The 227935-nt window shown below is 45.1% G+C and overlaps 3 protein-coding genes, 2 non-coding genes and 3 pseudogenes across 14 annotated transcripts; 2 read left to right on the top strand and 6 right to left on the bottom strand.

Moving 5' to 3' along the window:
• Positions 1-18255: 18255 nt before the first annotated feature.
• ZNF496 (zinc finger protein 496) lies at positions 18256-52494 on the bottom strand. 2 transcript variants are annotated; one of them, XM_053911031.1, is made up of 10 exons: positions 52340-52494; positions 51900-52125; positions 50161-50277; positions 49394-49820; positions 48883-49066; positions 45444-45517; positions 26234-26366; positions 25698-25805; positions 24600-24713; positions 18256-20747 (listed from the first exon to the last, which is right to left on the bottom strand). In XM_053911031.1, the coding sequence occupies exons 4-10, from the start codon at positions 49781-49783 to the stop codon at positions 20005-20007; spliced, it is 1746 nt and encodes a 581-aa protein (XP_053767006.1). In that variant the 5' UTR covers positions 49784-49820; positions 50161-50277; positions 51900-52125; positions 52340-52494; the 3' UTR covers positions 18256-20004. The 2 variants fall into 2 exon arrangements, with proteins under 2 accessions (XP_053767006.1, XP_053767007.1); XM_053911032.1 differs by having other exon boundaries at positions 49394-49773.
• On the bottom strand, positions 23683-23844 carry LOC112305277 (U1 spliceosomal RNA). Its single transcript, XR_002974806.1, has one exon. It is a non-coding gene; the product is annotated as a U1 spliceosomal RNA (small nuclear RNA).
• On the top strand, positions 43223-43352 carry LOC112305285 (small nucleolar RNA SNORA33). The gene has a single exon (XR_002974812.1). It is a non-coding gene; the product is annotated as a small nucleolar RNA SNORA33 (small nucleolar RNA).
• A 41-nt stretch (positions 52495-52535) lies between the features above and the next one.
• NLRP3 (NLR family pyrin domain containing 3) lies at positions 52536-186409 on the top strand. 2 transcript variants are annotated; one of them, XM_024560927.4, is made up of 10 exons: positions 52536-52849; positions 145276-145595; positions 148620-148724; positions 149430-151191; positions 153167-153337; positions 155446-155616; positions 156920-157090; positions 175086-175256; positions 175744-175914; positions 185832-186409. In XM_024560927.4, exons 2-10 carry the CDS (start codon positions 145319-145321, stop codon positions 185929-185931), a joined length of 3099 nt encoding a protein of 1032 aa, XP_024416695.2. In that variant the 5' UTR covers positions 52536-52849; positions 145276-145318; the 3' UTR covers positions 185932-186409. The 2 variants fall into 2 exon arrangements, with proteins under 2 accessions (XP_024416695.2, XP_053767005.1); XM_053911030.1 differs by lacking the exon at positions 52536-52849 and adding an exon at positions 143220-143236.
• On the bottom strand, positions 75422-76514 carry LOC112304975 (PRELI domain-containing protein 1, mitochondrial pseudogene; annotated as a pseudogene).
• Positions 86864-90332, bottom strand: LOC112305243 (importin subunit alpha-1-like; annotated as a pseudogene).
• Positions 126126-126515, bottom strand: LOC112304976 (protein chibby homolog 1 pseudogene; annotated as a pseudogene).
• A 25544-nt stretch (positions 186410-211953) lies between the features above and the next one.
• Positions 211954-224743, bottom strand: LOC112304951 (olfactory receptor 2B11). 8 transcript variants are annotated; one of them, XR_008425231.1, is made up of 5 exons: positions 224353-224743; positions 222118-222187; positions 216745-217763; positions 213007-215980; positions 211954-212208 (listed from the first exon to the last, which is right to left on the bottom strand). XR_008425231.1 is itself a non-coding variant. In XM_053912119.1 (4 exons), the coding sequence occupies exon 3, from the start codon at positions 217741-217743 to the stop codon at positions 216787-216789; it is 957 nt and encodes a 318-aa protein (XP_053768094.1). In that variant the 5' UTR covers positions 217744-217763; positions 222118-222362; positions 224518-224743; the 3' UTR covers positions 212673-215980; positions 216745-216786. The 8 variants fall into 8 exon arrangements, 2 of the variants coding, with proteins under 2 accessions (XP_053768094.1, XP_053768093.1); XR_008425230.1 differs by having other exon boundaries at positions 222118-222362; positions 224518-224743; XR_008425232.1 differs by having other exon boundaries at positions 222118-222342; positions 224518-224743.
• Positions 224744-227935: the final 3192 nt, after the last annotated feature.

Below are 227935 nucleotides of genomic sequence, written 5' to 3'. Positions count from 1 at the left end.
ATTGAAGAGAGGTCAGTTAGTGAGAAGGGGACATGGACCCGAACGACACCCTCTGCTCCTGCCACTTCCCAGAGGGGACAAATATGGGAGTCTAGGGGCTCTAGATTCAGGGGAGAGCGGGTGTGTGAGCTGACTGGGGAGGAAAGGTCTTCAGAGGGAGGGGAAGAATTCGGCTGAGAAGGGAGGGCTGGGGCTGGATCTGGCTGAGTGGGAAGGGCCTGGTCTGGATCTGGCTGAGAGGGAAGGGCCTGGTCTGGATCTGGCTGAGAGGGAAGGGCCTGGTCTGGATCTGGCTGAGAGGGAAGGGCCTAGTCTGGATCTGGCTGACATGGGAGGGTCTGGTCTGCAATAGTCCTTGGAGGGAGCTGATAATGAGGAGGGGGAGGAGGCGGAGGAGAAGCAAGATCTTCAAGGGAATCAGAAAAGGAGGAGGGGGTTTCTGGGGCAGTTGGCTTAGAGGGCCTTACGGGTTCAGAGTTCCCTCAGGCCAGAAGAACTTGAGTGGTGGAGCATTGGGCACACAGATCAGGGTGGGAGTGCAAGGCCCAAAAGCCCTGAATGTATGGGACCTCAGATCATTTGCCAGTCTGTCTGCAAAAATTATCTAGGTCAGTAAGGGTAGTGAAATCAAAAGTACCTTCAGGAGGCCAGGTTTCGCGATTGTCGAGCTGATATAACAGCCAGGCTGTAGTGGATAGAAAAATCAGCCATTTTCACTTGAGGCCAGGATCAATAGCTGGCAAATTTTTCAGGAGGCACCCTAGAGGTGACTTAGGGTCTGGTTTGGACTCATGCCCCTCCACTCCTGGTCCCGTGAGGATCAGCAAGTGGGAATCGGCATCCCGAACCCAAGTTGCTGATCCAGTCAGGTAAAAATGAGGGTCTAGGCTCAGGGACGTCTTCTCTGGTACCTAGCGCCTCTCAGCGGGGGGAGAGCAGTCTCTCCAGGAAGCAGCGCTGCGGTTTGGTCAGAGAGCAGCCTCTCCCAGCAGACGGGGGCCCGGAATCAGTGTTTGGGGACCAGAAACGTAAGGGCAAAGGCACTTACCCTGGTTCTTAGTCCGGACTGGTGGGGTAGCCGCGAGGTCTCCTCGGGGGGGGGGGGGGGGGGGGGGGGTAGGGAAAGGAGTGGTCTTCAGCAGGCAACAACTCCTCCCGGGTTTCAGCACCAAATGAAAGGCTTTCTTAAGCTCCACCGAGGAATAAAAGCCGATCAGCCACAAAAATAGGCAGTACAGAGCTTTATTTGGGGTTTGTGTTCCTGGACGAAATTCTTTGGTCCACAATGGGGGCCAGAGACTTCCCGGCCAGCCAGGAATAAGGCAGGCACTTTATACACCAAAATTCTGATTGGCTCCCCTTGAGGGCTAGGGATTGGTCTCCTGGAACAAAGCCACGATCCATCATTGGTGGTTCCCCTGGAGCTCCAGCTATCAGTCAGATATCCCCACCCATCCCAGGATAAGGGGCGGACTTAGGTTGCCAGGGGGATATCCCCACCCACCCTGACATCAGGGGTTAGCTGCAAAGCTGCTGCCATACAAAACAGCTCTGATGGCCCTACTCCATGTGTCCCTTCTCCCAGCTCAGGCTTGTGGGGGTGACATCCTATATATATTTTTCTAATATTTCCTGGACACCTTGAGTTCTGGACCCAATTACAAATTCCTGTTTGGGGCCCTCCTCTTGGCTGCACCCTGTTACAAAAATGCTTGACCAGCTTTGAAGAACACAAAGAACTGAGCTCAATAGGGAGTGCTGAGTCCTGTGTAGATGGGTCCCACTGAAAGGAAGCATGGTTGCCTGGAGAAGGGAGCGCTAGGCCTAAAGTGAGGAGAAAATGTGCACCTCTAGCTGTGCCTGAAAGCAGGACTGGTTCTCCCCTGGCTGGTGTAGCTCAGTGGATTGAGTGCCAGCCTGAGAACCGAAAGGTCGCCAGTTTGATTCCTGGTCAGGGCACATGCCTGGGTTGCAGGCTGGGTCCCCAGTTCGGGTCTTGCAAGAGGCAATTGATCGATGTTTCTCTCCCTCTCTTTCTGTCTCCGTTTTCCTCTCTCTAAAAAAATATATAAAATCTCAAAGAAAAGAGGAAAGAAAAGAAAAGAAAAAAGAAAAGAAGAGACTGGTTATACCGGAACTCCAGGACCACATGAAAAGCCCCCCCAGGCCAAGGTGGAATAGGGCAAGCATCAGTGAACAGAAGGACTATGATGTTTGGAGCAGAGACTAAATGTTTGCTTCATGAGGAGGATGAAAAACTCCTACTGATGACTTCTGCAAGATGGAACAGACGCACATTATCAAAAATTGATAGTTTTACAACGATTAGGAAAACATGAACGTTAGGTATTTAATGATATTTTGGAACCATTGTCAAATTTTGTGTGTAATTAAGTAACGTCTTGTTTGCATTACACATCTTTTTACAGGGAGATCCCTATAATGAGTATGAGTAGGTCCTAGGGGCCTAACGAACGGTGTGGTAGCTGTAGTGAATAATGCAGCACTGGGCCATTGAAATTTGCTGAAGAGATCTTCATTGTTCTCACCTAAGAAAAAGGTAACTACACAAGAACATGGGTGGTGTAACTCGCCTAATTGAGGGAGTCAAGTCACCATATATACATATACCAACACATCTCATTGATCAACTTAAATACATCCAGTTTTATATGTTAATTGTAACTCAGTAAAGCTGGAAAATGTTAAAGAGTTCCTTTTTAGACATAGCCCTGTTCTCACTTTTAACAGAAGCCTTCTATAGACACTGTCACACCCTCCTGCTGGCAGGTGCACCCCTACCCAGGTACCCAGTGGAGATTCTCTTCTCATGGGGCTGACTCAACTGCTTAATGCCTTCCAGACTCTCTTTGCTGAATTCTTCTTCCCTTTCTGGCTTATTTTTAAAATAAACTTTTTGTTTGTTCTGCAGAAAGATGCACCTGCATTTTACTTTTCAGAATGCTGTTCTGCCAAGATGTGTGGGGAAAAGGAATGGCACCCTGACCCCCTCATGGACCAGAGCAGTGGCCCAGCATGCCAGAGCAGCACGATCCTGACCCCTGGGCCAGAGTAGCGCCAGACTCCCACATGGGCCAGTGCAATGCCCTCACTAGAGCAGCAATACCCTGCTGCCCCAGCCGGCCAGAGCAGCGGCACCCCCCTCTCCACCAGAGAACCACTAGCTCTACCCTCCTGACTCCCAGTGCCCCTGCTGTGCAGAGCTTCCACTATGCAATACTGTCAGTGGGCTGAGGCCAGCCTGGTCTCCCAGTGAAACACTCTCCAGGATGTGTGGGCAGACTTGGAAAAATCAAGTCGTGCGGCTCTTGAGCAGAGGCCATTTTTCCCTCTCATGCAATACTGGCACCACCATTCCTGTGCAGAGCCCTCCCTTCACACAACCAAACCATTATTGGTTTGGCTTGGCGAACACTGCTGGCCTCGCTCTGATGAAGCCCTGAGGCCCTGCCCCACTATGGGAGGCATCTGATCTTGGTATACCCCAAGACTGTTACTGAGTGCCCACAAACCCAGCAGTGGCACTGAGTTTGAATCTCTATCAGTCTGATGAACACCACTTACCCCTGCCTGGTGACTAAGAGCCCCCCTGATGAACCTGTGTACCACCAGAGCCTAACAGACTGCTAGCAGCAGGTGAAGCTGGATCTCAGGGAAACTTAGGCCTTTTACTGACCTGCCCCTACCTTGGTGCTGATGAAAAATGGCCCCACTCACACACACCCAGGCTCAGCAGAGGCGCCACAAACTGGATCACTTTGGGACTCCAAACAGGTAGATCAGGGCTGGTCACAGGCAGCACCTGACAGCACTGGAGACCCACATAAGTGGCCCCAGAACCAACATCCCAGTGGTTCCAACCACGCCAGAGTATGACCCAGTTAGCTCCACATATGGCACACATGAAGGGAGATCTCAGCAGGCAGCAGACCCTGCTGGGGCAACATAAGCTGTGTGGAGCCAGCTTCCACACAGCAGCTAACATGTTGCGGTTGGGGTCAATCCTCGCAGCCAAGCAGCGGGACAGCTCCACCCACAGAGAAGCCAACAGCAAGCAAGACTCAACTGCAGCAGGGGGGCCCGCATAACCCACAGAAGGGATATTCCTAGAGCACCTGGCTCAGGTGTTCAGGGAGACTGCACCAGTGGGCCCCACAGGACACCTACCACGTCAGGCCACCCTACCAAGAATGGGAGGCGTGGCAGCTCTAATATGTAGAAACAAACACAGGGAGGCAGCCAGAACGAGGAGACAAAGAAAAATGCCCCAAAGAAAGAAAGAGAGAAATCTCAGGAAAAAAAGTAAATGAAACAGAGGTGAGCAAGCTACCAAATACAGTGTTCAAGACCATGGTCAAAGGGATGCTCAACACTGAGTGAGAACTTCAATAAAGAGATAGAAGCATAAAAAAGGACACAGACACCATAAAAGAGAGCCAGTCAGATATGAAGAATACACTAAGAGAAATCAGCAGGCTAGATGAAGCAGAGGATTGAATCATCAATTTGGAAAACAAGGGTAGCAGAAAACAAGCAATCAGTGCAGCAAAAAGGAAAAAGAATTTCTTAAAATGAGAAGAGTCTAAGGGACCTCTGGAATAACATGAAGCGTGACAACTTCCACACCAGAGGGGCACCATAGGAGAGGAAAGCAAGCAAGGAAACAAGAACCTATTTGAAGAAACGATGGCTGAAAACTTTCCTAACCTGGTGAAAGTGTTGTATCCCGAACGCAAGCAGAAAATCAAATGGAGACGTGTGGAGTGCACTTAGATGGTACTTTATTTTTACCTGCGCAGGGGCGAACTCCCAGGGTGCCCGTTAAGGCTGCAAAGGGGAGTCGCGCCGAACGCTCACAGGCTAGCTCTTTTATAGGCTTGCAAAGCAAGCAAGTTACAGAAGCGGGAGTTGTGGTTATCTTTGCATAGCTCTGGGGTCAGGAGGAACTTTGCTCTGGGGTCTGGAGGAACTATTTGTCTGTCTCCTGTTGATAAGAACTATCTGTCTGTCTCCTGTTGATAAGCTTATTTCGGATGATGATTTGTTTCTCTTCCTTATCCATTCTAGTGACCTTCAAGAGATTTTCTGCTTAGCAATGCTTATAATTGTCTAGCCCTCTTTCCTAGCTCTCAACAAAAGGAAAAGACACATAAGTCTAGGAAGCACAGACAATCCCAAACAAGATGACTCCAAAGAGGCTCACAAAAAGACACATCAATTAAAATAAAAAAGATAAAAGACAAAGAGAGAATCTTAAAAGCAGCAACCCCTTACCTATACTTTTCTTCTCCTTATAAAAAAGGTTGCCTTGAGATGAGATGTTAAGGTTTTTGAGGGTACATAACCCACTGTCCTCTCAGATTTTTGGCATCTGAATGAAGTACCCATGAAGATTCAACCCTTGTCTCTTATTGGTTCTGGTGGGGACAGGCAACCTGAACACCATGTTTTCCAATTTCATACCCATGGTTTCCTCCCTTTGCCCCTTCAAAGCAGACCAGTGTCTCCTTACTAAAAACAATGTTTGTCTTTCCTGGGCTGCAGTACTGTCCTCAGATACACCCTGTGACCCAGCATTGACCCTAGGGAAGCAGAGGCTAGAACAGTCCCACCTCTGCTCTCCTCAGGCCCTAGCTGAGCAGGGAGATGAGCTCAGGTCTGGGGAGGAGAGGCTGTCTGGCTCCAGGCAAGCCTTCAGATAAGCCTTTGTCTTAGAGTTCTCCTTCCCACAAGGCTGTGAAAACACGTGGAAAAGCAATTTGCTTCTCTCTGCCTCTTAAAACAAAGCTGCGGGGAAAAAAAAAAACAAAACAAAACTCACTTCTACCAAAAGAAAAAAAAGGCAAGAAAACAAAAATCACATGTTCCATGTTCCTGAACTGCCCACCCTCGGGGGAACCACAGCAAGGGTTACATTTAATCTCCTTCTGAGGCGCCACCCAGGACGTCCTTGGGAGAGGCGTGCTGCTGTCCGTGCTTCCACTCCCAGCCTGCGGGTGCCAGTCACCAGCTCAGCCCCCAGAGTGAGCTGGTGGGGATCAGGACAGGCTGCCCTAAAATCTGCTGCTGAGACTGAAATATATTCTGACCTAAAGGCATTGGAGTTCCTGAAAACCCTTGTTTACCTAAAAGCAGAGCCTCCCAAAAGCACTCAGTTGTGCTAAATCCCATCCCATCCTGGGAGTTTCATCCAACAGGAAATGCTGACTCTTATCCCAGGAAAGGAAACTGAAGTCGACACCACACCCAGATAGACTTTGTCACAATCTAGTGTCCTAAGGGCCTTTCTAGAAAGTCCTTTGTGTTTCGGTGCCCTTTCTCCCCACTCTGCTATCAGGCCCTTTATTCTCCCAGAAGTACCCTTCTCCTCCGCACCCCTAGTAAGGTGGAGTAAACTCCGTATTCTAAACACACACTTGAATTACACATTTCTGTGAGTTTCTGCATACATGTGAATAAAAATATGGCTTTTCTCTTGTTTATCTATCTTCTGTCCATTTAATTTGCAAGCCCCAGTCACTGCCTAGGAGAAGGTGGAGAAAACATGTTTCTTCCCCACACTGCTCAGTGAATACAGGCTGGCACAGAACCAACCTCTGCAAGGGCGGGTACGGCAGGAAATGTGGGACTAGATGGAGCAGGATGGGGCTGGTGGCCATGAGCGTGGAGTCAGGTGCCAGACCTGGGTGAGGGAAACTGAGCTTCAACTGAGGGTGCTCCTGCTGCAAGCCAGGGAAACACGCTACAGCTGGGGAGCCTTGGGCGGGGACGGGCACTCTGTCCCACAACCAACTGGCACTCTGAGTTGTGTAAACCTTTGGGTTTGGGTTTCAGCTTCCTTGTTCACCAAACAAATGGGCCAGGCCAAACACATTTAAAGGAATGCAGTTCAGGGCCCTGCCTTTATGCAAATACCATAGTGTTGGGAACCAGTTCCCCTTAGGAAGAGATGGTGAATTCCTTCTGGAAAATTCCTTGCCATGCTAATGCTGTGCCCCTTGTCCTTCTTAGTCCATTCTAGATGAAGGGATAATATGAGGGGCCTTTAAAACCAGGGTGCAAAATGAGGTGTCCCCACTCCCCATGGTAAGTCTTGCTCAGCTTCAGAGAGGTGCATTCGTACTCAAGGGGATTTAATCTCAGGGCAACAGGTAAGAGAAGGGGAGGGTGGCAGGCGTGGAGTTTTAATCTTGCCACCCAGAGGGAGACCCTAGGTTGAGCCTAGAGCTGGGAGGAGGTCCCTGATTTGGAGCAAAGCAGGCTCTTTGTGGAAGAAGCCAAGCCTGCAGACCATTCTCTTTGGCCTGCCTTGCTGCTTCTTCAGTATGCTGGCTTCATGATGCTCCGTGCAGGGGTTGTGGGGACAAGGGGAGGAGTGGGGGAGGAATGGAGATCAATGGGGGGGTATGGTGAGAACTGGAGGTCTGAGGCTGGCGGATGGCAAGGGAAATGGATGGGAGGAAACAAAGGTCCCTGGGACACCTACTCTACATCAGACTCTGAAGTGGTGGCTTATGGAGGCCAAGAGAGAGAAGGCCAGATTAGAGCAGGGCAGATTGGGTTAGGAGCGGGTTGGGGGGCGGTGGTGATCAGGGGCTCAGCCTCCTGAAGCCCAGAGGTGGGTGCTTTCACGTGTCATCAGGTCCCCTGCCCCAATGCTCTGCCCAGGCCCACTGCCCACAGCATGATGTGGGTGACACTAGCCAGGGCCTCCTGGGCCTGTCCAGAGCTCATCTGAGGAAACCAGTGATCCCCGTTGCCAGCCGGGGTAGGGGAGACCCACCCCCAGGATATGGCATCTTAGAACCCAGGGAAGGTTCATCTCACCTTTCAAGTTCATCTTCCAGGCTCCCAATTATCTACCTTATCAAGGTTTAGTCTTTTGTTGAAAAATTTCATTTTTGTGTGTGTGTGTGAAAGTTTATCACCATATTATTAACTATATCCCCCTTCACCTTTTTTCTTTTTTTTTACATTATATTTTATTGATTATGCTATTACAGTTTTCCCAATTTTTCCTCCTTTATCTCCCCTCCATCCTTCACTCCCCAGCCCTCCAGCATCCCCCCTTAGTTCATGTCCATCCATGGGTTGTATGTATAAGTTCTTTGAGTTCTCTGTTTCCTATACCATTTTTGACATCTCCATGTCTATTTAATGCCTACTAATTATGCTTCTTCCCCCCTCCCCCTACCCCTCCCCACTGAAAACTCTCATGGGATGTCCATTTCTCTGATTCTATTCCTGTTCTAGTTTGCTTAATTTTTGCTTTTCTGTCTTTTATTTTTTTAGGTTCATTTGTTGATAGTTGTGAGTTTGTTGTCATTTTACTGTTCATATTTTTTATCTTCCTTTTCTTAGATCAGTCCCTTTAACATTTCATGTAATAAAGGCTTGGTGATGATGAACTCCTTTAACTTCACCTTATCTGGGAAGCACTTTATCTGCCCTTCCATTCTAAATGATAGTTTTGCTGGATAGTGTTCTTGGATGTAGGTCCTTGCTTTTCATGACTTGGAATACTTCTTTCCAGCCCCTTCTTGCCTGTAAGGTTTCTTTTGAGAAATCAGCTGATAGTCTAACAGGAACTCCTTTGTAGGTAACTCTTTCCTTCCCTCTTGCTGCTTTTAAGATTCTCTCTTTATATTTAATCTTGGGTAACTTAATGATGATGTGCCTTGGTGTGTTCCTTTTTGGGTCCAACTTCTTTGGGACTCTCTGGACTTCCTGAAAGTCTATTTCCTTTACCAGATTGGGGAAGTGTTCCTTCATTATTTGTTCAAATAAGTTTTCCATTTCTTGCTGTTGTTCTTCTCCTTCTGGCACCCCTATAATTTGGATATTGGAATGTTTCAAGTTGTCCCAGGGGTTCCTAAATCTCTCTTAATGTTTTTGAATTCTCATTTCTTCATTCTGGTCTGGTTTGATGTTTATTTCTTCCTTTGGTTCCAAATCGTTGATTTGAGTCCTGGTTTCCTTCCTGTCACTGTTGGTTCCCTGAATGTTTTGCTTTATTTCATTTGGGGTATCTTTCATTTGTTCTTTCATTTTTTTGACCAAGCTCAATCAGTTCTGTGAGCATTTTGATTACCAGGGCTTTAAATTCTCCATCAGATAGGCTGTCTATATCCTCCTCACTTAGTTCTCATTCTGAGGTTTTGCACTGTTCTTTTATTTTGGCCCTATTTCTTTGCTTGGGGCTCCTGATAAATTGTAAGGGGGTGGGGCCTTCGGTATTCACCTGGGCAGGGCAACCCTCCTTGCTGTGTTGCAGAGCTGCCTGTGGGGGAGGGGTCAGCGAGGGAACAGCGCAGCTTGCCTGCTCTTCTCTAGAGCACTTTTCAACAACAAACTATTGTGTGAGACTGGGTGTTTCTCCTACCACGGCAACTGCTGTAGTCCACAACCACCTCTGAGTCTCAGTTTCCCCTTAAGTCAGCCTCACCAGTGCAGCCTGCCACCGTGCCGCAGCCAGCCCCACCCCCATGGTCTGCTGTCTCACCGTGGTTTTTCTCTGTTCGCCGCCTTACTGGTCTGGTTGTTGTCTTTATTTCTTTAATTCCGTGGTTGTCGGGGTTCCATACAGTTTTATTTTCTGGCACTTCTGGTTGTTTATTGATTTTAGATTGGTTGTTTTTCTCCTTTTGGTTGTGTGAGGAAGCGAAGGGTTTCTACCTATGCCTCCATCTTGGCCTTTGTTGAAAAATTTCATCCTGGGAACCTCCTATGTGAGCTAAAGAGATGATCAAGGTGCTCCTCTCACAGCCTTCTTTCTCCCCCAGGTTGGTGGGCAGCCAAAGGGAGGGGAGTCACAGGGCCCTGACAGGGTCAGGTCTGGCCAGTGGGCAGCCAATCTTCTTTGGCCCAAAGGGGGTGTGGTGAGCAGGGTGGTGCACAGCCCTGAGTCCTAGCCTCTCCTGGGGGTGCCGAAGGCTGCCTCTAGGTGACCCTGCTAGGACACTGCCCTGGACACTCAAGAGAACCTGAGGCTCTCAGCAGGAGACAAATCAAGAGGCTTGGAACGGAGCTCAGTCTTGACCAGACCCATGTTTACTCTAGTGATAAAAAGCCAGCTCTAGGCCTGATCATCTGTTAACCCAGGCGTAGGGCTTATCTGGAAGACAAGTGTTTAACTCACTCAAGACTTCTATTCACCAGGTATCCTAGAAATAGGCTTTGGCGTCTGTCACACAGACCTGAAAAAGTTAGTGTGATGGCTGGTTCCATGTGTAAGTGTGGCCGGGCCATGGTGCCCAGATATTTGGTCAAAATTTTGGATGTTTCTTGGAAGGTGTATGTATATATATAATTAATATTTAAATCAGTAAACTTTGAAGAAAGCAGATTGCCCTCCATAATGTGGGTGTGCCCCATCCAAAAAGTTGAAGGCTGCTAGGAAATGTCTATGTTCCTCAAAATTCGCACATTGCAACCTAATTCCCATGTGATGGTACTAGGAGGGTGGGTCTTTGGGAGGTGATTGGTCACGGGAGTGGAGCCCTCACAAAATTCAGTGACCTTATAATAGAGATTCAAAGAGCTTCTTTACCCAAATGGTAACACAGCAAGGAGATGGCTGTGAACTAGAAGTGGGGTCTCACCAGACACCAGATCTGCTGGTGCCTCAATCTCGGATTCCCAGCCTCCAGAACTGTGAGAAATGAATGTTTCTCTCAAGAAACATTGTTTACTCACACAGTCTATGGTATTTTTGTCACAGTATCCCAAACTAAGATAAAGGTCTTAACAAAGCCTTACCTTCCCCCAGACAAAGGAGTCCTTCCAGCAGAGGGTGTTTAGACTGGAACTACAACTCTTCCTGAGTCCCCTGCCAGCCAGCTAGCCCTGCAGGTTTTAGCCTTGCCAGCCCCCACAATCATGTGAGCAAATTCCTTGGAATCCAGCCCCTTCTGTACAAGTATACATGCTGGTGGTGCCATTTTTCTGGAGAATCCTGATGGATACACTGAAGTGTTTCCCTGTCTCTGGCCCCTAGTCCCTCACTGCTTTAGGTCACAAAGCTGTGATGCTGCCAGAAATCCTGGATTCTTTCCCCAAGTTGTCTTTGATCTCAGACAAAACATTAACCAAATTGTCCCCACCTGCCAAGGAGGGCTTCAGGTAACTCACTGTGTCTCTCTCAGTTTTCACACTGAACTTCTGGCTGAGGAGCACTATTTCAGGAGGAAGTGTTGTTTCACTGTGGACACCAGAATGTCAAGGGCAGCATGATTTTCCAAAGTCATAGGTTACTGATCACCTGGCTGGTTTGGAGTTTTTTTTTTCTAATTTCACATTTTATTTGCCATTTTGATATCAACTAGAATATCACTTCCCAGTATTAGATCCACATTGTACAATGAAACCAATCTTTGTTTTGTTTGAGGATCATGAAAATAAAATACCTTTTTGTCAAAAGAAAAAAGAAAAGAAAGAAACCTTCCTGGCACTCTGACCTTGGGCTCCCAGCTTACAGAATTGTGAAAAAATAAAGTTCTGTTGTTTAAGCCACTCAGTTTGGGGAATTCTACTATGGCAGCCCAAGGAGTCTAATATGGAGTATGTATGGTTGTTATTCTATGCAAGTCACATTGTTACATGTTGGCTATAGGAATGGTAGAAACCTTGTCTTTTTACTCTACCAGAGGAACTACACTTGAGGAGCACATGTGGAGCTGATAGAGATCACGGGTATCTCAGCTTTGGGTACACAGTCTTTGAGGGAACAGTGGAATGAGCTGAGATTGAAGTCTTTAGGGAAAGAGTATATTTTGCATATAAAATGAGGTGAATTGTGGCCAACAAGCAGACTATGGCAGGTTGTACTTTTCATTGATGGTAAAAAAAATTCTGCCATGCCATCTACTTTTCTACAATGTGACCTTTATAGTTCTATCAAGAGAGATCAATGGATAGATCTATGTTCTGTCCTCTCAATCTTGAACATCCTTGTCACGTATTTTTAACCAAGAAAAGGTGGAATAAATACTGCTGTATTTTGAGGCAAGGTTGTAAAAGGCAATGTTGATTCCACCTCATTTGCCCACATACTTTTTTTTTCTTTTTATTAATTTTTGTTATTCAATTACAGTTGTCTGCATTTTCTCCCCATCCCTCCACCCCACCCCAGCCAAACCCACCTCCCTCTCCCGCCTCGACCCTCCCCCTTGATTTTGTCCATGTGTCCTTTATAGTAGTTCCTGAAAACCCCTCTCCCCACTGTCCCCTCCCCACTCCGCTCTGGCTATTGTTAGATTGTTCTTAACTTCAATGTCTCTGGTTATATTTTGTTTGCTTTTTTCTTTTGTTGATTATGTTCCAGTTAAAGGTGAGATCATATGGTATTTGCCCCTCCCTGTCTGGCCTATTTCACTTAGTATAATGCTCTCCAATTCCATCCATGCTGTTGCAAAGGGTATAAGCTCCTTCTTTCTCTGCTGCATAGAATTCCATTGTGTAAGTGTACCATAGTTTTTTGATCCACTCATTTGCTGATGGGCACTTAGGTTGCTTCCAGTACGCTGGTTTGGATTTTAATCCTCCCTTGAAAGAACCAGATCCTTGAGGATCACCGCAGTGGCCTAAATGGGGCCCCTGCAAAGATCTGCGCACTGCCACCTGAGAAAGTGCCCTTGATTGGAGGGTTTTTGCAGATGTAACTAGGTTAGGGATTTTGAGACATGGTCACCAGGGCTGCTTGGAGTGCTCCTAATTCCCATGGTGTGTGCTGTCAAGAGACACAGGATTTTGACACATGGTCATCAGGGCTGCTTGGAGTGCTCCTAATTCCCATGGTGTGTGGTGTCAAGAGACACAAGAGCCATGTGGAGACAGAGGCAGAGTTGGGAGTAATGTGGTCACAGGCTAAGGGATGCCTGGCACCATTAGAAGCTGGTGTAACAAACTGCCACAAACTGGGTGGCATAAAATGACGAAAACATCTTCTCTCACAGTTCTTAAGTCCAGAAACATGAGATCACAGTGTTGATGGCTCTAGGGACAGATGCTTTCTTGCCTCTTCCAGCTTCTGTTGGCTCTAGCAGGTCCTCGGCTTGCGATCATGTCACTACAGCCTCTGCCTCCATCTTCACATGGCCATCTCCCGTGTGTCCCCTCTGCCATCACATTTGTTCCTCTTATAAGGACATGTGTCATGGGATTTAGGGCTCACCAAGGAATCCAGGGTAATCTGTTCTCAAGAACTTTAACTGTATTATATCAGAAAAGGCTCTTTTTTCCAAATGAAGTCACATTAATAAATTCTAGAGGTTAGGACCTGGACATATCTCTGGAGGACACAACTCAACCCACTGCATGTGCCTCCTTTGTCCCCACAGTTTCCCAGTGTCTTCTCTTACTGGCCCTGGAGCCACATGATTGTTATTACCTGCTTATACCAGGTTCTCAGAAATTTTGAATGAATGTTCTCTTTCCCAAGATTTTGTGCTGTACCTTGGGATTTGCTCCTAAGAGTGAAGCCTATTGAAGCTCCTGGAGTCTTCACCACTACTCGAAGAGGGAGTCAGTCCCAGGAAGGGGACTCAGGAGCCATGGCCGCTGCATCCCTCAACGGCCATGGCTTAATGGTCCTGCATCACTTAGCCAATCAGTCCTGGAGTCTTGATGCCAGGATCTTGACCCAGGTGCTCCCAAGCCTCAAATTCTAAGGCTTCCTGGCTCACCATGAGGCAAATTGCTTTTTTTAAACCTCCTTCCTGTGTTTCTTTCTCTTGTCTTTTTATAACGTATGTCTGTGCTGAGAGGTACGTGGAAGGGCTCCTGACTTCCAGGGTTTTGTGGTGACTAGAAAAGCATGAGACCTGTTCCCTGGGAGGGGGAAACCAGGTCAACTACACATACCTCGGCCTGACTAACTCCATGTTTTATGAGCCTCTGCACCTCATTTGCTTCAAAATGAGAGGCTAAAAGCAACTTCCTCACTCTTGCGTCCTTGGGGTGCAGAGCCTGCCTCTCCTGTGTGCTCACTAGAGCTGAGAGCTGTTTGCAGTGCGGCATCAGGAAGATCCTGCACCAAGAGCAACAAAAAGTGGGCCTTGTGGGCTTTTGCACTCGTCATATTAAAATCTTGGTGAATGCAGCCTGGTAAATTGATATGCTCAATATATTTCTCCTTTTTAGGCCAGTGAATAATTTGCAAACATAAACCATCCGAAAAGGCTTGAAGGGACCATGTTTCTAAAACCCACCTATGTGGGTGTTCCCACAGCTGCGGACTGAAGGAAGCAGATGATTTGAGTGCTGTTAAAGCCCAGGTGTCTACTTCCAGCTCCACTTCTCACGATTAGAATCCAAGTTTACCACAGGCCAAGGGAGCTAATTGTGGATGGGAACTGCAGCCCTGCTGCTTCCTGTGGCCCCATCAGGTGTGTGTCGAAGGCAGATGTTCAATGACTGTGGCCCAGTGTTTAACACCACTCCTCACACTTCCATTCATTTTAGATTTCATGAGTCTCCTGAGACAGGCAGAAGAGCTGGACACTCCCGGCTACGGGCAGTGGAAAGTGGGTGCATACAGCACCTCTAAAATCACTTGGCCTCCAGCCCATCACCCGCAACACCTGACCACGCCAGACCAGCTCCCCGAGGGTGGAGAAGCAGGTCTCCAAAGATTCTTTTTGGAAGCTTGTCTCTGGTTACAAATGTTTGGGATTTCAAGGTCAATGCATGAGACGTCCACCAGTGAAATGCTTGGTCTCCCTCTGACTCCATCCTGTTCAAGCCGGCTCAGTTTTGAACGTAGACAAGCTGATCATGAGAGGAATTGTTTGCAGTTTGAGTTTCACACAGACAGCCTCTCCCACTCTCCTCCCCTTGACATGAAAGAAGCCTGAACTCTGAACTTGAGGAACTACTAGAGGTACCCCCTTCTCAATCAATAGAACTTTCCTTACTGCAAACTCTGATGTTTTGAGTTTTGATCTTTTGAAACATCAGGCACATGGGCTTTGGACAGGTAACACACCTGTATACATTCTTTTCTGGGTTCTTTAGCTGTCCAGTGGAGTCATGAAGCTGACCTGCAGGCCCCTCTGCAGGGCCCCACTGTGTGCATGCACACAGTGCCCAGGATATGAAGCCACATATCCTTAAGGAGGTGTCCACCAACTTTGAATAAAACCCTAACAAAGGCCTCTTTGTTCTCCTAGTCTCTCATTGTGTAATTTCCTTAGCTGCCCAAAATCGCAGCTTGTCAAAAGTACTAGTAAGAGCAGGCATTCCTAGGAAACTCCCATTCCAGGGTCAGTACAGTTCTCATTGGGCTTTTAGTGCTGCTTTGGACACCACAGCAGCATTTCTGAGAAACCAGCAAGCAGGCATTCTTAAGTGAGCAAGCTCTAGTGGCTGAAGCCAGCACAGAAGGGCAATGGGGCAATGGGACAGATGGCCACAGCTGGGACTTGGGAACAGAAAGGGGCAGGCACCCTGCACACTCTCTGAAGTCAGGGTAGCACAATAAAGAATATATCTGGTCTGTTTCTGGTTCCTGGCACAGAACATCAAGAACCCTTGAAATTTCCAGAATATCTTTGTTACACTAAGGAGGTGAACCATGGGGAGCAGAATGTGTGTGGGGGGGTGCTGATCACCAGAAAGACCAAGTTCATGATTAGAGAGTTGGGACTTTGTGCCAGGCCAGCCTCTGGGGAGTGGAGCAAGGCCAAGGGGGCTGGAGACTGGCAGTGGGATCGACCACATGGGGCATCATCATGAAATGTGGTAAGAACTCAGGACAGCTCAGTGGAGCCCAGGGTGATGGGCTGAGTTGGGCTGGGAGCGGCCACACCCTATTCCAAGGTGGAGGGTACCGGAGCTCTGCCTTTGGATCCCCTCCCCGACCTCACCCAGTACATCCCTTCCTTTTTGTTGTTCCTCACTTTTATCCTTTTTCATAAAAACTAACCATAAGTGAAAATGAGTTACTGAAGTCATTGTAGGGAATAAGTGAAACCTGTGGGGTCTTTGGAATCCCTGTTTGTAGCCAGCCCAGCATTAACCTGAGTGGCCCCTGAGACACATAACTAGTATCTGAAGTAGACACCTTGTGTAGGCCCAAGATGGGATCAAACGCTCACTCCAGGTCATCAGTGTCAGGATGGAACTGAGTTGCTGGACAGCTAGTTGGTGTGCAGAATTAGCACTAGGACAGAGCAGGCTTTCTTGGCACTTGGCCAAGCTAGCTGCTAAGGCCCTGCTCCCAGGAAGGCAGACAAGAGGAGGTGTGCCTTCTGCAGCACTGAACAAAGTCCTATTTTGTATCAGACACTGAATGGACTTTGGAAACAGAAGGACACAATAAATATCCGTCCTTGGTGGTTAGCAGTGGAGAACGTGTTGAGAGATGCACCAGGCATCTCTTCCTGAAGGCGACATGGGTCTGCACTCACCCTCTGTGAGCCCCAGGACTGCCCACCTGCCTAACATTTTCTCATAAAACAGACAGTGCACAAGCCAGAGGTCTCTACTGTGACCACCAGCAGCTCCGTGAAAAGTCCCCACAGGGACCGAAGCCTGCCTCCAGAAAGCTGCGCCCCAGTGCTCCCATCTTGGTGGTTGCCTTCACTGTAGCACCTGGCTCTGCTTGTACAAATTTGGTGAGTGCACATCTGGTCAGACTTTGGGCTTCTCGAGCACAGATGGTTGTTAAAGGAAGTTGCAAGTGAAGGCTTTAGATCATGGCCAAAGGGTATCATCCTGGCATAGCCAAGCCATTCTAGAATAATGTGAATGACTGAAAGGGAAACCAAGGTAAATACAGTCCAGCTATCCTCAGCACCACAACTGGACGGCTCAGTGTTTGCTGAAGAAGTAAAGGGCCAGTCAGATTTCCACATTAATTTATACTCTTTCCCACTCAATCTTCTGGGAAAACAATTACAAATATCCAGAACCCTCATTCTAATTTACCTTCAGTGGGCTGGAGGCAGGCCCTGTCTCTTCTCAGAGCAGACACATTCAAAGGGCTCCACCTTGATTTGGATGGGATTGACTTACCCTCTTACCCTTTTCTGACCTGCAACATTTTCAGGTCATGTGCCCTTCTCTTCCACTTGTGCCATGATGTGAGTTAGAGGTGGCAAGGGACCTTCCCACCACCTGGCACCATCACTGAGCAAGGGAGACAGGATACAGGGTAACAGCCGAGGTTGGGTCAGCCAGCTGTAGTGTGACCAGGTGAGAAAGCTGCCCCTGGCGTAGTAACTCCCTCTCCCCTCGGGACACGGGTCTGATCAGGTGACCAGGACTACCTATCTGAGGACTACATGCATCACAAGGTGATATTTGATGAGGGCCATTTTCAGCATCCTTACACCTCAAGCCCTCCTTGTCAGGCCAACCATCTCTCTCAGCTGTGCTGTACGTGACTTTTTTTTTTAAAAAAGATTTTATTTAGTCATATTTAGAGTGAGGGGGAGGGAGAGAAAAGTTGATGTGAGAGAACATCTACCGGTTGCCTCTTGTGTGCCCGCAACTGGGGACCTGGCCAGCAATCCAGGCCTGTGCCCTGACTGGGAATCTAACTGGCAACCTTTTGCTCTGACACTCAACCTGCTGGGCTGCACGTCACTTTTTAAACTAACAGATTGTCTGACATAACTATTAATTCAGTGGGCGCATTTTTATTTTGTACCTGTGAGACTGTGGCAACAATGCCAAGGGCTCCAAGGAGCAGGGAAGGAAGATGCCTCTCGGATGTGGGCATGTACTTCGATGGCAGGTGGCGACGTAGGTTACCTGTCTGCCACCTCCCAGGGAGGGAGCAGGTAGTCAGTCCTGACACCTGTAGGAGCCTTCCCAAATGCAGGTGACCCCACTGGCTTCTTCTGAACTGGACAGCTGGGGTTTGAGCTACACCACCCACGAGGGCTTCTGGATCCTAAATGATATGAGTTTCTAACTAGATGGGCACCAGGGTGTGTTGGGTCAGTGAGTGCAGGGGTTCCCCACTCCTACAGTCACAACCCAGTTGTTCCTCTTATTTAGGATCTGGTTTTATGGGTGAAACACAGAAGTAAGTAGAGCAATGTTCCTCCATTAGACAAATGTCTGAAGCAGATGGACAATAACCTTCTGGCTGACAAGCTCTTGGGCAACAGTGCAGGAGTGGGGCAAATACATAGCCTGGCTTCTATCTGAATTTCCTCCTTCCGTGGCCTTCAAGATTCATTTTTCCCCTTGCCTGATAATCAATAAAAGAGGCCAACTATTTAGAAATGATGAGCCCCAATGTTTATTTCTTGTCCAGGGTGTGACCTAACAGTTTTATTGCATTTACTGCTTCTCAGTGTGTAGGTATGTCTACACAGGCAGTCATCAGAATTAGACGACCCTGTGGCTCTTCCACTGAGCTTGTGGCAGTGGCATCTCAATGTGACAATGACATGGGTGACAAGGAGTCTGGCTGCCTGCCAATGGACATGACATACAAATAACACAAAATGCACACCTGGTGGCTGTGATTCAACCACCACTGTACAGCCCCTGTGCTTTCTTGACACTGAGCCGGGCCAATACCGCCAGTCCTCCAGGGACAACCAGGCCATGGTTTTCATGGCTGGAGGTCTCACTGCAACAGTCCTTGCAACCCAGAACTCCAGGCCACGGGTTTTCATGGCTCTGCTGCTTCCAGTGGGGCGGGGAGCCAGCCACCTTGAGTGTCTATGGATTCATCTGTCCATGGTGGATGAGAGGTGCCACAAGATAGATGGTCTGGCATTGTGGGTTGCACTGTCTCCCCACTGCCCTAAATTCACATTTACGTCCTGACTGCAGTGCATCAGAATGCAGCCTTTCTCAGAAATGCAATCACCACAGATGTTGCCAGTTAAGATAGGAACACACCGGCGTAGGCAGGGGTGCCCTGGTCCGATATGATGGGTGTCCTCATAAAAAGGGGAAAGAAATTTGGAGACATATGTACACAGGGACACCATGTGAAGATGAAGGCAGAGATGGGGTGATGCTTTATAAGGAACATCAACTGTCAGCAACCCTCAGAAGCTGGGGCAGAGGGGTAGAACAAACCCTCCCTTGCAAGGAAAGAACACGCCGCCCCCTTGACCTTGGACTTTCAGCATCCAGAAATGAGACAATACATTTCTGTTGTTCTAAACCACCTGTTTTTGGTACTTTCTTAAGGCAGCTCTAGCAAAGGAATACGAACAGCAGCCAAGTTAATGTGCATGCAGAGCTCGACCTCACAGGAGGCTGCTCTGCACAACCCCTCACCCAGACAACAGAACTCCTCACTGGGCCTGAGCTCCCCATTCCCGGGCACAATGGCCCAGGCAGGGGAACTTAAGTGCCTCTCACATGATGACAACTGTTTTTATCCCACACCATTTACCAGGCAGGACCTTCAGGGTACACAGAAATGACATTGGGCAGGGGGTATTGCCCTCAATGACCTCACAATCTCTAGTAAGCAGCCACCATCACAAATAAAAGTAGGACACAGTTCCCCTGCAAGGAACTTACAGCACCCCGGTGGGTTCCAAACCTTAAAGACTGCTGCATAATGGTGGGCGCTCCTCGGGCCAGCTGGCAACGTGGCCTGCCAGGTGTGCCCGGCCCTGCTCCCCAGCGCTTCTCTCTAGCTATTACCTGCCCACAGTTTCTTGTTCTGAGATCGGAAGTGGTTACCCTGGAACCTCAGGATGGGGGCAGGTGTTCAAACAGGGCCGCATGGCAATGAAGTGAGTTGTGGCAAGGGTTAGACCCCAAGGGGTGACCGCAGTTGGAGTGGCCCAGTCCCTCTGCCTGCTTGGGAAGCACTGAAAGAGGCTCTCTAGGACCCAGAGAGACCGGGCTAGTCCAAGCTGATTACACGCCTCCCTCCCTGCTTTTTGGCACAGCAGAGACAGAAGAAATGCTCAGCTGGCCGCTATCTCATTTCTACCTGAGAGCAAAGGGCAGGAGGATGAGGTGTGTCCTGGGGCAGGTCCTGGGAGGGTCTGGCCTCCGTCAGTAGGAGTTGAGCGCCTGCTTGGAGCGGCGCTTCATGTGCAGGCGCTGGTGGCGCAGGAGGTCGGAGTTGTGCAGGAAGGTTTTGACGCAGTACCGACACCGGAAGGGCCGCGCAGGGTCCTTTCCGTGCACGCTGCTGCGGTGCCTCGCCAGGTGTTCGGGCCGCTGGAACAGCTTACCACAGTCACAGCACTGGGCGCTCAGCCGGGCCCTGCCCTCGGCCAGCGGTACATCAGGCCCTGCTGTCCCCTGCTCGCTTCCCATCACCGGCCGCGGCCCTGAGGGCGCCAGGTGGACACGCCTGTGGCAGAGCAGGTGGGAGTTGAGGCGGAAGCTCTTCCCGCAGGCGCCGCACCTGAAAGGTTTCTGGGCCTCGTGGGCCTCCAGGTGCCCATCTAGGTCCTCGCTGTCACTGAACAGCTCCCCGCATACCGAGCACTCGTGCAGTTTCTCCTGATCCCTGCGGCTACGCAGGTGCCGGATGAAATTGACCCTCCAGCGGAAGACCTTACCGCAGTTGGGGCACACGTAGGACTTCCCTGAGGCGTGCACCTCGCCCCCAAGTGGGGCGCCGTTCTGCTGCGGGGTGGGGGTGCCAAGCTGCTTCCCCTTGGGGCTCTGTGGCTCATCTGTGCAGTAGGGGCCTAGCTGGGAGTCCTCGTCCCCAGAGCTGGACAGAACGATCTCGATGGTCACCTCCTCATCCAGGCTGTCCTTGGGGGTTGCCAAGTCATCTCCAGCTACAGGAAAGCAATGAGGAGGTCACTTAAGAGTTGATGCTAGAATAGGTTATGACACTGGAGGCTATGGGAAGAGGGTGAATGTATTTTGCATGTGAGAAGGACATGAATTTGGGGGACCAGATGATGGAGTGTTAAGCGCAAAATTACATCCCCTAAAGATTCTTATTATGCTAAAGTCATAACCCCATATACCCAAATAGGATATCTGGAGTTCAGCTCTTTCAGAGGTAATTAAGTTAAAATGAGACCCTTAGGGTGGGCCCTAATCCAACTGGCATCATTGTAAGAGATTAGGGCATAGGCATGAAGAGAGACAACCATGTGGAAGCACAGGGACGAGACAGCTGGCCATCTACAGGCCAAGAAGAGAGGCTGCAGGAGAGCGGCGTCACCCCTACTTCTGACACCTGGTTCTCAGAGCTCCAGCCTCCAGAATTTTGAGAAAGACAATTTCTGTTGTTTGAGCCTCCCAGTCTGTGGTACTTTGTTGTGGGAGCCCTAGGAGACTAACAGAGTGCACATGGGACGACACTTCCTTGGATCGGCTAACGTGACCAAAAACAGATGCAGGGTTTCTAAAACAGGGGCATAAACAACCATTAGTGCTCCTGTAGGCCATCCACACAGTGTTAGTAATTCCTACCAGACGAGGTGGGATTCAGAGGCGTTCCCAAAACCCCAGTGAAAGAGTAAAGCCTGGGAGCTTCAGCTCAGCAGTGATGAGTTCAGAAGGGAGTGTGCCCGGCAGTGGGGGAGTCCCCTGAATTGGCTGTTAGGATAATAGGAAAACAGTGAAGAGTTGTGTTCTGACTGCGTGCTTGCATATGTATTAAATTGTGTAATCTTCAATAATAACCCTACAAGGCAGCTCTGATTCCTATTTCTGTTTTACAGGAAAAAGCTTAAAGGAGAGAGAGAAAGAAGTTGCTCTAGCTGTGAGGGGAACTGAGCTCAATCGGGATTGGGGACACCGAAGCCTGTGGCAGTGCTATGCGAGCTGGGCAGGACTTGTGCCAGGCTGGCACAAACTCTTCAAGGACATGACACCGTGGGCTAGGAATAGATGATGGGTGCTGTCCTTGAGCTCGAGGGGCAGAGGAGAGAAGCGGGGAGGACAGGAAGCCAAGGGGAAAAAACAAGACAAAGACATTATAAAAAATAGTTTTGTTATGTTATGATCAGGAGGATTTCTTACAAGACATAAAATCAAAAAGGAGATGAGTAAGTGTATTACATTTTAACACTTTGAAAAACTGCCCTGGCTGGTGTGGCTCAGTGGATTGAGCGCTGGACTGCAAAGCAAAGGGTCACTGGTTTCATTCCCAGTCAGGGCACATGGCTGGGTTGTAGGCCAGGTACCCAGTAGGGGGTGCACGGGCAGCAACCACACATTGATGTTTCTCTCCCTCTCTTTGTCCCTCCCTTCCCCTTTCTCTAAAAATAAATAAATAAAATTTTGGGGGGAAAATGTGAAAAACAAATGTGCTGAAACAACTCAAGAATTAAAAAAAAAAGAAAAATGGGAGGAACTATGTGCAAATAAGAGGCAATGGACCCAGAACCATAATTTTTGCATAGAAAAAGCAAACTACTGCTTAGCAGAGCGGACTCAAGCCCAGGCCTCAGGTCTGACACCACATTTGGCTCCCTCAGCTCCGCAGTCTGACACCCACGGCAGAATAGACACATCGGAGGACCTGCTATAGGTTGAGTGTTTGTGTCCCCCCGCCAAAATGTATAGGTTGAAGCCTTGTCCCACCCAGGTGGTATTAGGAAGTGGAGCCTTCAGGTGATTAGGGTTAGATACGTCTTGAAGCTGAAGAGCATGAGTGAGTGAGAACACCAGCGAGGAGGGAGCGCAGGGCGAGAAGGCATCCATCATGTGGAAAGCCCGCCCCATACCGGACTCTGCCAGGGCCTCGGTCTCAGGCTTGCCCACCTCCACACTGTAGGAAAGAAATGCACTATTTCAGCCACCCTGTCGATGGCTTTTGCTCCATGAGCCAGCCTGACTGAGACAGTACCTACTGACCTCAGAAGGTACCGTACAGAAACAGTGCATAAAATCTCATGAGGACCTTACCCTGGGGGTGGGGTGGGGGGGTTGAAAACAGAGCTTACCCAGGGTGAAGGGGGAAAAGGCAAAAACAGAAACTAAACAAAAATAACTACCTGATCCACAGAGAAACCAACTCAGGTTAGCATTCTAATGCTGGTCAGCGTGGCACTGATAGACAGCGGGGGGTGTCCTGCATGAGTCCCCACTGAGGCGGAGACAGCGTCCCCTCAGCTGCTGTCAGAGGGAGTGGCAGGAGCTACCCAAATAAAAACAATGCCCATCCTCTGACATCCTCTCTCCTGTCCTCAGGCAACCTGGGCTTCTGGACATTTCAGCGTGCATTCCGTGTCAGAGCCCAGGAAGGCAGAGAGTGGCTGGAAGCCCCTGGGTAACTATGACCCAGCCCGTGTAGCGTGAGGCTGCTGTGGGCAGGTAGGGGTGGACGTGGCCCCAAGTACGCATGCAACAGCAGGTAGTAAGCAGCAAGCATTCATCCAGGACACTGAGTTGGTCATGCTCCTCCTGGGGAGGGGCCACCCTCGGCCTGTAGCAGGCACCTCAGAAAACCAGTGGTGAGGGAGCTCCAAGTGTGTGGGGAAGGGCCATCTTCCTTCTGGATCTGTTGTAACACTAAACCCATTTTGTTTACACCTGACGGGGTAAAGAGAAATGGCACTGAGTCCCGTATAGTGCTAGATGCAATTATAATAACAGACAAATCTTGCTCCAAAAGGCACCTTGGGTAAAACAGACTGTGCGTGAGTCAGTCCCCATAGCTGTGGACAGTCTCCATGACACAGTAGGTTCAAGTAAGAACCAGAGACTAATGTAATATTTTACGTCAACCGGAATTTTTATTTTCTTTTCTTTTCAGTGGAGAGTGCGAATGCAGCCCCCCACTACCACAGATCATGCAGTCGAGTTTCCCACATTGGGGGAAATCACAGGGGTCAGCGCATCTGGAGCGCAGCGGGTAAGCCTCGCCTTGGGAAAACCACTTTTGTGATCATGGTATCTGCCCTGCCAGGTACATATCCACTGGATTTTTTTTTTTTTTAAGTAGAAAGGAAGGAAAAAAAAAAAAGAACCAGAGACTCAAGTTTGGTGTTTGGAAGAACCCCTGAACCCCAAGGACATTAAAGATGGCTGGCTACATTATAGTCTTTGCCTCTGGAAGTGGTGACTTTTACTAATGTGACCTGGAGTGCAAATGTGTGTGGGCCACCTGCCAGGGCAGGTGAGACACATGCTCTCCAGAGTCCCTTTGCTTTGGCATTCACAACCCTGCTCTTAGGTGCAAGATTTGGCCCAGGATTCTGGACCTGTGCTTGGGGAAGAAATACACTCCTACATGGCCAGCAGCGCCACGACACATCTGCTTCAACCTGCAGGGTAAGGCCACGACAGGAGGGCCTTAGGTAGAAGCTCAGCTGCGAGAGACCCTAGCAAAAGGGAATCAACACCTTCAGCTGACAATCGGTGGGTTGGCAGGGACCTCAGAGTTCAATCCCTGACCCTACCCCCAACAACAAACGTGCACAACACACATCACACATGCACACTTCCATGGTACATATACATCAAATGCACACATCACACACATGTAATCTGCCACACAGCAGATATGCACACATACCACATGCCATCACCACACACCTGCATGTGTGCAGATGCACATGTACACACACCATATGCTCTCTCTCTCTCTCTGTCTCTCTCACTCACACACACACACACACACACACACACACACAGAGGGTGTACCCCATGCCTTCCCAGGCTTTCCTTACCTGGGCAGGTGCTCTGCGCAAGCGCTATCTGCTGGCAGGCCTGGAGTTCTGGCACCTGCAGTTCCTCCCGTCTTCCTCTTTCTTCCACCAGGATCGGCTGGAGACTTGGAAAGTCTTTCCAGAGAAAATGGAAAAATAGGTTTGTTGTGCAGCTACAGCACTACCTGGGGGGCCTCTTAACAGATGCCAGACCGTGACCCAAGGGCAGCCCCTCGGTCAGTGTTTGCAGATGAAGTGAATTTGTAGACAAACAGCTGATACCACAAACACGGGCTCTGAAGCTAGATGGTTCCGCCCTGTCTACGTGACTGTGAATGAGTGCCTGCCACCCTTATGGTCATTTCCACTTCGGTGGTGGGATTTCTCAGGCCCCAGTGCCCTTTGCAGAGACACAGGCTGCAGAGCCTGCTGGGGCAGACAAGACAAGGAGCTGGCCTCTCAAGAGGCCTGCGTGCTGGTTCTAGGGGAGGTGGGGAGCCACGCCTGACTGAACTGTGCTGGCTCCAGTTCCTGTAGGGGAAGGGGTGTGGGCTGCCACTGATGCTATAGGAAGCTTTTTGTTTTGAAGGGGCAGTTTCTCAAGGCATTATGGCAGAGTGGTTAAAACTCGAGTTCTGGTGACACAAAAAGCCCAGGATAGCGGGACTGGAAAATGCTGCTGCTGAGCAGTGTTGTCAACCAAGCCCCAGCACCCCATGCCTCAGTTTCCTCACCCGCAGTACATGGTGGAAGGACTACGGGATGAGACACCTGGAGGTCCTGTGCCTGGTCCTCCTTCTCTCCTCAACCTGTGAGGGGTGGGACCCCACTTGTGAAGGGGCTACTGGCTTGTCAGCACAGCCCAGGTGCTACTCACAGCAGAGGACAAAGATATTCCCATTGTGTCCTAGTTCCTGGTTGAGGGAGTGTGATCCCCACACCCGGCAAAATAAAAACCTACATTATTTCTGTGAGGAGTCAGGGAAGAGGCAAGACGTATTCTACCAAGACAGTCAGGGTATACAGAGGGATGCAGAGAGATGGCAAGGAGTAGCCCACCTCTGGCCAGTAGCACCTACCATTCCACTCTGTCCACCCAGTGGTGGAATCATGACTCACCCAAGTGGGGGACCTGGGTAGCATCCTTCCCCTGCAGGTCCTGGAGCTCTGGAACACGTGGCTCATTCTCCTCCCCCTGGGAGAGGTCCAGCTGGGCTGCTGGGTCATCTGTTCACACAGAAGGGGAGGACACACCTTCCTCAGGGATCTGGAGGGACCCAGGACAGGCCACAGCAGTGAGAGGGCCATGCAAGGCTGCAGAGATGTAGAAAGGCTGGAGCAGACAGGGAGGGCAGACACCGTGGGCTTGGGGAAGCTCTGCCAGGCCCATGCATTAGGGAGCCACACGTGAAGAGGCGCAGGATCAGAGGGAAGAGAATAGCGATACAGAGGAACCTGTTATGTTTGGTTTTGTATGCAGAACAGCCAGCAAGCCTAATTTACACGTGATGATGGCAGGTGAAAGCTCCTCCGCTAAGTGCGCTCGGGATCACTGCGTGCAGGTGACCTCCCATCAGCATTGGGGGTTGGTGAGCAATATTAGATGCAGGCCCCCCATGTCCCTGGTCTCAGGAGAGGGCCAAAGGATGTCTTACTTTGAGGCAGTGAGACCCCACAGTCCTCTCCAATGATGAACTCCCCATAGAAGCCAGTCTGAGCAGGATCTAGAAGGGACCAGTCCTCTTCTGAGAAGCAGAAGATCATGTCCTCAAAAGGCGAAACCCGCTTCTGAAATCACAGGAGAACACGGATGCCTCAGTCTAGGGACAAGCTGGGGCTGAGGGCACGAACACCCCTGTGCTGTGCGCGTGACAGGGAGCGTGCAGAGGGCTGCTCCCCCGCTCTCGCTTGGGACCCACCTTGTTCCTAACGGGTTTGGCCAAATCTGAACCGAGAGGACTCACCAGCGGCCAGAGGTGTGCAGAAAAAGGCTCTGCTGCGCAGTGCTGGCAGCACACATGCACCAAGTCCCAGGCCTGCTGCGAGGACCATGGCCATCACGCCACCTGGGCACCCTGCTGGCTAGGTGATGCTCCATTTTTCGAGTTTGTCTGTACAAGCCCCTTCACAGCAGCATTGATGATCATAGATAACAGAGGCTGAAGACGAGCTCTGTGCCCATCATCAGAGCAGTGACTAAGCCCACAACATCCTACCAGGCCGAGCACTCCTGTGGGAAGGAACGTGGGCCTCTCTGCACTGAGGAAGCCCTCTGAGGTGTGTCACATGGAAAGCACCTGTGCACAAGGTGCCCTGGGCTGCCCAACGTGCAGAATGGCCAGCAGTTCCACAGTGGGACGTGGGGTTAGGTGCGGCTAGGAGGCTTCTCTGACACTTCGAGTCACACACCAAGGGAATGCGTCAAATGAATCTTAGTTTAAAAAATGGTGGGATACGTATATAGTAACAGGTGATCCTAAAAATAAAGAAATCCTTTACAAAATGAAAATACAAATCTTTGCCCATGGAAGCATGAAGTATCTCAAACCTCCTGTAAATATTAATGTGACAATAGATTGATAATAACAAAAGCTGTCATTGAAAAGTTAACCTGGAACCTTGATTATTTGAAAGAATATTTGGGAGAAGGAAGACGTGAAGGATGGAGAACTCCTGGTCGAGCAGATATTTCTGTTCACACTGTCTAATCCCAGAAGAACAGACATACAGCGCATCTTTACGAGCATGCAGGTCAGCAACTGTGTCACCCACACACACGGACGGAGCTGTCTGACTGCACATTCCCTGGGGGTGGGCTTAACGAGGCACCTACCTTCTGCAGTTACAAAACATTTAAAATAAAATCCCATTTTGGGTTTTAAAAAATAATTCCTTTATACAGTCCATTGGAAAGCACTTCAAAATAAAATTTTAGGGGAAAAGTACAACCCAGATAGTGTTGTGTAATAAATCTGTTTAAAAAATTAAAAATTTCATAATATTGTAAATACATGTCATCATATCTGCCTAACTCTAGACCAGCGATTTTCAACCAGTGTGCCATATGCCTTTTTAAAACATGCACTACCTAAGTCAGGGGCACTGACCTCTTTTCCTTCAGATTGTCAATAAAAAAATGACAACAGCCAATGCAACAATAGCCATCCAGTATGAATGAATGAGAATTGTACTTATTTTTTGGTCAGATCAGCAAAAAAATATATTTTTGGTGTGCCAGAGAATTTAGTAAATAGTGTATGTGTGTGCCCTGAGGTGGGAAAGGTTGAAAGTTGCTGCTCTAGACCATCCCTGCTTACTCTATGGCTGTGCCGGGGCTGGGATCAGGTGTATGGGGGGGAGACAGGGTTGGGAAAGGGCAGTTTCAGCGGATGTACCCTAATAGTGCCTTGGCATCCTCCACGACATGCACACTTTTCTCCACATTTACCCGGACAGCAGAGAGCAGAACAATGGGCACAAAGGGCACAGAGCCCTTCAAATAGACTCACCACGTTCCTGGCTTACCTACTTGTCACGTTCCCCGTCTCTCAGATAGGATGGTGGGCATGTTACTCATCCCCCAGGTCACTGGGGACTTGAAGGTACATTACCCCAACAAGTGTCTGTGCGAGTCTTCTACAGCCCCATGTGACAAAAGAACTGTCAGTCAATATGATCTAGAAAATGTTCTACATTAGAATAATTCAACATGGGTTCAATAAGACCATTCAGTGTCTTTTGAACTATGACGTAGTATTACCTTTTCAAGGAAAAGAATTATGAAGACCCCCACAAGTGACTGTGACAAGAAGTCAGGATTGGGTATTGCTGGGTGAAAGCTCTCTAATGGGCCTTAGAAATCTTGCTAAACATAAATTGGGTCCTTAAATGTCAATTATCAGGTATACAAGTGAAATTTAATGGTTTCATGTTTATGTGACATCAGTCATATGCTTCCCACCAGGAAAAAATGAGATAAAGTGTAATGCTCCCCTGGGTCCTTGGAGAAATTTCTGGGCAATTTTGGGAGAAAGTAGTAGGGTATTGGGGAGGAAATACCCTGTGACTCAGTAATTCCATCTCCAGGACATTTTCCTAAGGAAATCATCAGGGATGTAGGCAAAAGTCTATGTAAAAGCATGTAGAACACACTGGTAGAATCATGCATCAGGCTTCTTCTTTCCGCCTTTCTCCAGTGTCTGAAGACTTACCCTAATTGAAACAAAATACTCATGTGCCCATCTCTAAGATACAAAAACTATAAACAGGTTACAGTCTTTGCTTCTGGTTTTCTTTGGAAGGGCATGGTGGGTGGGTCACAGACACTGTGGCTGATCTCTGAGTTTCCCCTGCCTGCAGCCCTACCTCCAGACCCTCCCAGAGGGAGGCTGCAGACTGGGTTTGGTGTTTCTATTCAGTGCATATCTTTTAACCTCCAGCTACCTCTGAATATAGCTTGAAATGTCGTCACAGCACTGTTTCGTATGTTTTTAAATGTTGAACTTTCTGTTTAAGGTTTATTCACATACATCTATATAGGTCTAGTTCATTGACCTAAACTGATGTGTAGGATTTCAGTGTGGTGATTTTACCCATTCTTTTGTCAATAATGTTTAGGTTTTTCCCAGTACAGATGTTCCTTGACCCAGACAGGGTTTTATAGCCCAATAAACCATTGTTAAGTTGAAAACATCCTAAGTCGGAAACACATGTAACACCACACTGCAAAGAATGGGCTGATGACCCTAGGGCTCATGCGACTGACCAGCTGCGCCCACTGTACTTCCCAGCACCATGAGAGAGCATCCTTCTGCACATGGTTGCCCAGAAAAACATCGAAATGTGAAATTTAAAGTACGGTTTCTACTAAATGCCTATTACTTTCCTACCATGGTAGCTTGGGACCAGCTGTACTTTGCTGTTGCCAGAAACAGTTCAGTGAACTCTCTTCTGTCTCTCCACATGTGCAAGAGTGTTTCTGGGGCAGGAGAGTTACTGACCACTGGGGAAACGTGCCCACTGACAGGACACACTGCCACCACTAGCACCGGGGCTGTCCAAGGTCGAAGATTCTGGCCCCTCGGCAGGAATGTAGCATGGGTCCCAGTCGTGGAACCACCCTTCCCTCAATGAACATCCATTTACAGGTTATTAGCCAATGGGCTTTTTTATTCTTTGAGACCCTTCTCTCATAGTTCATAGTCTTTGCTCATTTTTCTATTTTCTAATGGGTTGCTTTTCCTATTTTTTAACCAGCTTGTTTTAAATTGTAGATTACCTCATTAATCAGCAATATTAGCAATATAGGAGAAGCTGCAAGAAAGTGTTCACCAAATTAGAATGGTGACAATTTTGATTAAAAACCTTCAAAATCAGAAATGTGGTTTTGGAACAAAAATAGACCAACACAAAAGAAATGTAAAAGTCCAGAAACCAAATTTGGTATACATAAAAGTTTAATCTACAAGAAAAAATACAGCCCTAATAACCATTGCAGAAAGAGAGAGATGACTTTTATCTGATAGAGTTGGTTGAACGTATCTGATAATAGTTGGTTGACTATTCAGAAATAGAACTAGATTCTGATCCTTGTTCACAACTATTATAAAAATAAAAACCCTAATACATCAAAAGGAAAAAACGGCTATCAGAGATTACAAATAGAGAGGGACCATAAGAAGAGCAATGGGCAGATGTTCACACAAAAATTATAAATGCCTACAGTAATAAAACAGCATGAGGGAGACTGAAAGGCGAGACGTACACACTCATGAGAGGCGGACAGGGAGCACTAAGATACACAGAGCCCTTAGGACACGTGGAAGAACCTTTCATGTCAATGAAAAAAGAAGGCGAGCAAGGGAGCAAATATTAAAATATATGAAAAACTCACATTCATTAGTAGATAAAAATATGAATATAAAACATTATCTTTGTAAAGATTTTATTTATTTATTTTTAGAGAGAGAGGAAGGGAGGGAGAAAGAGGGAGAGAAACACATCAACGTGCAAGAAAATCATCGATTGGTTGCCTCTTACAAGAACCCAACGGGGGATGGATCAAACCTGAAACTCAGGCATGTGCCCTGACTGGGAGTCGGACCAGTGACCCTGAGCCACCCTTGTTCAGGGCTAAAATACTATTATCAATCATTGCTTTGATAAAGGTTAAAAAGGAAAGGTGATGAAATTTCAACAATCATCTTGTCATTATACATAAATACGTGTTAGAAACACTTTAAACACCTTGGCCTAGAAGCTAAAATTCCCACAACCCTATCAGAAAATCCTCTGGAATCTTCAGAAAAGCTACTGTACTAATAAGTAAAATTAACAAGGTTTCTGAATAGAAGGCCAATGTAACAAAAGCCAATTGTATTTCTTTGTTTCTATATAAACAACTAGATGATGAAATATTTTTTAAAAAACAGACCATTTACAGTAGTATCAAATATTATGAAATTCTTAAGAAAAATGTTGATAAAACATGTTCCTCAAATGAACACTGAAGAACAAAGAAATGAAAGATTTAACAAGATGTCAATATGGCCCACCATGCACTATAGATTCAGTGCAATCCCAACCAAAAACTTCAGGAAGATTCTAAAATGTATATGGACAAGCAAAGCACTTAGAAGCAGCCCAAAGAATTTTGAAAGCTAGAGAACTCACAGTAACCAGCCTCAAAACATACTACCGTTACAGTGATATTGGAGTAAAGAATAAAAACAAAGCTTAATTGAGGTTGGGCCCAAATTCTCAGACACATGTGGACAACTGATTTTTGACAAGGGTGCCAAGGAATTCAGAAGGCAGAAGGAAAATCTTTGCAGTGAATGGCGACAAACAAGCAAATATCAGCATGGGGGCGGGGGAAGAGAAAGGAGCCCTATGCCTTGTTATTGTATGCAAAAAATATCTTCCACAACTATAAAACTTCCAGAAGAAAATTCTTTGTGAATTTGATGTAGACAAAGATTTGTTAAGACACAAAAAGCATAAATGATTTAAAAAAAATCAACAAAGTGGACCATATCAAAGTTAAAAATGTTTAATCCTTAAAAAACGTCATAACAATGAAAAGGCAAGCCATAGAATGGAAGAAAATATTCCCAATACACACATCTGACACAGGACTTCTATCCACAATATAGATATTTTTAAAAGCTCTTAAAACACAGTAAGACAAGCGACCCAGTAAATGGGCAAAGTATGTGGACACTTCACAAACGACATATAAACCACCCCCAGCAAATGAAAAGACGCTCAACTTCATTAGTCAACAGGGAATGCTAAATTCAACCACAATTACATATCTCCCCTTAATAGCCAAAATGTGCTTTTGGAAAAAAATGACAATACCAAAGGGTGGTGAAGATGTGACGTGCCTGTGGCAGAGTGAGTGGTGAGCACTGTGGGCAGCAGCCACACACTGACCCCATGACAGTCTCTGCCTGAGGCCCCGACCTCTGAAATGAAAACATTCACCCACAAAAAGACTTACATGTGAATGTTCATAGGCGCTTCACTCACAGCAGGCAAAAATCACAGTGCACCCAATACTTATTACCACTCAGTCAGTGGGTAACCCACCTGTGACGTTGTTGTACAGTTGAGTACTATTCAACAATGAAAAGGAAGACATCGCTGAAACACACAGAGAGAAAGACGCTTAAATCACTGGGCTGAGTAAGAGAAGCCTGACCTGAGATGTGGTGACTCACATGACTCCACTTACATGAAACTCAACAAGAGTGAATCTACTGAGACAAAAAGGAGGTCAGTGTTGGCCTGGGCACAAGAGCCCAGCTTCACTGCAAGGGGCGCAAAAGAAATTTGGGCTGATGAGGATGCTCCGTATCTTGATTGGGGTACTGGTACTCAGTGCAGATACTTTTGAAAAACTCTCTACACTGTGCACTTAAACAGGTGTGTTATATACAACTTATAGCTCAAAATACGTTTAAAAAGTAAAATTATAGACACCATTTTCATTTACCATTTTGGTGAAGATTAAAAACAATGCTGTCCTGGCCAGGTAGCTCAGCTGGTTACAGAGTTATCCGGATAAGCCAAGGTTGTGGGTTCAGTGTCTAGTCTGGACACATACATGAATCAACCAAAGAATGCATAAATATGTAAAACAACAGGCTGATGTCTGTCTGTCTGTCTCTCTCTCCCACCTCTCTCAAATCAGTAAGTAAAAACTTATAATAAAATAAAACAATGTTGCCCTGGCTGGTGTGGCTCAGTGGATTGAGTGCTGGCCTGACAATCAAAGGGTCGGTCGCCAGTTCGATTCCCAGTCAGGGCACACGCCTGGGTTGTAGGCCAGGTCCCCAGTGCGGAATGTGCAAGAGGCAACCACACATCAATGTTTCTCTCCCTCTCTTTTTCCTTCCCTTCCCCTCTCTATAAATAAATAAAACTTAAAAAAAAACCAATGTTAACATATATTTACAGAACAATCACCTGATTTCTATATATGTCCTATTACAAATTATGTAAGCGCCTTACCCTGGTGCCCAGTGCTGACAGGACCCCTATGGGGCACACCACTTCGATGCCACCCTGGGAAGGACACAACCAGCCTGGCAGTCCTGCTAAAATGTGGGACCTGAACCTCAGCTAGTTAAACCTGACTGCGGTCTGGCCTTGCTCTCCAGAGTTACTGGTGCCATAGCAAAAGGGGAAATCCAAGGAGGAAACACTGGAGCCAGGACAACAAAATGAGAGCACAACCTGGAATGTATTATTTAAATGTTACATTACCAGAATGTGACAAATGCACAGTTAAGTCCCCATTTAACGCTAACGATAGGTTCTTGTAAACCGTGACTTCACGCAAAACGACAAATAAGGAAACCAATTTGATCAGAGGCTAATTGATATAAACTAGACCAAGTTCCTAAAGCATATTTCTGGTCACAAAAACATCACCAAACTTCCAAATGAAGACCCAAAACACTTCTCCCATCCAACCTTGAACTAAACGTGAGCTGACAGACACTTAAGATCAGTAAGAACGCGTAAGAAAACAACTTCCCGATGTGCTGATTCCTGTTCAGGGTCGTGGGGGCAGGAGCCTCGCTGGGCAGCTTAGGGCACAGGCGGTACCCAGCCTGGACAGGACGCCCTTCCGTTTCAGGCACTCACAGCTGCCCACACCCACACTCAGACCAAATGAGGGAGGCACGCCAGTGGCCATTATGCATATCTTTGGGACAAGGAAGGAAACTGGAGACCCCAGAGGAAGCCCACACAGACCTGGGGAGAACGGCCAACTCTACACGGACAGCAGGTGGCCCTGTCCCCAGCCAGGAACTGACTTTTTCCCTCCTTAACGCTGTAACAAAAGGACACTGAAAGCTATGTTATTCACGAACCTGCTGTCTTGCGGTTAGGTAAGCAATTGTCCTAGCTTTTAGAAAATATACCTGTCTTAATAGACAGGGGCACAAAGCCTGCACCTCACTCTCTAAAAAAGCAGGAAAAAAATGTGTGTAGGGATGGGAGGTGAGACAGACAGGGAAGGGGAGAGAGAATGAATATAGGGAAATTACAGTGAAGGGTATTTGGAAATCTCTGTACTAGTGTTTTTTAAAAAAAATATTTTGTCTATTTATTTTTAGAGAGAGGGGAAGGGAGAGAGAGAAGAGGGAAACATCAATGTGTGGTAGCCTCTCGCACGCCCTCTACTGGGGACCTGGTCTGCAACCCAGGCCTGTGCCCTGACTGGGAATCAAACCAGCGACCCTTTGGTTCCCAGGCTTGCGCCCAATCCACTAAGCCGCACCAGCCAGGGCTCTGTACTATTCTTATAACATCCACAGGCTTGAAATAAATCCCCCCCCAAAAGTTAAAAATAAACAAGTAGAATATTTCAAAAATGTCTACTTGATAATAAACAATAAAACAAACAAAAAAAAGTCTACAATTGTTAAACAACACTGCTTGTCTTCTAAACTTGTCCCCAGGAAAGGAAACTTCTGGAAGCAAGAACAGAACTAATCACTCCCTACAGCCACAAGTGGAAGACAACTTTGGAACAAACTGCAGCCTCGTGTTAGCCTAAGGGCCACACAACAGCAACCCCCCACCCCCCACATTTTTTAATCCAATTATAATCCAATAAAAGCTCAAAGCCTCCACCCCTCAATGCTGGTATATCTCTCCACACCATGCCCCTCTCTTTTCTTGGACAGTGAATAGAAACTTTATTCTCTACACATTTTTTCCTCTTTGTGAACCTTTCACAGCCCACGTCACTGACCACCTCACCACAGTTGGAATTGGGAGTTTGAAACAGGGCTTTTCAAACTCCACGTACCTATGACTCACTTGGCAATATGGGCAAAAGTACACATTCTGTCTGTGCTGGTCTGGGGTGCAGCCCGAATGCTGCTTTTGAAAGGGTCCCCAAGTGGCTATCCTGCTAGGAAGAGGCCAGCATTGGGGAAGCCTGTCCCCTGGGGACAAGCTACATAGAATGGAAGACAGGCCTTTGGAAGCCACAGGCTTGGAAGAACGAACTTGATGTTGGTCTCAAAGGGGATCAAATAACCTGCTCCACAACATGCCAGCTTGGCCAAGACCATTTTGAGCTGAAGTCAACAGAGAACTAAAGATCTCACAAAAAGTCCTCTCACCCTCCCCTCCTTGTGAAAGGCAGGGTCTGAATTTTCCTTTATCCAGGTATCCCAATCTCCATTCCTACTGGGAAGGGCAGATTGACCCTGGATTACCAGACAGAACTGGAGATTCTTATCAGCCAAGGTCAGCATAGCAAACTACTGAATAATCCTTATCTTCCATCAGTGCCCAGAGATACTTCCCTGCCCACAACTCTGCTCCTTGAGGCTCAAAATCCTTTTCCTTTGTCATTTCTCCATGAAAATGGTAAATAATCTCTGACGCTGTCTGGGATTTTCATTTCATTTGCGAGGCATGTAAAATCAGTCGCTGTCTCCTAGGAATCTCTCTTGTCAGTTTGCAGGGTGCTGGCCACTGAACCTAAGAAAGTAGAGAAAAGGAGGTTTTCCCCTCCTGGTCAGCCCCTCAATGCAGAAAAGATGCTAGCTAGCCCCACCTCTCATAAGCAAAATATGAGAGGAATCTGGGCCTGGGCCTGTGCCAGCACGGGGTGGGCATCTGGTTCTGCAGAGTCCCAAGAAAAAGTAGACAGCATGTGCTATCAAAAGAGATATGAGTCTTTTCCCCCCTTTGACCCTTAGTGGTATCTGCAAAGGCGTCAGAAGGAGGACACTCACAGACCAGTGGGGAAGCTAGCCAGAGCGCCAGCGTGGGTGTCCGGGTGGTGGTCCTCCAGTCGCCCAACGACAGCCCACCAACAGCACTGGATACTCAGCAAGCTTCTGTGTCCACTGGGGAAATGCTTACACGTGGGCATGAGGACCTATAGCGTGACCCCATCAAGACACAGACACAGTGGTAAGGTCCATAAGACAGTGCCCCAAACATCTGCACATCTTTGGAGGTGACTGGGGACACTTAACATGCTTTCACTTTCTAAATCTTGCCAGTTTTTACAACAGAATCTGCCAGTAAGGGAGGGTGTTTTTTGCTTCTTTGTATTCCAAATAGCTGGTTTGATTCTTGGCTTTATCTACTCTACTGTTGATTCCCTATAAATTATTCATTTTAGTTAGTGCAGCCTTCATTTCTGACTGGTCCTTTTTTAAGCTGTTGATGTTCTTACTGAGTTTACTACATTGTATATCTAAAACTAATGTAATATTCAATGAAAGAAAGAAATTTCTGCAGGCACCTAAACTGTCAGCAGCCACCACCCTTATCAGTTAGCAGCCATAAACATCCACACCAAGATCCTCCACCAGCAAAAAGACTATGATTCACTGAAGGCTCAGATGATGGTTAGGAATTTTTAGCAATAAGGTATTTTTTCTTTTATCCTCACCCAATGACATTTTTTCATTGCTTCTAGAGAGAGAGGAAGGAAGAGAGAGAAACATCCACTGGTTGCCCTCAGGGGGTTGGTGCCTGGAGATTGTATGCACCCAGGCTGGAGATCAAACCTAGGTTTGTGCCCTGACCAGGAATCCAACTGGCAACCTTTCAGTTATAGGACAATGCTCCAACCAACTGAGCTACAACGGCTGGGGCACATAAGGTATTTTTAAATTAATGTATATACCATTGTTTTTTATTGATGATTTCATGGCACTTAATAGACCTCAGTATAGTGTAAACACAACTTATATGAACTGGGAAACCAAAAAAACGTATGACTCATTTTATTGCGATGTTTGCTTCATGGTGGTGGTCTGGAACAGAACCACAAAAATCTCTGAGGCCGCCTGGACGAAACAAAGGGTTCAGGGCATGCTCAACAGCAGAATGGATGGGACAGAGAAAAGGATCAGCCAACTCAAAGACAGGAAAGGAAACTGTCCGATCTAAACAACAGTGAGAACATGGACGAAACCTTAAACAAAGAGCCTGAGGTACACCTGACACAGCAATAAGAGTAAAATCGTGTAAGGAGAATACTGGAAGGAAAGAGCAGGTGGGCTGGCAAAGCACCTGAAGAAAAAAGGCTCAAGACTTAGTAATTCAAGAGACATAAAGCCACAGATTCAAGAAGAGTAAACCCCAAGTCAATAATCCAAAGAAATTCATGCCAAGATGTATCATAATAAACTTCTGAAAACTAAAAACAGAAGAAAAACATCTTAAAAAAACACCATCTTCCCTGCAGGAGGAAAGGAAATTCAGAGGAAGCCTATCTCTGGCCGCCAGCTTCCAACACCACCTCAGGAGGAAACAGCCCTCAGGGGCGAACAGGGAGGGAGACTTCTCAGATGAGTCCAGAACCGAGTGCCACCAGCATGCTTCTCCTAAAGGCGAGGCAGAAGGAGATGCGCTACACAGAAAGGAAACAAGGATGTGACAAAGGACGAAGGCTTCAGTTGCCACACCTGCTCAGGATGAAGGTGTTGGAGGCCCCGTGGACTCTGCAGACACTTCTCCCCCAAAAAGTTTAAGTCGGGCCTTCCTCGCCTGTAATAAGTCATCACCAGAAATACCCAAGTTTGAGCCCCCAGAGGGTGATGATCCTCTCATCACTGAGCACCACTCTTCTCCTGGTCCTGCACCGCTCTCCTCGAGTAAGTCCTGGCTCCTAGATGACAAGGTCACACCTTCCTCATTCTACCTTTGTCTGGACCCTCTGGCTCTGTCGGGTTCATGTGTGTATGCACGCATTAAATTTGGTTATTTCCTCTTGTTAATCTGTCTCATGTACATTTAACTAGTACACCCAAAAGAACCTAGAACCGCAGAGGAAAATTCCTACCACCCCCTCACAATAAAAGAAGGAAACGTAAGAAAGGAAGATGGTAAGCCAAAATATGGATAAATACAATAGGCTTTCCTTCTCCTTTTAAGTTTCTAAGCAAAATTGTAACAATGGGATGTGCTTCTAAATGCAACAAAGGAACTCTTTCAATCAATTGTGCTAGAAAAGGGGAAGAGTGAAGAGAAGTCAAGGGTGTGGTAAATTACTCCATATATAATGTAATACCAGAGTAATCTCTGAAAATGCTATATTGACAAAAATTCTTTTGTTGACAAACATTAGTCAGGTTCCTGAACCTTCTCCTGGGCCCATCTGTGCACTTCCTTGTAACCCCCCCCCCCCATATCTGGTCATCCTGGATATCGAAACAGGTACTTCACCCCCCCCCCCCCCCAACCCCACAGGTGCCATCTGATCGCCTGGACTGTCTTTAGCAAGAATCCTGTTAGGTCAGTTTAGCCAGAACACCCACTGTGACCCAGTGATTTGTAATATGTGTTTGGACCCCTATTCTGGCACATATCTCCTAAAACCCTAGAATTTCTAAGTGATAAGAGCAACAAAGGTCCTTAGTTATGTTAATGAGGTGACTCTGAACCCTACCTAAGGATGGGAGCTGGTTGCCAGGGGAATCAACCAGTGACTAGAGGTTTGAAACTCTCAGTCTCACCCCTCCCCCAACCTCCACAGAGGGAAGAGAGGCTGGAGGTTGAATCAACAGCTGCTGGTCAATGATTTAATCGATCACAACAATAATAAGGCCTTCATAGACACCCAAACAGATAGGGTTAAACAGCTTCTGGGTTGGTGCACACATGGAGATGCAGGGAGAGTGGTGGGCTCAGAGTGCAGGGAAGCCCCCAACTCTTCCCTACACCTTGCCCTATGCATCTGTCTGTTCCTGAGCTACATTCTTTTATAATGAACCAGTGATCTAGTGAGTAAAATGTTCCTGAGTTCTGTGTACCACTCTAGAAAGTTAATCAAACCCAAGGAGGGGATTGTGGGAACCTCTGATTGAGAGCCAGTCAGTAGAACTACAGGTGACAAGCCTGGGCTTGTGCCTGGTGCCCAGAGTGGGAGAGGTGGGCGTGCACTCTTCCGGGGCTGAGCCCTTTGCCTGTGGAATCCACACTGTCTTTGAGAGTGTTTGTGGATGTGGGGGAAACCCCTCCATATTAGAAATTGGGTCTCAGACCACCCAAAGGCCCCCCCATCCCTGATGTTTCCTCTTAGTAATCTTCCATCCACTGACTGCCAACCCGGCTCCATAGCTACAAATTCCCTCTTGCCCATGCTGTGTTTGGAGCTGAGCCGAATCTCTGTCTCCCTCTGCAGTGATTTTACACCTACCACCATGGTCCTGGATAAAGTCTGCCTTGCCATCCTTAAACAAGTATCACTAAATATATTTTCTTTAACAATATAAAGAAATACACTCAACAATACACTAGGTAAATCAAAATGGAGTTCTAAAAAATGTTGAAGTAACCCATAAAAAGGCAAGAACAAGAAAACAGAGATAAAAACCAGAACAGGAGAAAGACATATTTAGGTCCTAATATGTCAATACTTACGTTAAGCTACAAATGGTCTAAATACACCAGTGAAAACACAGCAACTGGCAGTGAATTAGAAAACATGACTTAACTACAAGAAGGCCTGGAAGACTACAGGTGTGGGTCCAGACCTCTGCAAGAAGCAGACATCACAATGAAGCAAGTCATACAACTTCTTGGACTCCCAGAGCAAGACAATAACATATACAAGTTATGTTAACACTGCACTGTAGTCTATTCAGTGTGCAACAGCACTGTCTGAAAAACAACCATCACCGGAGCCCTGAGTGAGTGATAATGTTTTTGCTGGTGGAAGGTATCACCTCAATGTTGATGAAAACACAGTGTTTGCAAAATGCAGTAAAATGAAGTATACCCATATCTGCTATTTAAATAAAACTCACTTCAAATAAATAAATAGCTAAAATGAATGAAACTCATTTCAAAAACAATGATGTAGGCAGGTTGGATGTAAAAAGATGGGCCATATATATTATGAAATCATTAATCAAGAGGAAAAGAAGTAGCTGTATTAATAACAGGTGGACTTGAGCACAAAGAAAATGGTAAGAGACATTAATAATAATAAACAGGTCCACCCCCAGGAAGGCATTCCTAAATATGCACGTAAACATGTGCACATCGATCCTAATGCATGTGCACCCAACAGAGAGTTGCACAGGCAGCAACTGATAGATCTTAAAGGATCACTGCACTTGGAGACATCAACATCCCTCTCTCAGAAACTGGAAGGACAATCAACTACCCAGAAAATCAGCAAGGATACCCCAGTGGGGTGTGTGCAAGAGGCAATCAATGTTTCTCTCCTTCTCTCTCTCTTTCTCCCTTGATCTCTCTCTAAAAGAAAATAAATAAAATCTTTTAAAAAATAGAAAGCTAACAGGAAAATCTACAAGCCTTGGAAATTAAACTACACACTTCTAAATAACCCTTGGGTCAAAGAAGGATCATAAGAAATACAAAATATACTGAAATGAATGAAAATAAAAGCATCATGTTACATTTTGTGAGCTGTAACTAAAGCAGTGCTAAGAGGGACATTTATAGTGCTAAGAGGCCTGCGTTAGAAATGCTTACACCAGAAGGAAGTCCCAAATCAACAATGTAAAGTCCTATCCCTGGAACCTAGAAAGGAAGAAGTAAAATAAACCCAAAGCATGCAGGATGAGAAAAAATAATAAAGATGAGATGAAAAAAATCAGTAAAATTGTAAAACAAAAAGAGTAAGAAAAAAAATCAGTGAAACAATGAAACAATGAGCTGGTTCTTTGGAAAGATCAATAAAACTGACACCTCCAGCAAGACTGACAAGGAAGAAAAAGAGAGGGCACATCTCCAACACCAGGGATAAAGCAGGGCCCTGACAGACCCTGCTGAGGATGAGATGGTGAAGGAATGCCACGAACAAACGGCTCCACATGCACAAATCTGACAACTTCAGATGAAAAGAACCAATTCCTTGGAAAACACAAACGAGGACGGCAGTTCATCCACTATGAGGCAGGTAGTGTGAAACACCCCATTACCAGCAAGGATGTGAACCTATAATTAAAATACCACTTCTGGTATGCCCCCTCTAAGTATCCAAGGTCATGTGGTTTCCCTAGAGAATTCTACCCAATGTTGAAAGAGTTAACACCAATTCCGCACAATCTCTTTTAGAAAAGTGAGGGGAGGGCACTTTCAAACTCATCTTGTGAGGCTAGTATTTCCCTGACACCAACACCAGACAAATGTGGTAAAGAAAAACAAAGACTAATATCCTTCCTGAATAGATGCAGAAATCCTTAACAAAATAACAGCAAACAAAACTCAGCAATATATAAAGAGATTTTATACCACAACAATAAGGGGTTGACTCCCAGGGATGCAAGGCTGGATTAAAATTTTAAAACCTCGGTCTACATAATCTACCATATTAACAGCCTAAGGAAAATTCACACGCTCATCATGAACTGAAGTAGAAAGATTCTGACAAAACTCAACACCCATATACAATAAAAACTCTCAGAACTTCCTTGATTTGATAAGAGAGAATTTACAAAAACCACCCTGGCTGGTGTGGCTCAGTGGATTGGGGGCTGGCCGCAAACCAAAGCGTTGCTGGTTCGATTCCCACTCCGGGCACACGCCTGGGTTGCGGGCCAGGTCCCCAGTGGGGTGCACAAGAGGCAACCACACATTGATATTTCTCTCCCTCTTGTTCTCCCTCCCTTCCCCTCTCTCTAAAAATAAATAAATAAAATCTTTAAAAAAAACCAGAAATACTCTATTTCTTTAAAAAAAGCCCCCCAAAACAAAAAAACCTTACAGCTAACAGCATATTTATAGTGAAAGATGAACACTGTCCCTCTAAAACTGGGAACAAGGCGAGGATGCCCCCTTGGACCACTGCTGTTCAACACTGAGCTGGACGTTCTAGCTGATGAGATGAGGCAAGAAAGAGAAATAAAGGCATACACACTGGAGAGAAATAAAACTGTCTTTATTTGCAGATGACATGATTGTCTACAAAGAAGATCCAGGAGTCTACTTAAAAAGAAACAAATGCACAAAAAACCCTTTCTTAAACTGATATGTAAATCCAGCAGGGTCATAGAATACAAAATAAACATACAAAAATCTGTTGTGTTTCTTATACTACAAATTATCATACTGTCAACAAAACTAAAAATATAATGCCATTTTCAATTGTTAAAAAAAATAAAGAATATAGGTATAAATCTAACAAAAAAAATTACAGAACTTGTACCCTGAGAACCACGGAACAGCAATGACAGTCAAAGAAGGAAAGTGGACAGGAGGTGCGGGGCGTTCACAGATCGCAACACTGGGACAGTGACAGCGTTGACGCTCCCAAAACTGACACACAGCCTGACAAAACTCTTATCCACAGTCTCGGTGGGACTTGGTGCACATGTGGGCAAGGTTACTCTAAACTGGATACAGAAAGGCAAGGAGACGAAAATAGCTAAAGTAATTTTGAAAAAGCAGAACAAAATAAGAGGAAGGGTCTACCCAACTTCAAGACTGACATGTAGAAATGAGTACTCTTAGTGCAGAGAAAGACAAATACATCAATGAAGCAAAACAGAGAACCCAAGAATGACTTACACAAATGCACTTAACTGGTTTTTGACAACAGAGCAGAGCTTTTCAGGTGCCAAAACAACTGGACATCCACTAGCAAAAACCAAACCAAACCAAACCACAACAACCTGTGACTTAATTCTCCACCTTATACAAGAACTACAGATCATAGATTGTAGACTTAAATGTATCCTGGACCTAAATGTAAAATGTATAACTAAAGCAAAAAACATAGGAGAAAAAAAATCTTTAGGATCAAAACTAGGCAGAGTCCTCTGACTTTACACCAGAAGCATGATCCTTAAAGGGAAATACTGACAAATTGGACTTGATCCAAATTGAAAACTTTGGCTCTGCTAAAGACCCTGTGCAAAGGCTGTGATGGGAGGAAATATTTGCAGAACGTACATCCAACAAAGAACAAATAATGTAGAGTATATAATGAGTTCTCAAAACTCAACAGTAACAAAAGTAAATGGCCCAATTAGGACGTGGGCAAAAGTCATGTGGATAGAGAGATGGCAGACAAGGCCAGGAGAAGATAACAGATTTCACTGGCCATACAGAAATGCAGTTTGAGTCCCAAGGAGATATCACTGTGTATCTATTGGAATGGCTAACACAAAAAACAGTGAAAACCAACCAGTAAGTCTGCTCACCTGAGTGGGTTTCTGCAGAAATTTAGAGAGAGCTGCCAAGAGGAAAGCCATGTTATAAGCCTTAAAGACACTGAAGTCATTAAGGTCCCTGAAAATGGCTATAAGAAAAAAATTAAAAATAAAATAAAAAGCAGCAACAACACCACATGCTGCTGAAGATGTGGAGAATGTAGTGGGAATGTAAAATGGTACGGTCACTCTGGGAAAAAGATACCAGACAACCCAACAATCGCACCCTTGGGCCTGTGTTCCCAGAGAAATAAAGACTGATGCTCACACAAATGTTTACATTTGTTATAGTGCATAACATATGTTATGCACAATGCCCCAAACTGGAAACAGCCCGGGTCTCCTTCGGCAGGGAAGTGGTTAGGCAAAACCTTGGTCCATCCGTAACATGGGGTCTTCCTCAGCAATAAAAACAGAACGGACTACCAACGCATGCAAAACAGTGGTCAAAGCACCACAGAAATATGCTAATTGAAAACAGCCTACCTCCCACCTAGTTAATGTTCTTGAAACAACAACACTATCAGATGGATAACACATCAGTGGTTATTGGAGACCAATGGGGCAGTCGGTGTGGTTGTAAAAGGCAATAGGGAAGGTCCTTCTGAAAGCAAACATTCGGTATCCTGTGTATTAATGTGCTGTGACCCTGTATTGTATTTCTACAAGACCTCACCACTAGTGTAAAGAGTACAAAGGGTCTATTATTTCTTACAATTGTAAGTGAATCTGCAATTACCAAATAAATAAACAAACAAAACTTTAAAGGCACCTGTGTTCAAAGCAGCATTATTAACAGTAGCCAGAAGGTGCAAGCCACCCACGTGTCCATTAAAGAATGAATGGATAAACACAGTGGGTTATACGCACACCAGGGAACATCATCCAGCCTTAATGGGGAAGGAATTTCTGACACAGTTACACTGTGGATGAACCTAGAGGACAATACGCTGAGGGAAACTGGCCAGACACCAAAGGGCAGATGCTGTGTCATTCCACTTATGTTCGCTCTCCAGAGTGAGGGGATGGTGGGCGCCAGAGCTGGCGGTGTTGGGAGCACAGGAATGACCACCAAATGGCTGAGGAGTTTCAGCTTGGAGAGGTGAAAAAATTCTGGAGATTGGCTGCACACCAACATTTAAAAACAGTACTGAACATTAAAAATGGCTAGGATTGTAAATTTTATTATATGTATTTTACAACTAAAAGTAAAAGTTAAAAAGACCCTAAATGATAAGACCTTTGGGATGGTGATTCTTAATGCAATGTGCAGAAACTCTTCAGTGGGGATTAAACAGTACTGACTCATCAAAATCTGCATCTTCAGCACATTGCAGCATCTACAGGGACTGGGAATCTGAAGGTGAGCACCAAAGCTCTGTAGGTACTAAATTCACAGCGTCCCCCTGCAAAGTGTACTGGTCAAAAGTAACCGTTTTCAATAAGAATAGTTCTACCTCCTTTGGATAGTTTGACTCATCAGCCAGCTCAGGCAGCTCAGAGCAGATACTGGGGCACATGCCTCACTCACTGGGGCAGCTCCCAGGGCAAGGACATCCGACCCCACATGCTGGCTTATTCTTTTCCACCCTGAGCCCACTCATCCCAGGTTTAAAGTCCTGTCAAATGCACTGTGTAGAGAATACACTGTGCATACTGTCCTTCAGCTAGTCTTTCACCTACTGAGAACCAGCAGCAACCGGGTCCACCCAGGCCAGACGGCACCCATACTCTCACAACAACTGCACCTCATGGCAGCCAGTGGGACGTGTTAGGGAGAACAGTGAAGGTGGTGCGGTCAGAAACCTCCAGGCAGGAGCTGGGATGGGAAAGGGTAAGTGAGGAGGACACCTGCAGACCAAGCCCAGCTCCCACCTGGGGAGGACACCCGAGAATGGAGGCCTTACGTGGAAATTCCCTAACAGCCCTCTACATGGCTGTGTGATGGCACGGAAGAAATCTGCCTTCCCTCCCCTTTTTCAGTGGAGGGGACACCGAAGCCTCATGGTGAGCAGCCCAGACTCTGAGGCAGGAGGAGGGATGGACTCATGTGAACTCGGATAGGTCCCCTCAGTTTTTCTAGGATGGGGCTGAACAGCCGGTGTGGCAGACACAAACCTGCCAGGGTCCGTCCCCCTGTAGCTGACAGAGGCAAAGGGGGTTTTCAAGGCTCCTGCAGGTCACTCACCAGGGGCAGCTGGAGGGCAGTCACCTGCTGTGCGTCCCTCAAGCTCAGGTCTTGGAGGGATGAGTCTTGTGGAACTGAAAGAGATGAGAAAAGCTTATCTCATAACCCCAGGCCTCTTTCCTCATCTGCAAAGGCAGGATTACAAGATAATGCATATAAAAAGGTTTGGGCAAACCACAAGATTTATTCCTTTGCTTTCAGAGACAATGATGGGGACTTTAACAGGGAATTCCTGAGCTCCAGTTGGCCCTGCCACCAAGTTGGGAATGCAACTTCCCACAGGTGCAGGGACCTCAACTTCATGATCCAAAATCAGGAAAACATAAAGCCGAGAGCTCTGAGTACCAGTAAGAGCTGCCAGCAGTGCAGATTCCTGTGGGGCTCCACGGCCAGATAAACACACACGTTGAAGTTACCACCTGCAAACTCTAGAACAAAGGCCTGTCGCAGTGCCCTGACCACCACTGCTAGCAGGTGTGGAGTACAGCCGTGGGACACCTCACTAGGCCCACTCTGGGGCCTGGGCAGTGATGCTATTGCAGCAGGGCTTCTATCCCAACTGGCTCAGGCTTTTGTAAGCAGTGAGCCTCATACCTTGCCCAGGGTGCAGCCATGTGAAAAGAAGCTGTTTCAAAAGGTGGTCCTTTCACAGGAAAGCTGCACCATTGTGTCCTGGTCTCCTGAAGGTTGACTCCACATCACACATTCAATCAGTGTCAAGGCTGACACAAGTGCCAGCGCCCCTCACCTTTCAGACTCAGGCTGCAGCAGGGACAGGTATAGCTCTTTAGAACAAAGGTCTGGAATAGCTGGCAGTGACACTGGGGGGTCCCCGAGAGAGGCCGCCTGCCCCCTGCCAGGGAAGCCAGGCAGGGCAGGCGTGGATTCTGCTCTCACACCTGCCACCTTCCCGGGTGACCACAGCTCCACCCCACCTTTCCCATGGGACAAGAGCCCTCATTGACACTTTTGCAAATCACTGTGGAAACCTTTCAGCCTCTAAACAAGACCTAGCTTCTTAGGAAGATGTTCAAGATTAGGAACTACATGGCTTTTTTTACTGGAGGCTCATCCCAATGACTCACCAGGTCTTCTCTGTCTCTTTATTATATAGCTCAGGGAAAATGGAGCTGAGTCGCTTGACCTGCGTCCATCAGTGGCAACTGGCTTGTCTCCCAACTTCCCCACAAAGCACCAGCTTAGGCTGGGGAGCCCCTCCTGGGGGCACTCCTGCCCCACAACCTGCATAGCCCAGGCTGCCTGTACATGCACCGTTTATTTGGACTGACGGTCCTTGCCTTACGCCTGTCATTACAGGCTGAACTGAGTCCCCACCAAATTTATATGCTGGAGTCCCAACCCCCAAGATGTCAAACCATGACTATATTTGGAGATGTTGGTCTTTCAAGAGGTAATTAAGTTAATGTAACATCTTTAAGACAGACCCTAACCCCAGTTGACTGGCATCCTTGTAAGAGACTTGGACACACACAGAGGGACAGAGAGATGATGGCCATCCACACATCAAGGAGAGAGGCCTCCAAGGAAGTAGGCCTGCCCACACCTGGAGCTCGGACTTCCAGCCTCCACAACTGGAAGAAAAGAAACGTCTGGTGTCTAAGCCGCCTTGCTTGTGGGACTTGGTTCGGAAATTCCTAGAAAACTAATACAGCCATCTGGACTTTAAACAAGGAGAGGCTGAAGAGTTTGATTTATACAGGAGTCAACAGTTTTACCCATAAAGAAATTTAACATGTTTTTTTTAATTGAAAAACTTACTGCAATGCTAAGGACAAGTTCTGTGAATTGCAAGAGTACTCTCCTGGCTGCCCCTCCTTTGCATGTTATCTATAGTACTGGGTTGACCAAAAAGCTTGTTTGGTTTTTACCATAAGATGGCTCTAGTAGCACTTGGTTATCTTTAACTTCATTTGAAACAATTGTTAGATTGTATTGTGACAGCTATCTTATCAGTGTGCATTTAAAAAACTTATCAAAATGGGTGTATTTTTGTGTAGCGACCTTCAACTTAATATTGAAGATGGAAGAAAATACGCAACACTTTCGGCATGTTATGCTTTATTATCTTAAGAAAAGTAAAAATGCAATTGAAATGCAGAAAGAGATTTGTGCAGTGTACAGAGAAGGTGTTATGACTGATTGAATGTGTCAAAAGTGGTTTGCGGCCCTGGCTGGTGTGGCTCAGTGGTTGAATGCTGGCCTAAGAATCAACGGGTTGCTAGTTCAATTCCCTGTCTTGGGCACATGCCTGCATTGCAGGCCAGGTAAGCAGTAGGGGGCGCATGAGAGGCACCCACACGTCAATGTTTCCCTCTCTTTCTCCCTCACTTTTCCTCTCTAAAAAATAAAATAAATAAAATCTTAAAAAAAAAAGTGGTTTGAGAAGTTTTGTGCTGGAGATTTCTTGCCGGACGGTGCTTCACAGTTGGGCAGACAGTTGAAGTTGATAGTGATCAAACTGAGACATTAATTGAGAACAGTGAACATTATACCATGTGGGAGTGGGAGATAGCCGACATACTCGAAATATCCAAATCAATAAAGTTATTGGTGAAAATGAAAAATGTGTCTTTTTTAATGGAAAAAAACCCACAGGGACTTTTTGGCCAACCCAATACAATATGGAAAGCCTGCCCGAAGTAACCCCCACACCATACAAATCACTCACTCAACCTGAGGGCAGCACAACTTCCTGTGGGGATGACATCAACTCAAAATCATGACTGGCTCCGGCCCCCTTGCTCCACATTTTATGATATATTCTTTCAATCCTCAAGAAATCTAATATGGGCAATGAGTGCCTCCTTGGATGGGCCAGGAAACTGAGGCTTGCAGAATTTAGAAGCATGCCCCAGGTACAGAGAGGGGATTCAAAGTCAAGTGTACCTGGGCCAAAGCCACCTACCTGCCTGTAGCCACCAGCATACTCTGTACAGATATTCAGAAATGTCCAGGTGACAATTAAGCCAGAAACCCTGAGATGCCTACCTGTTCCCTCTGAGGGTATTCCTGGATTTCCTGCAGCATAATAACATGCCTGAGGTCAGGAGTTGATCAGCTGGTACAGACAGGTTCAGGGAGACAAGCAGAGATGGCCACACTCGGCTCCTGACATAGGCACCACTGGGAGAGCCACAGTGTCCAGCTGTCCCCAAAATGGCAAAGCCCAGAGATACGCCCTCACAGGAAGAAGATGGTTCAGTCTCAGACACCCCCTACAGCAGAGGTTCCTCTGGGTGGACTGGGTGCCAGGAAAAGAACAGACACCCTCAGAAGATTCTGATTCAATTGCTCTAGGGAGGAACCCAGGCCTTTATGGCTCCTTAGGGGACAAGAGAGAACTACTAAAGACAAGAGCCACCACCAAGGCACAGGATGGGGCATGCAGGCTCCTCCCCCACACCCTCAGGCTCCCTACCTGGGTCCCCGCTGAGCTGGCCTGGCAGTCTGCTCTGGAGCCCCGGGCCCTGGGGCAGGGCCACCAGTGGGACTTCCTGGCTCTTTGCACCGTGGCTCTGGGGCTCTGCTGGCAGCAGCTCCTGCTCTTGGTCCCGAGGACCGTCAGCGTCATCAATCACCACTGGGTCCTCACAGTGCTTGAGCTGCAATCCCAGAGAGAGTGTCTCAGGACAGGTGGAGAGGGCCCCAGCCAGCCAAGGCCAGTGGCCGACCACTGGAGGCTCAGCCCAGGCCTTGGACCGGGCTGTAAAGGGGGGATGGCTTATCTTCCCCGTAATTAGAGCCTTTGGAGAATGTAACCTGCTGTACTAAGAGACCAACACTTGTGTGAACCCAACCAAAGCACAGAGTTCCAGACAGAATTCCTCAGCCCTGCAAGGGCTGCGTGGCCCCATCTCCACTGCTGCCCAGCCACTCTCACCCTCGCTCCTCCCAGCCTCTGGCCGGCCCAGAGCAGCCGCTCCGCTCACCCACTGCCAGGGTCTCCCCGGCTCCCGCTCCAGTGCCTCCACAGCAGCCACAGCCTGCTCTCCACTTTCAGGCTCCTGGGCACGCACCCAGCCCTGGATCTCGCGGGGCAGGATGGCCAGAAACTGCTCCAGGACAAGCAGCTCCAGGATCTGCTCCTTGCTGTGTCGCTCGGGCCGCAGCCAGCCCCGGCACAGGTCCCAGAGGCGTTGCAGGGCCTCACGGGGGCCTGCTGCCTCCTGGTAACGGAACCGGCGGAAGAGGCGTCGGGAGGATTCTGGGCTGGGAAGCTCGCCCTGGGGGCCAGGGCTCTCTCCCGGTGGGCTCCTCATTTTCCTGGGCTCCTCACTTTCCTTCGGAGCCAACACTCGGGGGCACAGGGCTGTGGGCATGATGGGATTTGATGGGGGTCAGCAGCAGAAGACGACCCTATTTCCAAACAGAAATCACTGGCTTCAACACTCTGGTCTCCTGCAGCAGGTTTGGGGGTGGTGATGGGGAAAGTGACAAGGCCCACAGACCACCCTTGGGAGAAGCTCTGGGACCTGTGAGAAGTGTCAGTATGGCTGGTCCTTGCACAAAGGGAGAGAGGGTGCTACCATCCCCCAACAGCATCATTATGTGCTCCCCTAACTGGTCAACCAGACAAACAAGGCAGGGAGTCCTGGAGAAAAGCAGTGGCCTTGCAACATGACAATGGCATTCTGAGCATCCAGCACACTGACAGGGATACATGCAGGAGACAGAAGGAATTAAGACTCTAGGGTACCTTCGGTGGCCAAGTCCTCCTGGAGAGGACCCGAGAGGGCTGAGCCAGGCAGGCTGCTATCTTGGGGCTTCTGAGCCAAAGTCACCGTCCTTGCCCTTGAGACCTTCACAACATGAGCTGGAAAGACAAAGACAGGTGGGCAGGGAAGACCCAAGAGGGCACATCCAGGATGGGAGACCCACATGCTGGCGGCCAGGGTCAGCATCCGTGGTAGACCTGCTGGACAAAGAGCGGAGCCAGCTCTGCTGCAGTCTGCCTTGGGAGACTGGGTGGTGGGGGTGGGGGAGCACATGGCTGAGAAGATACTCACACAAGAAAGGGGACAGTCAAAAGTGACAGCCACATCCTGAGATTCTTGGAGAAAAGTAATGCTGTGCATTTAAAAACACCAGCACTTTCAGATCAGCCTCCCCCAGCTCACTAAGTCTAAGATGCCTGACCTTGCCTCCACCACCTTCTCTTCCCTTGCCATCTTTTTTTAAAAAAGATTTAATTTTTTAGAGAGAGGGGAAGGGACAGAGAAAGAGAGGAAGAGAAACATCAACATGCAAGAGAAACACTGACCAGTTGCCTCTCACACACCACCCACTGGGGACTGGACTGCAACCCAGGTGTGTGCCCTGACTGGAAATTAAACCCAGAACCCTTTGGTCCACAGGTCAGTACTCACGCCACTGAGCCACACCAGGAGGGCATAATGAAACCATAATGAAGGCACCTATACACACTGAAGAGCCCTCCCCAGGCAGGATAGAGACGGGAGCCCCCATGTGAGCACAGAGGGGGCTCAGGGATCCTCCATCTCCCCAGTTCCAGTGAACACACACGGGGAGACATCAGAGAGTAACAGCACTACTCAAAGACTACGGGACCCAGAGAAACCCCCTCCCCCTCCCTCAGGCCTCTAAGACCACTGAGCACAGTCACTGGACCTCCACACCCAGACTAGATGAGGAGTCCCAGCTTAACCTTAACCGCCAACCGCTCAGCGGCCCCAAGGGTCCCATGTGGAATGCAGGCCTCACTGCTAGTTGACAGAAGAGCCACAAACCCATGGCATGGCAGTCAGAAAAACCCAAGTGCCTGGACCGCTTTGCTTTCCAAGGGAAAACAGTCTAGCAGAACAGGACTGAAGGAGTCTGGCGGGGGCCCGCTGAAAGGGGCCCCTTGTCCACCTTCTTCAGGGCCGGCTCCTGCATCAGGAACCCAGTCTCCGCTTCACCGCCCCGAAGGCCCTGAGCTCAGCCGCCACACAACTGCAGAAACTCTGGGGGCTCAGGTCTGCCCCAATCTAAGGGAGCCAGGCCCTACCCTCAGCGCTCTGGGTCCCGTGTCCGCTGAGAACCAGCCCTAACCAGACGGCGTTGTTCCTCTTTGTCAACCCAGCCCCCGGCGGTAGGAGGCTCAGGAGTGATGCCTGATGAATGAACGAACGTGGGTCCCAGAGGATCCTCGCCGGGAGGGCGGGACAGGACTGGACGGGGCGGGGCGGGCTTCTAGGAGAAGGGACTGCGCGCGATCAGCAGAAAGGAAAGGGGAGGGCATTTTAGGCCGAGGAAAGGCCGAGCTTTTCCTCGTTCCCCGCCTCCCGCTTCCCCCGCAGCGCGCCCACGCGCGCATCTCACACACACACACACACACACACACACACACACACACACACACACACTCCCCCCACCCCTCTCCCTCTCTCTCAGGCGCGCGCGCGCCCCCAGTGTAGCCAGTTCCCGGCTCCTCACCTCACAGCCTGTAACTCCTTCCCCGCGTGCAACTCAAATCCCTCCGGCCGCGGGGTTAGGCTCCGCAGCCGTTCCTCATCCTTCCCAGCCGGCCTCCCGGTGTCCTTCCTGAGGCGGGCTCTCTGCAGGGCCCGACTCCCTCCCTGGCCAGCCAAGCCTCGTCTCCTGCTCATCCAGAAAACCACGGCTCCACTTAGAAGGGAAGAGTAGGAACAAATGCAGGCGTCTGAAAAACAATATTGGTGTGGCTTTAACCAACCCCCCGCCTGCAGATCCACCGATGATCGGCTCCGGGATAGGGGGCGCGCGGGGCCGAGGGACGCGCGGGGCGGGGAGGCGCGCGCGATCGGGGTGCACGGGGCCAGGGGTCCGGGGTGCTTGCGGCCGGAGGAAGAGGTGGAAGGGCGCTGCGCGGGCCGCAGGAGCCCGGCCGAACTCACCGCCGCAGCGCGTCCCCGTTGGAAGGCCGCGCAGGCTTGGCCGCCTCTGGAGCCCGCGGGACGCGGAGGAAAGAAAAGGCCGGACCCTCGGGCTCCCTCCCCTGGGACACTTCCTGCTCCGCTCTAGGACAGCGGAGGTCTCGGCGTCTCAGTGGTTCGCTCCCCGCCCCCTGGCCGAGGTGTGCGCGGGGGTGACATCCGACACCCCCAGCCCGGCTCGAGCACCGCCCCGCCCCTCTTCGCGCGCGTCCGGGCCTCCGCGCTGGCAGGGTTGTCTGCCCCGCCACCAGGCCCGGCCTCCCAGTGGCCTGGGGCGCGCCTGGTAGGCTGGGGGCGGGGGCGTAAAGGGCAACGCGGGGACGGCGCCGCTGGCTGTGGCCAAGGACACGCTCGCCTCGAGGACGCGCGGTGCGGAGAGGTGTCGGGGCTATCCTCTCAGCTGTTCTCTCCGCTCCCACGCCCCGGGGCTTGTGGATGCCCGGAACTGCGGATCCTGGGCCGGGGCTGAAGGTAGGAATGGAGAAAGGGAGCCGCTCCTTTTAGGAGTCCCTTGTGACCTCCCCTGGCAGGCGCCACCCCCTTGATGGCCACAACCCGTTCTAAGAGCCGGCTGCGGCCGCTGAAGAGACGAGAAGGGTGAGAGAAACGCAGACCTCCTCTGTCTGCCTCTGCAGCTTTGGGACGTCCGAGGTGTCAGCTTGCACTTTCTTGGGCTTAAACAGACTTGCGGAGTTTCGGTTTAAGGAAGGTTGCCTGCTGCACGGCCCTTCTCAGCATCAGAACAAGGCTGGGGAGTGCGCGGAGAGCCCCGGTGCGTCTCACTCCGAGCGGCTGGCGGGGACCTCGGGGCTCTTGGTTCTCTTTGAGCCAGAAGCGCAGGGGGAGGTTAGAGGCCTTTGGAAGTGGCAGCGAGGGGCAAGCAGGAATTAGGGCCTCCCGAATCCCCCCAACACTACCCAATGCTGAATATAGCCCCTGAATCAGGAGGGGTCTTCCTGGGTCATCCTTAACCTTCCAGATTCCGGAGCGTGGAAGGAAGAGCGCCTCGGGTCCCCTGAGCAGGTCTGATTCCCTCCTACCCACGCCACTGCTCCATCGAGCCGCCCTGAAGTTAAACTCTCCCGGGGAACAGAAAGCAGAGAAAAGTCTCTGAGTACCGAGCACCGGAGGGTTACCGACCCGCAGCCACCTCTGCTTTCAGTCAGACTGATTCAAGGGCAAGCAGAACAAACCAGTTCCCCAAAAGAAAATGGCCTGGCTGAGTGAGTTGGTACGAGGCGGGTGGGTCAAGACACCAGCCCTTTGCCCTGTGTATCTTTTCATTTCATGGTCTGGTGCCTCTTCTTTCAAGTTACCAATTACCGCGCCTGGCTGGTGGAAGTTACCGCGTCTGTCAAATGCCTGGACTCTGACTTCAGCAGCAGATGGAGTGAAGCTCTTTTCAGTGAACAGTGGTTGTTCACCCAAATGGTCACCCAGGGATCTCACCTGGAGCTTGTGGATACCAAAGGGAGCCACCCCCATCTGACTGCACTGAACTCAGTGTTAACCCCACTGCCCCCAGGAGCACCAGCCAGCACCATGAGGTCATGCAGCCTGAGGAGAGGGCTCCCCTGGGAGGAACCAGGGGCCAGTGAGGTAGGCTTGAGCAAAATCCCAGCCTATGGCCCTGCTGTGAAGGTTCAGACTCTCTCTGCTGGAGCTCCCAGCCCTGAGACTGACTGGGGGGGGAATCAGCAGTTGAGCATCGGGAACCTGTGCTCCTTGCTCTTCCCTGCTGTGGCCCTAAAGCAGGTAACATGCAGAACCCAGAGATTGCTAGCACACAACATCAGTCCCCATTGCCCAGTCCAGCTCCTTCCCGGCAAACTGTTGATCCATCTCAGCTCAGAACTTGCCCTTACTTTGCATTTGTCTGGTATTTCACCAAGCACCTGGGTTAAAGCCTGCCTCCTTGACTCCTCACCATATGATCTCAGGCCTACTTCACCTTTCTGCACCTCAGCTTCCTCATCCAGAGAATAGAGCCGATGCTATTCACCTCATTGGGTAGGTATGGAATCCTTCATCATTCAACAAACATACCAAGCACCTCCTAGGCTATCTTAGTGCTAGGTGCCTTTCCAGGTGCTCAGAGTACATCTGTTAACACAACTAGCTTCTGGGGGGAAAGGGGAAGCAAGCAGTTAGCAAAATCAGTACCATGATTTGCTAAGTTTGATCCGTGCTGCAGAGGACAAGGAAAGTGGAGCAACGTCTGGTAACAGTATTGAAGAAGTCAGGTCGGGCTCCATTGCCACAGTTACATCTGGAATGAGGGAGCTGATTAAGTTCAAGCTGGGATAAGAACAGGGTCCCTACAGGGAGGAGGAACGGCACAGGGTCATGGCCAGTGAACAAGGGGGTGGGGTGTCCGAACTGGTGGGGGACACTGGGAGCCATGGGAAGGTGCTTTCCATGGTGCCAAGTGGGGATGTGTTCCATGCCTACGGTGAAGCACCAGCAAGGAAGCCATGCCCTAAGCCTGCTGAAGGCCCACCGGGACCTGTGCTGGTCTTTGGGTTATATTACCGCTGCTGGTTGGGTATGTTTTTATAAAATGCTTGCTGCCTGTCACCAACTGTTCCATCCTTGGGGAGACCATGGTGGACAGAAGATCCTGGCTCCTGACAGATGGAAGGTGAATCAGGAAATAATAAATGACTCTTCAATATAATGTCATCAATGGTTATGTCACCATTGGTGACAGAACATCAGGAGGAGCCTGCCACTGCAGTCAGGTGGAACCTCCGCGAGGAAGTGGTATCTGAGGGCACAGCAGGCCCATGGCGGGCAAAGCAGAGGTGTGTGGGAAGAGCATTCCTGCAAAGGGAGCAGTACGGGGAAGGTGGTGAAGCGGCAGCTTGGTCCCCTAGGGGCAAGAGCGGTGGGTGAACGCCTAGGCTGGAGGGAGAGAGTGCGCTGGGATTCGATTGGGCGTGGCCTGACTGGACTATCCTTTTACCAAGAACACTATCCAGAACGGGTTGGAGCAGAAGAAGCGGGTGCCACGTTATAAGGGGCAACAGAAATGCAAGCGGGAGATGGTGATCCCGCAGTTGCCTGGCGGATTTCTCCTCCCTGTGCTGTGTGGCCTTAGAATGAGGAACAGCTGTGGCTTGGGCCTGACTTGGGTCCAGACTTAGAAGCAGGTATCTGGGAGGGGTAGGGAGAGGATGGCGGTTTTTTGTCTTGCTGGGTCAGAGATGTCCCAAGGACAAGCAGTGAATTGGGTCCAGACTTAGAAGCAGGTATCTGGTAGAAGGGCGAGGCTGGAGTACAAATCTGGAATTACAGCAGTAGAGACCCTGGGTGGGCATGGGCGATGGGGAAGCAGCTTCAGAAAGGCTAGGTTTGGAGACCCGAGGAGAGGAGGGGAGAGCAAGGGAGGGCAGAGGGAAAGCGAAGCGGGGAAGGCGGAGAGCAAGTGCGGTTCTAGAACGAGGGCTGGTCAAGGGGGTTGAGTGCTGTTTCAAGATCCGGTTAGAGGAGGAGAAAACAATGCCGGGGTCTCAGACGCGGGCTCTGGTGGAGGCGGAGGGCAAAGCACAGGTGCTGGGCTGCTGGGCCCGAGCAGTGTGGAGGAGGGAGGGAGGGAGTGGAGGTGGCGGGCTGTAGCCACGGGGGCCTGGGTCGCCTAGTGAAGGTGGGGGAAATTAGATGGAGGCCCGGCAGGCAGGAGGGGTCTGGGGTGCAAGGCCAAGGGGAGCAGGGGAGGCTGGGCAGGGGTGGGCGCTGTGAGTGTGGGTGGACCCATGAGTGCTCATACACTTCAGGGGAGTGAGAAGCAGGGTGTGATGGTTCATTTTATGTGTCTCCTTGCCCTGGCCACGGGGCCCAGGCATTTGATCAAATACCATTTTTTAAAAATGAGATTTACATTTAAATTAATAGATTTTGAGTAATGTGGGTGGGCTTCATTCAGTCTGTCGAAGTCCTTAAGAGTAAAGACTGATGTACCCAAGGAGGAGGAATTTTGCCTGCAGTCTGCCTTCAGATTCCAGACTGCAACAAAACCTCTTCCCTAGGTCTCCCACTGCACCTGCCCTGGAAATTTCAGGCTTGCCAGCTCGCCATCCCATGAGACAATCCTCTCTCTCTCTCTGGTTCTGTTTCTCTAGAAAACACTGACCAACACAAGGTCCTCAGCTGACGGAGAGGGGAAGGCATGTGGCCAGTGCAAAGGCCCAGTGGCAATCCACTGAGCGCAGGAGTTCTGTGTTAATAAGGTTCTCACAAGACAAGCCTCCCAGCTGTCCCAAGGGGGCTGTTACCTACTTTTATGTTTTCTTTTTCCTTCTGATGAAGGCAGGAAGACTTTAAAACTAAACATAGGCTGACACAGCTTACTACTCAGAGCTCCAGAAGCACCTCTAAAATGGCCCAGTTGTCACTGGAAAAAGTTGTCTTCCCTTTCCTTGAAATCATGTGTTGGGTGCTGTGGTCCAGGAAACAACATCAGTACTGCAAACATCAGTTTGGGGAGCTGTTCACTAGCACTAGGGTGTTAATGCCAACTCAGCCAGATACCCCAGGACCAGCTGTAGTCGACAAACTCTGATGAACTCAGCAACCCAGGGGGCTGGAGTGAGCCTTAATGAAGGGAGATGGTCCACCTGGAGGACAGAGGGACCGGAGGAGGGTGGCAGGGAGGTGGGGGTCACTGCCCTGCCACTATTTAGAGGTGGGCTCAGGAAAGGGGGGTCTACTGGGGGGTCCTGGGCTGTCAGGGGGTGATGGCTTAGCCATGGAGTGCTGCAGGAGTACAGGACACCAATCTAGGGAGCCTGTGGTAAGAAGATGGGGCCTTGTGGCATGTCACAGCAGCTGCAAGGCTTGGGGAGGCCCCGTTCCACAATGTCTGTCCGGCCGCCTTGTGCCTTCTCAGTCCTCACGATTCTCACGCATTTGTCCTGGACAGGATTCAGCTCCATCAGGAGGGAACCACCCTGATCCTTGCAGTTTTGTGGATGTTTCCATTTACATGAGTTTCATCCTTTCTGTTTGCTCCTTAAATGAGGTGAGGCCCAGGATCTGGAATTTCAGAATAAGAAGTGGGGCTCAGAGAAAGGAAATGGGTCAAGGACCCGGTGGTACAGATGTTGGGGTGGGGGGGTCTGCATCTATTGATATGACCATATCAATAGATACAGAAACTATGAACAAGATGCTCAGCAGCTGCTAGGCTCACCACCTGCATTTTATCATTTAATTCTCACAAGAACCCACAGAGACTGGAGCCCCAAGGTCCACGTAACAGTGTGAAATCTCTTCTGTAGGAAAGAGGGACTTACTGCATGCTGGATCCCACACCCTGATCCCATCTCAGACAGCAGACCTGCATCCCCCACTTGGATCTGTTTCCTGATCCTGTTTGAGAGCCCAGACCTTATGAGCCCCTCCATGTCCACCCAGCCTGCCCTCTAGATACCATTTAAGTCACAGAACTATGGTGTGCCTACCTCCAGTATTTCCTCTCAGTCCCAGGAATAGTAGGAAAGTCCTGTGCCTGCCCCCTTGCTGTGTAACCTCCTTAGATGCTAGGGAGAAGTGGATGCATTCTTCCGTTCATCCCATGATAATACAACACCCAGCACACGTGGATCAAAAAAGATTTCTTAAGTACCCAGCACAGAGATACAAAACAGGTACCCATTCATCACAGTCCTCTTTCCTTCTCAATTAGCTGCACGCAAACTTTTGAACTTTTTAGTGTTTTACACCTCCTATGTTAGCATAGCTCCATCTACTTTTTTGCTGTTGAACACCTGGATGCTACCACATATTTTTTCCACCAGGCAAGAAGAATTTTGAATTAATCCTCATTTCTCAAACACTCCAAGTACATCTGATCATTAAACAATAATGTGGGGGTTAGGGACTCTGACCACCCTCAAAGTCAACAATTTATGTATAACTTTAAATTCACCACAAATTAACTACTCATGATGGTCTCCATGGGGAATTGGTTCCAGGACTCTTGCAGATACCAACACCCATGGATGCTCAAGTCCATTATATAATAACATTGTGTAGATCAGTACTGAATCAGGAAGAAACAGGAAACCTGAACAGAACAATCACTAGTAATGAAATCAAATCAGTTATCAAAAAACTCCCAACTAACAAAACTCCTGGACCAGATGGCTTCACAGGTAAATACCAAATATTCAAAGAATTAACAAACTATTCTAAAAAATTGAAGAGGAAGGAAAGTACCCAAACTCATTCTATGGGGACATTTCCTTGACACCAAAACCAGACAAAGACACTACCAAAACAAGAAAATTATAGGCCAATAACACTGATGAACATAGTTGCAACACAATATTAGCAACCCAAATTCAGCAATACATTAAAAAGGCCACACACCATGGTCAAGGGGGATTCATTCCTGGGTGGGATGCAAGGTTGTTCAATATCTGCAAGTCAATGGACATGACACATCACATAAAATGAAGGGTAAAAATCATATGATCATATCCATAGATACAGAAAACGCATTTGACAAAATCAATACCAACTTATGATAGAAACTCTCTGTAAAGTAGGGATACAGAAAATATACCTCGACATAACAAAGACCACATCTGACAAACCCACAGCTAACATCATACTCAATAATGAAAAACTGAAATCAAAATTAAGACCAGGAACAAGACAAGAATGCCCACTTTTACTCAACATAGTATTAGAAGTTCTAGCCACAGCATTTAGGTGAGAAAAAAAGACATTCAAATTGGAATGGAAGAAGTAAAGTTGTCATTATTTGCAGATAACACTATATAGAGAACCCTAGAAATTCCAACAGAAACTACTGAAACTAATAAATAAATTCAGTAAAGTTGCAGGATATAAAATTAGTATTCAGAAATCTATTGTGTTTATATACACTAATAACAAACTATCAGAAAGCCAAATTAAGAATGTAAATCGATTTACAATTGCATCAAAAAGAACAAAATACCTAGGAATAAATTTAACCAAAAAGGCAAAAGACCTGTACTCTGAAAACTCTAAGACATTGATGAAAGAAATTGAAGATGCAAGTAAATGAAAGGATAGACCATGCTCATGGATAGGAAGGATTAATATTGATAAAATATCCATATTAGCTAAAGCAACTTGCAGATTCAATGCCATTCTTATCAAAATACCAATGGCATTTTTTATACTAGAACAAGTAATCCTAAAATTAAGATGGAACCACAAAAGACCTCAATTAGCCAAAGTGATATTGAGAAAGAAGAACAAAGTTGCACTATACTGAAAGGCCATAGTAATCAAAACAACATGGTAATGACACAAAGGCAGACACACAGATCAATGAATCAGAACAGAGAGCCCAGAAGTAAACGCATCCTTACATGGTCAATTAATCTGCAACAAAAGAGACAAGAACATAAAATGGGCTGAAGACAGTCTCTTCAATAAATGGTGTTGGAAAAAGTAATACATGTAAAGATACATGTAAAAAAATGAAACTAGATCACTTTCTTACACCATATATAAAAATAAACTCAAAATGGATCACCACCCTAACTATAAGACCTGAATCTATAAAACTCTTAGAAGAAAACAGGAATAAACTTTTTGACATTGGTATTGGCAATATGTTTTTGGAGAAATCTCCTGGGGCAAAACCAACAAGAACAAAAATAAACAAATGACACTACATCAAACTAAACAGCTTTTGCCCCACGAAGAAAACCATCAACAACACAAAAAGACAACCTACTAGATGGGGAAAATACATTTGTAAATGACAAATCCAATAAGGGGGTTAATACCCAAAATTTGTAAAGAGCTAATACAACCCAATATCAAAACAATAGTAACAACAAACAACCTGATTAAAAAATGGGCAGGGGTCCTGAATAGACACTTCTCCAAAGAGGACACACAGAGGGCCAATAGACACATGAAAATATGCTCCACATCACTAATCATCAGGGAAATGCAAATTAAAGCCAAATGAGGCCTCACACCTGTGAGAGTGGCTACTACCATCGATAAATCAACAAAAAAGTGCTAGCAAGGATGTGGGGAAAAGGGAGCCCCAGTCACTGTTAGCTGCAGACTGGTACAGCCACTGTGGAGAACAGTGTGGAGTTTCCTCAAAACATTAAAAAGTAAAATTACCATAAGACTCAGCAATTCTACTCCTGGGCATTTATCCAAATAAATTGAAAACATTTATTCAAAAAGATATGTGCACCCCTGTGTTCACAGCAGCTTTATTTACAATAGCAAAGATAGGGAAGCAACCCAGGTGTCCATCAATGAGCAAGTGGATAAAAAAAGATGTGGTGCATATACGGTGGAATATTACACAGCCAGACATATAAAAAAGAATGAAACCTTACCCTTTGCGACATTTATGGACCTAGACATTATTATGCTGGTGAAATAAGTCAGGCAGAGAAAGTCAAATATCATATGAATTCACTTATATGTGAAATCTAAAAAAAAAAAAATAAGACAGAAATAGGTTCACAGATACAAAGAACAAACTGATAGTTGCCAGAGGGGAGGGTTGGGTTAGGGGCTAGGTAAAAGAAAGTGAAGGAATTAAGAAGTTCAAATTGAAAAAAGATAAGATAAAAAGCAGTGCAAATTGGCAGTTATAAAATAGTCACAAGGATATAAGTACAGCATAGAGAATACAGTCAATAATATTGTAATAACTATGTGTGGTGGTACTACACTTGCCAGGTGTCACTGTAAGTTATAGAAATGTCTAATCATTACATTGTACACTTGAAACGAATACATTATATATCAACTGTAATTTTAGAAATAAATTTTTAAATAATAAAGCAGCTCTGCAGAGATTGCCCTTGCCTTTCCCCAGCCCCATCTGTCCCCAGGGCCTGCCCTCTCTCTCTTCTACTGGCTGGGGGCCTCTCCTTTCTCTTTTGTCCTTCATGGTGGTGTCTGTCTCCCTCTTTCTCCTGAGTTCCAAGGGCCCTTCTATACTTCTATAACTTCCTGAATAAGATTGCCCTTATAATTTGACAAATAATAATAAAATAGAATGGCATACATAGTGCACACAGTGTGCCCTCTGCACTGCCAGCTCCCGAAAGCAGACTGAAACAGCACACCTATTCCCTGAAAAACTCCACATACAAGTGGACCCAGTCAATTCAAACACATGCTATTCATGGATCAACTTACTGTCACTAAATCTTTTAAACAGGCAATGATCCATTTCAAGAATTTTCTGACACTCTCTAAATACTGGCCTTTGTAAAGACTTTTTCCAAGTCTTCCTTTAATCCCTAACTTGAGGTTTTCTGCCCCAATTCCAAGGTGATGGTGAGGAGTTCCCGCACAGCAACAAACAGTTCTTGGGCATCAGCAGGTTGCCTGAGAGTGAACCTCAATTCGGACACTGTCTACTCAGAGACAGCATCTGTTTCCACAAGGGCTGAGTACAATCCTGGAAGGAGAGTTCAGCCCTCTGCACACACAGAAACATATGCACACATAAGTCACAGAAGCCAGGCTCTTACCTGTGCTTCTGACCAGCCAGCTATAGACTGAAGGTCCCAACTAGGGTGCCAATTGGAAGTCCAGGTTGTTTCCTGTACTTATGACCAACTGGCCATAAATCAGAGGTTCCCCCAACCCCCTCCTTAAGTTCTGTTAATTTGCTCATGCTGCTCACAGAATTCAGAGAAACATTTTACTCACTAGATCACCAGTTCATTATAAAAAGACAAGACTCAGGAAATCCAGGTGGAAGGGATATAAGGGCCAGGTATGTAGGAACGGGCAGGGAACTTCCATGCCCTGTCTAGGGGCACCCCTCTCCCAGGACCTCCCTGTGTTCACCAACCAGGAGCTCTCCACATCCTGGCTCCTGAGGTTTTGTGGAGGCTTCATTGCAGAGGCCAATGACTTATTGGTCATTCCCGGTGGAACTTCATCTCCAGCCCTCTTCCCTTCCTAGAGGTCAGGGTATGGTACCAAGGTTACAACCCTCTAATCACAGGTTGGTTCCCTGGAGATTCACCCCTACTTGGGTACTTAACAAAATCAACTCATTCCCATAACAAAATCCAACTTTATCACTGTCCACACTAAGCAAATATATACTTTGGTCATCTGAATAACCAAATATGTATTTCTTTTATAAATCAGTATTGCAGCCCCATCCCCTCAAGCTTAGTTTACTTCATGTGCAAATCAGGGTGGAAGTGAAGTTCCTCTAATGGGTAGAAACATGCTGCCCCCCCCCACCCCGCCCCCAACAAGATATGTTTAAGTTCTGATTTCTTATGTGACCTTATTTGGAAATAGGGTCTTTGCAGATGTAAACAAGTTAAGTAAGACAAAGTTAGACTGAATTGGGGTGAGTGAGCCTGAAATCCAGTGATGGGCATCTTTATAGGCAGGACACGTGAATGCAGATGCACAGGATGAAGCACAGTGAGGGTGGAGGCAGAAACCTGAGTGATGTGTCCACAAGGCCAGGAACACTAGGGATTGCTGGTAATTGCCAGAAGTCAGGAGAAGGCAAGGGAGGCTTCTTTCCTGGAGCCTTCAGACAGACAGGCCCTGCCCCAACCTTGATTTCAGACTCTGGCCTCCGGAGCTGTGAGAGGATAAATTCCTGTCCTTTTAAGTCACCTGGTTGGTGGTGAGATATGTGCTGCCAGTCCTGGGAAAGTGACATAGGCCTGGAAACACTCACCATGCACAGTGCTGCCTTGCGAGGTTAAGGACCTTGCAGCTGGTTTACTGTGGTGTTTGTGGGCGATGATTATTTGCAGTCTGTGGTTCACAGTCTTTTGAGGATAAATTTGGACCCTTCAATGAGACATGAAACTTGTCATCTTCAGCTTTTTCCTGCGTTTTATCTTCCATACCTAACTGGTTAAAATGACAGTGTCATCTCCCCTCCCCCCGCCCCTATCTACCTTCTCCTTTGCATTCTGGTTGTCTTTGTTCAGTCGTCTCTCAGAATATTAAGATGATGTCCAATGGCTCTGTTGTCCTCATCTCTGAGTTCATTCAATTTAGCATTCACTGGGTATCAACTCAGAGCAGCCCCAGTAAGGGTGAGCAAGTGGGGCTTATTCTGGAAGACCTGAAAACCTCATAGGCACAGCAGAAGGTAAAACAAGTGAACAAGTGGCTCTTCTGCAAAGAGGGAAGCATAACCTTTTGAGGAGAGCTCTCCTGGAGAACAGGTATGCAGAAGCTGCATCCCCTGCAGGGGTGTTTGCAGCTGGGAGGGGGGCCTGCAGGTAAGGAGGGTCTCAAGATAAATATATGTATTTATCCTCATCCAATGACATTTTTTTCATTGCTTTTAGAGAGAGAGGGAGGGAGAGAGAAACATTGATGTGAGAGAGAAGCATCCATTTTTTGTCTTTCATAAGCACCTGGATCTGGATGGGGAAGTGGGTGGGGATGGCACTCCAGCCAACTGAGCCGCACCAGCCAGGACTCCGTGCCTATTTTTGAAGGGAACTGACAGGGTAGTCAGCAGGCAGGCAGAGCTCACCGTCTGCCTGGAGTGGCTCCAAGGTGGCCTTTGTTATTGGTGATGCCTGGTTAAGGTTTACTGGGGTTTCCTGAGTTTGAAAGCAGAGGAAAAGGCATCTGGGAAGCTTGTGCGAAAGTGAACTGTGCTGCACGCTCGCTGGGAGGTAAAGTCCGAGATCCTCACACACAGGCTGAAGAGTTTGTATTTCACTCCGAAGCCAGCATTTCCCACACTTTTCTGCCTAGAAATAGGCAAACACATCAATATTCAGCTTGATGATCTCTGCTTTACTGTGTTCGGCTATAAAAAGGCTAGGCTGTTGTTGGCAACAAAAAAAAAGGGGGCAGGGGAAATCTATGGCAAGTAACCTCACAGGTGATCTGGTCATAAATTCGTAACTGGGCAGGTCATGGCTAGTAGTCTTCAGTCCCCAGGCCTATGACTTTTCTAGCAAAAGTTTCCTCATTGCCTTAAGCAAGCCCAGTGGGTTGATTCTGTGCCTCTGTCTAAAGGGCACCCCTCTTCACAACAGCACATAATCTTAATTACCTGTCATTGAACCTCCACCTTCATGGAATCTTCCTTATGCTCCACCTTAACTCCAAATGCATAAAAGAAACTGCAAAACTGTCATTTTTTGAAAAACTTGAGACACTGCTTCCCAGCAACTGCAGTCAGTTTGGCTCAAATAACCTTTTATAAAAAATTCTCTGCAGGTTCTGATGCTCTTGCGTTGCCAGTTCTCTCCTGAACCAAATTCCACTCAGGCTTCCCGCAGCGATTTTTCAAGTAGGACTGACTTCGGGCTTCCGTGTTCATCTCCATAGGGTCGAGTTTCAGCAAGAATCCTAAATCACTTTAATCAGAACGCCCTGCCCTCAAGAAATCTGATCGTGCTGGATGCCTGGTCAGGTCCCTCAAGCTCCCCCTCCCTCTGGTGATGCGGTCAGCAAGAACCCCTTAGGCCCAGTGGGTTTAGCCAGAACCCCTTACTGGCACACACGCTCCCTCTTAGTAAAGACTGTCTCACAGTACTCAGCAAGTGTCATGGACAATTTAAATTTGCTCTTTAACGCTGTCACGAGCTGTTGGGGGGGGCGGTGGTTCAGAACCAGTCACCTCAAGATGTGCCTCTGTGACCCTGACAGGTGTGGCTCGGTGGGTTGGATGTCCCACTGCAAACTGAAAGGTCACAAACTGGTCAGGGCACAAGCCTGAGTTGTAAGCCAGGCCCCTCCACGCCCTCACCTACCCGTTGGCAGAAGGAGAGAGGTAACCAATCCATATTTCTCTCCCTCTTTTTTCCTTCCCTTCCCCTCTTCAAAAAAACAAACAAACCAACAAACCAACAAACAAAACCAGATGTGCCTCTGTGGTATGTTGATTGTTCTGAGCTAGAGGTAACAAAGACCCTGTGGACTTGAAAAATATCTGCCCACTTGACTACCTAGGAGACTTGAATTAGGGGCCTTGACCATAATCAGTATCAGATAATCTCTTCTGATGGAGCTACAGGCAGGACAAACCTGGAATCTCCAAACATCTCCTCTCACCCTCCTCCTACACTGACCTTCTGAGGTCCCCAAAGCACCCTCCCTCTACCCCAGCACAAGATGTCTTAGGTACCCCACTTTCCCTTTGTGTCTCTGAACCTCTCCTGCACGCAGGTCCCCATGCGTAAAGGTGGTTCTCCTGCTAACCTGTCTCATGTCTGTGTGCTTATTAGCCCAGCCAGAGGAACACTGAGGGTAGAGGAGTGTCTTGTCCAACACTGTGATGAGTCTTTCAGTAGAATGGAGTGTTATGAAAGGTTCTCCTCAGGCCAAGGGGGACCAGAACACTTGAGGAGTAACAGTTCAGTTAGCATTTTCGGAAATCCCAGGAGGGAGCAGTGTGGGTCCCTGGCTCACTGACATGACAAGGAAATGACAGTTATTGGTACAGGAGTTGAAAGTGAAAGAAGCTGCCCCACGACTGTTACTGAATCCAGTAGTCACCGAAGGGGGCCCTCGTCGTCCTTGTCAGGTTGTGCAAAGACATTGCTAGGTAAAAATTCTGCCCCAAATGCATAGAAAGGCTGGGAATCAAAAACTCTTAGCTTATAGTAGTTTGCAGATGTGGGCAAAAGAAGGGGGTACTATAATATAAGTCACAACTTCTAACTGCACAGGCATGGTGGCAGCCCCCCACCTCCCCTTGGCTTGTAACTTCTTGAGTGACAAGTGTTAAGCCAGCCATCAGTTGTCCTTGTGTATCTGGGTTAACACACCTTTCAGATGCCAGAAGTAATATGCCTTGAAGGCATGCCCACCTCAAGAGAGCACAGAATCTTGTTAACTCTCTTATAATCCAATCCCTACCTTGCTTTCTCCCACCTCCACTGAATCTTCTTTACATTCCCTCCTTAATTCCAGATACATAAAAAATATTCTAGAGCATTTGAGACCTTGCTTCTTGGCATATTACATTAGTTTGGCTCAAGTAAACTCTTATAAAAATTCTCCACAGGTTTGGATGTTGTTATATCAACCCAGAGAAGGAACACCTCAAAGCCTGCATTATGGCTTTAGAAATAAGAAAGTTCTGGCTCCTAAACATCACCCCAAATGTCCAAAGATATAATCCTGCACCTGTAGGTGGGCATTTGATCTGGCTCTTGCTGTTGACCTTCCTGGGAACCCCCAAGCTATGCCAGTACGGAGGCTGACAGAACACCAAATGTGCAGAGAGGCCCTGAGTGTAACCAGCTTGATGTGGAATGCCTGCCATCCTGTGTGGCTTCCTTGGTCCAGGTGTGCACCTAAGAAATGTCCAAACCTATAGATAATTTTCATAAGTTTATTTGAGTCAAACTGGCAATAAATATGTTGGGGAGCAAGACCTCAAATGCCCTGGAGAATGACAGTTTTGCAATTTTTAAATGCATTTGAAATTAAGGAGGAAATGTAAAGAAGATTTCATAGAGGTAGGAGAAAGCAAGGTGGGAATTGTGATGGGGGAGCTCAAGAAGTTAAACATTTTTAGTTTTAAATTATAGTTAATAAGCTTAGTGATTAATGCAGGTAGAAAGCTATTGTTCCAGAAAATGGAATGTATGATGGGACCCACCCTGCCTCCAGAAGACCCATCAGCAATTTGAGGGTTGTGCCCCAAGGAGGACTGAAGGGATCGAGATAGTAACTGAGCCAGTGTGCTCCGGGAAGAGAAGGCCCTCAGACCAAGACGCAGATAAACAATCACAGATGAAAGGATGTCAGGGAAATTGCCAGACTGCAGATTTTATCTGATTAACCTTTTCCCTGAATTCAAAACCCCTTACCTATTTTTTTCTGAAATTCCAAACCCCTTACCCACCCTCTTCTTCTCCTTATAAAAAAGTCAGTTTGAGACAAGATGTAAGACAGTGGGACTTTTAGGGTACATAACCCACTGTCCTCTCAGATCACCCAGCAGCTGAATAAACTGCCCATACAGATTCAATCCTGTCTCTGCTTACTGGTTCTGGCAGTGACAGGCAGCAAGAACACCCCGACTTTTCTGGTTTCAACTGGATTGCAGGATAGTTAAGATTATGTACTTTCTAGAGGGTGGTTCCATTTTAGGAAAGAGGTTGTGAAAGTGGGCATTTCAAAGGTGTGTTAACTTATATTACAGAAACAAGGGACAGGCTTTGATTAAGGCAAAGATAAGCCTTTTACTAAAATGTCATAGGCCTGGGGCATGGCTACCCACCATGACCTGCCCAGATACCAATTTTGATCAGGCCACCTGTGAGGTTGCTTCCCAAAGAACCCCTTTTTATCCACACAGATTTCACACTCTAGGAAGAGATGGTTTAAGTGTTACTTTGTATTCCTCTTTCTTTCTCTTTCTTTCATAAGAGAAAGTTTACTTAGAGAGTTACATCCCTGGCTGGTGTGGCTCAGTGGATTGAGCACTGGCCTGCGAGCTGAAAGGTCACTGGTTCCATTTCCCATAAAAGCATGTTTCTGGCTTGTGGGTCCAGGTCCCTGATGCATGTGTGAGGCAGCTGATTGATGTTTCTCTTATACATTGAAGTTTCTGTCCCTCTTTTTCTCCCTCCCTTCCCCTCTCTCTCTAAAAATAAAAATAAAGTTACAGAGGTAGTGGAAGGGAGATAGCTGGGCTATGTGGGCTAGGGAAGGAGTTACAGAAGCAAAAGAGGGGCCCTTGGAGCTTAGGAGAGAGAAAAGTGAAGGTAATACTCTGGAAGGAGGGGAGAGGGTACCTCCCGTTTCTTGTTTTACATTAGTTATTCTCAGGTGGAAGGTGGCAATTTACATGTATCCTTATTGTTACTTTAAACAAATTTGCATGTCTCACGATCAGTTATTACTTATCTCACAACTATTTGGTATAATTCCTTTAAAAGTGTTTTTTTTTTTAATTTGTTGCTTCTACTAATATGGAGTTAATACCCTGATAAATCCTCAGAAATGATCCAGTATCAAACTTCTAACTGAGTTGAAACTAAGGCCCAGAAAAGTGAAGGACCCACATGTTGGGCAATGGAGGAATTTCTGGGGACATGACATGGGCACCTGACCCTGATTCCCAGGCTCATTGGCAGGGACCCCTGCCTGGTCTCTACCATTGCAGAGCCTTCCCTTCACTGGAGCACACACTGCAGGCCCTTCACCTCTACATCCCTGGTCCTGTCCATTGGAGCCTGTGGCCTCAATGATTCCTCCTCCTCCATCCCACTATGGCAGTGGCCAAGGGCTCTGGGAGTTTTTGAGACCAGTCCCTCCAGCTGGGGATGCTCCTCACAGACCTTCCTGGGCCCCTGTAGGGGAGGGAGGGGTGTACTGGCCACAAGAGAGGGTGCAAGACTGTGGCCACCACCACACTCCTGGCTGGGAAAGTGGGGAGGTAGGGCGAGCCCATCTCCCAAGTCTGTGGGCACCCCGATAGGAATTTGTGAGAGTCTGGGGCCACCCACTGTTGGTCACCAGTGGCCACTGACTCCGGTGCCAGGCCTCAGTGGTAGTGTTATTGGACAGGGATCAGGCCAGGGCAGGTCCTCCTTAGTCCAGCTGCAGTGTGTGGGTCCTTGACGTTATGCAGGAAAGATTTGCAACTGGAGTCCAGGTGGTTTTGAGAGTACGTTTATTAAGGCTGCGGACAGTGAGGCAAAGGGACTTAGGGTAGAAGAAGCAACAGGAGAGAGCCTAGGCAGGGCTCTACTTTGGCTCCCTAGGAACCTTGTACGAAAGGAGTGAGCCAAGGTGGGGCTGCTGTTAGCTCACCGGGAAGTCAGAGAAAAGGGGCCCTGGAGACAGGATCAGGAGTAAGCCTGGGTTGAGCTGCTACTGCCCACTGCTCCCCTGGCTGGAAGTCTCCTGGGGACCCTTAGAGTGTAGGAGGAAGTAAAAAGTTCATGCCTAGGAAGGGGCATGTGCGTGCCCTAGAGTGAGCCCACACTGGGTCTTTGTCGTGAGGGCTTTTTATCTTTCTTCTGTGGGTGAATATCTTAGGGGAGGGTTTCAGTGGAATATTCATCAGCTTTACAGGTGTGTTTGTAATATGCTGATGCATAAGAATGAGCATGTAGGGGAGTTCGGGATCATTCTTTGGTCTGCTTTACTGTTTTACCTTTGTCTTGGGTCTGTCTGGCTTTTAATGGAGTTTTTGTTATTTGTTCCTCTGACTTCATTGGGTTAGGCTGGCACAAGTGACATTAATTGGGTCTTTGTCTTTTGTCTCCCAGACCAGGGAGATTTAAGCTGTGTATTCTCTGGTCAGGGAGGAAAGGTATAAACCATTCACTCCAAGTGTCCTTGGTTAGGGGGGATAAGGTCTTGCAATTCACCAGTTGGCTGTAAGTTGCTCAAACTGCTTGGCTTTGTTTAATTTTCTTATCTCAGTTTCCCCATTCTACTTGCCCAGGAATTTTCCTAGCTTCCTACTGTCCTGTCACAGTAAGCAGGGCAGGCCCTGGCCCACTGGGAGAGGTGGTACAGGTCTGAGGTAGTCCCTCCTTTCCCCTTAAGTGAATGGAAAGAGACCTCAGGGGTGAACATTTAGTTCCAAATTACCATGCAGACATTTGAAATCAGGACCTACCAGCATTTCAGTCCTCCCTTTTCTATGGCAGAAGGCTTAAAGACGTTTAAAAAGCAAATAGTTTTCTTAGGGAATGTCCTTTAAAAAGGAAGCTATGGCAAGGTATGTAAACGTCAAATCTGTGGAAAAAAGGGCGCTGTTATCAGTGACAAATTCCTAATTGGGCAGATAATGTGGGCAGTCCCACCCCAGGCATATAACTTCATTAGGGAGAGCCTGATCTTGGCCTTAAGCCAGCTGTGCCCATTGTTTCTGAGCATCTAGGTGACACAGCTTTGAAAGGCCTCCTTTTGGACCCCTCCTTCTGAGGGAACCACCCTTAAGAGAGCACAGAATTTTAACTGTCCTGTTATTCAGTCCCTGCCTTGCTTTCTCTCAACTTCATGTACATTCCTCCTCCTTACACTTTCTTACATTCCTCCCCCCTTAAATTCCTTCCTTCCTCCATGATTTCAAATGCATTAAAAAATCTGCAAAAGCTGTTCTTCTTCAGGGCATTTGACATCTTTCTCCTTTGGCACATTACATCAGTTTGGCTCTCTACAGGTTTGGATGTGATTTTTTTTCCCCCCATGCACAAATGACTATGTCGCATCCCTGAAATTAATGAATTGTATGTCTACTGTAATGAAAAAATACATTTTTTTAAAAAAGAAAGTGCCCTGGCCAGTGTGGCTCAGCCAGTTGGGCGACTTCCCACAAACCAAAAGGTTGCAGGTTCAATTCCCAGTCAGGGTACATGCCTGGGTAGTGGGCTCATTCCTGGTTGGGATGCCTGGGAGAGGCAACCCACAGATGTTCCTCTTTCACATTGATGTTTCCCTCCCTTCCCCTCTCTCTCAATAAATAAATGAAATCTTAAGAAAAAATAAGGAGACCATGTCGTCTATATTTCTCAGTTCTGATGCGTTTTTGTTGATGCAAATTAAAGGAATAAGCAGGAAATAAAGACTGGACCTGCTCCGGTGGGGCGGGGTGGGGCGGGACAGAGGGCAGAGGTGCCCCCTCACAATCTGGAAGGACTCCGAGACTCCCGCAGGGACAGGCCTTCTGCCCTCCAGCGAGGCACCTCCAGCTCAGAGCTCCTGTCTCCTTCAACTATTTCCTCACCAGCATCTGGGCGCAGGGCAGCTTCCCTCCCCTTTCTCGTCTTCCAGGACCATGGCCAATCCTCAGGCCCATAAGGCCCTTTTTCCGCTTCTCTCCCTGCGGGGCGTGCGGCATACTTCGCCAGTCCACTTTCTCTGGACTGTTGGTGACACAGCTCACCGGGAGAGTGAGAATTAGGAGCCAGGCTTTAAACCTGGAACTTCATAGCAACTGCTCTTTAGGTCCATGAGGTGTGCAGGGCTCAATCAAGTCACAAGTCCATGCCCCCGCCACAGCTGTTTAATGGAGAGGCGAGTGCAGATGGGTTGTCTGAGTGTATGGCCCTAGTTGGGGAAATAAGTCTATAGACCCTGGAGTTTCTGAAATAGGACTTTTATTTTTTTCAAGACCTACCAGAAGTAGGAATCAAGGGAGCACCCAACAGCCCAGCGACTGGGGACTTCCCTACAGTTCTCCCCACAGTTTGATGGGTTCTTCTCCAGGACAAAAGAAGACATACCCCACTAGCAATATTTTGGTTTGGGTGTCAGCCTGGAGCCCGAAAGTCCTCAGAAGTAAACACACAACCTATGTTTGAAAAGCTACCCAAATACATGATTTGAAATCTAACCTAAATAACCAACATTAAGGTGCACTATGCATTTGAAATGATCCAAATATATGTTTCTTTTTTTTAAGAATATTTTATTGATTACGCTATTACAGTTTTCCCATCTTTTTTCCCTTTTTTTGATATATTTATTGATTATGCTATTACAGTTGTCCCATTTCCACCCCTTCACTCAACTCCATCCTGCCCACCACCTCCCCTCCACATTCCCCCCCCTATAGTTCGTGTCCATGGGTCATACTTATAAGTTCTTTGGCTTCTACATTTCCTACACTATTCTTACCCTCCCCCTGTCTATTTTCTACCTACCATTTATGTTACTTATTCTCTGTACCTTTCCCCCATCTCTACCCCTCCCACTCCCCTTTTGATAACCCTCCATGTGATCTCCATTTCTGTGGTTCTGTTCCTGTTCTAGTGGTTTGCTTAGTTTTCTTTTGTTTTTGTTTTAGGTGTGGTCGTTAATAACTGTGAGTTTGCTGTCATTTTTACTGTTCATATTTTTTATCTTCTTTTTCTTAGGTAACTCCCTTTAACATTTCATATAATAAGGGCTTGGTGATGATGAACTCCTTGAACTTGACCTTATCTGAGAAGCACTTTATCTGCCCTTTCATTCTAAATGATAGCTTTGCTGGATACAGTAATCTTGGATGTAGGCCCTTGCCTTTCATGACTTGGAATACTTCTTGCCAGTCCCTTCTTGCCTGTAAGGTCTCTTTGGAGAAATCAGCTGACAGTCTTATGGGAACTCCTTTGTAGGTAACTGTGTCCTTTTCTCTTGCTGCTTCTAAGATTCTCTTCTGTTTCATCTTGGCTAATGTAATTATGATGTGCCTTGGTGTGTTCCTGCTTGGGTCCAGCTTCTTTCGGACTCTCTGAGCTTCCTGGACTTCTTGGAAGTCTATTTCCTTTGCCAGACTGGGGAAGTTCTCCTTCATTATTTGTTCAAATAAGTTTTCAATTTTTTGTTCTTGCTCTTCTCCTTCTGGCACCCCTATAATTCGGATGTTGGAACGTTTCAAGCTGTCCTGGAGGTTCCTAAGCCTCTCCTCATTTTTCCGAGTTCTTGTTTCTTCATTCTTTTCTGGTTGGATGTTTCTTTCTTCCTTCTGGTCCACACCGTTGATTTGAGTCCCAGTTTCCTTCACATCACTATTGGTTCCCTGTACACTTTCCTTTGTTTCTCTTGGCATAGCCTTCATTTTTTCATCTAGTTTTCGAACAAATTCAACCAATTCTGTGAGCGTCTTAATAACCAGTGTTTTGAACTGTGCATCCGATAGGTTGGCTATCTCTTCCTCGCTTAGTTGTATTTTTTCTGGAGCTTTGAAGTGTTCTGTCATTTGGGCCTTTTTTTTTTTTTTTTTTTTTTTTTTTTTGTCTTGACACGTCTGTTACTTAAAGGGGAGGAGCATTAGGTGTTCCCCGGGGCGGGGTAATGCTGGTCGCTGGGCTGTGACGCATTATGTGGGGGAGGGGCCGAGAGGGAGCAGTGGCGCCTGCTCCACTCTCCACCAGATTTCAGGCACTGCCTCCGCTACCCACAACCAAATTGGGCCCCTCTTGTGCTGGCTCCCGAGTGGGTGGGCTTGTGCACACTCTAGGCCCCTGTGGGTCTCTCCAATGACCTCTCCTGTGAGGCTGGGAGTCTCTCCTGCTGCCGCCCCAACCCCCATGGGCATTTTCAATCAGAGGTTTGAGGCTTTATTTCCCCACGCTGGAGCCCTGGGTTACACGGTCCGCTTTGCTCCCCGCCGTTTTTCCCCGTTTATCTGTGTGAGAGTGTGGGGCTGCGGTGTGCTACCCGCCGCTCTGCCTGCCTGTTCTCTGCCACTCTGAGTCCGGCCCTCTCGGTTTATCTGTGCACGAATGTGGGGCCGCAGGGTCTGCTAGTGGTCAGACTGCCTGCCCTGTTCATCCCACACTCCACCAGTCTCGGTCCCACCACGGCCACACGAGTACTCTCCGCCACGGTGCCCGTCTCCGCCCATCCCACTGGTCTGGATGTATGTTTCTTTTTTATATACTTGGTGTCGGACTTCCTTGCTGTTCGATTCTCTGTCAGTTCTGGTTGTGGGAGGAGGCGCAGTGTGTCTACCTACGCCGCCATCCTGGTTCTCCAGTTTTCCCATGTTTTTCTCCCCTTTATTCCCTTTTGCCCTGCACCTCCCTCCCACTGGCATTGCCCCCCTCCTTAGTTCATGTCCATTGGTTGTACATATAAGTTCTTTGGCTTCTCCATTTCCTATACTATTAACCTCCCCCTGTCTATTCTGTACCTACCAATTACTCTTCTGATCCACTATACCATTTCCCCCATTCTCCTCCCTCCCCATCCCCACTGATAATCCTCCATGTGATTTCCATTTCTGTGGTTCTGTTCCTGCTACTTGTTTTCTTAGTTTATTTTTGTTTTTGTTTTTGTTCTCAGGTTCAGTTATTGATAGTTGTGAGTCTGTTGTTATTTTACTATTCATAGTTTTGATCTTCTTCTTTTTCTTAGATAAGTTCCTTTAACATTTCATATAATGAAGGCTTGGTGATGATGAAGTCCTTTTACTTGACCTTATCTGGGAAGCACTTTATCTGCCCTCCCATTCTAAATGATAGCTTTGCTGGATACAGTAATCTTGGATGTAGGTCCTTGACTTTCATGGCTTCACATACTTCTTTCCAGCCCCTTCTTGCCTGAAGGTTTCTTTTGAGAAATCAGCTGATAGTCTCATGGGCACTCCTTTGTAGGTAATTGTCTCCTTTTCTCTTGCTACTTTTAAGATTCTCTCCTTATCTTTAATCTTGGGTAATGTAAGTATAATGTGCTTTGGTGTGTGCTTCCTTGGGTCCAACTTCTTTGGGACTCTCTGAGCTTCCTGCTCTTCCTGGAAGTTTATTTCTTTTGACAGATTGGGCAAGTTCTCCATTGTTTTTTCAAATAAGTTTTCAATTTCTTGCTGTTCCTCTTCTTCTTTTGGCACCCCTATGATTCAGATGTTGGAATGTTTCAAGTTGTCCCAGAGGTTCCTAAGCCTCTCCTCATTTTTTTTTTTTTTTTAATTCTTACTTCTTTATTCTGTTTCAGTTGAATGTTTATTTCTTCCTTCTGGTCCAAATTGTTGATTTGAGTCCTGGTTTCCTCCCCTTCACTGTTGGTTCCCTGTATATTTTTCTTTATTTCACTTTGCCTAGCTTCACTTTTTTTTCTATTTTGTGACCATACCCAATCATTTCTGTGAACATCCTGATTACCAGTGTTTTGTACTCTACATCTGATAGGTTGGCTATCTCTTCATTGCTTAGTTCTATTTTTGGAGCTTTGATTTGTTCTTTCATTTGGGCCATATTTCTTTGTCTGGGTGCACCTGTTACATAGTAAGGAGCAGAGGCGCCTTTAGAGGTGGGTCAAGCAACTCACGGCACTGTGTTGTGGTGCTGTATGTGGGGAAGCATTCAGAGAGGGAACAATGCTGCTTGCTTGGCTCTCAGCTGGCTTTCAGTCACTTCCCTGGCTATCCATAAGCAAATCGAGCCCTTCTGGTGCTGACTCCAGGGCGGGTGGGTTTGTGTATGTTCCACGACGCTGTGGGTCTCTCCAATGAACTCATCTGTGAGGCTGGGAGTCTCTCCCGCTGCCACAACCCCCACAGATTTTTACAACTAGACGGTTTTTTTGGTTTTTGTTTTGCTGATTATTCAACAAATATTTATTGAGTGCCTGTTATGTACTACATACTGTTCCAGGTACTTGGGACACAGCAGAGAACAAAATGAAGGTTCCTGCCCTCATGGAGCTTACAGTCTAGCACTTACGACCCCTCACCTGCTCGCTCTCTGTGGCCCTGGGCAAGTCACAGCCCCTCTCTCCATGGCTAGCTGATGCGGTAGGCAGCAGGCCTGGCCCAAACGTGGGTAATGTGTCTGGTGCACTGCAGATGCCAAACAGACACCACCCCCAACCCACCACCCAGACAGGAGATCAGGCTGGAAGTTGACTTTTAATAATAAAGCACAGGGGGGAGGGCAGAGGAGGAGCGCAATGGGTGGCCCCGCATGCTGCAGCCAAGGGCCCGGGCTGGCTACACAAACTGCTGCTCTGCTGCTGCTTCTTTGTGGCTGCCTTGCTGGCAAGGTCCTTGGCCTTCTCTGTAGCTGCCAGTGCCGTCTCCTTTGCCTTCTCCTTGGCTTCCTTGGCTGCCTCAACCAGGGTTTTGGAAGGGGCCTCACCTTGCAGCTTGGCCAAAATGTATTCAAAGCCCTTCATCATCTTGGTCACATTGCTTTTGAACCGAGCAAGACCAAATTCCTGGACAGCTCTGGAGACGCCAGATAAGCTGGAGGAGACCCAAGCGTCCAGCGGATTTCGGTCCAGCCGCCGTTATCAGAGTCCACACAATAAACACATCGCTCCTCCACCACCATCAGCTGGGCGTGGTTGATGTTCCAGGTGAAGGTGGTAATGGACTGGTTCCGTGCGTCCACAATGGAATCCTCCAGGATGTACACCGAGTGAGCAACACTGGCAGGAAAGAGTTGCTTGGCCCAGTGGGGCATCCTGTTGGTCTTGGTCAGGAGTCTCCAGGACAGGAGCTTCTGGTCAGGGGTCACCTCCCGGTGCACTATGTCTTCCGTCAAGACATGTTTGCTATAGGGATTCGGGTACCGCTGCCAGAAGACAGCAAACACTTGGTCCCAGGAACTCCGGAGCATGCTCTGGCCCAGGAAATACTTCACCATCGTTCTGGCTGGAGCGGGATCAACACCCACGCAGCATCAGGGGTGCAGAACCCGGGAGACAGGCACAGACCAGGCCGGGGCTCGGCGCACGCCCGCCAGGCACGCAGCTCAGTCACCACTGCCCTGCGATCCACCAGCAGCCTCCGCCATGAGGAGTTGTCCAGCCACCCGCCACTTTTGGCACCACAACTAGAGGTTTTGAAGCTTTCTTTTCCTGGGCTGGAACCCTGGGTCTTGTGGTCTGTGTCACTCCCCGGTTGTTCCTCCTGGTTTATTCACATGCAAATGTGGGACTGCCAGCTGCCATCTTGCCCACGTAGTCCTCCAGCTGTTGTTTTGCCATGAGCCCTCTCTGCTCCAGCTTCCTGTCTCCATCCCTCCTACCCGTCTGGATGAATGTTTTTTCTTTAACTCCTTGGTTGTTGGACTTCGATTTTCTGGTAGATTTGGTTGTTTTTTTTGTTTTTAAATTTGTTGTTGTCCTTCTTTTGGTTGTTTGAGAAGGCAAAGTGTATCTACCTCTGCCTCCATCTTGGCTGGAAGTCCAAATAAACGTTTCAAAGAGGGGTTAGGGCAGTGCATGTTTTATTCAGAACCAAGACAAGCATGATCTTGAGGGAGGGAAATGTAAGATTTTTTTTTTGGTCTTGCATTTGTATGTTTTGGATCACAGGACAAAGTTATGGTAAGAGAGGGGCCATCATCACACTGTGCTGGAGTAAGTATCGTTCCCCAAAATTTCTTCCCATTTTATGCATATATACATATTTACATACATTTAAATACATAAGTACTAGATGTGATGGTAACTGTATTTCTTTCTTTGTTTTTTTATTGTAACACATGTGAAGGATGGTACCCATGTTAGACCATGATTTCATTATAGCAGTCAGTTGTGGGGTTTCTCTTTTGTAATGAGAATGCAGCCTCCACAAACCTTCCCGAAGGGAAGAACTAGGCAAGAGTCTTCTGAATCCACTCTTCAGCATTCCCTCCCATAGTATTTCTCAGCAGGCTGGGGCAGCCGGCTGCTACACTGGACACCCAAGTTTCTTTAAGGCCAAGGATCCTAGGTCCTAGAATTTCGGAGGGCAGGGCCAAACAAGCCTTCCTTTTTCATAAGTTCCCCAGCTGCATCTCTTAAACACAGATGTTGGAGGACCACTGCTCTAGGTGATGTTGGTACATACTGAACTTTTTCAGTTATTACCTGTGGATGCCATTGTATTTTTTTTCTATTGAGATATAACCGACATATAACATTGCTTTAGTTGTAGGTGAACAACACAATCATTTGATATATATACACCCATCCTTTAGTATCTACCAGTGATTGTGTCCAGGACCCCCAGGGACACCAAAATCTGTGGATGTGCCAGTCCCTTATGGAACCTACATCCAATTGTCTCTATAGAGTACTGTAACACATAATACAATGGGAATGTTATGTGAATCATTGTTATACTGTGTTGTTTAGGGAATAATGACAAGAAAAAAGTCTCAGATGTAACCATTGTAGGCCTAACTACATAGTACATGTCAGCAACAATGTAACTTAAAAAAATGTGTTTGCCACTGGTTGGTTGAATCCTGGGATGCAGAACCCTGGGATCCAGAGGGCCACCTGTTTGTGTTGCAAAATAAGTTTAGTTAACATCCACCTTCACACATAGTTAACTTTTTTCTTTTTTTTCAAGATTTTATTTATTTATTTTTAGAGAGAGGGGAAGAGAGAGAGAAAGAGAGGGAGAGAAACATGAATGTGCGGTTGCTTCTCACACACCCTGTACTGGCGACCTGGCCCGCAACCCAGGCAGGTGTCCTGCCTGGGATTGCAGTGACCCTTGGCTTCGCAGGCTGGCACTCAATCCACTGAGCCACACCAGCCAGGGCTAACTTCTTCTTGTGATAAGAGCTTTTAAGGACCACTCTCTTAGCAACTTTCAGATGTACCACACAGCAGTGTCAGCTGCAGTCACCACCTGGTACGTTAGGTCCCAGGGCTTACTTATCTCATAAGTGGAAGTTTGTATATTTTAACCTTCTCCACCCATTTCATACACTTCCACCACCGACTGTGTTTTAACATGGACCTAAAGGAAAGTTCCCTTGCAAGGAGTGACTATAAAGCCCGAAGCCTCACTCTCTGCCCAAGCTCCAGTTGTGGACTTCAGGTATTCGGGGGCTACCCAACAGTGCGAAGGCAAAGGTGCGCCTCGCACCTGGTGGTGAGTGGGGCATTTTCAGTTATGAGCTCTCTGCACAATGTCCGCTCTTACTGTTTGTTTGAAGTCGTGTACTCTTATAAAATGAATTGGCTTGCTGACTCAAAGGCTTAAAAATATTTTTCCAGGTAGAGTACTACGCGGGCAGCCTCTCTGGCCAGATCCTGGGGGGACGGTCCTCTCCCAGCCTCACTGGCCTGGGGCCAGAGACTGACCGCTGTGCAGTCCTGGTCTCAGGTATTCCTGAGGCGTCCAGTGGGTCAGGCCTGGAGCCTGCCAGGGACTGTGCACCCAGAGGTCGCAGAAGGTGGAAGGGAACACGGCGTGACAAAGGCTCTATCAACTGGGCAGTGGGGCTCCAGACCGAAATCACAGCGGCTCCAGCCACGTAGGTGCTGCGGGTACAACGCATCCACGACAGAATCAGAGGGACTGCACAGTAGATGAAATGAAGACCGTGAGAGCCAAAACCCCTAGACGTTTTTAAAACAAACTGCTAGGTCGCGCATTTCCGCCCGGAGGAGTCAAAAATCCGTCCCTTGCACCCCCTAGTTGAGCGAAATTCTCACCAGTTTCACTTTGCAGTAACCACCAGGGGGTGGTAAGATGCTCCGGATGCCTGCAGCATTCAGGTTCCAATTCGTCTGTGAGTCCAGCCCTCAGCTATAAAACGACAGGCTCCTCCACCTGTGCTGCTGAGACCTGGGAGCCACTCGAAGGGGATGCGCACCCAGCCCACGTGCACCAGAGAGTCCCCGCGGGGCCAGGACTGGCCCAACTCCACACGTCCGCGCCGGCCGCCCGCAGCCTTGCGCACACGCTCCGGGCCAGTGCACACCCGCTCTTGCGCTGGACGAAATTTTACTTTTCTTGTCTCTTTTCTACTTAACAGACAGGTACAAGGATGACAACGGCTGAGCAAGACCAAGACATCCTTCGTGCGCCCTCTTGTGGAGACACGTTGGCTCTTTGGACACCCAGGTGAAAGGAAGTGACCCCTAACCTTCCTCCCTTGTCCATTTGCAACAGTGACGGATCACGAAGGGCCTTTTCTCCTTTCTGTTGTTTTTCTCCTCCCCCTCCTCGCGTTTCCTCCGGTTCCTCATTCTCCTCCTCTGCCCACCCCCTTCTTCCTCTTGTGTCTTCCCTCTGTGTACTGAGTTAGGGATTGAAAAGTTCTGGAGAGGAGTTCCGAAGGAGGCCAGAGGGGCGGCCTTCCTGTCGTGACTTTAGCCAGTCTCATGGCTTTTCTTTTAAGTTGGTTGTGACAACGTTGTTGAAAGAAAATAAATTACAAAACTTTAGTACATCAAATAGTATTGTATATATAGTATTGGCGCAAATGTGAATATTGTCTCATACTATAATTGAGGATGTATCTTTCTAGATCTATCTTTATCTGTTTCAGATATTTGGGGACATACTTTTGTATGAAAAGAAGATATTACTAACAAGGACTCCTGGTAGCTAACTGGTCTTGGTTATGAAAACAGGGCCTAACAGCCTTTTCTACATAACAGCCTCTCACCCAAACCACACTGCGGGTAGGAGCCTCCCAGTGTTTCTGCCAGCCTGGAATAGCACTTCAACAAATGAAATGAGACCTTCCCTGCAATCAGAGTGGGCAGGTATATCTCCCATTGGCATCTTCACCAACCAATCAGAGTGGCTCTATTCTGACCAATCAGGACAGTGCTTTTTGGACCAATCAAACTTTGATGATTTGGAGTCGTGATTTGCACGAGGATGGACCAGTCCGGGACCAGGGACAGGGACTTCTTTCTATAAGAGCTCCCTTCTGAGAGAGCCAGTTTCCGGTTACTTAAAGAAGCTGAGTGGAGCAGACTTTTCAGTGCACAGCTGCCGGGCTAGAGAGGGGCCTGGCTGCAGGTCTCAGAGCTGGGCTGCTTCATAATTGAGCTGGAACACTATTCAGCTGTTCCGTAGCTGTGCTGAATCACAATTGAGCTGTTTGCCCTGAATAAAATTTCCTTCTTTATTGCACCCGAAATTAGGGGTTCCTGTTGGTGTTGAGCTGGTGGCAATATCCATTGGTGACACATTTTAGCCAGGAGGGCTCTGTGCATAGCCCTGGGGGCTGACATGTGAACAAGGGGTATGGATTCCTGTACTTCAGTCATCTCTGTGTGTGTGTATTACCTGAACAAAAGAGGTTTGCTTTTTTAAAAAGCTTATTTTGCTTAAAATGGATCGCAAGGTACATTTATTTGGTACGGAGTTTTCTTCACTTAGCAACACAATTTTTGTGCTCTGTACTATGAAATCATTCCCCATTTGTAGGCCTCCTGTTTGTTTTTATTTTCTTTGTACAACAAACACCTCTTCCTTGAGGACAACTGAACACAAATCTTGTGAATGTGAGTCAATATTTCTTCAGAACAGATACCTAGCCGTGGTGATACTGTATCAGAGGTGACTGCAAATCGTGCTTTAATGCACACTTTCAGGACATGGCAAAGTACACCCATTTGCCCACCTTGTGGTCAGTGACAGATACTATCCAACTTAAAGTTTCTGCTAATATGAGAGATGAAAAATGTTTCTTATTGCTATAATTTTCTTTTCTTAATCACTGGGGAGACAATTATCTTTCTACATGACCATTTTTATGTCAATGGCAGTCAGCATCCCGGATGGCCCTGCTGCTCATGCCTGTGTGTGACCAACAATGAATGGCATAAGGGTGATTAGGTCCCCTCCAGGATTGGGTTATAAAGGGCTGTGGCTTTCATCTTGTCACTTCCTTGCTCTGTTGTCTCTCCCCTTGTGTCATATCATCAGCTCTGGGAAGGCAGTATCTGTATCATAACCAGGAACCGAGTCTTCTCCCAGCTGCCCAGCACTACCTCATAAGTGGATGCTGTGGATTTTCTGCAGCTCCTGGAAAGTGGGAGCCAGAACCACCCATCTAGCCCCCTGCCATGTCTCTGACCCACAGATGCCCATTTGTTAGATGTGTGGCAACAGATGGCTAAGATGATACCTTATCTGCTTGTTTATTCTTAAGAATCTTTTACACATTTTGGATATCAATAATTTATAAAATGAGAATCTTTTTACAAATTTATCCTTTATCATTTGTCTTTCTAACTTTATTTATGGCATCTTTTGTCAAGTACAAGAATATAGGAAATGTGAAGCTGACATTTCCAAAAGTGATTAGCGGAATAAACATTTTAAGTCAAAGTAGGGAGAGAATATTGTGAATTAAAGAAGATCCTTTGATGTGTTGGGAAGGGTCATGACTAAGAGCCCTGAGACAAATCCGCACTCAGGCCTGGGGCTCATGCAGACCCATGGAGATGTTGGCTTCATGGAGAAGGGTGTTTTAGGAGGATTGATGAGAGAAAGGATTTGGGGGTACAGATCTGCAGTTTAGCTGTGACTTCCTGGCAGGTCTATTCCTTTGCACATATTTACATGCACTGCAGTGCAGTTTCTCACCTGTTAAATAATAGTTTTCACCTTATAGGGTTATTGTATGAATACAACATTTAATGGATGTGCTGTACAATGCTGTACTGACAATTACGGAGTAGGACATTATGTGTAGCATATGTGCAGCTATATAGGCACTGTAGTACAATTTACAATATGGTCTACCATATACACAGTCACTGCTTACCTGTAGTAGCACTACACTGCAAGCTGTGATTATTATGTAAATTTCAGTTCCCTTATCCGTAGATTGGGGACGTTGATGTTGTCAATAGTGTACACTAGATAGGATGGCTGTTAGGGTTAGTGATAATAAGAAACATATATTTAGTCTTTGTTGCCAGTTCCTGCCACAGAACTTCTAAAACCCTGGGAATTTACTGAGTGATATAGGTGAGGGAAGCATATTTTGTTCTTCACAATAAGCCCCTATCAACCTTATCTGAATTTATGCTAAATATGTTAATGAGGTGACTCAAGGTGTGGCCCTTGGGTAGCTTCAGGCTAGGGGCTGGTTGCCAGGAGAACCAACCATTTGATCAGAGGGTTGGAACTTTCAGCTCCACCCCCAGTCTTTGGAGAGGGTCGAGAGGCTGGAGGTTGAGTTCAGTCACCGGAGGTCAGTGATTTAATCAATTACACTGACATAATGGAATCTCCATGAAACCCCTAAATGACAGAGTTCAGGAAGCTTCCAGATTAGTGAGCACGTGGCAGCTCTAGGAGGGTGGGATGACTAGGGAGAGCATGGAAGCTCTGTGACCCCTCTCCCCACAATGCCAGCCCAATAGCTTTTGCTATTGTAACCGAGCAAGCTGGGGCTTGTCCACATGGCATCTTGATACACGACGCAACAATTTCTGTTGAAGGAAACAGGTTTTTATTTACAGGATTCCAACCTCAGGTTGGGGTGCTGAGAGCACTCCTGCTCAGAGCCCTGTTCTCCCACAAGACCCAGCACTTCCCTGGCTCCCCACCAGGCTATAAGCCACAACCATACCCCAAAGTCCCCCGCATCCTTATGTGGTCTTAAGCCAGCTGCACAAAGAGTCCTCCATCCCCTCTGGAAGGTGCTCTTGTGGGTTTCAGAGTTGCCATCCTCTTGCTGCAGCTCTCTCCTTCAGGATCTGGGGTACATTGTCCTCAGTCTCTATGTAGTGGTTCAGGAAAATATGTGCTGTGTTACACTGGATCATGGTGGAGTCTGGGAAATCACACGTCCCAAGAGAGTGTCTTCTCTGTAATGTCCTTCAGAAAAGCAGAAGTCTGCATTCCTGGTCACAGTTCATTTCAGCTCCAAGCACCTCTCATGAATCTGTGCTTGGTTAGCCAGGTCCCTGCATGGCTCCATCAGCTTTCTCCATATACCCTTTCCTGTCACATGGGTAACAGACTGCATGCCTGCTTCTTCACTATTCCAGGCTGCATGGTAGAATCCCCCTACTTCATGGCTCCTTCCTCATGGCTACCTGCTTCTCTCTCAACCCACCCTCATTCAAAATGCTTGGCCAGGAACTTCCTATGTGACCTCATATCCCACCCCTCCTATGATATGCTATGTTTGCCAATTCCCTTGTATCTTTTACTTCCTTCTGGCTTCCATCTTTAGTCAGGGTAAGACTTCCCCATGACACATGGACACCTGAGGTGGGCATTCACATCTCCTGGCTGTGTCACAAGCCACTAGACGCTCTCAGAGTCACGTATTCCTTTTGCATGGGTGGCAGCCACTTCCCTTCAGGAAAGACACTGCTATCAACTTGCCATTGTAATGCAAAGTATCTAAAATGCCCGTATTATCCCCTTTCCCCTCCCCCAATTAAAGTTTGTTGGGGTTTCAGGGGGCCCATGCTCTGCACCCTGTTACACTACGTGTCTCTCCCATTTGGCTGTTACTGACTTGTATCCTGTACTCAGCAGAGGTCGCGGCTGATCTGAAAGATACCAACAAGCTCTTTTCTTAAATATTGTTACATATATTGAGTGCATAGGTTCAATGCCATGACTAGCTTGAATGTTATGGCTTGACATTAGTCATGCACTCAATTTATAATAAACCACTAGGTTTATAATAAACCAGTAAAGTGCTTTCCTAAGTTCTGTGAGTTATTCTGGAAAATTATGAAACCTGAATTGGGGAGTGGGCATGGAAACCCTTGAATTTGTTGTTAGTAGAACTGGCAACAACCTGAGCTTGTGATTGGCTTCTGAGTGGGGGCAGTCTTGTGGGATGAGCCCCGAACCCATGAGATTTAACAATAACTTCAGGTTGATAGTGTCAGAATTGAGCTGTAGGACACTCAATTATTGTCCAGAGAATCAGAAAATTGGTTGTTGGGTGAAGAACAAGCCCATATATTTGGTGTTAGCAGCAGGAGTAAAATAATTCAGTGGGTTCAGTAGGGTGATATCAGTAAAGTGTTCTGCGTTTTCTAGGCACATGGTTTTTATATAATGATTACTGTGAAATTACTGAGAAAAAGGAATAAGATGCTTTTCAATTAATGTTTATAATCCAACAGACATTGTGTATTTACTCTTTTCAAAGCTTGGTGCTGAACCCCGGGAGAGGCGGGCAAAGAGGCAGCTGTGTGTAAGGTGGATTGCAATTCTGCTTTAATGGTTAGGAATAAAGGAACATAGAGAAACTTGGAGCTCCATGGCCCAGGGGCTCAGCTGGTTACAGCGTCATCCCAATGCACCAAGGTTGTAGGATGGATCCCCTGTCAGGGCACATACAAGAATCAACCAATGACTGCATCAATAAGTGGAACAACAAACCGATGTTTCTCTCTCTCTCTCTCTCTCTCTCTCTCTCTCTCTCTCAATCAATTAACAAAAAACCCCAACATGGATAGTGAGACAGTTTGACCTGCTGGGTCATCTTCCAGCTTCCATCTTCCCAGCTTCTTCCCCCTTCTCCTCACTTCCTCTGGGCTATTCCAGATGTGGGTGTCTGAGGGTCAATTTATCAGACACAGGCCACCAAGATAGAGATAAAATTGGGAGTACTGGAGGGAGGGGATTTTGGGGCCATGCTCCTACCCTGGAGCCTGGAAACATAGGCTAAGCAGGCAGAGCTTTGTCTCACTGAGTCTCTCAGACTGGCGCCTCCCACAACAGAGATCACGCCTCTCAGTTCTGTAGGCTCCAAGTCTGTGCGCAGGGTGTTGATGTGGTAGGTTTCATTCCGTTGTCTCTTCTCTTGACTGGTAGGTGGCTCTCCTCTCATGGAATGCTTACATGGCCTCTTCATTGTCTCTGTGGAGAGAGACATGTCACTACTGCTCTTTGTATGGGGGCACTAACCCCCATGAGGGCCTTCCCTTCAGGGTCTCATGTGTCTCTGACCATCACCCAAAGGCCCTTTCTCAGACCATCCCAGTGGGGGCAGGGCTGCAACACATGGAGTTGGGGGGTCACAGATATTCAGCCTGTAACAGGCCAGAACCACAGCTCATCTCAGTCTTGACAGACCACCTCATGACCCTGGGAACCCCAGGTCAAGGCGAGTTGGAAGAGGCAGAGGGAGACAGGCAGACATCTGGCTGTGCGGAGCCCTCTGTTCTGTGGGTCCCAGGACTGAAACACTCCATCTGCTGTAACCTTTGCTGGCTCCCTAATGATGGGATGCAGACAGTCCTCAACTGCCTGGTTGGCCCAAACTGTGTGATCTAAACCACTAACTTCCATTAAATTAAAGACAGCAGGACCAGTTTTCACTTTGGAGTGCAGCACATAGAGTTTTCATATGAACAAATGCAGTGTAATATCGCATAGCTCCCACCTGCAATGCTGGGCAATGGGACTGTTCTGGTAACCACTGTGTTTTCTCCCACCCGCAAAAACATCTGAACCTAGTTTTTGTAATTCTAGTTCAGTTTCTTTGAGCAGAAAACTGCCTGCCTTGTTAAGTGAGTCATACAACTTCTCTTTTCAGTCCTGATGTCCCTAATATAGTTTCTACATTTTTTTCTAGGAAGTTCTAACAGATTTTTTCTCCTTAGTTTATTTATCAGTTACAGTTGACCTACAATGGTTTCAGGTGTGTGGAACTTTTCAATAGGTAAGAGGTAAAATAACACACAGTATGGGGTGAAGGCAGTGTGGGGAGCTTTGGAAGCTAGGCCTCCAGATGAGCAACAGCAGCTCTCAGAATGGGCAGGGAATGCTCATGAAAACTGCCACCTTCCAGGGAATCTTCGGGGTCAAATGATTTTTTCCTTCTCACAAAGGGTGGTTGGGACTCTCAACAGGTACAGGACACATGATATCACACCAGACTGGCTGCACATGTCTGGGGAGGGTCCAGCTGCTCTGCACTGATGCGGACATTAATGAGATGTGCAGAGTATGAAAAAGTGTTATTCCCTTCATGGGACTTGTTTGCTTGTTTATTTTGGGGAGCAGTAATTTTTTATGAAAAATATGTTACTTAGGTTCATCTGTTTATTATTATTTTAAATAAGTCAATAATCATTTAATGTTTTTTCCTCAATTAAAAAATTTTTTGGTGAAACTTAATCTTTATTTACAAGACACTATAAGATAGGAAATTCCACATAGAAATAAGAAACTCATTGAAAGGAGAAGTTTCATATAGTATGTACAATTTGGAACTGTTCAAGTATAGTTTCATTGTGAAAAGTGCTACAGTAACAAACCACATTTAAAAAGGGTTCTTAGTAGAGAAACAGTAAGACAAACTTATACCAAACATAGTACACAATAAACAACATTTTATGCCTCAGTTGTACAATCTAAAAGTTAAAGATCCTAGGAGTACCATCCTGAACTTGGAACATGTAGCCAATCAGAGGTAGTTTCTGGCATAACATTTTGATCTTCCTCTACAGAGAAATACTTCTCAGTCAAGTTTAATGAAGTTTTGTATACAGATTCACTTTCATCATTTTGTAGAGCTTTAATTTTATCCAAACCTCCACATTCTTCGATCATTATACTAAGTTTCTCAGTTTCACCTAGTTTCTCAGCAGCCTGGAAGATATTTGAAGTGGCATCCAGAATAACCAGAATAATTTCGGTATCTTTCACAGGTAAGAGGTTCACCAATGGTTCTATTATGCCACAGTGAACAAGGTATACAGTCTGTTCGACTGTTCCACCACTTGTACAGTTGGTCACAGCCCATACAGCTTCCTCTTGTGTCTTAAAGTCTGCCTTAGGGAGAACAACAACGAGGAATGGGATTAATCCATGATTCACAACTTGCAGTACCTGGTCCTGGCAGCCAGCTGTGATGTTTCACATTGTCCATGTAGCTCCCTCCTGAATAACAGGCTGGGAAACATGGCAGGCAAGTGCTCCTGCATCTGTTAAAACATGAGTCTGTTCATCTGTCCCAGTGACAATATTTCCTATGACTCTTAGCGCAGGAGTCACAACTGGCAATTCAGTAGCTCCCAAGAGCTTCACAAGCTGGGGCACAACTCCTGTTTCAACAACCATTTCAATCCATTTATTTGGACCATAAGTAAGGTAGGAGATGGCCCAGCAGCTATCTGCTAGTAATTCTGGGTCATCATGATGCAAGAGACAAACTAAAGTAGGAAGAATCTGCTCCACAGCATCTAATGGGGGGCAGGATTCTTGTTGCAACAAAGGTTTGACAGTGTCCAGGTAAGATTACATAAGTAACCACATGCTAAAGATGACATATCAGGAACTGCAAGAAGAGCCAACAGTGGATCAACTGCACTGTATTTGATAACCAAGTCTCAGAAAACTGAACCATCACCTGTGGTGTTTCCCAGAGCCCATACAGCTTGTTCACTGATGTGAGCATGGGGAGATGCTAACAGAGAAATGAATCCTGGGATAGCACCTCCACCTACTACATTGGTCTGTTCTGATGTCCCGGAAGCAATGTCAGTGAGGGTCCAGGCAGATTCAAACTGCATGGGGCTACAATTGGTTCTGCCCAAGGACACAAATTTTGGAGTCAAACCAGTCCGGATTATGTTGTCTATGCCTGGCTGTTTTCCCCTAGAAAGCAGTTTCCTTGCAGCCTGAGTAGCTTGGAGCTGGCTTTCCAAATTGTTGCTATTTATGCCTTTTTTTTGTATATATTTTTAAAAATATATTTATTGATTATGCTATTACAGTTGTCCCATTCCCCCCCCCCACTCCACTCCATCCTGCCCACCCCCTCCCTCCCACATTCCCCCACTATAGTTCATGTCCATGGGTCATACTTATAAGTTCTTTGGCTTCTACATTTCCTACACTATTCCTACCCTCCCCCTGTCTATTTTCCACCTATCATCTATGCTACTTATTCTCTGTACCTTTCCCCCCCTCTCCCTCTCCCACTCCCCTATTGACAACCCTCCATGTGATCTCCATCTCTATGGTTCTGTTCCTGTTCTAGTTGTTTGCCTAGTTTGCTCTTGTTTTTGTTTTAGGTGTGGTCGTTAATAACTGTGAGTTTGCTGTCATTTTTACTGTTCCTATTTTTGATCTTCTTTTTCTTAGGTAAGTCCCTTTAACATTTCATATAATAATGGCTTGGTGATGATGAACTTCTTTAACTTGACCTTATCTGAGAAGCACTTTATCTGCCCTTCCATTCTAAATGATAGCTTTGCTGGATACAGTAATCTTGGATGTAGGTCCTTGCGTTTAATCTTGGGTAATGTAATTATGATGTGCCTTGGCGTGTTCCTCCTTGGGTCCAGCTTCTTTGGGACTCTCTGAGCTTCCTGGACTTCCCGGAAGTCTATTTCCTTTGCCAGATTAGGGAAGTTCTCCTTCATTATTTGTTCAAATAAGTTTTCAATTTTTTGTTCTTCCTCTTCTTCTGGCACCCCTATAATTCGGATGTTGGAACGTTTCGAGATGTCCTGGAGGTTCCTATGCCTCTCCTCATTTTTCCGAGTTCTTGTTTCTTCATTCTTTTCTGGTTGGATGTTTCTTTCTTCCTTCTGGTCCACACCGTTGTTGATTTGAGTCCCAGTTTCCTTCGCATCACTATTGGTTCCCTGTACATTTTCCTTTGTTTCTATTTGCATAGGCTTCATTTTTTCATCTACTTTTCGAACAGATTCAACCAATTCTGTGAGCATATTGATAACCAGTGCTTTGAACTGTGCATCCGATAGGTTGGCTATCTCTTCCTCGCTTAGTTGTATTTTTTCTGGAGCTTTGAAGTGTTGTCATTTGGGCCATTTTTTTTTTTTTTTTTTTGGTCTTGGCGCTTCTGTTACTTTAAGGGGCGGAGCCTTAGGTGTTCACCGGGGCAGGGTAATGCTGGTCGCTGCACTGTGACGCTGTACGTGGGGGAGGGGCCAAGAGGGAGCAATGGCGCCCGCCTCACTCTCCTCCGGATTTCAGTCTTTCACTCCCGATACCCACAATCTAACTGGGCCCCTCTGGTGCTGGTTCCCCAGTGGGTGGGCTTGTGCACACTATAGGCCCCTGTGGGTCTCTCCAACGACCTCTCCCTTGAGGCTGGGAGTCTCTCCTGCTGCTGCCCCAACCCCCACGGGCGTTTTCAATCAGAGGTTTGAGGCTTTATTTCCCGGAGCTGGAGCCCTGGGTTGCGCAGTCTGCTTCACTCCCCGCAGTTCGCCCGGTTTATCTGTGTGCGAGAGTGGGGCCCCAGGGTGCTACCCACTGCTCTGCCTGCCCCGCTCTCCGCCACTCTGAGTCCGGCCCTCTCGGTTTATCTGCACAAATGTAGGGTTGCAGGGTCTGCTAGTGCTCGGACTGCCTGCCCCGTTTGTCCCACACTCCGCCAGTCTCAGTCCTGCCACGGCCACGTGAGTCCTCTCCACCCCGGTGCCCGTCTCCGCCCCTCTTACCGGTCTGGATGAATGTTTATTTTGTATTTCCTTGGTGTTGGACCCCCTTGCCGTTGGATTTTCTGTCAGTTCTGGTTGTGCGAGGAGGCGCAGTGTGGTTCGCCGCCATCTTGGTTCTCCGCTATTTATGCCTTTGACAATGTCCTCAAAAACCAATTTATAGTGCCCTGGTTGTTGCGGTTTTCCTGTAGCGGAGAAGTAGCATCATCAGGAAAGGAGCTTCCATTTCTCCTTTTCAGCATCTGTTCATCCTTCTTAGCTTTTCTCTGCTCCACATTAACTTCTATTTGGCGAGCCTCATTTCTGTACTGTCTTTCCACTTGTTCCTAAATCTGTTAAGGCAGGCAGCTGGTGAGTTAGCATTCTCATTGGTGGACATGGTTATGAGACAAAGGGAGATAGCTGCACAGCCGGCTTAGTCTTTTCACATGAGATGGTGGGAGGCGGACAGGCTGCAGTTCGGTTGCTCTGAAAACACCCAACACTGATCAGCACAAAGACCGTGTCTAAATTTCTGATACAGTAAATACGTATCAACGTGATCCCTACACAAAAGTTCTGGGTTTTTTTTCTTAAGATTTTATTTATTTTTAGAGAGATGGGAAGGGAAGGAGAAGGAGAGGGAGAGAAACATCAGTGTGTGGTTGCCCCTCACGTGCCCCCTACTGGAGACCTGGCCGGCAACCCAGGCATGTGCCCTGACTGGGAATTGAACCCATGATCCTTTGGTTCACAGTCCCGGGCTCAGTCGACTGAGCCACACCAGCCAGGGCAGAGTCCTGGGTTCTTATTTCTGAGACCAGATCTTCTGGGAGCAGCTGATGTGGACTTGAGAGTATTTTAGGCCCGAGCAAATGGACCTTCAGAGTCTCAGGTGACCTCTCACATTTATTGACTGTAGACAGTGGCAGGTGGCTCCCTGGCATGCAGGTGTCCAGGCATCTGCCTTGAGAGTGGGTGTTGGTGAGGGTGAAGGGAGGGGCACCATCAGAGATCAGTGGTCCACGAGGTGGGGCTCCAGGTGCTGAAGACAGGGGACACCTCCTTCTCTGCTTCACCCAGGGTTTGGCTGCTTTTCTGTTCAGGTGTAAGAGACAGAGCACAGGGCCAGATTAAAATACTGCTTATATAATCTTACTAACCCATGTCATCCCAATAAATTCTATTAAAAAATTCTGCTGGCAGTGTGCTTCAGCCAGGGCATAGTGTTCCAGGGTCCCTGACCTCCAGAGACAGAACCAGACACAGCAGACAGGGGCCACAAGTGTCCACGATCCCTGGAGTCTTGGACACACCTTCCTAACAAAATAGAGCTGGCATAGCAGCCCCAGCAGGGAGCAGTACTGCCAGGCTGAGCAGCAGTGGTGCCAGGAGCTGAGTCCCTTCCCTTCTGAAAACACCAAGTCCCCCAGCAAAGGGAAGTGGGCCCCAGACTTGGAGAAGTCAGGTTTCAGGACTGACTGCTCTTGCAACCAAATGATTTTTTTCTACCCAAATTCAAAATAATAACTGTATACAAGACTCCCACTTCTTTTCTTCACCCATTTCTCCACCACGCCTCCAAAGAAGTATATTAATGTTTATCCAGAAAGACATTGTCTTTCCCCAGTGTCCCGTCCTCCGCCAGACTCCGGGAATGCCCAGGTCTCGGGACACTGTCAGTTGTGCGGGGCTGTTTGCGCTGCCCTCTGCTTTGCGCTTTCCTCCTCTCGTCATCTGCGGGTCAGGGTTCAGGGCTGATTGCCGCTACCACCACGACCAGCAGAGGGAAGCAGCCGAAGGAGGATTCCTCGCCCCTAGTGAAGCACAGGAGAGCCTGGTAGTCTGCCACCAGGGAGGGAGGGAGGCAGGCAAGGCAGCCTGGTTTGCTTAGAGGTCTAGGGGAGGAGAAAGTTCCGTGGTGATGCTGAGACCCCACCTCCAGACGTGGCTACAGCGGTCCGGGAAAGGGGAAGTGCCCAGAGTTTGGGCAGGAAAGTTGTGACAGCAGCGCCAGGCCACTTCCATTTTTTTCTTTCATTTTTCTTTTGGTTTGAGAATCCCAGTGCATTTATAAAAGCAGAAGAAATGAGAAGCATGATTGCAAAAGTGTGGTGTATTTTAAACGTTTACCTTGAGTAAACCTCCATTTGCAGAAAACTCAAGGTCCAGTGCAATAAACTTAGTTCTATGTCAAAAAAAAAAAAAAAAAAGTGATGTGAACATCTGACCCAGCACAAAGTTTGAAGGCTTTTAAAAATTTATTTAATCCCAGTAATCTCACTTGGAACCCAGGTGAACTGGGTATATTACACCATTAGGAGACTGAACGACAGCTGTTAAAGAACAATTCTGACCCTTGTTAACGTGGAAAGGAGCCCTGACCCGTGTGGCTCAGTTGGTTAGGTCAGCTGGTTGGTTGCCCTTGGATTCCGGGTCAGGGCACGTGCCTGGGTTGCCCCTGGCCCTGCACCACCAATGCCGCTGGAGAGGAAACCGATGGATGTTTCTTTCTGGAATCTGTGCTTCTTCCCTCTGTTTCTCCCTCCTTTCCCTCTTCCTAAAGATAAATAAACAACTTTGAAAACAAAAGGTGGAAAGAAATGCTTTCCACAGGACACCGTAACACAGGTGATGCTATAAGGAGCCAGCCAGACCCGCGCAGCGGCAAGCGCCTCGAGGACTCTAGGACCCGCACGCAGTCCGAGTGGGAGGGAAGGTCCGCGAGGAGGCCCAGCGGGGGCTGCGGCGAAGGCGGGGGATCGGGCTCCCAAGCTTACCGCTTGCCAGGGGTTGACCCTTTGCCTCTTGGGGTTGCAGGGGTGAGGAATATTAGCTCCCTGTCCTCTCAGGGAAGGTACTGTTCCCCTTGGTTAAGAGAGGAGATGGAGGGCCTTGTGTTCCCTGACCTCACTCGCCTAGGGTGTGGCCGCCCCCCAGGGTGGGAGCCGGTGGGAGCAGAGGAAGCAGATGGTCCTGGCTCAGGGGCCTCAGGTTCTCACCATTTCTGTGGAGAGTTAGTAGACGCCTTTCAGTAACTGTGGCTTCATTTGCTGCCTACCTTTAGGGCACAGGTGGTAAACCCAAGACCCTCCAGCCAAATCCAGCCCTACACCTCATTTTATCAGGCCCGGCACCTTGTTTGTACCCAACGGCAGCTCTGAACTCCTTGTCCCTGGTTAAGGAGTAGTTACATTCATATAGTCTTAAAATTACATTTGGCCCTTTGAAGGCTACTGTGAGGCTGATGTGGCCCCCAGTGAAAATGAGTTTGACACCCTTGCTTTATGGCAATTTCCAGAAACTTTAAATGGTGGTTATTTTGATAATTTTTACCAGTTGTGGTTGTCCCGCTTGGGAACGGGTTCCTGGTCTCCTCATACTGCCAGTGTGGAGGTGGATCTTTCTTCCAGAGGAGCTTCCTGGAAGGAGCGCCGCGGCCGGCGGGGAGGGGGGGGGGGCGGGGGGTGACTCCTGCAGATGCATGGCCGCTCCTGCAGGTGCCCTGCCACCTGCCTGTCTGTGAGGGGCTGGGAGTACAGCGCAGCCAGGCACACAAGGCACCTCACACACAGAGGGCGGGAAATGCACCCGGCTGGAATACAGCTTGGTTGTTAAAATTACGTGCAGACATTCTTTTTAATTATATTTTATTATTTATGCTATTACAGTTGTCCCCACTTCTCCTCCTCTTTGTCCCTCTCTACCCAGCCCCCTCCAGTAAATCCCCACACCCATGTTCATGTCCATGTCCATGGGTCATGCATGTATGATCTTTGGCTACTCCTTTCACCTTTTTTCATCCAGTCCCTCCTCCTCCTCCCTTCTAACAGCAGTCAGTCTGTTCCAGGTGTCCATGCCTGTTTCTACCTTGTTCATTAGTTTACTTTATTCTTTAGATTCTACATATAAGCGAGGTAAAAGTTAATTTAAAAATGTGAAAACAAATTCAGTGCCCACCAACATCATTTTAGAATATCTTCTTTCTTTATGTGCTTGGATTAAGTTAGTTTATACTCTAGCAAGATTTTTTTCCTCATAAAGCAGGCATGGGCTTAGTATGTATGTATGTATATATGTATGTATGTATTTTAAGAGAGAGGAGAAGGGAGGGAGAAAGAGAGGGAGAGAAATGTTGATGTGGGAGAGAAACATTCATTGGTCCCCTCCTGCATGCGCCCTGACTGGGGGGGACCGAACCTGCAACCCAGAAATGTGCCGTGACCAGGAACAGAACCTGTGACCTCTTGGTTTGGGGGATGATGCCCAACCCACTGAGGTACATTGGTCAGGGCATCTTAGTGTTTTTAAGATTCTTTTTTAAAAATTAAAATTAAAATTTTATTTTTTTAATTGTTCAAGTACAGTTGTCTCCATTTCCTGCCACCATCCTCCCCTGCTCCATACCCCCCCACACTCAATCCTACCCCCTGTGGCTTTGTCTGTCAGGTTTGGGTTCTTTCTACTTGTTCCTTGATGACCCTTCCCCTTCTTTTTCTCGTTATCCCCTTCCTCCTCCCCTCTGGTTAGTACTGTCAGTTTGTTCTTTATTTCAATGTCTGTGGTTGTATCTGTTTAAAGTTTTTCTGGACTATTTGCTGGAATGAATGTTGACAGTTCCTAAGCCACACACTGTGCTTTAAGGTTTTGATGAAAAGTGTGGGGGGCTTGAGGGCTCTTCTTTCTAAACACCCTCTCTGTTTACTTTCACCCATAGGGTTATTTCTTCACCTTTGAAAGATGGGCCCAAAGGTTGCACCCCTGAGTCAGTTATTTCCAAACCACTTTGTGCCTTGTTAGTGGGTAGATTCAGTCATTCCTCTATTTTAGGAAAGTTTTCTTTCCTTTCCTTTTCTTTTCTTTTTTTTTGCTGTAGCATTTGCTCTTGTCTTTGAGGACAAAGATTGCATGAGTTGGCTCTTGGCCTTATGCAGCCTTTCTTTCCCTTTAAAATCCTCTTAAACATTTGTCCTTGCCTCTCACCTTTGCTCAGTGTTTTGAGCACCCTCTCCACCACACTGAATGATCTAGCAGATGGGGGGTTTCTTTTAGTTTTTTAACAAAGATTTTACTTATTTTATACTTTTAGAAAGAGGGGAAGGGAGGGAGAGAAACATCAATGTGAGAGAGAAAAACTGATTGGTTGCCTCTGTATGCGTCCTGACTGGGGACTGAACCCCACAGCCCAGGTATGTGCCCTGACAGGGAATGGAACTGGTGACCATTTTATGGGATGACGCCCAACCAACAGAGCCACATGGGTCAGGGCTTTTGTTTGTTTGTTTGTTTTGCTGCCCTTATCTTCATTTCTGTAAAGCTCTCTGTTTTCAGTAGATTGTAGCTTGTTAGCCCCTCATTTCAGCTCCTCTTCTTCCCGTTACCCTTACTGTTCAGCCCTCTATTCTCTTCTTTGGTTTCTTCTTTGACAGATACCACATTCTGTAAATTATTTGATTTCATGGGAAACCAGTGGTTCTTAACTATATTTTCTATGGCTGCCATAACAAATCGCCACAAATGTATTGGCTTAAAAAACCAAAAAATTATCTTGTAGTTCTGCAGTTTTGAAGTCACATAGAACCTCGCTGGGCTGAACTCATGGTGTTGCAGGCTGTTCCTCCCTGAGTGTCCAGCAACACCCAGCTGCTCTCCTCTTCCAGCTTCTGGAGGCCCTTCCCTGAGTCCCTGTCAGTGGAACCCCCTGAACCCTTCCACCTCCTCCTCCACTGTTGAGGTCCTTGTGCCTCTGTTAGTGCCACCTGGATAATCCAGGACACTCTCTGTGATTTAAGATCAACTGAGCAAATCTACCCCGCCTTCTGCCTCAATGCCTCTTTGTCATGTAATGTGGCATGTTCATGGTCTGAGGACTCTGGCCGCCACGCTGATTTCACCTGCTTTGCGGCAGTGCTCTTCTTTATCTGCGTTGGCCAGATGCCTTTCCTCCTGCCCTATCTTTGCAAAGTTTTCATGATTGCTCCTTTAAAAATATCTATCACTCTTCTTTGAAATAATGCAGCTTTTCCTGGACTAACTTATTTTGGAAGAGCAGCTGGGGAAGGCCTAGGGCATCCCCAGGATTCTGTGGACATAGTCCGGGGGTCGGGGGAGGGTCTGTGAACTTGGGTGGGAAAATTTTAATCTTGATTTTTCTCTAATGAATGCATGCAGCACAGCCCAGTAATGACTGTTGATCCTATTCATTTGTCACTGGTAGAAATTAGAGATATTTTCTTTTTTTAAAGGTTTTATTTATTCATTTCTAGAGAGAGGGGAAGGGAGGGAGAAAGAGAGGGAGAGAAACATCAGTGTATGGTTGCCTGTCATGTGCCCCCAACTAGGAACCTGGCCCACAACCCAGGCATGTGCCCTGACAGGGAATTGAACCAGCAACACTCTGGCTCGCAGGCCAGTGCTCAATCCATTGATCCACACCAGCCAGGGCTAGAGATATTTTCAAAACACTTCATAGATGGTATTCTGAAATATCAGTTACCCTCATCACCATTTCCAAATTATACCAGTTATTAGGCCACCTGCTAGGTCTTATTAATTAATGCATAAATATCATAAACGTAAAAATACTTTGGTAGCTGCATTTCACTATCAGGCTGCATCTGTAGCTTATGTGTTTTATTTAATGCATTTGAAAACACTGTTTTGAGAAGGGTCTATCTATGTCATCAGGCCACGGGGCGGAGGCCGGCCTTCCTACCTTTCTTCTGGCCTTCTCTTCTCCTCTTTGCTGGGTGTAGTCCTCTCCCCAGTAACAGGAAACTTCCTTGGCTCACGTGATAACCATGCCAGGTACATACTGGTGCTTCCCTTGGCCTTGTCCTGGCTGCCAGGTGTTGATGTGGGTCAAGCTGCCATCACTCAGCATCTCCTCACACTGGTAGCAGACAGCCACCACACTCAAAAATGCACGGACCTGTGCCATCCTGTTGCTGGCATTGGGTTTTTGGGTCCACAAAATAGAAATGGAGAAGAAACACTGGAGAAATTTCCAGACAGACTTTACTGAGCTCATGCTTGAGCATAAGGAGGCAGCCCAGAGGTAGGGAGGGTTCCCTGAGCTGGCTCAGGGCTGCCTCTGTGTGGCTGCTTTTACAAGCTGGGGACAAAGTTGGTTTTCACAAAAAACCCGGCTTTTTGAAAAGGGCAGGCTTGTAGAATTTTCCACTTGGGGCTGGAGAAGCAAGTGGTTAAAAAGGAGATAGAATTTTGTATATGTATAAGCATGGAGAGGAGTGGTGGTGACATTCTTTTTTTTAAAAAGGTACTTTATTTTTAGAGAAAGGAGAAAGGAGGGAGAAAGTAAGGGAGAGAAACATCAGTGTGTGGTTATCTCTTACATGCACCCAACTGGGGACATGGCTGGCAACCCAGGCATGTGCCCTAACTGGGAATTGAACCAGCAACCCTTTGGCTCTCAAGCCAGTGCTCAATCCACTGAGCCACACCAGCCAGGGTGGGTTGTGATATTCTTATGGTCAGTGATCTGGTGTTCCTTCTGTCTGCCTGAAATTGCCTCCTTGGAATCAGGTGAGGGTGGTGGGGTAGAGCCCCTTGGGTTTTTTTTATCTGGTGTCGTCGGGATCCTGGGCCCAGGTTCCTAAGCTGACTCAGTCTGAGTATCCAGCCACTGCTGTGTCTACAGGGTTGTTCCATAGACGGCCCTAGCAATGCACAGGCAGCGATGCTTGGTTGGTGTCTGCTGCTCTGGGAAGCCCTGGCTGCTTCATGTGTCTGTCAGAGAGTCTCCCTCCTCATGTCCTTCCTCATCTCCGTCCCCAGCTCCATCCGCCTTGGGACCCTCTTATGACTGGTGACTCATGGATGTATAAGTCCTTTTTGTTTCTCTTTCTTGTTCTCTGGGTTGATTTCAGAGATGAAAAAGGGGTTAGAGTTTCTCCCGTCCTGTTTCATAACTTTAAAAAATTTACTGAAGTTCTTTATAACAGAAAGATGACACATAACATGTGAGGCAGAAACATCTTAGGGATGACCTAAGAGGCAAAAATGAGGAGTATGTCTGCTTTCCAGTCTTTTTTGTATGTTTCTATAAATATTTAAAACATTTAATCTACCTGCATTTATGTAACAGTGTCTAATAAAGTGAAATACAACTGCTTACTTGTAACTGTGAGCATGAGGAATAGCATGCATGCTAAAATTTTTCTTTAATCTCCTCTGGGCTGAATGGGGGAGAGAAAATCAGGGATGAATATATACACTTATAACAGGAAATTGGCCATTTTAGTTATTTTAAATGTATAGTTCAGCAGTGGTAAGTGCAGTCACATGGCTGTGTAGCCGGCACCACCAGCCATTTCCGGAACACTTTTTGTCTGACAAAACTGACACACTGTCCACATTCCCTCCTCACCTTGGCCCTGTCAAGCACTCTTCTAATTTGTATCTCTGAGACTTTACTCTGGAAACGTCATCTAAGTGGGATCACACAGTACTTGTCCTTTTGTGACCAGTTTATTTCACTGAGCATAATGTCCTCACAGTTCATGTAGAAGGTGTTAGAATTTCCTTTCTTTTTAAATTTTTTAATCCTTACCTGAGGACATTTTTTCATTGCTTTTAGAGAGAGAGGAAGGGAGACAGAAAGGGAGAGAGAGAAACGTCGATGTGAGAGAAACATTGATTGGTTGCCTCCTGTATGTGCCCTGACCAGGAATCGAATGCACAACCTAGCCATGTTCCCTGACTGGAAACCGCGACATTTTGCTTACGGGACGATGCTCCAATCCTGAGCCACACGGGCCAGGGGAGAATTTTCTTTTTTTTTTTTTAAGGCTATATATAGACCACATTTTGTTTATCCACTTATTATTTGATGGCTCTTGCAAACAAACAAACAAACAAAACCCGCTGCTACAGACATGGGTGTAGTAAGATAACTTTTTCTTTTGTTACTATATATAACCAAACATTACCAAATATCCTTCCTTCCTTTCTGATGAAGAAATTGAAATGTTTATTTTCTTAGTTTAAATATAGACTTTCAGTTACACAGAGTGAATAAGTTCTCGGGATCTAAAGTACAGCATGGTGACTCTAGTTGAGAATATTGTGCCCTAGCTGGTATAGTTCAGTTTGTTGGGTGTCCTCCCACAAACTGAAACATCACAGGTTCAATTTCCAGTCATGGCACACGCCTGGTTGCGGGTTCAGTCCTGGTTGGGGCATGTGCAAAAGGGAACCAATCAATGTCTTCCTCATATCAATATTTCTCTCCCTCTCTTTCTCCCTCCCTTCCTCTCTCTAAAATCATCAATCATGTTCTTGGCCACAGATAAAAAAAATAATACTTGTATTATTATTATTATTGTATTGTGTTGTATACTTAGATTTTGTTCTTTATTTTTATTGTCCACACTATTACAGATATTCCATTTGGTCCCCTCTTTGTCCACCTCCACCCCACCCATGAACCCCTTCCCTCTGGCCATCACCACATTAGATTCCACATGTGAGCGAGATCATATGGTATTTGTCTTTCTCTCACTGGTTTATTTCACTTAGCATAATATTCTCCAGGTCTATCCATGCTGTTGCAAAAGGTAACATTTCCTTCTTTTTAACAGCCACATAGAATTCCATTGTGCATTCCATTGTGTAAAAAATTCCAGCTTTTTAATATGCTCATCTACTGATGGACACTTGGGCTGCTTTCAGATCTTGGTTATTGTAACTAAATGCTGCTATGAACATAGAGGTGCATATATCCTGTCAAATTGGTGTTTCAGGATTCTCAAGATATATTCCCAAAAGTGGGATCACTGGGTCAAAAGGCAGTTCCATTTAAAAATCTTTGAGGCATCTCCATACTGTTTTCCACAGTGGCTGCACCAATCTGCATTCATACCAATAGTGCATGAGGGTTCCCCTTTCTTCACATCCTTATCAGCACTTGTTTTTTTCTTGATTTATTGATGATGGCCATTCTGACAGGTGTGAGGTGGTATCTCATTGTGGTTTCAATTTGCATTTCTCTGACGATTGGTGACATTGAACATCTTTTCATATGTCTATGGGCCATCTGTATGTCCCCTTTGGAGAAGTGTCTATTCAGGTCCTTTTCCCATTTCTTAACTGGATTGTTTGTCTTGCTGGTGTTGAGTTGTATAAGTTGTTTAATTTGGAAATTAACCCATTATCAGATGTATCATTGGTGAATATGTTCTCTCATATAGTGAGTTCCCTTTTCATTTTGATGATGGTTTCTATAGCTGTGTAGAAACGTTTAAATTTGATGTAGTCCCATTTCTTTACTTATTCTTGTTTCCCTTGCCTAAAGAGACATATTGGCCAAAATATTGTTATAAGAGATGTCTGAGATTTTACTGCCTATGTTTCCTTCTAGGATTTTTATGGTTTTGTGACTTACATTTAAGTATTTTATCCATTTTGAGTTTATTCTGGTATTTGGTATAAGTTGATGGTCTAGTTTCATACTTTTGCATGTACCATTCCAGTTCTCTCAATGCCATTTATTGAAGAGACTGTCTTTACTCCATTTTATGCTCTTGCCTCCTTTGTTGAATATTGATAGACCATAGAGACATGGGTTGATTGCTGGGCTCTCTGTTCTTTTCCATTGGTCTATGTGTCTATTCTTAAGCCAGTACCAGGATGTTTTGTTTACAATGGCCTTGTAGTATCATTTGATATCAGGTATTGTGATCCCTCCAACTTTATTCTTCTTTCTCAAGATGGCTGAGGCTACTTGGGGTCTTATTGGTTCCATATACCTTTTTAGAATATTTGTTCTAGATCTGTGAAATATGCCATTGGTATTTTATTTTAAAAAATATTTTGTTTATTTATTTTCACGGAGAGTGGAAGGGAGGGAGAAAGAGAGGGAAAGAAACATCGATATGTGAGAGAAACATCAACTAGTTGCCTCTAACATGCTGCCAATCAGGGATGGGCCCGGACTGGGAACAGAACCGATGACCTTTCACTTTGCAGTACAATGCCCAGCCTAGTGAGCCACACGGGTAAGGACACAAGTACAGCTGATTTATCTCTTTGATTATTATTTAAATTTATTCCTAGGTAACTTATTTGTTTGTTGATGCAATAGCGAATTAAATTGTTTTCTTAGTTTCTTTTTCTAATAGTTTATATTGGTATAGAAATGCCACCAATTTCTTAATGTTAATTTTATATCCTGCCACCTTGCTGAATTCATTTATTAGTTCTATTAGCTTTTTGGTGGAGTCTTAAGGTTTCCTATGTTCGGTATCACGTCATCTGTGAATAATGGCAGTTCTACTTCCTCCTCTCCAATTTGGATGCCTTTTATATCTTCTTATTCTCTGATTGTTGAGGCTGGGACTTCAATACTGTGTTGAACAAAAGTGGTGAAAGCAGACATCCCTCTCATTCCTGATTTTAAAACAAACAGTTCTAGTTTTTGCTCATTGAGTATGATTGGTGTTGGGTTTGCCATATACATTTTTATTACATGAAAGTATGTTCCCTCTATTCAAACACTCTGAGAGTCTTTTTTTTTTTAAATCATAAATGGATGCTGGATTTTATCAAATACTTTTTCTGCATCTATTGATATGATCATGTGGTTTTTATCCTTCAATTTGTTTATGTGGTGTCTCACATCTATTGACTTGCAAATATGTACCAAACTTACATTCCTGGAATAAAACCCACTTGATCACGGTGTATGATCTTTTTAATTTATTGCTGGATCCAGGTTGCTAATATTTTGTTGAGGATGTTAGCATCTATGTTCATCAGAGATATAGGCCTATAATTTTCTTTCTTTGTAATATCTTTATCTAGTTTTGGAATTAGGATAATGCTGGCCTCATAAAACGAGCTTGGGAGTCTTTGCTCCTCTTAAATTTTCTGGAATAGTTTGAGAAGAATAGGAGTTAGTTCTCCTTTGAATGTTTGGTAAAATTCAGTTGTGAAGCCATCTGGTACAGATTTTATTTGTTAAATGTTTTTTTTTTTGATTACAGCTTCAATTTCACTAGTTTTAATCCGTCTATTCAGATTCTCTGATTCTTCCTGATTCACTTTTGGAAGACTGTATGTTTAGAAATTTATCCATTCGTTCCAGATTTTCCAATTTGTTGGCATATAGTTGTTCATAATATTTTTTTAACCATCCTTTGTATTTCTTTTGTGTCAGTTGTTATTTCTTCTCTTTCATTTCTGATTTTGTTTATTTGGGTCCTCTCTTTTTTCTTGAAGAGTCCAGTTAAAGATTTGTCAATCTTGTTTATCTTTTCAAAGAGCCAGCTCTTGACTTTATCAATCCTTAGTATTGTTTTTTTTTTTAAGACTCTTTCATTTATTTCTAGTCTGATCTTTATTATTTCTTTCCTTCTACTCACTTTGGGCTTTATTTGTTGTTTTTTTCCAGTTCCTTTAATGTAAAGTTAGATTGTTTATTTAAATTTCTTCTTGTTCCTGAAGTAGCCCTGTAATGCTATGAATTTCTCTCTTAGGACTGCCTTTGTCCTATTCCATAAATTTTGGGTTTTGTGTTCTCACTTTCACTTGTTTCAATGTATCTTTGGATTTCTTCCTTTACATCATTGTTAACCAATTCATTGTTTAGTAACCTGGTACTAAGCTTCCATTACTTTGTGTCTATTTCAACTAATTTTTTAAATTTTTTATTTTTTATTTTTATTCAGTTACAATTGTCTGCATTTTCTCTCCATCCCTCCACCCCACCCCAGCCAATCTCACCTCCCTCCCCCAACTCCACCCTCTCCCTTGATTTTGTCCATGTTTCCTTTATAGTAGCTCCTGTAGACGCCTCTCCCCAGTATCCCCTCCCCACTCCCCTCTGGCTATTGTTACATTGTTCTTAATTTCAATGCCTCTATTATATTTTGTTTGCTTTTTTTTGTTGTTGATTATGTTCCAATTAAAGGTGAGATCATATGGTATTTGACCCTCACCACCTGGCTTATTTCTCTTAGCATAATGCTCTCCAATTCCATCCATGCTGTTGAAAGGGTATAAGCTCCTTCTTTCTCTCTGCTGCGTAGAATTCCACTGTGTAAATATACCATAGATTTTGGATCCACTCGTTTGCTGGTGGGCACGTAGGTTGCTTCCAGTACTTGGCTATTGTAAACTGTGCTGCTATGAACATTGGGGTGCACAGGTTCTTTTGGATTGGTGTTTCCGGGTTCTTAAGGTATAATCCCAGCAGCGGAATTGCTGGGTCAAAGGGCAGTTCCATTTGTAGTTTTCTGAGGAAAGTCCATACTGTTTTCCACAGTGGCCTCACCAGTCTTCATTCCCACCAACAGTGCACTAGGGTGGCCTTTTCTCCACACCCCCTCCAACATTTGTTTGTGGATTTGTTTCTGTTGGCCACTCTGACTGGTGTGAGATGGTACCTCAATGTGGTTTTAATTTGCATCTCTCTGATGGCTAGTGATGCTGAGCATCCTTTCATATGTCTCTGGGCCCTCTGTATGTCTTCCTTGGAGAAGTGTCTGTTGAAGTCCTTTGCCCAATTTTTAATTGGGTTGTTTTTCTTCCTGGAGTGCAATCGTGTGAGTTCTTTGTTGTTTTTTTTTAAATTTTTATTGTTATTCAATTACAGTTGTCTGCCTTTTCTCCCCATCCCTCCACCCCACCCCAGCTGAACCCACCTCCCTCCCCCACCTCCACCCACCACCTTGATTTTGTCCATGTGTCCTTTGTAGTAGTTCCTGTAATCCCCTCTTCACACTGTCCCCACCCCACTCCCCCTTGACTATTGTTAGATTGTTCTTAACTTCAATGTCTCTGGTTATATTTTGTTTGCTTTTTTACTTCATTTGCTTATGTTCTAGTTAAGGGTGAGATCATATGGTATTTGTCCCTCACCGCCTGGCTTATTTCTCTTAGCATAATGCTCTCTGGTTCCATCCATGCTGTTGCAAAGGGTATAAGCTCCTTCTTTCTCTCTGCTGCGTAGAATTCCATTGTGTAAATATACCATAGTTTTTGGATCCACTCATTTGCTGGTGGGCACTTAGGTTGCTTCCAGTACTTGGCTATTGTAAATTGTGCTGCTATGAACATTGGGGTGCACAGGTTCTTTTGGATTGGTGTTTCAGTGTTCTTAGGGTATAATCCCAGCAGTGGAATTGCTGGGTCAAAGGGCAGTTCCATTTGTAGTTTTCTGAGGAAAGTCCATACTGTTTTCCACAGTGGCCTCACCAGTCTGCATTCCCACCAACAGTGCACTAGGGTTCCCTTTTCTCCGCATCCTCTCCAACATTTGTTTGTGGATTTGTTTCTGTTGGCCACTCTGACTGGTGTGAGATGGTACCTCATTGTGGTTTTAATTTGCATCTCCCTGATGGCTAGTGATGCTGAGCATCTTTTCATATGTCTTTGGGCCCTCTGTATGTCTTCCTTGGAGAAGTGTCTGTTCAAGTCCTCTGCCCATTTTTTCATTGGGTTGTTTGTCTTCCTGGAGTGGAGTCGTGTGAGTTCTTTATATATTTTGGAGATCAGGCCCTTGTCTGAGGTATCATTAGCAAATATGTTCTCCCATACTGTTGGTTCTCTTTGTAATTTGGTGCTGTTTTCTTTAGCCATGCAGAAGCTTTTTATTTTGATGAGGTCCCACATGTTTATCCTTTCCTTTATGTCCCTTGCTTTAGGGGACATGTCTCTGAGGATGTTGCTGCGTGGAATGTCTGAGATTTTCCTGCCAATGTTTTCCTCTAGGACTCTTATGGTGCTACGACTTATATTTAAGTCTTTTATCCATCTTGAGTTTATTTTTGTATGTGGCGTAAGTTGGTGATCGAGTTTCATTTTTTTGCACGTAGCTGTCCAGATCTCCCAACCCCGTCTGTTGAAGAGGCTGTTTTTGCTCCATTTTATGCTCCTGCCTCCTTTGTCAAATATTAATTGACCGTAAAGGCTTGAGTTTATTTCTGGGCTCTCTGTTCTGTTCCACTGGTCTATGTGCCTGTTTTTATGCCAGTACCAGGCTGTTTTGATTACAGTAGCTTTGTAATACAGTTTGATATCAGGTATTGTGATCCCTCCTGCTTTGTTCTTCTTTCTCAAAATTGCTGCAGCTATTCGGGGTCGTTTATGGTTCCATATGAATTTCTGAAATATTTGTTCTATATCTGTGAAATATGTCATGGGTACTTCAATAGGGATTGCATTGAATCTATAAATCACTTTGGGTTATATGGCCATTTTGATGATGTTAATTCTTCCAGTCCATGAGCATGGTACATGCTTCCATTTGTTTTTGCCTTCCTTAATTTCTTTCTTCAGTGTTGTGTAGTTTTCTGAGTACAGGTCTTTTACCTCCTTGGTTAGGTTGATTCCCAGGTACTTCATTTTTCTTGTTGCTATATCAAATGGGATTTTTTTTCCCCTGATTTCTGTTTCTGCTGTTTCATTGTTGGTATACAGGAATGCCCTTGATTTCTGAGTATTGACTTTGTATCCAGCTGTTTTGCCAAATTCATTTATTAGGTCGAGTAGTTTTTTGGTGGAGTCTATAGGATTTTCCGTGTACACTATCATGTCATCTGCAAACAGTGACAGTTTCATTTCCTCCTTTCCAATTTGGATGCCTTTTATTGCTTTTATTGTCTGATTGCTGTGGCTAGGACTTCCAATACTATGTTGACTAGGAGTGGTGAGAGAGGGCATCCTTGTCTTGTTCCTGATCTTAGTGGGAAAGCTCTAAGTTTTTGTCCATTGAGTATGATGTTGGCCGTAGGTCTCTCATATATGGCCTTTATATTATATTGAGGAATGCTCCCTCTATTCCCACCTTGCTAAGTGTTGTTATCAGAAATGGGTGCTGTATGTTTTCAAATGCTTTTACCACATCTATTGATATGAACAAGTGACTTTTGTCTTTGCTATTGTTGATACGATATATTATGTTTATTGATTTGTGAATATTGTACCATCCTTACATCCCTGGGAAGAATCCCACCAGATCATGGTGTATGATCTTTTTTTAAAAAATATATTTATTGATTATGCTATTACACTTGTCCCATTTCCCGCCCCCCTTACTTCCTCCATCCTGCCCACCCCCTCCCTCCCACATTCCCCCCCCCTATAGTTCATGTCCATGGGTCATACTTATAAGTTCTTTGGATTCTACATTTCCTACACTATTCTTACCCTCCCCCTGTCTATTTTCCACCTATCATCTATGCTGCTTATTCTCTGTACCTTCCCCCCCTCTCCCTCCCCTATTGCAACCCTTCATGTGATCTCCATCTCTATGGTTCTGTTCTTGTTCTAGTTGTTTGCCTAGTTAGTTTGCTCTTGTTTTTGTTTTAGGTGTGGTCGTTAATAACTGTGAGTTTGCTGTCATTTTTACTGTTCCTATTTTTGATCTTCTTTTTCTTAGGTAAGTCCCTTTACATTTCATATAATAAGGGCTTGCTGATGATGAACTTCTTTAACTTGACCTTATCTGAGAAGCATGTTATCTCCCCTTCCATTCTAAATGATAGATTTGCTGGATACAGTAATCTTGGATGTAGGTCCTTGCCTTTCCTGACTTGGAATACTTCTTGCCAGCCCCTTCTTGCCTGTAAGGTCTCTTTGGAGAAATCAGCTAACAATCTTATGGGAAGTCCTTTGTAGGTAACTGTGTCCTTTTCTCTTGCTGCTTCTAAGATTCTCTCCTGTTTAATCTAAGGTAACGTAATTATGATGTGCTTTGGTGTGTTCCTCCTTGGGTCCAGCTTCTTTGAGACTCTCTGAGCTTCCTGGACTTCCTGGAAGTCTATTTCCTTTGCCAGAGTAGGGAAGTTCTCCTTCATTATTTGTTCAAATAAGTTTTCAATTTTTGTTCTTCCTCTTCTCCTTCTGGCACCCCTATAATTCGGATGTTGGAACGTTTCAAGATGTCCTGGAGGTTCCTAAGCCTCTCCTCATTTTTCCAAGTTCTTGTTTCTTCATTCTTTTCTGGTTGGATGTTTCTTTCTTCCTTCTGGTCCACACCGTTGATTTGAGTCCCAGTTTCCTTCACATCACTATTGGTTCCCTATACATTTTCCTTTGTTTCTCTTGGCATAGCCTTCGTTTTTTCTTCTAGTTTTCGAACACATTCAACCAATTCTGTGAGCGTCTTAATAACCAGTGTTTTGAACTGTGCATCCGATAGGTTGGCTGTCGCTTCCTTGCTTAGTTGTATTTTTTCTGGAGCTTTGATGTGTTCTGTCATTTGGGCCATTTTTTTTTTTTTTTTTTTGTCTTAGCATGTCTGTTAGTTAAAGGGGCGGCGCCTTAGGTGTTCCCCAGGGCAGGGTAATGCTGATTGCAGCACTGTGATGCTGTATGTGGGGGAGGGGCCGAGAGGGAGCAATGGCACCCACTCCACTCTCCATTGGACCTCTATCTTTCACTCTACTACCCACAATCAAACTGGGCCCCTCTGGTGTTGGTTCCCGAGTGGGTGGGTCTCTCCAACGACCTCTCCTGTGAGGCTGGGAGTCTCTCCTGCTGCTGCCCCAAACCCCATGGGCGTTTTCAATCAGAGGTTTGAGGCTTTATTTCCCTGCGCTGGAGCCCTGGGTTACGCAGTCTGCTTTGCTCCCCACTGTTTGTTCGGTTTATCTGTGCGTGAATGTGGGGCTGTGGGGTGCTACTCGCCGCTCTGCCTGCCCTGTTCTCCTCCACTCTGAGACCAGCCCTCTCAGTTTATCTGCGCAAATGTGGGGCCGCAGGGTCTGCCAGTGGTCTGACTGCCTGTCCCGTTTTTCCCACACTCTGCCAGTCTCGGTCCTGTCACGGCAACGCAAGTCCTCTCTGCCCTGGCTGCTCATCTCAGCCCCTCCTACCAGTCTGGATGAATGTTTATTTTTTATTTCCTTGGTGTCAGACTTCCTTGCCATTTGATTTTCTGTCAGTTCTGGTTGTGCGAGGAGGTGCAGTGTGTCTACCTATGCCGCCATCTTGGTTCTCCAAGCTTGTGTATGATCTTTTTAATGTATTGCTGAATGCGGTTTGCCAATATTTTTTTGAGAATTTTAGCATCTATGTTCATCAGCTTCATTGGCCTGAAGTTTTCTTTCTTTGTGTGTCTTTATCTGGTTTTGGGATTAGGATGATGCTGGCTTCATAAAAAGAGTTTGGGAGTCTTCCATCAGTTTGGATTTTTTTCGAATGGTCTGTGAAGGATAGGGGTTAGCTCTGCGAAGCAAATCTTGATGAACAAAAAGGGAGGGATCACCTGGCTGGTGTGGCTCAGTGGTTGAGTGCCAACCTGTGAATCAATGGGTCGCCGGTTTAATTCCCAATCTAGGGAATGTGCCTGCGTTGCAGGCCAGGTCCCCAGTACAAGGTGTATGAGAGGTAACCACACATTAATGCTTCTCTCCCTCTCTTTCTCCCTCTCTTTCCCTCTTAAAAAAAAAATAAGTAAAATCTTTAAAAAAACAAAAAGTAAAATTTTTTAAAAAGGGGCAAGAGATCAACAGAAATACAGTCATAGTACGGGATTTTCATAATCCATTGACATGAATAGATAGATACTCCACACAAGAAAATCAATAAGGAAATGGTGGCCTTAAATTAGATATTAGATCAGATGGATTTAATTTATATCTTCGGAGCATTTCACACCAAAGCAGCCGAACATGCATTTTTTTTCAAGCACACATAGAACATTTTCAAGAATACAGCACATGTTAGGAAACAAAACAAGTCTCAATAAATTTAATAAGATTGAAATCATATCAAGCATGTTCTCAGCAAATCAACCTAGGAAAAAAATTGAAGCAAAGACAAAAACAACTTGATCATATCAATAGATGTGGGAAAAGCATTTGAAAAGATACAGCACCCATTTCTGATAACAACACTCAGCAAAGTGGGTATAGAGGGAGCATTCCTCAATATAATATAAAGGCCATATATGAGAGACCTACGGCCAACATCATACTCAATGGACAAAAACTTAGAGCTTTCCCACTAAGATCAGGAACAAGACAAGGATGCCCTCTCTCACCACTCCTAGTCAACATAGTATTGGAAGTCCTAGCCACAGCAATCAGACAATAAAAGCAATAAAAGGCATCCAAATTGGAAAGGAGGAAATGAAACTGTCACTGTTTGCAGATGACATGATAGTGTACACGGAAAATCCTATAGACTCCACCAAAAAACTACTCGACCTAATAAATGAATTTGGCAAAACAGCTGGATACAAAGTCAATACTCAGAAATCAAGGGCATTCCTGTATACCAACAATGAAACAGCAGAAACAGAAATCAGGGAAAAAAAATCCCATTTGATATAGCAACAAGAAAAATCAAGTACCTAGGAATCAACCTAACCAAGGAGGTAAAAGACCTGTACTCAGAAAACTACACAACACTGAAGAAAGAAATTAAGGAAGGCAAAAACAAATGGAAGCATGTACCATGCTCATGGACTGGAAGAATTAACATCATCAAAATGGCCATATAACCCAAAGTGATTTATAGATTCAATGCAATCCCTATTGAAGTACCCATGACATATTTCACAGATATAGAACAAATATTTCAGAAATTCATATGGAACCATAAACGACCCCGAATAGCTGCAGCAATTTTGAGAAAGAAGAACAAAGCAGGAGGGATCACAATACCTGATATCAAACTGTATTACAAAGCTACTGTAATCAAAACAGCCTGGTACTGGCATAAAAACAGGCACATAGACCAGTGGAACAGAACAGAGAGCCCAGAAATAAACTCAAGCCTTTACGGTCAATTAATATTTGACAAAGGAGGCAGGAGCATAAAATGGAGCAAAAACAGCCTCTTCAACAGACGGGGTTGGGAGATCTGGACAGCTACGTGCAAAAAAATGAAACTCGATCACCAACTTACGCCACATACAAAAATAAACTCAAGATGGATAAAAGACTTAAATATAAGTCGTAGCACCATAAGAGTCCTAGAGGAAAACATTGGCAGGAAAATCTCAGACATTCCACGCAGCAACATCCTCAGAGACATGTCCCCTAAAGCAAGGGACATAAAGGAAAGGATAAACATGTGGGACCTCATCAAAATAAAAAGCTTCTGCATGGCTAAAGAAAACAGCACCAAATTACAAAGAGAACCAACAGTATGGGAGAACATATTTGCTAATGATACCTCAGACAAGGGCCTGATCTCCAAAATATATAAAGAACTCACACGACTCCACTCCAGGAAGACAAACAACCCAATGAAAAAATGGGCAGAGGACTTGAACAGACACTTCTCCAAGGAAGACATACAGAGGGCCCAAAGACATATGAAAAGATGCTCAGCATCACTAGCCATCAGGGAGATGCAAATTAAAACCACAATGAGGTACCATCTCACACCAGTCAGAGTGGCCAACAGAAACAAATCCACAAACAAATGTTGGAGAGGATGCGGAGAAAAGGGAACCCTAGTGCACTGTTGGTGGGAATGCAGACTGGTGAGGCCACTGTGGAAAACAGTATGGACTTTCCTCAGAAAACTACAAATGGAACTGCCCTTTGACCCAGCAATTCCACTGCTGGGATTATACCCTAAGAACACTGAAACACCAATCCAGAAGAATCTGTGCACCCCAATGTTCATAGCAGCACAATTTACAATAGCCAAGTACTGGAAGCAACCTAAGTGCCCACCAGCAAATGAGTGGATCCAAAAACTATGGTATATTTACACAATGGAATTCTACGCAGCAGAGAGAAAGAAGGAGCTTATACCCTTTGCAACAGCATGGATGGAACCAGAGAGCATTATGCTAAGTGAAATAAGCCAGGCAGTGAGGGACAAATACCATATGATCTCACCTTTAACTGGAACATAAGCAATAGAAGAAAAAAGCAAACAAAATTTAACCAGAGACATTGAAGTTAAGAACAATCTAACAATAGCCAGGGGGGAGAGGGGTGGGGACAGTGGGAAGAGGGGATTACAGGAACTACTATTAAGGACACATGGACAAAATCAAGGGGTTGGGTGGAGGTGGGGGAGGGAGGTGGGTTCAGCTGGGGTGGGGTGGAGGGATGGGGAGAAAAGGCAGACAACTGTAATTGAATAACAATAAAAATTTAAAAAGAAGATTTGCTTCGCATAAGGGAAATTTGGAAAAAAATAAACAAATGGGACTACATTAAGTTAAAAAGCTTCTGCACGGCTAAAGAACCCATCATCAAAATGAAAAGGAAATGACTGTATGGGAGAACATATTTGCCAAGGATACTTCAGACAAGGGTTTGATCTCCAAAATATATAAAGAATTCATATGACTGAACACTAAGAAGACAATAATCCAATTAAAAATGGGCAAACAATCTGAACAAACACTTCTTTAAGGAGGACCTACATATGTCCTGTAGACAAATGAAAGGATGCTCAACATCACTAGCCGTCAGAGAGATGCAAATTAAAACCACAGTGAGATACCCTTTCATACAAGTCACAATGGCTGTCATCAATAAATCAACAAACAAGTGCTGGTGAGGTTGTGGAGAAAAGGCAACCCTAGTGCACTGCTGGTCGCAATGCAGATTGGCACAGCCATTGTCGAAAACAGCATGGAATTTCTTTAAAAAAGTAAAAATGGAACTGCCTTTTGACCCAGTTACCCCACTGCTGGAATTATACCCTAAGAATCCCAAGTCTCCAATTTAAAAGAATTTATGCACCCCTATATTCTTAGCAGCACTATTTACAATAACCAAGTACTGGGAACAGTCTAAGTGCTCATGACTAAGTGAGTGGATCAAAAAACTGTGCTACATTTACACAATGGAATATTACACAACAGAAAGAAAGAAGGTACTCCTACCCTTTGTGACAGCATGGATGGAACTGGAGAATATCATGGTAAGTGAAATCAGCCAGGCAGTGAGGGACAAACACCATATGATCTCGGTTATAACTGGAATCTAATGAACAAAATGAAACCACAGGTGTGGAAACATGGAACGGACTGAAAGTGACCAGAGGTGAGTGGGAAGGGGAATAATGGTGGAAAGAAGGGGGAGGGACTAGACAAAGAACATGTATGAACGACCCATAGACATGGACAACACTGTGGGAATTGACTGTGGGAGTGGAGGGTGGGCTGGGAAGAGGAGGGAAAAAGGGGAAAATTTGGGAGAACTGTAATGGAATAACAATAAAAAAGTGATTAAAGAAAGATTTATTTCATATATTTAGGTGCTCCTATGTTGGGTGCATACATGTTTGCAAGGGTTATACCTCTTATTGGATTGCTCTTTTTATCATTATGCAGTGCCCTTCTTTGTCTTACTATAGCCTTTGTTTTAAAGTCTGTCTTGTCAGATATAAGTACTGCTACCCCAGCTTTTTTTCATTTCCATTTGCATGAAATATCTTATTCCATCCCTTTTCCTTAACTGTGTGTTTCTTTCATTTTGAGGTGGGTCTCTTGTAGACAGCATACATATGGGTCTTGCTTGCTTATTCATTCAGCTACTCTATGTCTTTCAGTTGGAGCATTTAAGCCATTTACATTTAAAATGATTAACGACAGGTATATATTTATTGCCATTTTATTCTTTTAACTCTGTGCCTTTGTTTCTTCTTTTCCTCCTCCTCCTCCTCCTTTTTCTTCTTCATCTTCAAGAAGTCTCCATCATTTCTTTTAATACTGGTTTGGTGGTCACAAACTTATTTAGCTTTTTCTTGTTTGGGATCTCTCAATTTCTCCTTCAATTTTAAGTGGTAGCCTTGCATGGTAAAGTAGTCTTGGTAGTAGGTCCTTGCTTTTCATTGCTTTGAATATTTCATGCCATTTCCTTCTGTCCTGCAATGTTTCTGTTGACAGATCAGCTCACAGTCTTTGGGAAATTTCCTCGTAGGTAATTATTTGCTTTTCTCTTGCTGTTTTTAAGATTTTCTCTTTGTCTGTAACCTTTGCCATTTTAATTATGCTGTGTCTTGGTGTAAGCCTCTATGTGTTCATCTTGTTTGGGCCCCTCTGCACTTTCTGGACTTGTGTGTCTTTTTCCTTCACCAGATTAGGAAAGTTTTTGGTCATTATTATTTTCAAGTAGGTTTTTGATCCCTTGCTCTCTCTCTTCCCTTTCTGGTATCTTTATGATGTGAATGCTATTATATTTCATGCTGTCCCAAAGTTCCCTTAAACTGCCCTCATGTAAAAAAAATATTTTTGCTGCTCTGATTGGATGTATTTTTCTACCTTGTCTTCCAAATTGCTGATTTCATTTTATGCTTCATCCAATCTACTTTTTATTTTTTAAAATAAATATGTTTATTGATTTTAGAGAGAGAGAAAGGGAGAGTGAGAAACATTGATTGGCTGCCTGCCATATGTGCCCCAACTAGGGGTTAATCCCACAACCTATCATATGGGATGACGCTCCAACAAACCAAGCCACACTGGCAAGGGCTCCAGTGTATCCTTGATGTCCTATATGGTATTCTTCATTTATGACTGGTTTTTCCCATGGTTTCTATGTCACTTTTTGTGCTGCTATAGTTATCACTAGGTTCCTTGAACATCCTTATAACCATTATTTTGAACTCTATATCTGATAGATTGATTGCTTCCATTTCATTTAGCTTTATTTGGGGCTTGTGTCTTTGTCTGCCCATGTTAGTTGTCTCTTTGTATTTGTTTCTATGTATTAGATCAATCTGTATGACTCCTAGTCTGTGTGGGGTGGCCATATATAGTAGGTGTCCTATGGGACCCATAGTTACAATGTCCTTTATCTTCTGAGCTGAGTGCTCTAGGGATGTCCTTTGTGTGGGTAATGTGAGCCCTTCTGTTGTAATTGAATCTTGATTATTGTTGGCTGTTCATGTGTGGGACCGACCCTCAGGCTGGCTGACTATAAGGTTCAATCTTGACCATAGCATGCCAGCTGCTCTGCAAGTGCTGACCAAAAATAGATATATTTTTGACTAAAAATTTTATAGATATAAAAATAAAAGAAACAAAACAATGAATCAAGTAAACAACACTTAAAATTAAAATTAAATTAAATAAATCATTAAACAAATAAAATTAAAATTAAAAAAGGAAAAAAGAATAAGAAAAGAAAGAAGAACAAAAGAAAAAGAAAAGATAAAAGAAAAAGAACACAATAAAGAAGAAATAGAAAAGAAAGAAGCAAAAAATTAAAAAGGGAAAACGCAGAATCCATCTCAGCAGAGTAGTTCCTGCTGCGATCTTTGGCTATGCTGTTTGTGAAGTGGGCAGGTCCTGCTTTGGTGTTGTCTGAAGCTGGACAGTTGGCGTTTGGTTTGGAGGCCCCTTGGGAGAAACTCCAGTGCAGCTGGTGTCAGACACTCTGTGTGTGGCCCTTGGCCACCTGCTTGAAGCTTTCAGTGATTCACAGCTTGTGGCTACCTCTGCTGGGCCTGGCTGTACAGCTTTTAGCAGCATCAGGCTCTGGGGGCAGGCCAGCAACTGTCCCAAGCCATCCATGATTGGCCTCCTCCTGCCTCCACCTGCTGGCTGCCTGCCAGGCTCAGTCACTGAAAGAGCCCCTGGTGGAATCAGGAAGATGGGGCTAGTGGATCTGCCATGAAGGGGAGGTGCCCACCAGGCTTCAGGAAAGGTGGTAGGTATGATCTGCTGCCCCAGAAGCACATGACTGAGTCTGTTCTGGATGTTGTCCTGACCTTGGTGGGGTGGAGCTTCTAGTAGTCAGGAAAGTGGGGCCTCTGGAGCCCAGAAGTTGGGTCTGTTGGAAGGCCAGAGGGTATCTCTATCGAATCTTCCATGAGGAGGAAGCACCAGTCCGATTCACAGAAAAAATGGGGGGATTGGTTCTGCTCCAAAGCTATTCATTGACACCCTGAGTCTGCCAGACCACTTTGCCTGGCCCATGCACCTGACTCCTCAGCAGGTCTTAAGCTCTGCAGGGCTGTTGGGAACCGCCTTGCCTGGTTCCAGAAGCTGTAACCCTCCATGGTTAAGGCTGAGTCAGAATTGGGACCATAAGCCACTAAGGACACAAAGCTTATCTCCCTGGCAGGTGTGCCATGTCTGCCCACTTCACCCTGCTTGGCCCTGAGCTTGACCAGTTAGCCAATGACGGGTAAGATTCCTCAAGGGAGGATCAACCTAAGACAGGCATGGTCATGGAAGAGGCCCACAGGGAAGGACTCCGGGAGCTATGGAGAAAGGGAGTGATGGACCCTCGCCCCTTGACTTAGACATAGCCTGAGTCCTCATTCTGTCTGCAAGAAGTCTCCTAATCTCTTGGCTGCCTTACTTCTGTTGCCTGACTTAAGCCTGAAACAATGACAGAGGGCAGTGCAGTCCTGTGCTGGGAGGGGCGGATTCCCTGGGGAATCAGGCCTAAGAAAAAATACATACATTCCTGTGAAACCTACTTAATTTATACCCTCAGCTTAAAAGATAAGGGTCCAGACCTGAAATGAGTCTGGCGCCTAAAGTTTAATGGCCCTCTAATTGGCTATAACTTAGAATAAGCCCTCAAGGTTCTCTGTAAATCATGTATTGTTTAACCCTTACTGGCTAACAATAATTGATGAGCTTTATCCGTATTCCTGTGCGAATGAACTTAATAAAAGCCCATGGGGGAAAAGCCTCATGGCCCTTCTCCTTTGAGAGATTGAGCACCTCTCCTCCCCAAGCAGATCATGTCTTGGTAGACTTATTCTTCATCCGTGGCGGACGGGGGCTGCGCTAAAGCTCCCCGACATAGGGCAGTACTAGAGGGAGTCCAGAGGCTGGTGCCACCGGGAGGTGAGTGCTCTACTGGGAAAGATGGCTACTGCAGTATCTGAGAATGGCTCAGTGTCAGGAACCTGGTGGCTGTTCCCCCCACATGTCTCTCCAGAACCACAAACTTCAGACTCTCCTTGGGCGACTTCAGTCCGCACCCGCCTCTTCCGCCAGAGCCCAGGGTGAGAGGTTGTGAACAAAATGTTTTACGTTGGCCCTTTAAGAGGGTGCTGTGTCTCCAGCAGACTTTGCTTCTCAGTAGTGAACAGAAACACTGCTGCTTTTTATAGCCAGATGCTTTGTAGGCTCCTATTCCCAGCTTTGGTGCTTTGGGCTGGGAAGCCTGGCCTGGGGTTCAGGCCTCATGCTTCTCAGGGGCAATCTCTGGCAGCTGAGATGTCCCTCTGGCCCCTCTGCCATCACCCGTGGGAGCAGGGCCAGCCCCTTTCATGTCTCTACCCTTTTTACTAGTCTGGACATGACTTCTTGTGCAAATCCTTGGTTATAAGACTGCTCTTCAGGTAGTCTTTAGTTGGTTTTTCAGGATGATTGTTCCCCAATTTAGTTGTATTCCCAGTTTGGTCCTGGGAGGAGCTGAGTACAAGATCCACCTACTCCACCATCATCTGAAAAGTTGTATACTTTAAAAAAAAAGATTTAATTTGTTCATTTACTTTTAGAGAGAGGGGAAGGGAGGGAGAAAGAGAGGGAGAGAAACATCAGTCAGTTTCCTCTTGCTCGCTGCCAAGCAGGGACCTAGCCCACAAACCAGGCATGTGTCCTGACTGGGAACAAAACCCGTGACAGCCTTGTTTGCGGTAGATGCCCAACCCACTGAGCCGCATCAGTCAGGGTGAAAAATTGTGTACCTGACATTTGTTAAGACAGTAATCTTAATCATTTTTACCACACACACACACACACACACACACATAACTGTGTTAAGTGACAGATGTGTTAAGTAATCTTGTTTGGGTAATCATTTCACAACATATAAATGTATCAAATAATCACATTGTACACCTTAAACTCACACAATGTTATTTGTCAATTATCTCAATGAGTCTGGGTGGGGGGAGTGATATGATTGGGAATCAGAAGTTGGGAATTCAAAATCTTAGAGTTTCTAGCAAGCGATATAAATGAGAGGTATGTGCTGAGTCTAAGAGGTGCAGGGGGAAATGGAGGCCGTGGACCGCTGAAGAATCCATGCTCTGACTCAGGTGGGCCACCTGTCCTGGCTCTGGGTTTTATGTTGCTTGAAGAAATGAGATGGTTGAATTGGTTCTAGAATTCTAAGACTTAAACAGAAACCTATTAATAAAATTTATTTGAAGAAAAATCTCTGATTTTGTTTTTGGTAACTAATTTAAAAATGTAAGTAAACTGGAAGGCCAGGATTTTCCTCTAACCCTCACAGTGAAATATTTGCCTTCTCTTTCTAAGGAAGAATTAATTATAAATTTATTTTAAAGGAGACAAAATATAGGGAAAAAACAGAATTATACAGAAAAAAATTCTAGAAGAAATTCAATATACTCTTTCTTATGTGAAAATATTTATAGTTCATCAGTAAAATAAAATGTAAATGACTTTTACATTTTACACGTCACTGATTTTTAGTAAGGTTCACAAATTCTCACCACACTGCACCTGTTGCTTTTGAGACATAATTTATCTATTTTTTCTCAGAATGTTTGTTTTTCTTCTAGATTCAATTTTGCAATAAAAACTCCTAGATTTTCTTTAACTTAATCAGCCCTCCAGAAACACTGGGGAGTGCTGAGGAGTATCATTTAAAGGTACATGTGGCAAGGAGAGTTGGGGCCCGTGATGAGGGTCTCTGACTCTGATGCTCGTTGTAGGGAGTAATTATAGAGAACAGCTTGAAAAACACAAAAAAAGGAAGAGCTAAGTAGAAACAAAGATGCCAATTTCAAGCAAGGGGCATAGGATGTTTGCATTTCAGAAAGTGTAAGGGCCCAAGCACTGTGGGACTCTGGAGTACTTGGAGTCATAAAACCATGAAAACCAGTCTCAACTGAGACAGCAGGGATGGCCAAGGTGAGGAGCATGTGTGCCCACAGCTTGGCAGTAGGGAAATGTCCCTCCATGGAGAGGGAAAGACAGTAGCAACACACAGGGCCTACGCCAGGCTTCTTACAGCAATTCATGGGGACTTAATAATGCAAAATTGTCACTTTGTGTTCTCACACTGAATTCCTCTTTGGCACACTGCCCCTTCCTGCTCCATGTGATTTGTCCAACAGTTACTTTCAGTTTAAAATGCAGTCTCTTTCTTGGAAATCTCAGCCTCCTTGGCAATTTCCACTTCCTGTCCCTTCTCTTCTTTTTGTTGGGGGAGGTTCCTGCTGGTGATCCCATTTCTGTCCTTGCTGGGCCCCTCTGAGCTCTCCCAACCTGGGCCTGGATACTGGCTTCCTACTCAGCTGTACCCAGCACCTCATCCTCTTCCCAGTCTCAGCCCCTTTGGGATTTCTGGTTGCCCCACAATGTGTGTTTCCTCCTTGGTTTGGGTCATGAAGGGTTTTTTGAGTATGTTGTTGTAACTGTAGATAGTCAGTTGGACTACTGGGGAGCTTCCCCCATTGACCAAAATGGCACAGGGGCAGGTTCTTACACTGAGTGTACCAAAAGCTAGAAAAATAGATGGATAGGACTCAAGCACACCAAACACTAGAAAGACAGGGCTGAAGTGTGCCAAAAGATAGCAAGATAATGAGAGAGAAAACAGCCCTCCCCTTCTTATCCTTGCTTGAGCAGGAAGGGGGATGTTCTATGAGACAGGAGTCCTCCATTCTCCTAGGTCATGACACATGAATAAACCTCTTTCCTTTTGCACCACCACCTGCCTCATGAGTTTGGCTTTCGTTGTGGCAGGCAGCCAAGGCTACGTTTCAGTTACAGTTTTTAGTGACTCAGATGACACAGTCTAGACCTTGGTAAGTCCTGTTAAGTCCTGGAGAACCCAAGCTATTTCTTTTTTCTTGATGAGTCTGATTAAATTTGCCAGTCTTGTTTATATTTTCAAAGAATCAGCTCTGGATTCATTGATTTTTAGTATTTTTTAAGACTATTTTGTTTATTTCTGCTCTGATCTTTTTTTTTTTTTTTTTTTTAATTGTTATGCAATTACAGTTGTATGCCTTTTCTCCCCATCCCTCTACCCCACCCCAGGTGAACCCACCTCCCTCCCCCCTCTCCACCCTCCCCCTTGGTTTTGTCCATGTGTCCTTTATAGTAGTTCCTGTAATACCCTCTTCCCACTATCCCCGCCCCCACCCCCCACCCCCGCCCTGGCTATTGTTAGATTGTTCTTAACTTCAATGTCTCTGGTTATATTTTGTTTGCTTTTTTCTTCTATTGCTTATGTTCCAGTTAAAGGTGAGATCATATGGTACTTGTCCCTCACTTCCTGGCTTATTTCACTTAGCATAATGCTCTCCAGTTTCATCCATGCTGTTGCAAAGGGTATAAGCTCCTTCTTTCTCTCTGCTGCGTAGAATTCCATTGTGTAAATATACCATAGTTTTTGGATCCACTCGTTTGCTGATGGGCACTTCGGTTGCTTCCAGTACTTGGCTATTGTAAATTGTGCTGCTATGAACATTGGGGTGCACAGATTCTTTTGGATTGGTGTTTCAGTGTTCTTAGGGTATAATCCCAGCAGCGGAATTACTGGGTCAAAGGGCAGTTCCATTTTTAGTTTTCTGAGGAAATTCCATATTGTTTTCCACAGTGGCCTCACCAGTCTGCATTCCCACCAACAGTGCACAAGGGTTCCCTTTTCTCCACATCCTCTCCAACATTTGTTTGTGGATTTGTTTATGTTGGCCATTCTGACTGGTGTGAGATGATACCTCATTGTGGTTTTAATTTGCATCTCTCTGATGGGTAGTGATGCTGAGCATCTTTTCATATGTCTCTGGGCCCTCTGTATGTCTTCCTTGGAGAAGTGTCTGTTCAAGTCCTTTGCCCATTTTTTAATTGGGTTGTTTGTCTTCCTGGAGTGGAGTCGAGTGAGTTCTTTATATATTTTGGAGATCAGGCCCTTGTCTGAGGTATCGTTGGCAAATATGTTTTCCCATACTGTTGGTACTCTTTGTAATTTGGTGCTGTTTTCTTTAGCCATGCAGAAGCTTTTTATTTTGATGAGGTCCCATTTGTTTATTCTTTCCTTTATGTCCCTTGCTTTAGGGGATGTGTCTGTGAGGATGTTGCTGCGTGGAATGTCTGAGATTTTCCTGCCAATGTTTTCCTCAAGGACTTTTATGGTGTTACGGCTTATATTTAAGTCTTTTATCCATCTTGAGTTTATTTTCGTGTATGGCGTAAGTTGGTGATCGAGTTTCATTTTTTTGCACGTAGCTGTCCAGATCTCCCAACACCATCTGTTGAAGAGGCTGTTTTTGCTCCATTTTATGCTCCTGCCTCCTTTGTCAAATATTAATTGATCGTATAGACTTGAGTTTATTTCTGGGCTCTCTATTCTGTTCCATTGGTCTATGTGACTGTTTTTATGCCAGTACCAGGCTGTTTTGATTACAGTGGCCTTGTAATACAGTTTGATATCAGGTATTGTGATCCCTCCTGCTTTGTTTTTCTTTCTCAAAATTGCTGCAGCTATTCGAGGACGTTTATGGTTCCATATGAATTTCTGCAATGTTTGTTCTATATCTGTGAAATATGTCATGGGTACTCTAATAGGGATTGCATTGAATCTATAAATTGCTTTGGGTAGTATGGCCATTTTGATAATGTTGATTCTTCCAATCCATGAACATGGTACATGCTTCCATTTGTTTGTATCTTCCTTAATTTCTTTCTTCAGTGTTGTGTAGTTTTCTGAGTACAGGTCTTTTACCTCCTTGGTTAGGTTTATTCCTAGGTACTTTATTTTTCTTGTTGCTATATCGAATGGGATTTTTTTCCTGATTTCTGTTTCTGCAGTTTCGTTGCTGGTGTACAGGAATGCCTTTGATTTCTGGGTATTGACTCTGTATCCAGCTGTTTTGCCAAATTCATTTATTAGGTCGAGTAGTTTTTGAGTGGAGTCTATAGGGTTTTCCATGTACACTATCATGTCGTCTGCAAACAGTGACAGTTTCATTTCCTCCTTTCCAATTTGGATGCCTTTTATTGCTTTTTCTTGTCTGATTGCTGTGGCTAGGACTTCCAATACTATGTTGAATAGGAGTGGTGAGAGAGGGCATCCTTGTCTTGTTCCTGATCTTAGTGGGAAAGCTCTAAGTTTTTGTCCATTGAGTGTGATGTTGGCTGTAGGTCTCTCATATAAGGCCTTAATTATGTTGAGGACTGCTCCCTTTATTCCCACTTTGCTGAGTGTTTTTATCAGAAATGGGTGCTGTATCTTATCAAATGCTTTTTCCGCATCTATTGATATGATCATGTGATTTTTGTCTTTGCTGTTGTTGATGTGATGTATTATGTTTATTGATTTGCGAATATTGTACCATCCTTGCATCCCTGGGATGAATCCCACTTGGTCATGGTGGATGATCTTTTTAATATATTGCTGGATGCGGTTTGCTAATATTTTGTTGAGAATTTTAGCGTCTATGTTCATCAGCGATATTGGCCTGAAGTTTTCTTTCTTCGTTGTGTCTTTATCTGGTTTTGGGATGAGGATGATGTTGACTTCATAAAAAGAGTTTGGGAGTCTTCCATCAGTTTGGATTTTTTCGAATAGTCTGTGAAGGATAGGGGTTAGTTCTTCCTTAAATGCTTTGTAGAAATCTCCTGTGAAACCATCTGGTCCAGGGCTTTTGTGTGATGGGAGTTTCTTGATGACTGCTTCAATTTCCTTTGCTGATATTGGTCTGTTCAGGTTTTCTGCTTCTTCTTCATTCAGTTTTGGAAGATTATATTTTTCTAGAAATGTGTCCATTTCATCTAGGTTTTCAAATTTCTTAGCATACAGGTCTTCATAGTAATTTCTTACGATCCTTTGTATCTCTGTGGTATCAGTTGTAATCTCTCCACTTTCATTTCTAATTCTGTTTATTTGGATCCTCTCTCTTTTCTTTTTGATGAGCCTACTTAAAGGCTTGTCAATTTTGTTTATCTTTTCAAAGAACCAGCTCCTGGATTCATTGATCCTTACAATTGTGCTTTTAGTCTCTATGTCATTTAGTTCTGCTCTGATCTTGGTTATTTCCTTCCTTCTGCTTGCTCTGGGCTGTTTTTGTTGTTGTTCCTCCAGTTCTTGTAGGCGTAGGGTTAGGTTGTTTGTGTGAACTGTTTCTAACTTCTTAAGGTAGGCCTGTATTGCTATGAACTTCCCTCTCAGGACTGCCTTTGCTGTGTCCCATAGGTTTTGGGTTGTTGTGAGTTCGTTTTCATTTGTTTCCAGGAAGTTTTTGATTTCTTCCCTAATCTCGTTCTTGACCCATTCATTGTTTAATAGCATGCTATTCAGTCTCCATGCTTTTGAGTGTTTTGGGTTTTTACCCTTGGCGTTGGTTTCTAGTTTCAGACCCTTGTGGTCAGAGAAGATGCTTGATATGATTTCAATTTTCTTGAATTTGTTGAGGCTTGCTTTGTGTCCTATCATGTGGTCTATCTTTGAAAAAGTTCCATGGACACTTGAAAAGAACGTGTATTTTGCTTCTTTGGGATGCAAAGCTCTGTATATATCAGTTAAGTCCATTTCCTCTAAGGTATTGTTAAGTGACACAATATCTTTGTTGATCTTTTGTTTGGAAGACCTGTCCATTTTTGATAGTGGGGTGTTAAAATCCCCTACTATAATTGTGTTGCTGTCAATATCTTTCTTGAAATCCTCCAATATTTTCTTTATGTATTTGGGTGCTCCTATGTTGGGTGCATATATATTTACAATGTTTATGTCTTCTTGGTGGATTCTTCCTTTGAGTATTATGAAGTGACCTTCTGGGTCTCTCTTTATGGCCCTTCTTTGGAAGTCTATTTTGTCTGATATGAGTATTGCTACCCCTGCTTTTTTTTCCTGTCCGTTTGCTTGGAAAATTTGTTTCCAGCCCTTCACTTTCAGTCTGTGTAAGTCTTTTGTCCTGAGATGGGTTTCTTGTAGGCAGCATATGTGTGGGTCATGTTTTCTTATCCATTCAGCTGTTCTATGTCTTTTGATTGGAGCATTTAATCCATTTACATTTAAGGTTATTATCGATAGGTAGTTATTCATTGCCATTATTTCCTACCTGTGTTCCTCTGTCTTTCTCTTTTCCTTCCTTTCCTTAAAGCAGTCCCTTTAGCATCTCTTGCAGAGCTGGTTTGGTGGAGCTGTATTCTTTTAGACTTCTTTTGTCTGGGAAGCTCTTTATTTGGTCTTCTATCTTGATTGAGAGCCTTGCTGGGTAAAGTAGTCTTGGTTGGAGGCCTCTGGTTCTCATTACTTGGAATATTTTTTGCCATTCTCTTCTGGCTTGGAGCGTTTCCATTGAGAAGTCAGTTGCTAACCTTATCGGGGCTCCCTTGTATGTTACTTCCTTTTTCTCCCTTGCTGCCTTTAAGATCCTCTCTTTGTCTTGGAAATTTGCCATTTTAATTATGATGTGTCTTGCAGTGGGTCTCTTTGGGTTCCTCTTGCTTGGGACTCTCTGTGTTTCCTGGATTTGGGTGACTTTTTCTCTCCTCAGATTAGGGAAATTTTCCATCATTACTTTTTCAAACAGGTTTTCTATCCCTTGCTCTTCTTCTTCTCCTTCTGGTATTCCTATTATACGGATATTGTTACGTTTCATGTTGTCCTGCATTTCCCTTATTGCCTCTTCATTCTTTCTGAGCCTCTTTTCCTTTTCTTGCTCCTTCTGGGTGTTTTTTTCTACTTTATCCTCCAGCTCGCTGATCCGATCCTCTGCTTCATCAAGTCTGCTTTTAATTCCTTCTACTGTGTTCTTCAATTCAGAAATTGTATTCTTCATTTCCGCTTGGCTCTTGTTGATATTTTCTATTTCCTTTTTCATGTTGATATAGTTTGCAGTGAGTTCATTGTAGTTTCCTTGTAGTTTCTGGTAGTTCTCTTTGAGCTCAGAGAGCTCAGTGAGTTTCCTGATGACCATTGCTTTGAACTCAGTATCTGATAGTTGACTTGCCTCTTTTTCGGTTAGTATTCTTTCTGAGACTTCCTCCTTTCCTTTCATTTGGGAATTGTTTCTTTGTCTTCCCATTGTTTGTGAGGTTCTTCTTGTTGGCCTCTGCGTCTTAAATTGCTTTGTTCTGACTCCCTGGATTTATGATATGAACTTCTATGGTAGAATGCCAATGGGATTCGGTGGTGCTGTCTCCTTACTCTCCTGTGCTCACTGGTCTTGAGCTGACGTTTATGTGTTTAACACGGTCTATCTCTAGTCTTTTCAGCACTCCAGGTTTTGTTGTCTCACCTGTGGGAAAAAGAGAAAGGGGGGGCGAAAGAAAAGAAAAAAAAAACACACACACACACACACACAAAACACACCAAAAGAAAGATGGGAAGGAGGGAAAAAGGAAATAGGAAAGGAGGAAAGGAAGGAAGGAGGGAAGAATAAAGAAAGATCGGAGGCAAGATAAGAAGGAATTTTAGCAAAAATTAAAACATAGAAATAGATAAAAGAAGGCAGGAAGAAGACATAAAAATGGTAAAGGATGGGAGGAAGAAAGAATGAAAAAAAAAGAAAAAAAGAGAGAGGAAGAAGGAATTCAGGGGGAAAGGAAAAAAAAGAAAAAGGATTAAAAAAAAAAAACAAAAAAAAAAAACCAAAAAAAAACCTTCTGTTGGCTTTAAACCGGTCAGGTTATTTCTGCTGGTGTCCTGTCTGTGCAACGGGCGGGGGTGTTTGGAAGGATTGGTTTCACTTTTCTCTCTTCCTGGGTCACACTCTTCGCTGTTTTGTAAGTGTGGTCCCTGGCAGTTAATCAGTCCGTTGATCAGCCAATCCAGCTGCTTTGGCTCGTGACGCGTGCGCGCGCAGCAGGGGAATCCAGCCGCTTTGGGTCTGTGACGTTATTTTGTGCCCTGAGCGCGCAGCCGGCGGACCAATAGAGCCGCCAGGGCTTGGAACGCTGGCGCGCAGGTGGCGGATTCAGCCGCCTTGGCGTTAGGACACTCGCCAGCAGCTTTGTATTTAGAAAACAGGCACCCAGCCGGCCCTGTGCTTGGTGAGCGCGCGCAGCCCGCTGAGCCACAGGCTCTGTGCTTGGGGGCCCGATCCAGCCGCCCTGGGCTTGAGTCTCTCGGGCGGGTGGGGCCGCCCTGGGACCGAATCACGCGGCACTCGGTTCCGAGGTTTTGGGCCTGTGGGTAGAGCAGCTAACTCTGGTCCAAATTATCTCGGAGGTTTCAGGTGTGGGCGCCCCTCCGGGGTTTCAAGTGTGGGTCCCGTTCGCTAATCTGCTCGCGCTCGCGACCGGACCTCAGGTGAGCGTAGCAGTCCAGGGGTGGAGGGGGAGGGGCGCCAGGGGCCTCGGCTACTACCGAGAGTTCTCTAATTAGCCCCTGAGTGTCTCTATTTTCTTTTTCTTTTTGAGAAATTCCTCCTTTTCAAGCCCCCCTGGTCTAATCAAGCACCTGGCTGCTCACAGCGCAGCCTGGCCCTCTCCCAAGACTCCTGCCGCAGCCCCTGCGTCAGGGCTGGCGCTTCTGCCGCCCTTGTACCGCGCGGTCCTGGGTCCCGTGGACCTTATTGTCCTTGAGCACTCTTCTTACCGTCAGATCTTTCAGTGTCCTCTATCTTTGGTCTCTAATCTTCGTATATGCTGGAATACTGTTGGCTGTTCGCTCTGCTCCTCAGATCAGCTAGGTATTTCCCTGGCGTTGAGGGGAAGTGGACTCCGCTCCCACCTATGTTGCCGCCATCTTCCCAATATCTCTGCTCTGATCTTTTTAAAAACATAACATCATTTAATTGAAAAAAGTAATGTAAACAGGTAGCACAAAAATATAGTGTTGCATAGAAGGCTGGTGCTTGCTGCTGAGAAGCTGAAGCCAGAGGAGCTTGTGGATTTGGTGAATGAGCACTCTTTATTGAAAGGATGGAGAGAGTGGCCTGAGGGGCAGAAGACCAGGATAGCTGCTCATCTGAAACCACCTCATACAGGGCTCTTTAGATCTCGGCCATGTCCCAAATACCAATATGAGGGGATGCAAATATGAACTCCAGCTGATTCTCCCAAGAGTGTCTGTCCAATGAGATTGAACTTGGGACAGGTGCATTCGTATATTAAGTGACTAAAGAGCACCCGAAGTCTTACCACCACTAGTCTTCCACGAGGCGTAGTTCACAGACTGGCCTCCCTGTGCTGTGCAGCCAGAGTCATTGCTATTTACTGCCCTGGCCTGGAATCTGGGCTTCCTCTATTATGTCGTCACCTTTCTATTGCCACTAAAGGGTGCTGGTTCCACGGTACTCTCCCCCAGACCTAATCCGCTAGTTTTGCTAAAAAAAAAAACCCACCTTCAGCTCTATCCTACTCCTCTGATCAGTAGATTTCTCCCTATTCTCCTAACAAATGTCTTTGGAGCTCTTCATATCCTTCTCCAGTTGACACTATCAGTTCATCCAGTTTCTTCTTCATTATTTGGTATTTCATAGTGGTCTCAGAGAACATGTCAAGTAGGATGTCCAATTTGATCTGCAAGAAACTGTTTTCTTCTGGAGACACTGAGCCTCCCTCCAGTCCACACCTCCAGTAATTCCTGCCTGTGCTATCTAATGACAATTTTCAAACTTCAGGTTTGTCCAGCCAAGATCATAGTGGGATTCCATAGTCAAGGCTCAGCTCCACCTCCCAGGTTGACTGATCCAAATTATGCAAATTGGAGAGAGAACCAGACTTCCAAAGGGGTGTCTTCTTTGGACTGAACATAGTCCCAAAGAGAGGCATTTTTGGCCTGATGCATTCCAGAAGCCAGTTCCAAATAAACACCTAGACCACCTGAAAGCTGACCCGTGGCTTTGTGATACTTGTGGCAACCACAAACATGGGCCTCTCCCTCTGCTCTGATCCTAGGTATTTCCTTCTGTTTACTCACTTTGGGCTTTGCTTGTTGTTCTTTCACAAGTCCCTTTAAGTGTAAAATTAGATTGTTTACTTGAGATTTTTCTTATTCATGAAGTAGGCCTGTAACGCTATGAATTTCCCTCTTAGGACAGTGCTCCCTGTGTCCCACAGATTTTGGATTGTGTGTTCTCATTTTCATTTGTTTCAGGTATCTTTGATTTATTCCTTGGCCTCATGGTTAACCCATTCATTGTTTAATGACATGTTTAGCTTCCATTTCTTTATTTGTTTTTTCAGTTTTCTTCTTGTGATTGATTTCTAGTTTCATAGCATTATGGTCAGAGAATATGCTTGATATGATTTCAATCTTTTTAAATTTATTGAGACTTATGTTTTGCCCTAACATATGGTGTATCTTAGAAAACATTCCATGTACATTTGAAAAGAATTTATATTCTGATCTGCAGTCAGATGTGTTATCCATTGTACCACTGGTCCCGTAATACGAATTTATATTCTGCTGCTTTGGAATGAAATGCTCTAAAGATGTCAATTAAATCCATTTGATCTAGTGTGTTGTTTAAGGCTGTTATCTCCTAGTTGATTCTCTGTCTGGAAAATATATCCATTGATGTCAAGGGGATGTTATAATCCCCTACTATCGCTGTTTTACTGTCTGACTCCCCTTTATGTCCATCAAGATTTGCTTACATATTTAAGTGCTCCTATAACTGTTTACTAGGGTTATCCTCTTGTTGGATTGTTCTCTTTAAGAGGGAGCTGTTCCATGCATGGGAAATGTAGCCCACCTCCCACTCGGAAAGCCAGTGGGTGCGAGGTCCAGCACACAGGACCCATGCCCATGGACAGGTTCTCCCAAGGGGAATCAGGCCTGCATTGTACCTAGGCTGCTATGAGATTTGCTTTTGCTAAAACTCCCTCACCCTGGATTGAGGCAGCAAACATTTACTGAGTATCTTTAACTTCTTAAAGTCTGTGCTAAACCACCCAAGTATGGAGTGTAACCAGTTCGACCACTTTCCCCCTTGAGCTGTAACATCCTTCTCTTCGAAGTAATTAGCAGCTTTCTGTCCTTTGGTGTTTGTAAAGGGTAATCACCTACAGTGAACCTGTGCATAGTAAATGAGGACCATCTTCGATGTAATGTGCCCAGAAAAGCAATAAAAGCCTGTCCAGGTAGGGGTGGGCTCTCTCTAGCCCTCTCGCCCTCTCTCTCACTTGGAGAGTGGCCATGCCATCCCTTTTTCTCCACAGGATGTCTGTAGTCCATGTGAATTTGTCTATTGCTGCCACAACACATGGATCCCATGCGGCGGGATCTGCATCACTCTTTATCATTATGTAGCGTCCTTGTATCTTACTATGGTCATAGTTTTAAAGCCTATCTTTTAAGATATAAGTATTGCTACCCCAGCTTTTTAAAAATTTTCCATTTGCATGAAATATTTATTCTATCCCTTTACTTTTAGGTTGTGTGTATCTTTCTTTCTGAGGTGGGTCTCTCTTTTTAAAAAAGATTTTATTTATTTATTTGTCTATTTATTTATTTATTTAGAGAGGGAAAGGTAGGGAGAGAGGGAGAGAAACATCAGTGTGAGAGAGAAACACTGATCGGTTGCCTCTCATATGCACCTAGACTAGGGACTGAACCCACAGCCTATACATGTGCCCTGACTGGAAATCAAACCAGTGACCTTTCTCTTTCCTGGATGATGCCCAGCCAACTGAGCCACACCAGTCAGGGATGAAGTAGGTCTCTTATAGACAGCAGGTATATGAGTCTTGTATTCTTATCCATTCAGGTATCTTATGTCTCTTGATCAGAGAGCATTTAAGCCATTTACATTTAAAGTGATTATTAACAGAAACATATTTATTGCCATTTTATTTTTTTAAAACTATGTTCTTCTGTTTTTTCCTTTTTCTCCTTAAAACAAGCCTTTTAAAATTTGCTGTAATATGGTGGCAACAGACTCCTTTAGCTTTTTCTTTTCTGGGAAGTTCTTTATTTCTCCTTTAATTTTATAATTGTTACTTTGAACTCTATATCTGATAAATTGCTTGCCTCCATTTCATTTAGCTTTTCTTTTGGAGAATTCTCTTGTTCTTTTATTTGGGGCTTGTTTCTTTGTCTTCCCATTTTGGCTGCTTCTTTTTGTTTGTTTCTATGTATTAGGTAGATATTTAAAGACTCTGGTTCAGACCTAGGTCAGACGCTGCCTATGACTGTCCCTGGGCAACCTGTCTGGAGATATCAGTGATGCACAGCTTGTAACTTCCTCTGCTAGGCCAGGGCACATGCTGAAAGACCAGGCTGTGCACCAAGGCTAGCTTTAACCAGCGGTGGTCCCAGGCTCAGGCCAGCTAACGTCCCAGAGCTCCCAGAGATCTACCTCCACCTGCAGCCTGCCTGTTAGGCTTAGTCACTGAAATATTCTCCAGCTGTACTCCTTATCCAGGCTTAAGCTCCACAGGGTAGAAGGAGAGGCATTCCTGTGGGTGGGGATATTACTTCCCCTCAGGCTGATGCAGCTTTGAGGGGAGTGCTCTGCCTAAGATTGATGGTTCTGCAGTATGGGGGGATGACTGAGCTCAGAGATCCTAGTAGGTGATCCTTGAATTCTCTCCTCAGAGCCACCAGCCCCAGACTCTCCTCATGTGTCTCTAGTCCACCCTGCTCTCTCTCTGCCAGAGCCCAGGGTAAGTGGTTGCAAATGAGATTTTGAGTATTGACCCTTTAAGAGACTTTCTGTGTCTCCAGCCATCTATTCCTGGTGGACAGAAACTCCACTGCTTTTCACAGCCAGATGTCACACAGGTGCCTTTCCAGGTACTTCTAGGCTGGGGAGTCTATCTTGAGGTTTAGACCTCACACATCTCGGGGGATGTCCCCCCAGTAGCTGAAATATCCCTCTGTAACTTCAGCTGCAGCCTGTGGGAGCCCAGCTAGCCCTCTTGCACCTCCACACTTCCTACCAGTCTTAATGTGATAGTATGATTTCCTCCATAAGTCCTTGGTTATAAGGTTTCTCTCTAGCTAGTCTTCAGCTGGTTATTCAAGATGAATTTTCTATGATATAGTTGTAATTCCAATTTGGTCCTGGGAGGAGGTTAGTGCCAGTACTTAGTATCTTTAAGCCAATTAAACTGAACCCTTTTTATATAAGCTACTTTTATTAATCTTCTCCAGAGGTACACATACATACACATTTAAAAAAATCAGCCATGAGACAAGTACAATAAGGCAAAATACTACTAATTTATAACACTTGAAATAAACTAAGTTTATTCATTCAGATGTCAAAGGCTTTAAGCTTTCTATTTGTCCTTGATGAACAATATTTTAAAAGATTTTATTTATTTATTTTTAGAGAGAGGGGAAGGGAGGGAAACAGGGAGAGGGACATTTACGTGCAAGTGAAACATCAATCAGATGCCTCTCACATGTCCCCACCAGGTACCTGGCCTGCAACCCAGGCATGTGCCCTGACCAGGAATTGAACCAGTGACCTTTTGCTTTGTGGGATGACACCCAACCGACTGAGCCATGCTCATCCGGGCTTGATGAACAGTTTTTAAGGAGATTGGGTGTGGGTGCTATTAGGCAAGGGAAGGTTTTTAGCAGCTTTTGTTTTTTTCTTAAACTATTTTCTCTCATTTCCCCCACTTTGGTTTATTTAGTTTTAGGCAGTTGTGGGCTGTGTTTACATTTCTGATTATCAATTGGAAGACCTTGGAAGTTACTGAGGCTTAGAACAATGCTAATAGACTTTAAATTTTGCCAAATTTCTATTTTTTTCTCTGCATTTTTGTACTTTTTATTTTTTCAATTACAGTTTTCATTCAGTATTATTTTGTATTAGTTTCAGGTGTACAGCATAGTGGTTAGACAACCTTAAACTTTACAAACTGCTCCCCTTGACATTTCAAGTGCCCCCCTGGCACCATCCATAGTTATTACAATATTATTGACCATATTCCCTATGCTGCACTTTACCTCCCCATGACTATTTGTAACTACCAATCTGTACTTCTCAATCCCTTCACCTTTTTCACCCAGTCCCATAAACCTCCTTCCCTCCGGCACCCATCAGTCTGTTCTCTGTGTCTGTGAATCTGTTTCTGTTTTGTTGTTTATTTTGTTCTTTAGATTCCACATATGAGTGAAATCATATGGTATTTGTGTTTCTCTGGCCGACTTACTTCACTTCACATAATACCCTCTAGGCCCAAACATGTTGTTGCAAATGGTAAGATTCATTACACTTCTAATTTTGCCAAATTTCTGATCATAGAGTCATTAGATCCTTTGAAATTTTGTGCCAGGTTTCAGCCAGGACAAACAGTAAGAAATTTTAAGGTGCCTGCTCAGATGGCCAAAGTTTATTTTTTTAGGACATTTTAGAAGTTATTTCAGTGAATTCCATTGTCCTGGAGAGATTTGGCTCTCTATCCTTACAACATCTCTTTCTTATGACAAACAACATACAGAGAGACAGGACCAGGAGACAAGAGAGCACAATTCAATGAGTACTGACATGTTGAGAACCTTGTGAGCCAAGCCAAGGACCCTCTACCCAGCACCTCTTATGTGTGTGGGCTGTGGAAACCCCCTCTGGAGAAAAAGTGATTCTTTCCCATAAGGTAGCAAACTCCTGTGGCATCTTGCCATTTGCTGGCACCTCAGCAATCGCCCCCCATTGAAGGGAAAAAAACCCTCCCCTGATTTCAGATAAAGGCATTTGACCTTAAGCAACAAGGAAGAGAGGTTTGGCTCCAAGAGGGCTTCTCCATCAGGGAGGCAGCGACCCTTGGACACGGAGCACAGAAGAGGCTCTGCAGGTGCTGTACCTGGTTCCAGCGGACCCTGGACCATGAAGGTGAGGCCACTTCCTATCCTGTCTGACTATGCTGGATGGGCTAACCTAAAGATAAAAGACTTTCAGAGAGGGAGGCAACAAGCACTTACTTGAGATTTAAAAAAAAAAAAAAAAAGAATAGCTGTTTAGGAATCCCTGATTCAGGCAGAAATGCAAACAGTGTTCCGATTAGGAGACGAAGGCAAAGGGTATTAATGAGAAAGGCAAGGGGAACAATGACATCGTTAGAAGGAAGGGATTGCTACTGGTGCAGGGAAGCTAATTAGTGATGTTAACTTAATTTGATTTAATTTAATTTTTATTGTATTTTTCCCATTACTATTTAGTTCCCTTATGCCCTCCCCCACAATCACCATACTGTTTGTCTATGTCCATGAGTCCTCTTTCCTTTTTGCTCAGTCCTCCCACCCCCTACCCTTTTCCCCACCCATGGTGTTAATTTTAAACAATGTTTTCAATTTTTAGTCCAGTAGCCATCAGTCCAGTAGTTATTAACATCTGCTTTCTTGTTATGCTTGCAAATAGTTCTTTGGGACACAGGGTTGCTTTCAGCCTCCTTCCAAAGGTCACTCTGCCCCTTTGACTTTCCCAGTTTTGAGGCAGAAGATGTGCGAAGCAGCTCCTTTGGCATGGCAGGTCTGCCTCAATTTGAAAGTGGATCTGTTTACTTTTTTTTTTTTTTTTTTTTACTCTCAGACCCCCTACACCAGCTAGTAGCTTTTGTGACTCCTCATTCTGAGGCTTGGGCTGCAGGTGTGGGATTGAGCTCTGGGTCCTCAGTCAGGCATGGGGAGAGTCTGGGTCCTCCAGAGAGACAGGGCCAATAGGATGGATATATGTATGTGTCAATATTATATATATATATTATTATATTATTATAGGCAGAGTGTTTGTGTCTGCCCCAAATTCATATGGTAGCGTTTGGAAGTGGAACTTTGGGGAGGTTACTCGGTCCTGAGGGTGGAGCCTTCACGAATGTGAGTAGTGCTCTTGAAAAGACCCCTCGCTCCTTCTGCCATGTGAGAACAGGTAAAATGGTGGCTTCCTATGAACCAGCAAGTGTTGAATCTACTGGTGACTTATCTTGGATTTCCAGCATCCAGAACTGTGAGAAATAAAAGTTTGTTATTTTCTTTTTTTTTTTTTTGAGGCTTTAACTTTTATTTTATTTTATTTTTAAATATATTTATTGATTATGCTATTACAGTTGTCCCATTTCCCCCCCCACTCCACTCCATCCTGCCCACCCCCCTCCCTCCCACATTCCCCCTCTATAATTCATGTCCATAGGTCATACTTATAAGTTCTTTGGCTTCTACATTTCCTACACTATTTTTACCCTCCCCGTCTATTTTCCACCTATCATCTATGCTACTTATTCTCTGTACCTTCTCCCCCTCTCCCCCTCCCACTCCCTTAATGACAACCCTCATGTTCTAGTTGTTTGCCTAGTTTGCTCTCGTTTTTGTTTTATGTGTGGCCGTTAATAACTGCGGGTTTGCTGTCATTTTTACTGTTCCCATTTTTGATCTTCTTTTTCTTAGGTAACTCCCTTTAACATTTCATATAATAAGGGCTTGGTGATGATGAACTTCTTTAACTTGACCTTATCTGAGGAGCACTTTATCTTCCCTTCCATTCTAAATGATAGCTTTGCTGGATACAGTAATCTTGGATGTAGGTCCTTGTGTTTAATCTTGGGTAATGTAATTATGATGTGCCTTGGCGTGTTCCTCCTTGGGTCCAGCTTCTTTGGGACTCTCTGAGCTTCCTGGACTTCCCGGAAGTCTATTTCCTTTGCCAGATTAGGGAAGTTCTCCTTCATTATTTGTTCAAATAAGTTTTCAATTTTTTGTTCTTCCTCTTCTCCTTCTGGCACCCCTATAATTCGGATGTTGGAACGTTTCAAGGCGTCAGGAGGTTCCTAAGCCTCTCCTCATTTTTCCAAGTTCTTGTTTCTTCATTCTTTTCTGGTTGGATGTTTGTTTCTTCCTTCTGGTCCACACCATTGATTTGAGTCCCAGTTTCCTTCTCATCACTATTGGTTCCCTGTACATTTTCCTTTGTTTCTCTTAGCATAGGCTTCATTTTTTCATCTGTTTTTCGAATAGATTCAACCTAGTCTGTGAGCATATTGATAACCAGTGCTTTGAACTGTGCATCCGATAGGTTGGCTGTCGCTTCCTCGCTTAGTTGTATTTTTTCTGGAGCTTTGAAGTGTTCTGTCATTTGGGCCTTTTTTTTTTTTTTTTTTTGTCTTGGCGTGTCTGTTACTTTAAGGGGTGGAGCCTAAGTTTGTTATTTTCTAAAGATGTATTTTATTTATTTTTAGAGAGAGGGGAAGAGGGAGAGAAACAATGATGTGAGAGAGAAACATCGATCAGTTGCCTCTCACACACTCCCCAGCTGGGGACCAAACCTACAACCTAGCCATGTGCCCTGACCAGGAATTGAACTGGCGAGTTTTCACTTTGTGGGACAACACTCCAGCCAATGGAGCCACACTGGTCAGGGCAAAAATTGTTTTGTTTTGTTTTTAAAGATTTTATTTATTTATTTTTAGAGAGAGGGGAAGGGAAGGAGAAAGAGAGGGAAAGAAATATCAATGTGTGTTTGCCTCTTGCACACACCCCACTGGGGATCTGGCCCACAACCATGGCATGTGACCTGACCGGGAATCAAACTGGCAACCTTTTGGTTCGCAGGCCCGTGTTCAATCCACTGAACTACACCAGCCAGGGCAAAAAGTTGGTTGTTTAAGCCCTACATTTGATGGTATTGTATTTTGTTATAGCAGCCTGAACAGGCTAAGACCCTATATATGTATATACTACATATATTTACATATTATATATTTATATCTATTTCATTAAAAAACATCCTCACCCAAGGAGATATATTTTTACTGATTTTAGAGAGTGGAAAGGGGAGAGAGAGAGAGAAGAAAAACTGATGTGAGAAACTTCAGTCTGTTGCCTCTAGCATGTGCCCTGACTGTGGATCAAACCCTCAACCTTTTGGTGTATGGGACTACATGCCAACCAGCTGAGACACATGGCCAGGGCTATATCTATTTCTGTATCAATACTCCATATGTAGAGAGAGATACTTTAAATAATTGGGTCGTGTATTTGTGAGGCTGGCAAGTCTGAAATTGCAGGGCAGGTTGGACCAGAGAAATTTTGTTTCAGTCTTGAGTCTGAAACAAAACTGCAGGCAGAATTCCCTCTTCTACTGGGGACCTCAGTCTTTCTCTTAAGAGAGGCCTTTCTCTTAAGGCCTTCAGCTGGTTGGATGAGGCCGACCCACCGTATGGAGGGTACTCTGCTTTACTCAATGTCTACTGATTTAAAGGTTAATCTCATCTAAAAACCACCTTCACAGCAACATCCAGACTGGTGTTTGACCAAATACCTGGGTACTGTGGCCCAGGCAAGTTAATACATAAAGTTCTCCATGGCAGGAGTTGCCACATATCTACTTCTCTGTTCCGTCTTCTGGTGAATCTTTCATGTTCTTTAAAATTGTTCTTACATCACCCCACAATCTTCTGTTGTTATAGGTTATGAAATAAAATTTATTTTATGAATTCACAAATGTTCACACTATTTGGAGCTCAAGAAATCTCTCTCAGAGCTCACTTCATTATAAAACCCTTTCATTCAAGACCATTGTTCTGCAGGCAGGCTTGACTTGGGTGATGAACACACAAAACAATACACAGATGGTGTATTATAGAAGTGCATGTTTGAAACTCATTAATGAATATCACCCCAATGAATTAAAAAAACTCTTAAAAGTCTAGGGAAGTGAGCTCTGTTACATAGAAGATTAAATCTGAAAATCTACATGAGTTGAAAACATTTAAGGAGCAGAATAGAGAATGTAAGTTATAATGAAATACGTAAATTGCTAAAAATAGCTTAAATAAGAAATAATTTAGAAGAAATATGGTGGAAATCTACTATTTATAAGTCATATATTTCCAGGGAGTTGTAATATTATTTGGTACCAACAGTCTGGCTAAGAATAATGCAACGAGACCCAAAAGGCAGTATTTTAAGTCAAATTATACTCCTGGAAACTTTGTAAATTATTTTGAGCTATTTTTTATATATCCAAATGGGGGAAAAGGTTAATACTCCTTGAAATAAAACAGAATTCTGGATCTTGGAGTTAAAAATAGAAAAAAAAATAACCAAAAACCATTGCTATAGCTTGAAATTCAGAGCTATCTGATATTATTTTAGGGCTATGTTTGCCCCAGGGAAAACCATGAGTGGTACCTGTGGAGGACTGGCCGTGGCTGACAGAATGGGTGTCTTCAGAAATACGTAACTATCTTTAGGGCCCAGATTACTGCCCATCAGCACAGGTACCAGATGTCAGTAAAGCTGCACCTGTATCAGTGTTAGCACAGAGCCTACTCCAGGGAATGGAGACTCACAGAGAAGATCAATCAATAAAAAATGGCACCTACTGTAAGAGTGGCACCTACTTTGGATGTAAGCACCAGAAAAGTGGTACTAGAGACTTCCCGCCAAGATGGAGACCTAGGTAGATACACTGTGTCTCCTCACACAATCAAAAGAAGGACAACAACAAATTTAAAAACAAAAACCAACCAGAACTGCCAGGAAATCGAACTGTATGGAAGTCTGACAATCAAGGAATTAAAGAAGAAACATTTACCCAGACCAGTAGGAGGGGCAGAGATGGGCAGCTGGAGTGGAGAGGACTCAAGCAAGGGCAGTGGCTGGAGGACCTGGGCAGGCAAGGTGGTGGCTGGTGGAGCAGGCGGGAGGAACAACTGGGGAGTGAGACAGACTGCACAACCCAGGGTTCCAGCCTGGGGAAATAAAGCCTCAAAACCTCTGACTGAGAAAACATGTGGGCATTGTGGCGGTGGGAGAAACTCCCAGCCTCACAGGAGAGTTTGTTGGAGACACCCACAAGGTCCTAGAATGTATACAAACCCACCCACCCAGGAATCAGCACCAGAAGGGCCCAATTAGCTTGTGGGTAGCAGACGAAGTGACTGAAAGTCAGCCAAGAGCTGAGCAAGCCGCATTGTTCCCTCTCAGACCCCTCCCCCACATACAGTGCCAACGAAATGGGTTGCCCCACCCTGGCCAATACCTAAGGCTCCACCCCTTAGAAAGTAATAGGTATGCCAAGACAAAAAAAAATATGACCCAGATGAAATAACAGATCAAAGCTCCAGAAAAAATACAACTAAGTGACAAAGAGATAGCCAACCTATCAGATGCACAGTTTAAAACACTGGTAATCAGGATGCTCACACACTTGGTTGAATATGGTCGCAAATTAGAGGAAAAAGTGAAGGCTATGCAAAGTGAAATAAAGGAAAATGTACAGGGAACCAGCAGTGACAGGAAGGAAACCTGGACTCAAATCAATGGTTTAGACCAGAAGGAAGAAAGAAACATTAAACCAAAATAGAGTGAAGAAACAAGAATTCAAGAAAATGAGGAGAGGCTTAGGAACCTCTGGGACAACTTGAAACGTTCCAACATCCAAATCATAGAGATGCCAGAAGGAGAAAAGGAAGAGCAAGAAATGGAAAACTTACTTGAAAACATAATGAAGGAGAACTTCCTCAATCTGGCAAAGGAAATAGACTTCCAGGAAGACCAGGAAGCTCAGAGAGTCCCAAAGAAGTTGGACCCAAGGAAACACACACCAAGGCATATCATACTTACATTACCCAAGATTAAAGATAAGGAGAGAATCTTCAAAGCAGCAAGAGAAAAGGAGACAATTATCTACAAAGGAGTTCCCATCAAGTTATCAGCTGATTTCTCAGAAAAAACCTTGCAGGCAAGAAGGGGCTGGAAAGAAGTATTCGAAGTCATAAAAGGCAAGGACCTACATCCAAGATTCCTCTACCCTGCAAAGCTCATTTAGAATGGAAGGGCAGACAGAGTGCTTCCCAGATAAAGTCAAGTTAAAGGAGTTTATCATCACCAAGTCCTTATTAAATGAAATGTTAAAGGGACTTATCTAAGAAAAAGAAGGTAAAAAATATGAACAGTAAAATGACAATAAATTTAGAACTATCGACAACCAAACCTAAAAAAATAACAAAACCAAAAACAAACTAAGCAAACAACTAGAATAGGAACAGAATGACAGAAAGGGAGATCACATGGAGGTTTATCAGTGAGGAGAGGGAGGGGAAGGATGGGGTGAAAAGGTACAGGGAATAAGTAGCATAATTGGTAGGTACAAAATAGACAGGGGGATGTTAAGAATAGTATGGGAAGTGGAGAAGCCAAAGAACTTATATGTATGGCCCATAGACATGAACTAGGGAGGGGGTATGTGGGCGGGAGTGGGTTGCAAGGTGGAGGGGAATAAATGTGGGAAAATGGGACAACTGTAATAGCATAATCAATAAAATATATATTTTTAAACAGACAGCCTACCTAAGGCCAGGATGGACACACTTCCCCACCCCCTTCCAAATACATGTGACTGATTCAAACACTTGTTCTATGGGTGGGAACAGGGATATGAAACACCATAGGAGTTTTCTAAACCCCAGACTGTCTAAAATCCAGACAATAAACATGAAAGTACAGGCATGGAGACAAAGACCCAAATCATTTCAAGTCAGGCTTCTATCAGAAAGCCCAAAGCAAAGCAGTGATCACAGGTGGACACCCAGAATTCTGCGCGTGTCCCTGGGCCGAAATGACTCCACATCCTCAGCCTCAGCCCCACTCCGCTGGTGGGTGCTGTCACTTCTCCTGTGCGTGCATGAGAAAGAACATGGCTTCTCTGGCAGAGAGACTCTCTTTGGCTGATGCCACTTGCCATTTGTCAACCCTGTACTCATGAACACAGTGGCCACTAGCCACACTTGGCTACTGAAATTCAAACACGGTCAATCAAAATTAACCATCCAGTACTTGGTGCACTAGTGGCATTCTAAGGGCTCAGTGGCTCCATGTGGGGACAGCAGCACAAAATAGGACACTACATCACTGCAGAGTTTTACTTGTCAGCCCAAGTCTGACTCCTCTCATCACTGGGAAGGCTTCCTGGAGCTAAATGCCTTATGCTTGGAAACCTGGAAAATTTTCCTGCAGTATATTATTCTGTCAGACATTAGGCAAGTTATTGAAGGTATGTATAGTATTACTAATTTTTTAGTATATACATATGCATGTGTTGGGACTGTTTATACAAATCTGGAAGAACTATATTTGAAACTAGAAATAAGAAGTGGGAGCATACAGAGGATTTTTATTTTCTATGTTATGCATTTTTATTGAGTTTTTTCCAACTTTGTAATTAAAACAGAAAAAACAAAAAGAGTAAGTGTTACCTAGCACAGGGATTTGGTGGCTTTGAAATAGGATGTTCCTGCCCTGGCTGCTATGGCTCAGTGGAGTGGGCACCTGCCTGCAAACCAGAAGGTCATCAGTCTGATTCCCTGTCAGGCCATGTGCTTGGGGTTCCTGGGTTGCAGGTAGGTCCCTGGCTCGGGGTGAGTGGGAGCAGCCAGTTGATATTTCTCTCCCTCTCTTTCTCCTTCCCTCCTCCTCTCTCTGAAAATAAATAAATAAAATGTTTGTTTGTTTTTTTAAAGAAATAGGATGTTCCTGACAGTCAGGCTTGCTTCTTTTCCCAGCCTTCATCAGCACAGCAGTCTTCTATCTAACAAGGCCCTTTGTTTCTCTTTCCCCGATAGGTGCTGATTCTCTTTCCTACGCCTTCTAATCCATGTCAAGTCACAAACTGCAAAAACACTAAGCATGAAGAGTGTACATTGCACAAGAGGGGAGCAGATCCCACAGGTGGTCCAACCAGCATAAATTGGCCGACTTCTTCCTTGCTAGAAGGACCCCAAAGACCCCAAACCTGCAAGTGTCCACTCCCTCCCTGTAGGATTCTGGAACAGTTAACCCATTCCTCCAACTCAATCATAGGCTCCTGGGGCCCTAGTAATGATAGTGCAAGGAGTGGGTTGGCAAGTAAGTTCTGGTTATAGGACCAAAATTTCATAGACAAAAAGCTCATGCTCCTAAGAAAGAATTTTTATAATATTTGGTCTTTTGCTGTCAATAGATGTGGTCAAAGGAGGACACCTGGAATAACTGTGGCATTTTGTGACTATGGAGGAGCTTAAAACACTCTGAGAATGGCAGAGCCAGAAATGGAAGGGACAAGTCCACTGAAGTGATGGTCATGCGTGCCTTGGTGTTTAAGCAATTTAGTATCGCTTTTCCTTTTTTTAAATTTATTTTATTGATTACGCCAACCTGGGTCCAAAAGGCCACAGACCATAGCATTCTGCTTGTGACACTCTGGAAAACTGGCAACTTTAGCTAGAGAAACCAGGCCCATGGTTGCCAGGATCTGTGGGTAGGGACAGAGGTTGATTATGAAGTGGCACATGGAGAGATTGGGGGGAGATAGAAGAGTTCTGTCTCTCAACCGTGGTGGTGGTTATGTGGCCATATACGCTTGTGAGAACTCAGAAACCTACGTATAAAAAAGGCCTGGATTTTTACTGCATGTCCAGTAACCTCATTTACTCAGTTCTCCCAAATAAAAACAAAGACCTCTGTCAAGAGAACTAAAGGATGAACTGCAATTCAATAGAGCCCAACCATTTCATTAGAATATATATATACATATGAGGTCTGTTCAGAAAAAGTCCAGCCATCGTTAATATAACAAGAACAGTTTGTGTGACATGGATGTAACCTGGCAGCCATCCGTGTAAGTGGACTGGAATGCGCATGTGTGAACAATGACAACTTTACTGTACTAGTCAGTGGGGGCGGTAGATGCCATTGAGTGAGCATGTGTACTGTGTGGCTGTCACATTCAAAATGACTGAGCAAGTACAGCAAAAATCAACATTAAATTTTGCACGAAGCTTGAACATTCCTCCGTGGAAACTATTTGGATGATTCAGAAGGCCGCAGCTGTGTGGGCAACTAGTGATTGGCAGCTTCATCACAACCACGTACCCACTCACGCATCATGTCTTGTGCAGAGTTTTTTTGGCGAAACATCAAATCACCCAGGTGACTCAGCCCCCTTCAGCCCAGATTTGGTGCCCTGTAACTTCTGGCTTTTCCCGAAACTCAATTCCCTTTTGAAAGGGAAGAGATTTCAGATCATTGATGAGACTCAGGAAAATATGATGGGGTGGCTGATGGCAATTAGGAGAGCTGTGGGAGGTTCCGAGGTTCCTACTTTGAAGGGGACTGAGGTGTCATTGTCCTGTGTAGAATGTTTCTTGTATCTTGGATCTTCTTCAATCAATGTCTCTATTTTTCATAGCACATGGCTGAATACATTCTGGATAGACCTCGTATTACTAGGACAGCATGAAAAGTACATAATTGTTCTAGGAGGGAAAAAATAATTCAGTTTCTTTTGATTATTCAACAAAGAAAAATTAAATCTCATCCTAGAAGTCAGAACCCTCAAATTTAAGTATCAATTTCACCATTAACTAGTTGACTACATCCTTAAAAAGCCCTAAATTGACTCAATTTCTCTTTCTTCATTTGTACAAATGCATGTAGCACAGCCTGCCTCCTTCACAGGCAGGTTCTGATAAGCATTTGTTGTTCTATAAAAACATTTTATTTATTTATTTTTAGAGAGAGGGGAAGGGATGGAGAAAGAAAGAGAGAAAAACACTGATGTGTGAGAGAAACATCTATTGTTCCCAACTGGGGATCAAACCTGCAACCCAGGCATGTGTCCTGACTAGGAACTGAACTGGTGACATTTCAGTTTGCAGGATGGCGCCCAAACAACTGAGCCACACTGGTCAGGGCCTGATAACCATTTAAAGGGAGGATTTCTTTCAGGGCTTATGTTGAAGAAGCAGTGTTAGTTAATTTCACTTGTTGTTCACTTTGTTGTTTTCACTTATTGTTTTAGTTTGGTTTGAATAATGAAAGTTCATGGCAACAAAATGAAGATTTAACTAGCACAGAAAGGTATGAAGGAGAAAGGGAAAGTTCCCTCATTTCTAAAATGAAAACCCCTTGCTCCTGGTGCACAAGGCACCCCTTTCTCTTAGGAAGTTGATCTTACTGCTGTCTCTGCCTCTCAGCCTCTAGGGTCCTCGCTGCCCCTGCAGGACCTGGCCCCAGTGACACGGATGAGAGGGACCTGGCTGCTCTCCCACCCTGGCTGCAGGAGGAGCAGAGGCCTTTCTCCCATATCCCCGAGCTGTGTGGAGTTCCAACAGCGGCAGTACTGGGAGTTGGCCACCAAGCCTGGCTTCTCTGAATCAGGTTCCATTTCCAAGGCCTCACATTTATCCATTTGCTTAATCCTTAGGGCAGCTATTTTTGTCCCATTTGATAGACTAGGAGACCGAGGCACAAAGAGACAAAGTCATTGCCAATGCTGCTCTGTTGGACTTGGATACTTGTTCTTGCTCCAGAGTCCCTGAACCCACCTGGAGTGCTGAGCACCCCCTACTCCCTTACTCTCTGGAACTCACACTGTTGTCAGACTGTGGTCCTGCAGCCACTGTGAAAGCCAGGATGAAGGCCTGTGGGCCTCTCCCCCAGCTCCCTGGGTGAAGCATGGAGCTGTCCAGCTTTGTGGGAGAGCCTGTCTCACACCAGGTGCTCCATGAATGTCGGCCAAACAAGTGAGTCAGTGATTCAGGGAGTGGAGTCTGTACCTGTCCAAAAAAATGAAGTCAGGATTTTGTAGAGGTATCTACACTCTTGTATTTATTGCAGCTTATTCACAATAGCCAAGACATGGAAGCAGGCATGAAAAGAATAAAATCTTGCCATTTGTGACAGCATGGATGGACCTAGAGAGCATTATGCCAAGTGAAATAGTCAGTAAGACAAATGCTCTATAACCTCACTTACATATGAAATCTGAAATAGCCAAACTCTATAGAGTAGAATGGCAGTTGCCAGCACTGGGAGGGGGCAGAAAGGGCATTTTAGTTAAAGGGTGCAGTTTGAGTTTCTGTTGTACAAGATGACAAAGTCCCGGAGGTCTATTACACAGCATAGTGCCTGTAGTGAATAATACTGCATTGTGTATTACTATTTGCTAAAAGTGTAGACCTTACGTTCAGTGTCCTTATCACACATACATGTCATCGTCATCGTCATCATCATCATCACCATCATCATCATGAGAGAGGACACTTTGGGAGGTGATAAATGTGTTTCTGGCCTTGATGGTGATGGTTTCATGGGGTACACTTACCTCAATAAAATGGTTAAAAATTAACAGGCAATGGAGAGAACCCCTACTGCTTGCCACTGCCTCCACGTGACATCTTAGAGAGCCCGGGATCCCCTGCTCATCAGCTCTGGGGGGCATCCCCATTGCATTCCTCTGTCCTTACAACACTCACACAGCTGCTGAAACTTCCCACCCTGCCTCACCCACCCCACTACCTGGTGGCTCCTGAGAGAGGCCAGACTTCTGTGGCTGCATCCAGACCCATCTTTGAGAACACTGTTCTCTCAGGTTGGAAAACCCAGCGATGTGAGTAACTGTCAGTTAGTCTCTGCCTTTGCCTATGGTGCAATCTTGTTCAGTCCACACTGAGACCACATCCTTCCTGACCCTGCTGGGCTGTAACGACTACAGTTCACTAAGTTTCGTCTCGGACTATAAATTCACCAAGCTTCCTCCTTGGCTGTTCCTGAGGCCAGCATCTGGGTGAGTTCAGCTCTGTGGAACAGGGTGGTCGCATGGGCCCAGGGAGGAATAGGGAGAGTGTTTCCAGAGCCAGAGCTCACAAGGGATTTCTTCTGTCAGCCTCCTGTGTGTCATTTAACAACATTTCTGGAATGTTATTGTATAGTTATCATTATGTGGGCTCTACGTGCCTCTGTGTGGTGTGGGGTGGGGACAGGAGCAGTGTCACAGCTTGTGTCCTAGACTCCTGCAGTTTGGCCAAGTGGAGGGCTGAGATGAGCATCCTTACAAACCAAGAGACAGAAGAGGGAAGAGTCTGGGGTAGGGGAGCTCAGGGGAGAGCTGGAGTCCTGACGTAGATGGAAAGGCTGGTGGGTGAATGGGTCTGTCTGAAGATAAAACACTCCCCCCTTCAAATACATAAGGGGATAGACTTGGACAGGCATGTGAGGCCAGAAGTGGAGAGGTGAGGGTGGAGCTACAGGACAGAGTGGTGAGCACCAGATGGTGGGCACCATGAATCACCATCTGGCCGTTCCCTCTGTTATTGTTGTCTGTGACTTTGGCGGATAAGCTTTTCCCAACTTAGTAATATGAAGGGATAGATCCCAAACAAAGTCACATGTCCTTCCCTTCAAAACCTAGGAGATGTGAGAGAGTGAAAGAGCTGATTTCTAGTCCTTGTGCAACTTGAAGTCTAATTTGTAAGCCTGAGTTGTTGAATATGATAATGAGTCTTTGTGTGATAAAGGCTGGGAGAGTGTCTTTGCCTTTTAACCACTATTTACTGTCTTTGACCATTTCTGTTCCACTCTGGCTGAGGTAACTAGTTAAGTGGTGGAACCAATAGTCTCACACATTTTCAGGCTGTGAAAAGCACAGTTTAGGGGCCTGAGCTCAAAAACCAAGGAGTCTGGTCTCCATCCTGGCTTTGTCCCTTGCTGGCTTCACCTCTCTGACTTGGTCTACACTTGTATCATGGGGTGGGTGAGGTGCTCATGCACCTCAGGGGGCCTTGTGCAGGTGAGGGGGGAGGAAGCCTCAGCCATGCCTAGCTCCTGACACACTCTCAGTCAGTGTGACATACTCTAATTATCACAATCATACATTTTACAGGACACATTAGAGAGACGTATATTGATTGTTCCCCTGTGCACTCAAGTTCTGTCTCACTGCAGTCTCTCTCCTGCAGAGGGCTGTTGGAGGGCATCTGAGACTGTCCCCTCCCACCCATCTCTCCAGGATCACCACAGTTACTTCCTGCTCTCCTCCTTTGTTCCCCAATCTTTCCTGGGGTCAACAGAGAAACAAGGAACTGGAGTCTTTCAGTTGGAAGGAACTTAATAACCATTTCTTCCACTCTGTCATTTTATAGATGAGGAAAGTGAAGTTGAGGGATAGTGACATGTTTGCCCAAGATTGTTGCCCAGTCAGCAGTGTCCTGGGGACTCTCGGAGGTGACACTATATGGTGTCCTTGGCACCCACTACCCTGTTGGTGTGACTGTCCCTGGGTTAATTATTGTTTCTGCCCACAGGGATGCCTTCTTTCTTGGCTCAGGGCACTCCTGAGTTGAGCCAATAAAACAACTGTCTGGTAGGCATTGGGCTCACTTTTCAGAACTGCAGATGAAATTCATTACAGTTCACTGATGTATTTCCTTTCAGTCTTCTCACTTTTTGATCACGTAGTTCTCTCTGAGTATGGACTTCGATAGAGACTCTCTGTTGGGATGGCTGGTGATGTGGGCTATGAAAGAATTCACAAAGAGAAGAAAGTGCAGAGAGCAAAGGTTTACTGACTTTCCCAGAGGGGAAAGGGGATTGGTGTGGAGAGATACACCAGCAGCGAAAAGTTAGTACCGTGTTTAAAGCACCTGCATTGGGGATTCTTTTAGTAATTTCTCCAGTCCTGAGCATAGAGGCTTGCAGAAACAAGTTAATTATGCCTGATGGGCTCAAGGAAGAGATAGCTAGCTCTGGTAAAGGGGGCCAGAAAGGGGCCTTTTTGTCCTTTTATTCTCCTTACCCATATGCTATTTCCACCCCCCCACTTCCCAGCTGAACCTACACCCTAAGGCCTTGACCAGGGCTGTAGATAGGCATGGCCAGTGTCCGCTGCAAGCTGGCCCACTACCTGGAGGACCTGGAGGACATGGACTTGAAGAAGTTCAAGATGCACTTAGAAGACTATCCCCCTCAGAAGGGCTGCACTGCACTCCCCCGGGGCCAGACAGAGAAAGCAGATCCAGTGGATCTAGCCACCCTCATGATTGACTTCAATGGGGAGCAGAAGGCATGGGGCATGGCAGTCTGGATCTTTGCTGCAATCAACAGGAGAGACCTTTATGAGAAAGCCAAGAGGGATGAGCCAGAGTGGGGTGAGTACAAGGAGGAAAGTATTTGTTTTAATTGTGATAAGATACATATAACACAAAATTTACCATCTTTTTTAAGTGTATGTTTCAGGAGTGTTCAACACATTCATGTTGCTATACAATCCATCACCAGAATGCTTTTCCACCTTGCAGAACTCTGTCTCCATGAAACAACAACTCCCCAGCCCTTTCCCCCAGCCCCTGGCACCCACCATCTACTTTCTGTCTCTGAATTTGACTCCTCTCGGGACATCACATAAGTGGAATCAAATAGGATTTGCCTTTTAGAGTGACTGGCTCATTTCATTTAGCATTAAGTCCTCAATCTTCATTCATGTTGTCACATACGACAAGATTTCATTCCTTTTTAAGACAGTAATATTCCATGGTAAGTATTTACCACATTTTGTTTATCTATCTACCTATCAGTGGACATTCAGACTGCTTCTAGCTTTGCATTATTGTCCATAATGATGCTATGAAAATGGGTATACACATTTCTTTGAGACCTGATTTTAGTTCTTTTAGGTATATGCCCAGAAGTGGAATTATTGATTACATGGTAATTCTATTTCTTTTTTTTTTTGAGAAACTGTCATACCATTTTCCACAGTGCCTGCACCATTTTACACTCCTATCAACAGTGCACTAAGGTTCTAATTTCTCCACATCCTTGCCAACACTCATTTTATGTATTTGTTGTTGTTGTTGTAGCTGTTCTAGTGGGTGTGAGATGATATTGCATCAATGTTTGATTTGCATTTCCCTATTGACTGGTGATATGGAGTTCCTTTTCATGAGCTTCTTGGCCATTAACCTTTGAAGAAAAGTCTATTCAAGCCCTTTTCCCATGTTTTAATTGAGTTGCTTATTTTTTGTTGTTGACCTGCAGGAGCTCTTTATATATTCTGGATACTAAGCCCCTATTGGACATATGATTTGCAAATATTTTCTCCCATTTCATCCATGTGTTGCCTTTTTACTCTGTTAATGGTACCTTTTGATGCATCAAAGTTGGTGTGTTTGTTTTTTAATCATTTCTTTTATTTTTCTCAGTTTCATTCTCTTTTTTCCTCTCATGATCATGCTATGAGAAGGTGGAAGAAAGCAGTTTGCTTTTTTCTAACTCCTTTAGAAACCCAAGTCAGGACTCACCCCTAGGAAGCTTCCCTGATTAGTCCCACTTTATCCACATCTCTCCTGCATCTGAAACTCACTGTGACTCTGCCTGCAGCTCATTCTGTGTCCACTCACATGGCCCACCAGCTGGAGTCTCTGGCTCAGGGGCCACCTGCCCACTTGAAGACTGTGTGAAGTGCACGAGAAGCCTCTCAGAATTCTCCTTTGGGCGTGTGGACAGGGCAGGAGCAGGTTCTGCCTCTGGCTTGGTCTCCTCAGCAAGGGAAGGGCACAAGGCAGGCTCAGAGAAATCTAAAAAGTCACAGACTGATGATGTCGAGCTAGTAGAAAGGAGGGAATTCAATGATGCAGCAGGTCAGAGGAAGTGCAGTAAGGTGGGGAAGCAACGTGGGTGTGACAAGGAAGAGAAAATGCTAGGGGGTGTGCGGAGGGTGCGTAGCAGTGGGTGTTACAGACAAATTGCACATGACGACACAATTATAATTGCATGCTTAGTAACCAAATTCAAGTGAAATCCTAGTTGCGGTTTTTATGGATTTCATTCATTTCTCACAAGAACCCCACGAGGCCAGCACTTCAAAGGAACTTCCCATTTCATTACACTAAATGCGATACACTAGCCCCAAAGAGACAACGGTATGATTCATGTATAAGAGACACCCAGAGGAGTCAACTTTGCAGACACAGAAAGAGGTGGTTGCAAGGGGCTCCAGGGAGAAGGGAATGGAAAACCATTATTCAATGGGCACAGATTTTCAGTTTTTGCAAGAATCCTGGAATTGGCTGCCTAGCACTGTGAAGTGAGCCTGTAAGAACTGCTCATTGCCCAGGGCTGTGTCCTCATCAGGGCCTAGGCCAGGAGTGTCTTTGGCCCAAGCCTGGCTTGTAACCACTGTGACATCTTGGCTCCCACACATGGTTTTTGAGGTGGAAGGATTATGACCAGGGTCAGAATTTCTTTTTGGGGGGTGGGAAGAGTGGCTAGAGTCAGGCTTTAGGTAAGAGGTAAGTTGTGGTTTTGCTTTGAGTTAATGCGGATTTTGTTTTGTGACCAGGCCACCAGTAACATTTGCCCTCAGGGTAAGCAGAGGCCTATTAGTGCTCCTTCATGCCCCCTTGGGCTCCTGCCTGCCCACAGGTGTCTACACTGTGTGCTTCCTCTGATGCCTCGCTCTCACTCTACTGTGTCTAAATTTCTCCTGGGAAATGCCTTTTTGAAATGTGTCATTTAGTGACTGTTCAGATCTGTGATTCTCAACTGTGGAGGCAGGTTGGAGCTTTAAGAATATAATGGTGCCTGAAAAAGAATCACGGGAGTGAAGCCCTGGAACCAGTATTTTTAAAGCTTCATAGGTGAATCTAAAGTCAGCCAGGATTCTGCACCACCAAGTTAGACACAAACCACATTGGTAATTCTCCCTCTTGAAGACCCAGAATGTGGGTACGACGAATTCCAGGCATTTGGGGTCAGGGAAGGCTGGCCCTTGGCCACCTTGGGGAAACTGGCGAGCATGGAGAGACCCCAACAGCAGACCACCGGGGTTAGGGGAGACAGTCAAAGACACATGAGGAACAGAGAAACCTGCTGCCACACATGTTTGCTGGTTGCTTTCCGGGACTGGGAGGGAGATTCTGAGACTGGATTCTGTGGGCACATGATGCTTAGAGGGTGGATCAATGCCATGGCTTTGAAATTAGGACGGCTGGAATGCCCCCTGGCCAGACCTTTGGCTGTACACCTGCTGTCTGCAAATCTGAGCTGTGTTTTGGTTTGACTGATGTCCCAGCAGGGGTCTCTGACCTGTGCCTGACGTGTGGTCTCAGTGACATCATCCTAGTCAGGAGTCCTAGTTTTTGACACTTGGCATGTTTTTCCTTTATTTTCAGATAGTACACATGTGTCTGTGGTATGCCGGGAAGACAGCCTCGAAGAGGAGTGGATGGGCTTATTGGGGTACCTTTCCAGAATCTCTATTTGCAAAAAAAAGAAAGGTAACCATGGGGGTCGTGCTTTCCGCCGTGTTTGGAGATTCGGTCTGGGAGGCCTTGGAAAGCTGGGGGGCTGCTTGCCTGGAGTGCTCCTGCTCCTTGAGGTGCAAAGGCCCTGTTCAGGAAATCCTGATAGCTGAGGACATGGTACATGTTTACCTGGCTCCTTGCAGTACCCAAACCAAGGGGAGACCATTGAGTGTTTCAGATTTTAAAAGGCATGGGCTTCAGACTACCTAAGGGAGTAACAGTACATAAATAGATTTTCTGGCCCTGGCTGGTGTAGCTCAGTGGCTTGAGTGCTGGCCAGCGAACCAAGGGGTCGCCAGTTCAATTCCCAGTCAGGGAACATGTGCCTGGGTTGCAGGCCAGGTCCCCAGTAGGGGGTGCGTGAGAGGCAACTGCACATTGATGTTTCTCTCCCTCTCTTTCTCCCTCCCTTCCCCTCTCTCTAAAAATAAATAAATAAAATCTTTAAAAAAAAGATTTTCTGGCTGGGGCAGCCCCCAGGCCTTTGGCTGTTCTGCTCAACTGTGTATAGGAAAACATTGACACCCCAGAATTATACCTAGTAGTGGGGAGGAACTGCACCCCCATTTCTTAGCTCCAGTCACCACTCCCTAGGGATGGCAGGCCTCTGTAGAGAACTCATCTCAGGGGGACGTGCTTGGGTGTCCCCCAGAGTCTCACTTTCCGTCTCTGCCACAGATTACTGTAAGAAATACAGAAATCATGTGAGAAGCAGATTCCAGTGCATCAAAGACAGGAATGCCCGTCTGGGAGAGAGTGTGAACCTCCATAAGCGCTACACCAAGCTGCGGCTTGTCAAGGAGTACCCGAGCCAGCAGGAGAGGGAGCAGGAATTCATGGCCATCGGCAGGACCATGGCCCAGATGCAGGACAGCCCTCTGAGTTCCATGAACTTGGAGCTACTGTTTGAGCCCGAGGACCTGCACTCAGAGCCTGTGCACACAGTGGTGTTCCAGGGCTCGGCGGGCATCGGCAAAACAATCCTGGCCAGGAAGATCATGCTAGACTGGGCATCAGAAAAACTTTACCAGGACAGGTTTGACTACCTGTTCTATATCCACTGCCGGGAGGTAAGCCTGGGGACATGCAGGAGCCTGGGGGACCTGATGGCCAGCTGCTGCCCTGACCCCAACCCTCCCCTATGCAAGATCATGAGGAAGCCAGCCAGGATCCTCTTCCTCATGGACGGCTTCGACGAGCTGCAGGGAGCCTTCGACGAGCACGCAGAGACTCTCTGTGCAGACTGGCAAGAGGTGCAGCGTGTGGACATTGTCCTAAGCAGCCTCATCAGAAAGAAGCTGCTCCCCGAGGCCTCACTGCTCATCACCACGAGGCCTGTGGCCCTGGAGAAGCTGCACCACCTTCTGGACCGTCCGCGGCACGTGGAGATCCTGGGTTTCTCAGAGGCCAAGAAGAAGGAATATTTCTTTAAGTACTTCTCTGATGAGCAGCAGGCCTGGGAAGCCTTTAGGCTGATCCAGGAGAATGACGTCCTCTTCACCATGTGCTTCATCCCCCTGGTCTGCTGGATCGTGTGCACTGGGCTGAAACAGCAGATGGACAGTGGCAAGAATCTCACCCAGACATCCAAGACCACCACCGCAGTGTATATCTTCTTCCTCTCCAGCCTGTTGCAGTCTCGAGTAGGGAGCCAGAGGCAGCACGTATCTGCCAACCTTCGGGGCCTCTGCTCATTGGCTGCAGATGGAATCTGGAACCAGAAAATCCTGTTTGAGGAGGGTGACCTCAGGAACCATGGCCTGCAGAAGGTTGATGTGTCTGCGTTCCTGAGGGTGAACCTATTCCAGAAGGAGGTGGACTGTGAGAAGTTCTACAGCTTCATACACATGACTTTCCAGGAGTTCTTTGCTGCCATGTACTACTTGCTGGAAGAGGAGGAGCAGCAGAGGACCAAGAACACACCGCAGAGTCCTTGTGAGCTCCCCAGCAGAGATGTGAGAGTCCTTCTTGAAAACTACGGCAAGTTTGAAAAGGGGTATCTGATTTTTGTCGTCCGTTTCCTCTTTGGCCTCATAAACCAGGAGAGAACCTCCTACTTGGAGAAGAAGCTGAGTTGTAAGATCTCCCAGCACATCAGGCTGGAGCTGCTGAGGTGGATCGAGGCCCAAGCCAAGGCCCCGACCCTGCGGATGCAGCCCAGTCAGCTGGAGCTGTTCTACTGCTTGTACGAGATGCAGGAGGCAGACTTTGTGCGCAGGGCCATGAGCCACTTCCCCAGAATGGAGATCAATCTCTCCACAAGAATGGACCACATGGTTTCTTCTTTCTGCATCAGGAACTGTTCCAGTGTGCAATCCCTTTCCCTAAGGTGGCTCCATAACTCGCCCAAAGAAGAGGAGGAAGAGGAGGAGGAGGCAGCTCGACACTCCAACGTGGACCAGTGTGTCATCCCAGGCCCTCATGCAGCCTCCTCTCATCGGTAAGGAGACTGGATTCAGGCAGGTGGTAGAGCCCGCCCTCCACTTTTTCACCACCTTTCTCTCGGCACTTGCTCCTTCTCAACTGTCTTTCAAATGCAGTTGCCACAGCTCTGCAATACTGCAGCCACCACCACCTCCAGTAGATCCCTTCATCGACAGAGACTGACCAGTAGAACAAGGGTAGCTGGATAAGTGGAATGAGAAAAAGCCAAGGAAGCAATAGGGAACTGAGTAAAAATGTTTGTAAACTCAAGTTGCTTGCAGTCCACTTAGGGCTCTACTGTGTAACAGCCAGTCAATACCAAAGAGGCAAATGCACCCCAGCGACTCTGCCACAGGATCACAGAAGACAGAGGGCCCTCCATGTTGGACATCAGGGGAGGTTTCTCTAAGTGAAGTCTGAGGCTTGACAGAGGGGGGATCTGGTGGGGGTGAGTGGAGAGGAGGGAGAGGGATTTGGGCAGTGGGTCTGGTGAGAACGACACATGAATGTGGTCTGAGGAAGTGTGTGCAGGAGATAATGGGGAGGGACAGGGCTTCACTGCACAAATGTGACGAGGGGAAACTGAGGAAAACAGGGCTAGAGAGGAGAGAGTGTTCCAAGGCCCCACACTGTGCTTGCAACCAGGTGGCCACCAGCAGCACCACCTTCAGGGTCTGCTTGCCCATGTGTGGGGGTTAGGCCCCCAAGACTGCACTGGTGCGCAGTGGAACAGCTGTTACCTGGCTTCCGAAGTCCCCACCAGGGACTGCCACAGCCCCAGGAGCTGTGGGGAGGCGGCTGCTCTGTGAGGGCATGGATGTGACCTCTGTAGGAGACACTAGACACAGGACAAAATTAAAGAGAATGGAAACTGGACCCTTCCATAAGTAGCAATGTATTTTCAATTCCCTTTCTCTGCCTCCCCAGCATCTTTACTGTTTGGTTCCCCAGGACCACCCCCTGGGGCTTCAGCGATGGCTAAGACCCAGGTCCTGCTCACAGCAACTTAAAGTTCCCCTGTGGGGACAGTTGGGAGTCGCAGGCAGACTGAGGAAGTTGGGCTACAGCAAGAACACTTGCAGAGTGTACCCGAGGCTCCAAGACAGGGAGCCCCCAGCTGGCTGCTCCTGAAGGATGGGGTGTGAGAAGGCTCAGAGGGTGGGAGATGGGAAAGCAAGATATGTTTCTGTGGTGGCAAGTAGTTTAGAATAGCTAGAAAGAAGATAGGGGAGGTGGAGAGATGGAGTGAGAGAAAACCTGCTTGCTGGAGCCCTAAAAGCAAGGCTAAGAAAACAAGAGGCCTGACCGAGCCCACACGGCTGTGAGGAGGCTCACAGAGATTCAGAGCAACACACGGGGTGGAAAGCCTGCTGTTGTCTCTCCAGATTCCAGCTTCCTTCCTCTGAGGGCAGGCACTTGCTTCGTGTGTTCTAGAACCTTCTAGGGACCACAGCAGGAGCACCCGCCCAGTGCCAGTTAGAAGTGCTGGCCCAATCCTAGACCCGTGGAGTCAGAGTCTGCATTTGAACAAGACTGCACATTGGACTCACCAGGAAGTCTTAGAAATACTGATTAGTCTGGTCCACATTACTCCCAGGGTGTTGCCTGGCCTAGGGACCTTTGAGAGCACTTCTGCCGCCCTCATGGGGCCGGGGTGAGAGCTGTTCTCTGTGTCACTTAGCAGAGGGACAGCTCAGTCATGAGGGCGAGCGGTGGGTGGGGTGGGGGGCACCTGAGGGAGGGCCACAGGGAGTTCGCAGTCAGCCAAAGTCACAGGCTCACACTGTCTTCGTGCTATGCACAAAGTGGTCTCAACCCAGGCCCCTGCCCCCGCCCCTCCTCAGTGGGAGCCTGTGGTTTCCTAACTCATTTCTCATCCCTGGGAGGCCGTTGTCTCAGTGGGTGCCAGCCACTCCTGGTCCCTTAGAGCTTGTTTGCTGTTCTTACAGGCTGATTTTCTTCTTGCCTTATTCCTCCCTTCCAATTTCTAGGGTGGCGAACTGCTGTCTTACTTCCAGTTTTTGCCAGGGTCTCTTCTCTGTCCTGAGCATGAAGCAGAACCTCACAGACCTGAACCTCAGTGACAATCCTCTGGGGGACACAGGGGTGAAGATGTTGTGTGAAATGCTCCAGAATCCTGGCTGTAACATTCAGAGACTGGGGTAAGGACCTGTGTATGTGTATGTGTGAGGGAGGGAGGGAGGGAGGGAGGGAGATGAGGGGGGGAGGGAGATGAGAGGGGGAGGGAAGACTGGACAAAGATGTCAGGGGTCAGATCAGTGGTTCTCGGTTTCTTAGGGCCTCCATCACACTGAGCCACAGGCTGAGGGCTTAAACAACACACACTTATTTCCCACAGCCCTGGGGGCTGGAAGTGTGAGGTGAAGGTGTGGGGAGGGCTGGCTCCCTCTGAGGCCTGTCTCCTCGAGTGTGGCTGGCATCTTCCTCCGGGCCTGTGCAGGTCTGTCTCCTTGTCTTACAAGGATGCCAGGTGTGTCAGATTAGGGCCTACTCTAGAAACCTCACATTAACTTCCTCACTTCTTTAAAGGCCCCATCTCCAAATGCAGCCACATTCTGAGGTCCTAGAGGTTAAGATGTCCCTGTTTGAATTTTTTTTTTGTGGGGGACACAGTTCAGCCCATGACAAGGAAGAAGGCAGAATGGATTGGAGTCCGGTTATTTAGGAAACATCAGATAGAGAGAGACAAAAGGGAACTGAAAATAGGTTATCTGTTGGTAGTGACAAAAAGGCATCATCTCCAGTATCTTTTATTTCCTCATAAGTCATGCTTACGGGTGGGAATCTGAGAGTTTCATCACATACAGAGAAGGCTGGAGCCCCTCAGCACATTTTATGTGGATTGACTTGTCCCTGGGAACCCCCAGTAGCTTTGTTCTGAGTGTGTGCTTTGAGCCCACCCACGGATCAAGCCTGTGTGCCCGAGTGGAGCACATGGTGTTCAGGAGTCCCTGCAGCCCTGCTTCATAACACGTCCACATGCTGACCAGCCCAACACTCAAATGCCTTCCTACCCTTCTCTCTTGCTGATCATACCCATCCCATCCCCAGTCCTCTCAGGTTTACCTCCTTTACAAGCCACGGTCCCCTTTCCTCATCCTCACTCCACTAGCACAGGCCCAACAACCACAGCCACTTGCCTGGACAGTGCAATGGCTTCCAAGACCAGCGGCTTCCCAGGGCAGGGTTTGTGTGGGTCTGGCCACTGTCCCCGCAGTACCTGAGTGGTGTCTGGGTGCATGTTTCTGCTCAGAAGTATGCAATGAAGGGAGAGCAGCTGTTTGCTCTCCCTCTAACCCATGTCCGGGCAGAAGTCAGAGGGATGATTCTACCTTCATCATGATGTTCCAGTTGTTTGAATGCTTCTGCTCTTTGTTCTTTTCATAAATTACAAATCTGTAATTTTGGCTTTGAAGGCCCTGGCTGGGTTTGGCACTTCCCTGACTCTCTGCTCCCCACCCCCCAACTGCTGCTCCTATCCCCATTGCCCCTGTGGAAACCTCTGTGGGATTCCAGGGACAGAGACATGAGCAGGGACACATGGGTGGTGATGAGGTGCTTTGCAGGTAAATACAGGTTTAACTGTCCACTTGCTCCTGGAGCTGGTGTGGAGGTGGGGACAGGAAGGGAGGTGGTCCAGAAAGCTCTGGGACTGCTGCGCTGTTGGCCTGGAAAGGAGCTGAGCTGTTCATTGTTCTTGTTCCTACAATAATGACAAATCATTGTTATTGTGTTAGTGTGTGTGTACATGCATGCACATGTGTGAGTGTGCATGTGAGCATGTGTGCAAGTGTGTGTACATGTGTCAGTGTAAAACAAATCAAGAATCAGCTGCTTGCTCCCTCTGTGTGGATGGGCTCTGGCACTGAAGCACTGAGCACAACAGCAGGATGAGGTTGGCAGAGAGAAGGCGATGACCCCTGGAGAGCTCAGCGTCTGTGTGAGGGAGTTCACTGCCCTTTTCATTTACACAACAGGAACGTGCCACTCACGTATTTGAGACGTGACTATTGTTGAGGAAGGGAGTCACAGCCTGGGGCTCAGCAGTGTGTCCCTTCCCTATATGTCTTGGGTCTTATTCAGGAGTTCTGATAAGATGACACTTTCCCAAAAACTTCATTATGATTTTCCCTTTGTAACATGAGAACACAAGGGTCCCTGTTCAGGCTGCAAATGCACACAGACGGGAGGCAGCGCAGGTGGTGTGCATTCTGTGTCCTGACATTCCTGCTCATGTGCTTGGCCCCAGGTTGAGGCGGTGCCGCCTTTCCCACCGCTGCTGCTCCCACCTCGCCAACGCGCTGAGTGGCTCTGTGACACTGCTGGAACTGGACCTGAGCCACAACGCCCTGGCGCACCGCGGGCTCCGGCTCTTGTGTGTGGGACTGCGGTGTGCCTTCTGCCCCCTGGAGAAACTGTGGTGAGTGAGCTGAGGCTTCAGCAAACCACAGTCTGGGCACTTGTGCGTGGACGGTTGGCCTTGGCTCACCTCTAGGTGTTGGTCAGGTAGTGTTTGCTGGGGGAAAGGCCACATACTGAGCCCTGGAGGGGAAACTCAGTGGAAGGAATTATGTTGCTTTTAAGGTATTCACAGCCCTGCTGAAAATATACAGCCAGTGTAAGCACTGCTCTAGAAGGCTCTTGGGACTCTAAACAGGCCCCTGGTCTCTACACTGACCAGGACAGGTGGTGCTGAAGCAATGCAGACTCCTGATTGTCTGTGCAGCCCTTCACAACCTGGATTTCAAAGAAGAAAATAAAGCACTTGAAAATGATTGGGTTGATTTACACCCATTAGGATGGTGATTATAAACCAAACCAAACCAAACCAAACCAGAAAACTACATGTGTTGGTGAGAATGTGGAGAAATTAGAAATTCCCACCATATATAGCTGGTGGGAATGTTAAATGGCCCAGCTGCGGCAGAAAACAGTGTGTCAGTTCCTTAAAAAAAAAAATTAAACACAGAATTACCAAATGACTTAGCCATTTCAAGTCTGGGGATCTATCCCAAAGAGTTGAAATGAGGTAATCAAACAGGTATTTGTACACCCATGTCCACAGCAGTATTATTTGCAATAACCAAAGGGTGGAGGCAACCCAAGTACCCATTGATGGATAAATAGATTTTAAAAATGTGATATATACACAAACACAGTCTTAAAAGGAATTCTGACACATGGTGCAACATGGAAAAACTATGAGGATATTATACTAAGTAAAATAACCCAGACACAACAGGACAAATTCTGTATGATCCACTTACATGAATAAGGTCCCTAGAGTGGTCTGAGTCATAGAGACAGAAAGTAGAAGGGTGGACGCCAGGGGCTGGGGAAGGGGAACTGCAAATTCTTGTTTCATGGGGACGGTGTGTCAATTTGGGAAGATGGGGAAGTTCTGGAGATGGACGATGCGGTTGGTTGCACAGCAACGTGAATGCACGTAATACCACAGCTGTACAGTTAAAAAGGGTTACAGTGGCAAATTGTATGTGGTGCATATTCAACATAACAATACATGTTGGGATCTGGGAAGATGTTGAAGAAGCTTCATGGGCTTAGAAGGTCGCAAGCAGAAAAGGAAATCAAAAACTAATATAGAGCCTGGATGCACTCTCCCCGTGTGTGGCTTGGACTAGAGGTGGTGATGGGACACAAGCTTCTGGGTTCACAGCAGAGTGGGTGACAGGTATGTTGACATTCTGCCATCTCTGCTGAAGGTTGATCAACTGCTGTCTCACGTCGGCCTGCTGTGTGGATCTCGCATCTGTCCTGACCACCAGCCAGTCCCTGACCAGACTCTACATGGGGGAAAATGCCCTGGGAGACTCAGGAGTTAGAACGCTATGTGAAAAAGCCAAGCATCCACAATGTAAGCTGCAGAAACTGGGGTAAGTGTTCATGGTGTCTCAGTAGAAAAGCAACTTCTTGTCAAAGTTGCATTTTTGGGAAATGTGGGGGTTACTCAGAATTGAGGGTAGAGAACAAAGGAGACAATTTCCGAAAGGGTTTGAAGATACTACCTATTGCTAGTAAGGTATTTATAACTATAGTGTTGGAGACTCAGAGTCAAAAGAAATCAAATAAATAAAGAAAAAAAAATAAAATAAAATTATCCAAGAATTTACTTACAAATAGGGTTGTTAATAACTAGAAAAATATGATTTTGAAAAATTCTTATCCCTATAAGTATAAAAATTTGGTAGATTTGCAAAAAAAAAAAAAAAAAGAGATTGTACCTCCCAATTCTCTACTTGCTTCTAAAACCTTTATGGGGATAGTCACCTGTTTTATGTGTGAATACTTTCACGCATGTCAGCCATTGCTGCACAATGTGGCCACTTCTGCACAACGTGGCCACTGCAGTAGGAGGGAGTTCTTATCCCGAGGGCACTGATGTTGGGTTCTGTGCATCGGTTCTGCTCCTGAGAGCTCTGCTGCAGGGGGGCGGGGGTGCTGGTCTCAATGCCCAGGGCTGCAGGTCCACACTTGTCCCCACCAAGCCCAGGAGGAGGGCCAGGGCCCAGTGCTTCTGTGCCATTACCCTGGCATCTGAAGCTCCAGTAATCTAGCTTAGCCTCTGTCCCCATCCAGCCCTCAATGGGTGCTGCGTTTTAGCCTGTGTAGCTGCTAAAGAGAGTGGGGCCTTTGTCGGGTTTCCCTGTATTTCCTTGGGCTTGGGAGAGAGCAGGCTTTCTTTCCAAAGGTCCAATCTCTTTTTTGGCTTTTCCTGGGCTTGCATCCTTACCCTATCCAATCCTATCCAATCTTTCCCCTGGATTTTCTCAGGTGTGTCTCCTACCCTTCATGGTTGGCATCTTGGCTCCTACTGCACCTGCCTCATAGTAGAAGGACCTCCCCTTGCATCTCCTCCCTCCCCCTGTTAATCTGGGGGAACTGGCCACTGGTGTTTTCTGCCCACTCAGGTTAATCCATTTGATGGAGCAATTCCAGCTATTCCCTGCTTATTTCTGAGAACTGTTTGTTGACGTGGGTATCTCTCCCCCATGTTAGAAATGAGGTCTCAGAACACCTAAAAGGAGAGATTGTTATGTTGTCTTGGAGAACTGACTTCTTGTATCATCATTGTGGAATGTCCCTCTTTACCCCTGACAACTTCCATTGCTGTTAGGGCTGTGCTGCCTGAAATTACTATAGCTGTTTCTGCTTTACTATTTTTTAAAATATTTCAAGCTTTATTGAGGTATGATGGACCAATAAAAATCATATACACTTAATAAGTACAACATGATATTTTGATATGTATATGTATACATTGTGAATTAATTTCCACAAACAGTTCATCACCTCACATCCTTACCTTTTACTTTGTGGTAACAACACTTGAGTTCTACTTTCTTAGCAAATAGCGGGGGTACAATGTGTTGCCATTGACTATAGCCATCGTGCTGCACACAGGTCTCCAGCACTACTGGTGCTCTAACCCAGAGTTTGTGCCCTTCGACCACAGTCTCCCTCCCCCCTCCACCAGCCCCAGTGATGACAGCTCAACTCTGTTACTATGAGTTGGCCTTCTCCTTTTAGATTCCACATGTACGTGCGATTGTGCAACACATGACTTACTATATCTGACTTACCTCATTCAGCATAATATCCCCTGGGCTCATCCATGCTGTTACAGATGGCAGGATTTCCTTTTTTAAAGGCTGCATAATATTCCATTGTATGTGTGTCTGTGTGTGTTAGCATGGTATATTTTTCTCCATCACTTTACTTTTATTTTTTTCCATCTCTTCAGTTTTAATCTGTTTGTGTCTTTACATTTAAAGTGGGTTTCTTATAGATAACATACAGTTGGTCTTGTTTTTTATTCACTTCACAGTATTTGGCTTTTAGTTGGTCTATTTACACCACCGATACTCAAAGTAACTATTAATATAGTTGGATTAATAGCTATCATATTTATTCCTTTCTTTTATTTTTATTTATTTATTTTTAATATATTTATTGATTATGCTATTACAGTTGTCCCATTTCCCCCCCTTCACTCCACTTCATCCTGCCCACCCCCTCCCTCCCACATTCCCCCCCTATACTTCATGTCCATGGGTCATACATATAAGTTCTTTGGCTTCTACATTTCCTATACTATTCTTACCCTCCCCCTGTCTATTTTCTACTTACCATTTATGATACTTATTCTCTGTACCTTTCCCCCATCTCTCCCCCTCCCACTCCCCTATTGATAACCCTCCATGTGATCTCCATTTCTGTGGTTCTGTTTCTGTTCTAGTTGTTTGCTTAGTTTGCTTTTGTTTTTGTTTTAGGTGTGGTTGTTAATAACTGTGAGTTTGCTGTCATTCTTACTGTTCATATTTTTTATCTTCTTTTTCTTAGATAAATCCCTTTAACATTTCGTATAATAAGGTATTGGTGATAATGAACTCCTTTAGCTTTACCTTGTCTGGGAAGCACTTTATCTGCCCTTTCATTCTAAATGATAGCTTTGCTGGATACAGTAATCTTGGATGTAGGCCCTTGCCTTTCATGACTTGGAATACTTCTTGCCAGTCCCTTCTTGCCTGTAAGGTCTCTTTGGAGAAATCAGCTGACAGTCTTATGGGAACTCCTTTGTAGGTAACTGTGTCCTTTTCTCTTGCTGCTTCTAAGATTCTCTTCTGTTTCATCTTGGCTAATGTAATTATGATGTGCCTTGGTGTGTTCCTGCTTGGGTCCAGCTTCTTTCGGACTCTCTGAGCTTCCTGGACTTCTTGGAAGTCTATTTCCTTTGCCAGACTGGGGAAGTTCTCCTTCATTATTTGTTCAAATAAGTTTTCAATTTTTTGTTCTTGCTCTTCTCCTTCTGGCACCCCTATAATTCGGATGTTGGAACGTTTCAAGCTGTCCTGGAGGTTCCTAAGCCTCTCCTCATTTTTCCGAGTTCTTGTTTCTTCATTCTTTTCTGGTTGGATGTTTCTTTCTTCCTTCTGGTCCACACCGTTGATTTGAGTCCCAGTTTCCTTCACATCACTATTGGTTCCCTATACATCTTCCTTTGTTTCTCTTAGCATAGCCTTCATTTTTTCATCTAGTTTTCAACCAAATTCAACCAATTCTGTGAGCATCCAGATTACCAGTGTTTTGAACTATGCATCTTATAGGTTGGCTATCTCTTGTCACTTAGTTGTATTTTTTCTGGAGCTTTGATCCGTTCTTTCATTTGGGCCATTTTTTGTGTGTGTTGGTGTGCCTGTTATGTAAAGGGGCGGAGCCTTAGATGTTCACCTGGCTGGGTAACACTGGTCGCTGGGCTGTGACGCTGTATGTGGGGGAGGGGCCGAGAGGGAGCCATAGGTGCTTACTCCACTCTCTGCTGGATTTCAGTCAGTCCCTCTGCTACCCACAATCAAACTGGGCCCCTCTGGTGCTGATTCCCAAGTGGGTGGCCTTGTGCACGCTCTAGGCCCCTGTGGGTCTCTCCAACGTGCTCTCCTGTGAGGCTGGGAGTTTCTCCTGCCTCAACCCCCATGGGTGTTTTCAATCAGAGGTTTGAGGCTTTATTTCCCTGTGCTGGAGCCCTGGGTTGCATGGTCTGTTTCACTCCCCTGCCATTCCTCCCGGTTTATCTATGTGTGAATGTGGGGCCACAGGGTCTGCTAGCTGCCGCACTGCCTGCCCCGTTCCACAATCCACCACCTCGCTGGTTCCACCAGCTGCCGCCCCGCCACGAGTCCTCTCTGCCCTGGCTGCCCGTCTCAGTCCCTCCTACCTGTCTGGATGAATGTTTCTTCTTTATCTCCTTGGTTGTCAAACTTCCATACAGTTCAATTTTTTGTCAGTTCTGGTTGTTGTTGTTGTTTTTTTATTGTTGTTGTCCTTCTTTTGGTTGTGTGAGGAGGTGCAGTGTGTCTACCTATGCCTCAACCCTGGCCGGAAGCCAATTCCTGTTTTCTATCTGTTTCCCTTGTTCTTTGGTCCTATTTTTGTCTTCCTCTTTTTTTCTTTTGTGGTTTTATTGAGTATTTATATGATTTAACTATCTTTCTTTTCTTAGCATATATTATACTTGTTTTTTTAGTGGCTACCCTAGACTTTTTAATATACATTTACAACTAATTTAAGTCCAATTTCAAATAATCTTTTTGTAAAAAGATTTTATTTATTTTTAGACAGAGGGGAAGGGATGGAGAAAGAGAGGGAGAGAAACATCAATGTGTGGTTGCCTCTCATGTGCCCCTTACTGGGGACTTTGGCTGGCAACCCAGGCTTATGCCCTGACTGGGAATTGAACTGGTGACCCTTTGGTTCCCAGACTGGTACTCAGTCCACTGAGCCACACAAGCCAGGGCCACTTTCAAATAATCTTCTACTGCTTCACAGGTAGTATCAATACTTTATAATAACAAAATAGTAATGATTCCTCCCTCCTGTTAGTTGTATCATGGCTGTCATTAATTTCACTTCTATATGAGTGCATATCTACACATCAGTATAAATAATCGAATACATTTTTTCTATTATTATTTTGAACATGATGCTGTTTGATCAATTAAGAATAAGAAAAATAAAAGTTTTCATTTCACCTTCCCTTTATTTATTTCTGATGCTTTCTTTCTTTATGTGCATTTAACCTGTATTATTTTATTTCTCTGTAAAGAACTTTCAAAAAAATATCTCTTGCAAGCTGGGTTTATTGGCCAGTTTTCCTCATTATTTTTTTGTCTGAGAAAGTCTCTTTCTTTTTCATTTTTTATGGATAATTTCACAGGGTATAGACTTTTAGGGTTTTTTTTCTCTCTCAACACTAAATATTTCACTTCATTCTCTTCTTGTTCACATGATTTCTGAGGAGAAGTCAGATGTAATTCTTATATTTGCTCCTCAATAGACAAGGATTATTTTTCTCCTGTGGCTTCTCTCAGGATTTTTCTTTTACATTTGATTTTTCATATTGTAAAAATGATATGCCTAGCTGTAGGTTTTTGTTTGTTTGTTTGTTTTGCATTTTATGCTGCTTGGTGTTCTCTGAGCTGTCTAGGTCTGTGGTTAGGGATTTCACATTAATTGTGGGGAAATTTTTGGCTATTATTGCTTCACATGTCTCTTCTGTTCCTTTCTGTGTCCTTTTCCTTCTGGAATTCCCATTGTGTGTATGTTATACTCATACATGGACTTTTATTGTTGTTTCTCAGTTCTTGGATATTCTGTTCTTTTTTTTTTTTTTCAGTGTTTTTATTTCCTGTTAACTTTTTCAGCTTTGGAAGTTTGTATTAAAATCCTAAAGTACAGAGATTGTTTTTTCTCAGTCATTTACAGTCTCCTGTTAATCCCATCAAAGGCATTCTTTATTTCTGTTACAATGATTTTTATCTCTAACATATCTTTTTGGTTCTTTCTTAGAATTTCCTTCTCTCTGCTCACATTGTCAGTCCTTGCATGTTGTCTACTTTATCCATTAGGACCCTTAGTGTATTAATCGTACTTGTTTTAAATTTCTGATCTGTTCATTTTAACATTGCTGTAATATGTGAGTCTGTTTCTGATTTTTTTCTGTCTCTTTGAACTCTGATTTTTGCCTTTTACTATATCTTGTAATTTTTTCTTGATAGCTGGACATGCTGTATGGGGTAAAGGAACTTCTATAAATAGGCCTTTAGTTACACAGTGATGAGGTGTGGAGCGGGATACATCTGTCATCCTAGGAGTAGGTTTCAGTCCTTGGTGCCCCTGCCCCATTAGGTGAAACAGGTCCCCACAGAGGTTCACACTGAGGACTCCTTTCCCTGAGGTCAGTTAAGCTTTGGCAATATCCCAGCAGGGCAGGCTTTGTGTAACCAGTCTCTCCTGTGAATAAGTCCCTTCAAGAAGAATGGAGTTCTTTTTCCCCTCCTCCTGCTAAAAGCACAAAGGGATTTTTATCTGAAGTTCACTGTGAGGGTTTCATTGAGCTCCTGGAGGTAAAACTCATAAAAGCAGAGGGGCCCCTGTGACTGGACCCATGGTGTTTTGTCTCTCTGACTGTCCACACTGAGCCTCCAGCCAGTCAGCCACAGTTCAGGGTCCCTACCCGAGTGCCAGTCCCTGCAGGGTCTTCAGATCCAACAAGTGTGGTTCTCTGTCTCTCCCCTTTTGTGGCAGTGGTTTGTCCTGTGACCTCACTTACAGATCAAAGAAGAGTTGCAAATTTGTCTGTTTTTTCTGCTTTTCACTTGTTGTTAGTGTGGAGTGCTGACTCCGAGGCTTCCTGTGTGCTGGACTGGAAATTACAGAAGTAAGACTTGGCTCCACAAAGTAAGAAGTGACAGTGTCTTCTCAGCCCACTTCTGAGAGAACCCTTTACAACAGGCTGATGAGCAAACTTGCAGACAGAAATATTTAAACATCCATCTGTCTGTCCACCCACCCAACCATCTCTATATACTCTATGTGTTGGTTTTCTAGGGCTGCTGTAACAAAGTACCAACCGAATGGCTTAAATAACAGGCAGTTATTGCTATTTTAGTTTTACTGAGATGTAATTGACATACAACCCTGTGAAGTTTCAGGTGTGCAGCATAATGGCATGACATACCTATGCTTTGAAATGACTACCACAGTAAGTTTAGTTAACACCCATCACCTCGTGTAGTTACGAAAAATGTTTGTTTTCATTTGATGAGAACCATTAGGATTTACTTTCTTAACTTTCAAAAGTAGTTTACACAGCAGTGTCAATGACAGTCATCGTGTTGTATATCACGTCCCTAGTACTTATTTATCTTATAACTGGAAATTTCTTTGTGCCTTTGACAACCTTCACTTAATTCCCTGACCTTAGCTCCCACCTTCACCTCTGGTAATCACAAATCAGATCTCTTTTTTTCCTATGAGTTTGGTTTATGGATTTTTAAAATCCTTCATATAAGTGAGATCATACAGTATTTGTCTTTCTCCCTTTGACTTATTTCACTTAGCACAGTGCCCTCCGGGTTTATTCATGTTGTCACCAATGGTGGGGTTTTCTTCCTTTTTTAATGGCTGAATAGTATTCCATTGTGTGTGTGTGAGTGTGGTACCATGTATGTTTTTAAAGATTTTATTTATTTATTTTTGGAGAGAGGAGAAGGGAGGGAGAAAGAGAGGGAGAGAAACATCAATGTGCGAGAGAAACATTGACTGGTTCCCTCTCACATGCTCCTAACTGGGGACCTGGCCCACAATCCAGGCATGTGCCCTGACCAGGAACTAAACTGGCAAACTTTTGGTTCGCAGGCTGGTGCTAATCCACTGAGCCACACCTGCCAGAGCTGTCACACACACACACATATATATATATATATATATATATATATATATATATATATATATATATATATATATATTATTGAGAACTTCCTTTATTATCAATTTATCCCCTTTTCTTGTATTATGGTTCTCTACTTTTGAAAATTATCACATGCCCATACTTTTTCTACCAAATGACTTATTGAAGACAGAAAGAGTAACTCCTTTAGAATGCCATACTTATATAACTCTGAATAAAATATACTGACAAAAAGCATACACCTTTATTAAGAAACCCAGGACATGGTGTTTTTCATTTGAGACTCTTGGAATAGTTTTGAGGTACACAAGTAAATAATGTTGGACATAAATATATATTCTGATACATATATATTTTTTAATTTTTAAAAAGATTTTATTTATTTATTTTTAGAAAGAGGAGAAGGGAAGGAGAAAGAAAGGGAGAGAAACACTGATGTGCAAGAGATATGTCGAGAGATTGCCTCTCATATGCCCCCAGTTGGGGACCTGGACCACAACTCAGGCATGTGCCCTGACTGGAAATTGAAGCAGTGACCTTTTGGTTCACAGGCTTGCACTTAATCCACTGAGCCACACCAGCCAGGGCAAATTATTTTAATGTTTTAATTAAAAACTACTCATATGCCATCCCATCCCATTCTTTTTAAAATTGAATTTACTGGCACAACATTGGTTAATAAAACCATACAGGTTTCAAGTATACAACTCAATAAAACATCATCTGCACTCTGCATTGGGCACCCATCACCCCAGCAGAGTCTCTTTCTGTCCCCACTTATACCTCTTTGCCCACTTCCACCTCCCCAAACCCCTTTTCTTTCTAACAATCACCATACTGTTGTCTATGTCTACGGATTTCATATATATATCTTACTCCCTTCACTGTTTTTCACCCAGGTCCCCAACCCCCTCCTCTCTGACAGCTGTCAGCCTGTTCCATGTTTCTTATTTTTAGTATATTTTAATGATTATGCTATTACAGTTGTCCCATTCTTTTCTCTCCCCTTTCTCCCCCTCCACCCTGTACCCCCCTCCCTCCAGCATTCCCCCTCTCAGTTCATGTCCATGGGCTGTACATATAAGTTCTCTGGCTTCTCCATTTCCCTGTCTATCTTGTACCTACCAATTATGCTACTTATTCCCTGTATCTTTTCCCCCCTATCCTTCCCCTCCCCCTCCCCACTGATAAACCTCCATGTGATCTTCCTTTCTGTCATTCTGTTCCTGTTCTAGTTGTTTGCTTGGTTTGTTTTTGTTTTTTTTAGGTTCAGTTGTTGATAGTTATAAATTTGTTGTCATTTTACTGTTCATATTTTTTATATTCTTCTTTTTCTTAGATAAGTTCCTTAAATATTTCATATAATAAGGACTTGGTGATGATGAACTCCTTTAACTTGACCTTATCTGGGAAGCATTTTATCTGCTCTTCCATTCTAAATGAAAGCTTTGTTGGGTAGAGTAATCTTGGATGTAGGTCCTTGCCTTTTATGACTTCAAATACTTCTTTCCAGCCCCTTCTTGCCTGCAAGGTTTCTTCTGAGAAATCAGCTGATAGCCTTATGGGAACTCCTTTGTAGGTAACTGTCTCCTTTCTTCTTGCTGCTTTTAAGATTGCCTCTTTGTCTTTAATCCTGGATAACTTAGTGATGATGTGCCTTGGTGTGTGCTTCCTTGGTTCCAACTTCTTTGGGACTCTCTGAGCTTCTGGTCTTCCTGGAATTCTATTTCCTTTGCCAGATTAGGGAAGTTCTCCCTCATTATTTGTTCAAATAAGTTTTTAATTTCTTGCTGTTGTTCTTTTCCTTCTGGCACCTCTATGATTCAGATGTTGGAATGTTTAAACTTGTCCCAGAAGTTCCTAAGCCTCTCCTCATTTTTTCTGATTTTTTGTTTCTTCACTGTGTTTTGATCAAATGTTTCTTTCTGCATTCTGGTCTAAACCGTTGATTTGAGTCCAGGTTTCCTTCCTGTCACTGTTGGTTCCCTGCACATTTTCCTTTATTTCACTTTGCATAGCTTTCACTTTTTCCTCTATTTTATGACCGTACTCAACCATTTCTGTGAGTATCCTGACTACCAATGTTTTGAACTGTGCATCTAATAGGTTGGCTATCTCTTTGTTGCTTAGTTGTATTTTTTCTGGAGCTCTGATCTGTTCTTTCATTTGGGCCATTTTTTTTTCTTGTCTTAGCAGGCCTGTTACATAGTAAGGGGCAGAGCTTTAGGTATTCGCTAGGCTGGGGCAGCTCACGTCAGTGTGTTGTGGTGCTGTATGTGGAGGAGGGGTCCAAGAGGGAATAATGCTACCTGTTCAGCTCTGAAGACACTGTCTTTTCTTTATTGAGTAATCTTGGCTCACTTGTCAAACATTAGTTTGCTGTAGATACATATGTTTATTTCTGTTCCTTTAGTCTGTGTAACTGTTTATATGCCAATGTCATATTGTTTTGATGACTATAGCTTTATAATATAATTTGAAATCAGGAAGTATGATGCTTTTGGCTTAGTTCTTCTTTCTCAAGTTACTTTGGCTATTTAGGGTCTTTGTGGTTCCATAAGAATTTTAAGATTGTTTTTTCAACTTCTGTAGAAATTGGCATTGCAGTCTTGATACGAATTGCATTGAATGTATGGATGGTGTCAGGTAGTGTAGTCATTTTAACAACAATGTTAATTCTTCTAATTTATGAACAAGGGCTATCTTTCCATTTCTTGTGTCTTCTTCAATTTCTTTTATCAATGTCTTGTAGTTTTTAGTGTAGAGATCTTTAACCTCTTTGGTTAAATTTACTCCTAAGTATTCTATTGTTTTTGATACTATTGTAAATGGGATAGTCTTCACATTTATTATATTTTGGATAATTTATTATTAGTATATAGAAATGTTATTGACTTTAAAAATTTTTTAAATTTATTTATGTATTTTTTTATTGCTGTTATTGACTTTGTATTCTGTATTTACTGGATTCATTGATTAAGTCTAACAGTTATTTGGTTGAGTCTTTAGGATTTTCTCTAGATAAAATCATGTCATCTGCTGTCAGGGGAAGGGGTGGGTACTGGGTAGGATGAGTGAAGGGATTAAGCAAAGAACCAAAGAGAAAGACTGGTGGACATAGATAACAGTATGGTGATTGCCAGAAGGAAGGGTATTGGGGGGAGGTGAAAGAAAGTAAAGGAGGAATAAATGGTGATGGAATGAGACTCAACTAAAGATGATGTATTATAGAATTGTATACATGACACTTATAAAATTTCAGTGACCAACATCACCTCAATAAATTCAGTTAAAAATAAAATATTATGTCATTTGTAAATAGAGGCAATTTACTTCTTTCTCTCCCAATTCTGGTGCCTCTTATTATTTTTTTCTTGTCTGATTGCTCTGGCTAGGATTTTCAGTACTATAAAAGGGACCCCAAAAAACTGGAATTATCTTGTAGTCCAGGCTTCCCCCACTAGGTGAGTGTTCTAGGAACTCATCTGTATCAGTGTACCAGCTAGCATTTTCATGAGAGACTGCGTTCAGCTTCAATGAAATTTTTTTGAAGACTCTTTCAACACATTTGCCCATTTCATCATGGGTGATTTATGAGCATGCCTGCCAACACTGTGCTGATTGTTCAGTAGTTTTTGATTTTAAAAAATGGCATGACCCCTATGCCCTCACTCACCCTATCCACCTGATTTTTCCCTGAGCGACTATTTTTTTCCCCAGGATAAAAAAGTCCTCAAAGGGAAATGTTTTGCTGATGTGGATGAGATGAAGCAAAAAATGACAGAAACACTAAAAAGCATCACAATTGATGAGTTCAAAAACTGTTTTGAGCAGTGGAAAAAAATGTCTCTGTAGGTGTATTGCATCAAATGGAGAGTACTTTGAAGGTGACTAAAGTTTAAACATGTAAGAAAAAATACACAATTTTTAATAAATAACTTTTGTTTTTTGGAGGTCCCCCCTAGTATATTGAGTAGAAGTGATGAGAGTGGACACTCTTATTTTGTTCTTGATCTTAGATATGAAGTTTTCAAACTTTTATCATTGAGCATGCTGTTAACTGTAGGCTTGGCATACATGGACTTTATGATGTTGAGGTACATTCCTTCTACACCTGATTTGTTAGAAGTTTTTATTATGAATGGATGTTGAATTTTGTTAAATGTTTTTCTTCATCTACATAGTCTTTATCTTGCATTCTATTAATATGATGTATCACATTATTTGTACACTTTGAATCATTCTTGTATCCCAGGGATACATTTTCCTTAATCATGGTGAATGATCCCTTTTATGTGCTCCTAAATTTGGTTTACTAGTATTTTGTTGAGAATTTTTGCATTTATGCTCATCATGGATATTGACCTATAGTTTTCTTTTGTTGTATGGTCTTTGTCTGGTTTGGTACCAGGGTAATGCTGGCTTTATAAAATGAATTTGGGAGTATTCCCTCCTCTTTGATATTTTTGTGGCAGGATTTCATTAATTCTCTTTAAATATTTGATAAAACTTACAGTGCAGTCATTTTATTCTGGGCCTTTCTTTGTTGGCAGTTTTTTGATTAGTAGTTCAGTTATTTTTACTAGTAATTGATCTGTTTGGGTTTTCTATTTCTTCTTGACTCAGTATTGATGAGTTGTATATTTCTAAGAATTTTTCTATTTTTTCTAGGTTGTCTAGTTTGTTGCTTATAGTTGTTCATAGTAGCATCTGATGATCTTTTGTATTTCTGTGGTATCAGTTGCAATATCTTCTCTTTCATTTATAATTTTGTTGATTTGGGTCTCCTCTCTTTTTTCTTGGTTTGTCTAGATAAAGGTTTGTCAATTTTGTTAATCTTTACAAAAACTTGGTCTTACTTTGTTAAATTTTTCTATTGTTTTCCTGTTCTCTATTTTATTTGTTATAATCATCTTTAAATTTTTTTCTTTTTTTGGTAGGTTTGGGCTTAGTTTGTTCTTATTCTTCTGTTTCCTTGAGGTGTAAAATTAGGTTATTTACTTAAGTTCTCTCTATGTTTTTGATATATATGTTTATTAGAGATTTTTTTATTAGAACTCATTTTCCCACACCCCATAAGTTTTGGCATATTGTGTTTTCAGTATTTTGTTTGTTTCAAGGTACTTTTTTTCCCTATAATTTCTTTTTTGACCCATTGGTTATTCAGGAGTGTTGTTTAATTTTCTTATATTCTTGAATTTTCTAGTTTTCTTTCTGTTACTCATTTCTAGTTTTATACCATTGTAGTCAGAGAAGATACTTGATTTCAGTTTTCTTGAATTTGCTAAAACTTGTCATGTGGTCTAACTTATTATTTATCCCATCAATGCTCCATGTGCACTTGAGAAAAACGTGTGTTTTTGCCATTGTTGTATAGAATGTTCCAAATGAACTTTATTGTCTCTCGGTAGCGAAGGCCAACAAAGTGCGAGGTGCTGGCAGCATTGGCCCCTTCTGAAGCTGGGAGGGAGTCTTCTCGGTGCTTCTGTTCCAGCTCCTAGTGGTTCCCTGGTGATCTTTGGCATTCCTTGGCTTCCAGACGCATCACCACACTCTGACCCTTCATGTCTCCACGGTGTACCTCCTGAGTTGGTTTGTGTCTGTTTGTGTCCGAATTTCCCCTTTTTATAAAAACACTATTCACATTGGATTAAGGCTCACCTTAATGACCTCATCTTACCTAATTTCACCTGCAATGACCCTATTTCTAAATGAAGTCACATTTTGAAATACTGGGGGCTAGGACTTTAAAGTATGAAGTTTTGGGGGAGCACAATTCAAACCATAATGTTCTATCTCTCTGTCAAAACTGGAATCATAATGTGACTACTTTCTTATGATATGCTTTTTAATTTTATTGTGACTACATTGCTGTGCTGGTATGTACCAATTTACAGACTTGGGCAAATATCCCATGGCATCCATTGTGGCGATTATTTAGCTACTGATTGAATGATGAAACTCTGGATTAGTTTCTAGTTTTTCACCATTACAAACAACTGTGACAAAAGCATATTTGTACATGCAACTTTATGTATGTATATTTCTTTTGAGGTGGACACATACAAGTGGAATTAATGAAGCAAAACTATCAGGCAATTTATATTTTGTTAGGTACAGCCAAATTTTTTTTCTTTTTAAAGTTATTTTATTGATTATGCTATTACAATGTTCCCAATTTCCCCCTTTATCCCCCCTCTGCCCTTCACCCCCAACCCTCCAGCATCCCCCCACTTTGTTCATATGGGTTGTACATACAAGTTCTTTGAGTTCTCTGTTTCCTAAACCATTTTTACCTCTCCCCATCTATTTTATGCCTACCAATTTTGCTTCTTCTTCCCTGTACCTTTTCTTGCCTATTCCTCCCATCCCCCTCTCCACTGAAAACCCTCTATGTGATGTCCATTTCTCTGATTCTGTTCCTGTTCTAGTTGTTTGCTTAGTTTTTGTTTTCGTTGATTTTCTTTTTCTTTTAGGTTCATTTGTTGATAGTTGTGAGTTTGTTGTCATTTTACTGATCATATTTTTTATCTTCTTTTTCTTATATAAGTCCCTTTAACATTTCATATAATAAGGGCTGGGCGATGATGAACTAACTCCTTTAACTTTACCTTATCTGGGAAGCACTCTGTCTGCCCTTCCATTCTAAATGATAGCTTTGTTGGATAGAGTAATCTTGGATGTAGGTCCTTGCCTTTCATGACTTTGAATACTTCTTTCCAGCCCCTTCTTGCCTGCAAGGTTTCTTCTGAGAAATCGGCTGATAGTCCTATGGGGCTCCTTTGTAGGTAACTGTCTCCTTTTTTCTTGCTGCTTTTAAGATTGTCTCCCTGTCTTTAATCTTGGGTAACTTAATGATGATGTGCCTTGGTGTGTTCCTCTTTTGGTCCAACTTCTTTGGGACTCTCTGAGCTTCCTGGACTTCCTGGAAGTCTATTTCCTTTGCCAGATTAGGGAAGTTCTCCTTCATTATGTTTTCAAATAAGTTTTCCATTTCTTGCTGTTGTTCTTTTCCTTCTGGCACCTCTATAATTCAGTTATTGGAACCTTTCAAGTTGTCCCAGAGGTTCCTAAGTCTCTCTTATTTTCTTTTTGAATTCTTGTTTCTTAATTCTATTCCAGTTGGATGTTTATTTCTTCCTTTTGTTCCAAATCGTTGATCTGAGTCCTGGTTTCCTTCCTGTCACTGTTGGTTCCCTGAATGTTTTGGTTTATTTCATTATTTCATTTTTTGACCAAGCTTAGTCAGTTCTGTGAACATTTTGATTACCAGGGCTTTAAATTCTCCATCAGATAGGTTGGCTATCTCCTCATTGCTTAGCTCTCTTTCTGAAGCTTTGCTGTGTTCTTTCATTTGGGCCATATTTCTTTGTCTCGGGGCACCTATTAAATTGTAAGGGGGTGAGGCCCTAGGTATTCACCAGGGTGGGGCAACCCTCCTTGCTGTGCTACCACACTGCCTTTGGGGGAGGGGCCAGAGAGGGAACAATGCAGCTCCCCTGCTCGTCTCTAGCCCCACTCTCCAATGAACTCTCCTGTGAGACTGGGAGTTTCTCCCACCGCACGACTGCCATAATCCACAGTCAACTCTGAGTCTCAGTTTCCCATTCAGCGAGCCCCTCCTGCACGGTCCAAAGCCTCACCATGGGTTCTCTCCGTCCACTGCCTTACTGGTCTGGTTGTTTTGGTTGACTGTTTCTTTAATTCCTTGGTTATCAGAGTTCCATGCAGTTTGATTTTTTGGCACTTCTCGTTGTTTACTGATTTTAGATTGGTTGTTGTCCTTCTTTTGGTTGTATGAGGAAGTGAAGGGTTTCTACCTACACCTCCATCTTTGGCTGGAACTCCAAATTTTCTTTTCTTTAGGCCATTATCTCTTTACCCCAACATTATACAAGTGTCTCACACCGAGTATTTATAGTATCCTTTAGCTTTTGTAACCCATTCCCCACGTCACCCTTTGTCCTGTTCCTGCCTGCTCCTTAGGCCTTGCTTTGCTGAATATCGAGACATCCCAGGAGGCTGATTAGCCAGTAAAAAGAGGACAATTCTAGTTAATAAATAAAAAATGAAAAACAAAAAACTTTCGGTTCCCTCTACCTCTAATGTTTCTTTTACATAACATCAGAGGCAGCTTTCAAATGCAAATTTGATAAATTTGAGTCATTGCTTAAAATGCCTTCTTCCAAAGTTCTTCTTTGAAGTCAGACTAAAGTTCGTGGCATATGTCCAACCTGGGCTTGCAAGGCTGCCTCTGACCACTGCTAGTGGGCTGCTCTGCCCTCTTGCCCACCACACCCTCCGCTCTACTTTGAGTAATGATGAATTCATTTTTGGTCCTAAGAGCATAGCCTGCTCTTCCATCCTGCCCCACCCTTGTGCACTATCTTCCTTGGCCTGGAGGGTCCCCTTACTCTCCCACTCCCAGCTTCCATCTAGGAAGCTCCTTCTTCTCAGTCTTGAAGTAATTTCTTTCATTCTATGTCTTTTTTCCATTTAAAAATACAGATAAAAACAGCACCTGTATCTTGGTCTAGTAATAACTCAATGAGTTCATCCTGTTAAAAGTCATCATCCCATGCCAGGTACATAGTAAATGTTCAACAAATATAAAATCTTCCTCAGTTTTCTTTGTGACACTTTTTTTCTGACATAAGGTATATATCATTATTAAAATTTTAAAAAAACAATAATTTTTTAACTTAATATGGTGCATGAGATGGTATCTGTACTAAGTAAATGTGGAACGCAGTTGAATGGATCAGTTGAAACCAAGATATACGATGTTGGTTGCCATGCTCTGACCCTAGTGGATTGGTTGGGAGGACTTGCTTGTTCAATTTTCTCAGCAGTTCATTACAAGCTGTGTACCCTTCTCTCAGTCTCAGTGATTACCAACGTTTTGATCATTCAGACGTGAGTTATTCCTAACAATCTCTTTGCTTGTGACTGCTGCCACTTCACTGTGTTCCTCAAACATCTCTTTCAAGATCCCTTCTAGTCCTTTTCTGGAAAATGTGGTAACATTTGCCATTCTATAACTTTCAAAATATCCTTTATTTTCCTTTTTGATGCCTGTCTCCAGTCTCCTGGAATGTCCTCCATTTTGCCAGTTTCTTAGTCTGTTCAAACTGCCATAATAAGACTACCATAGACTGGGTGGCTTAAACAATGAACATTTATTTTTCACAGTTCTGGAGGCCAGAAGCACAAGATCATGGCTCTGACAATGACCCAGTTCTAGCTGAGCGCTCTTCAGGCCACCAGTCACCTTCCCACTGAGCTCTCTCCCAGTGCGGGGCGAGGGAACACTTGGGGTCTCAGTTAGAAGGGCACTGATCCTACCATGAGGTCTCCACACTGGAGACCTGATCAAACCTCCCAAAGGCTCCACCTCCTAACACTATCACACTGGCAGTTACAAATTTCACATGAAGGTTTTAGAGGGATACAAACAGTAGGTCTATAACAGCTAGTAATCCTGCACATTCCTTCTGCATGTTTACTAAGGACCCTGTGGTGAACTTCTTAGCTGGAGACAAAGCTTACTAGAAGCTACTTGTGACTTGCTCGGTTTCTGCTCATCCCTCTTGAGTCCACTTCCTTCTTCATCCTGCTGACCTGTCTTTTCTGCTCTGACTTAGGGGAAGATGGAGAGCAGGGGACGGGTCAGCACTTCATTTCCTTGACGCAATCTGTTCGTGCTCCATGGTCTGAATGACTTCTTTCTGTGTTCACACTTTTCCTGATTTTCAGTCACATTAGAGCTCAACAACATATGATTGTTAAAAATTCTAGTATGAAGAAATGTATGAGATGTTCTCATACATTTGTAAGATTGTATGAGATGTTCTTCAGCCAAGGCCTATGGCCTCACACATGTGCCTTTCTGTAACTGTGCCCCACCATCTGAGTGCTATTCAGGAGTGGCAGCTCTCTATTCCAGGGCCCTCATGCTCTTGTTGGGTGAGAAAATAAGCTCACTTGACCCAAAAATAGTGCATCCAAATCTTAATGCCACAAAGTGCAATGCATAGCCAGGCCTTTATGCCTCCAGGGGTGCTTATAGCAAAGGCAGCATGGGCAGGTGGGCAGCAGGCAGCAGTGACCCTAGAAGGCTTAAGTCTGGGCTCCCTCTCCACCGCACACTTGCTCTTTGACCTTAATAGAAACACACAATTTGATGAGCCTGAGATTTCTAATCTGTAAAAAATATGCAACACTGACCATTGCATGGCCACCTTGCCTGGCTGATATAAGAATCAAGTAAGTCAGGTCTCTGCAGTGCTGTGGGACAACCTGAGATGGAAGAAGCAGTGGGGAGGAGCATTCCCAGCCTGTGGTCCTCTGTGTGAGCAGGAGAAAGACTGTGGAGGTATCTCGCTGAGTTTGCTTCCACTCTCTTTTCTTCTGACCCCAGCACAGTGTCTGCTGAGACTGTCACTTGTGTGTCTTGTGGGTCCCGAGACAGGGATTTATGCTTCCTCAGTTATCCGTGTGGCTGGCTTGGATCTCTCTGAGGAAAGATGCAGTTTTCCAATAAGATGAGGCTCTGTGGTGAGAGAGCCATGTGGTGTCCAAGGAAGGCTGCACCCTGAGGACTTGTCCCGCTTCCTCTACAGGCTGGTGAAGGTGGGCCTTACATCTGGTTCTTGTCCGGCTCTGTCCTCAGTGCTCAGTGCTAACCAGAACCTCACACACCTTTACCTGCGAGGCAATGCTCTTGGAGATATGGGCGTGAAGCTGCTGTGCAAGGGACTTTTGCACCCCAACTGCAAGCTTCAGATGTTGGAGTAAGTTCCTTAGCTTGTCACAGTGATGGGAGGATGGTGGGGTTGTGGTTGGGGAAGTGAAGATGAGATCAACGGTACCTAAGAAGTGATGCTATCCTCCAAGTTTGACCTGTGACCAAACCATGGGGTTGGGGGTGGGGGCTCTCCCTCCAGGTGTCTGAAGGTGAGGGCTGGGGTTCCTCTCACCGCCAACCTCTCTACTGCAAGAGAGTGTGCATAGTGTGGATCTTGCGTTATAAGAAAATTTAGGGGGAAACACCAAATTTGGGAAAAATCAATTCAGAAACTGCTATTGCTAGTTGGATCTGGATAATCCAGTAGCCTGGAAAAAAAAAATACGCTCATCAGCAAAGAATAACCATGGCACATACAATTGCTCTGAGCTTGTTCATCCTGTACTTTTTATTTGAAACATTACAGGCTAAGCTCAGGGACACCTGGGGGAGAGTAAGGGGACATTTTCTTTGAATCTCTCTCTTTCTTGCAGACTAGACAACTGCAGCCTCTCCTCACACTGCTGTTGGGATCTCTCCACACTCCTGACCTTCAACCAGAATCTGCGACAGTTGAGCCTGGGCAGCAATGACCTGGGCGATCTCGGGGTCATGCTATTCTGCAAAGTGCTGAGACAGCAGAGCTGCCTCCTGAAAACCCTTCAGTAAGTGCTCCCCAAAGGGTGTGAGGGGCAGGGCTCTGAGTTCCAAGGAAAAGTTGGCCACTTACCAAAAACCAAGGTGGATTTTTGTACTCAGGTGAATGTTGGGCTTGGGCCAGCTGTTGCAGAATTTTATAAAAACAGTAGAGGAGTCATGAACTACATATTCTACGTCATCCAGACATTGAATATTCAAGAATATTCAAGGGTCAGTTGGAATGAAAAGACTTTGCCTTCACATTCTTTTATTTTTTAAATTACTTTATTGTTGTTCAATTACAGTGTCTGCATTTTCTCCCCACCTCTCTACCCCACCCCAGCCAAACCCACCTCCCTCCCCTGCTACCACCCTCCCCCTTGGTTATGTCTTTGTGTCCTCTATAGTAGTTCCTGAAAACCCTTCTCCCCACTGTCCCTTTCCCCTTCTCTTCTGGCTATTGTTAGATTGTTCTTAACTTCAATGTCTCTGGTTATATTTTGTTTGCTTTTTTCTTCTGTTGATTATGTACCAGTTAAAGGTGAGATCATATGGGATTTGTCCCTCACCGCCTAGCTTATTTCACTTAGCATAATGCTCTCCAGTTCCATCCACACTGTCACAAAGGGTATAAGCTCCTTCTTTCTCTCTGCTGCATAGAATTCCACTGTGTAAATATACCATAGTTTTTTGTTCCACTCGTATGCTGATGGGCACTTAGGTTGCTTCCAGTACTTGGCTATTGTAAATTGTGCTGCTATGAACATTGGGGTTCACAGGTTCTTTTGGATTGGTGTTTCAGGGTTCTTAGGGTATAATCCCAGCAGCAGAATTGCTGGGTCAAAGGGCAGTTCCATTTTTAGTTTTCTGAGGAAATTCCATACTGTTTTCCACAGTGGCCTCACCAGTCTGCATTCCCACCAACAGTGCACTAGGGTTCCCTTTTCTCTGCATCCTCTCCAACATTTGTTTGTGGATTTGTTTCTGTTGGCCACTCTGACTGGTGTGAGATGGTACCTCATTGTGGTTTTAATTTGCATCTCTCTGATGGCTAGTGATGCTGAGCATCTTTTCATATGTCTCTGGGCCCTCTGTATGTCTTCCTTGGAGAAGTGTCTGTTCAAGTCCTTTGCCCATTTTTTCATTGGGTTGTTTGTCTTCCTGGAGTGGAGTCGTGTGAGTTCTTTATATATTTTGGAGATCAGGCCCTTGTCTGAGGTATCGTTGGCAAATATGTTTTCCCGTACTGTTGGTTCCTTTTTATTTTAATGCTGTTTTCTTTAGCCATACAGAAGCTTTTAATTTTGATGAGGTCCCATTTGTTTATTCTTTCCTTTATGTCCCTTGCTTTAGGGGACATGTCTCTGAGGATGTTGCTGCGTGGAATGTCTGAGATTTTCCTGCCAATGTTTTCCTCTAGGACTTTTATGGTGCTATGACTTATATTTAAGTCTTTTATCAACCTTGAATTTATTTTTGCGTATGGTGCAAGTTGGTGATCGAATTTCATTTTTTTGCACGTAGCTGTCCAGATCTCCCAACACAATCTGTTGAAGAGGCTGTTTTTGCTCCATTTTATGCTTCTGCCTCCTTTGCCAAATATTAATTGATCATAGAGACTTGGGTTTATTTCTGGGCTCTCTGTTCTGTTCCATTGGTCTATGTGCCTGTTTTTATGCCAGTACCAGGCTGTTTTGATGACAGTGGCCTTGTAATACAGTTTGATATCAGGTATTGTGATCCCTCCTGCTTTGTTCTTCTTTCTCAAAATTGCTGCAGCTATTCGGGGTCATTTATGGTTCCATATGAATTTCTGAAATGTTCGTTCTATATCTGTGGAATATGTCATGGGTCCTCTAATAGGGATTGCATTGAATCTATAAATCGCTTTGGGTGGTATGGCCATTTTGATGATGTTAATTCTTCCAATCCATGAGCATGGTACATGCTTCCATTTGTTTGTGTCTTCCTTAATTTCTTTCTTCAGTGTTGTGTAGTTTTCTGAGTACAGGTCTTTTACCTCCTTGGTTAGGTTTATTCCCAGGTACTTTATTTTTCTAGTTGCTGTATCAAATGGGATTTTTTTCCTGATTTCTGTTTCTGATGTTTCATTGTTGGTGTACAAGAATGCCTTTGATTTCTGAGTATTGACTTTGTATCCAGCTGTTTGCCAAATTCATTTATTAGGTCGAGTAGTTTTTTGGTGGAGTCTATAGGATTTTCCATGTACACTATCGTGTCATCTGCAAACAGTGACAGTTTCATTTCCTCCTTTCCAATGTGGATGCCTTTTATTTCTTTTTCTTGTCTGATTGCTGTGGCTAGGACTTCCAATACTATGTTGAATAGGAGTGGTGAGAGAGGGCATCCTTGTCTTGTTCCTGATCTTAGTGGGAAAGCTCTAAGTTTTTGTCCATTGAGTATGATGTTGGCTGTAGGTCTCTCATATATGGCCTTTATGATGTTGAGGAATGCTCCCTTTATTCCCACTTTGCTGAGTGTTTTTATCAGAAATGGGTGCTGTACCTTATCCAATGCTTCCGCATCTATTGATATGATCATGTGATTTTTGTCTTTGCTTTTGTTTATGTGGTATATTATGTTTATTGATTTGTGAATATTGTACCATCCTTGCATCTCTGGGATGGATCCCACTTGGTCATGTTGTATGATCTTTTTAATGTATTCCTGGATGCAGTTTGCCAATATTTTATTGAGGATTTTAGCATCTATGTTCTTCAGTGATATTGGCTTGAAGTTTTCTTTCTTTTTTATGTCTTTTCCTGGTTTTGGGATTAGGATGGTGTTGGCATCATAAAATGAGTTTGGGAGTCTTCCACCTTCTTGAATTTTTTGAAATAATCTGTGGCGGGTGGGGGTTAGCTCTCCCTTAAATGCTCTGTAGAATTCTCCTGTGAAACCATCTGGTCCAGGGCTTTTGTGTGTCGGAAGCCTTTTGATTACTGTTTCAATTTCATCAGGTGTTATTGGTCTGTTCAGGCTTTCTGCTTCTTCATTGAGTTTTGGAAGGTTTTATTTTTCTAGAAATTTGTCCATTTCACCTAGGTTTTCACATTTCTTGGCATATAGTTCTTCGGAGTAATTTCTTACAATCCTTTGTATTTCGGTGGTTTCAGTTGTAATCTCTCCTCTTTCAATTCTAATTGTGTTTATTTGGGTCCTCTCTCTCTCTTTTTTTTTGATGAGCCTGCATAAAGGCTTGTTGATTTTGCTTATCTTTTCAAAGAATCAGCTCCTGAATTCATTGATCCTTCAAATTGTGCTTTTAGTCTCTATTTCATTTATTCTGCTCTGATCTTGGTTATTTCCTTCCTTCTGCTTGCTCTGGGTTGTCTTCGTTGTTGTTCCTTGTATTCTTGTAGGTGTAGGGTTAGGTTGTTTATTTGAAATGTTTCTATTCCTTTTAGGTGGGCCTGTATCACTATGAACTTCCCTCTCAAGACTGCCTTTGCTGTATCCCATAGGTTTTGGATTGTTGTAAGTTCATTTTTGTTTCTTCCCAGAAACTTTTTGATTTCTTCCCTAATCTCATTCTTCACCCATTCATTGTTTACTAGCATGCTATTCAATCTCCATGTTTTTGAGTCTTTTGGGGTTTTTTTCCTTGCAATTTGTTTCTAGTTTCAGTTCCTGTAGTCAGAGAAAATTCTTGATATGATTTCAGTTTTCTTGAACTTGTTGAGGCTTGCTTTGTGTCCTATCATGTGGTCTATCTTTGAAAATGTTCCATGGACACTTGAAAAGAATGGGTATTTTGCTTCTTTGGGATGAAAGGCTCTATATATATCATTTAAGTCCATTTCATCTAGGGCACTGTTGAATGCCAGAATATCTTTGTTGATATTTTGTTTGGAAGACCTGTCCATCTTTGACAGTGGGGTATTAAAATCACCTGATATAATTGTGTTGCTGTCAATATCTTTCTTGAAGTCCTCCAAGGCTTTCTTTATGTATTTGGGTGCTCCTATGTTGGGAGCATATATATTAACAATGTTTATGTCTTCTTGGTTGATTCTTCCTTTGAGTATTATGAAATGACCTTCTGGGTCTCTCTTTATGGCCCTTCTTTGGAAGTCTATTTTGTCTGATATGAGTATTGCTACCCCGGCTTTATTTCCCCCTATCCGTTTGCTTGGAAAATTTGTTTCCAGTCCTTCACTTTCAGTCTGTGTAGGTCTTTTGTCCTGAGATGGGTCTCTTGTAGGCAGCATATGTGTGGGTCATGCTTTGTATCCATTCAGCTATTCTGTCTTTTGATTGGATCATTTAATCCATTTACATTTAAGGTTATTATTGATAGGTACTTTTTCATTGCCCTTTTTTTTTTGTACCTGTGTTTCTCTCTCTCTCTCTCTCTCTCTGTCTCTCTCTCTCTTCCTTCCTTTCCTTAAAGCAGTCCATTTAGCATCTCTTGCAGAGCTGGTTTGGTGCAGGTATATTCTTTTAGACTTCTTTTGTCTGGGAAACTCCTTATTTGGCCTTCTATCTTGATTGAGAGCCGTGCTGGGTAAAGTAGCCTTGGTTGCAGGCCTCTGGTTCTCATTACTTGGAATATTTTTTGCCATTCTCTTCTGGCTTGGAGCTTTTCCATTGAGAAGTCAGCTGCCAACCTTATTGGGGCTCCCTTGTATGTTACTTCCTGTTTCTCCCTTTCTGCCTTTAAGATTCTCTTTATCTTGGAATTTTGACATTTTAATTATGATGTGTCTTGCAGTGGGCCTCTTTGGGTTCCTCTTGATTGGGACTCTCTGTATTTCCTGGATTTGTGTGACTTTTCCTCTCATCAGATTTGGAAAATTTTCCATCATTACTTTTTCAAACAGGTTTTCTATCCCTTGCTCTTCTTCTTCTCCTTCTGGTATCCCTATTATATGGATATTATTACGTTTCATGTTGTCCTGCATTTCCCTTAACTCCTGTTCATTCTTTCTGAGCCTCTTTTCCTTTTCTTGCTCATTCTGGGTGTTTTTTTCTAGCTTGTCCTCCAGTTTGCTGATCCAGTCCTCTGCTTCATTGAGCCTGATTTTGATTCCTTCTACTGTGTTCTTCAGTTCAGAAATTGTATTCTTCATTTCCTCTTGGCCCTTGTTGATAGTTTCTATTTCCTTTTTCATGTTGATATAGTTTGAAGTGAGTTCATTGTAGTCTCCCTGTAGTTTTTGGTAATTCTGTGTGAGCTCATTAAGCTTCCTTATGACTAATGCTTTGAACTTGCCTCCTTTTCATTTAGCATTGTTTCTGAGACTTCCCCCTTTCCTTTCATTTGGGGATTGTTTCTTTGTCTTCCCATTGTTTGTGAGACTCTTCCTGTTAGCCTCTGCTTCTTAAGTAGCTCTGTTCTGACCCCCTGGATTTATGGTGTTAACTTCTATGGTAGAATACCTGTGAGATTCAGTGGTACAGTCTCCTTGATCTCCCAAGCTTACTGATCTTGGGCTGTGGTTTATGTTGGCTCTGTGTATGTCTTTGGTATTTTGTTGTTGTTGGGTCTTTCTTTGGTGGGTCTTTCCCACCAGCTGGTTATCTGAGGGTCAGTCTGTCCACCACCTCTTGTTTTCTGTTGTGCAGGTGTGGGCAGGTTGTGTTGGAGCTGGTTCTCCCATGTGTACAAACAAGGTTTTGAGGCTTTTCTCTTGCACTTGTTCAGTTGTTTGTTCTGAGTAATTTCTCCACTATTTAGTTGTATTTCCAGATAGGTCCTGGGTTGAGTTAGTGTGGCTTCCACTCCCTCCTTCACCTTCCTCTGTTCTTGTCTGTTGGTGGTTCCTTTGTTGGTGGCTTTCCTCTTCCAGGAGGTATCCTGGTGTTCACAGCATCTACCTACTCTTTTTTGTGATAGGTTGTAGTGAGAAGGCGAAATGGTTTAAGAAGCAGGAGTGTATTCTATGATATTTAAAGTACCAGTGCTTAGAGAAGTGATAGGAGATCCTTTGGATATGTTAACTGTGATAATTCACCCACCTAGCCACTTTTTAGAGAGGGTGGAAAGAAGATAGGAGTCCTGTTGCGGGGGGCGGGGGGCAGGATTGTGTGTTGGATATAGAAAGCTGTGAGCTTGTGGGAGGTCAGATTATGAGGTAAAGTGAGAGTAAAGGGTAAAAAATAGGTGTAATGTGTGAGAGAATAGAGTTAACTGCACCCGTAATAAATTCAGGAAACAGTGAAGTGGGCTGAGATCTGGGAGGGGTTCTGTGTAGTATTTACAAATGTATGCATCAGTTATTATTTACAATAGTAATGGAGCAACAATCATATGTCAGAATCTATGTGATCTGGATAACCAGAATAGGGAGTATATGTCCTAGAGTAGTGTGCTAATGGAACACAAGTAAAGTGAAAGACAGTTAATTAACAATACACTATGAAAGAGAGAACAAGGGGAAACCTGTCAAGCAACACAAATTAACCAGTCAAGCAAAGAAGACTAAACAGAAAGAAGACAAATACAAAAATACTAATAAAATGAGTGATGTAAGAATAATGAAAAAATAACAATACAAATATACAATAACTTGCAAGTTCTCTGAAGTAGCAAAGTGAAATTTGTTTCACTGTCTCAGATGTTGGGATGCCCCCTCTTTTTGTCCAACTCTGGTCTTTTCACAGTTCCAGGTTTTATTATCTCACCTCCTCAGGGCTATGGGTGTGGGCGCAGGGCCTTCCGTGGTGTGCACTCTCCCCAGTGCCTCAGGTGTGGTCTCAGGTCCCTCCAAGGTGTGCACTCTCCCTGATACCTCAGATGTGTGCCCGGAGGTGTGCACTCTCCCCAGTGCTTTGGATTTGGGCTCGATGCCCCCCATACCCCCGTGGGTGGAGAGGAGACTGGAGCTGCTGCTGCAGGAGAATTCCCCAAACTGCCCCCAAGTGTCTTTTTTTTTTTTTTTTTTTTTTTTTTTTGAGAAAATCCTCCTGCTCAATCCTGACGCTCCATACAAGGAAGGGCCTGTCCTCTCACACAGCCCACCTCTCCAGCTAGAACGGGGACCTTCCAGGTCAGGGCCTGACATGGCCCAACTCTCAACTCTCCCCAGCCTGTGCCCACAGTCTCTGTGGGATTACCACTTCATCCTTATTCCCCTCCCTGTGACTTCAAGCAACCAGGTCTCTCTCAGTGCTGCTCAAACCTTGTTTAGCAGGGGAGGGAGCCATTAACCTGGCTCTCTCCCAGGAGTCCTGCAGCAGGCCCAGTCCCCCTGGTCCCCATGCTGGCTCCAGGGACCTTTTTGTCCTAAAGCAATCCCCTTACCATCTGTTTTTTTAGTGTCCTCTATACTTTTTGGTCTCCTATCTTCATAAATGCTGGGGTGCTGTTGGCTGTTCACTTCGTTCCTCAGTAGATCAGCAGGTGTTTCACCTGTGTGCAGGGGGGAAGTGGACTCTGCTCCCACCTATCTCGCCGCCATCTTCTAGTCTCTGAGCTTTCTGTATACAAGGAGAATCATTCTTCTTTACAAGAGTTTTTTTTGTGTCATCAGTCTTTTGAGTTATTTGCGGTCTCTTTGTCTTGGGCTTTAAAGGAACCACTTCCTCCCTTCACATTCTTAAAAGAAATGTAAGGCCCAGTGAAAGTAGCCAAATGGAGTTGTTCCTCTGCAGGGGCTTGGACTTCGCAGACCTAGACCTGTCTGCGGTTATCCTGATTGCAAAGGCCTTAATGTAAAGGGGTGTTGTTGGTCTTGTTTATGAGGATTTCTTAAAGGAGAAAGACTGCCTCAGAAACAGCAAGGGGGGAAGTTCCATCACATTCATCCAGCTCAGTGTGGGGTGGCCACTGGCTCCTTTCAGTGCCGGGATCCCCTCAAGAGGTACCTACCTCTCTAGGAAGAGCTTCTGTGAGTGTTACAGTCAGCACCCCAGGCCATACTCCCCACTGCACACCCTGAGGGCCACGCCTCCACTCCACATCCCCAGAGCCACGCCCCCACTGCACAAGGTTCCAGCTTGGCTGCTGAGACCACATGCTGTCCTTGGTCTTTCCCCCTACTTCATGGCTGTTTCTGCTCAGTCTTCTTTTTTGCTTATCGTTGTCCTGACCTTTACATGCTGAATTCCCTGGGACTCAGCCATCATGTCGTTTTCCTTCTCTACACTTTCTCCTTTGTACATATTGTCTAGTCTTCTGGCTTTACCCTACATGTGCTGTACCCCCTAGTTTATATCTCCATGAATGCCATGTCCAAATGCTTATCTGCCCTGCCCACGTGGGTGTCTGATAAGCCTCCCAGACTTACACGTTCAAATCCAAACCAGGGCTGTTCCACTGTCTGAAACTGCTCCTTTCTGGTCTCAGTCTGGTGACCCTCTGAACTTCTCACATCAGAGAAGGCTGGTGCCACCTTCAATTCCCCTCTCCCTTCTGCTCATCCACTCTGTAGGCATGTCCTGTGCACTCTGCTCCCACAGCAGACCTGCTCGTTGACCAGCTTCGTGGTTCTCACCCCAGTCCAGGCTGCCATCATCTCTTGTCTGGATTGTTATGCTGGCTTCTGCCAGGCTCCTCCGCATCTATTTTCTTGCCATAGAAGAGGGAGCATGCATCTGAAACAGGAATCCCCTCTGCCAACATGCACCAGGGACTTCCTGTCACGTTCAGAGAGTGCCGAAGACCCCGTGTGACCTAGCCATACTGTTTCTGCAAGTTCATGCTCTCCAGGCCCTGCCCCTTCTGCTCCTTGCACACTGGCCTCCTTGCACTGCCACACAGACACTGTCCTCCCTGAACTTCCACATGCTGTCCCCTCTGCCTGGAACTCTCCCCTTAGGGTGTCCACATGTCTCATTCCCACACCCTGTCACTGATCTATCAAACGATCTTCCTCAGGGTGAGTGTTTCCTGCCATCCTGTCAAGAACAGCAGGCCAGCACACTCTTTCTTCTTCCCTTCTTATCTCCCCTCCCCCAATGTTGACCACTGTCATGTGTGCTAGGCTGTTTTCTCATTTATTTGTCATCTATGTCCTACTCTAGGAGTATAAATTCTATTTGCCCAGGGACCTCTGTCTTTGTCCATGACCTCAAGGCCAGAACCAACTGGAATGCAGGTTTGAACAGATGTTCAAGCCAGCATTGCATCCTTGTGCCAACACAGTAGAACACCTTTGCTATAGGAAAAGCCAAATGTCTCAGAGCTAAAAGAACTAGAGGAATAGAGGGAGGGATTGGTCAGGATGAACCAGGCTGTTGCTGCATGGGGTCACTGACTCAGCCCTGAAGGTCACTCCAAAGATGAGGCACAGGCTCCAGATAGACTGGGGCATCCACAGATGCAGTCAGCCTGTCCTGCCACCTTGGCTGCCACAAAAAAAAATAGCACAGATGGGGTGCTTTGAACAACAGACCTTCATTTCTGATAGTTCTGGAGGGAGGACAGTCCAGGCTCTGACTGCTCAGTTTCTGGGGGAAAGCTCTTTTCTGAGCTGGCAGCTGTGTCTTCACCTGGCAGAGAGACTGAGAACACTGGCATCGCCTCCTAGAGGAACACTAATCCCATCGTGAGGACTGACCCAGTGACCTGTCTAACCCTAATCACCTCCTGAAGGCTCATCTCCAAATACCAGCATGTTGAGTTTAGGGTTTCAACATAGGAATTTTGGAGGAACATAATTTTTCAATCTACAACACAATCAAATCACAATTGTTAGAAATGAGGCAGGACAAATAGCATGATTTCTCAGTTAATTGTCAGACCTGCATAAGAGGCACAGGGGATTCATCACACTCTTCTCTCTATGACTGCATATGTTGAAATATTTTCAGACTCCAAGGTTCAAACAGAACACAAACCACATTAGGTAGGAAGTGCAGCATTGGAGTGCTGAGAAGTGTGAGAGAATGAGGGAAGTGAGCTGAGAAGTTTAAGGCCAAAGCTCTGAGAATGTTTATTTGAAGAGTGTAACTCCAGGCTCTCTGTTTTCTTTTACAGGTTGTCTAAAATGTATTTCAATTATGAGACAATCTGCGCATTAGAAACACTTCAAGAAGAAAAGCCCGAGTTGACCGTTGTCTTTGAGTCTCCTCAGTAGTGCAGGCAGCAGGGCTGCCAGACCCCAGTGGCCAAGCCCAGCCAGCCCCGGGTGCATGGGTGTGAGGGACCATGCCTCCCGCCTGGCCCTGCCTGGAGGAAGGCCACCACTCTGCAGTTCTCAGCCATGTGGGAGGGCAAGCTTGCCACCAGTGCCTTTGAAAGAGACCTGGAGCATATCCTTACCCCAGGCTAAGGCTCAAGGGCAACGAAACCGTCCCCGTGGTGTCGCTGTCGGCACGGCACTTATAGGATGGGCTCCTCTTGCTGACCTCGTGCAACTAACTCATTCACTAAAGCACTTTGTCTGTCTTCTTCTTCCTCTTTTTACTGTCTCCAAATCGCTTTCCCTCGTGTCTGTTCCCCTACTTTGTTCTGTTCATTCTGTCATCTTTTTCTTAACTGACCAGAACGGAATGAGTTCACTATATATTATGCTGCAATTTTGTGGCAGCAACTTATTTATTTTAAATTTTGTAACAGTGATATTTTCTAATAAAATAATTCATGTTTATCATACCTGGTTGTATCTATTTAGTTAAATTGTTTTCTTTCTTTAATTTTTAAAAAAGGTGCCTAGAGATCTTTTTACTTATTTACCTAAACTACAAAAGATAAATTAAATTGCTTTATGAATTTAAAAAATCTCTTTACCAAATGATTTGATTGTAAGGAATGGAAAATGGAATCCGCTTACCCTAAATCTAAAGGTGGAAATGTCAGCTGTGGTAGGAGAAGAGGCTGAAAATCGCGCAAAGGAAGGCTCTAGAGTCAATGGAGCCTACACTCAGAGGCAAAACTAGCATGCAGAAAATATGTGTTTGCCTTCAGTTATAAGAAATCACCTGTGATTTACTTTATCCCAGGAGCATTTAATCTACCACACTTCACATAGCATTAAATCATCAATAAATTTTGGTAATTGCTTCTCTACACATGGGGCAACTCTGAACCACATGGAATTAATTACTTAGGGTGGAAATACTACTTCCTCTGTCAAATAGGCTGACCAGACCTCAGCTACCCAGAGTGCGTCCTGTTGATGGAAGGGGCTTGTGCAAAACTGTAAATCAATGACATCACTGACCTGCAGCTTTGCTTACTTTGTAGGTAAGCTGACTTTTCTTGATGGTAGGGCTTTCTTGGTAAAGGAAGCAGTATGTGGCTTATGTTCAGGTGCAAACTCTTTATCTTGTCTAGAGCCAGCACTCAAAGTAATTCGGATCTAGATATTGATTTTTGCATCTCCATGAACTGAGCTATAGCAGACTGCCTCCCTGGTACAGACACCTTGACCTGCAGATAAAATGTATTAAAAACACAAATCTAGAGAACCAAGATGGCGGCATAGTAGACACACTGCGCCTCCTCGCACAACCAGAACTGACGGAAAATCGAATGGCAAGGAAGTCCGACACCAAGGAAATAAAAAATAAACATTCATCCAGACCGGTAGGAGGGGCGGAGATAGGCAGCTGGGGCAGAGAGGACTCGCGTTGCCTTGGCGGGACCGAGACTGGCGGAGTGTGGGACCAACTGGGGCAGGCAGTCAGACCACTAGCAGACCCTGTGGCCCCACATTCGCTCAGATAAACTGAGGGGGCCGGACTCACAGTGGCAGAGAAGGGCAGGCAGAGCGGCAGGTAGCACCCCGCGGCCCCACACTCGCGCACAGATAAACCGGGACGAACGGTGGGCAGTGAAGCAGACCGCGTAACCCAGGGCATCAGCGCAGGGGAAATAAAGCTTCAGACCTCTGATTGAAAGAGCCCGTGGGGGTTGGGGCGGCAGCAGGAGAGACTCCCAGCCTCACAGGATAGGTCGTTGGAGAGACCCACAGGGGCCTAGAGCATGCACAAGCCCACCTACTCGGGAACCAGCACCAGAGAGGCCGAATTTGATTGTGGGTAGCGGAGGGAGTGACGAAATACGGTGGAGAGTGGAGCGGGCGCCATTGCTCCCTCTCGGCCCCTCCCCCACATTCAGCGTCACAGTGCAGCGACCAGCATTACCCCGCCCCGGTGAACACCTAAGGCTCTGCCCCTTTAAGTAACAGACGCGCCAAGACCAAAAAAAAAAAAAAAAAAAAAAAAAAAAAAAAAAAAAAAATGGCCCAAATGACAGAACACTTCAAAGCTCCAGAAAAAATACAACTAAGCGAGGAAGAGATAGCCAACCTATCGGATGCACAGTTCAAAACATTGGTTATTAAGACGCTCACAGAATTGGTTGAATTTGTTCGAAAACTAGATGAAAAAATGAAGCCTATGATAAGAGAAACAAAGGAAAATGTACAGGGAACCAATAGTGATGAGAAGGAAACTGGGACTCAGATCAATGGTGTGGACCAGAAGGAAGAAAGAAACATCCAGCCAGAAAAGAATGAAGAAACAAGAATTCGGAAAAATGAGGAGAGGCTTAGGAACCTCCAGGACATTTTGAAACGTTCCAACATCCGAATTATAGGGGTGCCAGAAGGAGAAGAGGAAGAACAAAAAATTGAAAACTTATTTGAACAAATAATGAAGGAGAACTTCCCTCATCTGGCAAAGGAAATAGACTTCCAGGAAGTCCAGAAAGCTCAGAGAGTCCCAAAGAAGCTGGACCCAAGGAGGAACACACCAAGGCACATCATAATTACATTAGCCAAGATGAAACAGATGGAGAGAATCTTAGAAGCAGCAGGAGAAAAGGAGACAGTTACCTACAAAGGGGTTCCCATAAGACTGTCAGCTGATTTCTCAAAAGAGACCTTACAGGCAAGAAGGGAGTGGCAAGAAGTATTCCAAGTCAGGAAAGGCAAGGACCTACATCCAAGATTACTGTATCCAGCAAAGCTATCATTTAGAATGGAAGGGCAGATAAAGTGCTTCTCAAATAAGGTCAAGTTAAAGGAGTTCATCATCACCAAGCCCTTATTAGATGAAATGTTAAAGGGACTTATCTAAGAAAAAGAAGATAAAAAGTATGAACAGTAAAAATGACAGCAAACTCACAGTTATTAATGACCACACCTAAAACCAAAACAAAAGCAAACTAAGCAAACAACTAGAACAGAAACAGAACCACAGAAATGGAGATCACATGGAGGGTTATCAATAGGGGAGTGGGAGGGGGAGAGATGGGGGAAAGGTACAGAGAATAAATAGCATAAATGATAGGTGGAAAATAGGGTGAGGGTAAGAATAGTGTAGGAAATGTAGAAGCCAAAGAACTTATAAGTATGACCCATGGACATGAACCATAGGGGGGGATGTGGGAGGGAGGGGGTGGGCAGGATGGAGTTGAGCGAAGGGGTGGAAATGGGACAACTGTAATAGCATAATCAATAAATATATCAAAAAAATTGTAAAAACAAAACAAAACAAAACAAAAAACAACAACACAAATCTATGCTTGAAATAGGAAAAAAAACTTCTGGGCACTAGGAACTTCAGATGGATTCCAAGCTTGCCCCATCAGTGACCCAGAAGACTATCTAAATAGATACAAAGACCCCACAATGTAACTCCTTTTAAAAAAATCATTTTATTTTTCAATTACAGTTGACATACATTACTGTATTAGTTGCAGGTTTACATCCCAGTGATTGACATTTATAACTTACTAACTGATCATTTCAATAAATCTAGTACCCATCTGACACATAGTTATTACAATATTATTGACTATATTCCCTATGCTGTACTTTATATCCCTGTGACTATTTTGTAACAACCAATTTGTACTTCTTACCCTCTTCACCTTTTCCACCCATTTTCCCATCCCCCCTCTCATCCGGCAACTGTCAAACTGTTTTCTATATCTATGAGTCTGCTTCAGTTCTGCTTGCTTGTTTTGTTTTTTAGATTCAATTGTTGATAAATACTTATTTATTGTCATTTTATTGTTCAAATTTATTATCTTTTCTTTTTCTTCTTCTTAAAGAAGACTCTTTAACGTTTTATGTAACACTGGTTTGGTGAGGATGAACTCCATTAGCTTTTTCTTATCTGGGAAGCTCTTTATCTGCGCTTTGATTCTAAATGATAGCTTTGCTGGCAGAGTAATCTTGGTTGTAGATCCTTGCTTTTCATCACTTTGAATATTTCTTGCCAGTCCCTTCTAGCCTGCAACGTTTCTGTTGAGAAATCAGCTGACAGTCTTATGGGAGATCCCCTATAGGTAACTAACTGCTTTTCTCTTGCTGCTTTAAAGATTCTCTGTCTTTAACCTTTAGCATTTTAATTATGATGTGTCTTCGTGTGGGCTTCTTTGGGTCCAACCTGTTTGGGACTCTCTGAGCTCCCTTGTATGTTGAATGCCACTTTTATAAAGAATGATCTAATTTTCCAACTGAAAACTGAGCACATTGTATATAAAACAGACAAAAGACTCCAAGTAGAAAAGAAGGCAGACCAGCTGGAGACCTCAGGACCCAAGAACAATATGGCAGTGAGGTCACCAGGTTTGCTTGCTTGCTTGTTTTGGATGCATACAATACAGACTTGAACCTGAAGAAGCTCTTTTCAACCAGCAATGCTGGAGCAATTGGACATCCAGAGATTAAATAAATAAACTTTGACTTAAACCTTTAACTTTAGGTAAACAATTAACTCCAAATGGATCATGGAGTTAAATGTGAAGTGTAAAACAACAAAACTTTTAAAAAACAACATGGAATAAAATTTCTACAGCTTGGTGAAGGGATTTTAAATATGACACCAAATACATGACCCATAAAAGGAAAAAATGGTAAATCAGACTTCATCAAAATTTAAAATCATTGCTGTGTGATTTTTGTTAAAATGATGAAAATTCAATCTACCAGCTGGGGAAATATTTCTCAACCACGTACATGTCTGACAAAGACATATCTAGAATATGCAAGGAAATCTCTAATTCACCAAGAAAAGCCAATTAGAAAATAGGCAAAATATAGGATGCATTAAAAATGATATGCTTAAAAAAGATGAAAAAATGTTTATTATCAATAGCCATTAGGAAAATTCTAATTAAAACCACAGTGAGATATCATTGCACATCTGTCAGAATGGCTAAAATTTAAGAAAAAAATAATAACAACATCAAGTGCTCTCAAAGGTGCAGACAACTGGGATAGCTCACATGTTGATGATGGGGACAATAAATTGTCCAGCCATTCTGGGAAGGATACGTCAGTCCTTACAAAGTTAGACCTGTGTTTACTATATGACTCAGCATTTATCTCAGAGACAGCAATCCTAATGAATATACAAAAGCCTCTTTATAAGTGTTCATAGTAGCTTTATTCATAATGGCCTCAAACTGAAAGCAACCCAGATGTCCCACCATGGGATACTATTTGGAAATAAAAGGAACAGACTGTTTATAAAAGGAACACACCACAACTTGGATGAATCTCCAGGGAGTTACGCTGAGAGGAAAAAGCCAACCCTGAAAGGTTGCATACCTTGTGATTCTAGTTGTAGAAAATACTTGAATTGACAAAAGTGTAGAAACACAACAGATGAGTTGTTGCCAGGACTTGAGGGGAGTGACGGCGCTGTGAGGGAAGCCGGTGCAGCTGATAGAAAAGAATGTACACAGAGCCACTTTAAAATGGAGCCAGAGCTGCCACCACACAAGGACGGCCTTGCACGTCATATACCTTGGACCTTTAGGATCTTGAAACAGGGTAAAGTAACCTTTGGAGGGGCCTAATCAACATCGTGTCCCAAAGACCTGTTTGCAAAGATAACCAGAAAGCGAAGGTTGTGACTACAGGACCATGATTACGGGACTGAAATTAACATTGTTTAGAATCAGCGTTGTTATGTTATGTCACCTGCACCAACAGAAATTCTTTCCTTTTATGATGTTACTGTTCCTCTTCCCTTTCTCACAGATATGCCTTATCTTCACCTTCTAATTGGAAAATTGTTTGGGATTCTGCCTGAATCAGTACTTCCTGAATAGCTATTCTTTTTTGACTTCAAATAAATGCTTGTTGCTGCTCACTTTGGCCTTATATTTTTAAGTTAATAGGTTGTAAAGGGCGACATAAAGGATTCTTGGAATGGAAATGCTTTGTGTTTTCTGTGTATCGATGTAAATATGCTGGCCATAATATTTTGCAAGGTGTTACCATTGGTGGACACTGGATAATGTGTCCATGGATCTCTTCATTAATTCTTCTTTTTTTAAATTTTTATTGTTATTCAATTACAGTTGTATGCCTTTTCTCCCCATCCCTCCATGCTACCCCAGGTGAACCCACCTCCCTCCCCCACCTCCACCCTCCCCCTTGGTTTTGTCCATGTTCCTTTATAGTAGTTCCTGTAATCCCCTCTTCCCACTGTCCCCACCCCACTCCCCCCTGGCTATTGTTAGATTGTTCTTAACTTCAATGTCTCTGGTTATATTTTGTTTGCTTTTTTCTTCTATTGATTATGTTCCAGTTAAAGGTGAGATCATATGGTATTTGTCCCTCACCACCTGGCTTATTTCACTTAGCATAATGCTCTCCAGTTCCATCCATGCTGTTGCAAAGGGTATAAGCTCCTTCTTTCTCTCTGCTGCATAGAATTCCATTGTGTAAATATACCATAGTTTTGGGATCCACTCGTTTGCTGATGGGCACTTCGGTTGCTTCCAGTACTTGGCTATTGTAAATTGTGCTGCTATGAACATTGGGGTTCACAGGTTCTTTTGGATTGGTGTTTCAGGGTTCTTAGGGTATAATCCCAGCAGCGGAAATACTGGGTCAAAGAGCAGTTCCATTTTTAGTTTTCTGAGGAAATTCCATACTGTTTTCCACAGTGGCCTCACCAGTCTGCATTCCCACTAACAGTGCACTAGGGTTCCCTTTTCTCTGCATCCTCTCCAACATTTGTTTGTGGATTTGTTTCTGTTGGCCACTCTGACTGGTGTGAGATGGTACCTCATTGTGGTTTTAATTTGCATCTCTCTGATGGCTAGTGATGCTGAGCGTCTTTTCATATGTCTCTGGGCCCTCTGTATGTCTTCCTTGGAGAAGTGTCTGTTCAAGTCCTTTGCCCATTTTTTCATTGGGTTGTTTGTCTTCCTGGAGTGGAGTCGTGTGAGTTCTTTATATATTTTGGAGATCAGGCCCTTGTCTGAGGTATCATTAGCAAATATGTTCTCCCATACTGTTGGTTCTCTTTGTAATTTGGCGCTGTTTTCTTTAGCCATGCAGAAGCTTTTAATTTTGATGAGGTCCCATTTGTTTATTCTTTCCTTTATGTCCCTTGCTTTAGGGGACATGTCTGTGAGGATATTGCTGCGTGGAATGTCTGAGATTTTCCTGCCAATGTTTTCCTCTAGGACTTTTATGGTGCTATGACTTATATTTAAGTCTTTTATCCACCTTGAATTTATTTTTGCATATGGTGTAAGTTGGTGATCGAATTTCATTTTTTTGCACGTAGCTGTCCAGATCTCCCAACACCATCTGTTGAAGGGGCTGTTTTTGCTCCATTTTATGCTCCTGCCTCCTTTGTCAAATATTAATTGACCGTATAGACTTGAGTTTATTTCCGGGCTCTCTGTTCTGTTCCATTGGTCTATGTGCCTGTTTTTATGCCAGTACCAGGCTGTTTTGATGACAGTGGCCTTGTAATACAGTTTGATAGCAGGTATTGTGATCCCTCCTGCTTTGTTCTTCTTTCTCAAAATTGCTGCAGCTATTCAGAGTCGTTTATGGTTCCATATGAATTTCTGAAATGTTTGTTCCATATCTGTGAAATATGTCATGGGTACTCTAATAGGGATTGCATTGAATCTATAAATTGTTTTGGGTAGTATGGCCATTTTGATGATGTTAATTCTTCCAATCCATGAGCATGGTACATGCTTCCATTTGTTTGTGTCTTCCTTAATTTCTTTCTTCAGTGTTGTGTAGTTTTCTGAGTACAGGTCTTTTACCTCCTTGGTTAGGTTGATTCCTAGGTACTTGATTTTTCTTGTTGCTATATCAAATGGGATATTTTTCCTGATTTCTGTTTCTGCAGTTTCATTGTTGGTGTACAGGAATGCCTTTGATTTCTGAATATTGACTTTGTATCCAGCTGTTTTGCCAAATTCATTTATTAGGTCAAGTAGTTTTTGGGTGGAGTCTATAGGATTTTCCATGTACACTATCATGTCATCTGCAAACAGTGACAGTTTCATTTCCTCCTTTCCAATTGGGATGCCTTTTATTTCTTTTTCTTGTCTGATTGCTGTGGCTAGGACTTCCAATACTATGTTGAATAGGAGTGGTGAGAGAGGGCATCCTTGTCTTGTTCCTGATCTTAGTGGGAAAGCTCTAAGTTTTTGTCCATTGAGTATGATGTTGGCTGTAGGTCTCTCGTATATGGCCTTTATTATGTTGAGGAATGCTCCCTTTATTCCCACTTTGCTGAGTGTTTTTATCAAAAATGGGTGTTGTATCTTATCAAATGCTTTTCCCGCATCTATTGATATGATCATGTGATTTTTGTCTTTGCTGTTGTTGATGTGATGTATTATGTTTATTGATTTGCAAATATTGTACCATCCTTGCATCCCTGGGATGAATCCCACTTGGTCATGTTGGATGATCTTTTTCATGTATTGCTGGATGCGGCTTGCGAATATTTTGTTGAGAATTTTAGCGTCTATGTTCATCAGCGATATTGGCCTGAAGTTTTCTTTCTTCATTGTGTCTTTATGTGGTTTTGGGATTAGGATGATGCTGGCTTCATAAAAAGAGTTTGGGAGTCTTCCATCAGTTTGGATTTTTTCATTGTCTGTGAAGGATAGGGGTTAGCTGTTCCTTAAATGCTTTGTAGAATTCTTCTTTGAAACCATCTGGTCCAGGGCTTTTGTGTGTTGGGTGTTTTTTGATGACTGCTTCAATTTCCTCTGCTGTTATTGGTCTGTTCAGGTGTTCTGCTTCTTCTTCATTCAGTTTTGGAAGATTATATTTTTCTAGAAATGTGTCCATTTCACCTAGGTTTTCAAATTTCTTGGCATACAGTTCTTCGTAGTAATTTCTTACAATCCTTTGTATTTCTGTGGTATCAGTTGTAATCTCTCCTCTTTCATTTTTGTGTTTATTTGGATCCTCTCTCTTTTCTTCTTGATGAGCCTACTTAAAGGCTTGTCGATTTTGTTTATCTTTTCAAAGAACCAGCTCCTGGATTCATTGATCCTTAGAATTGTGCTTTTAGTCTGTATGTCATTTAACTCTGCTCTGATCTTGGTTATTTCCTTCCTTCTGCTTGCTCTGGGCTGTCTTTGTTGTTGTTCCTCCAGTTCTTGTAGGCGTAGGGTTAGGTTGTTTGTTTGAAATGTTTCTATCTTTTTAAGGTAGGCATGTATTGCTATGAACTTCCCTCTCAGGACTGCCTTTGCTGTGTCCCATAGGTTTTGGGTTGTTGTGAGTTCATTTTCATTTGCTTCCAGAAAGTTTTTGATTTCTTCCCTAATCTTGTTCTTGACCCATTCATTGTTTCATAGCATGCTATTCAGTCTCCATGATTTTGAGTGTTTGGGGTTTTTTCCTTTCGGGTTGGTTTCTAGTTTCAGTCCCTTGTGGTCAGAGAAAATGCTTGGTATGATTTCAATTTTCTTGAATTTGTTGAGGCTTGCTTTGTGTCCTATCATGTGGTCATTCTTTGAAAAAGTTCCATGGACACTTGAAAAGAATGTGTATTTTGCTTCTTTGGGATGAAAAGCTCTACATATATATCAGTTAAGTCCATTTCCTCTAGGGTATTGTTAAGTGACACAATATCCTTGTTGATATTTTGTTTGGAAGACCTGTCCGTTTTTGACAGTGGGGTGTTAAAGTCCCCTACTATAATTGTGTTGCTGTCAATATCTTTCTTGAAATCCTCCAAGAGTTTCTTTATATATTTGGGTGCTCCTATGTTGGGTGCATATATATTTACAATGTTTATGTCTTCTTGGTGGATTCTTCCTTTGAGTATTATGAAGTGACCTTCTGGGTCTCTCTTTATGGCCCTTCTTTGGAAGTCTATTTTGTCTGATATGAGTATTGCTACCCCTGGTTTTTTTTTCCTGTCCGTTTGCTTGGAAAATTTGTTTCCAGCCCTTCACTTTCAGTCTGTGTAAGTCTTTTGTCCTGAGATGGGTCTCTTGTAGGCAGCGTATGAGTGGGTCATGTTTTCTTATCCATTCAGCTATTCTATGTCTTTTGATTGGAGCATTTAATCCATTTACATTTAATTTATTATCGAAAGGTAGTTATTCTTTGCCATTTTTTCCTACCTGTGTTCCTCTGTCTTTCTCTTTTCCTTCCTTTCCTTGAAGCAGTCCCTTTAGCATCTCTTGCAGAGCTGGTTTGGTGGAGCTGTATTCTTTTAGACTTCTTTTGTCTGGGAAACTCTTTATTTGGACTTCTATCTTGATTGAGAGCCTTGCTGGGTAAAGTAGTCTTGGTTGCAGGCCTCTGTTTCTCATTACTTGGAATATTTTTTGCCATTCTCTTCTAGCTTGGAGCGTTTCCATTGAGAAGTTAGTTGCTAACCTTATTGGGGCTCCCTTGTATGTTACTTCCCTTTTCTCCCTTGCTGCCTTTAAGATCCTCTCTTTGTCTTGGAAATTTGCCATTTTAATTATGATGTGTCTTGCAGTGGGTCTCTTTGGGTTCCTCTTGCTTGGGACTCTCTGTGATTCCTGGATTTGGGTGACTTTTTCTCTCCTCAGATTAGGGAAATTTTCCATCATTACTTTTTCAAACAGGTTTTCTATCCCTTGCTCTTCTTCTTCTCCTTCTGGTATTCCTATTATACGGATATTGTTACGTTTCATGTTGTCCTGCATTTCCCTTATTGCCTCTTCATTCTTTCTGAGCCTCTTTTCCTTTTCTTGCTCTTTCTGGGTGTTTTTTTCTACTTTGTCCTCCAGCTCACTGATCTGATCCTCTGCTTCATCAAGTCTGCTTTTCATTCCTTCTACTGTGTTCTTCAATTCAGAAATTGTATTCTTCATTTCCTCTTGGCCCTTCTTGATAGTTTCTATTTCCTTTTTCATGTTGATATAGTTTGCAGTGAGTTCCTTGTAGTTTCCCTGTAGTTTCTGGTAGTTCTCTTTGAGCTCAGAGATCTCAGTGAGCTTCCTGATGACCATTGCTTTGAACTCAGTATCTGATAGTTGACTTGCCTCTTTTTCAGTTAGCATTGTTTCTGAGGCTTCCTCCTTTCCTTTCATTTGGGGATTGTTTCTTTGTCTTCCCATTGTTTGTGAGACTCTTCTTGTTAGCCTCTGCTTCTTAAATTGATCTATTCTGACTCCCTGGGTTTATGGTATGAACTTCTATGGTAGAATGCCAATGGGATTCAGTGGTGCTGTCTCCTTAATCTCCTGTGCTCACTGGTCTTGAGCTGAAGTTTATGGGTGTAACACGGTCTAACTCTGGTCTTTTTAGCACTCCAGGTTTTCTTGTCTCACCTGTGGGAAAAAGAGAAAGGGGGGAAGAAAGAAAAAAGAAGGGAAAGAGGGAAAAAGGGAATAGAAAAGGAAAGGAAGGAAAGGAGTAGGAATAAAGAAAGATCGGAGGCAAGATAAGAAGGAATTTTAACAAAAATTAAAACAACAGAATAAATAAAAGAAGGCAGGAAGAAGGAATAAAAAAGGTAAAGGATGGAAGGAAGAAGGAATAAAAAAAAGAAAGAAGGACAGAAAGGAAGAAGGAATTCAGGGGGAAAGGAGGAAAGAAAAAAAAAGAGAAAAAAAAGAAAGGTCTTCTGCTGGCTTTAAACCAGTCAGGTTAGTTCTGCTGGTCGTCCTGTCTGTGGAACGGGATGGGGTGGTTGGAAGGATTGGTTTCACTTTTCTCCCTTCCTGAGCCACACTCTTCACTGTTGTCCAGCCTCCAGTCCAGTTCCTCAGGGTCCTTCTGCTCCCCACTAGGCCTTTGGTTCACCAGTTGTGCTGTCCTTGAGTTGCACCAATTAGGGGCTAGGGGCTCTCGGTGGTGCTATGGGGTAGTTCATCCCCCTACTGGGTTGAGTCTTTCCGGGGAATGCAGTCTCCCCTAGCCCTGCAGCTCCCCTCTGCTGGGCGTTCTGCCTTCCTCAGAGAGAGCCAGTAGGCCCTGCAGAGTTCTATGCGCAGGGGCTACATAGGAGTTTTCAGAACCAGTGCTTTTTTTGGCTGTGGTCGCCTGCAGGCAGCCAGGCCATTGATCGGGTTGTGTGGCCGATCTCCGCTTTGGACTTCAGTTGGTTGCTGATCCCCTGCCTTGGGTCTGTGTGCAGGGCAGCCAGCCACTGATCCAGTTGCGCGCTCACCCAGGAGCTTTTTGTCTGTGCTCCCAGGCAGCCGGTGCTTATCAGGGCGCCCGCCCACCTGGGGTTTCAGGTGTGGGCCCCAGGCCACTGATAGGGGTATGCACCCACTGGGGCACTTTGGGTCTGGCGCCCAGGCAGCCGGGCCGCTTATCAGGGCTCGCGCTCACCCGGAGTTTCAGTTGTGGGCCCCTAGTCCGCTAATTTGAGTGCGGGCCAGCCAGGCTTCAGGTGAGCGTGGGGGGCTGCTTTTCTGTGTTCACAGTCCAGGGGCAGAGGGGGGAGGGGCGCCAGAGTCCGTGGCTGCTGCGGAGAGTTCTCTAACTAGCTACTACGTGCCTCTGTTTTCTTTTCCTTTTTGAGAAATTCTTCCTATTCAAGCCCCCATGGTCCAAACAAGCACCTGGCTGCTCATAGCCCAGCCTGGCTCTCTTCCAAGAATCCTGCAGCAGCCCCTGCACCCGGGCCAGGGCTTCCGCTGCCCTGGTCCCTGCGCGTGTCCCAGGGACCTTATTGTCCTTAAGCACTCTTCTTACCGTCTGATCTTTCAATGTCCTCTATCTTTGGTCTCCGATCTTCATATATGCTGGAATACTGTTGGCTGTTCGCTCTGCTCATCAGATCAGCTAGGTATTTCACTGGCGTTGAGGGGAAGTGGACTCTGCTCCCACCTATCTCACCGCCATCTTCCTCAACTCGATCTCTTCATTAATTCTTACAGCTGCATGCACATCTACGATGATCTCAAAATATAATGCTTATTTAAAAATAAATCCTGTGTAGCAAGCACAGTGACACAGTGCCTTAGTCATAAGATTGTAACTATTTTGAGATTATTGCTTTCTTTAGGGTGTTTTGTAAATGAGAACTCACATATCTGCTGCTTGTTATTATCCCACACCTGGAGATGTGGGGATGGCGTTGAGTGGAACCGATAAAGCGGCCATGAGCGTGCCTTCCTCTTAAGCCAAACACTGGATTCCTTTGGCAGTGCTGAGAGTCGGTAAGCGAGTGTCTCGCAGCTTCAAGCCCACCGGGGACCTGTCAGCTCTGTGTTTGGCAGGGTCGGCAGTGTGCAGCCCCGGGGTCTGCTTCGACGCAGCATGCTTGCTGAGCCTCAGCGGTGAGCGGTGACGTGAACAGTGGGTCACTGGCTGGTGCTGGGGAGGAGACTGCCTCTTTCCTCTTTGCTTCCTGTTTTCTGCTCTTGCCCCTTTGATCCCATCAATGCTTTTTCTATTTGATCTTAGCAATGTTTTTCTTTCTGGCCAGCTGCGGACTGGGTCAACAGCAATGAGTCGGGTCCAGTCGGATTTCTGCAGCAGAGGTGTCCCGGGGACAGCCGCACACCCAGCAACGCCCGTTTGTCAGGCCGCTCCAGTCCTCTCCTGTGTTTTCCCAACGCTCAGGCTGCAGCTGCTCCCATCGGCCTGCCCTCCTTCCACAGCTCCTTAGGAATTCCTTGTAGTAGATTCTCCTGTCACGTAAGGGCGCGGTGTGTTTCCCACCGGCAGCCCGCCTGCAGCAACATGAACCTCTGCCATACGCCTAGGGTCCACGGTGGGATGCTCCGCGGTCGGCCTGGCCTCAGCACTGGGGGTCTAGTACCCCGTGCACGGGATGCCACCCCCTAGACCCTGGAGCCACTAACCGCACAGCAGTGTGTGGAGGCTGGGTCCCCACTGCACCCTCATGGGCCCGTCTGTCTGTCCTAAGAGCCTTCTGAGAGGCCCTCACGCCCTTGTTTCTCAAGGTGCAGCAGATGAGGGAGTGAGAATGGAGGTCACCACAGTGTAAAAAGGGTCAGCAATTTCCGCACCTGCTGAGAAGGCGCCTCCTGCCTGGGAAGGCACCTCCAGGCTGGGTGCAGCCTGCAGGGAGAGTGCAGTGGAGGAGCCCACAGCTGGGTGGGAGGGCAGGTTCTAAGGGAGCCTTGCTCCTCGTTCCTGGGGACCACACACCAGCACTGCCCTGCCGCGTGTCCTAGGGGAGGATCATGAGCAGGAGCAGCCGGCCAGGAAGACCATCCTGACCACTAAGATCTGGAGCTTCTTGAGCACGTGTGCCCACAGGCCAGGTGGATCAGAGCAGCGACCCCACAAAGTTGTCCACCTGGTAGTGATGGTAGATGGGCAGCTTCATAGTGGTGGGCAACTGCACCAAGGTGCTAAAAATCCTGCTCACCCAGACCAGGAAGGCCAGCCTGTGACATGGTGTGGGGCATGGTGATCATAGTGTCAGGGTTGGCACAGGGTACAGAGTGCTGGGAGGTGGTGACCAGCAGCAGCTCCCAGTCCCAGGAAAATGTAGAGCTGATGGTCTTGTGCAGCCCCAGAGATTGACCAGCATCTGGGGGTAGAGGTGCCGGTGAAGCCCAGGCTCAGGATGGGAGCTGGATGAGGAAGAAGCACATGGATGTGTAGAGGGGTGGCCCAGGTGGAACACAAGATAACGGTTGTGTTGCCTACCAGGGTGACTGTGTGAAGAATGGACACAGTTGTGGGGAACCGTTCCAAGCATGGGAAATGTGGCTCAGCCCCCACTTGGAAAAGCCAGTGGGGAGTGAGGTTGGTGGGCAGGACCCACGTCCATGGATAAGTTCTCCAGTGGGAAATCAGGCCTGCATTGTACTTAGACTGCTATGAGACTTGCTCTTGCTAAAAATTCCCTCACCCTGAGGCAGCAAATGTTTACTGAGTATCTTCCTCTTCCTAAAATCTGGGCTTGATCTTCCAGGTATGGAACCTAGCCGTTTGGACCACTTCTCCCTTTACATTGCAATGTCCTCCTTTGATGCATTCAGTGATACCCTCTCCCTTGTCTGAAAAAGATAACCACCCAAAACAAACCTTTGCATAGTAAAAGAGGACCTTCTTTGATGTAAGGGGCCTAGAAAACCAATAAAAGCTTGTCAAGGCAAGGCTCTGGGCGTTCCCCCCCTTGAGGGAGTGGCCAAGGCGCTCAGAAACACTCTCCTCCTGAAAGAGTGGCCACGCCGTCCCTTTTCCCCCACAGGATTTCTGTAGTCCATGTGTATGTGTATTTGAATACTGAAACCTCAACAACAGATCTTGTGGGCTGAGATCTGCGTCACACAGTTGCAGACAAGGTCACTTCCAGCTGGGGCTATCTGAGAGCCCAAAAGGGTGAAGCCACGTGGGATGGTGCCATGGGTATGTCCATCCAGCACCGTCCAGAGTGGGAAGGAGCATCACATCAAATAGAAGACCATCTAGAGGAGGTGGAGTGGAGCGGTGTCTGGTTTGCCACAATCGTCTGTCCTGTACTAATACCTCCTGCAGCCTTTACTGGCCTTTCCTCTGCATCTCCCCCTTCTGGGGCGTTCTCGCCTGTTCATGTCTTCAGACTTCTGGGCTTCCCAAGAGAGCCTTTGACCAGGAGAAACCCACGTTTCCCTTCGGGTAAGGAGGATGGGACGAACATGCATGTGATTTCCAGTTCCTTGAGCAGAAATCTCACTTTATTCATCTCAACATCCCCCAAGGACACTTGCACAGTAGAGCACACACTGAAGTCTGACCATTGCCGGTTCTGACTGTCCATTTCCTCTCTAAAAATCCAACATGATAGTGGTATCTCTTTCTGGTACTTCTCACTATAACCAGTAATAAAGCCAATATAAACTTACGCTCCCTATTTGTGATTTTCCAGCTGATATCACTGACCCCAAACAACCCTAATGATGTATTTCTGTATCAGTATTACTCTTATTGAAGGAGAATTTCATGTTTCCTTCACTTTCCCACCACCCTCCAGTCTGTGAGCACCTCGGCGGGAGTGTCCTCCTTAGACTTCTGAGGTTCATCTGCAGCGTGCTAGCCCAACTTGACCCTGTGAATGAAGGGGAGGAGGAAGCCATTTCTGGGCCAGGCTCCAGCAGGGACCCGGCTGGGTGGGCTAATTTTCTTTCTGGTGACCTCCTTCCCCTCTTTCCTAATCTCCTCAACTCCTTAGCACTGTTTTCTAGGATCTCAGTGGTCTGTGTTTCCACATACTTCCGTGCATCTGTGTTGCAGCCCAGCAATGATACAGGTAAGTGTCAGCATTTCTGACAGAAGTAGTCTCTAGCAGCACAGTCATGAGCTGTGAGTTGCAGTCCTACTTGTGATTCTAAGAAGGAATCAGTCACCACCCAGTGACTCCACAAACAAGCTATATTTTGTCCACCATCATGGTTTATTTGAAATATATTTATTCTGCCTAGAGTCTCTAATTTTCTACATTTCTAAACAAAATGACTGCTTTCAGGTCCAAGATTGTATGATGCTATAAACCCTAGTCCTTTCATTCTAAGCTCAGGAACCATCATCTGTTATCTGTGTTGTGGCATCTTTAAAAAAATTATATTTATTGATCATGCTGTTACAGGTGTCCCAATTTTTCCCTCTTGCCCCCTCCACCCAGCACCACCCAATCCCTCAGGCAATCCCCACTCATTGTTCATATCCATGGGTCATGCATATAAGTTCCTTGGCTACTCCATTTCCTATACTGTACTTTACATCCCCATGGCTATTCTGTAACTACATATTTGTAGTTTCTTTATCCCCTCACCTCTTCACCCATTCCCCCATACCCCCTCCCATCTGGCAACCATCAACATGCTCTCTATATCCATGATTCCATCTCTGTTCTTCTTGTTTGCTTAGTTTGTTTTGTAGATACAATTGTCGATAGATATGTATTTTTGCCATTTTATTGTTCATAGTTTTGATCTTCTTCTTAAGTAAGTCCCTTTAACATTTCCATAATAATGGTTTGGTGATGATGCACTCTTTTAGTTTTTTCTTGTGTGGAAAGCTCTTTATCTGCCCTTCCATTGTAAATGATAGTTTTGCTGTATAGAGTAATCTAGATTGTAGGTCCCTGATTTTCATCACATTGAATATTCCTTGCCAATCCCTTCTAGCCTGCAAGGTTTCTTTTGAGAGATCAGCTGACAGATAACTAACATCTCTTCTCTTGCTGCTTTTAAGATTTTCTCTTTATCTTTAACCTTTGGCATTTTAATTATGATGTGTCTTGGGGTGGGCCTCTTTGCATTCATCTTGTTTGGGACTCTCTGTGCTTCCTGGACCTGCATGTCTATTTCCTTCACCAAATTAGGGAAGTTATCTTTCATTATTTTTTCAAATAGGTTTCCAAATTCTTGCTCTTTATCTTCTCCTTCTGGCACTCCTATGATACAAATGTTAGAATATTAGAAGTTGTCCCAGAGGCTGTTTATACTATCCTCATTTTTTTAGATTCTCTTTTCTTCTTCTTGTTCTGATTGGCTGTTTTTTGCTTCCTTATGTTCCAAATCATTGATTTGATCCTTGGCTTCATCCCCTCTACTATTGTTTCCCTGTAAATTGTTCTTTATTTCAATGAGTGAATCTCTCATTTCTGACTGGATCTTTTTATACTGTTGAGGTCCTCACTAAGTTCCTTGAGCATCATTATAACCAGCGTTTTGGACTCTGCCTCTGATAGATTGCTTATCTCCATTTTGTTTAGCTCTTTTTCTGGAGTTTTCATCTGTTCTTTCATTTGAGCCATGTTTCTTTGTCTCCTCATTTTGGCAGCTTCCCTGTGTTTGTTTCTATGTATTAGGTAGAGCTGCTTTGACTCCATGTCTTGGTATTGTGGCTTAATGTAGTAACTGTCCTGTAGGGTCCAGTGGCACAGCCTCCCCTATCACCCAAGCTGGGTACTTAAGGTGTGCCCTTCATGTGGGCTGAATCCATCCTCTTCTTGTAGTTGAGGCTTGATTGCTGTTGGCTGATCAATGGGAGGGATTTACTCAGGCCAGTCAGCTGCAAGGACTGGCTGTGACCACTGACCACAATCCTCTACCCTCTGTGAAGGATTAGCTATGCAGGGGCAGGGTGGTGGTGCTCTAACATGGTCTGTAGCTGTCCACTGGGTGCTCTGGCCCTGGGGTTTCCGTGGTGGTGCAGGCCAAGGTCAGCCCCCACCTGTATTTTGCCCAGGGCACCCTGCCTGAGCTATAAAACAATCTGAGATGGCTGCTACTTGTGCTGGGCTTGGAGATTCCCAGACAAAGCCAAGCTGTGAATCAGCTGCCTGCTACTAGTGCTGGACCTGGGGCTCACTGAATCCAGCTGTTGCTTGTTTGAAAGGATTTAGGAAGTTGTGAAGCATGAGCCAAGACCAGCCATGCATATGGAAAAGCAGCTTGGGTGGGCCCATAAGTTGGGTGGGACAGAGCCTTGGTGGATCTCCTAGGCAGGTCAAACACTTAGCCAGGTTGATGAAGTGTCAGATATAGCACTTGCTTGCCAGCTCTGTGGGGGGACAGTTTATAAAAGGGACAATGGCCTCTGATCGCCTTGATAGCAGACATTTCAGTTTCTCCCTTTATGCCACTGGTGCCTTTCAAGCTGCTACCCTGGTGCTGGAGCTCTGAGGGAGTTGAGTCTGAGTAGGTGAGTACCTGTGTGGGTTCTTTAAGAGGAACTGCTTGGGGCTCCAGAAGTTTCTTCCACCAACTCAATCCCTACTGGTTTGTGCAGCCAGAAGTTGTGGGGACTTATCTTCCTGGCACTGGAACCCTGGGCTGGGGGGCCTGGTGTGGGGCTGGGACTCCTTGCTCCTGAAATATCCCTCCCAAGTTTTTATCTACCGCACATGGTTGTGGGACCAATTCATTCCACATCTGTACCTTTCCTACCAGTCTGGATGGATGGGGTTTCTTTAATTTCATAATAGTCAAACTTCCATTTAACTGGATTTTGTAATTATCAGACTTCCATTCAACAAGATTTCTGATAGTTCTGAGTGATGGTTGTTCTATATTTTAGTTGTAACTTTGATGTGGTTGTGTGAAGAGGCATGCCATGTCTGCCTATGCCACCATCTTGACTGGAAGTCATGCCACCTTTTCTACAAGAGCATAAATTCAATTAGACCATGTTCACTCCATCAGTGGTGGACTTTTTACCCTTACTGTTTCCACCACTTCAGCCACTCACATCAATCCACCTAACACTGATTAGTACAAATCCTTGAGGACCCAAAGATTTGTGGGAACTCCTGTGTGGTCTGTAGCTGTCCATTGGTTGTGCAGGCCCTGGGATTTCCTGGGTGGTACACGCCAAGGTCAGCTCCCACCTGTGTTTGGCCACTCTGCCTGAACTATAAAGCAATCTGAGATGGCTGTTACTTGTGCTGGGCTTGGAGATTCCCAGGAGAAGCCAAGCTGTGAATCTAAGCTGGCTGTTTCTAGTGCTGTGCCTGGGGTCACTTAGCAAGAAGTACAGGGCTGGGGGCTCACCGAGGCTCACTGTTGCTTGTTTGAAAGGATTTAAGAAGTTGAGAAGCATGAGCCAAGACCAACCATTCATATGGAAAAGCCTCTGTGAACAGCTATAAATTGGGTAGGCAGAGACTCAGGGGATCTCCAGGATGGGGCAAACGGTGTGAGTCAGGTTGATGAAGTCTCAGATATGGCACCAGCCTGCTGTCTCTGTGGCTCTGTTGGGGGAGGGTTCAGAAAATAGGCAATGACCTCTGCCCACCTTTCTGTTGGGGAGAAAGTTGTCCCCCAGCTCTCACCTTGATGCCAGACACTACCATTTCTCCCTGTATGCCACTGGTGCCTGTCAAGCTGCTACCCTGGTGCTGGTGCTCAGAGGAAATGGGTCTGAGTAAGTTTGTGTGTGGTTTCTTTAAGAGGAACTACTTGGGACTTCAGAAGTGTCTTCCATAAACTCGATCCCTGCTGGTGTTTGCAGCCAGAAGTTGTGGGGACTTATCTTCCTAGCATTGGAACTCTGGTCTGGGGGGCCTGGTGTGGGGCTGGGACTCCGCACTCCTGAGATATCCTTCCTGAATTTTTATATACTACATGTGGATGTGGGACCAGCCCGTTCTGATTCCATAGTTGTCAGACTTCCATTCAACTTGATTTCTGATGGTTCTGAGTGATGGTTGTTCTATAATTCAGTTGTAATTTTGATGTGGTTGTGGGAGGAAGTGACCTATGTCTACCTATTCTGCCATCTTGACTAGAAGTCTCCATATATGTTATTTATTCTAGGTTTTATGTGTGCTTATGGAAGAAAATCCATACATACAAATTGTACATATAGGCAAGCCAAACTTCCTCATTCAGCTGCAATCCCGTGTCCCTGTAAAGTAGCCACTGTCATGGTTTTATACATGTGTGTCCATTAGGACACATGCAAAGGCAACCATGTACATTTTCTAAAGGTGGAGAGAAAGTGGTAGGCTGGGCAAAATCAGTGGGGCAGGTCTATGCTTAGGTTTTCTCTTTTTTCTTCTAGTTACCAGCACAAAGACAAAGACCACTAACCACAGACCACATTATACTAGAGGGGCAACACTGCATTTAAATTAATTGATTGATTTGCAGTGAAATGTATTTGAGATATAACATTATATTAGTTTCAAGAGTGTAATATATTGACTCAATAGTTCTATATACGGCAAAATGATCACCACAACAAGTCCAGTGCGCGTTTGTCACCACACAGTTACACAATTTTTTTCTTGTGATTAGAACTTTTTAAATTTTTCAACTTCACTTTACATTCAATACAATTTTGTATTAGTTTCAGCTGTACATCATAGGGCTAGACAATCATATACTTCACAAAGTGTTCCCCTTGATATTTCCAGTACCCTTCTGACACCATACATAGCTATTACAGTATTATTGAATATACTCCCTATGATGTACTTTATATCATCGTGAATACTTTATTGCTGTGAATTTGTACTTAATCCCTTCACCTTTTCCATCCAGCCCCCCCTCAACACCCTTCCTTCTGCCACCATTAGTTTATTCTCTGCTTCAATTTTCTCTTTTTATTTTGTTCTTTAGGTTCTACATATAAATCAAATCATATGGTATTTTTCTTCCTCCGATTGACTTATTTCACTGAGTATAGTACCCTCTAGGCCCATCCATGCTGTCACAAATGGTATGATATTCTTTTTTATGGCTATTATTCCATTGTATACATACCACAGCTTTTTAATTTAATTTTTTTTATTGTTGTTCAAGTACAGTTGTCTCCATTTTCCCGCCAACACTCCCCCTGCCCCAGCCATCCCCACTTCCCACTCTTGACCCCACCCCACTTTGGTTTTGTCCATGTGTCCTTTATAGATGTTCCTGAACACCCTTCCCCCCCAACCCCAATTATTTGTATTTACTCATCTATTGATGGGCAACTGGGCTGCTTCCAAATCTTGGTGATTGTAAATAACACTACAGTGAACATAGAGTGCGTATATTCTTTCAAGTTAGTGTTTTGAGTTTCTTTGGATACATTCTCTGAAGTGGAATCTCTGGGTCATAAGGCAGTTCCATCTTTAGTTTTTTGAGATATCTCCATAGTGCTTTCTACAGTGGCTGTACCAATCTGCTGTACAGTGTACCAGGGTTCCCTTTTCTCCACATCATCACCAGCACTTCTTTTTTGTTGGTTTATTGATGATAGCCATTCTGACTGGTGTGAGATGATATCTCACTGTGGTTTTAATTTGCATCGCTCTGGTGATTAAGTGACATTGAACATCTTTTCATATGTCTATTGACCATCTGTATTTTTAAAGATTTATTCTTTAACTTTCAAATATACATTACAGTATTATTTACTATAGTCACCATGCTCTACATTACAGCCCCACAATTTATTTATTTTATAACTGACAGTTGTACTTTTTTACCACTTTCACCCACTTTTGCCACCTCCACTCCTGCCTTTGGCAGCAACCAAGCTGTTCTCTGTCTCTATGCGTTCCTTTTTTTTTTTTTTTTTTAAGATTTACATATCAAGGAGATAATACTGGATTTGTCTTTTTCTGTCTGGTTTCCTTCACTTAGTGTAATGCTCTCAAAGTCCATTCATGTAAAAACTGCTAGATTTCTTTCTTTCTATGCTGTATAATATTCTGTTTTATGTATACATATATTCCATTTAATACACATGACTCTTCTATATGTTAAATGGAATATATATGAACATTATTCAACCTGCTTCTTGAAAAAGAAAGAAATCTTACAATTATATATATATATAAAATTGTGTGTGTGTACATATATATATTTCACATTGTCTTCATCCATGCATCCATAGGTGCATAGACCCTTATGTTGTTCCCAAATCTTAGCTATAGTAAATTATGCTGCAATAAACTTGAGGGTGTATATATACTTTCAAGCTAGTGTTTTCATTTCTTTTGGATAAATACCCAGAAGTGGAATTGCTGAATCATACGGTAGCTCTGTTTTCAATTTTGTGAGGACTCTTCACAAACTTATCTTCCAATGGCACCTGAGAGGGCTCGAGCCATTCACTTCACTGTCAGTGAACCTCAGGGGCAGTACAGTGACTGTCCTTGTGCAGGGAGACTGCTAACTGAGCAGAGCCCCCTGCTCATCCTTGGGTGCTCTAGCATTGACCCAGGAAGCAGGGTTTTACTTTATTTTATTTTTTGTACTATTATTTTTATCTTCACCCAAGGACATACATATTGATTTTATCTTTTTAATTTTTTTTGTTTTTTAAAAATATATTGTATTGATTATGCTATTACAGTTGCCCATTTCCCCCATTCATTCCTCTCTGCCCTGTACGCCTCCTCCCACCCACATTCCCCTCGACCCTTTAGTTCATGTCCATGTATTGTACATATAAGTTCTTTGTATTCTCTATTTCCTATACTATTCTTAACCTCCCCCTGTCTATTTTCTACCTACCATTTATGCTTCTTATTCTGTGTAACCTTTCCCCCCACTCTCCCCCCTCCCCCTCCCCAGAAAACCCTCCATGTGATCTCCCTTTCTGTGAATCCGTTCCTGTTCTAGTTGTTTGCCTAGTTTGTTTTTGTTTTTAGGTTCAGTTGCTAACTGTGTGAGTTTGTTGTCATTTTACTTTTCATATTTTTTATCATCTTCTTTTTCTTAGATAAGTCCCTTTAATATTTCATATAATAAGGGCTTGGTGATGATGAACTCTTTTAACTTGACCTTATCTGGGAAGTACTTTATCTGCCCTTCCATTCTAAATGAAAGCTTTGCTGGACAGAGCAATCTTGGATGTAGTTCCTTGCCTTTCATGACTTTGAATACTTCTCTCCAGCCTCTTCTTGCCTGCCAGGTTTCTTCAGAGAAATCAGCTGATAGTCTTATGGAAACTCCTTTGTAGGTAACAGTCTCCTTTTTTCCTGCTACTTTGAAGATTCTCTCCTTATCTTTAATCTTGGGTAATGTAATTATGATGTGCCTTAGTGTGTGCTTCCTTGGATCCAACTTCTTTGGGACTCTCTGAGCTTCCTGATCTTCCTGGAAGTCTATTTCCTTTGTCAGATTAGGGAAGTTCTCCTTCATTATGTTTTCAAATAAGTTTTCCATTTCTTGCTCTTCCTCTTTTCCTTCTGGCACACCTATGATTCAGATGTTGGAATGTTTAAACTTGTCCCAGAGGTTCCTAAGCCTCTTCTCATTTTTTTCTGAATTCTCGTTTCTTCATTCTATTCTGGTTGAATGTTTATTTCTTCCTTGTGTTCCAAATCATTGATTTGAGTCCTTGTTTCCTTCCCTTCACTGTTGGTTCCCTGTACATTTTCATTTATTTCCCTTTGCATAGCCTTCACTTTTTCCTCTATTTTTCAACCATACTCAACCAATTATGTGAGTATCCTAATTACCAGGGTTTTGAACTGTGCATCTAATAGGTTGGCTATGTCTTCATCACTTAGTTCTATTTTTGGAGCTTTGATCTGTTCTTTCATTGGGCCATATTTTTTTGTATCAGAGCACCATTACGTTCTAAGGGTGGATCTGAGGTAGTTGCCAGGGTTGGGCAATCCACATTGTTGCATTGTAGCGCTGTCTGGTGGGGAGGGGTCCTAGAGGGAACAGTTCCACTTGCTCGGCTCTCAGCCAGCTTTCAGTCACTTCCCTTGCTACCCACAAACAAATTGGGCCCCTCTGGTGCTGATTCCTGGGTGGGTGGACTTGTGTATGTTCTAGGACCCACTGGGTCTCTCCAAGGAACTCTTCTGTGAGGCTGAGAGTTTCTCCCACTGCCACAACCACTACAGGTTTTTACAGCCATAGGTTTTGAAGTTTTCTTTTCTCATGCTGAAACCCTGGGTTGTGCGGTCTGTCTTGCTCCCCAGTTTTCTTACTGGTTATCTGCATGCACATGTAGGACCACCAGCTACCACCTCACTTACCTGGTCCTCCAGCCACCACCTTGTGACACATCCTCTTTGCCCCAGCTGCTCATCTCCACCACTCCTACCAGTCTGGATGAATGTTTCTTCTTTAACTCTTTGGTTGTGGGACTTTCATACAGTTCAATTTCCTGGTAGATCTGTTTGTTTTTCACTTTTAAATTTGTTGTCCTTCTTTTGGTTGTACAAGGAGGCAAAGTGTATCTAGCTACACTTCCATCTTGAGCAGACCATCAGCTGATTTCTCAAAAGAAATTTTGTAAGCTAGAAGGGATTGGCAATAAATATTCAAAGTGATGAAAAGCAAAGACCTACAGTGAAGATTACCCTCCCCAGCAAAGCTATTATTTAGAATTGAAGGACAGATAAAGAGCTTCCCAGACAAGAAAAATACTAAAGGAATTCATCATCACCAAACCATTAATTTATGAAATGTTAAAGGGACTTTTCTAAGAAAAAGAAGATAAAAATGTGAACAATTAAATGGTAATAAATACATTTCTATCAACAACTGAATCTTACAAACACAATAAGAAAACAAGTACAACAGAAACAGAATCATAGAGAACATTTTGATGGTTGCCAGATGGGAGGACAGTTGGGGGCCATGAGTGAAAAAGGTGAAAGGATTAAGAGGTACAAATTGATAGTTACAGAATAGTCATGGGGATATAAAGTACACATAGGGAATAGAGCAGCCAAAGAACATATATGCATGACCCATGGACACGGACCATGGTGTGGGGATTGTTTGAGGGAATGTGGTGGGCCTGGGTGCAGGGGGGTAAAGGGTGCAAAATTGGGACAACTGAAATAGCATAATCAATAAAACATAATTTAAAAAAAAAGAAAGAGGCTGCAGATTGTGCCAGTCACATGGTTGATGATTTAATCAATCATGTCTGTTAACGAAACCCCCATAAGACACTGGGGCCTTGGCACATTTTCCTGGTTGGCATGCACACTGATCTGCTGGGAGGTGGCACACTCTGACTCTCCAGGGACAGGTCACAGAAGCTCTTCATCCCCCCAAAGCAGACCTGGCCCTGTGCAGTTCTGCTATTTCTCTGTTTGTGTCTCATGAAATGGTCATCAGAAGCATAGTGCTTTCATTGAGTTATCAGACCCCTTCTAGGAAGTCACTAAACCTGAAGCATGGGCAAGTTTACATGAGTCAGAAGTGTGGGTGGTCCCTGAGACTTACAGTTGGCATTTGAAGCTCAGGAAGTCTGGAGTGACTGAGCTCCTTGAACCTGTGGGGCCTGTGCCAACTTAAGTGCTAGTGTCAACATTGGATTGGGTTTTTGGACACCTGGTTTGAAAGGAGGTGCTGGGGTTTGCATGTAGGGTCCCAATGCTCCACTCACCTTCCACCTTGGGCAGGTTCCTCCACTTTTCTTTATGTGTAAAAATGCATAAGTGTGAGGCAAATATAGGTTTACAGTTGTGAGTATGAAACTGTTTATTCTTGTATTATTACTTATTAATTATTGTGATATTTTCCATATCAACTGTGAACCTACTTTTGCCCCACCCTGTATAATGATTATATCCACTTTATTTGTGTTCAGACTTAGAATTACCAGTGCACTTAGAACAGTCCCCAGAATATGATGAAGTCTGTTTACCTCTTTTTCCCCTCTCACTTCCTCTGAGGGTTAATCTCATAGTAAGATCATAGGTTAAAGGCCTGGGCAGCATTCTTGGTGGATTGGAGAACTCAGTTTAGAATGAGGTTTCTCATTTCTGACCCAGGAAAGATGGAGAGGTTTGTTCTTGTGACCCTGAAAAGGCAAAATGTGTCTGTTTTCATGCCTCGTGATTTGATGTTTAGCTGTATCCAGAATTACCTTAACAGACCCATAAGCTAAATTTTAGGAATTAATATTGATGCCTCAAGCATAAGAATATCTGCTATTGTTAACTCCTTTCATTAGTGTCTTCAGTACCTTGGCCCATGCTGCATATTCTAGTTAAGGAGTTGTCAGGTGAGAGTCATGCTCTTCAGTATCTCAGAGCAGGGCCAGCAGCCAGAGTACAGTCACGTGACAGAAACCAGACCAGCTGTTTTAACAGAGGAAATGTAAGAAAAAAAGATTGCTAGCAAAAGTAAAGCCTTTGGCTGTGTGGATCATGAAAAGCTATGGGCTGCTCTGGCAGACCTGGGTGTGCCTCAGCACTTAAGCAACCTGGTGTGTAACCTGTGCTGTGGACAGGAGGCCCTGCCAGGACAGAGCATGGAGAGACAGAATGGCTGCCTGTTGGCAAAGGGTTCAAACCAGAGAGCACGTTATCTTCCTATTTGTATAATCTGAATGCAGAACACATATGGAAAACTGGACTAAACTCAGAGGAAGGAATGGGAACTGGTGGAAGAAATAGTGATAATGTAAGACATTCAGATGGCGCCATCCCACGGGAGCAAACAGCAGTGATGTGAAACTTCTGATGAAAGTGAAGGAAGACAGTGACAAAGCAGGACTGCATTTGAACATCAGGGGGACAAAAATCAAAACTGCAGAAGAAATACACAACCTTAACATAGACAATGAGGACAGTGAAAGTGTTAAAGATGTGCTTACCTTCTTTCAGTCAATGAAAATGGAGACTGCAGCCAAGAAATCAAGGGAAGGCTGGGATTCAGAAAGGCAGCGATGGGAGAATTGGGAAAGGTCACCAAGGACAAAGATGTGTCACTAGAGGCCAAGGCTAAGGCCATCCGCATCCTCATATTCTTGATTACTGTGCACAGATGTGAAAGTTGGACAGTGAAAAAGGCTGATAGGAAAAATTGATTCCTTTGAAATGTGGTGGTGGGGGAGAGCTCTAGGGAGACCCTGGACCACCAAGAAAATGAACAAGTGGGTCCTTGTTGCAAATGAAGCCTGAAACATCACTGGAGGAAAAACGACAAAACTGAAGCTGTTCTATGTCAGATACATCATGAGAAGTCAGATTCTTTGGAAAAGACAATAATGCTGGGGAAAAAATAGAAGGCAGCAGGGAAAAAGGAGGACCAAGTATGAGATTGATGATTTCCTAAAAGCTGTGGGCCTGAGTTGTCAGGAGCTGCACAAGGCTGTTGAGGACAGGACACTGTGGACGTCACTCATCAGTAGTCAGAGCTGACTCAAGGGCACATAATGACAACAATGTTTAATCAGGGACTGGCTACCTGAAGAGAGAAAAAAACATCTTCATGGAAGGAGTGACTTTCTTGAGCAGGGAGATCAGATTCATTAGAACTTAGACATTTAGAGGAGAGTCCCGTGGAGTCGACTCCAGGTCTTTGAGAAGGGAGAACTGCTGAGCTGATGTTGGTGCCCCTGAGGGGAAAGAAGGCTGGTTGTGCAAATGTTGCAAACCCAAGTCAGCTGCTGGAATGAGCTGCCACCTCCAGCATGAAGCAGCATTGCTGAGGTGGCATCAGGACAAAGCACAACAGGATGTGCTAAGTCCTTCTCTCCTGCAGCCTGGAAGTCTGACAGCAGGGTCTCCAGCCAGAATAGTTTACAGGAAGCAAACCGACAAGCGGAAGTCTTCTCCTCAGAGTCCCACGTCTGCGTCACAAAGAGGAAGACGGGGTCAACTTGCTGTCGAGAGACAATAGCTTCATAGCTGGCACAGATTACTGGGAATGGAGCACGGATATGAAGAAGCAAACATGAGAATTGAGTGTGTGCACCAGGGGTAATTAGGAGAGGATTCAGGAGCTGGGAGTGAGGAAACAGAGGAGGAGAATTTCTGACATTTCTACTCTGTGAAGGATTCTTCATGCAGCAAACAGGACTGCAGTTCGAAAGGAAGACGATAAATCTTAGTTTAGCTTGAGGTTAAGATCATGATTCTGGTGTTCTTGCTGGGCATTTCTCCTGTTTTGAAGTGAGCTTGGGGTAAAGTTAGGGAATGAAAGAAGGAATTCTCATGATGCACCAGCAGGGACATCTATTCAGCATCACTCAATGCTATTGGTTGTTACTATGTTGTCCAGATGGTCAAATGTATTTATCAATCATAAAAATGCCCCTCTGAACCACGCTCTCAATGGTAGTACAGCAGTGCATTCAAAGTGTGTGTCTCGACTCCCGTGGTAAATAGTGAGAAACGAGAAATAATCTAAGGACTTACTTAACTGTGCCTCCACCCCAGAATAAAGCGAATGCAGCAAGACTCATGTGTTCCCATGAAGAAACATAAGATGGTTAAATTCATCCAAAAGAATTTCACTAAACCACACATAGAATGAAAAATATACTTTTCTCTTTAACTGGGGAAAGGAGGCTGCATGAGAACATGTCTTGATTCAACTTCGACAACAACGATAGTTTTGAAGGAGTGCCTGGGGAGCACACATTGTGTCCTCTCTTCTTCATGAGTGTTTTCCACACTTCTCCAGAACGTACTCATAAAAGCAGAGGACAGTGAATTCCAGGGCCCTTTCCATAATACAGAGCAGAGCACCAGAGTATACAAAATGATTGAAGTCTTGGGTTTCATTATAAAAATATATCCTCACTTTCTATCTATGATATCAGTTTATTATAATGGAAGCATGCTTTAATTTAATTATCAGTTATTTAAATATTTTCCCCTATAACATTGAATAACATTGATGCTTCTGGAAAATTCACCCTGTATATCTTGTGGATTTACACAACTCTGATATTTAATATTCTAGGGGTTCCTGGCATCCCAGCTATCTCTTGCTCCCTGCCAAACCACCCCAAACTTAGTGACTTAGAATAACAACCATTTTATTCTATTTCACAATTTGTGGGTTAGGAATTGGGGCAGAGTTCTGCTCAGAGTTTCTGCTGCTCCTTTACCAAGGCCTTCGGGTGACATTTAACTACTGGGCAGGCTGCTCAGGTGGGTCTAGAATAGCTCCTGGTGAGAAAACACTCATGGCCACCTCCCTAGCATGGCTGTGTTAGGGAAGCTAGACTTGTCCCTTGGTCACCGAGTGTCCCAGAGAGAGTAGCACTAGTTGGAAGCTCCCAGGTTTCTTATGATCTTGCTCTGAAGACCTAGAATATCATTGTCACTTCATCCAAACGGTCTCCACCTGTCACTGTGAGGGACAGGAGAGGCTTTGAGGCCACCTTTAATCTGGTACATCTAGTTTGAGAAACCGAGTGCTCACTACTCTCAGTGTGTCCTGGAGTTAGGCCAGATCACTCCACAGCTACATGTATGGATTGCCTCTCTTCACATCCATGTCACGTTGGTTTCACTGAATTGTCTTGGCCTCTGCTACCAGGAAGAGTTACAAGAAACACCCACATGTGTCATTATGAGTGTTCACAGAGGTAGTTCTGAAGGGCTTTCGGCTTCTATCCAGGCGCTGCTCGGTGCCAGCCCAGGGAAAACTGCTCTGTGGTCTGGGTACCAGGAACAGCCATGGCTCCTCCATGTTTCTCAAGTCCTGCAGCTCTGTGATTTCTATTTCCTCTTTGCCTTTACTCCGGTAAAACTTCTTCAGTTTTCCCTTTTGTCCTAATTGCTATATATTTATTATAGCAATTTTACTTTTTATGCTTGCTTAGTATATGACATCTATGGCAGGGAGATAAAAGCAAATAAATTAAGTATAAATAAATAGAAATATTAGCTATTACAATGACTTAGAACTTGTTATTTAATGTTGTACTGTCCTTCAGTATGATTGTGTTTGTATTTTGTGTTCTCAACTAGAAAGTATTCTTGGTGTTAGGTAACAGAATACCCATAAAACCCAACACCGAGTCTTATACAACTGTGGTTAACATGCTTGTCCTTGGTCACAGGTAGTGGCGAGGACAAAAGTTGAACTATGGAAAGAAACATCATCTCAGTTCATGGGAAGAAGAAGTGATCTACTTCATTTTTGGAATTGTTTTCAAAGTCATGTAAAATTTATGGAGGTTTAAATCTAGAGTGAAGGAGGCAAAATTATTATAAGTAATATAAGATTAGTTTCAGTTTCACATTATGTTTAGTTAACAGTATGAGAAATGAAGAGAGAAGATTGGAAAGAGGCAAATGGGGGAAAATAGAAGAAAAATAGGAAGAAGACTAGAAGGAGAAAGACTCAAGAACTTAGGAATTAAATAACTGGACAAATACTTATTGAATGCCAATTCTCTTTCAACAATTTCTAAAAACACATGGCCTCTTAGAATGAAAGACTGTGGGGACAGGTGGAACATAGGTGCTGTGACCACACAGGAGGAGAGATGTTTTGGACAGGGGACTAGGGGGAATCCTGAAATCTCTAAAACACCTTACACTGTTTGCTTATTGGCTCCTAAAGCGAGAGATTCTCTGAGCACAGGGCCCACCTGCTGGGGCTGTGGCCATGGAGGGGGCCCCGGCCCAGGTCTTCACCTTCTGCAGAGCCGCCACAGCTTTGCCAGCAGTTTTCTCAGAGCTCTCTTCACATCCTTGTTCCTCAGGGTGTAGATGAAGGGATTGAGGGTGGGGGTGATGATGGAGTAGAAGAGGGAGATAAACTTGCCCTGCTCTTGGGAGTAGCTGGCCGGGGGCTGCAGGTACATGTAGATGGCAGGAAGGTAGAAGAGGGAGACCACTGCCAGGTGGGAGGAGCAGGTCCCAATGGCCTTGTGCCGAGCCTTGGAAGACTGGATCCGGAGCACTGCCCGGGCGATGAAGCCATAGGAGAGCAGGATGAGTGCCAAGGGGACCAGCACAAAGACGGCCACCAGTACGGCCAGCGTGGCATCATTCACGGTGGTGTCAGCACAGGACAGCTTGATCATAGCTGGCACCTCACAGAAGAAGTTGTCTAGCACCTGCCGCCCACAGAAAGGCAACTGCACTGTCAAGACTACCTGAACCAGGGAGTTGCCAAAGCCACTTAGCCAGGCCACGGCCACGAGCTGCTGACAGAGAGGGCGGTGCATGATGAGGGCATAGCGCAGGGGCTCGCAGATGGCCACAATTCGGTCCAGAGCCATGGCAGCCAGCACGATGCACTCGGTGCATCCCAGCCAGTGGAAAATTGCATACTGTACTGTGCAGCCCCCGTAGCTGATGGTCTTCCTGGAGCCTCCCAGGTTGACCAGCATCTGGGGGACCGTGGTAGTGGTAAAGCAGAGGTCCAGGAAGGAGAGGTGGCTGAGGAAGAGGTACATGGGGCTGTGAAGCTGGGGGTCCAGCCGGGACACTAGGATGATGGCAATATTCCCCAAAATGGCAAGAATGTAGGACATCAGGAGGACCACAAAGAGAGGGAGTTCTAGCCATGGCCTGCCAGAAACACCCAGGAGGATGAAGTCCCTGGGAGGACCCCCCAGGAAGCTCTGGTTGTCAGGTCTCATGGTGAGGCATTTTCTGGCACCTGTGATGAATCAAAAAAGTCAGACGGAATTAAACCTGAGAAAGGAACTGTCTTCCTAAGTCTGTGCCTGTGCTTCCCCACACAGGTTCCACCTGGCTTTCCTCCAGGAACACACGGAGATGTGGGGCAGAAGTCAGAACCGGGGGGCAGAACAGCTGCAGGTGTGTCCTGATCTACTTCCTACTCTGTGAGCTTGACTATGCCTTGTAATGTCTGTCCTTCAATGTCTGCACCTGAAACAAGGGCAGAGCATGCCTGCTTCAGCTCTAGAGTCTTTGGGATGATACAGGGACATTACCTTTGTAAAAGCATAGCATTTGGACAATTTTCTTCCAATTTGGTCAAAGTCTGCCATAGCTCCATCACCCTTAGAATGTTTGTCTTGTCTCTACACACACATTGACAAGGAATTTACCACTTTGTTAGGCTTCCTGTTTTGCATTTCGGAGGTGGAGGTGGGAGGAAGGTGAGTGGTGGCATGAGGTGAGCTTAAGGGCTCTATGTAAGCAACTGGGGGGTCCTCACTATGAACACACCCTGGCCCTCTGCGCCACGCCAGTCGCTCCCTCCATGACCCTCACACACAGACAGCACTGACCCTCACTGTGGCAGCAAGGAGAGCACAGTCTGACATCCTCTGAGTCCCCGGGGGGAGGAGCTAAGTCACTCCTACCCCTGACTTGACACCTGGTGTGACCCCAGAGGAGAGGCTTTGAGCACAGGGCCAAAGATGTTGATGAGACAAGGAACAGAGCCCCTGGTGTTGGCTGCCACAGGATCAGATGGCCTCCAGGCCAGTTTGGACGTTTGAATTCCATGCACAGCTTCCTCTCAGAGTTGGAAAATACAGCGATTTGGTTCCAGCCTCCAACCGCCTACACTCTCCCCAGAACTGTACTCCTTCAAGTTCATGATGGGGATGATATAGTCACGTAGGACTGAAAGTACATTGAATCCTGTCTGCAGGCCATTTGTGACGCATTCATTTTTAGTTTTTTATTTGGTGCTTCATGCACAAACTATGAAATGCATGGAGATCTGCTCAGGTTGGGTGCTGCAACAAGCACCCCCACCCCACTTCCCAGATTCTGAAGAACTCTAGGACTATTTGAAAGCAATTCAAACTCTGGGGCTTAAATGGGTAAAAACGTGCAACTTGCCTTTCTTCCTGTGTTGTTTCAAAACTACATGCCATTTGCTAGAAAGTCCCTATATTGTTGTGGAACACCCAATTACTGCAATTCTTCCCACTATTCTATTAAAAATATGTCTAGGGTAAACCTCAGAGAATCTGATTATTTTATCACTAATGGGAGTGCAGGACCCCGGTTCTGATATAGTGAGCCGGGCAGGGCAAAATCAGAACAGCCCACTTTTTAAGATTAAAAAGCAATTATGCCATATCTCTTTCTTAAATTTCTGATTCTAAGATTTCTTCTCAGAGTCTAAACTGAGCAAGAAAAGGAAATGTTGCAGAAATAATGCGGAAAGATAAAAGGATGAAGGGACTAAGAAAGTTAGAGGGCCACATAGACATAGGCCACACGTGATAAATACAAATTACTAGGTGCTCACCCATGAACCAGGTGCTATGATAACACCTCCATAAGGTATCTGAGTTAGTCCTTTCACGACTCAGTGACGTGTGTGTCTTTTACCCCAGTTTGACTGTGATATGAGAGGTGTGGGGATGATAGCTGGTATCCCTTAGATTATTCACACGGCAGGGAGCAGCAAAGCCAAGACTGAAAACTAAGGTGTAGAGAACCAAAATGGCAGTGTAGGTAGACACACTGTGCCTCCTCGTAAACCAGAACTGACAGAAAAATCGAACTGCAAGGAAGTCCGACACCAAGTGGATAAAAGAGAAACATACATCCAGACTAGTAGGAGGGGTGGAGACAGGCACCTGGGCGGAGAGGACTCACGTGGCCGTAGCTGGACTGGGACTGGCGGAGTGTGGGACAAACGGGGCAGGCAGTCTGACCACTAGCAAACCCTGCGGCCCCACATTCATGCACAGATAAACCGAGAGGGCCGGACTCAGAGTGGCAGAGAATGGGGCAGGCAGAGCGACGGGTAGCACCCCGCGGCCCCACACTCGCGCAGAGATAAACCGGGAAGAACAGTGGGGAGCAAAGCAGACTGCGTAACCCAGGGTTCCAGCGCAGGGAAATAAAGCCTCAGACCTCTGACTGAAAGAGCCCATGGGGGTTGGGGCGGCATCAGGAGAGACTCTCAGCCTCACAGGAGAGGTTGTTGGAGAAACCCACCGGGGCCTAGAGCGTGCACAAGCCCACCCACTCGGGAACCAGCACCAGAGGGGCCCAGTTTGATTGTGGGTAGTGGAGTGAAAGACTGAAATCCGGTGAAGAGTGGAGCAGGCACCACTGCTCCCTCTGGGCCCCTCCCCCACATACAGCGTCACAGCCCAGCGACCAGCATTACCCCGCCCCGGGGAACACCTAAGGCTCTGCCCCTTTAAGTAACAGATGCGCCAAGACCAAAAAAAAAAAAAAAAAAAAAAAAAGGCCCAAATGACAGAACACTTCAAAGCTCCAGAAAAAAATACAACTAAGCAAGGAAGAGATAGCCAACCTATCGGATGCACAGTTCAAAACACTGGTTATCAAGACGCTCACAGAATTGGTTGAATTTGTTCAAAAACTAGATGAAAAAATGAAGCCTATGCTAAGAGAAACAAAGGAAAATGTACAGGGAACCAATAGTGATGTGAAGGAAACTGGGACTCAAATCAACGGTGTGGACCAGAAGGAAGAAAGAAACATCCAACCAGAAAAGAATGAAGAAACAAGAATTCGGAAAAATGAGGAGAGGCTTAGGAACCTCTAGGACATCTTGAAACCTTCCAACATCCAAATTATAGGGGTGCCAGAAGGAGAAGAAGAAGACCAAGAAATTGAAAACTTATTTGAACAAATAATGAAGGAGAACTTCCCTAACCTGGCAAAGGAAATAGACCTCCAGGAAGTCCAGGAAGCTCAGAGAGTCCCAAAGAAGCTGGACCCAAGGAGGAACACACCAAGGCACATCATCATTACATTATCCAAGATTAAAGAGAAGGAGAGAATCTTAGAAGCAGCAAGAGAAAAGGAGACCGTTACCTACAAAGGGGTTCCCATAAGACTGTCAGCTGATTTCTCCAAAGAGACCTTACAGGCAAGAAGGGAGTGGCAAGAAGGATTCCAAGTCATGAAAGTCAAGGGCCTACATCCAAGATTACTGTATCCATCAAAGCTATCATTTAGAATGAAAGGGCAGATAAAGTGCTTCTCAGATAAGGTCAAGTTAAAGGAGTTCATCATCACCAAGCCCTTATTATATGAAATGTTAAAGGGATTTATCTAAGAAAAAGAAGATAAAAAATATGAACAGTAGAAATGACAGCAAACTCACAGTTATTAACAACCACACCTAAAACCAAAACAAAACTAAGCAAACAGCTAGAACAGAAACAGAACCACAGAAATGAAGATCACATGGAGGGTTGTCAATAGGGGAGTGGGGGGGGGGGGAAGATACAGAGAATAAGTAGCATAGATGATAGGTGGAAAATAGACAGGAGGAGGGTAAGAATAGTGTAGGAAATGTAGAAGCCAAAGAACTTATAAGTATGACCCATGGACATGAACAATAGGAGGCGAATGTGGGAGGGAGGGGGTGGGCAGGATGGAGTTGAGTGAAGGGGCGGAAATGGGACAACTGTAATAGCATAATCAATAAATATATCAAAAAAGAAAAAAGTTACGGTGTAGCTCTTCACCATTATTCTCTCCAGCAGCTTGCCATTTAAAAAGTGGTTGGTGAAAAGCATTACTGTAAATGGCTGAGACAGAGAGAAGGCCTGAAAGAGGAGAGTTACGTCACCAGAAGGAAAGGGGCACAGGAAGCCCAGAGAGGCGTTTTATAATTTCCAGTTCAGTGCACCAGGCACGTGTGAGTGTGTGTGCGCACCGACACTCACACCCTCACACACCTGCCCACCACCATCCAGCCCTTCCCACAGGGAGCTCTGCTTCAGATGGGCCCTTCGCACTCCCTTGACCCTTCCTCCCATTCCTCCAGAGGGCCCCCACCCATGGCCCCCGCCCCCAGGACCAGCCCCTTCAGCCTAATCTATGCTGCCTCTGCATTGGTCACCCTGACTCAAAGCAGCCAAGTGATGTCTAACAACATCCTACTCCTCCCTCACTGCATTTCACCAGTGGCTGTGGCCTAGGCAGGTCTGTGCACACTCTTGCCCCCACCTTCCCGGGCAGGCAGCACCCTCCAGACCCCTTGGCATCCACTGTCTCCCTGAGGGAGTCCCCTCCCTGTCCCAGCCGTCACTCACCTTCACAGTACAGTTGTCTTTCTCAGAGTCAGGGCTACAGAGCCAAGCTGTCATTGGGTCTGCCAGGCACCTAACACAGAAAGAGGTTGTCTCTGTCAACAGTCCTGTGGTGAGAGTAGGGGCTGCATTCTTCCCACGTGGCTCCCTGGCAGTCTCTTCTGACACCGTCACACCCCATGGGCCACTTTCATGACTGTCCTTACACCAGCCCACAGGCAGGCCAGGCTGTGAACACATGGATGGACCTGTGGTGTATATTGTTCTGTGTGACTTAGAATCCTTGGGACACATGCAGACATGTCATCCTATTGCCTGACATTTGACAGAACACCTCATTTGCTCCAACAAACAAGAAAGGAAATCTGGAAATAAGCTCATGGGGAGGGAAAACGATGAGGAGGCTATGGGCTTCGATTGCCTCTTGGCTCCAAAGACCTCTCTCTTCGACCTAAAATTCAGCCTGAATCTGCTGCCCAGATGACAGGGACAGGCCCAGTTTAGCTCCTGAGGCCATACCGTGTGGCAGGTGAGGGAGGTGGGGTCCTGGGGACAAGGCTTATGGTGATGACACTTTCCTCCACGGGTATTAACAGGGGCCCTTTCATCACAAAAAGAAGCAAGTGCTTTTCTCATGAGCAGTGTGTCTCTCCTGTCCAGGTGATAAGCTGATTCTTGAATGGAAGTTCTGATCAGAGTAAAACCAAGAAGCTGGCACACTAAGGGTCTGCACGTACCATCTGCACTGTGCCCTGCTCACTGTGATCTGCTCTCGCTCGCCCTGTCCCTCTGGGCCCACCGCGTCCCACTGCTGGGAATGTCCCCATCTTGCCCAGGGCACCTGGACTCTCCCTGCAGCTTCCTCAGAAAGCACCCTGGTGGTTTCCCCACTGTGTACCGTCTCCTGGGGTCTCCAAGTGAGAGGCTTTGAGGAGCACTGACAACTGTATCTTCACAAGGGACTGAGGCATAATTTTTCAAAGGGCTTTGATTTCAGACATTAAACAACATCTCCCTGACAAATAGCAGGAGAAGGGCAGTGAGCCAGCACTGGACACCATCTATCAGCCTGTGAACCAGGCACTAGGGACGCAGGCAGACTGAGACTTCAGAAGGGTTGGGGTCTTAGTCCTCCTCCAGGTCAGCGCTGGGGCATGACTCCAGGGTTTGAGCCACTGAAGCCCCCATTGCTGGTTCACACAAGGCAGACATTACCTCCTTGCAGGCCCCAGATGTGTAACCCGTGATCCCACATACATGTGTGACTTTTCGTTAAACATCCTGTGGAGCTGACACGTACTTAAGAACTTGCCTAATGGAAAACTTAATAATGTGCTTTATCATTTGCTAGTAATTCCCAATGTTAAATTTTACTGCTTGTGGAGACTGTAATTTCCTTACAAACAAGCATCTATCTTACATATTGTGTTGTTCAGAGCACTTAGAATGTGTGAGTAATGCAATTAAATTCATGGAATGATTACTGATTTTGTTAACAAACAGCTCCTTTTTCTGTGTGGCTCATAGCATCCTGGGCCCATCCGTGGTTCTCTCTGGTGGTGGTGGGAGGGAAAGGAGAGGAGGAGGAGCTGGAACATAGCAGGGTCGGCCCCCAGGACCCCCAAGGACAGGACACAAACCACATAAGGAGTTTGCCAGCCCCTGTAAGCCTCGCCTGTCACTGAGGCAGGGACAGTCCCCTCCTGCACATGCCGGCTCCCCGCTCATACTCCATTGCCTTTGTTCTTTAAATATTTCAATTAGCTACTAAAATTCAGCTCAAGACCTGCTTTCTCTGGGGAGGGTACTATTTGCATTACTCACTCCGTTCCTCTCATTTTCTCAGCCATGCTGGGCTTCATATTGTTTTTACGATGGTGACTCCGCATTGTCAAAAACACTGAGGAGCCACAGATCCGAGGCTCAGGGTCCTCACACACCTGGTAACACCCACCCTCCTGATGACTGTTACACCTAGATGTTAGTCCTAGATGACTGTTACAAGGTCTACCTAGAGGCAGGGACTGCATGTACCGCTCCTGCTGTCTTCTAGCCTGGAGTACACGATTTTACATGTGCTGCTGCTTCATGCACGGCCACTGGTCTGACCCACCTGTTCTCCATTTCCTGCCCCCTTGGTCTCCAGCACAGACCAGCACTCATACTGCTCTGGCCCGACCCACCTCTACTGCATTGTTCAGACTTTCGCTTATCTGGAGCAGAGGACTAAGCACTTACCTCCATAGTCCCTGGCTCCCAGAGGGCTTGGTTAAGGAACGGAGGCAGGCTGTGGTGGTCATAGCTGGGAGGGGCATTTAGGGATGGGTCATTGGAAATGCTCTTTGTATTCCAGGAAGACATGACCTGTTTGCTCAGATGAGGCTGCTAGGACGCTGCCCTTACCTGAGCCTCACCTTCTGAGCAGGTGTGCAGAGACTATTCTCAGTCTAGAAAAGTCTGCCTTCCATCACAGCGTGCTCATTGGGGTGACTCAGGGCTCTCTGGGTTCTGTCCAGGCGACGGATGAGATCTGTGGATCTACTCCAGCCTTCGTCCCTGGAGCACCTGCAGAGACTCTGGTACGGTGGAGAGAGCTCATGTGCTTATTGTCACGGACGTTACTTCTGAGGTTAAGTTTCTTAGGTGACAAGCCATCCTCGAGCCATGTACCCTTTTAAGTTTATCCCTCAGATTAAATTTGACCTCATCTTCTCCCTTCATTTCTATAAGGGCCCTGTTCTTTCTCCCCAGACATTGAGAGGAAAGCCTTGCTCTCCTCTGGCAGGGAAATTTCCCCTGATGTTTTGTTTAATTAGTATCTGAGGGTTAGTTCGTCTAATTGATGTAGTGCATGAGCTTGGTGTACTTGCAATTAATGGCAAATCCTAGAATCAGAGGAAATGGACCAATAATTAGGAATGAAGACGCTGTATTTTTAACTCTCTAGGGTAGGTGGGGCTTTCCCTAAAGTCAGAGTGGAAGTGTGACTTGTATAGCACGTCGGTCAGTCAGATGTGGACCCTGTGTATGCTCCAGCACCAAGCTCACCACTCATGTCTGTGTGCCTTTGAGCAGGTTACCTGGCCTCTCTGTGCCTCATTGGCCCCTTTGTCTCCAGCACAGACCAGAGAAGCACGGGAAGCATGCTCACTGCCCTTCATAGGCTGTTGCAAGTGCAAATTGGCTGAATTTTGTTAAGCACTCAGAACAGTGACTGGTGCTGAATGATCACATTGAATATTTTTCCTGACGACTACATATGCTCTCAGTGCCAGTTCTATTTGTCACATGGAGAGGAGGGACAGAAGAGTCTTTAGTGACAGCCAGCATGAAGGGGTGTAAGTCTTAATTCATGAGCTGTGGATCTCGTGAACCCACGCCAATACTAGGAACCACCACGAACAGTGACGCCTTTGGTGCAGTTCCTTTTCCTCTCCAGCTGTCGACTTGTCCATCTGTGGCCTCTAGTTCCAGATGTTGAGTGGGCATTGGGTGAAATCATACCAACTCCTTCATTTTTACATTCTGGGGTTTTAGGAAGACTTTTGTCTGGGACTGGAGGGAGGAGAGATGGCCTCCCCAAAGGTAGAGGGGAGACTGTGCTTGGGCAATGGTGGGAAAATTCCCTGATTCTCAGCATTGCCCTGCTGTGCTCTCTCCCATGGGCAGCCAGCCGTGGGGCAAGGGACGCCTTAGGAACTGTCCTGACATCCAGTGGGAGCATTTCCCAAGACAGCGAGGCTAAAGTATCTTGTCATTGAAAAAACGAGATGGAACCAACAGTTTTGTGCTGAGAAATTGCTGGTTTATTGTAGATGGAAACTCTCATAATGGAGACTGATTGATGCAGGGTCCCTTTTGGGTTACATCACATCACCTCCTCACTCCCTGCAGATACCCATCCTGCCACTCACACTGAGGGCAGTCCCTGCAACTCCAGACAGCAAGGTGCCCGCAAGTTACAGTTTCCAGTTTCCCTGATGGATTCGGGAAGAGAATGAGTTGGATTAGATGCTGAGAAACCTTGCAGAAATATTTGTCGATCCTCCTTTCTCCATTTTCATGTTTTAAATGTTTAAAAATAGTTTATTTTTATTGTATTGTATTCCCTTCATACCTTCTTCCACCACCACCTACCCCCCACTCTGCAATCACCACACAGTTGTCTGTGTCCATGAGTCCTTTTTCTTTTTTGTTCAGTCCCTCTACTTCCCCATCCCCCACCCCCAGAGCTATCAGCCTGCTCTCCATCTATGAGTCTGGTGTATTTTTTTGTTAGTTCAGTGTGTTCCTTAAATTCCACATATGAGTGAAATCCTATGGTCCCTGTCTTTCTCTAACAGGCTTATTTCACTTAGCATAATGTCCTTCAGGTCCATCCAAGCTGTCAACAAAGTGAATTTTTTTCTATTTTACAAATGACTAGTATTCTGTTGTATAAATGTACCATAGCTGTTTTGTTCACTCATCTACTGATGGACACTTGGGCCGCTTCCAAATCTTGGCTATTGTAAGTAATGCTACAATGAACATGGCGGTGCATATATTCTTTCAAATTAGAGTTTTGGCTTTCTTCAGATAAATTCCCAGAAGTGTTATTCTGCGTCAAAAGAAAGTTCCATTCTTAACTTTTTGAAGAAACTCCATACTGCTTTCCACAGTAGCTTCACCAACCTGCATTCCCACCAACAGTGCACAGGGCTTGTTCTCTTGTTGTCTGTTCATTTATAGTCGCCATTCTGACAGGTGTGAGGCAATATCTCAGAGTGGTTTTAATTTGCATTTCTCTGATCATTAGTGACATTGAGCATCTTTTCATATGGCTATTGGTCAGCTGTATGTCCTCTTTGGAGAAGTGTCTATTCAGGTCCATTGCTCAATTTTTAATTGGATTGTTTTTTCATGTTGAGTTTTTTATAAATTTTTATTTTTAAAAATTTATTTTATAAATTTTTATAAGTTCTTTATAAATTTTGGATATTAGTGCATTATCAGATGTATGGGCAAATATGTTCTCCCATTCAGTGAGTTGTCTTTTCATTTGGTGATGGTTTTCCTAGTTGTGCAAAAACTTCTTATTTTTATGTAGCCCTATTGTTTATTATTTCTTTTGTTTCCCTTGCTTGAAGAGAGACATAAAAAATATTGCTATGAGAAATGTCTGAGATATTACTGCTTATGTTTTCTTCTAGGATTTTTGTGGTTTTGAGTCTAACATTTAAGTCTTTTTAAAAAATAATTTTAAATTTTTTATGCTATAATAGTTGTCCCCATTTCCCCCTTTTGCCTCCCTCCCCCCTTTCTACAGTCAAATCCCAAACTGTTGTTTGTGTCCATAAGTGATGCCTACATGTTCTTTGACTAATCCCTTCACCTTCTTTCAACCAGTCCCACCTTTCCACCTTCCCCTTTTACAGCTGTCTGTTCCTTGTTTCTGTTTTTTAAAAAATATTTTTAAATTTATTTTTAGAGAGAGGGGAAGGGAGGGAGAAAGAGAAGGAGAGAAACATCAATGTGTGGTTTCCCCTTGAGCACCCCTCACTGGGTACCTGGCCTGCAACCCAGGCATGTGCCCTGACTGGGAATTGAGCTGGTGAACCTTTGGTTCACAGGCCAGTGTTCAATCCACTGAGTCACACCAGCTGGGGCTATTCCTGTTTCTGTGCCTCTGATTCATTTTGCTCTTTTATTTATTTTGTTCCTTAGACTCTAGTTTAAGTGAGAGCATAAGTATTTGACTTTCATTCCCTGGCTTATTTTACTTAGCATAAGGATCACCATTTCCATCCATGCTGTAGCAAGGATAGGAATTCTTTCTTTT

This window comes from Desmodus rotundus, chromosome 9, assembly GCF_022682495.2.
Source record: "Desmodus rotundus isolate HL8 chromosome 9, HLdesRot8A.1, whole genome shotgun sequence".
Taxonomy (NCBI): Eukaryota; Metazoa; Chordata; class Mammalia; order Chiroptera; family Phyllostomidae; genus Desmodus; species Desmodus rotundus.
Note: the sequence above shows the minus strand (reverse complement) of the source record. Positions and strands in the feature narration are given on the sequence as shown.

Excerpts from the sequence above, each read along its gene's own strand:
- ZNF496 (XM_053911031.1), bottom strand. The coding sequence starts at position 49,783 with ATGCCCACAGCCCTGTGCCCCCGAGTGTTGGCTCCGAAGGAAAGTGAG. Across the intron at positions 24,714-25,697 it reads TACCCAGGTCCCCCACTTGG|ACTTTCCAAGTCTCCAGCCG; the intron begins GTGAGTCATGAT and ends TTCTCTGGAAAG. Across the intron at positions 20,748-24,599 it reads TGCGCAGAGCACCTGCCCAG|CTGGAGATGACTTGGCAACC; the intron begins GTAAGGAAAGCC and ends GCTTTCCTGTAG.
- NLRP3 (XM_024560927.4), top strand. The coding sequence starts at position 145,319 with ATGGCCAGTGTCCGCTGCAAGCTGGCCCACTACCTGGAGGACCTGGAG. Across the intron at positions 145,596-148,619 it reads GAGGGATGAGCCAGAGTGGG|ATAGTACACATGTGTCTGTG; the intron begins GTGAGTACAAGG and ends CTTTATTTTCAG. Across the intron at positions 155,617-156,919 it reads TGCCCCCTGGAGAAACTGTG|GTTGATCAACTGCTGTCTCA; the intron begins GTGAGTGAGCTG and ends TCTCTGCTGAAG.
- LOC112304951 (XM_053912119.1), bottom strand. The coding sequence starts at position 217,743 with ATGAGACCTGACAACCAGAGCTTCCTGGGGGGTCCTCCCAGGGACTTC.